The following is a 247,799-nucleotide window of genomic DNA, read 5'->3' as shown; positions in this document are numbered from 1 at the left end:
CCTCCCTGGACAGGTGTGGTGGGTAATCTCTCCAGCCAGGAGCTCTGGATCCTCCCTGGGCAGGTGAGGAGGGCAATCTCTCCGGCCAAGAGCTCTGGAGACATCCTGGGCAGGTGAGGAGGGCAATCTTTCCAGTCAGGAGCTCTGGAATCTTCCTGGGCAGGTGAGGAGGGCAGTCTCTCCGGCCAGGAGCTCTGGATCCTCCCTGGACAGGTGTGGTGGGTAATCTCTCCCGCCAGGATCTCTGGAGTCTTCCTGGGCAGGTGAGGAGGGCAATCTCTCTGGTCAGGAGCTCTGGAGACTTCCTGGGCAGGTGAGGAGGGCAGTCTCTCTGGCCAGGAGCTCTGGATCCTCTCTGGACAGGTGTGGTGGTCAGTCTCTCTGGCCAAGAGCTCTGTAGTCTTCCTGGGCAGGTGAGAAGGGCAATCTCTCTGGCCAGGGGCTCTGTAGACTTCCTGGGCAGGTGAGGAGGGCAGTGTCTCCAGACAGGAGCTCTGGAGTCTTCCTGGGCAGGTGAGGGGGGCAGTCTCTCCGGCCAGGATCTCTGGAGTCTTCCTGGGCAGGTGAGGAGGGCAGTCTCTCCAGTCAGGACCTCTGGATCCTCCCTGGACAGGTGAGAAGGGCAATCTCTCCAGTCAGGAGCTCTGGATCCTCCCTGGACAGGTGAGAAGGGCAATCTCTCCAGCCAGGATCTCTGGAGTCTTCCTGGGCAGGTGAGGAGGGCAATCTCTCCAGCCAGGATCTCTGGAGTCTTCCTGGGCAGGTGAGGAGGGCAATCTCTCCAGTCAGGAGCTCTGGAGTCTTCCTGGGCAGGTGAGGAGGGCAATCTCTCCAGCCAGGAGCTCTGGAGTCTTCCTGGGCAGGTGAGGAGGGCAATCTCTCCGGTGAGGATCTCTGGAATCTTCCTGGGCAGGTGAGGAGGGCAATCTCTCCGGCCAGAATCTCTGGAATCTTCCTGGGCAGGTGAGGAGGGCAATCTCTCTGGCCAGGATCTCTGGATCTTCCCTGGCAGGTGAGGAGGGTAATCTCTCTGGCCAAGAGCTCTGGATCTTCCTTGAGCAGGTGTGGGGCGCAATCTCTCCAGCCAGGAGCTTTGGATCTCCTCTAGGCAGGTGTGGGGTGCAATTTCTCCAGCCTGGAGCTCGGGATCCTTCCTGGGCAGGTGTGGGGCACAATCTCTCCGGCCAGGAGCACTGGATTCTTCCTGGGCAGGTGCAACGGGAGCTCTGGATCCTGGGCTCCCTACATAGGAAGTCTCTGGGGTCTCTCTTCTGTAATTCGGCTCTCAATGCAGCGCAGCTGGTGTCCTGGGGCACGAGAGCTGGTGACGGATTGAACTCAGGTGAGCAAGGGCACCCTGCCTTCACTCTGCGGACCGCACGGTGAAGACAGGCCACTGTGTCTGAGGGGAGGCAGGGATCTGGGTCGAAGCTCAGAATGGAACCTGGGATTGCTTACCTCTTGAATTCAGGCCCCCTCCAGAATTAGCCAGTCACTGAGTCAATTGGAGAAGCAGCGTGGCTCATTGGAAAGAGCCCGGGCTTTGGATTCAGAGGTCATGGGTTCAAATCCTGGCTCCCCCACTTGTCAGCTGTGTGACTTTGGGCAAGTCACTTAACTTCTCTGCACCTCAGTTACCTTATCTGTAAAATGGGGATTAAGACTGTGAGCCCCCCCCCCCCCCCCCCCCCCGTGGGACAAACTGATCACCTTGCAACCTCCTCAGCGCTTAGAACAGTGCTTTGCACATAGTAAGCCCTTAATAAATGCTATCATTATTATTATTCGATCCCACCGAGGCTGGAGTTCCTGTTGACACTGGAGAACGCGTCTGATGCAACGTGGAGAGGCGAGAGGATGATGGCTGAGTGCCACCCTCCCCCACCCCTTCCAGTTTTCAGAGCCCAACTGGGCCTCCAGGCCCTGTCCAGTATTTGATGATCTCCTACTCACTGGTGAAACAAAGCATCGCTCTCCCGGGAGGGACTGAGTTCTGTGATTTCCTTTCCTTATAATAATAATAATAATAATTATAATATTTGTTAAGCACTTCCTATGTGCTAAGCTCTGCTCCAAGTGCTGGATAATGGTATTTGTTAAGCACTTACTATGTGCCAAGCAGTGTTCAAAGCACTGGGGTAGATACAAGGTTATCAGGTTGTCCCACGTGGGGCTCACAGTCTTAGTCCCCATTTTATTCCCAGACTGAGCCCCCTCTTTCCTCTCCCCCTCCCCATCCACCCCGCCTTACCTCCTTCCCCTCCCCACAGCACCTGTATATATGTTTGTACATATTTATTACTCCATTTTATTTGTACATATTTATTCTATTTATTTTATTTGGTTAATATGTTTTGTTTTGTTGTCTGTCTCCCCCTTCTAGACTGTGAGCCCGCTGTTGGGTAGGGACCGTCTCTATATGTTGCCAACTTGTACTTCCCAAACGTTTAGTACAGTGCTCTGCACACAGTAAGCGCTCAATAAAAACGATTGAATGAATGAATGAACTGAGGCCCAGAGAAGTTAAGTGACTTGCCCAAAGTCACACAGCTGACAAGTGGCAGAGCCAGGATTCAAACCCATGAACTCTGACTCCCAAGCCCGGGCTCTTTCCACTAAGCCAGGCTGCTGATTTGAGGACCTCCCGATGGAAGTGGCAGTGAGGGTGGTAGTCAGAGGTAACTTAGCCCAGCGGAGCTTGGGGAGGACTGTCAGGGAGGAGGAGTCCAGCTCTGACCTCTACGACAGTCCTTCCCTAAGCCACCCTGATCCTATTGGGATGGTCAGTAGGACGGATGTAGGCTCCCCCTGGCCTGGAATGCCCTCCCTCTGCCCCTCCGCCAAGCTAGCTCTCTTCCTCCCTTCAAAGCCCTTCTGAGAGCTCACCTCCTCCAGGAGGCCTTCCCAGACTGAGCCCCCCCCTTTCCTCTCCCCCCCCACCCCCCCACCCTACCTCATTCCCCTCCCCACAGCACCTGTATATGTTTGTACAGATTTATTACTCTATTTTACTTGTACATATTTACTATTCTATTTATTTTGTGAATGATGTTCATCTAGCTTTACTTCTATTTATTCTGATGACTTGACACCAGTCCATGTGTTCTGTTTTGTTGTCTGTCTCCCCCTTCTAAACTGTGAGCCCGTTGTTGGGTAGGAACTGTCTCTATATGTTGCCAACTTGTACTTCCCAAGCTCTTTGTACAATGCTCTGCACACAGTAGGCGCTCAATAAATACGATTGAATGAATGATGAGATAATCGGTGGTATTTATTGAGTGCTGTGCACAGAACACTGTACTATCGCTTGAGAGAGGACAATATAACAGACCAAAGTCAGAGGCGTGGGTTCTAATCCCAGCTCCGTCACTTGTCAGCTGTGTGACCTTGGGCGAGTCACTTAACTTCTCTGGGCCTCAGTTCCCTCATCTGTAAAATGGGGATTAAGACTGAACCCCACGTGGGACAACCTGATAACCTTGTATCTACCCCAGTGCTTAGAACAGTGCTTGGCACATAGTAAGCACTTAAAAACCATTATTATTATTATTATTATTATTATAATGATCCCTGCTCTCAAGGACCTTACTGTTCAGATAGAAAAGTTAGAAAACAAACAAAGGAAGCTGTAATATAACTAGGGAAGGTATAAAAAATGGCAATCAAGATGATCAGAGGGATGGACCGACCTCCATATGAAGATTTTAGACTGTGAGCCCACTCTTTTAGACTATGAGCCCACTGTTGGGTAGGGACTGTCTCTGTATGTTGCCAACTTGTACTTCCCAAGCGCTTAGTACAGTGCTCTGCACACAGTAAGTGCTCAATAAATACGATTGATGAGGACTGGCTGATGGGGACAAGATGGACGTCAACAGAATCAAGAGGGGTGCGCATAGGGCAAACCTGGAATTGTTGTTCACCAACAATAATCGAGAAACCCATGGCCTTATAACTGACCTATCTTGATAACTAACATGGTAAATGCAAACTTTCACCTACTTTGGATTTTTTTTTAACGAGGGTTTCTTCCATCCAGCACTGAGGTGGAAGAGTCAGACAAGTGTCAAACTATATGTATATATGTTTGTAAATATTTATTACTCTATTTATTTTATTTATTTTACTTGTACATATCTATTCTATTTATTTTATTTTGTTAGTATGTTTGGTTTTGTTCTCTGTCTCCCCCTTTTAGACTGTGAGCCCACTGTTGGGTAGGGACTATCTCTATATGTTGCCAATTTGTACTTCCCAAGCGCTTAGTACAGTGCTCTGCACATAGTAAGCGCTCAATAAATACGATTGATGATGAAATAAACTCCTCCAGCAGGCCAGTAGAAACCAACAGGATGTTGTTCCGTGAACGATATAATGCATCGTACAAGTGGAAACAGCATACGGAAGAAAACAGGGGAGTGTTCCAGTTCTGCCTGGTTGAGCACACACCCACAGTTTTGGCTGGCAGAGCACAACTTGAGTTAAGACGTTTAGGAGTTTAACCCTTTTGTGGATGTCTGCAGTTCCGTGTTTTGAAAGCTACTTCATTATAGAGACATGATTCCGTAGTTGTGAATGCTTCTGGCAGAGAAGATGGTATGATTTCATCCTGTGATGAATAATTTTTGAGCACACCAATCATACTGTCTGGCTGACATTTTCCTACAGCACTGTGAAAATAAATACACTGAGCAGGCTTATGTGCCTGAATGCTAAGGAGAGGAAAAGTCCACGAGCACTGGAGATGGCAGAAGGGAAGATACAGCTCTAGATTCTAGTTGGGAAATAAATCGAGGATGGCTTGTTGGAGGAGGTGGGAATGTGGGCAATGCTATGATCTGCCTGACATTAAGGCAGGAATTATTTATTTTTTTTTATGGTATTTCTTTAATGCTCATTATATGCCAGGCACTGTACAAAGCTCTGGGGTGGATACAAGCTAATCAGGTTGGATACAGTCCACGTCCCCACATGGGGCTCAGAGTCTCAATCCCCATTTTACAGATGAGATGACTGAGGTACAGAGGAATGACTTGCCCAAGGTCACACAGCAGACAAGCAGAGTAGCCGGGGTTAGAACCTAGGTCCTTCTGACTCAGGCCTGGGCTCTACCCACTAGACAATGAAGTGTGAGGAACTGTACGTTTCCTTCAGTGGATGAGAGCAGAGTCCCCTCCCCCGTATTCTCTCTAGTTTTTTCCAGGCTTCCCAGCAGGACATAAGAAGCAGCGTGGCTCAGTGGAAAGAGCCTGGGCTTTGGAGTCAGAGGTCATGGGTTCAAATCCCTGCTCCGCCACTTGTCAGCTGTGTGACTTTGGGCAAGTCACTTAACTTCCCTGTGCCTCATCTGTAAAATGGGGATTAAGACTGTGAGCCCCCTGTGGGACAACCTGATCACCTTGTAAACTCCCCAGCGCTTAGAACAGTGCTTTGCACATAGTAAGCGCTTAATAAATGTCATCATTATTATTATTATTAAGTGGCTGGCAGCCCACGGGGTCCATTGTTGACCAGTGACATCCAGCAGCGAAGGTTTTGCTCACTGGATGAGCTCAGAAAAACTGCTGGGCCTGCAGATGCAAATAGCTGAAAACACAGTTTGAAAATAGAGCCCGAGCAAGAAAAACTCAGTCACTTTGCACAGATTTGGATTGTCTCCTTGCAGAATGCATCCCCTAAATACAACAATGGTAGGGTAGACTTCACTGAAGAACTATGGGACAAAGTAAATATGAAGGTCAGGAATAGCATCGATTAAAAACTCCGGCTAGATCATGATATTTATTAAGTGCTTATTAGGTACTAAGCCAGGGCTCTCTACAAAGTAACCAGAACCAAGGAGCAGCGGGCCTGGGAGAAAGAGGACCTGAGTTCTAATCCCAGTTCCGCCACTTACCTGCTGTGTGACCTTAGGCAAGTCACTTCACTTCTCTGTGCCTCAGTTCCCTCATCTGCCAAATGGGGATTCGATATCTGTTCTCCCTCCTTCTTAGATTCAGAGCCCCAGGAGGGGCCTGATTATCTTGTTTGCCCCAGTGCTTAGTAGAGTGCTTGGCACATAATAAGTGCTTAACCATACCACAGTTATCTGACACTGGGCCTGTTCCACGTGGGGCTCATGATATAAGAGGTAGCGAGAGTACGTATCTTATCCCCATTTTACAATCCCTTCTAGACTGTGAGCCCACTGTTGGGTAGGAACCGTCTCTATATGTTGCCAACTTGTACTTCCCAAGTGCTTAGTACAGTGCTCTGCACATAGTAAGCGCTCAATAAATACGATTGAATGAATGAATGAATGATGAAGAAACTGAGGCCTAAAAAGGAGCAAGTAATTTGCCCAGGTTCAGGTAGCATGTCAGTGGGAGGGTTGGGATTAGAATGCAGGTCTCCTGTTCCCAGACAACTTCTTTTTCTCTCTCTTCAAGTCCATTAGGGGAAAACAGGAATGCAGTTGTTTAAAGTAGGCCAGACGATGGGTATGGGTTTATGAAAAGGACATTGGATGAATGACAGACCATCAGAAAAAAATGAATGTGCATTATGACTTTTGAATATATTTTGTTTTTTTGAGCCGTCTTTATTGAGTTATTTTTATAAAGCCAAATAAAGTAAAACTTCATAGTGATACCTTGGACAACAAGTCAAATGCCTTTATAATGTATAACTCAACAACAAAGAAGAATTCATATCAGAATTTATCAAAAAAAGTATTTTTTATATTCCTTTTATTTTTAAGAGTGTATGTGTCACAATAGATAGCTTTAGAACAAGCTAACATAAACTATGATTCAGGCATATATAACTGGTACAGTTCAGTAGTACATGAGCAACTCTAAAACAAATGCACTTTTGACCAGAAACTTAAGTTACAAAAAATATACAATATGATAGCTTTTAAAGACTAATAAGTAAAAACAATTATTCTCCGATTCTGCACATTTACAAAAATAAAACCATGTAAGCTTTACACAATAATGAAAATTATTCATTTTGACTACAGATGATTAGGCTACATTACAAAAACAAACATAAACCTGAAAAGTTATGGTCACATTATGGTTCTGTTCCAGTGATGCACAATCACATGAAATGTTACATCAGTTTTGTGTGAAATTTACATTTGGCTTCTTTAGCTCTAGTTGCTGCAAGGATAAAATATGCCCCAATGTAAAAATGTTCAGATTCAAAGAATTCTAAACATTCCTTATAGAATTCATACGAATTGTAGAAATAAAAGCAGTTAGGAAGCTGCAGTGTTTCTAACATCGGTAAACAAATACTGGATTAAAGTGCAGTGTCTTTTCACCTCGCTCTGTGCTTATTTCAAACAAATGATCATTCTGGGCTGTGTTCATTTTCAGAGTTTCCACGGCGGAAAAGAAACGCATTTAGCCATAATCAAGGGTGTTTTTCCCGATAGTCGGTGATGGCCTTCCAAAGCGTGCACAGCATTCCTCCCCTGTTTAAAAAGGACAAGAGCAGCCACAGATTTTAATTTCTGAAACAGCCAGATGCTTTTCGAACAGAACAGGCTGATCCCTGGTTCACAATGAAATCACGCATTCTGTCCTGTGTCCTTCTCTCTTCTCATTCTCCCTTTTCCACTTCCTTTCCTGTCCCCCCGCCCGCCTCACCCACATTCACAACATTTATTACTTTAAAATTTCCTTTCGCCATTTGGTTTCCCCCCAATGAATCAGACACTGGGGATGTTCGGTGGATTTTTATTTGCTTTGCCTTACACAGACAAAGTGATCCTTACAGGAGACAAAACCAACTGAAAACATAAACAGAATCTGATGGCTGCCCACAGGACGGCCATTTGGTGGGATGCCACCCGGGCATGGATTTTACAACATCTGTTGTGTGCCAAACAAACTTGGACTTTAGAGCGAGGGAGCAAAATTTCCTGGTCTGTTCAATATAGTCTAGGAAGTTCTGGCAGCGAGCTGCAATTAGGTTACATAGAAACAAAATGTTACCTTAGCCTCAGGCATTTCAGATCATCCCTTGTCACAGAGTAGAGAACATCCATCAGTGTGTAATCTTCAGCCAAAAACTGCAGGGGTGGGGGGAGGAAGGAGGGAGACAGAGGACACCCAAGAATAAAGACACCATACAGGACCTTTATGTAGGGCAAAGTAACTGTCTTGGACAGTAGAAATACATTAAAATACACTGAATCAAAAAAGAGTCATTTAATACTCAATACGTCACTGCAAACAGGGAACTCATCTGTGGCCTGTCCAAAAACACTATGTTGTTACATGTTTACTATGTGTGTCAAGCATCAGTCTAAGTTAATAAGGTCAGAAACAGTCCCTGTTCCCCATGGGGCTCAAGCAGGTGGAAGAACGGGTACTGAATTCTACCAACCAGTGTTGGATTTTGTTAGTCTACTTTTTAAAAGCATAAAATTAGTCAAATCTGATAGTACTTAAGTATTGTGATTGTTTATATGCAGAAGGAGATGTGGTAATCAGATCTCTCCACTATTGAGAATTAGGCTGCATAAAACATCGACATGTCTACTACTCTGAAAATGTGGTTTCTTAATAATTGAGGGTTTATTATTCCTGTTACCTATGCAAATTCAGTCTCCTAGACTGTGAGCCCGCTGTTGGGTAGGGACCGCCTCTATATGTTGCCAGCTTGTACTTCCCAAGCGCTTAGTACAGTGCTCTGCACACAGTAAGCGCTCAATAAATACGATTGAATGAATGAATACGGGGAAACTAAAATCTTAAAAAAAATTAAATAGTAGTAGCCAATTCTGAACTGCTGCTTTTTTCAAATAATGTTTTTCAGTCATTTCGAGGTCTTAGTGCAATTAATAGGCACTTCTGGAAAAGATCTAATGTTACAAAGGCATTAAGAAGGCAACAAAGAACCAAGTGATATCCAAATGTACCTGAATTTTCCGTGGGACTGGACTGGTATCGGAAGTATTAAATATTCTTTGTTCATCCTGACATTCTACTCTTTACTTGGTTTTCCACTCAAGCTCACCCAGTCCGACAAAATACAATCCACAGCCCTTCCCCATGCGCTTTTCCTACCCTGTTTATGGTGTCTTCGTCAGCCCCGTTCTCTCTCAGCCAGGGTCTCAGCTCCGGGTCTTCGGCATTTAGGCCCGATGGACTAAAGTGGCACACTGAGAGTCCAGGAATATCTAGGATAGATATATTTTGAATATTAGTTTCCCTTTATGCATTTGGATTACATTTATTGAGCCCTGGAAACCAAGTTCTGAACACCGTGGCAACTGAATCCATGGCCCATTTGGCACCTGGCCATTAAGGGCCTATTTTTTGTTTGGATCCCGGGGATGAATTTGGGAGGATAGAACAGGGCTCTGGGGGAATCTGGTTTTCTAGAGGTGAAACTCCGCCCCTGGTCTCAAATGGGAGTATTGTAAAAAATAGTGATAATAATAACAGTGGTATTTGTTAAGCGCTATGTGCCAGGTAATGATGATAATAATGATGGCATTTATTAAGCGCTTACTATGTGCAAAGCACTGTTCTAAGGTACTTTACTGTATTCCCTTCAACATAATCAAGAAGTGTGACCAGCAGAAACCAATGGTACATGTTGTACCAATTCTACTGGTGACTTAATAGAGCTAATCCTATATATCTTTTCACTTCAAAAATGGAGGATAGTCTCGATTGTCTCAGAACCTAGTAATCCTATTATTTCCCCCCCACTCACAGAAGTTCTTGAAATAACTTGTTCCTGGCCATGGGACATCAACCTCTTCCTCTTTTCTCTCTAAGTCACCTGCAGAAGGATTCCAGGATCTCCTCCCAAGCAACCCTAAGGCTCATCCAAAGGTCTCTCATACCTCGGCTGCAGTGTAGTACTTTCAACTTGTACTTCCCAGGCGCTTAGTACAGTGCTCTACACAGTAAGCGCTCAAGAAATATGATTGATCGAATGAATGAGTGAATGTAGTTTGAAATAAATGACTACAACTGCTGTTTCTTTTTCAACGAAAAGCAGAAAAAATATTAGATATATCAGACATAAATACATCCCCCCATCTTACCTCCTTCCCTTCCCCACAGCACTTGTATATATGTATATATGTTTGTACATATTTATTACTCTATTTATTTATTGATTCATTTTACTTGTACATATCTATTCTATTTATTTTATTTTGCTAGTATGTTTGGTTTTGTTCTCTGTCTCCGCCTTTTAGACTGTGAGCCCACTGTTGGGTAGGGACTGTCTCTATATGTTGCCAACTTGTACTTCCCAAGTGCTTAGTACAGTGCTCTGCACACAGTAAGCGCTCAATAAATACGACTGATTGATTGATTGATTGAAGTTAGCTAGAATGATCTCATGAAAGACAAAGTACAAAAATAATATAAAAACCCAGTGGCCTATTCATTTCAATAATTTATAATCTGGGATAGGAAGATTACAAAATACCTGGTTTAACTGCCCCTATGCTAAATGGCCTTGCTTTCTTCAATAGAAATAGGCTTCCTCTTCAAAGTATTGGCTACTTAGAGAAATGGTGCAAGACTTATATCCTGTGACTCGAGGAAACAAAAACGCAAAATCGTTTGTGGTTTCCTTGGCCTTTTGTTGCTGACCTGATACCTAAATGCTCCCTTCATTTACCTATTGGCTGCGATTTAAGCTTCAGGTGTTTAATTTCTTGATCCTTTTCTTCAATAGCTTGATGCAAAAGAGCTTGGAATTCTCTCTCCTTCCGCACTAATTCTTCCAACAGCCTGTGGAAGCAAAGCATTTTAAATTACAGAAGCCCAGGGTTTGAAGTGATCTCAAAAGGTCATCATATCCATCCCCTGCCTCCATATAACGCTGGGCTTAAAAATCCCTAGGACAGCAACCAAATATCATACAGTTCCTCCGAGGAACCTGTTGTCACCGTGGGAGCTGGCATGCTGGCTCGCTGGATTCAGGAAAATTTTTCTTGCATTCCCTGACTATATTTTCTGGCCCCTCTTTTCTCCCCACCTCCCAAACTTTCCTGTTGGGTCTGAATGGATGGCATAAGATAAACTTGACATAATATCCAGTTTCCAGTACCTAATTTTCCACTCCCCCTAATCTTCAAAAAAACCCAAAACAACAACAAAAACCCAAAACAGGTTTTTTCATTTACATCATTGCAAGGTCAAAAACAGCTCCCCATCTCCTGCACAGAAAAATGAGTAGTCTGCCTGTAGCAGAGAGAAAAAGAATAAAATCATTAACCAGAAACTGTGAAACAGCTCTGGCTCTCTCATTACAAAAAGGTACTGCTCAGACCTAACTCACCGTTTTCAGGGGAATGCTCACCCAACTAGTGAATAGCAACAGCAATAATACAGAAAATGGAAGAGAGGGCGAGAATGCTACTATTAGTGGGGGAGAGAGGACAAGAATAGAACATAATGAGGAGCGGCATGAAATGGCAAAATGCAGGCCAGAGACGAGAGTCAACAAAGCTAATAACATAGTAAACACTGTGTCCCTTCCAGCTGGATGAAGTAGGGGGTGGAGAAAATTCTGGAATAACGATTTTATTTCCGTCTATGCCCCAGTAAGGATTAACAAGTGATTGAAAGACTAAAAAATGAAAGATGAGAGCCCAGTCTATTAAGAGGGTTGGGTCCACAAATCACGGTTGGCATAATAACAGTCAAACAAGTATTTATTTTGTATTTGTGGTGGTGCAGCCTGAGTGGATTGCTCTACTAATTTATATTTTACCTTTCTAGACTGAAATGGTTTTTAAGCTAAGGGAATATACACATGGTTTTAACTGTAAATTTTACTTATGGGTGATGTATTTTTGGCTAGTCTTCTCTTTTCCAAATAAAAAATGGGAATGTTATTACTCTCTACTTTCCTTGTCCTTTAAAACATCCTAATGCTTTACAATACTGTATCTGAACTCTAGGTTATCACATATACATCTCAGTTAAAATTACAAACACCAAAGACACATGGCTAGTGAACACGAACCTGTTTTTTCCTGCCTTCAAAAGGTTAAGCTGCACACTGCTTATCCTAAGGAAGCTTAAAGTAACTTTTAACTGCCCATCTTGATTATAGTAAATTTTTCATTCTAGTATGAGCGCTAGGTCTATTTGCATTCAATTATGGCAGCAAATGACCCAGTTCTGAATAAAACATGAGATTCATGTTGCTTCAGACTAGTTTTAGAAACTCAACAATCACTGGAAAGAAGCAGGCTTGTCACATATCCCGAAAGAAAGTAAAAATGAAAATTATTTCTGAGTAGAATTGAGGCAGGACAGACATACTTGGCTTGCCGCATTAAATTGAACGGTAAAGTCTGATCCTCTGTTCTAAAAATGTAGTTTTTAAAATGACTTCACTAAAAGAAAAAAAAATTAACTGCCCAGCCCATCATAAAATCAACTGCCCATACAGCGAACTGAGTAAAGGAAGTTATAAATTGTGAAGGAACATGGCCCTTGGACCATGCCGACAGTCACAAACCAGGAAGGACCAAGAAATGCTAATAGCCTGGTGCAAGGAATCCAGAATTGGGTCAAAACCCTTACAGGGCCAAATCTATGCTCAATAAATGGCATATCATCTGAACTGCAGTAATAACAATAGTGTACCCTTCCCACAGCACCTGTATATATGTTTGTACAGATGTATTACTCTATTTACTTTACATGTACATATTTACTATTCTATTTATTTTGTTAATGATGTGCATTTAGCTTTAATTCTGTTTTTCTGATGACGTGACACCTGTCCACATGTTTTGTTTTGTTGTCTGTCTCCCCCTTCAAGACTGTGAGCCCGTTGTTGGGTAGGGACCGTCTCTATGTGTTGCTAACTTGTACTTGCCAAGCGCTTAGTACAGTGTTCTGCACACAGTAAGCACTCAATAAATACGATTTAATGAATAAATGAATGAAATGCTTACTATGTGCCAGGCACTGTACTATGCACTTGGGTGGATACAAGCAAATTGGGCTGGACACAGCCCCTTGTCCCATGCGAGGCTCACAGCCTCAGTCCCCATTTTACAGATCAGGTAACTGAGGCACAGAGAGGGGAAATGACTTGCCCAAAGTCACCCAGCAGACAAATGGCAGAGCCGAGATTAGAACTCATGACCTTCTGATTCCTAGGCCTATGCTCTATCCACTATATCATGTTGCTTCTCATAACAGCAAGTCACCAACCTTGAGAGATGAAAAAACAGCAAAACCACTGTAGATATTTTCCTCTCTCAAAAGAATCTCTACTTCACACCGATGATTTTCAAGAATTTGAAGCTTCTGTTCTTTCAATTTACTATCTGTGGGATAGAACAAGCTGCTGTTTCTTTTTTTACTCAGCTCTCTACTTTGTTACAGTGGAATTTTTCTGGAAATAATGCATCAAGGGATAAAGTTTAGGAGGAAACTTCCTGACCACAGGCTGGGGCAAGATGGGTGGAAAGGAGAATTTCATCCAAGCAAATCAGACTTAAATTTAAAATTAGTTATTTGCAATAAAAGAATGTTGTACAGAGTAAGCGCTCAATAAATACGATTGCCAGACTGACTGTCAATCACGTTTAAATGAGAAGAATGAATCAATCGAGTAATCCATGGTATCGTGTACTAAGTTCTTGGGAGTGTACAAGCACTGTGTGGAAAGAGCACAGGCCTAGCAGTCAGAATACCTGGGTTCTAATACCGACTCTGTCACTTGTCTACTGAGTGACCTTGGGCAGGTCACCTAACTTCTTTGTGCCACAGTTTCTTCACCTGTAAAACGAAGACTAAATCGTACTCCCTCCTACTTAGACGTGAGCTCCATGTGTTACGGGGACTGTGTCCAACCAAACTGTCCTGTATCGGCCCCAACGCATAGTTCAGTTCTTGGCGCACAGTAAGTATTTCATGAGAACCATTATTATTAAAATATACTCTAATACATTTTCAATCAATCAATCAATGGTATTTATTGATTACTTGCTGTGTGTAGAGTACTCAGCGTGGCTCAGTGGAAAGAGCACGGGCTTGGGAGTCATAGGTCATGGGTTCTAATCCCGGCTCCCCCACATCTGCTGTGTGAGCTTGGGCAAGTCACTTAACTTCTCTGAGCCTCGTCTGTAAAATGGGGATTAAGACTGTGAGCCCCACATGGGACAACGTGATCACCTTGTATCCCCCCGGCGCTTTGAACAGTGCTTTGCACATAGCAAGCACTTAACAAATGCCATCATTATTACTATCATTTGGGAGAGTACAACGTAATGGAATCAGTAGACACATCCCCTGCCCACAGAGAGCTCACAGTCCCGAAATCCTTGGATTTTCTATGACCATAGTAAAACAGCATGATGGTGGGGGCACTGGTTTAATAAAAATAAAGCTCATACTCACTTATTGGTCTGTATTTTCATCCTCCCCAACTGCACGTTCAATGATCTGTTCGCATTCTGGGAATCATGGGATACAGTTGAACTGAGTGTGCTCACCCCTGAGGTGGCCACAGCATCTTCTGTTAGAGCAGGAGGTCGTTGGCTTGTTTGATTCTGCGGTTGCTCCTCATTGTCATCGTCAACTTCTAGATCTTCCTGGTCGGCTGTATCACTCTCAGACGCCAGGCTAAAATGTGGCCTCAGTTCTATAAAGAGAGTGGTAACCAAAGTATTAACACAAATGTGCATATTAGACAAATGATGGTTCCAGTTTCTGAGCTCACCAACCAAACTTGAGAAAGAGGTTCCTGAAGAGCTGGCATTTGGGGAAAAAGAATGATCAAGGGGGAAAATTGGCAACATAAGCAACACTCCATATTTAGAAAGTATTTGTGGCTTAACTCTGGGAGTATTTAAAAATAAATTCTGCAGGAAATGTTAAAAACCTAGAAAAGGCCAAAACCACCTTCTTATGGTATGTGTTACGTGCTTACTATGTGCCAGGCACTATACTAAGTGCTGGGGAAGATGCAAGCTAATCAGGTTGGACAAAGTCCATGTCCTGCATAGGGCTCACAGTCTTAACCCCCATTTTACAGATAAGGGAACTGAGGCCCAGAGAAGTTGAGTGACTTGCCCAAGGTCATGCAGCAAACAAATGGTGGACCTGGGATTAGATCTCAGGTACTTCTGACACCCAGGCCCGTGCTCTTTCCACTAGGCCATGCTGCTTCATTATCTACTCTTACAAAATCTATCCACTCAATTAATGTCTTTTATTTTCCCATGGAATTGCAGTTTTTTCTTAGACAATAATAAAACTACATACAACAGAGTGAATGCCTTCTATTAACATTAGAAAGGTCTCCTTTCCCAAGCACCAATATGAAACCTATTCTCCTCCCTCCACTCCCTTCCATGCCTTCAAGAAGACGGCTCCCTGAGTAAACACATGCCGGATGGCCAGAATGAATTTTGCAGAGAAGAAAGATCGAATCTCCTAATAATAATAGTAACAACAATAATAGTGGTATTTGTGATGGCTGTGTTCCCTCCTTCCACACTTTCTAACTCTCCCATCTTTCCCAGGAGTATCTTAAGAGGCGTTCTCCTGTCTCCTCTCAAAATCCACCCCAACCCTTCACACCTTATCCAAGCGCTTGCTCCCTCCCTCCTCCCCTCCCAGAAAGCCATCTTCAACTGTCCACTCTCCAGTGGTTTTTCCCCATTGTTACAATCATGCTCATGTCTTCCCTATCCTATAAAAAACGCCTTCCCTTGACTCCACAGCTCCCTCCAGTTATCATTCCATCTCCCTCCTACCATTGCTTTCTAAACTCCCTGAGCGAGTTGTCTATGCCCGCTATCTCCACTTCCTCTCCAATCTGGCTTCCACCCCCTTTACTTGACAGAAATTGCCCTCTCAAAGGTCACTAATGATCTCTTTGTTCCCAAATCCAATAGCCTCTACTCCATTCTAAACCTCCTTGACCTTTCAGCTGCCCTCAACAGAGTGGACCATCCCCTTCTCCTGGAAACATTATCCAACCTTGGCTTCACTCCTGTCTCCTCCTATCTCCCTGGCCACTCGTTCGCAGTCTCTTTCACAGGCTCCTCCTCTGTCTCCCACCCTCTAACAGAGGGAGTCCCTCAAGGCTCAGTTCTGGGTCCCCTTCTATTCTCCATTTACACCCATTCCCTAGGAGACCTCATTTGCTCCCATGGCATCAATTATCATCTCTATGTGGATGACTCCCAAATCTATACAACTGCAGCCCTGATTTCTCTCCTTCTCAGCAGTCTTGCATTACCTCCTGCCTTCAGAATGTCTTTATTTCGATGCCCAAAACAGAGCTCCTTATCTTCCCAACCAAACTCTCCTCCCCTTGACTTTCCCATCACCGTAGACAGCACCACCATTCTCCCTGTCTCACAAGCCCGTGACCTTGATATTATCCTCAACTATTATCTCTCTCATTCAACTCTGATATTCAATCTGTCACCAAAGCCTGTCGGTTCAACCTTCATAACATCAGTACAATCCTCCCTTTCCTCTCTACCCAAACTGCTACCACGATAATACAAGCAGTTATCCTAGTCTGCCTTGATCATCGTATCAACCTCCTTCCAGACCTCCCTGCCTCCCGTCTCTCCCCACTCCAGTCCTTACTTCATTCTGCTGCCTGGATAATTTTTTTTTACGACACCATCCAGTTCATGCTTCCCCACTCAAGAACCTTCAGTGATTGTCCATCCACCTCCATGTCAAACAGAAACTCTTTACCATAGGCTTTGACACACTCAATCACCTTGCCCCCTCCTATCTTACCTCACTGCTTTCCTACTACAACCCAGCCCACAAACTTTGGTCCTCTAATGCTAACCTACTCATTGTGCATCGATCTTGTCTATCTTGCCGCCAATCTCTCACTCATGTCCTGCCTCTGGCCTGGAATGCCTCCCTCTTCATAACCAGAGACGATCACTTTCCTCATTTCAAAGCCTTATTAAAAGCACAATTCCTCCAAGAGGCCTTTCCTGCTTCTTCCATTCTCTTCTGTGTTACCTTTCCACTTGGATTTGCACCCTATATCCACCTCTCCCTCAGTCCCAGAGAATTTATGTACATATCTGTAATCTGTTTATTTGCATTAATGTCTATCTCTCCCTCTAGACTGTAATAATAATAATAATAATTTTGGCACTTGTTAAGCGCTTACTATGTGCAGGTGCTGTTCTAAGCACTGGGGCAGATACGAGGTAATCAGGTTGGACATAGTCCCTGTCCCACAAAGGGCTCACACCTTTAGTCCCCATTTTCCAGATGAGGCCCAGAGAAGTGAAGTGACTTGCCCAAGATCACACAGCAGACACATGACAGAGCCGGGATTAGAACCCATGACCTGCTGATTCCCAGGCCCATGCTCTATCCACTTGGCAACACTGCTTCTCCCAGTGGGCAGGGAACATGTCTACCAACTCTGTTATACTGTAGTTTCCCAAGAGCTTAGTACAGTGCTCTGCACATAGTAAGTGCTCAATAAATACGATTGATTGATTGCTGTCCCAGCTGGGCTCAGGGCAGTTCCCAGGGTGCAGGCAGGATGAAGGTGGACAGGGTAGAAAACAGTCACCAACATATCCACAGAGCTTCTGTCAAACAAGCAGATTCCCAGGCCAAAGAGACCATAATCTCATGAGAAAATGAACTTGTTTGTAAGTTTTTTTAGTCCAGGCCGGCTGAACTATCACAAGAAAGAATAATCCAGCTGTCATTGGTTGGCTGATGTCAGTTATTGTTAATTTCAGTCAAATACAGGATTCTGCCAGGGCCAATATCACCAAGGCCCAAACAGACAGGGTTGATATGACTGAGGCCCACACAGAAAAGGCCAATACCACCAAGGCCCGGATACTTTCAGGATCAAGTTTAGAGGTCTGTTCATGAACTCCAGTTTCTCCTGTCCTCACCATCCAAAACCTACACTTCAGCTAGCCCAGACTCCCTGGTATCCCTCTGCCATAAACCTTTGCTTAAGCTGCCCCACAGGCCTGCCCTCAATGAAAACTTGCTCTTCCCATCTTTCAAAGTATTGTCAAAAAACTCTCCATCTTTATAGAGCCTTCCCAGACCCTAGGGTTACCTAGCCCTCACTCATCACTAACCTCTACTCATTACTTCCTTCTTCGGTCAGTCCACATTAGATAAGGTAGTTTGTGTGTGCCCATCGTGTTCAAACATCACACAACTGTTGGTGAATTTCATTTATGGGATTGGGTGTGGTGGAAAAAAGCCCAAGAGATAGCTACCTATTCTCTCTCCTTTGAGCCTAGACTGTGAGCCCCATGTAGGACAGGGACTGTGTCACTGTGTCACTGTGTCACTCCTCACCCTGGGCTTCAAGGCTGTCCATCACCTCGCCCCCTCCTACCTCACCTCCCTTCTCTCCTTCTACAGCCCAGTCCGCACCCTCGGCTCCTCCGCCGCTAATCTCCTCACCGTACCTCGCTCTCGCCTGTCCTGCCATCCACCCCCGGCCCACGTCATCCCCCGGGCCTGGAATGCCCTCCCTCTGCCCATCCGCCGAGCTAGCTCTCTTCCTCCCTTCAAGGCCCTGCTGAGAGCTCACCTCCTCCAGGAGGCCTTCCCAGACTGAGCCCCTTCCTTCCTCTCCCCCTCGTCCCCCTCTCCATCCCCCCATCTTACCTCCCCCCCTTCCCCACAGCACCTGTATATATGTATATGTTTGTACATATTTTTTTACTCTATTTATTTATTTAATTTATTTGTACATATCTATTCTATTTATTTTATTTTGTTAGTATGTTTGGTTTTGTTCTCTGTCTCCCCCTTTTAGACTGTGAGCCCACTATTGGGTAGGGACTGTCTCTATATGTTGCCAATTTGTACTTCCCAAGCGCTTAGTACAGTGCTCTGCACATAGTAAGCGCTCAATAAATACGATTGATGATGATGATGATGATGTGTTATTCATTCATTCATTCAATTGTATTTATTGAGGGCTTACTGTGTGCAGAGCACTATACAAACTGCTTGGGAAGTACAAGTCGGCAACATATAGAGACGGTCCCTATCCAACAACGGGCTCACAGTCTAGAACTGGGAGACAGACAACAAAACAAAACATGCAGACAGGTGTCAAAATTGTCAGAACAAATAGAATTAAAGCTAAATGTACATCATTAACAAAATAAATAGAATAGTAAATATGTACAAGTAAAATAAATACAGTGATAAATCTGTACAAATACCTACAAGTGCTGTGGGGAGGGGAAGGAGGTAGGGCGGGGGGGATGGGGAGGAGGAGAGGAGAAAGGGGGCTCAGTCTGGGAAAGCCTCCAGGAGGAGGTGAGCTCTCAGTAGGGCTTTGATCACCTTGTACCTACCACGGCGCTTAGTACAGTGCTTGGCACATAGTGAGGGCTTAACAAATACCATTATTATTATCACAGTCCTTATCACACAGACTAGGTGAGCACAACCAAAGTACAGGTGTCCATGTTTAGGTTTCCTGCATGTATAATCAATAGTGATTTTCCTTCCAACACAAAGGGCAAGTATATTTATCTAAGTTAGAATATATGTTTTTGTGTATGAATGCACTTTAGTCTTTTTGTCATCAATGTACAATTTCTGACTTGTCTAGGCCCCTTATGATTAAAAGTAATTTGAAGATAGGGTCTGGGGAACATACCTCCCTTTTAGTTCACAGCCTATACTGTCTGATGCAATGCAGCAATTTTCAACCAGAACGATTAAGATTAGTGCTACTTCACAGAACACTCAGTGGCACTCTGACCAAGCCCCTTTGGTAAACCACTTTATTAAGGCAGCATGAGAGGACTCTCCTTACTCATTTGCTTGGACCTTTTTAATATTTACTTTTAAGCTGGCTGGGTCCTTGTAAATATTGCCTCAGTTCTATCTAGTCTGCCAGGTGTCCTTTCTCCTCCCATCAGAGAGCCTTAGTGGGATAGGACGGACAGGTCCTAGGATCACGTGAGTCGTCGTCTTTAAAGAAAAGATCCCACAAACACAAATGATGCCTAACAAATACAGGTCGTCATCAACTAAAAGAAGGCCAGTTTGGAGTTAAAAGTACGAATGAGCCATTAGGAATCCCAAATCGACAATCTCTAAAGTCATCAACGCTACTATCTGCAGAGTAATAAAATGTGCCTAACCTGGAACCAGAATGGTAATTGCTGTCTGCACAGCCTTTCGAATGATACTGTCCAAGGCAAACATCCAGTGTGGCTTGATGTTATGGTTCCGGAGAACTTTATTGACCTGGAGAAAGAGAATGGCATTTAGAGCTTTTCTTTTGCTAAATTAAAAACATACCAACTGGGCTACTCGATGTTCGCAATTATTGTTTTTATTGATCAATAAGTTCATTTTCTTCCTGAATAAATAAAACCAGGCAATTGTGATTCCCCCATACAAACAGACCAGGGGAGCCATCTGAAATGGAAGGGGGATCTGAACTTTGAAACTTTATAACACAGTTGAAGAAAATGTTATCTGTACTGCGTGTCAAGAGGGATGTGGAAGAAGTGAAAGAGGAAAATTCAAAACATTTTTTTTTAAAAAAAAAGGGTGTAAGGAGTGCTTTTGGCATCAGGAAACTGCTGCTTTTCATTACAGACTATTCTCCAGCACAGCCTAGTGGTAAATGGAACATGTACTGCTTCACTGGCTGGCCGTGGTGGAATTGAGGATATAGATGATCGACGCTGAGTATGAATGTAGGTATGTTCACTGATTCTTCCTGCCTCCCTAGGCCGTGAGACTGGAGGCTGTTTGTCTCCCTCTCTAATAATAATAATAATAATAATGGCATTTATTAAGCGCTTACTATGTGCAAAGCACTGTTCTAAGCGCTGATCCGTCTAAGCGCTCTCTAGACGGTAGGGTGTTTGTAGGCAGGGAATGTGTCAGTTTATTGTTATATTGTGCCCACCCAAGCACTTAGTACAGTGCTCTGCACACAAGAAACCCTCAATAAATAGGATTGAATGAATGAATGAAATGCTGGGAGAATGTTGAAGGAATGCTGGAGGAATGGAAGGTGCTGGATAATCAAAATTTTTGGTTAGCCACGAGTCTGTGTCTGAAGAGTTGTCATCATCATCACCATCATCAATGGTATTTATGGAGCGCTTACTGTGTACTAAGTGCTTCGGAGAGTACAGTACAGCAGAATTGGTAGACACATTTCCTGCCCACAGCAAGCTTACAGTCTAGAAGGGAAGACGCTAATATCATTTAAAAAATTACAATATAGAATAATGATGATGGCATTTGTTAAGCGCTTACTATGTGCAAAGCACTGTTCTAAGCTCTGGGGAGGTTACAAGGTGATCAGGTTGTCCCACGGGGGGCTCACAGTCAATCCTCATTTTACAGATGAGGTAACTGAGGCACAGTGAAGTTAAGTGACTTGCCCAAAGTCATATAGCTGACAATTGGCAGAGCTGGGATTTGAACCCATGACCACTGACTCCAAAGCCTGTGCTCTTTAATTTATGGATATGTACAGAAGTGCTGTGGGGCTTAAGGTAGAGTGAATATCAAATGCCCAAGGGTCATAGATTCAAGTGCACAGAAGACTCAGCTGTCCTAGAAAACAACAAATCAACAATGCATCAGTGGTTTTTATTGAGCTCCTACTGTGTACAGAGCACTGTACTAAGCACTCAGGAGATACCTGCCCTCCAAAAGCTTACATTAAAGCAGAGAAGAGGGACACTAAAGTAAATTACAGATAGGAGATAGAAATAGAGCATGTAAATTGTGTACATATGTGCCAAGGGGGTTTGTGAGTACTTAAGTTCTTAGGAAGCATGAAAAGCAGCGTGGCTCAATGGAAAGAGAACGGGCTTTGGAGTCAGAGGTCAAGGGTTCAAATCTCGGCTCCGCCAACTGTCAGCTGTGTGACTTTGGGCAAGTCACTTAACTTCTCTGTGCCTCAGTTACCTCATCTGTAAAATGGGGATTAAGACTGTGAGCCCCCCATGGGACAACCTGATCATCTTGTAACATCCCCAGTGCTTAGCACAGTGCTTTGCACATAGAAAGAGCTTAATAAATGCCATTATTATTATTATTATTATTGTTATTATTATTGCTACGAGGTAAGGCAAAATGGTGCAATGGAAAGAGCACAAAGCTGGGAATCTAGAGATCTGGTTCTACTCCATGCCCTGCCCCGGCCTGCTGTGTGACCTCAGGCAAGTCCTTTAACCTTCCTGGGCTTCAGTTAACTCATCTGTAAAATGGGGATAATAATTTCTGCTTCACAAGGACGTTGTGATAAAGAGGCAATTGATGAGAAAGGACTTCAAAAAAAAGCAATCTACAAGGAGCAAGGAGTTTATTATTGTTATTATTATTTTGTTTTTATTATGTGCAGAGATTAGATCTTAATCAAGGGTGTTCCCTTAGAAGAGATGTGATTTCTGTAATTCTTTGAAGGTGGAAGAGGAGCTGTGGAGGATATGAAGCGGGGAAGGAATTCCAGGCAGGGGAGAGTGTGAGCAAGAGGCTGGGGGTGGAAGAGAGGAGAGGAAGGCACAGTGGTTGGCTTGAGAGGAACAAAGAGATGGGCTGTATAAGAAAAGAAAAGAAAAGAAAAGAAAAGAAAAGAAAAGAAAAAGCGGGGAAAGAGTTAGTTGAGTGATAGAAAACCAGTTGACAGGAATGACTGTCATTTTAGAAAAATGATCTGGGCAGCAGAGCAGAGTGTGAAGTGCAAAGGGGAGAGACTGATGATGGGGAGATCTGTGAGAAGGCTGATGCAGTGGTCAAGCCATGATACGAGAATCAATCAATCAATCGTATTTATTGAGCGCTTACTGTGTGCAGAGCACTGTACTAAGTGCTTGGGAAGTACAAGTTGGCAACATAGCGAGACAGTCCCTACCCAACAGTGGGCTCACAGTCTAAAAGGGGGAGAAGTGCCTGGAACAGCGTGGTGGCTGTCTGGCTGGATCCCCTAAGTCTTGTGGTGAAGCCTGCCAGCTGACTCCTTGGAAGAACAGTGTGGCCCAGTGGAAAGTGCACAGGCTTTGGAGTCAGAGGACGTGGGTTCTACTCCCGGCTCTGCCACATGTCTGCTGTGTTGCGTTGGGCAAGTCACTTCACTTCTCTGTGCCTCCGTTACCTCATCTGTAAAACGGGGATTAAGTCTGTGACCCCCAAGTGGGAAGGGACTGTGTCCAAACTGATTTACTTGTATCTACTCCACCACTTAGAATAGTGCTTGACATATAGTAGGTGCTTAACAAATACCACAATTAATAATAATTATTATTATCACATGTCCTGGTAGCTGGTAGGGTCCCTGTAAATCCCCTAACTTAGAAAAGGGTGTGAGAGGTACAACTGTTTGCCAATAAACTAAGTATTACACTTCACCCGTGCCTAACCTAAGACAGTTCTGCTCCTCGAGCATCAATCAAATCATCAATCAATGGTCTTCTCTGAGCACTTACTCTGTGCAGAGCACTGTACTAAGTACTTGGGAGAGTGGCTCAGTGGAAAGAGCATGGGCTTTGGAGTCAGAGCTCATGGGTTCAAATCCCGACTCCGCCAATTGTCAGCTGTGTGACTTTGGGCAAGTCGCTTAACTTCTGTGTGCCTCAGTTCCCTCATCTGTAAAACGGAGATTAAGACTGTGAGCCCCACGTGGGACAACCTGATCACCTTGTATCCCCCCAGCGCTTAGAACAGTGCTTTGCACATAGTAAGCACTCAACAAATACCAACATTATTATTATTATTACAGCAGAATGGGTAAGCACGATCCCTGACCACAGGAACTTACTGACTAGTGGATCTCAGAGAAAATTTATGCAGAAAGTTATAGGAGACCCACTGGAAGCTTGACTTTACCAATGCCCTCCCTGGAGAAGACTCTTCCTCGGAGGGGAGAGCGGCAGGTCAAGACCACTATGTTTTGGTAGATACCGTAAATGCTCACTTTCCACTGGAAAAGGGCCAGATAGTATAGCTTTTATTTCCCCGATATTTAGGCTCTGACAGTGTCTTAGCCACTTGTCAGCTGTATGACTCGGGCAAGTCACTTAACTTCTCTGGGCCGCAGTTCCCTCATCTGTAAAATGGGGATTAAGACTGTGAGCCCCCTGTGGGACAACCTGATTACCTTGTATAACCCCCAGCGCATAGAACAGTGCTTTGCACATAGTGCTTAATAAATGCCATTATTATTATTATTATTATTATTATTATTATCCCTTTGCATTCCCTTTCTCTCTCTGACTTGGAGTTCTACCAGGTCCAGGTTATTCTGTGTACACTGGAGGAAGAAACAGTCCATGGGAAAGCTCCTTCTGTTCATAAAATTTAACTACCTGATAGGATCAGACACTCATCTATTTAATATCAGAGTCAGTCCAAAACAAACCAGCTGGCAGTCCCTCTAGAATGTAAACTCATTGTGCGCAGGGAATATGTCTGTTATATTGTCAGACTGTGCTCTCCTACTTGCTTAGCACAATGCTCTGCACACAGTAAGCCTTCAACAAATACAACTGACTGACCGACTAAGATCGTTGTGGGGAGGGATGTGTCTGTAATATTGTTGTGTTGTAATGATAATGTTGGTATATGTTAAGCGCTTACTGTGTGCCAAGCACTGTTCTAAGCACTTGGGTAGATACAAGGTAATCAGGTTATCCCATGCAGAGATAACCCAGAAATATCTCGACAGCATAAGACACGACAAAATGTGCAGAGGACTACACTGAATGCTGGGAAAGAATACACAGGTGGGAACTGGGCAGAGCTCACAGCATTCATCCCCATTTTACAGATGAGGTAACAGGCACGGAGAAGTGAGGTGACTTGCTCTTCCAAGCGCTCATTACAGTGCCCTGCGCACACCAATCGATCAATCAATTGTATTTATTGAGCGCTTACTGTGTGCAGAGCACTGTACTACACCAAACACTCAATCAGTAAGACTGACTGATTAATCTGATTGAGTAGTCTTACCAAGGAGTATTAGGAAGAGGTGGAAACAGGAAGCTGTAAAATGGGAGACAATGTTCCCGCTGCCTGAGGAAGGCTACAACAGGCATGCTGCCCTAAGCTGAAGGACATTCCTTGTCCTGTGGAGCTCCTAGCCAAGATAAAAGGGCTCCTGCTGGCCACTGGGATAGCTGCTGAGGCCACTGGTTGGAATTGAGGAGGAAGAGAGAGACGTTAGGGGCCTTGCCTTCAAGGCTCTACTGAGAGCTCACCTCCTCCAGGAGGCCTTCCCAGACTGAGCCCCTTCCTTCCTCTCCCCTCAGCCCGCACCCTCCGCTCCTCTGCCGCTAATCTCCTCACCGTACCTCGTTCTCGCCTGTCCCGCCATCGACCCCCGGCCCACGTCATCCCCCGGGCCTGGAATGCCCTCCCTCTGCCCCTCCGCCAAGCTAGCTCTCTTCCTCCCTTCAAGGCCCTACTGAGAGCTCACTTCCTCCAGGAGGCCTTCCCAGACTGAGCCCCTTCCTTCCTCTCCCCTTCGTTCCCCCTCTCCATCCCCCCGTCTTACCTCCTTCCGTTCCCCACAGCACCTGTATATATGTATATATGTTTGTACATATTTATTACTCCATTTATTTATTTATTTTACTTGTACATACCTATTCTATTTATTTTATTTTGTTAGTATGTTTGGTTTTGTTCTCTGTCTCCCCCTTCTAGACTGTGAGCCCACTGTTGGGTAGGGACTGTCTCTACATGTTGCCAACTTGTACTTCCCAAGCGCTTAGTGCAGTGCTCTGCACACAGTAAGCGCTCAATAAATACGATTGATTGATTGATTGATTCTTTTGTAAGTCCCCTCTCAGCCCAATAAAAAGTGGTGCAGTAGTACTAGTATTCATTAAGTGCTTAGCATGTGCAGATTCCCTCTCAGGGTCGCACCTGGAGAGTTTCCAGTACTCTACCAGTCTCGGCTTTGGGAGAGAGAGTCAAGTAGAGGCAGATCCATTCCACTCCTAGCTTGGCCAGTGGCTTGGGAGTGGAAGGCAACCTGCTACAAGTCAAAACTCACCCAGGCTGGGCAGCAGCGGCAGGGGAGAGAGTCGAAGGCGCAGACTCAAGTTTACTGCACGGAAGGAGGCAATGGTAAAACACTTCCATATCTTCACTAAGAAAACTCTATGGATACGCTACCAGAACTATTGGAGGTGGAGAGCAGAATATTCTGGGAGAGATGTGTCCATGGTGTCACTGTGGGCTGGAAATAACTCGACAGCACAAGACAAGACAAAATGTGCACTACACTAAATGCTGGGAAAGAATACACAGGTGGGAACTGGACAGATCCAAGGCCCTCAAGGGCTTTACAGTCTACAAATATAAGGCAGGGAGCGGAAGGATGAAACAATAAAACACTAAAACGGCATAAAAGTCAAGGACAAGTACACAAACTGCAGACAAATATGAAAGAGTACTATGGCTAGGGGGGAAGAATTTCATGTTCCTTGGGGCTCAGCGTTCAAGACACACCCATAGCCACAGTGACCAATCAATCAATGGTATTTGTTGAGCATTTAGTGTGTGCAGTGCACTCAGAGAAGCAGCGTGGTTCAGTGGAAAGAGCATGGGCTTGGGAGTCAGAGGTCATGGGTTCTAATCCAGGTTCCGCTACTTATCAGCTGTGTGACTTTGGGCAAGTCACTTAACTTCTCTGTGCCTCAGTTACCTCATCTGGAAAATGGGGATTAAGACTGTGAGCCCCATGCTGGACAACCTGATTACCTGGTATCGCCCCCAGAGCTTAGAACAGTGCTTGGTACATAGTAAGCGCTTAACAAATACCAAAATTATTGTTGTTGTTATTATTCTTATTCTTATTCTTATTCTTATTATTATTATTATTATTACAGTAGCTGTCATTCTTATGCCGGGAGCAGAGGCCCTTGGTGGTTGCTTCACATGGTTGTACGGGACAGGAGCTGAGAACACACATCAACAGCTTATATCCCTGGCCTCCACAGAGCACATCAGTATATAGGGTAGTATTTATTAAGTGCTTACTGTGTGCCAGGCACTGTTCTAAGCACTGGAGTAGATCCAAGATAACCAGGTTGGACACAGTTCCTCTCCCACATAGGGCTCACAGTCTTAATCCCCATTTTACAGATGAGGGAACTAAGGCACAGACAAGTGACTTGCCTACAGTCACACAGCAGACAAGTGGGAAGAGCACGGGCTTTGGAGTCAGAGGTCATGGGTTCAAATCCCGGCTCCACCACTTGTCAGCTGTGTGACTCTGGGCAAGTCACTTAACTTCTCTGGGCCTCAGTTACCTCATCTGTAAAATGGGGATTAAGACTGTGAGCCCCCCGTGGGACAACCTGATCACACTGTAAACTCCCCAGCGCTTAGAACAGTGCTTTGCACATAGTAAGCACTTTATAAATTCTATTATTATTATTATTAAGTGGAGGTGCCGGGATTAGAACCCAGGTCTTTCTTACTCCTAGTTCTGTGCTCTATCCACTAGACCACACTGCTACTCTAATAAATCTGATTTATTTGTTGTCTTCTATACGTGGGGTCTAGCTAGGCTTTACATTCTTTGTAGACAGGAATTGGGTCTTCTTAATCAAAGCTGGTCCAGTCTCTTGCATGGTGCCTTCTGTAGACTGTACACTGCATGGCTGATGATGCTGTCAAAGGCAAATGGAAGGACTGGAACTCAAACTTCTAGCCTCCAATCAGTTACCACACACTGCACCCTCTAGACTGTGAGCTCCTTGTGGGCTGGGAACATACCTACCAACTCTGCTATAATGTTCTCTCCCAAGAACTTAGCAGAGTGCTCAGGACACAGTAAGCCCTCAGTAAATACGACTGATTGATTGTACAACTTAAATCAAACCTGGATCAACTCTCTATCTAAAAGTCAAGAGGGAAATATACAACCACATAATAATGGTTTTTGTTAAGCACTTACTACGTGCCAGGCACTGCACTAAGCGCTGGGGTGGATATAAGCAAATCGGGTTGGACACAGTCACTCTCCCATGTGCGGTTCACAGTCTCAATCCCCATTTTACAGACAAGGTGACTGAATAACAGAAAAGTGAAGTGACTTGCCCAAGGTCATAAAGCAGACAAGTGGTGGAGCCGGGATTAGAACCCACGACCTTCTGACTCCCAGGAACGTGCTCTATTCACAACACCATATAACTTGGTCATGTAATTTTCAGGGAGGAAGAAAGGGTGACAAGAAAGTTAATTCATCATCAACATCACCATTTTTATTAGTATGGAAAACTTATTGTGGGTGGAGAACTTTACTGGGCTCTTGAAGAATGGGGTGCTTGGATTTAATATTCGACGTAGGCCCCCTTCTGGAATTAACTTTTGTTCTCTGTCTCCCCCTTTTAGACTGTAAGCCCACTGTTGGGTAGGAACTGTCTCTATATGTTGCCAATTTGTACTTCCCAAGCGCTTAGTACAGTGCTCTGCACACAGTAAGCACTCAATAAATACGATTGATGATGATGATGATGATGATGGAGGACGTTGCTGGAGCCAAACATCAGAAAAAGAAATGCTGTCCAAGGAGAAGAGCAGTCGGTTCTACCCCAGGTTTCACTGGTTTCCAATGTATCACGTGGGGAAACACGGCTTGTAACAGAAAAAATTCAGAGATGCAAAGCTGCCTGATGTGAAAGTCATCTCTGTTACACTGTACTCTCCCAACCACTTAGCACAGTAAGTGCTCAACAAACACCACTGATAGAAGGTCAGTGGAATCCCTCAAAAAGTGATGTTTTATGTTGCCAGCTAGTACTTCCCAGGCGCTTAGTACAGGGCTCTGCACACAGTAAGCGCTCAATAAATACGATTGATTGATTGATTTGATGTGGTCAGTTAACCTGAAGTTCTGTTTTCCAAATAGCCAGCAGGTGGTACTGCGATATAAGACTGCGCGGTGCTGCTAAAACACTCAAAACAAATGACCTTACTGCATGAGTTCATGAGTGCAAAGTTCAGTCGCAGATGATGTTTGTAAATTTAGTCCTTTTTCCATGGTGACCAAGTTTAATGTAGCTCTAGCAACAAGGAACACAAATTCCAGAAATAACAAGACAGGTGTCAAGCAAAGCGGCTACCTTTCCAATCCTCAACTGCCCCAACTTTGGGTTTCCAGAGTATGCGACTGAGCGAGCACTAGGAAAACAAAATAGGCCTTCCAAAGTTTTATACTGACAAGCTTCCAAGTCTCTCTCTTGTCTCAGTCGGAACCAACTAGGCTGTAGAAGCCGAAGTTTTTTGTTTGTAATGAAAATAAAACATATGAACCACCGAGGTTTCATGCTGCATCTTATTTTGTACTTCCCAAGAGCTTAGTACAGTGCTCTGCACATAGTAAGCGCTCAATAAATACGATTGATGATGATTTTGCTGATTCCTGCCTGAGGTTAAGACAAACTGCAAAAAAAGGTTCGGTACTCACAGCGTCTTGAAACCCAAACAGCACCACTTGAACCTGACTGATTCCATGGCTGTCAAAGTCTAACTCCAGTTTCAGCTTGGACAAAGTGGTGGCTATGATTTTCCGGTCAGTGGACCTCACAAACTCTCTCAAGCTGGTGACCAACATGGTGATGTGCTCCCACTTCAGTTTGAGTTCTTCAGCTCCCTGTTGAAGTAAATTTAGCGCACAAGAATTTTCATCTCTACTATTATCAGTGAGCGGCAGCGTTCAATAATGTACAAAAAACAAAGATCTCAATATGAATCCTGAAGGACGAATCCAAGGGGCCATGACAAAAAAAGGGCTCTGGAATGCTAATAAGTAATCAATCATAAAAATAATGCTTGGAAATGATATCAGGCTTTTTCATTTTTCCACAGCATTTAATGCCAGTTATCTCAATTTAATCTTCAAAAACTTCCCTTTGAGGTTTGCAGTGGCAAATACTATTATCCCAGTTTTACAGATGATTTCGGAAACTGAGGTTCTGCGAGATTAAACTGAGGTCAAACAACATTCCAGTGGCTGAGCTAAGAATGGCATTACAGGACGGCTTAGGAATGTAAGGGCTCAATGTAAGAGCAAAAAATGAACTAAATTCTTTAATCTGATAAATGGACTATGGCAGTCTGAAAAACAGTGAAAGAAATCAATAAGGAAAGAGACATATACTAATGGCACAGTTAGCCAGCAGGAGACAAAAGAATGTAGGGACAATTCTATGGGTTAACTAAAGAGTAGTTAAAACAGGAGGCTAAAGTGTGAATCAATTGTAATCACTTACATAAAACTGGATGCAAAAGGGAAGCAGGGAAAAAATATATTTATTGTGCACTCACTGTGTGCAGAGCATTGTATTGGTGGTAATAATAATAATAATAATAATGATGGCATTTATTAAGCACTTACTATGTGCAAAGCACTGTTTTAAGCACTGGGGAGGTTACAAGGTGATCAGGTTGTCCCTCGGGGGGCTCACAGTCTTAATCCCCATTTTACAGATGAGGTAACTGAGGCACAGAGAACTTAAGTGACTTGCCCAAAGTCACACAGCTGACAATTGGCGGAACCGGGATTTGAACCCATGAATGAATGACCTCTGACTCCCAAGCCCGAGCTCTTTCTACTGAGCCACACTGCTCTGGTACTCAGACTTAATTTAATTCAATGTTCACTTTCCCAGAATGGTGCCACCTTAAGCTGTTTTTTTTTTTTTTTTCCGGGGGCAGATGTCAGGGTTTCAGGATACAAATAAATGAGACCTTTCAGATTTGTCTCGTGCCTGGGTCGCAGGGTCAGGCAGTGCAGCAGGGTAGTGTGACAATGGGTCCACTGGGTCTGGGAAGCTGGAGATGCAAGTGAGAGCACACACATAATAATACTAGTGGTATTTTTAAGCACTATGTGCCAGTCATTGTACTAAGCGCTGGGGTGGATACAAGCAAACCAGGTTGGACACAGTCCCTGTCCCACATGGGGCTCACAGTCTCAATCCCCACTGCACAGATGAGGTAACTGAGGCCTAGAGAAGTAAAGTGACTTGCCTGAGGTCACACAACAGACAAGCTGGGATTAGAACACATGACCTTCTTACTCCCAGGCCCATGCTCAATCCACTATGCTATGGGGATGAAGCTGGCCAGAGTCCTAGCCTTCCCTGATTGCATCCCAGATACCACAATCTACACAAATGGGGGCCTTTGACAGGCCTCAGAAGATTCTAACAAACCAACACACACTTCCCTCTCTCAATTTCAGTTCTCAAACCTTTTGAGTGAGAAATTAAGGCTATTTCCTCAAAAGGTTTTCTTTAAAATGGTCCTCACTCTTTCCCATGGCTAAGGCCACAGCTGACTGTGAACACGCACTTGACTTTTCTCTAACTGCAGCTGAGCTGCAGGTGCTTGCTATAAAAGTTAATTCTTTGGGATGTCTGGAATCCACTGGTCATTAGATAAAATTCAAATCATCAGCAGAATCTATTCTATTCTGTTCAGAGCACTGTATTAAGCACTTGGGAGAATACAATGAAATTAGCAGACATGATCCCTGCCCTCAAAAAGTCTACATTCTAATGGAAAAGACAAATATTAAAATCTACATAAAGACATATACATATATACATGCTATGGCACTGGGTGGAATGAGTACCCAAATTCTAAGGTGATATGGGAGTGCAGTAGTGGGAGATTAGAGAATTGCCCTTTCTGAAATGAGAATTTACAGCCATCTATACTGTAAACTCGTTGTGGGCAAGGAACGGGCTGACCAATTCTGTTATATTGCTCTCTCCCAAGTGCTTAGCATAGTGCTCTGCACACAGTAAGCATGCAATAAATACAATTGACTGATTGAGACATGGCTACACCAACCAACTGGTTCCCAGCTCTCTTACAGAAAGCCTTCAGATCTGGAGCCTTTACAAATTCCATATTTTATAAGCTAAAGAGCACATTGGGGCTTCAAATATTTACCAGCAGGTATTTTTGACTATGACCTAAACCAAAACTGAATTACCTGCATTAAACAGAAATTCCTCACTCTAGGCTTTAAGGCACTAAATTAGCTTTCCCACTCCTATCCTTACCTTCCTGATCTCCTACTACAACCTAACCTACTCCTCCTCCCCCTCCCATCCCCTTACTGTAGAGGTTCCTCAAGGGTCAGTTCTTGGTCCCCTTCTGTTCTCTATCTACACTCATTCTCTTCCACAGCTTCAACTATCATCTCTACGCTGATGACACCCAAATCTACATCTCTGCCCCTGCTTTCTCTCCCTCCCTTCAGGTTCGTGCCTTCTCCTGCCTTCAAGACATCTCCATCTGGATGTCTGCCGGCCATCTAAAACTCAATATGTCCAAGACTGAATTCCTTATCTTCCCTCCCAATCCCTGCTGTCTCCCTGACTTTTCCATCACTGTAGACGGCACTACCATCCTTCCCGTCTCACAAGTCTGCAACCTTGGTGTCATTCTCAACTCCGCTCTCTCGTTCACACCTCACATCCAATCTGTCACCAAAACCTGCCAGTTTCACCTCTGCAACATTGCCAAGATCCGCCCTTTCCTCTCCATCCAAACCGTTACCCTTCTGGTTTAATCTCTCATCCCATCCCGACTGGATTACTGCATCAGCCTCCTCTCTGATCTCCCATCCTCCTTTCTCTCCCCACTTCAGTCTATACTTCATGCTGCTGCCCGGATCATCTTTGTGCAGAAATGCTCTGGGCATGTCACTCCCCTCCTCAAAAATCTCCAGTGGCTGCCAGTCAAACTACACATCAAGCAAAAATTCCTCACTCTCGGCTTCAAGGCTGTCCATCACCTTACCCCCTACTACCTCACCCCCCTTCTTTCCTTCTACAGCCCAGCCCGCACCCTCCGCTCCTCTGCCGCTAACCTCCTCACTGTGCCTCATTCTCGCCTGTCTAGCCGTTGACCCCTGGCCCACGTCCTCTCCCTGGCCTGGAATGCCCTCCCTCCACACATCTGTCAAGCTAGCTTTCTCCCTTCAAAGCCCTACTGAGAGCTCACCTCCTCCAGGAGGCCTTTCCAGACTAAGCCCCCTCCTTCCTCTCCCCCTCCCCATCCCCCCCCCACCTCCTTCCCCTCCCCACAGCACCTGTATATATGTTTGTACAGATTTATTACTCTATTTTACTTGTACATATTTACTATTCTATTTATTTTATTTTGTTAATATGTTGTTTTGTTGTCTGTCTCCTCCTTCTAGACTGTGAGCCCGTTGTTGGGTAGGGACCGTCTTTATATGTTGCCAACTTGTACTTCCCAAGCGCTTAGTACAGTGCTCTGCACATAGTAAGTGCTCAATAAATACGACTGAATGAATGAACAAACACTCAGTTTACTCCTCTAATGCTAGCCTATTCACTGCACCCTGATCTCATTTATTTCACTGCCAACCCCTTGCCCACATCTTCCCTTTAGCCTGGAACTCCCTTCCCCTTCATATCTGACAGAACAGAACACCTCTCTCCCTACCTCCAAAGCCATTTCTAAAGTTACACCCCATCTAAAAGACCTTTCCTGACTAAGCCCCCATTTCCCCTTTGTTTCTCTCCCCTCTTCACTGTCTATGCACTTGAATCTGTACCTCTTAGGCACTTAATATTCACCCCACCTCCAGCCCGCAGCAGTTTGGTATATATCCCCTAACTGCAATTTCTTTCAATTTCTGTCTCCACCTCTAGACTCCTTGTGGGTTGGGGATCATGTCTATCTATACTATTATATCGTACTCTGCCAAGCACCTAGAATAGTGCTCAGCACACAGTTAGCATTCAATAAATACCACTGATAGATTATATCTGGAAGTCAAGGAATGGAAGCAGACATTGCCAGTCATGAAAATTGTTTCAGAATCATGTCGGTGATTCACAAACTGGAACCTTATCTTGGTGGAAAAATGAACTGCCTGTATTCAGTGGAGCAAACAACTATCTCTGGCTCCATTTCTGCTTCCCTAACAAAAAAGCATGTTGCTTCGGTCCTTCCTCCTTCTGCCAATGTTTTATCATGAAACTCATACTTCAGGCATTTTCCCCCTCTACCATATATACAGTTAGATCAGCTTATCTAGCTGATTATGTAACACTGCACTCTTACGTTCTTCTCCATTGCCCATCACTCTTTGGAGTGACCTTAATGCTTCCTGGCCACAAAGGAGGCCTATTTATTGCCTGTACGGCACCAAATGGTTCCTTGGAACTGAAAGCTACATCACACCTCCTTGATTTCTGAATTTAACTACCCAAGTGATGATTTAGCAGCTGGGGTGAGTGGGAACCTCCATAGCTCATAACAAATGGAGGCCCTGGTGCTTAGTTATTGTAATGTCTCTATTTTTAGCCTATTGTTAGGATCCCAACAACTAATGGTTACTTGTGAGAACCAGAAAGCTCTTTGTTTAGAGGTAATTACTTAACCTATAAAGGGGGGATACACTTTCTTCCTAAAGGAAAAACAGGAATACGCTTTCTTCCTAAAGGAAAAACAAAGCATCAATTAGGTTGACAGAGAAAAACTGAGGAGAAATACAGAATCCGATGCTTTGGGGTTGATTTTACTTAGCCCAAATGCATTACTTAGAATTAAAACATTCTTGGGGGAAACCAGGTAAATACGGTTCATAGATTTTTAAGTTACAGATAAATGAATCACTGTTTCTGTAGCATTGATGTATTCTCTTTGGGATTTTTATTTACTATGAACACTTTCTTTAAGTCTTGGTTTCAGCCTCCTGTCTTACACAACACATTCCAGTTCTGACCCGATCAAAGGCATTTGCTTAATTTAACTTAACTCGCAAAAGATTTTACCTGGGCTAAGGTTTCCAATAAGTTCCTCACAACCTTATCCTGGTCTTCTGTTAGTATCCTATGCAGGGTCGCTCTTCGTTCACTATCCTTCCTCAGCATAAAGAATCCAGAATCCTTTTCTTCGGGGGAAGGTGGGGCACTGTGATCTTCAAAATTCTCATCTGGGATGCTACAATGTAAGTACTGCATGTCACAATTTCATTTAAAGAAACAGCCACGAAAGCACAGTCTTTGAAGCATCCCCCCGCGTCCCTCCCCACCGCCATACACACCTCCCCAACCCTGGGCACTCAAGCCAAATCAAGACAGGTCTTTACCCCAGAAAGAGGGTCCGGATCCCTTTCACATCCTTTTCCCCACAGGATTTGGCTCTTGATTTGAAGGAGAAGGGATCCACCTTTAAGTCTGTGTCTGGGGAAACCGAGCCATATTCGCTGCTGCTGCTTGTATCTTCCACTACCACAGGCACCGGCAGAGATATACTCCTAAGGTATTCTACTCCCAAAGGAACAAGAAAAACACAACTGGTTTAATGAGGGATTTTTCATTTTACAACTTCTAGCATTCTAACTATAGACTATGAGCACTTAAATTCTGTGGTCCAAAACTATAAGGACACATAACGTTTGACCTAGCTACAATGAACTGAGGTTATAAATGACCAGAAGCTATACACCACGTTTGGTTGAATGGGTTTCCTTTATTTTGAAAAGGGAAACAAACTTCCTTAACAGAATCTCAGATTAAAATTTTATCTATATTGCCAATTTCAAAGAAAATAATTTCTTGAAACAACTGTTCCTCAAGAACCAATCCACCTTTCTAAGAAAAAGGGGGAAAAAATAAAATAATGACAAGCAACCCCCAAATTGCTTGGGACTAGGAATTAGATTCAAGGGACCACTGACCACTATCCAAACTGAATTTATGATGTCAGAAATCATTCTTATCGGTCACAAATATTTCCCATTAGAGGTCTCGGTGTTGAGGGTAATAAATCATCCATTGGCCAAAAAAGAAGTGAATAAGCTTTCATGGGTATGTAAAATATTCGTGATTTACTTCATCAGTGATTTATGTAATTATACACAATTAATATCAGGGCGTGAAACATCTGGCCACCAGCTTGCCTCTGGCAGCGGCAAATTTCTGCTTAGTTAAGGGGTGTGAACATTGCCTCCCTGCACACCTGGCCTGGTTCTCTGCCAGCTTGGCAGTGCACAGCTATCACTGTCCAGGAGCTCCCAAATGCATTTAGTAGGCACAGGTTTTGGCTTGCTGATTGATTTATCAGGGAGTCTAAAGCTCAGCACAAAGCACCTGGTTTCTGTTCCTTGGAAATTTCAATAGCAAACTTGGATTTTATAAAGTGGCAAAGGTAGAAAAATACAACTCACCATTTGATCCTGCCGAAAGAACTGTGGGACGAAGAGAAAATGGAATTAGCAAACATGTACCATGCATTCTCATACTAGGTAGAAAAACAAGAAATGCAATCTCAGAATGAGTTCTATAGTTCTCCCAAATGACCCATTTGTTTACCTCCATTCCACCCTAAAGCCGACAAAAGATGATTTAACCTTACTCTCCTACTGCTTTTATTTTACATTATTATGGCAACCTGATAGTGCCTTCTCTGAGTGGATCTGCCAAGATCCAACAGGTACTTTCTCCTACTCGGAATTACAGGGATTTTTTTTCTAGTTTAATTTGTGGGGCCTTGTAATTATAAATGCTAATAGCTGGTATTTGTCTAGCACTTTTATGAGGTTTAAAACTTGGTCAAGAACATCCTACCACAGTGGGCAGTAGAAAACAATTCCACAGAGGTGGGAATAGGCAAGGTGAATTTCCCTCCCCAGTGATGGGCTTCAGGCACTTACTGAATCACCCTCCATTTGGGTTGTTGAACCTTCAGAAAAGGGGTTGACCAATCACCTACAAACTAAATACTTGAAGTCTAATCGTCAACTAATTTCCCATATTGATGTTTCCCCAAACTGAACAATTTAAATTTCAATTATCCAAGAATCTTAGCAGGGCTTGGGTTAAGATTAGGTTTAACTAATTAGGATTTCTAATGAATGGGACTGGTTTGGTCATTAACTCTACTCTCAGAGACTGAACGTGAGAGATTCATTTGTCTACCACTGGTCTAATGGTTAGTAATAATAACAATAATAATAATAATAATTTTGATATTTGGCAAACAGTATGTGCCAAGCACCATACTAAGCACTATGGCAGATGTAAGGTCGGACACAGCTCCTGACCCACATGGGCCTCGCAGACTTAATAGAAGGGAGAACAAGTATTTAATGCCCATTTTAGAGATGAGGAAACTGAGGCACAGAGAAATCAAGTGACGTGCACAGGTCACACAACAGGCAAGAGGCAGAGACAGGATTAGAGCCCAGGTTCTCTGACTCCCAGGCTTGGGGTCTTTCCACTTGACCAAACTGCTCCCCCGTGTTTGAATTTTGAAAAACTGTCACACTGGAGGTGCCACACATTCTAATTTCAGCCTGGTTCCATAATGATAAAAAATGTTGCCATTTATTAAGCATTAACTCTATGCCAAACACTGTGTTAAGCACCAGGGTAGATACAAGATACTCAGACCGGATATAGTTCCTGTTCCTCACAGGAATCACGGTCTAGGTAATAGGGAGAACAGGTATTTAATGTCTGTTTTATAGGTGAGGAAACTGAGGCACAGAAAACTCCCAGGGTGTTTAAGGTCGGCTCGCCTGTTTTCAGAGCCATAAACCTACCTGAGAGCTTAGTCTGGGTCTTCTTCTTCTTGCAGGAAACCTTTAAGAACTCATCCACAAGCAACTCATTAGCGAAGGTTCTCTTATCAGGGTCTGGTTCAAAACAGCGCAACAGGAAAGCTTTGGCCTCTGCTGACATGGATTCTGGGATTTCAGGGTGGATTTTAAACATTCCCACCTAAGAGACGCCGAAAGAGAAAATAATGAAATGTGTCCCTTCAATTTCTGATCTCTGTCTTTCATGAGCTGGTCTGTTGTCTACTGCACAGAGCTGAGAAATATTCCTCCTGACCTGATGGACTCGGGGCAGCTGATTGACAGCTGCTGCCTGGGGTTCCTGAAAGGACTGGCCTTACCGTCCCTTATCCCACATCCAGCCAGCTGGATTTGGATCCCTGTGTTCAGAGGTCTCCAGAGTAGAGTCCAGAGAGGGGTGACAGACATTCACCCTGGGCTTCAAGGCTGTCCATCACCTCGCCCCCACCTACCTCACCTCCCTTCTCTCCTTCTACAGCCCAGCCCGCACCCTCCGCTCCTCCGCCGCTAATCTCCTCACCGTACCTCGTTCTCGCCTGTCCCGCCATCGACTCCCGGCCCACGTCATCCCCCGGGCCTGGAATGCCCTCCCTCTGCCCATCCGCCAAGCTAGCTCTCTTCCTCCCTTCAAGGCCCTGCTGAGAGCTCACCTCCTCCAGGAGGCCTTCCCAGGCTGAGCCGCTTCCTTCCTCTCCCCCTCGTCCCCCTCTCCATCTCCCCCATCTTACCTCCTTCCCTTCCCCACAGCACCTGTATATATGTATATATGTTTGTACATATTTATTTATTTATTTATTTTACTTGTACGTATTCTATTTATTTTATTTTGTTAGTATGTTTGGTTTTGTTCTCTGTCTCCCCCTTTTAGACTGTGAGCCCACTGTTGGGTAGGGACTGTCTCTATATGTTGCCAATTTGTACTTCCCAAGCGCTTAGTACAGTGCTCTGCACATAGTAAGTGCTCAATAAATACGATTGATGATGATGATGATAGAGTGGGCAGCACGTTCTGAGAACTTGAACTGTTTTGTCTCTCTAATGAGAACATGCAGATAGTTGGGTTTGTTAGAGTCAGGACTTATGACACAGCAATCAATCAATCAATCGTATTTATTGAGCGCTTACTGTGTGCGGAGCACTGTACTAAGCGCTTGGGAAGTACAGCAGTACAAAACACTACTCCTGTTCTCCTGACAGAGTCCCTGCCAATGACAGATAATAATAATGGTACTTGTTAAGTGCTTACTATGTGCCAAGCACTGTTCTAAGCATTAGGGCAGATACAAGGTTATCACGTTGTCCCATGTGGGGCTCACAGTCTTAATCCACATTTTACAGATGAGGTAACTGAGGAATAGAGAAGTTATGTGACTTGACCAAGGTCATACAGCAGAAAAGTGGCAGAGCCAGGATTAGAACCCACATCCACTGACTCCCAAGCCTGTGCCCTTTCCATTACACCACACTGCTTCTCACTAGAAGAATGAGATGAATACCCCTTACAGAGTCCAGAGTCCAAGCAGAATTGAACGAAATAGATGATAAGCATTCTGGAAATTGTTATCTGTTCCGGCTCATCTCATACGGATTTTTTCCTGCTTTTTATTCAGCATTTTTAAAATTATTATTTCATATTGCAGGTTGGGATCAGTCAGTCAATCGTATTTGTTGACACTTACTGTATGTAAACACTGTACTAAGTGCTTGGGAGAGTACGATATAACCACATGACACATTCCCTGCACACAATGAGCTTATAGTCTAGAGGGGTGACAGACATTAATATAAATAAATAAAATTACAGATATATATGTAAGTGCAGTGTAACAAAAATGTATGTAATTAATTCTCACTGTTGCCAAACAAGAAAACCTGGGATGTCAGGGTTGATCCGATGAGTACGAATATGAAAGTATCATTCACAGTAGGGTGGGAAAGTTAACAGCAGCATATTACAGTCATTTATTAGTTGGATGGCCAAATTGGAGATTGTCGAAAGCTTGCAGGATTAACCATAGAAAGTATAAAACAAGTCCTCTGCACTGTGAGCTAGCCCTCTAGATTATGAGCTCATTGTGGGCAAGGAATGTAATAATAATAATAATGATGACAATGATGATATTTGTTAAGCGCTTAGTATGTTTCAAGCACTGTTCTAAGTGCTGGGGTGAGATACAAGCTAATCAGGTTGTTCCACCTGGGGCTCACAGTCTTAATCCCCATTTTACAGATGAGGTAAGTGAGGCACAGAGAAGTTAAGTAGCTTGCCTGAGGTTATGTAGCAGACAAGTGACAAAACTGGGATTATTGTTGTATTGTACTCTCCCAATCATTTAGTACAGTGTTCTGAACACAGTCAGTGCTCAATAAATATGACTGAATGACTGGAGAAAGGAGGGATCACTCCTTTAGAACCCCTGGGTAACTGTTCCAAAAAAATTTTTCTATCCAAGCATAGTAAATGAAAGCAAACTTCTGGGGAAATACCACCTCTTTAGTTGTCCCAAAACTAAATCATTTTAGGATGCTGGAGGTTGGGGGAGCATGCTAAGGATCACATAGAAATATGCAAAGGATTTTGTCAAGGAGTTTGATTTCTAAAGAGAAAAGATCAAATTCCTCTTGGAACTCAAAGTCCTTGTCTAGGAGAATTACGCATGTCACAAACTGGGCTATGCTTTTGGGTCAATTTTCTTCTATAGCCAACCCTATTTCGTAAGAAAAGAGAATATTTGAAGTAAAAAAGAGGAATTTTGTTTTATGCAAAACCTCATGCTGTAGTTTCTCTACCTAAAGTCTTCAAGGCCTGGAAAGACAATATTTGGGGTTAAAAAAGGAGAAAATTGTTTCATGCATTCATTCATTCAATCGTATTTATTGAGCGCTTACTGTGTGCAGAGCACTGTACTAAGCAATTGGGAAGTACAAGTCGGCAACATATAGAGACAGTCCCTACCCAACAATGGGCTCACAGTCTAGAAGGGGGAGACAGACAACAAAACAAAACATGTAGACAGGTGGCAAAACCGTCAGAATAAATAGAATTACAGCTATATGCACATCATTAACAAAATGGAATAGTAAATATGTACAAGTAAAATAAATAGAGTAATAAATCAATACAAAAATATACAAGTGCTGTGGGGAGGGGAAGGGGGTAGGGCCGGGGGGATGGGGAGGAAGAGAGGAAAAGGGGGGCTCAGTCTGGGAAGGCCTCCCGGAGGAGGTGAGCTCTCAGTAGGGCTTTGAAGGGAGGAAGAGAGCTAGTTTGGCAGATATGTGGAGGGAGGGCATTCCAGGCCAGGGGAAGGACGTGGGCCAGGGGTTGACAGTCGGACAGGTGAGAACGAGGCACAGTGAGGAGGTTAGCGGCACAGGAGCGGAGGGTGCGGGCTGGGCTGTAGAGGGAGAGAAGGAAGGTGAGGTAGGAGGGGGCAAGGTGATGGACAGCCTTGAAGCCGAGTGAGGAATTTTTGCTTGACTCGTAGGTTGACAGGCAACCACTGGAGATCTTTGAGGAGAGGAGTGACATGCCCAGATCATTTCTGTACAGAGATAATCCGGGCAGCATAGTGAAGTATAGACTGAAGCGGGCAGAGACAGGAGGATGGGAGATCGGAGAGGAGGCTGATGCAGTAATCCAGTTGGGAAAGGATGAGAGACTGAACCAGCAAGGCAGCGGTTTGGATAGAGAGGGAAGGGCGGATCTTGGTGATGTTGTGGAGGTGAGACCATCAGGTTTTGGTGATGGATTGGATGTGTGGGGTGAATGAGAGAGCCGGGTCGAGGATGACACCAAGGTTGCAGGCTTGTGAGACGGGAAGGATGGTAGTGCCGTCTACAATGACAAGAAAGTCAGGGAGAGGACAGGGTTTGGAGGGAAGATAAGGAATAACTTATCTTACTTATCCTGCAAAACCTCTCCTACTTATGTGTCCACCTAAGGTCTTCAAGGCCTCCCTCTCGACTGCAAGCTCAGTGTGGGCAAGGAATGTGTTTATTGTTGTACTGTACTCTCCCAAGTGCTTAGTTCAGTGTTCTGCACACAGTAAGCATTCAAAAAATAGGACTAAATGAATAAACCCATTGATAAATAGCCATCACATGCCCATTCCTTTTATCTTACAGAGATAAAACATGAATAAGCACCCCTGGCTATCTACTAGCAAATCTGCTAACAAGGTTATCAGGCACAGGGGTTGAAACTATTAATTGAATTGATTTTTTTAAAAAAATTTCTCTGGGTTTTATTGATTCACAGTTTCTCTGTCCCTAATCCATGGACAATCCATCTCTGCCTCTAAATCTCCCTTCTCTCCGACTTTACGGAACTGCGTCAGTATATTGCTAGAAGAAATGAGTTGCACTGTTTACAACGAAAACTTCTTGGTTGCGGACAACTTTCGATAACTATAAATAACTTTAGTTACAGCAAATTTTGCATGGCACAAGCGATAAGAAACCTGGAGTTATAGGTGGCTTCTCACCTTAAACATTGCAGCCTGTGGTTCTCCCAATTCATAAAATGGAGGTTTTCCTGTGGCCATTTCAATGATGGTGCAGCCCAAAGACCAAATATCTGCTGCTTTTCCATAGCCTCTTGGTCCTTTATCTATTATTTCTGGGGCCATGTATTGAAGAGTGCCTGGAAAGAATGCAAATCATGCTTAATAGGAAGGAAATATAGTTGAACACACAATGTATTGATTGATTTTTCTATTTGGGAGAAGTCACCCCTGAAAAGTCTGGTTTGGTTCTGGGACTCAAACTGCTTTCCTATAAGAGGCTCATGGTATCATTATTGTATTTTGTATATTGCTTTCCATCCACGATATTAAAGTACTTCACTGGCATCAACTATTAGCAAGAAGGACCTTTTGTCCCATTTACTAGGGAGGCTGAGCACAAAGGGAACTCAGTGGCAAAAAGGGAATCAGGAGCACAGGAAAACTCAGAACCTTTATTTCTTCATGAATATACTAGGAATGTTTACTCCAATTAATCTCCTTAGCCTGGGTAATGCCTCTTCTAAAGGGGCCATGCTGAATGTGAGCCCACTGTTGGGTAGGGATTGTCTCTGTTGCTGAATTGTACTTTCCAAATGCTTAGTACAGTGCTCTGCACATAGTAAGTGCTCAATAAATACGATTGAATGAATGAATGAATTCACATCTTTGAATTCAAGGACATTTCTATTCAAAGCCAAAATGACAGGTTTTCAACCATTTGATTCAACACAACCAGCATTTTTTAGAATTAATAATAAGAATAATAATGGCATTTGTTAAGCACTTACTATGTGCCGGGCACTGTACTAAGTGCTGGGGTAGATACAAGGTCATCAGGCTGGACAGTCCCTCGTCCACATGGGGCTCACAGTCATAACTTCATTTTACAGATGAGGTAACTGAGGCACAGAGAAGTGAAGTGACTTGCCCAAGGTCACAAAGCAGAGAAGCGGTGGAGCCAGAATTAGAATCTACATCCTCTGACCTCCAAATCCATGATCTTGCCACTAGGCCATGCTATTTCAATTTAGTTTAAATGGTGAATTTTACATACAATTATGGATACATTTTCTTGCAGTAAATCTCAAATAATAACCAATTCATGGTTAGGAAAGTCAGTCCCTTAAACCTGGATTTAACTTGGCTGCTTAAAACCAAAACCACGCAGGAGTGACCATCATCATCATCATCAATCCTATTTATTGAGCGCTTACTATGTGCAGAGCACTGTACTAAGCGCTTGGGAAGTACAAATTGGCAACATATAGAGACAGTCCCTACCCAACAGTGGGCTCACAGTCTAAAAGGGGGAGACAGAGAACAAAACCAAACATACTAACAAAATAAAATAAATAGAATAGCTATGTACAAGTAAAATAAATAAATAAATAAATAAATAAATAAATAGAGTAATAAATATGTACAAACATATATACATATATACAGGTGCTGTGGGGAAGGGAAGGAGGTAAGATGGGGGGGATGGAGAACTGCCTAAAGCCCAACACCTAAAATGTAGATGCTGACATTTTGATAAATATCATTTAAAAAACTAGAAATCAATCTGTTGACAATCTGGATCATCGAATAATCTCTTTAGGGTCAGGGCTGACCCTGGCTTTGTTGTTGAGTGGCCTGCTCATAACTGAACTTTGGAGAATAGATTTGTTGGTCACTGACCAACAAGGTGTTAGGTGTTAGATTTTTGACCATTTTTTCATGCTTCCCCTCCAAAATCAACATTTGACTATCATAGAGATTAGGAAGGCTGCCAGCTTTCCAAGTCTGTCCTTCAAAACCCACCTTGACGTGACCTTCCCTCAACTGACAAACACAACTGGTACAACTTTGCTTCCAATTTTGATCGGCACAGGCTGTTTGAGGACAGAATGAACTTGGCCCAGAACCAGATCAGTGGGGTAATTTTCCCCTCAAGAGTCACCTTTTCCATCATTTGCAGTTTAAAGTAATGGTGGTCCGAAGCGACAATTGTAATGAGTTGCCTGATCCCCTCCTGACTGAACTCATTCTCTGAGGGAGTATAATAGAATGAATGATTAAATGGGCTGAAAGCTTAGTAAGGGATTTAAATTGAAACTGTCATTCTAATCTTACCAACTAATCACAATTGGTACATTAATAGGAAAAATAAAGTGCTTTTAAAATGTTTGAATCACATTTTAAAATGGTCAAACAACAAATTAAGAACGTGCATTTTTTACTCAGCAGATAGGATAGGAGAATATGGTCAAATCTACTGCATGTTTTTCTTCAGCCAGCTGCCAAAATAGGTTTACTAATAATAATGATAATAATAATTGTGATATTTGTTAAGCTCTTATTGTATACCAAGCACTGTACTAGATATAGGATAGTCAGGTCCCACATGGGTATCACACAGTAAGTAGGAGGGAGAACAAGTAGTGAATCCCACTTTGCAGATGAGGGAACTGAGGCACAGAGACAGTAAGTGGCTTGCCAAAGATTACACAGTAGGTAAGTGATGGAGCCGGGATTTGAACCCAAGACCTCTAACTACCAGACCTGTGCTCTTTCCATTAGGCCATTGCCCCCACCAACCCCTTTCCCCTCTAGCCGACAACATACAATTTGGAAAGTTAAGTTGATCCTTTCTTAAGGTAAGGTCAGGACCCACATAAGCTGTCATCTCTGAGGAAAACCAGGAATTCAAATGCACACTGCAATAAATTGAGTCAGTTATTTTTATTCCAACCGGTTCATGTGGTAAATGAGCAACCTGTTTGCATCATGCAAGCTGGCATTGTAGGTCATGGGATAAATAAAGTGGTCTGCCACTCGCCTATCTTGGTAGATCTCTGGTAAAAAACCTCAGTCAGTATGGAGAAAATGATGCAACAGGTGATTTTTTTTCTCCCTTGTAGTAGCTATTAGCCTCCAAACTAGCATAAAGAAAGGGAACACTATTCTACTAAAAGAGCCATCTTTTTGTGTGTGTGTGTGACATTGGGCAAGTCACTTCACTTCTCTGCACCTCAATTACCTCATCTGTAAAATGGAGATTAAGACTGTGAGCCCCATGTGGGCAGGGACAATGTCCAACTTGATCACCTTGAATCTACCTTAGCGCTTAGAATAGTGCTTGGCACATAGCATGTAACAAATGCCACAATTATTATTATTATTCTGAGAAGAATGCCCTAATGACTATTGTCTTTTAAGTTCCACCTCACATTTTTAAGGCAAGTTTATTATTGGAAATGAAATTTTCACAAGGAAAAGATCCCCAATTCACCCTCAATGTGCCTGGGACCAATCTTCTTGCGGGCAGGGAATATTTCAAGCAATGCTTAGTACAATGCTCTGCACACAGTATGCGCTCATTAATACCACTGATTGATCAAACTGATTGATTCTTGTCTGGACTGAGCACATGGTTGCAGGGAGAAAGCAAGTAGCAAAGCCAGGAATTTTGGAGTTTTATACTTCCAATTGTGCTTTACCATTTGCTCCAGGGTTCATAAACTGTATATCATGTCACCCTGCTGCTGCTCTGGGTACCACAGTATGCACTTCATGGCAGTGGCCAGAGACCAAAAGCACTGGCAGTTTGATTATATTTATTGAGTGCTTACTGTGTGTAAAGCACTGTTCTAAGCACTTGGGAGACTACCATATAACAACAGACACTTTCCTGCCCACAACGAGCTCACAGTCTAGCAGTGAGGTAAGAGGGACAGCACAGATCGCCCTGCTGCAGGAGGGTTGACCCCAGCATCGAGAAGGCAAAAAGAAGGATGGGATCATAGCCCCAAATCCTGCTAGAAGCTTTCAGACTGTAAGCTCGTTGTGAGTGGGGAATGTGTATTACATTCATATACTGTACTTTGGCAAGTGTTTAGTAGAGTGCTCTGCACACATTAAGTGCTCGAAAAATATGAAATGACTGACTGACTTTCAGATAACTCACTTCCTTTTGATTGAAAAATGGCTGCAAGCATTTACATTATGACCGTGTGGATGTGAGTTTTTTGTGGGTAAGCATGACCTCTCTCTCTCTGTGTAAGCTAAAAACACAATCATAAAAAGAGAAATACCAGAGAGAGGATGAGCTGTGGACTTACAAAAAATTACCCAATTTCCACATTTTAAATAAAACAAGTATTAAAATGAGTGTTTTTGACGTCAGCCACATATTTCTCTTCATCTGCTACATAACCTGTGTTACACCATACTAAAGGCTTCCAATAGTAAATACAAAGTGATGCCACACTTTCTGGGTGATTAATTTTCATCATCACTCAATGCCCTGATCAAAGGGAGTATAATATGTTATTTCCATATTATACTCCGACTGGGGCATTGTGTAACGACGAAAATGCATTACCCAGAAAGGGTGGCACATGGACTTGCCAGGTGTGGAGTAAATATCACAGCGTGGGGTGTGACTGCGAAAGCCTGGTGAGGAACGGTTCATGGAGACAGGATCTGGAAAAATTTCTCCTCACTGCAGCAGCAGCTGAAAAGGGGAAAGGAGGAGGGCAGTTTTACTTCCTTTCACCAGAAAATTGCTAGAATCTGCTCAGAGATAGAAATTTGGTGATGTTGCCTTGTGCGAGATTGGCTGGGGCTGCCTGCATATGCCCCGCTGTTTTCCAGCGGCAGTCTACTCAGCTGTATAGACTATGACTGTATTTTTTTGTTGCTGCTGTTGTTCTTTGATTTGTTTTTCTGTTTCTTTCTTGCTTCTGCTTCCCCTGGATTTTGCAAGGAAGTGGTAAAGACCCCACCACCACCCTTACCAAGCCACTCTGAGAATCATATACCTCTAAGGCTTACCAAATGGATGATGGCCCAGTGGTGTTTGCTGCTGTTGAGATCTCAGAGATATTCCATTCTGGGGCCTCAGATGGCACCCGATCTCCCTACCAGATATTTCTCAACGCATGGCACTGGGCATAGGAGCAAAGGTGGACGGCTCAGCACAAACTGTCACCATTCCTGCCAAGGAAACTTATGTGTGTGTGCTGCTGGCAGGAAGAAACACCTCTCCCCTCTGCCAAAGGGTCAGAAAAAGGAGCATTACTGTATTTTCAGAGCCACAGTGTGCAAATGATTCTCTCTCAAATACACTCACACTCATGGATGCAGTCTCACCATGAGTAGCATCATCTCCTACCAGAAGGACAGCTCTACTACGTGGTTTAGTAGATAAAGCACAGGCTTGGGAGTCAGAAGGACCTGAGTTCTAATCCCCGTTCTGCCTGCTATGTGACCGTGGGCAAGACACTTAACTTCTCTGGCCCTCAGTTACCTCACCTGTAAAATGGAGATTATTAACAATAATAATAATAATAATGGTATCTGTTAGGCGCTTACTATGTGTCAAGCACTGTTCCAGGCACTGGAGTAGATACAAGGTAATCAGGATGACCCACATGGAGCTCACAGTCTTAATCCCCATTTTACAGATGAGGTAACTGAGGCACAGAGAAGTTAAGTGGCTTGCCCAAGGTCACACAGCAGACAAGTGGAGGAGCGGGGATTAGAACCCACATCCTCTGACTTCCAAACCCGTGCTCTTACCTCTAAACCACGCTGCTCCTCTAAGAATGTGAATCCCACGTGGAATAGGGACTGTGTTCCACCTGATTCATTCATTCATTCATTCAATCGTATTTATTGAGCAAGTGGAGCAGTGGGGATTAGAACCCACATCCTCTGACTCCCAAACCCGTGCTCTATCCTCTAAACCACACTACTTCTCTAAGAATGTGAACCCCAAGTGGAATAGGGACTGTGTTCCGCCTGATTCATTCATTAATTCATTCAATCATATTTACTGAGCACTTACTGTGTGCAGAGAACTGTACTAAGCACTTGGGAAGTACAAGTTGGCAAAATATAAAGACAATCCCTACCCAACAATGGGCTCACAGTCTAGAAGGGGGAGACAGACAACAAAACAAAACATGGACTTGCAGTTACCCCGGTGTTTAGCAGATAGTAAGCCCTTGACAAGTACTTTAATTATTATTTACTACACAATTTTATTTTGCTTGAGCAGAAGTGCGCAGGTTAGCAAGAGGAGTCCTACATTTCCCATGCCCAGAAAGTTCAAATCTGAGTTTTTACTGCTGGCTGGTTCTAAATGTGCAATACCAAGAAAGATGGGAGTGTTGAGAAAGGAAGGCAGAGAAGTTCAACCTTCTTTATAACTTACATTGCTGCTGATCTATTCTATTTATTTTATTTTGTTAGTGTGTTTGGTTTTGTTCTGTGTCTCCCCCTTTAAGACTGTGAGCCCACTGTTGGGTAGGGACTGTCTCTCAATAAATACGATTGCCGATGATGATAAGCAGATATGGCTATAAATGATTTCCCAGGAAACCATGTAATAATAAAAGCAAACATGGCGGGAAAAGGTGAAAGCTTTTTCTATATATGGATCCCTACATTATCTATTTCCTATCAATTCTGAATGTCACCTCAGTCTTAGGTTCTACCACCTGCACTCAGCTCTGTTTCTTCCCTACCTGCTCACCCTGCACTTCCTACCTTGGCATTCTCTTTGTCCTTCCTCCTAAGACACTTTCCATCCAGCAGTGGCTTTGCCTCCCCGCACCCTCCATCCCTCCAGGTTGCCTCATCTCTCTGAAGAGTTCTGCTCACTTCCCACCCACCCCCGCCTTGAAAAAGTGAATCACTTCCTCTCATAACTCAAAGGCAGAGGCAGAGTGGTGCGATGGAGGAACTGGAGCGCCAGGAGTAAACAAAGCCATAAAAGAAGCAACTGTAATAATCTAAATGGGAAGTGATTAAGACATGAGTAAGAATTTCAGCAGAGACAAATTCTGGCACCGTTCATGGTGACTGGAGGCAGGTTTACAGACCATTTAGGAAGGGAGGAAAGTCCAGGGGTAAGGATGACTAAGGTTTCTGGCCTTAGGAAAAAAACTGAGTTCCGGGCCATCAGGTAGTAGCCAAGTCAGACCAGAGGAAAAAGACGGTTATCCGGAAACAGCAAAACTCAAGTTTGCGATGAGATCCCTTTCCAACCACATGTAAAATTAAGTTAAAGGAACAGTCAGCCCTTAGCAAAGCTGAGGCACGATGAGAAAACTTTGAATTTGGTTCCTGTTGGCCTAATAAGCACACGTGCATTTCATCTTATAGTTGCAGGAGCTAAGTGTGAGTTTAAAAGAAATTTAAAGTATTGTAATTATTTAACCTCAACATTTACTTTCACAAAACAGTGAACATTAAAGTGAAAAAGATGGCTTGACTGCAATGCTGATTTAGACAGCAACCCAGCCCTTCCCACAAGAAACAATGTTAAACATATTGATGAGTTAATAATATCAATGATGATTAATAATAATTGTGGTATTTGTTAGGTGCTTAGTATGTGCTAAACACTGTATAAAGCACTGGGGTAGATACGAATAACCAGGCTGGACAAAAGTCCCTATCTCACACAGGGCTTACAGTCTAAGTAGGAGGGAAAACAGGAATTGTCGTTTTACAGAATGGGAAACTGAGGCTCAGAAAGGTTAAGTGATTTGCCCAAGGTCACCCAGCAGGCAAACAGTAGAGTTAGAATTACAACCCAGGTTCTCCGACTCCCGGGCCTGACTAGACCACTGTTTCCCATTGTGCGTTATGCACTGTGCATTATGAGCCCAGGATGAATCCTGATAAAATCTGAGGGCATTAGACACACCTGATGTTGCATGCTTTACAACACCCATGTTATGCCTAGGCATGCATCCTAATGCAATGACATCTTAAGAACCATTTTATGTAAGTCTGCTGGAGGCCACCCAAACCTAGAGTATTCCCCTGGGGCACCCTTAATGCACCCTCCAGCCCCCACCTGCTCCTAAATCTTTGTATTCTCTTTCCAGGCTCCTGCAAACATGGTTACTGCTTCTGAACTGCAGAAGTTGATGTCAGGCATCAAGGTGGAGGGAGGATGGGTGTTGAAAGTCAAATACCAGACATAAAGGTGTCCAGTGCTTTATCCACGCCAGATAGGAGACAGACCAACTAAAAACCAGATGACCGTCTAACATAAAACTGGATGAATGGCCCCCCTATTTATGTATTCATTTTTAGTTTAAGTACAAAATCTCGGTTTTAGAAATTGTAAAAAAACATACCAGTGAAAGTTTCAGTACATGGATTGATTCCGGCAAGTCTCTTTGATGTACCAAAGTCTGAGATCTTGAGAACTCCACTGTATGTATTGATTAACACATTGTCACCCTGTGAGACAGAGTAGCTAGTTTAATATTTAATAGCAGAGAGGCAATCAGTTCACAATTTTAATGCTCTGCATGCTAAATGTTCCCATCTCCGACTCTCCCCATCCTCAACCTAAAATTATCTCACTACTGCTTGGCCCTCCTCCATGTTATTGGTATTCAACATTTATTCAGGCTCAATAAGAGATGGATTCTTACCGAAACACACGGGAATTGTATGATGTGCAAGGTTCCAGGATAATAATCCAACACAGACTAGATTTCAAGCACAGTACACAGCTTTCATTTCTCAGAATTTTTTCATTGGTACCACGGTGATGTCCTGCCCATACATACACACCAACCATTCTTAATGTTTAATTTTATTTCAAGTTGGAAATGTACAGAACCATCTGCTAAGAATCTACTGGGCCTGACTTCTCCAGGCCTGAGTCTTTTTCCTTGGTAGTGGGTTTGGCATTCAGGTGAACAAATCATCTTATGCTGAGCACAAGTAAATGATAGTAATAATTATGGTATCTTAAGTGTTTACTATGTGCTAAGCACTGTTCTAAGCACTAGGGTAGATACAAGGTAATCAGGTTGGGCGCAGTCCCTGCCCCATATGGGGCTCACAGTCTTAATTCCCATTTTACAGATTAGGGAACTGAGGCACAGAGAACTGAAGTGATTTGCCCAAGGTAACACAGCAGATGAGTGGCAGAGTTGGGATTGGAACCCATAACCTTCTGACTTACATGCCTGTACTCTAACCACTAGGCCACACTGCTTCTCTAGTAGTAGCATTCAAAATGGCTTTAAGGCCTCTCTTAGAGCTTACTACTAGATAGGGTGTGGGCCCTGGGAAGACTAGATGACACTACATTTTTATTGACAAAATATGAATTTAATTTATAATTGTTAACTGGCTGCACTGTAGTACTGCTCTATATCTGACTGGACAAGGTGTTTCTAATCTAGAAAAATTTACGAGAGATTTGCAACCTTGGGGTGCTATTAGAATCCTCACTGGAGTTTTCTAATCCATGGGCTTAAAATGCCAAGTGAAAGTCATTTTAGTAGGATATAAAGCCATATGGAGGATCCTGTCATTTGTTAAGCATTCCTTCTAGGGAAAGGACATAAAACTATGAGATGAAAAGGCAATAAAGAAGCTTAATCAATCCAAGGGAAAGGATCATTTTTTTTAAAGGTTTGGACCCAAAGTATTTTTTAGGATAAGTGTGGCATTGCCACCGCTGGAGATCCTAAGGAATAACATACCCCTGGAGGAATTGGTGGGCATAGTTAAGATGGCTTTGGCATGGTGGCTGAGAACTGAACTAATTGTCTTAAAAATCCTTTTGAGTACTTTAACACAATTTTAGAAAACAGAATGGTCTTAGCTACAGAGTCAAGGCTTGCGCCCTCCTACCTCACCTACTGATCTCCTACTATAACCCAGCCCACACTCTTCACTCTATTAATGTCAATGTACTCACTGTACCTCATCTTGTCTATTTTGCTACCAACCACTCGCCCACGTCCTGCCTCTGGCCTGGAACACCCTCCCTCTTTATATCTGCCTGACAATTAATCCCCAACTTCAAACACTTATTGAGGCACATCTCCAAGAGGCCTTCCCTAACTAATCCCTCATTTCCTCTTCTTCCACTCCCTCTGCACTGCCCTGATTTGATCCCTTTATTCACTACTCCCTCAGCTCCACAGCACTTACGTACATATCTGTAATTTATTTATTTAATATTACTATCTGCGTCCCCCTCTTGATTGTAAGCTCGTTGCAGGCAAGGAATGTGTCTACCAATTCTATTATACTGCTATATTGTACTCTCCAAAGCACTTAGTACAGTGCTCTGCATACAGTAAGGGCTCAATAAACATGATTGATTGAAGGCTTTCAATCAATCAATTGCATTTATTAAGTGCTTATTGTACTAAGAGCTTGGGAGAATGCAATATAATAGAGTTGGCAGACACATTCCCTGCACACAAGGAGCTTACAGTCTTGAGGAGGAGAGACACACTGATATGAATTAAGAATATTTACACGAGTGTTGTGGGTGGGGTGAACAAAGGATACAAGTCCAAATGCAAGGGCAAAGCGAAAGGAAGAGTAGGGGTAATGAAGACTTAGTCCAGGGGAGGCCTCTTGGAGGACAGAGGATTTTAATAATCACAGCTCTGAAGGTGGGGAGAGTCAGATCTGTTTCAGGCTGTCAGAGAGACAGCCATATCTGTCAGATATGAAGCGGGAGGGAGTCCTTGTCCAGAGGGAGGACATGGGCGAGCAGTTGGCAGCAAGATAAATGAGACTGAGGTACGATGAATAGGCTGGCGTTAGAGGAGTGAAGTGAGTGTGCTGGGTTGCAGCAGGAAATCAGGGAGGCAAGACAGGAGGGGGAAAGGTGATTGAGGGTTTTAAAGTCAGTGGTAAGAAGTTTCTGTTTGATGTGAGAGGTGGATGGGCAACCACAAGAGGTTCTTGAGGAGTGGGGAAACATGGCTTTGGAATTCAACTCTGAAATCCACCCAAGTCCCTGGATCATTTCTCCAGGAAAAGGTAAAACCTCTTTCACTGAAGGTTGTGCCTGATTGTTATTATGCTCACAGCCCAATCTCTTCCTTCCCACCTGTGATTGCTTTCCTTTAACACTGTTCCCCAACTGGGGCAGAAGCAGCAGTGGCCCTGGAGGAGAAGAGGACAAGAAAGCTGACTTCTGGGTCCTCTTGGACAGGTGCTCCTCCTTCCCCTCATCTCCATGAACAGCCACCAGAGGAGCTCAAAATGACACTTTGCTGGCCGCTCCTTCATTTCACATGTGTGTACACTCCTTCCCTGATGCTGCAGTAAGATGGTGGGCACCACCATTACTTGTGACCCAAAGGAATGGAAAACTCTTAATCCACCCAATTTCCTAATTATAGCTCAATAAAACCTGGCATCTATTATCCAACAACGCTTTCCGTAACTTCAGGATCCACAACTATATATATAAAAAAATCTGAGTCATTTCTACTTTCCCCTCAAGTTTTATCACAATGCTTATATTCACTGAGGTAGGTACCAGCAAAGAGATATTTAAGATAATAATAATAATAATAATAGCATTTATTAAGCGCTTACTACGTGCCAGGCACTGTTCTAAGCGCTGGGGGAGATACAAGGTAAGCAGGTTGTCCCACGTGGGGCTCACAGTCTTCATCCCCATTTTACAGATGAGGGAACTGAAGCCCAGAGAAGTGAAGTGACTTGCCCAAAGTCACAAAGCTGACAAGTGGCGGAGCTGGGATTAGAACCCACAACCTCTGACTCCCAAGCCCGGGCTCCTTCCACTGAGCCACACTGCTTCTCAAGATAATACTACTATGGAAGCCTAACATTTGTACTTTTTATTCATCCAATACAAGATCTGGCAGTTATCCAACAATTGCCTCGTATTCTTTACTCCAGCAATTTCCCATTTTCAGACAATAAAAGGGTGACCTAATTTTATTTCCATTGATGGGTTTTGTCTGAATAAAATGGGTATTATTTTCTGGCTGGCAATTTACATTTTTAATGTTATATTTATTACTTTAGTGTTTTAAATTGCACTTTTGGTGACAAAGCAGCTCAGTGTACAAGTACTGCACCTCCCCTCTTCAAAATAAAAAGATAAAACAGTCGAGTGGAACAACAGCCGGGAAAACCAAAAGTTTACCAGTCTAGAAGGATACGGCTTACACGTGATGTGAAGGTCAGCTGCCTGGGGTTTTGCTAAATCAGGGTAGGAAGGAAGTTCCATAAACTGGCTCATTACTCTGGGAGTTATTCTCAGGCCAAATTATTGTCTCATTCACCAATAAAAGTAGTGCTTCCTCTTTCCACCTTATCCCAAGAAATTTCCAGGAATGATCCAATCGGAGCACTTTACCTTTATATCCCGGTGCACTATCTGATTATCGTGAAGATACTTCAATCCCTCCAGAATTTGTTTTGTATAAAAGCCAATGGTCTGCTCATTATCTTTCAGGGGGCCCCACTTTGACCGCAGAAGGGCAGAAAGGCTTCCTAGAATGTGGAAAATAAGGAAAATCTTTATCAAGGGGTGGCTCTAGAAGAAAAACAGCAGGTTAACATTCATGTTGAATATTAGGCATTGTTACAATTATTGGTAGTCCAATGAAAAGATTCCAGCCATGTCTCAACTGCTGTCAAACCATTCTAGCGTCTTTTTCTACATGCAATAAAGAAGCTCGTTGTGAGAAGGGAATGTGTCTACCAAGTCTGTTATGTTGTTCTTTCCCAAACACTTAATACAGTGCTCTGCACACAAGTGTTCAACAAATACAACTGATTAGCTACAATCGAGTTATACAATTGTTCTTACAGTCACATGAAAACTTGCTACTGCAGTTACCTCATTATGACTGCTCTGCATAATGTGGAGTCACTACTGTTCGGGTTCTAGTTATAACTTAGAAGAAGAGGAAAGGCACTTACCTCCTGGGACCTGTTCCATGAAAATCTTGATGAAACCATTCTCACTGAAAGACCCCAGGTACTGAACAATGTTTTTGTGCTTCAGATGCTTATGCAAAGCTATTTCCTCATGTAAAGGTTGGGAATACCTGGAAGCAATTCAAACGTGGATGTTCTAAATGTGTTGACAAAGGAGTGGCTAAGAAATCATAGCTTCATATTAAAAATACAGCTACCTAAATTCCATTATGAAGAATTTAAGGTCCTCCAAAATGATTACCTTGCAATCTTTAAGAGAAAACATGAAAAGTTAAAGTGTACTTATTCTTGAGGACAATAAAGAGTGGGTGGGGAGGAAGGAACCAGCAGGCACTTATGATAAAAGTGGGATTTTATTCCTGCATCTTCATTTGTTATGAGATCTACCTGAATGAATACTCTAGTTAAGGCATGTATCTTGTGATTCCTTGATAGCAAATGTAGGGTGAAATGAATGTGAAAAAGCATGGCATAGTGGATTGAGCATGAGCCTGGACGTCAGAAGGTGATAGGTTCTAATCTTGGCTCTGCTTGTCTTCTCTGTGACCTTACACAAGTCACTTCACTACCCTGTGCCTCAGTTACCTTATCTGTAAAATGGGGTTTGAGACTGTGAGCCCCATTTGGGACAGGAGACTGTGTCCAGCTGGATTTGCTTGTATCCACCCCAGTGCTTAGTACAGTGCCTGACATATAGTAAGTGCTTCACAAATACCATTATTGCTATTATTGTTATTATCATTCTTTCTGATTCAGAAAACAGAGGTTCGGGAACATCTGAGCAAGGGAAATGCAAAAATTTATGCATTATTTTATAACCTAGAATTTAAATCCTGAATACAGGCATCCCTTATTATCTTCTTCAAATTCTGTTAAGTCGTTTCTGACTCATAACGACTCCATGGGCACACCCTCTTCAGATCATCAGATCTTCTGTGTAAGGTCTTCCTGGTATGTCTATCTATAGAGTTTTCTTGGTAAAGATACGGAAGTGGTATACCATTGTCTTCTTCCGTGCAATAAAAACTTTAGTCTCTGCCATTGTCTTTGATCACCATTTTGATCACTTGATCATCCACCTCTTTCCCAAGCCGCTGCTGTCCAGCACAGGTGAATCGACTTTATACCACAAGTCAATATATGGAATTCCACATGAATGGAAATAACCCATTTGGAAACTAATATGATATATGTTTGCCAAATTTACATTTATGGACTTTTGAATCTCCAATCACATGAGGCAACCCTTGAAATAACAGCATCTCTATATTCAGATTTCCCCTTTAAAGACTTTACAAGAGCATATCCGTTCCATATAGTGAGGGATACTTATACAACTTTAGTACAGCCATTACCCTTGAAGTAGGAGAGATTCACCTGAAATATCAAGAAATACAGACATAGCCTAAAGTCCAAGAAAACAATATTGGATAATCTTATATTTATTCATTCATTCAGTAGTATTTATTGAGCGCTTACTGTGTGCAGAGCACTGTACTAAGCACTTAGGAAATACAAGTTGGCAACATATAGAGACGGTCCCCTACCCAACTTAGGCATGCGAAAAAATAATGCACGGGGCTGTACAACTTTTACAGTAGGAAAAAACTCATGGCTTCTGCAGGCTGACAGGGAATTACGGACCTTCCAAATAAAATTATACCATTTTATTTTTAAATTTAAGTTATCGAATATGTTTCCACATAATTTAACAAAATGCCTACCTAAGATATCATTTTATTTGTCAGAGAACACAATCACCTTATGAAGTTGCCCTCACAACTCAGAAAAAAAATCCAGTTGAGCTCTCTTCTAAATTTTCAGTTTTAGCTAACTACAAGGCAAAGATTTAATAAACTACTATAACCCAAATTCACATTAAATAAAAGCTTCTCTTAAACTGCCTTAAAGCAATTACAATTTTACTTTTGCCCATTCACATTCACCTCTAACTTTATCTAAGTCTATTCCATTATCTCCAAAAAACAAACACTCTTAAGCAATTATCTTGAAGTCTTCAAGCTATAATTTCTCCAGCTGGGAAAGAGGGGAAAAAGGACCAATTATGAGAGTAATAATTCTCAGAAACCTAGTGGTAAGCAATGACTTACAATGAAAGTCTTAAGAGTTCGTGCCAGACATCACATTAATTAATTTTTACTTACACAGAGCTTTTCCCCGAAGAGTTTGGAGTACTGAACTAAAATTATTTCACTCATTCTTTTAACATATACCCATTTCCCAGGTAACATGGTAAAGGCAAATGGGGAATTTCAGTGAATGGGCTACTTAGTTACAGAGTAAGAACAGAATCCGGTTCTAGTATCTTTAATTCTGGGTATAACTTCCAGACCATGGAGGACAAATCTTTCAGTTATTGGAAACTTTCCAAAAATAACATAAAAGGCTGGGCTTTATTCTCAACGTTTATTCTTATCTGATAGAGGCTGTCAATTCATGAGGATTGATGAATGGGTAAGAACGAATTTTTCTGTCTTAATTATAAAGCACTAATCTATCTCAATAATTAACCAAGGGAAAATTTCAGAAAAAATGCCAAGAGTACCCATTAAAAATACATTCTATCCAGAAAGAATAATACATGAATGTGAAGCTGAACATAGGAAATATGGCCCACAGGCTTGTTAAAAACACTAAATGTCTGCAGAGACCCTTACTTAAAGAATAATAATAATAATAATAATAATAATAATAATAATAATAATGGTATTTGTTAAGCACTTACTATGTGCCAGGCACCATACTAAGTGCTGAGGTGGTACAAGCAAATTAGCTTGGACACAGTCCCCGTCCCACAATGGGCTCCCAGTCTTAATCCCCATTTTACAGATGAGGTAACTGAGGCACAGAGAAGTGAAGTGACTAGCCCAAGGTCACAAGGCAGACAAGAGGCAGAGTCAGGATTAGAACCCATATCCTTCTGACTTCCAGACCAGTTCGCTATCCACTAGGCCATACTGCAGTTCCCCTCCTCTCCGGATCAATTCTGAGCAGCGACGAAAAGCAATTCCGTTCTCTTTCTGCACTTTGAGAATCCTGTGCTTCGGCGATTATTCTTCACTACTATCAAGTCTGTATCACTGGAGACAAGTGCAGAGATACCACACAGACACCTAATTGATGTAGCAGTTTTTTTCTGGAAAGACTTATACTCGTTAGAAGTATAATCAGCTCTTACTGAATTCCAACAATTATTACATTGTCAACAGAGAACCCCTTGAAAACAGTATTTATTAACTGCAGGGACCATAGGACCGCGACGACCATACCTGCTATCTCTCTCCGGAATTTCTTTAATAGCAATTCTGACTTGATTGCTCATATCCCGTCCAGCATAAACTACGCCATAAGTGCCTTTCCCCAAAATGACTCTGTCGCCGTTTTCATCATATTCATAGTCATACTGGAAAAAAGGGAAGACAGTATTAAAAGGTATCTTCAGTCAGCAGGGTTTTTTTAACAGCTTAGTATGTTTCGTGAAATTATTTTATGCTCCCCGTATGATATTAAGAGACTAGAAGGTAAATATTAGCAGTTGGAAAAAGTATTTCCAAGGTGTGAAAGATAAATTTACAACATGGAATCCAGTAGTCACTTCTACACCAACTGTCTGTGACAAGTGGCAGAGCCAAGATTAGAATCCAGGTTGTCTGATTCCCAGTTCCATATCCCTTCCACTAGGACATAATGCTTCCTGATACATACAAGTTAATCAAGTTGGACACAGTTCATGTCCCATCTGGGGCTCATAATCAATCCCCACTTCACACTTGAGGTACCTGAGACTTAGAGAAGTTAAGTGACTTCCCCAAGGTCACACAGAGCAGACAAGTGGCGGAGCCGAGGTTATAACCAAAGTCCTTCTGACTCCCCACCCCATGTTCTACCCCCTAGACTACTCTATTTCTCTTGCCTTGAAGATATTGTGTAGAGTGCCTATCAAGCTATCTTCCCAATTTTTGAAGTAAACAATATTACTGATATTAATCAGTTCCATCAAATCCTCCTGCTGGGTCCAATTCTACGAGGTTTGCCCTCTGAAAGGCAAATGAAGCAGGACATGCTCAGCACTTAAAACAAGATGCCAGAGTCAACAATACCAATGTTTCAGTAGTTGACTCTACACCACTGAAAAGTGACTATAAACCAGTAAAGACAGCTTGCTAATCCCCTGGAGGCACAACAGTCTGAGAAGGAAACTAAGAATTACCTAGCCATGTAACATTTTCAGTATAAATACATCTCCAAGGATTCTTTACTCAAACCCTAGTGCCAAAGGAAACAGGGAGCTTTCTGCTGTTTCTGTTATATGGGTTTTCAGGGACCTAAACATTATCCCGCTTTGTTACTCACCCAGCTCTGCTGGGAATATGCAAATCGATAGGAACTTGTTCCCCAAACTCTCCCGTGGGTCTTGGGACTGTTTCTTGCTACATCCAGAGATACCTATCTAAGGAATGAATGAAGGAAGCAATGGATAGGAAGGGGTGAAGCTGAGAAACTAGGGGGCCTCCTTCCTTGGGGACAGCTGGTCATGCTCATCTCTTCCCAAAGTTCAGGGAGCGATAGAAGGTCATGCTCCTCCCTTCCTGAAGTACAAGGAGGGCTTCAAACAATCTCCCTGACAGATCATGTACTGGTGAGAAGAGTCAAGCACACCCAGATGCCTTTCTGCAAGATGTCATGAGCAGGTGGGAAGATGGGAACTACTGGACTCTTGCTGGAATAACTGTGGGGAGAAAGAGCCTGGTTTCTACCTCATCTGGGAAGCTATGTGGGCCTTGCTCTCACTTGGATGGGAGACCACCTGGGAGTTCCAGGTGCTTCTGCCCTTCCTTAAGGTTGCAATAGATTTTTTCCAGATGCATCTTCCAGGACTACTAATGTAAACTAAAGGAGAAGGCCAAAAGCTACCCTCAGCCAACATCCCCCATTGGGGTCCTGCGCAAGAGTGGAATGTGGAGACCCAAGTGTGACAACCATAGCAAGAGGCCTTCCCTGACTAAGCCCTCCTTTCCTCTTCTTCCGCTCTCTTGTGCGCTGCCTTGCCTTGCCCTCTTTATTCATCTCCCCTTTCAGCTCCACAGCACTTATGTACATTTTTTTATTTAAATTACTGCCTGTCTCCCTCTCTAGACTGAAAGCTCCTTGTGGGCAGGGAGTGTGTCTGCTATATTGTACACCCCCAAGTACTTAGTACAGTGCTCTGCACACAGTGAGCGCTCAATAAATAGGACTGACTGACTTTTTTATAGATCTCAAAGTGGAAGAGAGGGCAAATCTTCCAGTGGTTAGGCCCTATGGCCCAAACAAGTGGAGGAAGGAAGAAAAAGGCTGGGGAATGAGGCGGGGGGCAGAGTAGAGAAAGTGAGAGATACAGAAACTGAGAAAAACACCCAGGGACAACAGTGCAGACACAATGCAGGCAAAGCTGAACAGAAGCAGAGGGATGGCAAAACCAAGTACGGCAACAGCTAGCTGCACATGTGTCCCTTTACAGCAGCCCGGTATGAAGCTTGTGGACAGCGCTTCTCTGGAGTCAGTGGAGGCAGGAGTCTCAGGAGTTTCACCCAGATCCTCCTGCCATTCTACACTGAGTTGGGCTCCCTGGAAATCTCACTGGCATGGAGGCCATAAGTAGAATTCCTGCCAGACAAGTGGCAGGAAGACCAAGTGTGGGACAACCTGACCAGCCTTACAATAGACGTAGTAAAAAACAATCAATTGCTCTTCATCTGCTATAAGACAGGAAATAAATTTGTTTGCCACTGGCCTCCAAATACCACTATGCCTAGAGTTAGGAGCAGATGCATCACAGTTCCAAGTTCAAAACTCAGGATGACGTTAATACTGTGGCTTGAGAGGATCCCGAGTGTTTTTGCAGAGATAGGAATGTGGTAATTGAGGACAGAAGGGGTGAGAGGAGAAGGGCAATGCTGTCTGAAGACCTTCTCTTTCCAGTGGAGCTAACACTATGCTGCCACTTCATCCAGAAGAATGGACCAACTCCAGAATTTATAACACAGTTTAACAGTCAGCCTGCCTTACAACTCCCACTAAAGATGAAGATAAGGGAATCCCTCCAATTAACTTCATAAACAGTGTATGGGAATATTATCTTTTGTGAAAAGGAGATTGCTCTTTGAGAGGAAACTTTAATATGAAGTTAATTTGATGTGGGGAGCAGAACCTGAAAATCGGAATTAAGGAGCAGGTTTGACGGGTTGAGAGGTATATGTAACAGAAAATTGGGGGATTTCTGAAAGGAATTGGTTTTGAGATATTGAAAGGCTCAGTATAGTTGGGCTTTTTAAGGCAAAAAAACTCTGCCAAATATTACAAAAGTTCAGTGTGGAATATCATTTAATGTAGATATGATCCACTTGACCATCAGAAAACTGAATTCAATGACTGTGGCAACACCACTTTTGCAGATTAGATAAGAGAGCCTTCTACCTCTCCTGTTCCAAGTACAACATTCCCCCTTCAATCCGTTGCACCTGCAGAGCTTTGAAAAGAAGTCTTAAAGGGCAGCAAGCTCCCAAAGTTATTAGAGCTCCGAGGTCTAATGGAGTTTCAGATTTTCAGCTCTTCGTCATCCAGAAGGTAGGGAGTGAAATAAATGAAAACAGGAAATAAAAATAAGCACATAAAAAGGCACTGATGAAACAAACTAAGACATGTTTTTCTTCGAGGGATCACGATCACATCATGGCCCTCTGCAAAGGCCATGAGACTGAGAGTGAGGGTAGTGGGACTCAAGTCAAATACCAAGGACATTATATCTTCCTGGTTTAGCAAGTGGCTTAGGAACTGAGCATCAGGTTAATAATGCAAAGAGGCACAGGTTCAAACCTGAATGACGTTGAAACAGGTCTCTAAGGACAAAAAAGAAAACACTTGATTCTAAAGCCAATGTCTTTTTGAAAAAGAAGGGATTTTCTGAGGCAGACTGAATTTTCAATAAATACTGAGGAAGAGAAAAAGCTATATTTGCAGTTTCTTGATACCCCTTCTTCCAATCATGTCTACTAAATCATGATTATTGTTCTAAGAAGCCTTCATTTTTCACAACTGGACTATGCTTGGCTCAGTGGAAAGAGCACAGGCTTGGGAGTCAGAGGTGATGAGTTCTAATCCCGGCTCCGCCATTTGTCTGCTGTGTGACCTTGGGCAAGTCACTTCCCTTCTCTGTGCCTCAGTTACCTCATCTGTAAAATGGGGATTAAGACTGTGAGCCTGACTTGGGACAACCTGATCACCTCGTATCCCCCCAGCAGTTAGAACAGTGCTTTGCACATAGTAAGCACTTAAAAAATACCAACATTATTATTATTATGCTTTCAAGATAAACTTTCACAAGTGGCAAGACAGTGAGACATAATTTTCAAATGATTTCTTGGAGAAGCAACAAGGCCTAGTGGAAAGACCATGAGCCTGGGAGTCAGAGGACCTGGGATTTAATCTCCATTCCGCCACTTGTCCGCTGTGTGACCTTGGGTAAGTCACTGCGCCTCAGTTCTCCTGTTCTCCCTCCAACTTAGACCATGAGCTCCATATGGGACAGGGACTGTGTCCAATCTAATTCACTTATATCTATTCCAGCGCTTAGACCAGTGTTTGACACATAGTAAGTGCGTAACCAATATGATAAAAAATTAACAATTAAAAATAGCATTAATATATCTTAAATTTTAACAGAGAACAGAAAGTAGTTATACTTTCCTCTAGACTGTAAGCTCATTGTGGGCAGGGAACATGTATGTTTATTGTTATACTGTAGTCTCCCAAGCTCTTAGTACACTGCTCTGCACACAGCACTCAATAAATACGACTGAATGAACTTCCTACCTGATTAGCCTGAAGTACATTTCTACATGTTTTGTGTTGAGGGGCTTGCAGACAAATGATGAAATCTATGAGGGCTCTAACAAAGTTACATAATAGGAAAATTGCTGTTCTGTAAACAACTTATAAAAAGTATACAAAGGATGTCCCTCCCCATCTGTATTGTAAAGAATGGTAAGTGGAAACATTATTTAGACATTTCCTCCCTACAGATGACTTCCTCTGTATAATTTTATGGTATTCAAAATACAATTAGGAACTGTGAAACTATGGGACTCCAAACAGGAAGTCTGCTATAAATAAATGAAAATTTTCAAAATGTCCAGAAGGTTGAAATGATGCTAGAAACATGACACAATGCATAAAGGAATACCATCATGACCTAAAGGAACAATATAAAGTGAAAATGTAGAAAGGAGATAGATCAGGGCTTGAGATAATAGACTTGGGAATCATCCGCAGACAGATGGCAGTTGAAGCCATGGGAGTGAATGAGTTCTCCAGGAGAGTGGGAGTAGATGGAAAATGTAAGGAGACCCACAACTTAACCTTGAGGGACTCCCACAGTTAACAGGTGAGAGGTAGAGGAGGAGCTGGGAAAGAGATTGAGAATGAGTGGCCAGAGAGGTAACAGGAGAACAAAGAGAGGACACTGTGAGAGAAGGTAAGGTACTAATGTAATATAGTTGCCCTTCATATTTGAAGACCACACAATGATGAAATTCACCTGTGAGGAGCACCATGGCCAACTGGAAAGAGTACCGGCTTGGGAGTCAGAGCCTTGGGTTCTAATAATAGTTATAATTATGGTATTTGTTAAGCACTTACTATGTGCCAAGCACTGTTCTAAGTGCTGGGGTAGATACAAGATAATCAGGTTGCCCCACGTGGGGCTGAAAGTCTTAATCCCCATTTTACAGATGAGGTAACTGAGGCACACAGAAGTTAAGTGCCTTGACCAAGGTCAAACGGCAGACAAGCGGCAGGGCCGGGATTAGAACCCGCATCTTCTGACTCCCAAGTCCATGCTCTTTCCACTGAGCCACGCTGCTTCTAATCCTAGTTCTGCTACTTGCCTGCTGTGAGGCCTTGGGCAAGTCACTTCACTTATCTCTGTCACAGTTTCCTCATCTGCAAAATGGGGATTCAATGACTGTTCTCCCCCTTACTTACACTGTGAGTCCCACGTGGGACAGGGACTGTGTGCAATCTAACATATCTACCCCAACACTTCATACACTGCTTGTCAGATAAGTGCTTTACAAATACTATTATTAATTTTTATCATTATTATAATAATAATGGCATTTATTAAGCACTTACTACATGCAAAGCACTGTTCTAAGCGCTGGGGAGATTACAGGGTGATCAGGTTGTTCCATGTGAGGCTCACAGTCTTAATCCTCATTTTACAGATGAGGTAACTGAGGCCCAGAGAAGTTAAGTGACTTGCCCAAAGTCACACAGCTGACAAGTGGCGGAGCAGCGTTTTGAACCCATGACCTCTGACTCCAAAGCCCGTGCTCTTTCCACTGAGCCACGCTACTATTATGATGTATGGATGAAAAGACCAATGGGAATCTGCAAACCCATGCACACAAGAAGCCTGTCCCTTGTTGTGTTATGCTTAAAGCCTGCAGCACCTAGTATTATATTGTTTTTTCTCTTGCCCACTTGCTTCTCATTCGTTGCAAAGTTTTGGCCTGAACAGAGCCACTCCATTCTTGATAATAATAAGCCATACTGGCCTATCCTATACTCAACAATTATATTCTTTATTCACATTAATGTCTGTCTCCCTCTCTAGACTGCACACTCGTGGGCAGGGAATGTGTCTACCAACTCCATTGTGTTGTACCTACCCAAGCACTTAGTAGAGAGCTCTAAACATAGGAAATCATCAATAAAAACCATTGATGATGATGCTGATGATCATTTCTAAACCGAGTTTTTGGCTACAATGCAGCATTTTTGAGGCTTTGTTTTACTGGGTCCTTGAAATGATTCCTCTGCACTTCTTGCTTTCAGTTTTCTAATTTCAGCTTTTCACACAGCTGCGGTTTGGACACCCAACTGTTGCTCATTCTATTCATGTAGCCTTGCTAACGAGATCATAGTTTCATTACTAGACTGTGATCTCATTGTGGGAAGGGAATGTGTCTGTTTCTTGTTATATCGTGCTTTCCCAAGAGTTTAGTACAGTGCTTCGCACACAGTAAACATTCAATAAATAGGACTGAATGAATGAATGAACGAATGACTACTAGGAAACCGCCTAAGTTCCAGAACTTCGCTGTTCATGATCTTGTCTTGCCAGGAGCAATTAGCAATAACCCATAAATGACAATAGTGTAAGAGCTTGAAGGAGCCAGATGTGGCACTTGTAGGACCCAGGTATCAAGCCACAGAGAAGACTGGAAACCATAGTTCTGCTGCCCGTTAGTTTGGCCTGGAATCTGATACCATGTGCTGCCATCACTCTCTGTTTGTCAGTCTCCCAAAGAATGGACTGGCCTTTTTGATTCAGTTATATATTTCCATATATATATATAGTTTTATTGTTGGTCAGTGTGATGCTTACAAAACAGAATTCCTTAACAATATGTATTTTTATTTGTGTGCATGACTTCCCCGATACAGACTGATACATCATCTCTGAGCCCCTTCCTTCCTCTCCCCCTCGTCCCCCTCTCCATCCCCCCATCTTACCTCCTTCCCTTCCCCACAGCACCTGTATATATGTATATATGTTTGCACATATTTATTACTCTATTTATTTATTTATTTTACCTGTACATATCTATTCTATTTATTTTATTTTGTTAGTATGTTTGGTTTTGTTCTCTGTCTCCCCCTTTTAGACTGTGAGCCCACTGTTGGGTAGGGACTGTCTCTATATGTTGCCAACTTGTACTTCCCAAGCGCTTAGTACAGTGCTCTGCACACAGTAAGCGCTCAATAAATATGATTGATTGATTATCATCAGCCCATACTGCCTGGCTGATTCTGTGAAGTAGTTAACAATTATTTCCACATCTTCTTGAGCATGAGCCTCAATGGCACAGTCATTTTCACACAAAAATTGAACAATCAATCAATCAATGGTATTTATTGAGTGCTTACTATGTGCAGAGAACTGTATTGAGTGCTTACTATGTGCAGAGAACTGTACTAAGTACTTGGGAGAAAGTACAATACAGCAGAATTAGCAGTCACATTTCCTGCCCATTAAGAATTTACAGTCTGGAATTAGTCCACAGTCTAATTCTTCAGTGACTGTTCAAGAAAGTATTGGGACTTTGGATGATGTTTGACTTCTGATGAGTTGGGAGAATTTTCCAGAGGTGTAGGAGCTTATTCTAGCACTTGAACCCTGGTCTCTTATTGAATTTTCCAGCACAGCTGCATGGAATAAATTGATCAGCACTCGGGATGGGAAACAGATCAGAAAGGGCACCACTGATTCTTAGTCAATCAATGGAATTTACCAAGCACTTGCTTTGTGCTAAGCACTATACCAAGTTCTTGGGAGGATATAACAGAGTTAGCAGACACACTTCCTGCCCTCAACAAGCTTAGTCTAGAGGGGGGACAGACATTAAAACAAATTATGGATATGTATATAAGTGCTCTGGGACCAAGGGTGGGGTGAATATCAGGTGTTTAAAGGGTAAAGATCCAAGTGCATATTTGACACAGAAGGATTGAGTCCACTGAGGTGCAGTGGCCTGTATCTAATTCCCATCTGTGTATTCTCTCCCAGTGCTTAGAAGAGTGCTATGCACACAGTAAGGGTTTAATAAATACCATTACTACTACTCTTGACCGACCAATCATAAAATTTTGAAGTGGTCATAGAATGTTGATAGACTGTTCATGACATCCAAATTTAGTAATTTCTAGAGCCCAAATCTACTGAGAGTTTCAAATGTTTCTGTGAGGTCTATGAAAACTGTGCAGAGGTCTCGGTGGTCTTTCCAGAACTCTTCCTGTAGCTAACGAACAGGAAAAAATCTTGTTTGCTGCACCACGTTGTGGTTTGAAGCCATACTGTGATTCCTAGAGAGTTTTGGTCAAAAATATTCTTTAGCAACTAGTCCATGAGTAGTTTGGCTAGCATCTTGTCAGCGATGGAAAGTAGCGAGCTACCTCAATAATTTCAGCATTCTGATCTTCCACCCTTTGAGTGCCACGAGAAGCAGCATGGATTAAGCATGGCCTGGGAGTCTAATTCCAGCTCTGCCACTTGTCTGATGTTTGATTTCAAGCAAGTCACTTCACTTCTCTGTGCCTCAGTTCCCTCACCTGTAAAATGGGGATTAAGACTGTGAGCCCCACGTGGGAAAACCTGATGACTTTGTATGTACCCCAGTGCTTAGAACAGTGCTTGGCACATAGTATATAGCTTAACAAATACCATCATTATTATAAATACCATTATTATTATTATTATGTGCACAACAGGATTCATTAGCAACTACTATAAGTTTGCCACCTTAAAAACGAACCTGCTGTGAATAACATACTATAGGACCTCAGAGGCACCACATTTTGAGTTATTTTCTTGACAGGAAAAAATTACATCTTTCTTCATCCTCTACTTCATGCTTTTAAAATCAATACTCTCCAAGGAATTTCATCTCAGGTTGTGCTGACATGACATCAGGACTCTGGTATCAAAAAAACATCATGACTACTCATTCTTTAAGGCAATCACTTTGTGATTGATTGCATCTGCTCAAATTCCATCTACAAACTATCAACCAGAGCAAAAGACCTGTTTAAGATGGAACTTCCCAATGATGCTGGTGCAACTGTGTCTGAACATAGGTAGGGAGGTGCATTCATGAGGTTTGGGAAAGTTTTCACAAGATGTGACATGAAGCATATTCTATAAGGCCAGAAACAAGGCTTTCACAATCATCATCATCATCATCATCAATCGTATTTATTGAGCGCTTACTATGTGCAGAGCACTGTACTAAGCGCTTGGGAAGTACAAATTGTGACAGAAGATACCAGTGTTGGCGCTGTTTACATCAGTGACACTTTCCCTTTCATGTTTCAACTTCCTGATGGGGTCGTGTCTACCTCAGCGCTTAGCACATAGTATGCACTTAACTACTACCACAAAAAGTAAAAAACAAGAAAATGCCGAATCACAAGTTTGAGCAAATTTTTCCCCGAACGATTCAAATTAGACCTAACTGTTTATTAAGGTATCAGATTTAAGGCACTGTAGTGAGCCCACAGCAAGCCGCTTTACTAGTGACAGTTTGTGATCCCACGAACAACAACGATGAAGAAGAAGAAATTCATGAAAGAACTGGGCTGCTCTACTTGAGCACAGGTCATTACCAGCCCTTGAGGGCAGGGCACGGAGGGAGGTATGGCCTTTTCTCCCTGCTCTACCCAGTAAGGGACCTGGACAAGTTGACGACTGCCACAAAGAGCCACTGTTGTGATGTCTAAGGCAGAAAAAAGGCTTTTGAATCACCAGGAGGAAAGCAGCATTTAGTGGGAAGCAGTGAGCAAGGGAAGCAGCATTTGGATGGAAAGGTGTGCGGAGAAGCAGTGTGGGGAGGAGGTTTGCAGCATTAGCAGTCCGTGTCACCAGGAACTTCTTTCGACCTTCCAACACAGGATCGACAGAATGGGCTCCCTTAATAATAATAATGGCATTTATTAAGCCCTTACTATGTGCAAAGCACTGTTCTAAGCACTGGGGAGGTTACAAGGTGATCAGGTTGTCCCACGCGGGGCTCACAGTCTTCATCCCCATTTTACAGATGAGGTGACTGAGGCACAGAGAAGTTAAGTGACTTGCCCAAAGTCACACAGCTGACAAGTGGCGGAGCAGGGTTTTGAACCCATGACCTCTGACGCCAAAGCCCGGGCTCTTTCCACTGAGCTATGCTGCTCCTCAACAGACCGGTACTGGACCATTGGTGGAGTGGGTGTGAGTGACAGTGTTTATGTGTCACTCCCCTGCATGTTGGTAAAAAACTAAGCAAATCGTTTCACGTAACCTTGTGGTTTGGTTTGACTCTTTACGTGTCAAGGAGGCTAACCCGGTCCAGGAAAGTCCTGGTTGGTACGAGCTGGGGGCTCATGACAGGTAGCTTTCAGGATACGAACCAAACAAATGTCATTACCTCCAAGGAATCAGTGTCACAATCCCCTTCCTCAGTGTTTTTCCCTTTTTCTTCAGTGATAGTATTCACCATCTCGAAAAATCTGAAATGAAGAAGGATAAAGTTTCGACTCAATAAAAGTTCAAACCAAAAAGCCCCAAAACCAGAACTGACTTGGGACAAGAAATTCTACTTAAGTGTTGCTAATCTAAGACATGTTCCTAACTGTCTAGCTGAAACATGTGATAAAATACTGGTCATTTCCTCATCTGATTTCAGATCATGTCTAATGTTTCTGTCTGGGAACTTAGCTGTTATGAGGACTACATGTTGTGAAACACACACTGACTGACAGAACCTAATGCAGTGGAAGAAAGAAGTTAAACCGAAGGTGAATTTATATGACAATTGAAGCTACCTTTTTTTCAAAAATAAAAGTTACCTAACAAAGTTTCATGTAGAGTCTTAAAAGTTTGGCATGTAAATAGTAGTCCCCATATTCCATAGCCATGAAGGGGCAGCTGTCCGCAGAAAAATTTGGAAATGTCAAGGAGCTTTTGTTTTCATGTCTTGCTAACGCAAACTTTAAGGAATTAGTAGTGAAGCAGTGATGTTATGAGAAAAAAAAAAAGCTAATTACAGGGTTGCTGGATTAAAACCCATTAACTATACGTCCCTGAGTACAAATGAAGCACTGTGATGACAACTGTGCTTGTGTACATGCACGCATGCTTGCACACACACACACCTGACCATTTCTTCAGAACACTTTTCCTCCTGAAATCTTTTTCCCCTTTGGAAAGGAGACTTCTACGTTTACCACATTACTTCACTGCTCTTCCCTCTTGCTGGCAACATCTATCTATAGCTTAGGACTGAAGAAGCTGTGCTTGCAGGTTTTTGAAAGGCTTGCAAGGAGGTGGCCTCTGCCAAGGGGCAGCTGGAGTTCCACTTTAATGGAAAATTCCATTAACTGAATAGGGGCTTTATGTCAACCCATTCCAGACTAATGGAATTTACCTATATCCAAATGTCTATGGGAATAAGTTCACACAAACACGTACACACAAAAACGTATATTCAGAAAACCAAAGATCAAAATCATGCATTAGGAAAGCAATGAACTCAGACCGCAGGACTTACAAATCATTCTGTCATGGGATTTAGTGTTAATTTCAGTAATCAAAAATGAAAATGGTTTTTCAAAGAGAACAGCTAAGTTAAAACTGGCAATTAACCAGTAAAGCAATAACTACACTTTTTCCTGGGGGAAAGTGCTTAATCTTCGCCTCTAAAATCTGGCCAAATATTATTCAGCAGAAGTAATGTACTACATGTTGAATAAGACACAATAATTAAGCATGAATTGAAATAGTGTTTACAGATCCTTCAAATCAGGAACTCTGACATTCTCTTTGGAAATAATGATCATGCAAGTGAAAGTTTTCCGACCAAAAAAAGATGAATACGCACTTCTTGCAGTGAAGTTCTGTGCAGAAATAGATTTGAAAATCATCTGAGTTGTGAAGCACATATAGAAAGCAGCATCGTTCCTCAAACTTGGAAATACTGAAAGGGAAAAGAATGAACATATTTATCATGGCAGCAGTGATATTTTGCTTCGGTGGGCATACACTTCATATGTCCATTTGCACTGATAACCAAGGTACTAATCCAAATATCTACTAAGTGGATGATTTACCTAATACACCTTTCCCCATGCATCCATCTGCCACTTATCAGCTGTGTGACTTTGGGCAAGTCACTTAACTTCTCTGTGCCTCAGTTACCTCATCTGGAAAATGGGGATTAAGACTGTGAGCCCCATGTGGCTCAGCTGATTACCTCGTATCTCCCCCAGAGCTTAGAACAGTGCTTGGCACATAGTAAGCGCTTAACAATACCAAAATTATTATTATTATAAACCACCTGGGGTGCGGGCCCATTTTTTAAAAACTTCTATTGTACTTTCCCAAGCATTTACTATAGTGTTTTGCACACAGCAGGAGCTCAGTAACTTATACTGATGAGGATGATGATGTTCCCTTCCCCATAGCACCTGTATATATGTATATATGTTTGTACATATTTATTACTCTATTTATTTTACTTGTACATATCTATTCTATTTATTTTATTTTGTTAGTATGTTTGGTTTTGTTCTCTGTCTCCCCCTTCTAGACTGTGAGCCCACTGTTGGGTAGGGACTGTCTCTATATGTTGCCAACTTGTACTTCCCAAGCGCTTAGTACAGTGCTCTGCACACAGTAAGCGCTCAATAAATATGATTGATTGATTGATTCATTGATACCACTGCTTCTTGTTCCAAGCTAAGGCACCGAAAATGTTGATCATATTCGGTCTTATTTGCTCCGGTTCAGCTGCTAAGAGGTCTGGAATATTTTCTTTGGGTTCCTCATGATGCCAGGGGAGGAACTGTGCTGCTATGGGAAATCACTGAATCGCAAGGGCCACCATGTCAAACAGCATGGAAATGACAATAATAATAAAATTATGGTACTTGTTAAGTCCTTACTATATGGCAAGTACTGTTCTAAGTGCTGGGGTAGAAAAAAGTTAATCAGGTTAGACACAGTCCCGGGGCTCACACTCTTAATCCGCATTTAACAGATGAGGTAACTGAGGCCTAGAGAAATTATGTGACTTGTCCAAGGCCACAAACAGTCACGTGTCGGGGGCCAGGACTAGAACTCAGGTCCTTCTGACTCTCAGGTGCATGCTCTATCCACTAAACCACTACATGGAAATGGGAGGGTGGAACACAGGAAAACAAAGACAGAGCCTCATCTCAGGTGGGTGTTGTTTCCCTTGCCAAAGCACCCTGGGCTTAGAATGTGTGGACTGCAGTGGGACCTGCTCCATTCACCAGAGAGAGCCTTGGACATGGGGGGAGCAGGGGAACACCATCAAAGATGAAGATGGAAGACCATGCTGGACTCAGACCTGATTCATTTGTGTATACCCCAGTGCTTAGTATAGTGACTGACATATAATAAATACTTAGCAAACAAAACAAACACCGCGACCTGACCAAGAGGTGGGAGTAACAACTCTGTTGATCAGACTTTTTGGCTGATGGGGATGATCACCTCAATTTTTCAGATGAGTTTAAACTAGGTACAGGAAAGGTAAGCAACTTTCTCAAAGCCACTAATTCTTGGTAGAAGAGATGAGACCAGAGCCCAAGTGTGAGCGAATGCCTAATCTGCGATGATGCTATCTTGCCATTACAAAATTGAGATAATACCAAGGGTAAAGAGCTAAAATGCACTTAATGGAAAATCAAAAGAGTGGAAGCCATTCTTCTTTGACTCGGCTCTGCTTTTAAGAGACAAAAAATATAGTAAACATGGAATCACTTTTATGAATCACTGTGCCTCACTGAGCCTCGTTCTCACCTGTCCCGCCATCGATCCCCGGCCCACGTCCTTCCCCTAGCCTGGAATGCCCTCCCTCCACACATCCGCCAAGCTAGCTCTCTTCCTCCCTTCAAAGCCTTATTGAAAGCTCACCTCCTCCAGGAAGCCTTCCCAGCCTGAGCCCCCTTTTTCCTCTCCTCTTCCCCACCCCCCGCCCTTCCTCCTTCCCCTCCCCACCACACTTGTCTATATTTGTACAGATTTATTACTCTATTTATTTTGCTTGTACATATTTACCATTCTATTTATTTTGTCAATGATGTGCATATTGGCTTAATTCTATTGGTTCTGACGACTTTGACACCTGTCTACATGCTTTGTTTTGTTGTCTGTCTCCCCCTTCTAGACTGTGAGCCCATTGTTGAGTAGGGACCGTCTCTATATGTTGCCGACTTGTACTTCCCAAGTGCTTAATACAGTGCTCTGCACACAGTAAGCGTTCAATAAATATGATTGAATGAATGAATGAGTGAATTTATATTATGATGAACTCAGGGTCAAAATATAAAAGATGCATTTTAAATGGCTTGGGTTGGAAAAATATCATGTGGCCCAAATCAATATCCACACTAGTTTTGTTTTGGGAGATTACAAGATGATAAATACATTTTCAGTGTAGGCTGAAAAGATCATCACTGTCCCAAACTTTTCTCTCAGTTCATGCTCCATTAAATCAATTACTATCATTTTGAAAACAACATTAAATCGACTTACTCAAGTCTTTTTTTTTTGCTTTCTATTTTATATGGTAAGTATTAGTTCTCCTAATAATTACTTAAATTGCACATTCCAGTATACCACAAATTCAGACAGGGCAGATGCCTTGACCCACCACTGCCAATGGACTATGCTTCTCAGCAAGAATCAATCCATGCTATTTAACAAGCACTTATGTGCAGAGTAGTGTACTAAGTGCTTGGGAGAGTACAATACAACATAATTAGTGGACATGTTCCCTTCCCACAATGAATTTACACTCTAGATGGGAAAAGACTGCAAACAATGACCATCTGATGGATACAACCATTCAAAGAAAAATATTGTATTTTTCTAGTGGGTGTGACAAAGGCCAAAGAATAGAACAGTCAGGGAAGCTGTTCATTAAGGTTGGCCCTGGAACACTCTGAGTGTTGGATAAATCTCCTTTCCAAAATAATAAGAATGCATAGCAATGCCAAATGCAGCAACCACCGACTAAAGTGAAAGGTTCATTATCCCTTACTCTGAAAGAACCGCTTTTGTATTGCTGTTTAATGGAGTTTTGCCGATCTGATGGAAGATAATCTTTCTCTATTTTATCTACAAGTAAGAACATATTACCCTATCCAACCTAATGGTCCACCCAGCCTAGCATTCTGTCCTTGAAGTGACAACAGTTTATAGGAAGAAACTGTTAGGGGTATACTATCTATTCTCTCTAACTTTTCCTCCTGCATCCTTTACTTATTCTCTAGTTACCATTGCATACTTCTCGCCTATGACATTCTTCAAACCCCTCTCAAACTTGAATTTTCCACCTGCAAACTCCTTTGGTAATGGACTCCCTAGAGTTACCCCCTGCTAGGTGAAGACTTGTTTCCCTTTTTTGCTTTGAACTTCTCACCCTTCAACCTTCAATGGGTGCACCACATCCTAGTAATTATGAGATGTGGTAAACAATAATTATGTGTTCATCCTATCTACACCTATCATGCCTTTGTAAACGTCAATTATGTCCCCTCTCAACCACCCTCAATCCAGATTGAGTCCTAATCTTTTCAGTCTAACCTTCTATAAACAAATGTGGTTTGTTTTCTTATTTTCCTAGATATTTCTGTTCATTATCTTTTGTGAATAATATCTGAAAATAAACTCCAGGACTTTCTGTAGTCTAAATGTTCAATATCCTGACAGAGCAATGTCACACTTATATTTAATTTCTAAAATGTCAATAACTGAATTAATGTTGCATCTTTGCATGGACTCTTTGGTATCCCAATGTCTTCATTTTTACCTTTCTGGTTCTAGATTTATACTTTACTCCCAATTAAGGCAGAGAAAGGGGAGAATGATAGATGTAGGGCATTTACAACTGGAAGGAGGCATGCATTTTTCTGCATTTAGTGTTATGATTAAGATCTTCTATCATCATATAAGCCCGCTGAGGGCAGAGAATGTGTCCGTTTACTGCTATATTGTACTCTCCCAAGTACTTAATATAGTGTTTGCACACAGTAAGAAATCAATAGATATGATTGAATGAATTTCCTCCCCCGACCCTAGACCATGAGAATGTTCCCAAAAACATTCTTCAGGCAAAATACGCAAAATAAACAAAAGAGGCTTACCTTACTCCCCTAATGGAAGAAGCACTAAAGTTCCACTCATAAATACCTTTCTGTAATACACAGACACAGAAAAAGAACAAAAATTAAATGACAGACAGTCCACATAAAAACTGAAGCACAAAGAAGAATCTCTCCTCACATTTTAGTTTTCTGTAACTTAGAGAGCAAAACAGTCTTGAAAAATGAACCTTTCCCAGGAATTATGGCATTTCTGGAAGCTACATAAACTCTTAAATGCCACTGGGATCAATCTCAACTGCTTAAGGGATATGAAACTGCAGGTAAGAGTTGGATTACAGTTGTCAAGGAACAAGGAAAATACCACTATGCTCTAGGCTGTAAATATATCAAATTGAGTGTGGCATAATGGAAAGAGCACAGAACTGGGAGTCAGGAAAAATGGGTTCTAGTCAGTCAATTAATCAATGGTATTTATTGCATGTTTATTTTGTGCAAAGCATTTTACTAAGCACTTGGGAAAATACAAAACAACAGTTGGTAGGTGTGAATCCTTCCCACAAGGAGTTTGCATTTTACAGGGGGAGACAAATATTACAATACATGACACTTAGGGGAAATAGCCTATGAACATAAGTGCTGTGGGGCTGAAGTGAGTATCAAAGTGTCTATGGGATACACTGCCAAACGTACAGTCAACACAGAGGGGAGGGGGGATAGGGGAAATGAGAAATTATTCAGGGAAGGCCTCTGGGAGGAGGTGTGATTTTTAGGAAGATTTTGAAGAAGGAAAGAGTGGTGGATTTAGGGATATGAAAGGGGAGGGAGTCCACACTCAAGGGAGTGTGGACTGATCCAAGCACTTCACTGCCACATCAGCCTCCTTTCTCTCCCCTGTCCAGGTCATACTTCACTCTTCTGCCCAGATCATTTCTCTGAAAAACCATTCAGTCCATATCTCCCTACTCCTCCAAACCTCCAATGGTTATCCGTCCACCTCCTGCGAGAAGCACGCTGTGAAAAGCAGTGTGGCTCAGTGGAAAGAGCACGGGCTTGGGAGTCAGAGGTCATGGGTTCTAATCCCGGCTCTGCCACTTGTCAGCTGTGTGACTTTGGGAAAGTCACTTAACTTCTCTGTGCCTCAGTTACCTCATCTGTAAAATGGGGTTTAAGACTGTGAGCCCCATGTGGGACAACTTGATCACCTTGTATCCCCCCCAGAGCTTAGAACAGTGCTTCGCACATAGTAAGCGCTTAACAAATGCCATTATTATTATTATTATTATTATTAAGGGAGAACATGGCCTTGGATAGGTGGGACTGCGTTACAGAGAATAGGCTGGTATTCAAGGAGTGGAGTGTGTGGGTTGTGTGGGAATAGGAAATCAGCACAGTAAAGTAGGAAGGAGGGAGAGAGCTGATTGAGCACTTTAAAACCTATGGTAAGGATTTTCAGTTAAATGAGGAGGTGGACGGATAACCATTGGAGGTTTGGAGGAGTAGGGAGATAAGGACTGAATAGTTTTTCACAAAAATGATCTGGGTAGAAGAGTGAAGTATGACTTGGACAGGGGAGACACAGGTAGCAGATATGGCAGTGAAGTGCTTGGATCTGTGCGGTAAATATCTGGATGGACAGAGAAAGGAGGATTCTAGAGATACTGTGAAGGAAGAACTGAAATGATTTGGCAACAGACTGAATGTGCAGGCTGAATGAGAGAGATGAGTTGAGAATAACACCAAGGTTATGGGCTTGTGAGACAGAGAGGATGTTGGTGCCTATGGGAATAGAAAACTGAGGGGGAGGATAGGGTTTGGATGGGAAGATGGAGCCTGAGAAAAACTGACTCTGCCACTTGTCAGCATTATGTCTCTGATTTGCTCTTAATCTCTTCACATCACCGTGCTTTTCCTCATCTGTAAAAAATATCCCTGCTCTCTCCCCCTCTTATACTCTGAGGCCCACTTGGGCCAATAGGACTGTGTCTGATCTGATTGTCTTGTGCCTATCACAGTGCTCAGCACATAGTAAGTGCTTAATAAATCTCCTATTTATAATTGAATTTAAAAAATATGGGGGTGAAAGTGGATTCTAAAGTATGCATATACATAAATAAAAATAAAATGTGGGAGAGTTGTTCATAATCATTATCCAGTACAACCTTGATACACTTCACATCCTTCTAACAACCTAAACTTGAGGAGTTTTTTGGGGAGGGGAGAATTGTTTTGTGGTTTTTTTTTTTAATGGTACTCGTTATGCACTTATGTGCCAGGCACTGCACTAAGCTCTGAGGTAGATATAAGATGATCAGGTTGGATGAAATTCCTGTCCCACATGGGCTTCACAGTCTAAATTGGAGGGAGGAGGAGTTAATCCCCATTTTACAGATGAGGTAACTGAGGCACAGAAAAGGTAAGTAATTTGCCCAAGGTCACACAGCAAGAAAGTGGTGGAGCCGAAATTAGAACCCAGGTCCTTTGACCACCAGGCCCATGCCCTATGAATCAGGCCACTCTGTTTCCCCTTCATTCATCAGGGGGTCACTTTTATCAATCAGTGGTATTTACTGAAGGCTTACTGTGTGCAGAGCACTGTACTAAGTCCTTGAGACAGCACAATACAAAAGAGTTGGAATACTTGCTCCTTGCTTAGTTACAGTATTCTGCAAACAGAAAGCTCTCAATAATACTATTTATTCATTGATTGATTTATGTGAATCGTTTTCAAAGCAAACCTGACTTGGCGCCTTTAAAACAATTGTGGGGAAAAAACTATGCAAGTAGGTAGGTTGCAAGGGGGATTGATGAGAACATTTTATTACAAAGTCCAGCAGGCAAAGTCACATTCAGCTTGTTGTTTTCATATTTCATTACATTCTTAAGGGTCTTTGCCATGAGAAGATATTTTCAAACCATCAAAGTTATTTTTTACTTATAAGGATTCCTCTAATCCTTATAAGGATTCAACCTAATCCTGCTCGACCTCTCAGCTGCCTTCAACACTGTCAACCATCCCCTGCTCCTAGAAACATTATCCAACCTTGGCTTTACCAACTCTGTCCTCTCATCTCTCTGGCCACTCATTCTCAAGTTTCCTTTGGAAGCTCCTCCTCTGCCTCCCTCCCCCTAACTGTGGGGGTATCTCAAGATTCAGTTCTGGGTCCCCTTCTATTCTCCATTAACACCCACTCCCTTGGAGAACTCATTCATTCCCATGGCTTCATATAAACCACCTCTATATGAATGATACCCAAATCTTTATCTCCTCCCCGATCTCTCTCCCTCTCTTCCAGGATTGATTTCCCCTTGCCTTCAAGACATCTGTACTTGGATGACCTCTGACACCTCAAGCTTAACATGCCCAAAACTGAGCTCCTTATCTTCCCATGACAAACCCTGTCCTTCTCCTCACTGTAGATGCCACCACCATCCTTCCTTTCTCATAAGCCATCAACCTTGGCATTATCCTTGACTCGTCTCTCTCATTCAACCCATCACTAAATCTTGTCAGTCCCACCTTCACAACCTTGCTAAAATCCACCCTTTCCTCTCCTTCCAAACTGCTAGTATGTTAATACAATCACTCATTCATTCATTCAATCATATTTATTGATTACTTACTGTGTGCAGAGCACTGTACTAAGTACCTGGGAAGTACAAGTTGCCAACATATAGAGACGGTCCCTACACAACAACGGGCTCACAGTCTAGAAGGCTCACAGACACACTCATCTTATCCTGCCTGGATTACTGCGTCTTCCTTGTTGATCTCCCAGCCTCCTGTCTCTCCCGACTCCAGTCCATACTTCACTCTGATGCCTGAATCATTTTTCTACAAAAACGTTCAGGGCATTTCATCCCGCTCCTCAAAAAACTCCAGTGGTTGTCCATCTACCTCCGCATCAAACAAAACCTCCTCACCCCTGCCTTTAAAGCACTCCACCTCCTTGCTCCTTTCTACTTCACCTGGCTTCTCTCCTTCTACTACCCAGTCCGCACACTTTGCTCCTCTAGTGCTAACCTTCTCACACCACCTCGATCTGGCCTATCTTGCCATCATCCCCTAAGCCCACGTCCTGCCTCTGGCCTGGAATGCCCTCCCTTCTCAAATCCAACAGACAATTACCCTCCCCGACTTCAAAGCCTTAATGAAGACACATCTCCTCCAAATACCTTCCCAGACTAACCGCCACCCGCCTTTCCTCTTCTCCCACTCCCTTCTGTTTTGCTCTGACCTGCTCCTTTTGTTCTTCCCCCACACCCAGCCACACAGCACTTCTGTACATATCTGTATTTTATTTAATAATATTAATGTCTGTCTCACCCCCACCCCCCAGCCAAGACTGTAAGCTCGTTGTGGGCAGGGACTGCATCTGTTTATTGTTGTATTATACTCCCCCAAGCGCCTAATATAGTGCTCTGCCCGCAGTAAGAGCTCAATAAATATGACTGAATTAATCTACATTTGGCATGTCAAGTTTAAGGTAACATCACCTTTTCAATTATTTCATTTAAGGAAGTACGTTTTCCACTCTGTTGGGCTGGTGAAAATCTATGCATTGCTATACAACTACTACCATATTCACAACAGTAGAAGTGGGAATACATTTTTGTACTCTACTTTTCTGCAAGAAAAGCAGGAATCTTTTCCTCTCTTCTTGGGACTATGCACTGTACCTTCTTCCAGTCCTGTTTCATTCCTTATTCTCCCTGGTAATCTTTAGGTAATTCCCAAGCTTGTACGGAAACTTGGTAATGTTACTGAGAGTACTCAGTGACTGGTAATAAATGGGTTTATTTGAACTTGAAACACACATCGTGTCTTTTTAAAAATCAAAGTGATGTACTAAAATACACTACAAATTGAAAGTTCAGTAGCTTAGTTTATATAGAACTTAGTTCTTTTTTGGAAGACAACTTTAAGGCTTATGAGATTAAAAATGCTCTTTTTTTTGGATGTGACAGGCATATTCTTGGATTACATTGCTGGACAGCATCAGACAGCTGACATCTATTTTCCTGAGATCCCAAAGTAAAAAGATGTCAAAATACTCCAAAACTTAGTTTCCTGAGAACTAAATACCCACACAATCTCCCATCTTTTTTGATTTAACTTAAACTTTATGTTGGGCTAGGTAAAAGCCTCATTCTGCACAGTTAGTTTTTACGTAAATGTACTCCAAAAGGGTAGGCTTCGCACAAGCTGTAACACAGTGATGTTTCATTTTTAGCACAGGAATGCAGACGACTGACAGGCGTGTTGTTCAACATCTGGTATTTGAAAGAAGCATCAGGTTCCTCAAACTGATATAGAAAGAATCATCTTAGGTACTTCTGAAGCTGACTAAATGCATTTCAGCAGTAACGTCTCCCTTGTTTCAGAAACTTCGTGCGGGCATGGAATGTGTCTGTTTATTGTTATATTGTATTCTCCCAAGCACTTAGTACAGTGTCCTGCACACAGTAAGTGCTAAATAAATAGGACTGAGTGAACGAAACTTCAGAGATTATGACAGTGAAAATTCATAGTGTCCTGCACACAGTAAGTGCTAAATAAATAGGACTGAGTGAACGAAACTTCAGAGATTATGACAGTGAAAATTCATAGTCTATAGACAGTGAGCAGCTGAGAATAGGCCTCAAATTCAGAGAAAACAAAACCTGTATTTCAGTCATCTGTGATTTGCTCAAGGAGCATTTAACCATCCCCCCTACCCCCCTTTTACACTGTCTATGCACTTGGATTTGTACGCTTAGGCACTTGATATTCACTCAACCCTCAGCCCCACAGCACTTATGTACAATTTGTAATTTATTCATATTAATGTCTTACCCCCTTTCTAGACAGTAAGCTCACTGTGGGCAGGGAACACGTCTATGATGGCTGTTGTATTATATTCCCCCAAGGGCTTAGAACAGGCATCTGCACACAGTTCAGTGCTCAATAAGTACCACTGATTGCCTGATTGAGAAGTGAACTAAAACAACTGAACAGTTTTTTAATAAGAGAAAAAAAGAAAGAGAATTTAAAATGTTTTGCAAATGTCACATCTCTCAAGCTAAATATTCCAACGTGTTTATTTCTCATCAGAGATGAGGAAGTATTAACATTATCCTCCATATCACATGCACAGAAAAAGTTCCCACTTTCTTGTACCTAAAGAAGTCTCCATGTTTGATAAATAAAAGAATATGACAACTAGCTGGAAACTAGTTCTCTTTCGAAATCTCTCTGGCCTTTCTTTCCTTTTCTTCCTTCCAATTATTACTGCTGTGATTTCCAGTTCTACTTTCTCGCCAATTCTTCTAAACTCACTGTCTGCTTCCAGTGTCCTCAGGTTACCTTTCCCTTTTCTATGAGGCCACTCCAAATTTCCCCTCCCTGCTTCTATTTTCCCATGTCTCCCTACCCTAACTCACTCATCCCTCTCACCCTCCTTCTACCCTTCTTACAATTTAAGAATGATAATAACGGCAACTACGGCATTTACTAAGCAATTAGTGTCAAGCAGTGTGCTAAGCACTGGGCAGGTGCAAAGAAACCAGATCGGACACAGTTCCTATTGTTCAGGGATTTACCCTCTAAGAGGCAGTGAGAAAGGAAATGTTCGCATTTTACATATGGGGAAACTGAGGTCTGTTGAGATCAAATGATACACCCAAGATTACACAGCAGGCCAGTGGTAGGGCTGGAAATATAACTCACGAGCCCTAACTCCCAGAGCCATGCTCTTTCTATTAAGCCACGCTACCTCTATTCTTTTGGTCCTACTGCATCCAACCTGATAATCTTGCATCTACCACAGCACTTAGAACAATGCCTAGCATGTAGTAAGAGCTTATCAAATACCATCATTTTTGCTATGACTCTCTGAGATGATTCTGGAGAACTCGCAGTGGGTCAGCCTTTCAGTACTAAAAGAAAAATTCCTTGCATTGTGCTCGGAAATAAATTCTGATGACTTCCTCTTTCCTGAAGGAATCTTCCAGAAGTGTCTGCCTGAAGAAAAACCCTAAGTTCCATGAAGAGGCCTTTTCCAAATCCTTTAGTCACAGGCCAATAAACAGCTTATTCACCACTGGAATCTGCTGTCATGTTATTCACCAAGAGGAGACCATGTTCACATACATTTAGGAGCATTTGCTTGCCTGTGTTTTTTCTCATTAGTCCCTCTCTGTAATACAGTATTCTGCTCTAGCAGCAGGGTGGGGCTCATTAGCCCTAAAGTGCCAAGCTTTACTTTAAATCCTGACAACCTCCTCCCCACCTGGACCACTTAATGTTTTGTTTCTCTTAAAGGAGCCACCCCAATTTCAGCTCAGCCAGAAAACACCATTTTTTGATAGCTGGAAATCACCAGGAGCAATCTTAGATAATTTCAAAGAGCATTTCCCCTTTTTCTACTTAATTTTTATGCCGGTTTATGCCCAAATCAGCATACCCACAGCTGAGTTAATTTTGTACCATATTTAGCATTCTTTCTCCTAACATGACCAGGGGAACAAGTTCTTGATATACAAGTGTCCTGTGTTGCCACAGTTGGAGATAAGACCCTGAGATGCTTGAACCACTGATCTGACTGTGAAATAATAATAATAATACTGATGATGATAATATTAATAATTGAGGGGAGGGGAGAGAGGAGCAAAAGGAGGAGGAGACTAATAATAATAATGATGATGACAACTTAAAATAATGATAATATTGGCACACATTAAGTGCTCATGATGACCCAAGCACTGTGCTGAGAACTTGGGGCAGATTCAAGATAATTGAATCAGACACAAGCCCCTGTCCCACACAGTTTTACAACTAAGAAGGAAGGAGAATAGATATTTTATCCCCATTTTACAAATGAGGAAACTGAGGTACAGAGAGGTTAAGTAACTCACTCAAGGTCACTCAGCAAACAAATGGAAGAACCAGAATAGAAGCCAGGTCACCTGACATTCAGTCTTGGGCTTTTTCCAACAGACCACACTATAGAGAGAAGCGGCATGGATGGATGGATGGAGCATGGGCCCAGGAGTCATAAGGTCATGGGTTCCAATTCTGGCTCCAACACTTGTCTGTTATGTGACCTTGGGCCAGTCGCTTCATTTCTCTGGGCTCAGTTACCTTATCTGTAAAATGGGGATTGTGGCTATGAGCCCCATGTGGGACAGGGACTATGTTCAAACCAGTTCATTCATTCATTCAATCATATTTATTGAGCGCTTACTGTGTGCAGAGAACTGTACTAAGCGCTTGGGAAGTACAAGTTGGCAACATATAGAGATGGTCCCTACCCAACAGCGGGCTCACAGTTCATCCCGATAGTTCAAAACAATGATTCCATTAGGGTTTAGGATTTAAAAGACATTATGCTAAAAGTATGCTAAGACAGATGCATACTTTTAGTAATTTTGGCTCCTATGGCACATTTCAAATACATGATGTCAGTTTACTCTGCATCAGAGAACTATCCAGAAGTACAATTTTAATTGCAAAGGACATTTTGATAACTCTCAAACTTTATTATTATTACTATTATTATTGATAATAATAATGGAAATAATAATTGTGGCATTTGTTAAGCCATTACTATGTGCCAGGCACTGTATTAAGCACTGGGGTGGATACAAGCAAACAGGGTTGGACACAGTCCCTGTCTCACATGGGGCTCACGGTCTCAATCACAAAACATCACATTCACATAACACTGCATTAGCCATAGTTAACTCAGAGCCCAAATATGACAAGTTTTGCAATGCAAAGGATGATTAAATAAAAACAAAAAAACAATTTAAATAAATTTTACTTTCCCAGCTATTGGCAGGATTTGTATTTGCTGCATATGAATGTTAGTAGCTTTCACTGCTCACTGAAGGATGCTTCACAACAGCCTTTTTTTCGAAGTTATTGATGTACTTTACCTTGTCATCAGGAAGCACATGCCAGATGGATACAGTTTTCTCTTCTGCCTCATTGTTGATAGAGAGATAGGACGGCTGATAGATTTTTGTTGGTTCTAGTATTAAAACCTTTGGAATTCAAAACAAAGAAAAGGATTCTTAGGAGCTTAAAAAAACTAAATCTCACAGTTTAAATCTAAAACGCTAAACTAAAAATCAAAACTTAAAAAAATGTCCGCATATTAGAAGAATTCCAACAACATAAAGATAATGTCCGTCTCAGGGTCACACCTGAAGAGCTTCTAGTCTCAACTACAGGAAGGAAAATCAAGCTGAGGCATAACCATTCCTATCTTGGGCAGTGGCTAGCGAGTGGAAGTCAATCTGGCCAGCAGCAGCAAGGAAGAGAGTAAAGGGTGGAGACTCAAGTTTACTGCGTGGAAGGAGGCAATGGTAAACCACTTCCATATTTTTACCAAGAAAACTCTGTGGATACACTACCAGAATGATCACAGATAGAGGTGGGGCATTCTGAGAGAGATATGGTGTCGCTATGGGTCGGAGACGACGGCGTAAGACAACAACAAAGACAGTGACCTATTTAGAGATGCATACCCAAGGGTCTGTTTCAGTAAAAACCCATTTTAACTTCTGATCACTACTGCTTAACTTAGTTTCTCCGTGCATTTTTAAAGCTTTCTATAATCATAAAATTCAACTTTTACTTGACAAAGTAAAGTCCCTGATGGTCTAGTGGCTAGGATTCGGCGTTCTCACCGTCGCGGCCCGAGTACGGTTCCTGGTCAGGGAACGTGAAGTTTCTCTAGAGCTTAGTACAGTGTTCTGCACACAGTAAGCGCTCAATAAATACGATCGATTGACAAAGGGTCTTGAAAAAAACCTCTTAAGAACTTCGCTTTTTTTTCCTCCCCTCAGTTCTTGTAGGGTTCACAATTTTTCTCCAGACAGCATTTATAAGCAAAAATTGCCAAATTTCATCAAGTACCTAATGCATGATTTTAACCAGAAATACAGAGAATATCATTTTAAGTTATAACTAGCAGAAATGGAACAAGAACGTTAATTAATAATTTATTTTTATACTTACATGAGGAGGGATGTGTATCAGACATTGTGCCCATGCAAGTGGTCTTAGGAAAATAACATTGGTATTAGGACGAACGGGAGATGAGGACATTTGACTAGGCACACTGGTTAAGCAGTTATAGCTTAACTTCTGGTCTTAGAGAGGAAACTGGTATTTCCAATAATAAGTGATTCTATCTCCTTCAAAAGAGAGCTTTAACAATGCCTCACATCTGTCTTTAGGGCAAAAGGGATGTGGTGAAAGATAAATATAGTGTTGAGAAGCCATGTTCTAGACCATAATCTGGCGGTAGGTATATAGACTCCTAAGGCATCTCCTTCCTGTGGTGACTGTCATTTAGCATTTACTGGGCTCCTGCAGTAAGCTAGGCACTGTTAGAATCCATACACAAATTGATCCTGGAAGGACTCATATGTATCATATTAATACTCAACTAGTAAACTAAATTGGCCACAGGTGGAATTCTCAAACAGATTTTTTCACAATCTGGGAATAGAAGATTAGAGGAATAAAGGCCACTAAAAGCAAAACTATAAAAAAAGACAGGCCAACCTTGTGACAGGGGGAAAATTGGAACAGTCATTTCCCAATCCGAAGTTCAAAATTCAAAGAATACTTCGAGAAAATTGGTTCCCGGAATTTACCATGCATCAGTAAATCTTTCAAATAAAAAGTGGAAAAAAAAATTCTGAGCGTCTTTGGTGGAAAAAGAAACAAGGAGATACAGTCTTGTGAGTCATAGTAGCCTAATGTTGAAGTATGAGAATGTAAAACTATAAACAATGCCACTACTGCATCCGACCAATGTTCCACCCAGTCAGATATTCTCCAATGGTACCATGACACTTCAGGGAAGTGTGACGGTAAACCTCTCTGAAATATATTCTAATGGTTAGAGTTGCACACCAAACTTTCCGTTTTCATCCCTAACTTTCTTGCTGATGTAGCCTTATATGGACCTCTCATCCAGGAGTTTATCCAAATCTTTTTACCCCTGTGCATTTTCCTAAGGTAATACATTTTATTCTTCCTTACCCTAATCACACTTTTCATTTTTTTTTCTAAGAGTAGCTGCTTTGTGCATGTATACATACGTAGGAAAAGGACGCATTGAAGATTCTTCTCATACTTAATGAAACATACAGTAAATCCTTAGTATTCAGCTCAACCTTCAGTTTCAAAGAACCAGAAAATCAAAAAGCATGAATCATAAAAAACGACCTTTTTACACCTGAAGTGAAGAACCTCCAGCTTTTATGTTCCAACTCCATGGTGAAAACTGGAGGTTCTTTAGTCTGGATTTAAAAGATCTTTTTTGATTATCCACACTTTTTGATTCTCTGGTTCTCTGAAATTGAAGACTGAGTTGGTTATTGAGGGTTCACTATATGTTTCATTAGGCAGGAGAAGAGTCAATACATTTTTTAAATCTGTATGCACATATAATAATAATAATGATGGCATTTATTAAGCGCTTACTGTGTGCAAAGCACTGTTCTAAGCGCCAAGGAGGTTACAAGGTGATCAGGTTGTCCCACGGGGGGCTCATAGTCTTCATCCCCATTTTACAGATGAGGTAACTGAGGCATAGAGAAGTTAAGTGACTTTCCCAAAGCCACACAGATGACAATTGGCGGAGCTGGGATTTGAACCCATGAACTCTGACTCCAAAGCCCGTGCTCTTTGAGACGGGCATGACTAATCTACAGGTTAGATAAACCACAGCCAGATAGCCTAGTGAATCCTGTACTTCAAAACTGCATAATAAATAATGTAGCCCAGTACTCTTCTGGACAATGATTTGAAGATTATTAACCAATAACTCTCTGAGTCACGGCAACATGTCAGACCAAAACCTAGTAGCAGATAGCAATAATGAGGACAGAGTAACCTCAAGACCTCTACCTAGTTATCTGCAGATCTTAGAAAACATTTAACATTATCAAGAGACAGGGTTCTAGAAACTAGTAAGCAAATTGGCTGTCCTTTAAAAGTTCACCTCACTCCCAAGGCTACTCCCTGATGCCATGCTAAATTGAGTTAGAGTTGAAAATATGACTTTTCATCATCACTACACGGACATGCAGTACATTCAGTTCTATTCAACTTATTCTTTGCCACCTTGCTTGATGAACAACAGAAACATGGAATTTGGGGTTAAATATGCTTCTAATTCACTGAGAACCCTTTCCAATTCAACAATCTGTAAGCATCAAGGGCAAGTCTTTGAAATATTCATTCAGCAGCTGCTGTATGCGCATGACTGACCTCTGAAGGCAGATAAATCCAAGGTTACATACTAGCCTGAAGCAGAAAATCTACACAAAACCTCCATGCAAAACGCATGATTTTTTAATTGGCCAACTAAACCTGCTAGCTAGGCACTACACAATGCACTAGTAAATAAAGAAAGGACAAAAAGAAGGAGCAACTGATACTTTGGACAATTGATAAGAGTTTGATGACAACAAACTTCATTATAAACTGAAGGTTTCTAATGCTCTGGTAGCAGCCAGCCTTTATAGGGCTGGGAGAACTGGATCCACTACAGAAGAGGCACATCTGGTTTCTCTAGCAGTTTCATCAACATGCTCTATCCATCGTACTTGACATCATATGGCTAGACAAGATTACAACCAATTATATCCTGGGACACAGCAGCTCATCAGCACTGAGGTAATGCTTATTGCAACACAGTTTCACTGGTTGGGACATGGGAGGAGAATGGACAACAACAAGATAACCAAACAGTTCCTTGTACAGCAAACTGAATTGGGGCCGACAGAAGGAGAAAGATAGAACAAGTGATTGAAAGTGGCAGTGAGGCACAATCATAAATAATGAGGTTCAGCAAAAACTGTTTGACTGAGATACAATCCCGATTGTTTAACACTGTTGGGATACATCCCCTCTTATCCACCCAGTCTGGTGCATCCTCAATCAATCGGTCGATCACACTTCTTGAGCCTTTACTGTGTGCAGGACACAGTACTAAGCTCTTGGGAGAGTACATGTATCAGAATTACTAGACATGATCTCTGCCCACAAGGAGCTTAGAGAGGAAGACAGACATTAAAACAATTTATGGATAGGCACATAAGTGCTGTGGGGCTGAGGGTGGGGTGAAAAGAGGATAGAAATCCAAATGCAAGGGTGATGCAGAAGGGAGAGGGAGTAGGGTTGCCAACTTGTACTTCCCAAGCGCTTAGTACAGTGCTCTGCACACAGTAAGCACTCAATAAATACGATTGACTGATTGATTGATAGGGGAAACGATGGCTTAGTCATGGAAGGCCTCTTGGAGGAGATGTGATTTTAAAGAAAGCTTTGAAGGTAGGGAGTCAATATCAAAAGGAGTTTCTAGAAACTAGTATGCTGTGGTCAGATTCTAAACCAACAAGCACCTGAATCAGCCGAGCACAGGAAAATATTTTCATATGTATGATGTGAAAAAGACTGTCAGTCAAGCACAGTTTTATTCATCCACACCTGCCCATATGGATGGGAGGATCTCACTGCAGTACCGTCAGCCGAGAGCATGAAGGACAACCGTATACAAGTATGCTCAGTTTTTCCACAAAGCAAGTTTAACCATACACTTTGGATACCGTACTCAGCGCTTTGAACAGTGCTCAACGCTTAGAACAGTGCTTTGCACATAGTAAGCGCTTAATAAATGCCATTACTATTATTATACAACACTGCTAGTGAACAAGGAGATGTTCTTTTGACTCCATACACTGTTCTGAATAGAACGAGATGCAATATTGGAAGAGATGCTCGTGAGCATGTTTGGGTGCCAGAAGAGGCATAAGTACATTAGTATGAGTTTTCCTTAATTCTCACCTTGTCTTCATTGACCTTCCTCTCCTGGTTCTCCTCCTATCTCTCTGGCTGCTCCTTCTCAGTCTCTTTGGCTGGTTCCTCCTCTTCCTCCACACTCTAACTTGGGGGCGTTTTAAAACTCAGTTCTGGATCTCCTATTTTTCAGCTGCTCCCATGACTTTTCAATCGTATTTATTGAGCGCTTACTGTGTGCAGAGCACTGTACTAAACGCTTGGGAAGTACAAGTTGGCAACATATAGAGACAGTCCCTACCCAACAGTGGGCTCACAGTCTAGAAGGGGGAGAATCAATTAGATGATTCCCAAATCTACCTGTCCAGTTCTCACTTCTCTCTTTCTCTGTAGTCTTGCAATTCCTCCTGCCTTCTGGACATCTCTACTTGGATGTCCTGCCATTGCCTCCAAATTAATATATCCAAAACAGAACCTCTCATCTTCCCACCCAAACCTTGCTCTCCCCGTGTTGTTCCTATCATTGTAGAAAACACCACCATCCTCCCTGTCTCATAAGCTTGTAACGTTGGCATTATCCTCGAGTTACCTCTCTCACTCAACCTCCTCATTCAATCTGTCACCAAATCCTGTTGGTTTTACCTTTACAACATCTCTAGAATCCACCCTTTCCTCTCCATATATTACTACACTAATTAAAACACTACCACTTTCCACCTTGACTATTGTATTAGTCTTCTTGGTGATCTTCCTGTATCCTGTTTGTCCCTTCTCCAGTCCATATTTCATTCTGCTTCCTGGATCATTTTTTCAACAAACCATTCAGTCCATAACTCCCCACTCCTCAAAACCACCAATGGTTGCCCATCCATCTATCTCCTCATCCAACAGAAACTCCTTAACATCAGCTTTGAGGTATTCAGTTGTATTTCATTCAATTGTATTTATTGAGCACTTACTGTGTGCAGAGCACTGTACTAAGCGCTTGGGAAGTACAAGTCGGCAACATAGAGAGACAGTCCCTACCCAACAACAGGCTCACAGTCTAGAAGGGGGAGACAGACAACAAAACAAAACATGTAGACAGGTGTTAATATTGTCAGAATAAATAGAATTATAGCTATATGCATATTATTAACAAAATAAGTAGAGTAGTAAATATGTACAAGTAAAATGAATAGAGTAATAAATCTGTACAAATATATACAAGTGCTGTGGGGAGGGGAAGGAGGTAGGGTGGGGGGATGGGGAGGAGGAGAAGAAAAAGGGGGCTCAGTCTGGGAAGGCCTCCTGGAGGAGGTGAGCTCTCAGTAGGACTTTGAAGGAAGGAAGAGAGCTAGTTTGGCAGATGTGTGGAGGGAGAGCATTTCAGACCGGGGGAGGACGTGGGCCGACAGCGGGACAGGCAAGAACGAGACACAGTGAGGAGGTTAGTGGCAGAGGAGCACAGGGTGTGGGTTGGGCTGTAGAAGGAGAGAAGGGAAGTAAGGTGATGGAGAGCCTTTGCTTGATTTAATCAGCTTTCCCCTTCCTACTTTAGCTAATTGATTTACTACAACTCAACCTGCACAATTCACTATTCTAACACCCACTTACAGTAGTGGGTCTCCGTCTTGCTGTCAACTCTTTGCCCACATCTTCCCTTGAAACTGGAAATCCATCCCCCTTCATGTCCAAAAGATCACCAGTCCTCCCATCTTCAAAACCTTCCTTAAAAATTACATCTCCTCTAATAGGCCTTCCCTGACTAACCCCTTTTTTCTCTTATCTACCTCCCCCTGTGTTAACTCTGCAGTTGGCTGTGTACCCCTTAAGCACTTTGAAACTCACCCCAGCACCACAGCACTTATGAACATAACCTTATGTTCTACTATTTCCCTTATCTGTAATTTATTTTAATACCTGTCTCTCCCCATAGACTGTAAGCTTAGTATACTTTCCCAAGTGCTTAGTATACACAGTAAGCACTCGATAAACACCATTGATTGACTGATTCAATATTCTTCAGGAACATAATTCCTGTGTTACAAGAAAATTGAGTGTGCATAAAATTCAAATCATTAATGGTACTGAGCACTTCCTATGTGCAGAACACTGTGTTAAGTGCTTGAGAGAATACAACAAAGTTGACGGACATGTTCCCTGCCCAAAACAAGATTATGGATTATCTCTGTCTCTCTTTCTCTCATTTCTACACACCTACTTTATCTACATCTACTTCATCCCACACTACAGTAGTCCCAGAAGGTTTCTCATCTTTTATGCCTTTGAAGAAGACTCAAATATTTCTGTTCAATCGTTATTTTTTTTTTCAACAAGACTGCAAACAACATTTCAAACCATGGAGTCTGGAATTCCAGATTCCTTATCACTGCAAACCCTAGACAGTGATAAGGAATCTGGAATTTCTGGTATTTGTTACTTGGGTCAGAGTCAGACTGAGAAAGGACAATAGTAAAGTAGGACTTGGGTTGGAACTATAAGTCCAGACAGCATCCCCAGGGGCAAACATTTTGCTAATATGGCCTTTAATTCTTGTCTCAGATTATTTACCGATCCAGTTGAATGCTGATCAAATATGTCAGAAGTACATAGTGGAAAAGTCCTGGAGAATGATCAACAAAAGTGTATGAGATAAACTGTAATTTAAAAATTTTGAAAAGCAACTGACATTTTCTACAGAAGAGAAATCCCTTGTTTCCTCTACCATAGCAAAGAGGGATCACTCCCAGATGCAAAACTGGCAGCTAACTCTTCTGCTTGGGAAAAAAAAAATGGAAAAACAAAAACATTTTTCTCAAGAATCTTATTTCTGATGCTGTCTACAATATGATTCAAGTAGCTTTCTTGGAAATGTACTTAAGTGAATGGCAATAACCAGAAGTACTCCAACATCTCAAGGTTTCCCTGTCCAATCTTAGGGATATTTATATCATTTTATCCAATCTGTCTGCAGCCTTAAAAACTGTTGTCCTTCAGAAGGCACAAATCTGACTTTATGATCTACTCAGAATTACAAGCATAGAGCCACAGTGATTAAAGTCAAAGCATTTCACAGCTCCCCCCAACTTTTGATCATTGACTTGCTCTCACGGATCTTCCTATTCCAAGTCCTTGAACCCCAATGAACCATGGGCAACCATTTTCCAAGGGCTAAAATGAGATTCCTAGACCACAGCAGTATACAAATTCCACATAGTTTACCATATTTCACTAAATCTAGGAATCCCAGAAGCAGATTAAATTTCTATTAAGTTGAAATGTAGAAGACTTGCCTACCACCCAGTGAGGACCATGGACGGGCAACTAAAAATGTGGGAAGGTATAATAACACAAAAAAGTCAAGGAGTGAATCACCACAGACATGTGCCATCCAAAAATCAATCTCTTCTAGCAGCCACACTGCTAAAGGATGGTGGAGGGTACCAAAAGAAATGTGTTTATATTTATACAATGTTGCATGATTTTAAAAATCAGTCACATTACAAGTTCAACTAAAGTTTGAAAGGTACCTAAGGAGTCACTGGCAGATTCTGAGAAATCACTTTGAAGATGCAGGAAAAGAAATTCCCGGGGACATTCAACTGTCTGCAATAATTCTTAGAAGGTCAGTAATTGCTGCGGCCTATGACTCCATAAAGGATTTTGGGAATAGTCAGGTTAGGAACCAAAAGAGCAAAAAAGTAAGGCCACCTGGTTCTTAAATGCCCAGGCTCTAAATTATCACCAGGGAGAGAGAGGTGCAGACCCAAGTCTGCACCTCATCATTTCTTGGACTTAAAGAGTAATACTCTAGTACAAAATAATAATAATAATGGCATTTGTTATGCACTTACTGTGTGCCAGGCACTGTTCTAAGTGCTGGGGTAGGTACAAACTAATTGGGTTGGACAGTCCCTATCCCACAAAGGGCTCACAGTCTTAATCCCCATTTTATAGATGAGGGAACTCAGGCCCAGAGAAGTTAAGTGACTTCTCCAAGGTCACACAGCAGGTCCAGGCCCATGTTCTATCCTCTAGGCTATGCTGTTACTTATGATCCTGAATGTATCTACCATGACTTTGTACAACATCTATAATAAAGCACTAAACCTGTATTGGTTACAAAACCTCAACTCAACTGACCTGGTTGGAATTAGAAAATGGGATGGAGCACGGAGATCCCTGTCATAAGCTACTCATGCTCACAAGCTTTACCCCCTTTAAAAGGGGGACTTTGGGTGCAGAAAAGTCAGATATGCTGATTTGATTTCTACTCCTTGGCTTTTGGCCCATTTTTCCTTTGAATGTCAGTCTGAGTTGAGGGAAAAGTCTCTCCTTCATGAAGGAGCAGAGAAGCCTGGGCTAAATCCAGTTTTAAAGAAAAAAAATGTATACATATCAAAAAGGCTGGTTTTGAGAAATTTCAGAAGACTGGCAAAATTACTATTATTTTAACAGCATTTGTCAAGCACTCGGTACATGTCAAGCACTGTTCTAAGCGCTGGGGTAGACACAAGGGAATAAGATTGGACACAGTCCCTGTCCCAGTGGGGGCTTACAGTTTAAACAGGATTTAATCCCCATGTTACAGGTGATGTAACTGAGGCACAGTGAAGTTAAGTGACTTGCCCCAGACTCATACTGCAGAGAAGTGGCAGAGCTGGGATCTGTTAAGCACTTACTCTGTGTCAAGCACTGTACTAAGTGCTGGGGTAGATACAAGGTGACTAGGGCCCACATGGGGCTCACAATCTAAGAAGGAGGGAGAACAAGTACTGAATGCCCATTTGCTGATGAGAGAACTGAGCAACAGAGAAGTTATGCGACTTGCCCAAGGTCACACAGTGGAGAAGTGGCAGAGCCGGGATTAGAACCCTGGTCCTAGGGCCCTGGTCCTGGGTCCTCACTCACAGGCCCTTGGTCAAACCTTGTCTTCACTAACACTGTTCTCCCCCGGTTCTCCTATCTATCTGGCCACTCCTCAGTCTCTTTCGCAGGCTACTTCTCTGCCTCCCACTTCCAATCTGTGGGAGTCTCAATTTTGGGTCTCCTTCTATTCTCCATATGCACCCACTTCCTCAGAGAACTCATTCGTTTCCATGGGTTCAGCTTCCATCTCCATGCAGACGACTCCCAAACCTACATCTCCAGCCCCAATCTTTTTTCCTTCTCTACAGTCTAATATTTCTTTTTGCCTTCGGGACATCACTATTTGGTTGTCCCACCAACATCTCAAACTTCCAAAACAGAGCTCCTTATCTTCCCACCCAAACCCAGTCCTCCACCAGACTTTCCCATCACTCTAGACAGCACCATTATCCTCCCCATCTCACAAGCCTGTAAAGCTTGACATAATCAACTCATCTCTCTCATTTAATCCACATATTCAATCTGTCACCAAATTCTAACAGTTCCACTTTCACAATAGCACTAAAATTTGTCCTTTCTCCTCCATTCACACTGCTACCATTTGACCCAAGCACTCTTCCTATTCTGTCTTGACTACCGCCTCAGCCTCCTTGCTGGGTTCCCTGCATCCTTTCTCTCCTTACTTCAGTCCCTATGTCACTCTGCTGCCTGGATCACTATTCTAAAAAAAACATTAGGCCATACTTCTCCACTCCTCAAGAACCTCCAGTAGCTGCCCACCCACCTCCACATCAAACAGAAACTTCCTGCCATTGACTTAAAGGCACTCAATCACCTTGCTCCCTCCTGGACTACCTTGCTGATTTCCTTTTACTACCCAAAATGGTCACTTTGCTACTCTAAGGCCAATCTTCTCACTGTACCTTGATCTCAACTATCTCGCCTCTGGCCCCTCGCCCACATCTCGCCTTTGGCCTGGAACTCCCTTCTACTTCACAACTGAGAATCACTCTTCCTACCTTCAAAGCCTTATTAAAATCACATCTTCTCCAAGAAGCCTTACTCGACCAAGTCATCATTTCCCCTACTCCCTCTCCCTTCTACATCATCCTTGCACTTGGATTTGCATCTTTTATTCACCCCGCCCTGAGCCCCACAGCACTTATGTACATATCTGTAATTTATTTTAAAGTCAGATGCCCCGCCCCTGGGCTGTAAACTCCTTGTGGGAAGGCAGCATGTCTACCACGTCTGCTATACTGTACACTTCTAAGTGTTTTGCACACAGTAAGTGCTCAGTAAATGCCCTCGATTGATTGACTGTAGGGTACTGTACTAAATAAGCTCTCAGAAGAGCAGGGAAGCAGCATGGCCTACTGGATAGAGCACGGGCCTGGAAATCAGAAGGACCTGGGTTCTAATCCCAGCTCCACCACTTGTCTGCTGTGTGACCTTGGGCAAGTAAATTCACTTCCTTGTGCCTCAGTTTCCTCATCTGTAAAATGGGGATTAACTTGTAGCAACCGCAGTGCTTTGTATAGCGCCTGGCACATAGTAAGCACTTAACAAATGCCACAATCCTTAATTATTATTACAATACATCAGAGTTGGTAGAAACATTCGTTGCTCATAAGGAGCTCACAGTCTAGAGACTGTAAAGCCCGTAGATTGATTAATTCCTGGAGCAAAGTCAAGTGGACAGGTGGCCCACTTACTGAGGCGATGGTCATTTATTCTGCCTGTTACAGTTTCAGATACAAATGGAGGTTTACGGCAAAAATAGTGGGTCAGCTATATGGTCATTTCTATGTGTCAGACAGAAACCGGGGAACGGAATAAAAATTCATCCCTTAGCTATGATGCATAATGTTGCTAAAAAGACACTATTAGAAATTACGGTAACAACTCAAGTGAAAAATACTCACCGGAAACCTTACCACAGTCACATCTGCTTTTGTGGCTTCAACCAGGAAATCCATCCAAAAGTCCACAAGTTCCTGCTTAGCTAGAGGCTGTTCTGTAGTCAGTTTTACAAAATGCTTATATATCAATATTGTCTCCACAATAGACTTGAGGTACCTAAGAGTCCAAAAGCACAAAACATCAATTAGCTCAGAACTCAGGCTGGCCAATAAGGATTTTGCTAATTAGGATTACAGACGGTGCAGTCATTCCTTAAAATATAAGCAAAAGGGAATCTGAATCTTGAAATATAAGTCAAGTTTTACACTGATATTTCTCAACCACAAGAGTATGACTTCCCTATGCAGAATCTGAAAATATGTGTTATGGCTGAATTCATTCTGAATGTCCACATTTCCTAAAAGCTATGTCATATTCTCTCTCTCTCTCCCCCCCCCCCCCGACCCCCCGATGAATGTCCACATTTCCTAAGAGCTATGTCAGATCTCTCTTTCTCTCTCTCTCTCTCTCTCTCTCTCTCTCCCCCCCCCCCCCGCCCCGCCACATGTGGGGCTTACAATTTTAATCCCCATTTTACGGATGAGGTAACCGAGGACCAGAGAAGTGAAGTGACTGATATGATGCTCAGGCCCATGCTCTTTCCACTAGGCCACGCTGCTTTTTTATTCACTTACTGTTCACCAGGGTGGTGCATACACACAAACACACACACACACTCTCCCTCTTCCCCTCTCTCTCTCTCTTACACACACACACACACACACACACACACAGTTAAAAAAGTAAATAGAAAAAGAAAAGTAAAGGCAGTTCTATAATGTGGAAGTTGCCTTCTTGAAGAACTTCATGTTAAGCAGAAACTGTATTACAGTACTATACTATGCAATAAAAGCAGAAATCCCTTTCTGCCCTGTTCTAACAAGGAACAGGTATGCACAAGGAGTATACTTATAATGGGAACTAGAGGGAAAACAGGTTCAACTAGTAACAATGAAAACAATAAATGAATAAATGGATTAAACTCATATAACCGCTGAGGGTGGTAGATGTTTTCTACAGGTACATTCTTCAGTAAAATTTGGCTATTCCTCTTTTTGGAATATCTAATTTTGTTAACACTTGAAAAGAAGACTGAAATAAGATATAGATGAGTGTTTTAATATTGCAAATTTTCAATTATTTCTGGTAGCTAGAACACGAGTAAATGAAATGTATCAATAATCTTTCAAGACCTCATTTCAGCCAAGACTTCGAGCTTCCTCCTCAACAGAACCTTTCACCAGAGTTGCTGAGTAACAAAATGGACTAACTGGAGTTGCGCTGTCTTTCCCTCCTCCAGCTCCTCCAATTACTAGAAAAAGGGCCACGGCTCCTTTAACTTGCATCCTGAGTAATTGTGGTGCAATCCCTGCTACAGTTTCCCCAAACTCCTCAATGAGGCCCCAGCAGTGGGGCCCTAGGAGCCACCCTATTACCTTGAGTCAGTCACCTTAGGGAATTTTGGCTTCTATCCCCCTTTGCAGAGCTCTCCTCTACACAGGGTCTTTGACAGCAGAAATTGCTCTACCATCATCATCATCAACGGTATCTATTGTGAGTGTACTGTGTGCAGGACACAGCGTGGCTCAGTGGAAAGAGAACGGGCTTTGGAATCAGAGGTCATGGGTTCAAATCCAGACTCCACCAACTGTCAGCTGTGTGACTTTGGGCACGTCACTTCACTTCTCTGGGCCTCAGTTACCTCATCTGTAAAATGGGGATTAAAACTGTGAGCCCCCCATGGGACAACCTGATCAGCTTTTAACCTCCCCAGCGCTTAGAACAGTGCTTTGCACACAGTAAGCGCTTAACAAATACCATCATTATTATTATTAGTGGCAAGAGCATGGGCTTGGAAGTCAGCGGATGTGGGTTCTAATCCCGGCTCTGCCATTTCTCTGCTGTGTGACTTTAGGCAAATCACTTAACCTCTCTGTGCCTCAGTTACCTCATCTGTAAAATGGGGATTACAACTGTGAGCCCCACGTGGGACAACCTGTTGACCTTGTATCTACCCCAGTGCTTAGAACAGTGCTTGGCACATTCAACTGAATGAATGAATGAATGAACGGCACATAGTAAGTGCTTAACAAATACTATGATAATAATTATTATTATTATATTAAACACTTGGGAAACTATAATACAACAGAGTTGGCACGCATGGTCTCTGCCCATTATGAGCTTACAATTGTTTTAATCTCATTTGTCCATGATGTCCAACAAGATTTCATACTCCCTGTGGCAAGAGCCAGGATTCAACGAGGGAACTTGGGGTGATGTAATGATTTAGATGAAGTCGGGGCTCTGAGGATAGGGACAGGGCAGGTGGTATCTTCCTCCAGCTTCCTCTCCCACTACACAAGAATCCAAGTGATGTTGTACTGGTTAGACCAATGGCCCACTAAATGCACAGTATTTTGTGTGGAGCAAGACAAAGGATACTTGTTAGAACAGTGTGACGGTCTTCTACCTTACATCTACCACTATGATGAGGAAGGTAATAATGGTAATAATAATAACAATAATAATGGTATTTCAGTGCTTACTATGTACCAAGCACTGTACTAAGCACTGGGGTAGATACACGATAATTAGGCCCCACATGGGGCTCACAGCCTAAGTAGGAGGGAGAACAGGTACAGAATCCCCATTCTGCAGATGGGGGAACTGAGCCCCAGAGAAGTCAAGTGATCTGCCAAAGGTCACACAGCAGGTAAGGGGCAGAGCTGGGATTAGAATCCAGGTCTTCTGACTCCCTGTCCTGCGCTCTTTCTACCAAATTATGCTGCTTCTCAAGGTAGAGCTCTAAACTTCCCTCTGATCATCTGTGCGCAGAGCACCGTACTAAGTGCTTGGGAAGTACAAGTTGGCAACATATAGAGACGGTCCCTACCCAACAATGGGCTCACAGTCAAGCTCACATCCTCCCTTCTAGCTGGAACTCCCCTCCAATTTCACATCTGGCAGATGACTGCTTTCCACTTTTTTAGATGTCTTTTGAAATCACATCTCTCCCAAGAGGTCTTTCTTGATAATACCTCATCTTCCCATACTACTCCCTGGCCCTACTGCTACTTTAGACCTAACACATCACCTAAGGACTGAAACCACCTCCACCTCCAGCCCATAGCACATATGTACATATCTTTAAACTCTCTGTTTCCTTACCTTTCATCTACTTTAGTGTTTGTCCCTCCCACTAGATTGTAACCTCTTTGAAAGAAGGGACCATTTCTACTTGCACTGTTGAACTCTCTCAATAGTTCAGTGATGATTGAACAGAGTGTGGATGAGCAACCTCTGGAGGTTCTTGAAAAACTTCTTGAGAAGTGGACTGAATTTTTTTTTAGAAACAGAATACTGGCAGTAGAATGAAGTAAGGACTAGAGCAGGGTGAGACAGGAGAAAGATAAGTCAGTGAGGAGTCTGATGGAATAATCAAGGCAGGATACAAGTGCTTTTTTGAATCAGTATAGCAGCAGTTTGTGTGTAGAGGCACAGGTAAATTTTAGCAGTGTCACAGAGGTAGAACTGACAGGATCTGGTCGCTGATTGAGTATGTGGGTTAAATGAGAGACATGAGTTGAGGATAACACTGAGGTTACGGGCTTGTGAGACACGGAGGATGAGAGTGTTTTCTACAGTGATGGGAAAGATGGGGGAGGACATGTTTGCGTGGAAAGATGAGGAGTTCTAGTTTGGACGTGTTTACTTTGAGGTGTTGACAGGACATCCAAACAGAGATGTCCTGAATCAGGTAGGAGGAAACGTGAGACTGAAGAGAAGGAGAGAGATTAGGGTTGGACTGAGTTGGTAGCTAAAGCCGTAGGAGTGAATCAGCAATCCGGGGAAGTGGATGGAGGTGGAGAATTGGAAGAAGAGCCAAAACTGTGCCTTGAGGGACTCCCAGAGTTAGAGGTTGGGAGGCACAAGAGGAGCCAATGAAAGAGACTGAGAAGGAGTGGCCAGAGAGACAGGAAGAGAACCAGGAGAGGACAGTATCAGTGAAACCAAGGTTAGATGTTTCCAGGAGAAGGGAGTGGTCCACAGTGTCGAAAGCAGTTCAGAAACCGAGGAGGATAAGGATGGGGTAGAGGCCATCGGATTTGGCAAGAAGGAGGTCACTGGATACCTTAGAGAGTTTCTCTGGAGTGAAGCGCGTGGAGATTGGAGGGGGTTGAGAAGAGAACTAGAGGAGAGGAAGTGGAGGCAGAAGATGTAGACAACTCACTCAAGGAGTTTCGAGATGAGTGGTAAGAGGGAGATGGGGCAATAACTGGAGGGAGCCATGGGGTCAAGAGGGAATTTGTTTTTTGGAAAGGGCAATACCTTAGCATATCTGAAAGCAATGGAGAAGAAGCCACTAGAAAAATAATGGTGGAAGTTGATGGCCAGGAAAGGAAAAAAGGAGGGGCAAATGTTTTGATAAGGTGCAAAGGGATGGGGTCAGATTTCCTCCTGAGATACTGCTGGGAAAGATACATATTCATTTCAGCTAAGTATTGGAAATAAAATACTACAATTATGTTCTACAATTTTCAGTTTTCCAGTAGCTATATAAACAATGTACTTCTCTGAAATTACAGTCCCCTAGCTATGCTTACCTGTATTTGTTTTCATCAACTAGAAAGCCTAGGATCAATTTTAAGTGGGGACAAGAAAATTCTTAATTTAAAATTCAAAAAGGATTCATGGGAAAGAAATCCTGAAAATCCCAGAACTGAGGGTGAGGGAGGAGAAGGGGAGACACAAAAGGAATGAGTTGGAAGAAGAGGATTTTCACCATGACTTTTCCATGGTCACGGTGAAACCATGACTGTGAGTTTGGAAACAGGTTAAGAAGCTGCAGCTACCTCAATGTCTCTTTGGATGTGCTTAATTCAATATGCTAATTCAAAATGTATCCACAAGATCTGTGAACCTTGTTTTTGGATAGCTTCCCTTATAGACCACATCATGCTGTGTCTGTCATATTGTTATATTGTACTCCTCAAGCGCTTAGTACAGTGCTCTGCACACAGTAAGTGTTCAATAAATGCAGCTGATTGATTGATCATTCACAAACATATTTAGCCAAATTGCTTCCGCTAATTTTTAAAGTGGAAGAGGAAGGCACAGAAAGGTCACATATACTGACCCTGCTTTGGACACAACCAAGATTAAATATTGGTAACAAATTTATTCCAGATTGCACATGCTATTAAGAGTGCAAGTGTCACATTCCACTCATGTAAATACAATGCAATATTTCCTCAACTTAAATACAGCATCTATTAACCCCCAGATGATTTTCCCCAGCATTATTAACAAAGCAAATTATTACCATGCAGGTGTCTTCAGTTTGAAGAGTTTTTCAGAAGCCTGAATTACTCTCAGATGGTCATTGGCCAGGACACTGGCACCAAGGAAAAATCCAACTTCCCAGTAGCTCTGGAGTTTTTCCAAGTTTCCCTTCTTACCAAGGAGGCTACTTAGCTTCACTCCTAAAAAATAAAATGAATTTTTATTTTACAAATAATCTACTGGTTCCAATGGAAGGCTTTTTTAGTTAAATAAAGCTGGTATTTTTTAGACAGAAAAATGATAAAAGAGGCACTATGCCCATTTTGCCATTATGTCTTAGCAAAGATTGATGTGAAACATTTTTTGGGGGGCTGGGAAGTCAGTAAGATGCTTTAAATATGAAAAGATATTAGTAAAATTCTGCATAGTTAATGCTCAGGAATAGTGTATTTTCATTATCTCAACCAATCAATCAATCAATCGTATTTATTGAGCGCTTACTTTGTGCAGAGCACTGTACTAAGCGCTTGGGAAGTACAAATTGGCATCACATAGAGACAGTCCCTACCCAACAGTGGGCTCACAGTCTAAAAGGGGGAGACAGAGAACAGAACCAAACATACCAACAAAATAAAATAAGTAGGATAGAAATGTACAGGTAAAATAAATAAATAAATAAATAAATAGAGTAATAAATATGTACAACCATATATACATATATACAGGTGGTATATACATTATACAGCATAATCTCCATTATGATTTGGAAATATTTTGTGAAGGTTTGTTTGTGGGGGGGAGGTTTGTTCTTTCATGAGTATATGCATGGGTTTAAATTACTTGTGAAGGTTAGGTGTGGTAAAGAGTTCGTAAGATTTATTTGTGCAGGCAGTCTTTTCTGGCCCTATATAGTTCAATGAACCTTAATTTTAAACCCAAGTATTCCCGTTTACGTTGTCAAATACATTTTAGGAGCAATAACAGCACCATTCATGAGAAACACAATATAATCTATCTTTCCCTTAGAACTGGGGTCAGCAACCTTTTTGAGTAGAAAAGCCAAACAAAATGAGAACTTTGAGCAGCTGGTGCACAAAGAGCTAATCATAAAATTTAAAACACACAGCTTAACATATCAGCATAGTGGTAATAGTTTAAAATGCTTTCCTTCCCTCCTTCCCATCAGCTACAGACCCATTATTTCGTTCCAAGAAGAGCCAGTTATAGCTCCCAAGCTTTAAGCTGCTGACAACTTCTATAAAAGATACATTAAAATAGGGATTTCATTTCTCTGTGGAGAATAGCAGCGTCCATTTAAAAATAGAAAATAAGATATTTCCTACATTTTCAAGCATCCACACTACTGTACTGCTATACTCACAGACCAAAGACACTTTTCCCCTAATGCAATTTGAAGCATTCTTTTGAGCAATCGCCTGAAACTCTTCATTATGATAGACCAGACCTCTCCCTTATAGGACCACTGACTAACATGTTTTTCTTATTTGTTTTTTTTTCCAAAAACCAAGGTACCAACCTTGCTGGAACCATAATTTAAGAAAAGCACATGCTTGAAATTCATCTGCACTGATTGAGAACCTAAAATATAAGAACTTGGTTCTCTGTGGGAATGACACTCTCAGGACCAGTAACAAGTATTTCATCTGGCATAGCAGGAATCTCAAACAGTCACAACAAATCAAACCTTCACTTTGACAGAAAGATACCCTGAAATACACGAGAAGACCAAATCAGAGAAATCCAGATGGGTGAAAAGAACATAATTGAGACTAGAGAGATATCCAAGTAATTCAAGCATTCCTCAAAAATGCTGATTAGCAGAGCCTCCGTGTAATTATGCTTATGGACTTGAAGTGCTCTAATACGTTTTCCTGATCCATGAGGGATTCCAGGATCAGGCACCATTTTCTTGGGGTCAAAGATCCTGACCCCATGCAGTGGCAATTCCTTGTATATGAAGAATCAGCTGGAGCAACAACATGAATTTTCACTCATTTAGTAGAGACAATCCACAGGTCAGTGATTCTTTCCCATCTCCTATGGAGCAACAAGATTGTAGTGCAACAAGCCGTAATTACCAACTTTCCGCAACTCTAAGGAGGATTCAAACTGGTGACCAGCTGCCAGGAGGAGGACAGCATAATTAATTCCTGACTGTAGTGTTGGCTCAGACTCAAAGGCCTTCTTGAACCTGTAAACACAAACACAGTAATTTACATTCCAAACAATGGAACATAGCAAGGGCTGAACTCTGAACTCCCATTTGCTTGAATGAAATATCCAAGAAAGTAAAAATATCCCACTGGGTGTCATCCCTGAGCTTCAGTTGTGGTTAGGATTCAGCAGACTAGATAATTCCTTTTGGTTTCCTCTTAGGCACAGTGAGGGACTCCTTCTTATTTGTTACAGACACTAATAATTGGGGTCTGGAGCAGTATCATAGAAATGTCCTTTAAAAAATCCAAAAAATCTTAACTATCACAAATTTCTAACAGAATACATACTCAAAATATACTCTCTCCAACTGAAGATATGGATTTGAACAATTTTTTAAATTAAGAAATTGACTTTGAGTCTGGGGATAGTAATTTGTACTTAAATAATAATGATGGCATTTGTTAAGTGCTTACTTTGTGCCAAGCTCTGTTTTAAGAGCTGGGGGGTGGGAAATACAAGGTAATCAGGTTGTCCCACATGGGGCTCACAGTCTTAATCTCCATTTTGCAGATGAGGTAACTGAGGCACAGAGAAGTTATGTGACTTGCCCAAAGTCACACAGCTGACAAGTGGCAGAGGCAGGATAAGAACCCATGACCTCTGACTCCCAAGCCTGGGTCTCTTTCCACTGAGCCGTGCAATACTCCAGAAAAGAACTGTGATTACGCACGCAAAAGATGATTAATCTGGGTTGATATGCCCTTCTGATAGGAACCATAATATTATTTACAAACAACTCATTGTTGCACATTTGATACACTGTCACTGCGCCATGAGCCAAACATGAATCTGACATCAAGGCAAATGAAGAATGAAGAAAAGGTCATAAAGGTCACAACCAGGAAATGCGCATGTTTAAAAAAACAAACTACAGAAAACACACCAGTCAAATGTTTTGCTCAAGGAGGTTAAGAAACAGTGTGACCTAGAGGAAAGAGCGTGGGTCTGCGAGTCATTCATTCATTCATTCAATCATATTTATTGAGCACTTATTGTGTGCAGAGCACTGTACTAAGCACTTGGGAAGTACAAGTTGGCAACATATAGAGACGGTCCCTACCCAACGGCGGGTTCACAGTCTAGAAGGGGGAAACAGACAACAAAACATGTTAACAAAATAAATAGAATAGTAAATATGTACAAGTAAAATAAACAGAATAATAAATATGTACAAACATATATACAGGAGTCAGAAAACCTGGGTTCCAATCCTGGCTCTGCCACTTCTCTGCTGTATAGCCTTGGGCAAGTCACTTAAGTTCTCTTTACTTCAATTTCCTCATCTGTCCAATGGGGATTAAATATCTATGCTCCCTCCCACTTAGATCGTGAGTCTTATTTGGGACAGGGACTGTGTCTGATCTGACTGTATGGTATCTTCCAGAGCAGCTTTGTACAATCGTAGATATCACAGTCCCACAGCACTTGAATATGTATCCTTACCCTCTACTTCTTCTATCTATAATTTATTTTAATATCTATTCCCCACCATGCCCCCATACTGTAAGTTCCCCTTGGACAGGAATCACAACTACCATCTCTACTGTATTATACTTTCCCAAATGCATAGTACAGTACTCTGCAATGAGTAAGTACTCAGTAAATACCACTGATTGATTGACTGGAGCTTAGTAAGCACTTAAATACTACCATTAGTAAACAACATTACCAAGAACTACTGAAATTAGAAAAACATGGTTTTAAATATGGGAATAGAAAGCAGTTTCACAGCCTCTGGGTACCACAGACTTATTGCAACATGAAAGGGAGATGTGAGAGGGTGAGGTGGGAGAGGAAGTGCACATTCATTCAGTCGTATTTATTAAGCACTTACTGTGTGCAGAGCACTGTACTAAGCACTAAGGAAAGTACTATACAAGAATAAACAGCGACAATCTCTGCCCACAATGAGCTCACTGTCTAGAGGGGACTAGAGTAGCTAATTTATTAGCAATGATTTACACCCTGGTAGGAATTCAGCCTAAGGTCAGCCATCAAAATAATGGCTAAACATTATCTTGATTTTCTGTGGCTACAGATGCCTTCACCAGAGGAAGGGGCTGAGGTCACAGGTCATATTCTCTGTTAGCGGGACAGGACATGCAACTCAGCATTTACTGCTTTTCTAGAAAGGTTGGGTTTTTTCTTCTCTTGGGGTGGGGGTGGGTGGATGGAGGGAGGTGAGGAAATGGAATAGAAGAACCCACAGAATAGAAAAATGGAACCTGGCAGAAGTAGTTTGGAAAAGAGACATTTTTATTGGTCCCACCACACACACAATTTCTGCTCTGAAACAAACCAGGAAAAAATGGCATTTCATGAATAAGGTCATCGGCCTACAGCAGTGCTTTTCCACCACTGGTACCAAAACCACCGAGATCCTAATACCACTGGTGGAACTACCCCTGTGTGTGAAGTGATCTTTCTCCAGAAAGCATCCCCAAAGATCTCGAGAGGGAGGAGGGACAGGTGGAAGGAAAAGGCAGGTAGGCAACACATGTTAGGGTTCCATGAGAACTGTGACCTCAAGGTCACCGCTAGCCAGAGGGCTTTCCTGGGGCAGCTGTCCCAGTTTGGGGTTATGTGGCACTGGGGCAGTGATGCAATGGGAAAAACTTTCCATCTTGAATTAGTGTACAAAATCGAGGAAGCCAGGGACCTTCCCAATCTTATTACAGCTCCCATCATACAATGCTACAATGGTTGTTGATGCTAAGTCAGACAGTCTATCAATTGTATTTATTGAGCACTTACTGTATACAGAGCACTGTACTAAGTGCTTGTGTTAATGTGACTGTGTTGTCAGGCCCGTGATTAAAACCCTCCTGAAATTGTCACTGACTGCTATCATGGTGCATAGGTAAGGAGAATTCCCATCCTTCCAGTCTCAGAGTTCTGGACTATTCTTGTCCTATCAAAGGCGCCCAAAGCAGAATGATTTTCAAGAGGTTAAAAAAACCCCTTTCAGTATATCTTTCCATAATGGAACACAGTTACTAAAAGATTCTATTCATACATGTATGACAAAAACATGTTTTAACAAAACCAAAAGACAAGGAGAGACATTCTTATATGACTCATTTTCCATCACTATAAGGAAAGCGGCTCATCTTTATTTTTTATGGAAATATGCAAAGCCTCACCTGAGTTTTTAATCCCACAGTTCCACAGCAAACAGAACTGAATGATTTATTTCCAGGAACTTGACACTGGCTCTCTACTAAGTGATCTCTAGTTTTAATAAAATCAGTGAACCAATTCCTGATCGCAAGATGAGTGATGAAATCTTAATAACATGTTCTTGCTTTGTGATGCTAAATACAATCAGGACGGAAGTGCACACTATTGAAGTGAACATTTTCAGTAAACCACTGCCCAGCTATGGGAAGAGAGAATAGCTTCCCTCAGGGTGAAACGTTTTCTTGGTATAGATCTTTCTTCCTTATTTTTGTGACATAGCATCTGTGAGACATAGCCTTGAAACTAGTGATATGAGAATTTCATGGAACTTCCTTTCAGCAGAAATCTCTCCTAATTTTTCATTGTAAAACTGCCCTAAAAAGAACAGGAGAATATGAGAGTAGCAAAGAGCAAAATAATTCTTGCTACTGTGATCAGGAAGTAAGGAGGGGAAGGACACCTAAATGTATTAAAATATATAATCTATAACTGTAATTACTGACCTAAGGAGACTTTGAATATCATAAAAAATATACTGATGAACAACACCTGGTTACTACTACAGTCCTGTAGAGGTACAATTATTAGAGCAAGGCCTTAGTTTTTATCCTTCTGGCTTCCCACATGCTAAATACCTGAGTACACTTCATCATAGAAAGTGGATGAAATCAGGGCACAAATCAACCCTCTATCTAGATCCAGTTCTTAATTACATAAAAAAGACAGTCCAAAAAGTATTGAACATTATGATGTAATGTTAGAGAAGCAGCGTGGCTCAGTGGAAAGAACACGGACTTTGGAGTCAGCAGTCATGGGTTCAAATCCTGGCTCCGCTACTTGTCAGCTGTGTGACTTTGGGCAAGTCACTTAACTTCTCTGGGCCTCGGTTACCTCAACTGTAAAATGGGGATGAAGACTGTGGGACTGTGTGGGTGTCCCATGTGGGACACCCAGATTACCGTGTATCCCCCAGCGCTTAGAACAGTGCTTTGCACATAGTAAGTCCTTAATAAATGTCATTTTATTATTATTATTATTATTTACAAATGTTTACATGCCATGAAACCTCTCTTGATCCATAACTGGAGACGCTGTTTTAACAGTCACCAAATATGACGTCAAGTATACTTTTTCAGAAGTGGAAAAAAATGAATAGGAAAATATAGGTAACAGGAATGCTTTTGGAACAACAATAAGTTAACTAAATTAAGCACTAAACATAACTCCAGACTGTAAACTCATTATAGGCAGGGAATGTGCTGGCAATTCTGTTGTATTGTACTATCCCAAGAACGCAGTACAGTGCTCAGCAGATGCAAATGCTCAGTAACTACCAGTGATTGATTGATTAAAAAACCTCTCTCTCTTTCAGAAAGAAGCTGTTTCTAAAGAACTGCCCCAAGGTTTTGAGTCCTGCCTTCATGACGAACACTCCCAGTGTTACAGCAAAATAACTTTGTATTTAATCAAAATGATATTGGTAATAGAAATCTCCTATTACTGTAATAAAGGTTGCAGAACAATGACTTGGCATGTCTAAGTCTGCCTTAAAAAGACACTCAAATGCTCACACCAGTTGACATATTGGGAGCTGCAGAAGAGGAAGATCCTCATGGTAAAATGGTCAGTGCACGAACTCTTCCAGACCATGGATGCCCTGAAGCAGTGATTCTACAGCTCTGCCTTCAGGGGTGAAAGGAGTACTGTACCTTTGAGCATAAGAATAATAATAATTATTATTATTATTATTATGGTATTTATTAAGCACTTACTATGTGCCAAGCACTGTTCTAAGTCCTGGGGTAGACACAAGGTAATCAGGTTGTCTCATGTGGGGCCCACAGTCTTAATCCCCATTTTACAGATGAGGTAACTGAGGCACACAGAAGTTAAGCAGCTTGCCCAAGGTCACACACAGAGGCAAGTGGTGGAGTTGGGATTAGAACCCACATCCTCACACTCCCAAGCTCGTGTTCTTTGCACTAAGCCACGCTGCTGAGTAGTAACTGCAAAACCTGACCACTTAGCTCATTAACCCTCCATTCCATTGTAAAATGTCTGCGGACTAATAATAATAATAATAATAATAATAATAATAATAATGGCATTTATTAAGCGCTTACTATGTGCAAGGCACTGTTCTAAGCACTGGGGAGGTTACAAGGTGATCAGGTTGTCCCATAGGGGGCTCACAGTCTTAATCCCCATTTTACAGATGAGGTAACTGAGGCACAGAGAAGTGACTTGCCCAAAGTCACACAGCTGACAATTGGCAGAGCCTGCATTTGAACCCACGACCTCTGACTCCAAAGCCTGTGCTCTTTCCACTGAGCCACGCTGCTTCTCTTGGACACAAACACTTCATACAACCTAAACTAAGTGCTTAGTACAGTGCTCTGCACACAGTTAAGTACTCAATAAATACGATTGATGAAAAACCCCTTTCCTTTCCTTAATCAGACCTACGGGTAAGCTGCTGGTAGGGAGAAGAGCCCGGACAGGCTCAGTACTGGACCAAGGGAAAGCTAAGATAGCCTCAAGGTGAAATCTACATCTGAAGTGCTGATGGCTCCAATGTGTAAATAATAATAATAACTGATAATAATGGTGGCATTTGTTAAATGCTTACTATGCGCCAGGCACTGCATTAAACACTGGGGTGGAAACCAGTAAATCTGGTTGAACACAGTCCCCTGTCCCACATGGGGCTCACAGTCTCAATCCCCATTTTACAGATGAGGTCACTGAGGCACAGAGAAGTGCAGTGACCTCCCCAAGGTCACACAGCAGCCGTCAACACTGCCAGGCCTGTGTTCGATTCACTAAGTCATGCTGCTTCTCTGCCACCAAGCCCGCTTTGGGAGAGAGGGATGCACTCACTGATCGATCGATCAATCAGTGGCATTTATGTGCTTACTTTGTGTACTAATCTCTTGGGAGGGAATATGAGAATTAGTAGGCATGATGCCTACAAGGAGTTTGTAACCAAGTGTGTATGTTGGGGTGGGCAGTCATATGTTAAAATAAATTACACATGGGGAAGCAACAGAGTATGAGGAAATGTACTGGAAATGGGGTGCTAATAACATAGTGGGGTACCAAAGGGTTGTTGAGGTCAATGCCATTTATTGAGTGAGTAGTTTCTGTTTGATGCAGAGGTGGTTAGGCAACCACTGGAGGTTCTTAAGGAGTGAGGAAACATGGCCTGAACACTTCTGTACAAAAGTGATCTGGGCAGCAGCGTGACTTACGGATGGAAAGAATGTACACACAAACATGAACAAACACCAGGCTTTGGGCTTTTTATTTCCTGGTGGTGTGACTTTAGGGACATTATAAAAAGGGAAGCGAGGCAAGATTTTGATTTATGTAAGCCCCCAAACTGACGCTCGCTCAAGTCAAATTAAAAACGACAACAGCCCACCAAGATTTAAAATATGGCATCATTCAACCTCAGGCTTTGCTGGTGAACTACTCAAAATAAAGAAACCACACTGAGTTCACTGGAATAAAGTGCAAGACCCAGGTCTGGACACCAGAAGCAGCGTGGCTCAGTGGAAAGAGCCCGGGCTTTGGAGTCAGAGGTCATGGGTTCAAATCCCGGCTCCGCCACTTGTCAGCTGTGTGACTTTGGGCAAGTCACTTCACTTCTCTGGGCTCAGTTCCCTCATCTGTAAAATGGGGATTAAGACTGTGAGCCCTCCATGGGACAACCTCATCACCTTGTAACCTCCCCAGGGCTTAGAACAGTGCTTTGCACATAGTAAGCACTTAATAAATGCTATCATTATTATTATTATTATCATGTCCACTCCTGGCAGGAACAGACTCTCATATCCATTCAAGAGGTTGTTCCTTTAAGATTATCTGCCAGGCTTTGAGGTGTGATCCCAGCATTGCTTCTGACACCTGTGCCTGTGAGATAGTAATAATAATAATAATAATATAGATAGCATCCATGCATTTTTCTCAGACAGGTGTGAACAGTCTGAGAGCTGAGATTAGCAGCTCTTTCCAAGTCATGGCTGGTATTCAGTACTCCTGAGTTCCCGTGCTTCTCCCAGACTCCCCTCAGGAGCTATGCGACAAGACAGAAGAGGTTGCTAGGGCCTCATCTGCATGGTTTCCGTGGAAGCCTATAGTTTATCAAAAGGAAGAAGTGGCAGAACCTGAATATATAAGGAAGACTGGGAGTTTTTAGAGGGAAAGGAAGGCCCTCTTCATCTATTTGGTCGGTGTTCGTTTCAGAAATGCTCCGATATAATGAACACTCACGGAAATGGGATTTCATTTTTCAAGCTATGTTTATAACCTTTTAGGTTTATAAAATGTCTGCCCGGCAAAGGCATGACTACATATTTTTGAGCCCTGGGAAAAAAGCCATCTCTGTTCTTTCTGACCTCTCCCTCCCTGACACTCAAGTCTATAGCACCAGGGCAACATAATCCTCTTGGGTGAATCTCTTATATTTGGTGGGATTCAACTTTTGATACATCTAACACCTGTCTCCCTGGCCATTTTGCGTATTTGCATCCACTTAACTTCCTTAGTCTCTGTGGTTAACCTCTTTTTCCCCGTATGCTCACTTTTTGTTTTTCTCCCCATCTGGCTCTTTTCAATGTTTCCTCTTCCTTCTGTTTTGCTGACTGGATTTTCCCACTGCAACTCTTCTCTTCTCCCTGCTTCTGGGCTCTATCTTAGAATCACTGTTCTCCACTTTCTATATCTCTGCTGCCAGTATCCCCTGGGCTTGCTTTCCTTTGGGTCTGTAGCCAATAAAAAAGGTGAGCAATATCTCCTGGGGCACACTATCAAGGGGGCAGGGGTAGCAAGAAATATGGGAGATTCCATCTGGAGTTGGAAGTGCTTCCTGAATTCACAGGGACCTTGGAGCAATGGGGAGCAGGCTGGGAGGTCCCACCTCTTCAGAGAAGCATTATAAGATTGAGGGTTCCCACCAGCTTCTGCAAGATGTCCTGACATTACACTACATGCACACACTACTTGGTGATGTCATACAGAGCTTTGCAGGAGCACCACCTATGATACAGTGACGTCATTTGGGATGGGGAAGGAAGGGCCATTTTCCCCTGCCTCGGGCAGCCGAATGTCTAAAGTCAACACAGCCTCAAACTCTAGTTTCCAGGAAGCAAATCATGACTCTGGCTTTCTATCATGTCATTTTTAGGCTGTTTCAATCCATTACTGAGCGCTTAACTGTGTGCAGAGAGAGCACTGTACTAAGCACTTGAGAGAGTACAACACAAAAGATTTGGTAGACATGCTTTCTGCCCACTAGGCGCTTACAGTCTAGAAGGGGATACAGACATTAAAATTACGGATATGGAACTATATGCTGTGCAGCTGAGGGTGGAGTGAGAAAAAGGTACAAATCCAAGTGCGGTGACGACGCACAAGGGAGAGGAAGTAGGGGAAATGAGGGCTTAGGTGGGGAAGGCCTCTTGAGGAGACGAGCTTTTAACAAGGCTTTGAATTTGGGAAGAGTGACTGTCTGTTGGATATGAAAAGGGAGGGAATTCCAGGAGACCAGGACATGGGCAAGGAGTTGGCAATGAGAAAAATGAGATCGAGGTAGTGAGGAGGTTGGTTTTAGAGGAGCTAAGTAAGCATGCTGGGTTCTAGAAGGAAATCAGAGATGTAAAATAGAGGATGGCAAGGTGGTTGAGTCCTTTAAAGCCAATGATAAGGAGTTTCTGTTTGATGCAGGGGTGGCTAGGCAACCACTGGAGGTTCTTGAGGAGTGGGAAAACATGGATTGAACAATTTTTTGGGAAAAATGATCCGGGAAACAGAATGAAATATGGACGGGAGGGGTGAGAGACAAGAGGCAGGGAGGTCAGCAAAGAGGCTAATGCAGTAGTCAGGGAAGGATATGAATAAGTGCTGGGATCAGCATAATAGCAGTTTGGATGGAAAGGAAAGGGGCAGTTTTAGTGATGTTACGAAGGTAAAAACAACAGGATTTGGTGACAAAATGAATATATGGGTTGAATGAAAGAGATGAATTGAGGATAATGCCGCTAACCTCCTTACTGTACCTCGTTCTCACCTGTCCCATCGTCGACCCCCGGCTCACGTCCTTCCCCTGACCTGGAATGCCCTCCCTCCACACATCCGCCAAGCTAGCTCTCTTCCTCCCTTCAAAGCCAGACTGAGAACTCACCTCCTCCAACAGGCCTTCCCAGACTGAGCCCCCTTTTCCTCTCCTCCTCCCCATCCCCCACACCCTACCTCCTTCCCCTCCCCACGGCACCTGTATATATATTTGTACAGATTTATTACTCTATTACTTGTACCTATTTACTATTTATTTTGTTAATGATGTGCACATAGCTTTAATTCTATTCTGACAATTTTGACACCTGTCTCCATGTTTTGTTTCGTTGTCTGTCTCCCCCTTCTAGACTGTGAGCCCACTGTTGGGTACAGACCGTCTCTATATGTTACCGAGTTGTACTTCCCAAGCGCTTAGTACAGTGCTCTGCACACAGTCAGCGCTCAATAAATATGATTGAATGAATGAATGAATGAATATTGCCAAGTTACTGGCTTCTGAGACAGGGAGGATGTAGTGCTGTCTACAGTGAGAGGAAAGTTATGGGAAGGGCAGGGTTTGAGTGGGAAATGAAGAGTTATGTTTTGGGTATATTTAGTTTGAGGTGTCAGTGGAATATCCAAGTAGAGATGTTCTGAAGGCAGGAGGAAATGCAAGACTGTAGAGAAGGAGTGAAATCAGTGCTAGAGATAAAGATTTAGGAATCATCCATATAGAAGGGGTAGTTGAAGGCATGGGAGTGAATGAGTACTCCAAAGGAGTGGGTGTAGAGGAGAATAGAAGGGGACCAAGAACTGAGCCTTGAAGGACTCTCACAATTAGGGGGTGAGAGGCAGAGGAGGAGCCTGTGAAAGAGACTGAAAGGAACAGCCAGAGGGACAGGGAAGCAGTGTAGTTTAGTGGATTGAGCATCGGCCTGGGAGTCAGAAGGACCTGGGTTCTAATCTTGGCTCGGCCACATGTATGCTGCTTGACCATGGGCAAGTCATTTCACTTCTCTGGGCCTCAGTTATCTCATCTGCAAAATGGGGATTAAGAATGTGAGGCCATGGGGGACAGGGACTGTGTCCAACCTGATTAACTTGTATCTACCCCAGTGCTTGGAACAGTACTTGGAACAAAATAAGCATTTAACAAGTACCATAATTATTATTATTATTATGACTAGAAGAACTGGAAGAGGATGGTGTCAGTGAAGATGAGGTTAGATAATATTTGCATGAGAAGGGGGTGGTCCATAGTGCCTAAAGACAGCTGAGAGTTCCAGTGGATTAGGATGGAGTAGGAGTCATTGGATTTGGCAAGAAGGAGGTCATTGGTAACTTCTGAAAGGGCAGTTTCTGTGGACTGAAGGAGGCAGAAGCCAGAATGGAGGGGCTCAAAGAGAGGATAATAGGTGTAGTATTTGCTAAGAGCTCATCGTGTGCCAAGCACTGTATTAAGCAATGGGGTAGATACAAGAATCACATTCCCTGCTCCAAATGGGGCTCAGTCTACATAGGAGAGAGAACAGGTATTGAATCCACATTTTACAGATACAAATCTGAGGCCCAGAGAAATTAAGTGACATGCTCAAGGTCGCACAGAAAGTAAGTGGCAGACTGGGTTTAGAATCCAGGTCCCCTGACCCCCAGGCATGTGCTTGTTTGGTTGATGAGTTATGGAACAGCCTGGCAAGAAGCACTCAGTAGAAGTTTGGCTTCCTTGGGCAGAGGTTTTGGTAAGATCTGATTTTGGAAACAATGACAAACCTTGCAAGCACTGGGGTAGATACAAATTAATCAAGGTAGACTCAGTACACCAGCAAAAAACTGCCTTTCGGGGGTCACAGCGTGCAATGAATTGTTGGTCATCGACTGGTCTTTTCTGTATCACCCTCATGGTTTCTACTGCATCACTCCCATGCAAGTCAACATCAGAAGTGTCATCCTCACAAGTGAAGCACAGCTCTGGATGTGGACATGTTTGTGTGCACTTGTGAAAGTGGCCAACAGCACCCTCAGAACAAACTGAAAGGCTCTAAAATCTTCAGTATGGTGTGAGTCGTGGATTTACCACAGTGTCCAAATCTGAACTCCAGAGCAGTTCTCAGAGTGTAACCTTCTTGCAGGCAGGGAAAGTTCCCAGCAGCTCAACTGTACTGTGCTCTCCCAAGTGCTAAGTACACTGCTCTGCACAGAGTAAGCACTCAATAAATACCACTCATGATGATGAAGGTGTCCTCCACCTGATTGTTCTCACTTGGCCTCTTTTTATTAAATAACATTTGTTAAGCACTTTACTAAGTGTCAGGCACAGTTCCAAGCGCTGGGGTAGATACAATCAGGTTGAGCTCAGTCCATGTCCCACATGCGGCTCACAACCCTATTCCCCAGTTTACAGATGAGGTAACCGAGGAACATAGAAATTAAGTGACTTGCCCAAGGTCACGAAGCAGACAAGTGGCGGAGCCAGAATTAAAACCCAGATCGTTCTAACTCCTACGCCCATACTCTATCCACTAGGCAACACTGCTTCCCTCATTTCAACACATCTCGTCAGTCTTACAGCTATTCCTCTCCTCAGAATTCTGCAAACATTTATTCTAAGACCAGTAGCAGACACAATGACAGGGATTCATCTTGTATATCTTCACTGCATTCCTCCAATGCACCATACTGTATTATCAACATAACAGACACTTGGAAAATGCCTATGATTATTATGATGATTTCCTAAATTGACCATCATTTCTAAATGCACAGATACTGCATCTAACAAAATCTGTGTTCTCTCTCCCCTCTTTCCCCCCCCCTCCCCAACTCCAGTGCTAAAATCAAGCTTGGGAACAAACACACACCCAGGATGAAAAGCACCATGGCCCAGTGGAAAGAGGTCAGGACTGGGAGTCGGGAGACCCAAGTTTTAATCCTCACTATGCCACCCGCTTGCTGTGTGAGCCTGGGCAAGTCATTTAACTTCTCTGTACCTATGTTTCCTCATCTGTAAAATGGGGATTAAATACCTTGCCCTTAGACGGTGACTCCCATGTGGGACAAAAGGACTGTCCCATCAGAGTGTTTGGAATAGTGCTTGACACAAAGTGAGCTTTTAATTATCAAACTAATAATTATTCTGACTTGACTATACCCCAGCACTTAGCACAGTGAGCACACAGTAAATACTTAACAAATGCCAGTTCCTATTATTAATAGTTCCCTTGGCAAGATAATTCAGGATAGACATTGTTGGTCCCAATGGGACCCAGCTGATTTCTTAGCACTTCCCTCTCTCTGAAACTCATGTCCCTCTGACCATTCTGTTCCTATGCTTTAGGCCTTGGCAGCTTGTATATGTGTGTCCTTTTTCCTTCTATACAGACCAGCCTAGAACGTAGCAGTTGGGAAAAAATAGGGTAGGTCTTTCTGAGCAAGACCTCTGGGAAGACTGTGATACTAAGAAACAGAATTGAAATATCTCCTGGCACGGAAACCAGGAAGCTTACTAGACCAGCAAAGGTGTGGTATGTACGTACCAACCACAAGATATTAGTCTTTTCAGTCACCCATTTCTTGAGACTGCAGAAAAGCTCTTTTCTCTCTCTCTCTCTCTCTCTCTATATGGAAAAATATATATTTATCTCTCTCCCCCTCCCCCTCCATCATATTGTATCCCCTCCCCACTATTGAAAGGGGTCTGATAAATGTCACATGGTGGATTGCAGAAAGAGGGCTTAGGGCAGAGGGTTTGTGAAGGGATCTGCACCACCAGGATACTGCAGGGGAGCAACATCACACCAAGAAGTATCACAAGAAGATACTATCAGGAGGCCAGGAGCAGAGTAACATGCTGGTAGAGCTAATCTTTTGGGAATGTCAGCTATAATTAGCTGTCCCAGAAAAATGGTGGGAGTCAGAAAACAACATCAAGAAAGGATCTCTAAGTACTGATTAAAAAAAAAACTTCCAATAGTTTTACTGTTAATTTTTGTAGGAGTTGTAAGGTAGGACTTTTGTCAGTTGAGACTGGCAAGAGCCATGCTTATTTCATATCTGCTCTTCAGATCCCTCTGACTCTCTCTTTAGGGTTAATGCCCAAAGTTCCTAGGTTTAAAGAGAAGCAGAATAATTTTCTGAATTACTGACCTCACTGAAACTCTCCAAAACAAACTGAATATGTTCTCATAGGAAAGGGAAGTTGAGGTAACAAAACGGCTGAATTGAAGCCCCACTCAGAACTCCTAGTAGAAATCACAGCTTTCCCCTGAACTATTTGGCCAAACTTAGTTATCAAAACTGCAATCTTGATAATGAAGGCCATCAGGAAATTGTTACAGTCTTTTAAATTTAATTAGAGTAAACCAAGGCAGTGTCTTGGGCTGAAAATAACTGTGTGAATGATAGGCCTCAGGATGATGAGGAAATGACAACGATAAAAATACATGATAGATCACTATTAGTCTGTCATGAAAGAAAGCATTAGAGGTATTAAAGAATGTGTTCAGGCATTTAAAAAGGGGATCATTCACTCAGGCCTCAGCCACTAAATAGACGGGCTATTTTCCTCTCCTCAATAAATAATAATAATAATAACGATGGCATTTATTAAGCGCTTACTATGTGCAAAGCACTGTACTAAGCGCTGGGGAGGTTACAAGGTGATCAGGTTGTCCCATGGGGGGGCTCACAGTCTTAATCCCCATTTTACAGATGCGGTAACTGAGGCCCAGAGAAATGAAGTGACTTGCCCAAAGTCACACAGCTGACAATTGGTGGAGCCGGGATTTGAACCCATGACCTCTGACTCCAAAGCCCGAGCTCTTTCCACTTAAAGTGACCTTCCTATTCAAGACAAATAATTTTCCATTTAAATATAGGCTGAAGATATTGTGAATGAAATGAAAACCCCTGAAAAAAAGTAAAGGCAATCCTCATCTTTTCCTTTGCAATCTTGTTATTCATTCACATACATTCATTCTGTCACTAAATCTTGTCATTTCTACCTTCACAATCTCACTAAAATCCTCCCTTTACTCTCCATCCAAACTGCTGCTATGCTGACCCAAACACTTATCCTATCCTGTCTTAATTAATGCATCTGTCTCCTCGCTGACCTCCCTGCCTCCTGTCACTCCCTACTCTAGTCCTTACTTCTCCCTGCTGCCTGGGTCATTTTTCTAAAAAAACAGTGATCAGTCCACATCTCTCAACTCCTAAAAAACCTCCAGTGGTTGTCTTTCCACCTCCACATCAAACAGAACTTTGTTATCCCTGGCTTTACAGGTCTCAATCGGCTCACCCCTTTCTACCTAACCGAGCTGATTCCTACTACAACCCAGTCTGAAACTTCCCTTCTCTAATGCTAACCTACTCACGGTACCTTGATTTCATCTAAGTTGCCACCATTCATTCATTCAATCATATTGATTGAGATCTTACAGTGTACAGAGCACTGTACTAAGTGCTTGGGAAGTATAAGTTGGCAACATATAGAGATGGTCCCTACCCAACAATGGGCTCATAGTCTAGAAGGGGGAGACAGATACTCTTTCTGGCCTTGGATGCCCTCCCCCTTCCTATGTGACAGACCACCACTCTTCCCAACTACAAACCCTTATTAGAATCACATCTCTTCCATGAGGCCTTCCCCAACTTAGCTCTCATCTCCCCTACTCCTTCTCCCTCCTATGTCTATGCACTTGGATCTTTACCCTTTAAGTACTTGATATTCACCCCATCCACTCCCCCATGTACATATCCATAATTTATTTTAATGCTTATCTACTCTTCCAGACTATACTCCTTATTGGCAGGGAATAGGACTACCAACTAGGTTGCATTGTACTCTCCCAACCATTTAGTATGTCTGGTTCCCCCCTTCTAGACTGTGAGCCAATTGTGAGCAGGGATTGTCTTTGTTGCTGAATTGTACTTTGCAAGCGCTTAATACAGTGCTCTGCAAACAGTAAGCACTCAATGAATAGGACTGAATGAATGAATGAACTTAGTACACTGCTCTGCACACTCAGTAGATCCCACTGGTTGATCTATTGATTAAATAGAACTAGTTTTCCTTCCATTTTAGTCCTTAAAGAAGAAAAGGAGTGACAGTTCTGTATGTACCCAATGGATCATAATCCCTACTGTTGATGGAAATTCATCCAGGTAAAAAAAATGAAGTAGGAAGAACCAAGACCTCTGGGAACCTTTAAATAAGGTTTTGAGGGGGGTTTTGGTTCGCTTGATGGTTTCAGCATCTATTTAGAGTTGAAACTGAAACAGAACTGGAGCAGCAGCTCCTTTTTGATTCAATTCATGGCGTTAAAATCCATGACCATTTGAATAAACTTTGATATTCATCACTCAAATAATAACCATTTGTTTTTTGAAATTCTTTTTCATGGAAAGGTATAACTGAGAGAGTGTATTTCTAAGGAAAAAATCCAATCTTTCTCCTACAAGATTAATAATTAGTTCCAAGTTCTTTTTGGTAGATACAATAAAATAACTAATATAGGAAATGTTATTATTTCATACTTCAATACTGAGCAGCACAGCTTGGCATGGCTTGCTGAGTGACTTCAAGAGCAATCTAAAGCAACTGAGAAGCACAGGACCTCCAACATCAAACAGAATATAAACAAGCTTCAATATGAACATTGGAAGTCGCCGGCCATTGTTCAAAACATAATTATAATACACAGTGCCTGTAATTAGAAAAGATAACAAAGGCATAATCCTGGTGATCGGTAATATTTACTGAGTGTCTCTTTGAACAAGGCACTAAACTACATGCTCTTGGGAAATACATGTGAAGTATAAGAAAAGGTCTCTGCTCTTGAAAGCCTACAACCTGAAAAGCGTGTGAGCACACAAACAACAACCGAGTTGAAAGAAACTGGTGAATAAAGAAGTATTTCTATTTTGTATTTATGTTTGAAGTCTTCCCTCTGAGAAATGTGAGCTGGTCACTGGAAAGAATTTGGGGGGATGAGGTGTATCCACTGAGACTTCTCTCAGTGAAATAAGACTGTGAGGAGGAGGTAGGACTACAAGAGGTTTTGCTGCAGGAAGGAGGCTAGGGAATGAGTGAGGAAAGGATAGGAGAAATGTGAGATACATGATGGAACTTTCTGTGCCACAGGTAGAGAACTGGACTACCTTGTGCCCAGTATTTAAATCTACCTCTTTCCCTGCTGGAGGTACAGGAATCTGCTTGGCTGTGGAGCACTGGGAGCCTTTTATTAATAATAATAATAATAATAATGGTATTTGTTAAGCACTTAGTGTCAAGCACTGTTCTAAGAGCTGGGGCAGATACAAGGTAATGAGGTTGTCCCACGAGGGGCTCACAGTCCTAATCCCCATTTTACAGATGAGGTAACTGAGGCACAGAGAAGTAACTTGCCCAAAGTCACACAGCTGATAAGTGGCAGAGCCGGGACTAGAACCCACAACCTCTGACTCCCAAGCCTGTGCTCGTTCCACTGAGCTACGCTGCTTCTCCACCTGGACTGAGCTGGATGATGTACAGAGAGGGTAGAGGAATTCCCCTGAGATTTCCATGGTCTTATCCTTTAAACTTTGCCACGGTCAGTGTTTGATGGCTCAAATCCAAAGTTTCAAACTGGAGTCAGACTAGGTCTGTCACTCCTTGTTCAAACCTAGAAGCTGAAGTTGCCAATGAAGAAACTGGTGACTGCTTTGCAAAGCAATCCCTAAGAGTGGAGACAGATTTCAACCTTGAGATGCCAGATAACCTCAGCAGCAGGCAGCAATCCAAAGGAATCTCAGTACATAGTAGTTTCTTTTTCAGTCATTACCCTGAATGAGAGGCTGCATGAGGAGGGTAACGAGACTATGTAGCTGGACTCTGATATGAATTAGGTCACTGTTCTAAGAATACTCTTGCCTAAAGAAACAAATACAAGAGTCTTTGGTTACAAGGGTTTTTATATGGCGCTGGGAATTCCTCCACTTAGAATTACAACTGGGTCCCTCTCTTCCTTGTGGGGAAAAGATGCCACACTAGTTTATCACAAAAGTGATGGTAATAGCAGCACAAAATAAACCCAATTGCTTTCAGACAAACATAGACTGTTTCAAACTGGCTGGTCTGAGACAAGGTTCCAAGAAGTCTTACTTCATGGACTGTGACTCTAAGCACTAGACAAAGGTTGTGTGTGCCTAAGGCAAGTACTTTTTTGAAAATGTTTTTCCAAATGTTTGCCCAAAATCTACATGAGGCAGGCTTCTAACCCCCAACATCTTCAGAGCTCACCCCACGCAGACAATAATAATAATAATAACTGTGGAACTTGTAATAATAATAATGATTACAATGGCATTTGTTAAGCGCTTACTATGTGCCAAGCACTGTACTAAGCGCTGGGGTGGTTACAAGCAAATTGGGTTGAAGGCGGTCCCTGTCCCACATGGGGCTCCCAGTCTCAACCTCCATTTTACAGATGAGGTAACCATGGTACAGAGAAGTGAAGTGACTTGCCCAAAGTCACATAGCAGACACGTGGCGAAGTTGGGATTAGAACCCACGACCTTCTGACTCTCAGGCCCATGCCCTACCCACTTCGACATGCTGCTTCTCCACTTAGTTACTGTCAAGTGCTTACTATGTGCCAAGCACTATATTAAAACATTATCTCTAGAGAATTATTGTTGGACCTATGTATCGCTAACACAGGGACCCTAATGGTAGCAAACCTATCTGACTAACAAGCTGAATTTTAGGCATTTCTACTCATTCCTTGTTCTGCACCTTTTCTCCTCTATTGCCTCTGAGAAGTTCCAATAAAACAAAGGGTCCATCAACTTGATAATAATACTCATAAGGGGAAGAAAGGAGAGAATGGGACTGGGAATCAGATGACCTGGGATCTAAGCAGGGAACATATCTGTTATATTGCAATGCTGCACTCTCCCAAACATTTAGTACAGTACTCTATACACAGTAAGCGTTAAATAAATATGATTGATTGACTAATCCTGGCCCCGCCATTTGCCTGCTGTGTGACTTAACTTCTTTATAACTCAGTTTCCGCAACTGCAAAATGAGGATTCAATTCCTTTTCTCCCTTCTACTTAGACTATGAGCCTCATGTGGGACAGGGATTGTATCCAACCTGTACCTACTCTAGCACTTAAAAACAGTGCTTGACACACAGTCAATCTTATTTATTTATTTATTTAGTAGGCTCTTAACGAATACCATTAAAAAAAATAAATGTGACAGTACAGGGCGAGTGATGGAGTTTCCAGCATTATGAACAGGGAATATGTCTACCAAATCTGTTACACTGTACTATCTTAACCCCTATAGATTGATAGAATGATTGATTATAATGAACACCTGCCTAATTCTGATTTATACAACAGGAGCAGATGATTATGAGAATGAGAAACTGTCTCCAGAGAAAACAAAGCCAACTTGCTCCCTGCTTGATGCAGATAGGAAAAATTAGTGCATTAACTAATAAGGAAGGATTAGCACCTTTGGATCAGTAGGCAGATTCCTGATTTTACAGACTCCTGGAACCAAACCAAAGGACATATTAACAGAGAGGGAGATAAAAGTTGATTTAGGAGCTCAGGAGTATGGCTTTCAAGGAATGTAAACAATTAGAAAAAAAACACTAGTGGAAAATCTTCCCTTTGATTTGCAAGGAAGCTGTGCATTTTGGCTCTTCTAAGAAAGCTGTGGGTTTTGGACTTTTTTCAGAGGAATAATGGTTTAGCCCTCTGCACACATGGGCAAAGACCTTCCTCCGATGTTAGAATGTGCATGTTCAATACTAGTTGGATTTAAATTAATCAAATTCTCAGATCTGAACATCCCTAAAATAGGCTATGAAATATATTTCCTACTTATAGGCCAACGAAAAATTCTAATGACAACAGTATGAACCTGAACACATATCAAAGGAACACAAAAATAAAATGTGACCTGAACTTTATACTCCCTCGGAACAACTTCAGTTGAAGCAAATTGGTCCACGGTACATTTGAATGTAAAATGTTCTAAAAATGATTTAACAACAGCAATATAGTTCTTAACTTCAGAAAGAGGATTTTTTTTTCTTTTCAATCATAAAAATATCTTACCAGGCGGCTCCGCGGTCTCTGCTTTCAGTGTCGGAAAAGTTAGAGTCCAAAAACATGTCTTTGTAGATTCGACCCACTAGGCAATACATATCGGAAGCAACTTGGCCTTCACATTGAACCAGGGGAATCATAATATCAAGGGCTTTTGTTCTGTCTCCAGGGAGATTTCTCCTATAAGAAGGATAAGAGCTCTGTATTTCAACAAATTACATAAAAGCTTATCTAACTTCATCATATATATTGTTATTGTATAGTAACACTTGTAAGGAGAAATGGAATAATGCTCTTTAATCTTCATTCTTTGTCCTAGGCCTCCTTACCTTTCTATTTTACTCTATTCTCCACTCCTTCTTGCCACTTTAAAGATTAGATATGGTCAATGTAATTCAATGGCTGAAAACAGCAGGTTGTCTCTGTCGGGGGCTTCAAACTAATGGATTAGTTGAAAATGGAGGTAGGGGAATGGACCAGATCATTCCAGTAAAGGGCTTACCTGGGAAAACACTAAAGAAACAAGGGGCCTGGATAAAGGGACATTAGGATGAATTTTCATTATATTTTGATGGATAAAGTCAGTGAGTTGATGCCATCTGACATTTTAAAACTAAATCACTGGTTGAATTTGCTTCATTTGTTTTTGCATTTACCTCAAGTGGCTTTTCTACTTGGCTTTCTGTGCTCTTCCTTGCCTCTGTGACAGCTGGATGTTTAGAGTGATCAGGTTTGTTCTTGCAAGAATACTGCTCATCCTTGTGGGCAGGGAACACATCTACTAACTCTTTGTATTATACCCTCCTAAGTGCCAAGTACGGTGCTTAGCACACAGTAAGCACTCAATAAATATGATTGCTTTACTAATTGATTGATCCTTCAAGCACAGAGACATATTTTCTACTTCAGAATATCAATCATATTTACTGAATGCTTACTTTGTGGAGATCACTTTATTAAGTGCTTGGGAGAGTACAATATAAAGAGAGTTGGTAGATATGTTCCCTGAAGTATTACAATGAAGATCCTTTTCATTACTTCTCATTAGAGAAAATTATCAATAATCCCAAACTACTGACAAATAGTAATAAAAAACTGTTCACCACGGGGAACGAGGCAACATTTCAAGAATTGAAGGTGAGTAAAGGAAAGGTTCCCCACCCACTCCCCCAGTGAGAAAGCCAATAGGAGATTCGTTCCTTTTGAATTTAGTCCTTCTGAACAATTCAAATTACTCAGGAATAGATGGAAATATGATAGATGACAGTATGAAATTCTGGGAGGGAGGAGGTCTATTCCATGATCCACATTTTCTGGGGAAAGGCTGCAGGTTAAATAATGAATTACTGCATCATGAGTAGAAAGAAATCTTCTTACCTATTCAGTGCAAATGCATAATGGAACTTCACATGATGATGGGAAGCCAAATCAAAGGTTGGCAGCTTTTCTAAAGTCTCTACCAGCTTCACTATAGAGTCATAGTCCTTGCAAACAAAAGGATATAATGGAGAATTTAATGATTACAGAAGTAATGTTCTATTGTAAAACTGTGCTGGGAAGGCAGGATACAAAATCTGATGCCAAGGACTTCTGAAACCATGGGTGGACAGTGAAGAAACAAATCCAGAAGGGAAGTGCCATCAACCACAATCGGTTTCTTTGCTAGGGACAACTTATTACACAGATAAAGAAAATGAATATTCCTTTAAAGTGCATTCCCTGAAAGATTACACACAACACATAACGGCATTATACATTAAAATTACAGATCAATCTTTCTCTCCTTTGGGTTGGATATCTTGGATGCTCCTTGTTGTCAATTTACTTTCAGGTCCATATTCTCATTTTATTACCCTCCCAGCTTAGCTGACACTGCGGGAGAAGCAGTATGGCTTAGTGGATAGAGCAGGGGCTTGGGAGTCAGAGGGATCTGGGTTCTAATTCCACTCCAGTACATGTCTGCTGTGTGACCTTGGCCAGGTCACTTAACTTCTATGGGCCTCAGTTACCTCATCTGTAAAATGGAGATTAAGAGTGTGAGCCCCTTGCAGGATAGGGACTGTGTCCAACCTGCTTAACTTGCATCTATCCCAGCTCTTAAAACAGTGCTTGGCACATAGTAAGCACTTAATAAGCACCATAATTATAACAACAAGTTTTGGAGCACGACGAAGACTGTAGCTCTAATGTCCTTCATCGGCCGTTCTTGCCCAAGGACACCACCTAGGTAACTGAGTGCTGACCACATCGCTCAATAGACTATGGCTAGAGCTTAGAACTGATTTCAGATATGGAAACTAGGAGCAGGAATTGGGAAGTCTAAGCTTTGACTGAAGAATCCACCTTCCTGTTTAAGACCAATTCCCACCTGTGTACTTCCTCCCAGCACTTAGAACAGTGCTCTGTGCAAAGTAAGCGCTTAATAAATACTATTACCACTACTACGAATCACTGGAAAAACCACCCCACATCAAGTAAGAATTTAATTCTCTGCTAAACATGAGCACCCTCCAGCCTAGGACTGATATCCTTTGGTTTGAAGAGGACATTGCTGATGGGATGACTGTCTCCATAGTGGTGAATATTATGCTGAAATTCTCTTGTTCACAGACCGATGAAAATACAATAGCAAATTACTGTTGAGGCATTAATGGTGAAGACGGGAAAGGTGAGCCCTTCAGCTAGCAGGATGTGCTCTGAATTGTTTTTATTTGCCCTGAGCTAGCCACACTCTCTCACAGAATTCCTCCATGCCCAGGAGTTCACACTGCAACAGAGCCGGGATCTACTTTTTTGTCTAATTAGTTGAATTTTGATAATCAACTACATCCCCCTTTTCCTCCTGTCCACAAGGTAGGTTTTCCACAGTGCTTCTGAGAAGCAGCGTGGCTCAGTGAAAAGAGCCTGGGCTTTGGATTCAGAGTTGATGGGTTCAAATCCTGCCTCCGCCACTTGTCAGCTGTGTGACTTTGGGCAAGTCACTTAACTTCTCTGTGCCTCAGTTACCTCATCTGTAAAATGGGGATGAAGACTGTGAGCCCCACGTGGGACAACCTGATGACCTTGTATCCCCCAGCACTTAGAACAGTGCTTTGCACATAGTAAGTGCTTAATAAATGCATTATTATTATTATTATTTTGAGGGCAATGACTTCAATATACGGTAGCAGGTTCCTACCTGGATATCCCTGTAGGATAACAGCAGATTTATGACAATGTCTGATGTCAGAACTTCAATATTATCCACACGCTGTCGTATCCTGGCCAGTTCAACTGCCAGTTCTTTACCTGTGTATAGACTGCGGGCCTTCCTGATATCATTGAGAATAGATTCCCGGAAATACTGGCTAGAGAGAAAAACAGAAATTAGGAAAACTTCCTACCCTGCGTCAAAACATGCTTATGGAAACAGCCAAATTGGCAAAGAAAGGGGGAGGAACAGATGCAGAATCCTTGGTAGCTAATGTAGGACTTTCAAACCATTGGCAGAAACATATACACTTGACATTCACCCCAACCTCAGCCCTGAAGAACTTAGGCATGTAGCCATAATTCATTTGAATGTTTGGCTCCCCCTCTAGATTACAGACTCCTCATGGGCAGGGATCATGTCTACCAACTCTGTTGTACTGTGCTCACCTAAGTGCCCAGTACAGTGCTCTGCACTCAATAAAGTGACTGATTGATACACTTTACTTCACCAGATAGCATCAGAGAACTTACCTGGAATTGGCTTGTGCCACCTTCAAAAGTTGAATAAAGCGATCCACTAGAGGCAAACAGATAGGTCCAAGCAGCAGCTCAAAATTGGGCTGCATTAGTTCTGTCAATCCCTTCATAAAGCTGCTATCACAACAGTACACTTTGTTGTGCGGTGTTATCATATAAGGAACGAATGTGTAGTTACCAGTGCTCATCTGTGGAGACATGAGGCATAAGTACATAGTTAGACATCAATCTTAGTCTTATAACCTGACAGTTTTATTTTGGCTATTCCTTTTTTTAACGCTATTCATTTGGAAACACTTATCGTGCTGTTTACAAGTGGCTCATTAAATTAAAAATTTCAATGAAGTTTCCCAGCCTTTACTGTGACTACAGATAGATGGTTCAGCTTCTACCACCTGGGCTATACCAATGCTTTCAAGCCTCTTAGTAACTCATGTTTTCCAGCATCCAGTGACCTAAAGTTTGTGCACTTGGTTAAGGTAAGCTATTTCCTTCCTTTTCATTGTCAGGACAGGCAGACACACATTTACATAGTCCTTTCCTCTGAGGAAAAAAAAATCTTCGCACTGGCCACTTCTAAGACCAGCTGTAAGACTGTGGTTGGGTGGTTAAGAATTCTTCAATAATGTTGGTCCTGGAAACCTGAGCTAAGGACACTGAGCAACTGTTTGGCAGTGGCAAGGAAACTACTTTCAGAACCTTGTTTACCATGTATTCTTTCTTTGTGTTGACAGTTTATTGATTACCTACTATAGGTCATTCACAAAGTACCAAAAGACTCTTTCCTATGTGAAAAAAAAAGCTTATCCACCCATACAAATGTGTCAACTAAATAGAACCACATAGATCAAATGACGAATACACAATTCAGTATTCGATGCTAATACGTTTGTGCATTTGTTATGGTGAATTTGTCGAGGGAGTGAAGTCAGTCTAGAGTTACTGGTACTTATGGGTCATTCTGCCCTTTTCCCACAGCTCTGCCCAACTTACAAAACCGTCCATATAAATGAGTGAACAATCACCACAAGTACACACACTTTAGCCCCTTCAATTCTCTAGTCACTTGCACTAGGTCACAATCACACCACACCTCAGCTAGGAAATAATCCTATATAGGACCAATCAGAAAGTGCTTTAGGAGTGATGTCATTAATCAATAGTATTTATTGAGCGCTTACTGTGCGCAGTCCATTGGACTACGTGCTTGGGAGAGTACAGTATGACAGAGTTGAAAGATACATTCCTGGCCCACAATGATATAGCACACATGCTGTCTCCCAAGCCAGGAATACTGTTAATGAGGAAAGGAGAAGTGTCCTCTTTAGAAGACAAATGAGATTACCCAGCTCTCAAGTACATCGATCAATCAACCTATCGATAGTTACTGAGTGCTTACTGAGTGTTGCACACTGTACTAAGCACTTGGGAGAGTACAACAGAGTTGATAGAGGTGTTTCCCCTACCCACAAGGAGCTTACAGTGTAGAGGATCCTTCGTCTAGTATAGTGCCACGTGCCGCAGCTCTGATTTCTGGCCTACAGTAGCAGGAGCATCTTGATATACTTAGAAGAAGTTTGTAAACTGCTTTCATAAAGCTATTTCAATCTGTGTTGGATCCTTTCTCCGCTCCATCCCACGTTCACTGGTTCGAATCAAGGAGACCATAGAGGGTCACTTTAAACTTCAATGTTTAAGACACGGAGGCAAGGGAGAGAAACCAGATGCAAAAGAAATACAATACACTGTGTGACCGGGGGAAAGCATGCAAAATCTCACCCAGTTGACCTGCTGCTGTTTTATTTTTTACAGCAACTGCCAAGCAATGAACTTTCAAAGAGAAAGATGAAGATGAACAGGAGAAATACTCATTTCCTTACTTGATTTGTATATAGCTTAAAGATGCTATTACTGCCAGATTTCCGCGCTCTGTACTTTGCAGTCAACTACATTAAAATAACTGTACTTCAAAATCACCCAAGCAAAAATGCAAAGGAAATATGAATTGGCTAGGGTCTAATGATGAAGAGATTACGAGCTTCGCTAGTTATCTTCAATTCATAAGGGGCTCGTTGGGCAACTGTTTGATGCTTCTTGCGGAGGACACATCCATCTCTATGTTTTGAGGAGCGGCGGGTCGTGCAGGTGCTCGCATGAGAGTCAGAATGGGATGTCGAACCAGGCTGCACCAGGAGAACTCTATGCATTACCAACCACAGATCTTCCTCGGCAACACCGGCCTGAATATAATCATGGGATTATCCTTTATCTGTTCAAGATTCTCTTCAAGACTGAAACTGCCAGAGCTTGATTTGAGCACCTGCTGCTGTCTTTTTAACAGGTAAGTCTTTGGTTTGGGGCTGTTAAACTCTGATTCGATTTTGTAAATTATTTCATTGGTATCACTGTACTAACAGTATATGAATGCTCGTTGCTTTGCTGCTCAAAATCAGTCTGTACCAGAATCTCCTCAAACAAGGGCATTTTTAAAGCATTCTGCTTTCTTTTCCACAGGAACTGTCCTACAAGAGAAATGTTTATACAAAAGAAAATGCACCCAGTGGGTCTTATTTTTTTTTCCCCAATTTTAATTTACACTGTAGTGCAGAGATCAAATCTACTGTCTGACAGTTCTAGCTCAACTATTTCTAGTACATTATTAGTCTTGGAAAGCCAGGGTAACAGGGGAAATTGCTCCTGTCAGAGACTCTGAAGAAAAGGCAGTTGTTTTTTCTATATTCCATTTAAAGGTTGATGTTTAATAAATATAACTAGTTGAGATCTATGAAACTTCCAAACCTAGGAACTTCTGTGGCTTTGCACCTCTCCCTGTTGACTTTCTTTCCCCTTTTGCAACCTCAGCCACTCTCCAGTTTTGGGTTTTTTTTAATCTTCTCCCCTTCTCTGAGAGGCCCCTGCTCTGGTCTCCTCTGTTCATTCATATTCCCTTTCTCTCTCTCTTTCTCCCCCAGACACCCACACATACGATGATGGTATTTGTTAAGCACTTACTATGTGCCAGGCACTGTTCTAAGTGCTGGAGTAGATACGGGGTAATCAGGTTGTCCTACGTGGGGCTTACAGTCTTAATCCCCATTTTACAGATAAGGGAACTGAGGCACAGAGAAGTTAAATGACCTGCCCAACCTGCGCAAAGTCACACAGCTGACAAGTGGCAGAGCCAGGATTAGAACCCACTGTGAGCCCACTGTAGGGTAGGGACCGTCTCTATATGTTGCCAACTTGTACTTACCAAGCGCTTAGTACAGTGCTCTGCACACAGTAAGCGCTCAATTAATACAATTGATTGATTGATTGACCTCTGACTCCCAAACCCGTGCTCTTTCCATTAAGCCAGGCTGCTTCATATACACGTATATACACACAGCTCCTCTGTCGCTGCAAACTTGGGGCTACGCAGGGCCACAGTTCCTTGCCACAGTTTGTGCTGGCCCAGAAGCTTACATCCCTGTCCAGGCCTGCTGCCTCTACTACCCCAAATCTCCTCCATTGCCTGACTGACCCTTCAGAATCCCAACCCCCTGGGGCTGCTTCACACTGTGGCATTGCCAACACTTATGCACTTGGATCTGTGACCTCTGGGCATTTGATATTTGCCCCACCCCCAAACTCACAGGGCTTATGTACCTATCTTTAAATTATATATTATATATTCTTTATTTATATTAATGTCTGCCTCCCCCTCTAGATGTAAGCTCGTTGTAGGCAGGGAATGTGTCTGCCAACCCTATTGTACTGTACTCTCCCAAGTGCTTAGTGCAGTGTAAGGGCTCAATAAATACCACTGATTGATTTACTTAAATCAATCAATAGTATTTATTGAGCGCTCACTGTGTGCAGAGCACTGTACTAAGCGCTTACTTAAACTGTGAGCCCCATGTGGCTGATTATCTTGTACTTATACAAGCACTTAATACAGGTATTTATTATGCTCCAAACCCACAGCCATGACCATGCCTGGCCCAGGGATCTTACAGAATCCACAGTTCTGGAGCCAGGTTGGGCCGTCGTGGCCTCAGAATTGGCTACTAGCCTCTCTTCCCCAACATTCCTGACAGCTCAAGTGGGGAGGAAGGGGAGATTTTCATATCCTTCTTCAATTTAGTTATCTCAGCACTTAGAACAGGATTTGGTACATAGTAAACACTTAAATACCATAATTATAATTATTATCATCTTCTTTCAAATGGACAGTCTGGGTTAAGCCCCTGAATAACAGAATACTGGCTGTGTGTTTACACACATACACACACACACCACCATCCCCACCTCCCACCACCCCCGCAACAACACAAATTTGATTTTCTAAAAAGCATCCAAGGAAAAATAAATATTTATCCGCCCTGAACTTTGCCTGACTCAGAAATCTACACATCATGCACTTTAGAAGAACTGTAATTCCACATACTCCCATAAATCTGAACTACAGACTTTTTCCCATAGGACTAAAGTAAATGCCATCAAGATAGAAGCAAAATTAAAACTACCCAAATAAATTACAGCCAAAGGAAAAGACATTCATATACCCCAGAAAGAGCCTTATTACTTTTCTAGTCATGCCTTCAATTTCAGCATGCTCCTATACCTGAAAATCATGTTTGCACATTTCTGTCATTCGTACTTTAGGTATAACGACTGGGGCCCCTGCACTTCGATCAATCAATTCTATTTATTTAGTGTTTATTGTGTGCAGAGCCCTGTACTAAGCACTTGGAGAGAACAGTATAACAGAGTCAGTAGATATGTTCCCTGTCTAGAGGGAGAAATGGGCATTACTATAAATAAATTATGGATATGTACATAAGTGCTGTGGGACCGAGGGAGGGGTGAAGAAAGGATGTAAATCCAAGTGCAAGGGTGACACAGAAGGGAGTGGGAGAAGAGGAAATGAGGGCTTAGTTGAGGAAGACCTCTTGGAAGAGATGTGATTTTAATAAGGCTTTGAAGGTGGGGAAAGTGAACATCTGTCAGGTATGAAAAGGAAAGATGTTCCAGGCCAATAGCAAGATGTAGGCAAGGGTGTCAACGGTGAGACAGATGAGAGCGAGGTATAGTGAATAGGTTGGCTTTAGAGGAGTGAAGTGTGTGGGCTGGGTTGTTGTTGGAGAGTAGCAAGGTGAGGCGGGAGGGGACAAGGTGATTGAGTGCTTTAAAGCCTCTGGTAAGAAGTTTCTGTTTGATGTGGAAGTGGATGGGCAACCACTGGAGGTTCTTGAGGACTGGGGAAACGGGGACTGAACATCTTGAACTACAATTATATGTGTGTTCACTGTGTTTGTCCCAATTCCCCGATTAGACCGCACGTAGCTTGCGGACAGGAATTCTGTGTCATGCTATTGTAAAGCCGGAAGAACCCTCAAGAGGTCAGGTAGCCAGCCCACTGTTACCAAGGCACCACAACAGAACCTGTGATTCCATGGAGTGACCCAACCAGATGGACTGTTTAGATTCCATGACTGCTAATTTTGTAACTTTTCCAGTGCGTCATACAGTGTTCTTTGCAAAGAAAGCATTCAAGAAAGCCAAAGGCAAAACTGTACCCAAAATACCATACACAAATGCACAATCTGACTCGATTTAATACACAAGTCAAATGGTAAAATGTTTCTTCCTTAACTGATGGAATCAAATCAAACATTTTATGTCTTCATAAATTCAATAGTTGGAATTTTAGACTGTGAGCCCACTGTTGGGTAGGGACTGTCTCTATATGTTGCCAACCTGTACTTCCCAAGCGCTTAGTACAGTGCTCTGCACACAGTAAGCGCTCAATAAATACGATTGATTGATTGATTGACTGGAATCATCAGAGTACAGACACCAAGCGTGCCTGTCTTCAGAAACCTTTATCAACCATACCTTGGCTGGAAAGGTTAATACTCTAAATTCCATACATGAATGAATTCCACAAATTACAATCTCACTAAAATATCTTTTATTTACCTAAGAAGCAAACTATGCTCTTTTCTGCAAGATATCCAGATCTGCTGTGGGTCAGGTTGAGTAAGAGCCATCTCTGGGACAGACTCTAGAGGAGCTAAAGATAAAAACAATCGCCAGCCTCATTTTCCACCATGACCTTCAACACTCTACAAATCCCGTCCCAGGTTCATGGGTTCAGATCAAGGACTCGGACATTTTCCTGAGTCTTAGAATGTGAGCCCTGTATGGGGCAACGCTGTTTCCAATCTGATTATCGTGTATATAATAGCAGTAATAGTATTTATTAAGTGCTTACTATGTGCATACCACTGTACTAAGTGCGGGGAGAGACTACACGCCAGTATTTGGTACAGTGCTCGGCCCATAGTTACTGCTCAATAAAAACAAATACCGTAATAAAAAAACACCCAATTCATCTGCCTATCTCTAGAGGTCTTGACTTGGAAAGGACATCCAGGGATTATCTGGTTCAGACTCCTGGTCACAAGTGAAAACCTAAACCACCCAGAACCTATTGTTGTCTATTGTTTCTTAAAACTCCCAGAGATGGAGACGGCAATCACTGCCACAGTAGCCTGTGACAACATTTAATGACCTTTTTGAAAATGCCAATCCCAATGCTTCTCAATGGAAGGTCATCCCGCTTTAACGGAATACCTGGAGTCATTTCCCATACTCAAACATTGGAGAAAAGCAAATTTCAGAGGAAAATATAAAGATACGAAAAAATACAACAAAGAGGAACATGCGGCGATATGAAGAGGAGGAAGATTTTTTTCCCCTTTTGTACATCTTTCATATTCAGCTCCCTATGCAGCCCCTTCTGAATGCCACATTTCAGAAGGCCTTTTAAAAACCAAGCAGAATGCACGTTATTGACAGGGTGTGCTGCTGACCAAACACCAAAGTGATCAGGATTAAATGGCTGTGTGATACATGGTGAGGGTGGTAATAGTAAGAAAATGTCACCTAGCTGGGCTAAAATTCCATGTTTTTCTCGGGACAGCAGTTAGTTTTTGTTTCAATTAACAATTAAGAACTGTAAAGCACTTTTTAACACAGAATGAAAATCCATATGAAGCTTAATATTGGTATGGTAAAATACAAAACATTTGAATTTTTCCTTTCTTTTAGAATTAAGCTCACTCATAACTTTGGACACCCCAGACATGTGATCTGATTGCAGGAAGCCATTTGACTGTCGGTGATGAGCACCTTCGATCATACAAACTCCCTCAATGGCAAGGAATATGCATGCCTTTTTTGAAGCGATTTGTGTTTCTCACTTCACTATCTGAAGTCCTAAGTTTGGTACAATGACACATGCAAAAAAATTATAGGGTTTTTCCAGGCTTTTCTGCTCTGAGAGAGATGGATATTTTTAATTGCACTTAAAAAACACCATTGATTGATCAAGAGGCCCATTTTGAATGTAATTTCCATTAACTACATTCCCTTTAAAACCTAACTCATTACCACCAAGGTGGAGACTGTCAAGCTATTGCCTGGCTAAATTATGCCTGCTGCCACATATTTCAGACACCTTGTCTGCAAGAACACTGTTGTTCATTTGTTGCTGTATTGTAGTCTCTCTTTAGCTCACCAAGTTCAAAATGTATTTGATCAACTTTGAAAAGCTTTCCTTTAATCCCTTAAAAGAGATACAAAGCCATTCTTTCTCTCTATAAGTGCAGCTTTTTCCCCCATCACTGGACATAGGATAAAGTTAGTTGGGGTTTTGTGTGTGGGGGGTGTGTGTTTCATTTTTTAAAACTAAGTGGCCTATATTCCTCATGGTGGTACTCAATCCCACGTGAAGTCTTACACACCTTTCTTTTCCAAGGAAAATATTCCCACTTCCTTCAGGCACCCGCCAGAGGCCCAGTTTCCTACACTCCGGTCACCCTTAGGCCTGTTTTTGAACAAAGGTGCATTCTAAGAAGCTGTACATCCAGAGTTATTGCATGTCTATTTGGGGCCGCTTTGGAGCTAGTTGTCCTTCCCCACACATAAAAACACACAATTTGAAAAGACCAGGACCCAGAATCCATCTTGAACCCCCAAATATTAGGGGAGTCTTTAATGTTCCCTTCAAGCTCCAGGCTGGACTGGGGTGGAAAAGGAATCCAGAAGAACAGGGAAAGCGGGAGGACTCATTCCTTCTGCGAAGGAAGTTTTGAATACTCTTGCAGCTTCCCCAGAATGCTCCTGTGCCCTCCCATTGCTTCCATTTCCTCTCCTCCAACTCCCATATTAACTGTTAATCTTGTTTCAAACCTCTTCACTCCATTGAGGCCATTCATACCAGAGTCTAAAATCACCTCATCCAAAATCCAAGGAACACTATTTCATCCTAATCCTTTTAGACCTCTCAAACCACTCAATTACCTTGACGCTGTGGCCCAGTTCTTCCCCTGACAACAGTATCTAACCTTGGCTTCACTGACACTGTCCTCTCCCACTTCCCCTCCCATCTCCTTGACAGCTCCTCCAAAACCTCTCTCATCAGCTCCTTTTCTGTTTCCCACCCACTAACTGTGGAGGGATCCTCAAGGCTCAGTTCTGGGTCCCCTTCTATTCTCCAACTACACCCACTCCCATGGCTTCAACTACCATCTCTATGTGGATGACTCCCAAATCTACCTCTCCAGCCCCAATCTCTCTCCCTTTCAGCAATCTCACATTTCCTCCTCTCTTCAAGAAACCTCTACTTGAACATCCAGCCAACACTTCAAATTTAACATGTCCAAAACTGAACTTCTCATCTTCCCACCCAAACCCTCTCTTCTCCCTGGATTTTGCATCACTGTTGAAAACACCAACTTCCTTGTCCCACAAGCCCACAATCTTGGCATTACCCTCAACTCATCTTTCTCTCTGAACCCACAAATTCAGTGTGTCAACAAATCTGGTCAGTCCTACCTTCACAACATCTCTAGAATCCACCCTTCCTCTCTTTCCAAAGAATCCCACAGTGATCCAAGCACTAGAAGCAGCATGGCTCAGTGGAAAGAGCACAGGCTTTGGAGTCAGAGGTCATGGGTTCAAGTCCCGGCTCCGCCAATTGTCAGCTTTGTGACTTTGGGCAAGCCACTTAACTTTTCTGGGCCTCCGTTACCTCATCTGTAAAATGGGGATTAAAACTGTGAGCCCCCCCATGGGACAACCCAATCACCTTGTAACCCCCCAGTGCTTAGAACAGTGTTTTGCACATAGTGTTTAATAAATGCCATTCTTCTTCTTCTTCTTCTTATTATTATTATTATTATTATATCTCACCTCGACTACTGAATCAGCCTCCTTGCTGACCTATCTAACTTTTGCATTTCCCCTCTCTATCCCAAGCTTCACTCTGCTGCCAGGATCATTTTTCTAAAAAATCAATTTGGCAAACATTTTCCCACCAGCTTTAAAGCACTTAATCAGCTGTCTCTCTCCTACCTTTTCTTGCTCCTTTCCCACTATAGCCCAATAAGCACACTTCACTCCTCTAACACAAATGTACTTACTGTGCCTCGATCTTGTCTCTTACCATTGCTCACACTCTTCCTCTTCATATCTAGCTTCCTTCCTTGCATTAATAGGACATTTAAGATATGTACAAAAATGTCCTCCCGGAGCTTACTCTAGTGGGTAGGAAAGACACTAAAATGAATTACAGAAAGGAGAGAAAAAGAGATCAGTACTTGAGTTAGTACTTAAGTAATAAGTCTCTTTCCTCTCCAGTTCATACTTTCCTTGGCTACCCAGATCATTTTTCTGCATTTTAATAGTATTTATTAAGCCCTTATTATGTGCCAGGCACTGTACTGAGCACTGAGGTAGATATAAAATAATTAGGTTGGGCATAATCCAGGTCCCATGTGGGGCTCAGTCTTAATCCCCATTTTACAGATGAGGTAACTGAGGCATGGAGAAGTTAAGTGACTTGCCCAAAGTCACTCAGCATACAGATTGCCAAACTGGGATTAGAACCCAGGTCCTCTGATTCCCAGGCCCTTGCTCTTTCCATGAAGCCATGCTGTGTCACCTTGCATGTTTCTCCCTACTTCTCAATCAATCAACTGTACTTATTGAGAGCTTACTTTGTGCAGAACACTGTATTAGTGCTTGGGAAAGTGCAATTTAACAGACACATTCCTTCTCCATAACAAGCTTACAGACTAGGGGGGGAGGCAGACATCAATATAAATGGATAAATTACAGATATCTACATAAGTGCTCTGGGGCTGGGAGGGGGGATGAATAAATGGAGCAAGTCAGGGCAACGCAGAAGGGAGTGGAAGAAAAGGAAAAGAGGGCTTATTCAAGGAAGGCCTCTTGGAGGAGATGTGTGCTCAATATGGCTTTGAAGGAGAGGTGAGTAAATTGTCTGTCCAGTATGAAGAGGAAGGGCATTCCCAGCTAGAGGCAGGACATAGGCGAGAGGTTGGGGAAAAGATATACAAGATAGAGGTACAGTGAATATGTTGGCCTTAGAGGAACGAAATGTGCAGGCTCAAAAACCTCAAAGGGGTACCCATTCCTTTCCATATATGCAGAAACTCAGGAGCACTGGCTTAAAAATTCAGTTAATCAATCAACTGTATTCACTGAGGGCTTACTGTGTGTGCAGAGCACTGTACAAAGAAAACATTTGGGAGAGTAAATACATCAGAATTTATAGATTCCCTGCCCACAAGAGCTTACAATCTAGAGGGGATGCCAGACAGTTATACTGAGAGCTGAACTTTGGGCCTGGGGTTGGCCCCTGGAGTTGAAACTCTCCAGTTCCCTTCCATCTGCCCCAAAAATGATTCTGAAAGAGAATAATAATAACTATTATGGCATATGTTAAGCGCTTACTGCTCTGTCACTGTTAAGTGCTGAAGCAGCGTGGCTCAGTGGAAAGAGCCCGGGCTTTGGAGTCAGAGGTCATGAGTTCGAATCCCGGCTCCACCACAAGTCTGCTGTGTGACCTTGGGCAAGTCACTTAACTTCTCCGAGCCTCAGTTCCCTCATCTGTAAAAATGGGGATTAAGACTGTGAGCCCCACGTGGGACAACTTGATCACATTATATCCCCCCCAGCGCTTAGAACAGTGCTTTGCACATAGTAAGCGCTTAACAAATGCCATTATTATTATTATTATTATTATTATTAAACAGGTCAGATACAATCGATGTCCCACTGGGGCTCACAGTCCACGTAGAACAGGCATTTCATCTCCATTTTATAGTTGAGGAAAATGAGGCACAGGAAAGTTAAATGACTCACCCAGGGTCATATACAAACAGGCAATTAGCAGAGCCAGTATTAGAAGCCAAGTTCTCTGACCCCCAACCCAGGCTCTTTCCCCTAGGTTCCATTATCAGAGGTCTAAGGAACCTGTTAAGATAAAGGGTTTGGCCACTCTGCTCTACTTTATTGATGAAAAGGTCCCAAGAGACCTGGAGAACTTTCACTAAAGCCATGTCATTCCTTCTCTTTTATTTCAGAACTTTGCACAATCTCAAAAGATGATTCAATTGGTCTGATGTAACGTGTTGCTTACAACACCTTGCTCTAATTCCAGATGCTTGAAGACAAACTTTTTTAATGAAGCTGTGCACTACCATTACAGTTAAAGAAGATGGATCTGTTCCCTTAATTGACCCCATTCTCAGCCACACAGCATTTATGTGCATATCTGTAATTTATTTTAATGTCTGTCTCCCCTGCTAGACTGTAAGCTTCTTGTGAGCAGGAAACATGCCTACCAACTCTGCTATACTGTACTCTCTCAAGTGCGTAGTACAGTGCTCTGCATACAGTAAGTGCTCAAAAAATATAATTGCTTGATTAATTAATAGAAGTTAAGCTGATGTTTTCACCCTGCATGTCAGGCTGAGGTGGAGTTGGGAAAGTAGGGTATACGCAATACCACCAGCCACGCCAGCCCAGTATTTCTAGGGCCACTTCTTTGAACCAACACTCCCCCAGCCAAGATGGCAAGCCCAGGCTGGCAGCAGGAACAGTGACTCTCATGGGGCATAGTGGATAGAGCAATCAATCAATCAATCGATCGTATTTATTGAGCGCTTACTGTGTGCAGAGCACTGTACTAAGCGCTTGGGAAGTACAAGTTGGCAACATATAGAGACAGTCCCTACCCAACAGTGGGCTCACAGTCTAGAAGGGGGAGACAGAGAACAAAACCAAACATATTAACAAAATAAAATAGAATAGATATGTACAAGTAAAATAAATAGAGCAATAAATACGTACAAACATATATACATATATACAGGTGCTGTGGGGAGGGGAAGGAGGTAAGATGGGGGGATGAAGGGGGGGCAAGGGGGAGAGGAAGGAGGGGGCTCACTCTGGGAAGGCCTCCTGGAGGAGGTGAGCTCTCAGTAGGGCCTTGAAGGGAGGAAGAGAGCTAGCTTGGCGGATGTGCGGAGGGAGGGCATTCCAGGCCCGGGGGATGATGTGGGCCGGGGGTCAACGGCGGGACAGGCGGGAATGAGACACAGTGAGGAGTTTAGCGGCAGAGGAGCAGAGGGTGCGGGCTGGGCTGGAGAAGGAGAGAAGGGAGGTGAGGTAGGAGGGGGCGAGGTGATGGGGAGCCTTGAAGCCCAGGGTGAGGAGTTTCTGCCTGATGCACAGATTGATTGGTAGCCACTGGAGATTTTTGAGGAGGGGAGTAACATGCCCAGAGCGTTTCTGGACAAAGACAATCCCGGCAGCAGCATGAAGTATGGATTGAGGTGGGGAGAGACACGAGGATGGGAGATCAGAGAGAAGGCTGATGCAGTAGTCCAGACAGGATAGGATGAGAGCTTGAACGAGCAGGGTAGCGGTTTGGATGGAGAGAAAGGGCGGATCTTGGCAATGTTGCGGAGCTGAAACCGGCAGGTTTTGGTGACGGCTTGGATGTGAGGGGTGAATGAGAGAGCGGAGTCGAGGATGACACCAAGGTTGCATGGGCCTGGATGTCAAAAGGTCATGGTTTCTAATCCCGGCTTTGCCACTTGTGGGCTTTGTGACCCTGAGCAAGTCACTTCACTTCTCTGTCTCTCAGTTACTTCATCTTTGAAATGGGGATTGAGACTGTGAGCCTCACGTGGGGCAGGGACCGTGCCTAACCCCATTTGCTTAGTACAGTGCCTGGCACATAGTAAGTGCCCAATACATACCATATTTATTAATGATTATTATTGTAGTTCTGGGATGGATTTCTCTGGGGAAGAGGGGCAAGCGTTCCATTATTTCAACAGTACCAGCAAAACCTCTAGTGAAATTAGGAGCAAGAACCTGCCCCGAGAATCAGGAGTAAATAGAACTGTACCAGCGAGAGAAGTACACCCGACACTTATCAATAAATGGAAAATGAGTTGACACTTCAACTTGAAACTGTGCATCAAAGATTTATAGCTGGTTCCTCACATCGTAAGCATTTAGGGATACAAACCCTTCATGGCTGATGTGTACCGGAGGGCTGCAAATTATTAGTTAAGCAGGAATACAACGAACTCTTTCTTTCCTTATGTGTCGTCTCTTTCTATTTGCTCTCTCACTTTCCCTGGGCAGAACAAACCAGGGCTTACTTTGTGCTGGGAGCAGTGCCAGGACGCTGAGTGCCCACACCTCGCCCACTGCCCCCAGCTGTATTTTCCCAGCCAGAACACTTGAACCGGGTAGACAGGGGAGGGCTTGAGGGGCAGGAGTAGATCACTTTCTAAGACCGAGTGTTACAAAAGGAGCAGCCACCAGTAAGTCCATGCATCCATTCAATCAATCATATTTATTGAGCGCTTACTATGTGCAAAGCACTGTATGAAGCGCTTGGGAGAGTCCTGAACTGGGGATTTCCATTCAGCTGGGTGGCTGGGCAGCTGGGTACTGACGTAGCTCAGAAGTCTCAAAGAGGCCAGGTCTGTTTATTGTTATTTGGTACTCTTCCAAACCTTCTCAGGGTCACACCTGGAGAGTTTTCAGTACCCTACCAGTCTCAACTATAGGAGGAAGAGTCAAGCAGAGGCATAATCATTCCTTTCCTAGCTTGGCCAGTGGCTGGCAAGTGGAAGGCAATCTGCTACAAGTCAAAACTCACCTGTGCTGGGCAGCAGCGGCATGGAAGAGAGTCGAGGGTGGAGACTCAAGTTGACTGTGTGGAAGGAGTCAATGGTGTACTCTCCAAGCGCTTAGTACAGTGCTCTGCACACAGTAAGCGCTCAATAAATATGATTGAATGAATGAATGAATGAATAAACCACTTCTGTGATTTTATCAAGAAAGCTCTAAGGATATACTACCCGAACGATTGAAGATGGAGGTGGGGGATTCTGGGAGAGATGCGTCCGTGGCGTCATTATGGGTCGGAGACGACTCCACAGCGTAAGAGAAGACTCTCCCAAGTGCTTAGTACAGTCCTCTGCACACAGTAAGCATTTAATATATACAACTGAACTGAATGAATGCCTCTGTCCACAAGTTCTACGACACTGTCTTCAGGTCCTGGGGCTGGCCCCACCCAAAAGCCTGCATCTCACAGAGTTTAGGCCACAAGAAGAAATTTTGTGGTCAAATACCAGGAGTCCTGGTATGTACTGGCAGCATGGCTTAGTGGAAAGAGCATGAAACTGGGAGTCAGGAGACCTGGGTTCTAACCTCAGCTTGGCTAATGAACTGCTGTGCATTGGGCAAATCACTTAACTTCTCGGTGCCTCAGTTTTATCCATAAAAAGAAAATAAGATACCACCTCTCCCTGCCTCTTAAAATTATGAGCCCCGGTTGGGACAGGGACTGTGCCTGATCCGATTATCCTGTATCTATCCCAGTCTGTAGCACAGTACTTGGCACAGAGTAAGAGCTAAAGGATGGAGCCTCATTCCATGGCATTTCTCAGAGTCCTTTTCTCCCCATTCACCTCACCCCTTTCTTTCCCTAACATTTTTCTGATCACTACTACTGCCCTCATACTTAGTAAGAACCACCTTCTAGACTGTAAGCCCGTTGCTGGATAGGGACCATCTCCATATATTGCCGACTTGTACTTCCCAAGTGCTTAGTACAGTGCTCTGCACACAGTAAGCGCTCAATAAATACGACTGAATGAATGATTGAACCAAAGCAAACTATATGAAACAGGCTTACCATCTGAAACTTCCAAAACTGCTTTTGTGGCATTTAAAGTGCTCCCTATTCACTTTAGAAATGATAATTTTCTACAAACATAAACATACACTGCTGTAAAAGAGCACAGTTAGACTCAGTTTGATTTTCCCAGGCCCCTTGGGAATTTGCATTCTTTATTTCAGCTTATTAGGGTACAGATCACTGTTTGGAAAGTTACTCTAGGGGCTTGAAGAGTGTCTGTCATTCCCCCAAAGTTCCAGCTTTGCTCCTAGAGACTGGTTTCTGTCTTGGGAGAATCTGACTGATTATCTGAGTTAATATTTGACTGAAGAATATGGGCAAGAACAAGTAAAATAATAAAGCTATTGTTAGAATTTTAGGTATCCAGAAATGGTAGACAATTACACTGACCTTGATGTTAGCAAATAGGAGCATATGGTTCATGAGAAAGAGAAAATTAGAGATCTAGAGGAACATTAACATTAGAAATTCCAAGTAAAATAACTCATACTCACAGTATTTTTCTGGCAAATAATTTCCTGAAAAATAAAAAAAAATATTTTCAAAAACCCAAATTTGGTCAACAAAATCAGAAAGTCTAAAAGCTTCATACATTGTGTTCCCTGTCTTGGAAGAGCACTATACTAAGTGCTGTAAAGAGTTACAAAGGGCATCGATCAATCAATCAATGCATAGTATTTATTGAATGTAGAGCTCTGTACTAAGCACTTGGGAGAGTAGACATGATAGTTGGTAGACACGATCCCTGCCCTCAAGGAGCTTACAGACTAGCAGGTTTAGGAGACGTGGTCCCACTTCGGCAGAGTTTGCAATCTAACAATAATAATAACAATAATGTTGGTATTTGTTAAGTGCTATGTGCCAAACACTGTTCTAAATGCTGGGGCAGATACACAGTTATCAGGTTGTCACACATGAGGCTCACAGTCTTAATCCCCATTTTACAGATGAGGTCACTGAGGCACAGGGAAGTTAAATGACTTGCCCAAGGCCACACAGCTAAGTGGCAGAGCCGGGATTAGAACCCATGACCTCTGACTCCCAAGTCCGGGCTCTTTCACTGAGCCATGCTGCTTCTCTAATGTGGGGACTGACTAAGCACTACTAAAAGGAACATCAAAACATTACATCATTAATTAAGATGTGCAGGGTGGACTGGGAACATGTCTACCAACTCCATTAACTCTCCCAGGTGCTTAGTACAGTGATCTATATATAGTAAGTGCTCAACAAAAACCAGTGATTCATTGATTGAGAAACATGCAAAGATTATGTTATAAGGGTGGTGAAAAGGGTAAAAGAGAAGCAGCAAATACAGAAGCAGTGTGGCTCAGTGGAAAGAGCACGGACTTTGGAGTCAGAGGTCATGGGTTCAAATCCCAGCTACGCCAGCTGTCAGCTGTGTGACTTTGGGCAAGTCACAACTTCTCTGTGCCTCAGTTACCTCATCTGTAAAATGGGGATTAAGACTGTGAGCCCCCCGTGGGACAACCTGATCACCTTGTAACACCCCAGAGCTTAGAGCAGTGCTTTGCACACAGTAAATGCGTAATAAATGCCATTATAAAAGCTAGGGAAAGGGCTACTGGAGTGACTGAAATTGCGAGAGGCTGGTGGGGCCAATTCTGGTAAAGCTTCGAGGAGGAGTTTGAGACTCAGTTTTGTAGGAGCAGAAGGGTCCATTCTGGTAGAAAAGTCTGAGGTGGGCATTAGAGAAAGAGAAGCTAAAGAAGGTGAAGAATAAAGAGGGTGCACGAGAAAACCAGTCTGGTGGCCAGGCTGGAGTTAAGAACATGAGTGAACCAGGCCGTGGGGAAATATGAGGCAGTTGGGTTAGGAACTAGACCACTGATGGAAGCCTCAACATTTGTGCGCAGCAGGAGATTGTGCAAGCCATGGCAAGGTTTGAAGAACAAAACTGGTACGCTAGAAAGACAATGATTCCTGCCACTATGTAGGGTTTACCAGAGTGGGGAATGGCGGGAAAATGCACACAGTTAGCCCTCCTCAGGATTGCACCTGGACAGTTTCCAATACTCTACCAGTCTCAACCCTCTCAGGATTGCACCAGGAGAGTACTGGAAACTAGTAGTCTCGACTACGGGACGGAGAGTCAAGCCGAGGCATAGCCATTCCATTCCTGGCTTGGGAAGTGGCTAGCGGGAGGAAGGCAATCTGCTACAGGTCAAAGTCTCACCTGTGCTGGGCAGCAGCAGCATGGGAGAGAGTCGAGGGAAGAGACTCAAGCTGACTGCGCGGAAACAGGCAACGGTAAACCACTTCCGTATTTTTTCCCATGAAAACTCTACGGCTACACTACCAGAACAGCTGCAGATGGAGGTGGGTGTTTCAGGACAGATGTCCCCATGGAGTCACTACGGTTTGGACACGACTCGACAGCATAATGCAAGACAAGACAAGCAAGACAAGTTAGGTTTGTGGCTTGGGGGCTTAGAGTTATGGCAATAGAGATGAAGAGTGGATTACAGAAATATTCAGAAAACGCAGGACTTCCAGATGGCTTAAAGGTGGAGAACAAAGCACAGGTCCAAGTAAACTAACATTTTGCTCAAAATTTACAGAGTTAAAATGCCATTTTTAAATGGCTCCTTCACTGTCCCTCGCATTTTATGCAATATATTAGAATGAGAAAATACAGGAACCCCTTGAGTTAGGACATTTTGAGTTACAACAAATGGCACCTATGACATGTCTAAATTTACACTGTTTCAGGTTTACAACACGTCGATTTCAACTTCGCAACACCAGTCTCCTTAAAAGGATTATTTTCGATGGTATGGCCAGTTAGTGGAGCATGAGCCTCAGGAAACTGGAGAAACAGTTTTAGAAGTTGGTAGCGGGGAGAAGGGTGCGATGAATGGGGGAGAATGTTTAAGGTGAGGAGTGGAGGGGAATCCGAAGAGGTCTGGGGTTGGAAGGGTGGAGAAGGGGAGAGGAGAGTTTCTCTGATGGTCAGATGGAGTTAAATAGGGGAGTTGACATAACTGTGGGCAGGGGTTGTGTTGACCATCTCTATTGCATTGTACTCTTCCTAGTGTTTAGGAATAATAATGATAATAATAATTGTGGTACTTGTTAAGCACTTATTATGTCCTAAATGCTGGGGTGTATACAAGCAATTTGGGTTGGACACAGTCCCTGTCCCACATGGGGCTCACAGTCTCCATCCCCATTTTACCAATGAGGTAGCTGGAGCACAGAAAAGTGTCTTGCCCAAGGTGTCACAGCCGACAAGTGGGAGAACCAGGATTAGAACCCATGACCTTCTGGCTCCCAGGCCCGTGTTCTATCCACTATGCCACACTGTTTCTCTACTGTATGGTAGTGTCTGTACAAAGTCAGAACTCAAGAAATATCACTGATTGACCGAATTAGATAAAAGTCCTATCCTACCATGCAGATTTCAATATAGGGAAGCAGTGTAGCCTAGTGGACAGAGCACATGTCCGAGCATCAGAAAGACCTAGGTTCCAATCCCAGCTCTGCCACTTGTCTGCTGTGTGACCTTGGGCAAGTCACTTCACTTTTCTGTGTGTCAGTTACCTCATCTGTAAAATGGGAAAGAAGACTATGAGCCCTATGTGGTAAAAATAACAATAATAATAATAATATTGATGGCATTTATTAAGCACTTACTATGTGCAAAGCACCGTTCTAAGCACCGGGGGAGTTATAAGGTGATCAGGTTGTCCCACGGGGGGCTCACAGTCTTAATCCCCATTTTACAGATGAGGGAACCGAGGCCCAGAGAAGTGATTTGCCCAAAGTCACACAGCTGACAAGTGGCAGAGTTGGGATTTGAACCCATGACCTCTGACTCCAAAGCCCGTGCTCTTTCCACTGAACAACACTGCTTCTCGGTACATGGCCTGTGTTCAACCTGATTAGCTTGTATCTTCTCCAACACTTAGTACGATGCCTGGCACACAATAAACACTTAACATATATCACTGAAATATATATGTATACATAACATATACACATATATGCATGTATATATATATATATATATTACTGATAATTGACTGATAAATAACTGTGTAATTTTGGGCAAAGTAGGGTACCCAGTCTTGGTTCAGGTATTAATCCCCAATTTTCGATACTATTCTTGTGAGAAAATTGGCTTTGATTAGCAACATTTCAATTTAAGATACGGTTTTCAGAACTAACTGCATCATAAATCTCATAACTGCCAATAAATCAATCAACAATGTCTAATGAGCATCCACACTGGAAGCAGAAAACCGTACTATCCATTTGAAGAGTATAATAGAATTAGTAGTCACGATCCCTGCCCCCAAAAACCATACAATCTAGCAGGGGAGAGAGACACTAAAATAGACTACAGCTAGGTGGACAAAGGAAATGGCCAAAAGCCCATGAGTCGATGCTAAGATGACCTGTAAGATATGTACATAAGCATCACTGGTGGTTTTAAATACTAAAGTGCTTAGGTGGTGAAGAAGTGGGGAGTGGCAGAAGAAGGGATATGAACTATGGAGAATAGAAATTAATCAAGGAAGGCCTCCTGGAGGAAGTGTGACTTCAGAAGGAGCTTCTGAAATCCTTTAGAAGTTCACAGTTGATCCAAATTAAAAGTTTCACAACCTAGATGCTGCAGCATGCTAGGACATCGTGGATAGCTTCCAGATGTACCACCTTAAAGTGCTTAGGAAGTTGGGGGGTGGCAAACTGGGGAGAAAGTTTAAGGCAAGGGATGGAGCGGGATCCTAAGAAGCCTGGAGTTGGAAAGGAAGAGAAGCGGGGGTGGTGGGTGGGAGGGTTATCTGGGGCTTAGGAAACAAACAAAATCAGGAGCTTGCGAATTTAGGTTTCTCCAGCTAGGCATCTTCCCTATGCTCTCTCTCCACCCTATGCCCCAATTCTCTAGCTTTCTGATGAAAGCAGGCAAGGAACAGAAGTGCCCAAAGCCTGCTAAACCACCCTGCTTTAGGGGTAACCCAGCCACAAAAAGTTGGGAAGCTCAGATCCATACCACCTTAATTAGTTATCTATTTTACATTTTAGCAGAAACATCTTGGGTGCAGACTCCCTTTTATTGGGAAAAATGTTGTTTTAGTAGTATGTGGTACTATCTAAATGAAGGAACTTTAATATTCTATAATTGACGCTCCTCTGTGACAACTAGGAGTGGAAAATATTTTATGATTTTTTTTTAAAGAAAAACATCTTTCATCCTACAGCTGGTCACTGGGACCTCAAATTATGTTCAAACTGCTTGGGCAGAACAGTAAGCAGCTTATTTTGTGCTGAGGAAAATAAACTTGAATTATGAATCCTTCATATGCATTACAACACTGAGTTACGCCAATACTGACTTGCTCAAAGTTTGAGAGAACCCAGCTGTGCAGACCATTTATAAAGTAAAAAATAAAATGTTCTCCATGCTATAATTGTTTGGCTTCACCATCTTCATATTTCGTTCCTGTGAAAAGAACCTCCAGTCCATTGAACATTTTATTCATTCTTACCCTACTCTTACAGATAAATACCCTAACATGCAGTTAATGATGGGAATACTGAAAAACATGCCAAAGGGAATTAGTCAGTCTCCTCAGAGACACAATTAGGAATAGAATCCCTATTGTAATCCTCAGGTTTCCAGATCTGGCTGTTATACAACTGCATTAAGCCCTGTCCCCATCTCACCTAAGGATTGGTTTCAAGCTCTCCCTTCTGTAGCCTCTGGAAGAATTAAACCACTGAGTTTTTCCTCCTGGTGTCTTGAGTACTACTGGAAGTGCAGTAGTGGAGAGGTACTTTTTAACTTCTTCTAGGCAGCTGAATTCCCTCTCAGGGTAGCATCTGGAGAGTTTCCAATACTCTACCAGTCTCAACTATGGGAGGGAGAGTCAAGCAGAGGCCTACCCATTCCATTCCTAGTTTGGGCAGTGGCTAGTGAGTGGAAGGCAATCTGCTACAAGTCAGAACGATTGCAGATGGAGGTGGAGTGTTCTGGGAGAGATGTGTCCATGGTGTCGCTATGGATCAGGGACAACTCGACGGCATAAGACAAGACAGGCAGCTGAAGGCTCAAATCAGGGCTTTACGTCATTTCAGGGGCCACGGACAGATGTCGGGTGTGCGTCTCTGTCAGGACTCTCTCTTCACTGCCCACTTTTGCTACCAATCCTAAGAATGGGGCTAAAGTCGGCTACAGGCACTAGGTCCCAGGGCAATAAATCAATGGTATTTATTGAGGGCTTACTGAGTCAACTACTCTACTAGTCTATAGGGAGAGGGCTTCAGGACCAAATGATGTTATAACATCGCCTTCTGTAGATTCACAGCCCTCTGAAAGTGCCAGCAGCAACTGGATCTAACTTCTGACAAGATGAAAGCACTTTAAAATTATGTGCCTCCAGGACTGAAGGGGGTCAAACTGATGATGAAAGAACGCAGGCAGGATTCATTCATGCATTCGTTCATTCAATCGTATTTATTGAGCACTTACTGTGTGTGGAACACTGTGCTAAGAGCCGGGAGAGTACAATACAATAAACAAACATTCCCTGGCCACAACGAGAGTCTGTATCTACTAGTGGGGTTAAAACTCCAGCATATCTTCATCACGCTGCTTCTCTGTACAATCAAGTGCACTCTTCCCGCCGGAGTGCGGACAGCCTCGAGGGACTTGCAAGGATCACTGGGAAAATCCGGCAGAAGCTGGACCAACTCTTGGTTATCCATCAATCGATGGCATTTATTGAGTGCTTTCTGTATGCAGAGCACTGTACTAAGCACTTTGAAACATATAACAGAGTTGGTAGACATGTTCCCTGCCTAAAAAGAGCTTACGATCTAGAGGAAGAGACAGACATTAATATAAATTATGGCTATGTACATTAGTCTGTGGGGCTGAGCATGGGCTTAAAGGGTGCAAATCCAAGTGCAAAGGTGACACAGAAGGAAGAGGGAGTAGGAGAAATGAGCGCTTAGCAGGGAAGGGCCTCTTGGAAGAGATGTGATTTTAATAAGGCTTTGAAAGTGGGGAGAGTGATGGTCTGCTGTATATGAAAAAAGCAGGGGGCTCCAGGCCAGAGGAAGAACACGGGCAAGGGGTCGGCAGTGAGACAGACAGTGGTACAGTTGGTGAATTGAGTGGGCTGGGTTGTAGAAGAAAATCAGTGAGATAGGAAGAAAGGAGGTCAGCAAGGTGATTGATTGCTTTAAAGCCAAGGAGAAGGAGTTTCTGTTTGTCCCTGGTTTCAGGGGCTGCAGCTGGGCCCAGTCCCCTTGGGGATACCTGCAGGATGAAGCACACCGCAACTCCCGGGGACCTCCAGTCAGGAGGCTATGTTGGCTGGAAAAAACAGGTAGATGAGCTAGCTCTGTTTTTGCTAAGCATCCAGGCTGTGCTGGTAGTCTGGCCAGGTTGCCTCCTGTTTTAATGGCAGAAATTGGGGAAGGGGCAAGGAAAGCATGCTTAACCCGGGTGCCCCTGAAGCCTCAGCCAAGGAATTGGGTGACCTATTCAGTGAAATATCATACATTCCTGTACATTTGAATTCTAGTGCTAAACTACCTTAAGTTAACCTCTTGTATAGCTTTATATTCAATCAGTTACAATTATTGAGTTTGTACTGAGTGCTACATATTACACTAAGCATAGTAGCAAGCCAGCGATTAGAGCCTCAGACACATTACAGTATTCTAGTAACAACTGTACATTCATTTAAATATACACATATTTACACATATACACATACACTCTTTCTAATACACATATATGTACACACACACACAAATTCACTCTCTCTCTCTCCTCTCTCTCTCTCTATATATATACATATCCCTGTCCCTTATATATATATATACATACACATAAGGGACAGGGATGCATATACTTGTATATACTTATACATCCCTTTCCCTGGTATTCAAAGACAACATTCCTGGCAGGGAAGAACTCCCACTGAAAAGGCCAATGTGGGATCCACATTTCCGGCCCTTTGGGGCATACAGTTTGTCTCATACTATTGTGTTTATATTTGTAGTGCCTGGTGCTGTTTTCTCTTTTGCCTCCTAGTCTGTCTCCTTATAAAGCATCTGCTCAAAGGGAGCCACTCCTTTCTTGATGGAAGTGTTCCAGGAAAGCTTGTCCTCAGTAGTCTGACTTCAGCAACAGACTCCCAGTTTTCAGCTGGGATTCAGCATTGTCTGAGGGTTGTTTTTATTATTATTATTATTATTTCTACACATGCACGCATACATGTACAAACATGGCAATGAGTTGAATTAAAAAGCCAAGGAAAAAGCATCAACCCTGAATCCATTTTTTGAAGTGACTTCTTTGAGCAGAGAAGGGGGAGTTGGGAAGAGGAGCTCAATTTCTTGAACATGGAATAACATAATTATTATATTTCAACATGACCTAAGTCACCCCAAACTACCATATGTAGGGCTCTCCAGAGAAATAACTTGAGTTCCATTTATGCTGTAAAGGGCCAAACAGGACATGATATCTATTTAGGGTCAGTAATCTCTGAGCTTTAGTCTGTTCTGTTTCTCTTTAACCACCACTTCGATGATTAAGATTAAAGGAACTAAAATATCTTGGGGTTTGTTCATTAGCAACGCATGCATGCATAGCAGTCTCACGGTGTATCACATTTGCTTAATATTAGAATAATATCAATTATGACTGTGAAAAAGGAAAAAAATTCCTTTTGCCCACGATATTTTCTGCTTCTTAAGAAAGCCCTAAAAGAACAGCTGCAAAGTTTTTTGGTAAGTGCATTTGATTTTTCATTCCGGGTTGCCTGAACTGAATCACTCTGGAGCAAAATTATTTCAAATGACTTTTAGAAAACTGATTTTTGCAATAGTAAAATCTGATCACACTGCATATTGCAGTTTGGGTCAATTATTTTTCCTTAGAGCTGCAAAATTTATTTTGGATTTCTCTCGGTTTTCCTCATAAGAATCTGTTGCTATTCAGGGGCCCTCAGAAAGAACTAAGTCAAAGTCAGACTGCCAACACTACACACATTCAAGGCTTTTAAAGATGGCTATAAGTGATGGTGGTTATAAAGACAACTCTGATCTCATTTCTACCTTCACTCTTAGGTTACAGGGAGCTACTGTATACTTACTTTTGTTTATTCCTTTCCTATATTTTTGATTTATAGCTCCAGGCTCTGCAAACACCTAATGTGTTAGCACAACGATGGGCAGAGTTTATGTTTGCCCACTGTGGTATCAGGGCTACCAGTTCTTCATTGACCTTTCCGGACATATCTGTTCCCCCAGGTAACCTTCACTTTTAGTAGTGGCCCTGCTGAATATGAAGGCGAATAAACATACGTACATGGCGTATGTATGTATTTGAATTAGGTCAGTGATAAAGTGGCCAATCCAGTAGACAATTATTAAATTTTCTTTTGACCTAATCTAGATGGTTTTGTAAAACACTGGGACTCACACCCACTTCCCTTCACTCTCACTCAAGTATTCTGGCCAGTGAGAGGTGTAAGGTGTGGTCCTCCAGTTTGCCAAAACCTGTCCGGAAAAGGAGACTGGTTTAGTAGTCGGGGCTACTCTGATACAGGCTTGGATTTTGCATAGCAGATCTGCTACCCTCTTTAAAACCATGCCTCCCTTTGGGTCGTGATCATCTCTCCTCCTTTCCCCTATTTGGGCTCTTCCTGAAAACTATCAAGGCCACGGGATCAAAAGAAGCAACATGGCCTAGTGGACAAAGCACAGGCCTCAGAGTCAGAAAGACCTGGGATCTAATTCCGGCTTCGCCATTTGTCTGCTCTGTGAACTGGAGCAAGTCGCTTAACTGCTCTGTGCCTCAATGACCTCATCTGTAAAATGGGGATTAAGACTGTGAGCCCCAAGTGGGACATGGACTGTGACCAATCTGATTACCTTATAATAATAATGGTGGTATTTGTTAAGTGCTTACTATGTGCCAAGTACTAAGCGCTGAGGTAGGGGGATACAAGGTAATCAGGTTGTCCCACATAGGGCTCACAAACTTAATCCTCATTTTACAGATGAGGTAACTGAGGCACAGAGAAGTTAAGTGACTTGACCAAAGTCACACAGCTGACAAGTGGTGGAGCCAGCATTTGAACCCATGACCTCTGACTCCCAAGCTCATGCTCTTTCCACTGAGCCACGATGCTTCTCAATGTACCTTATATAATGTACCCTTATACGTACCCTAGTACTTACTAAAGTGCCTGGCATATAGTAAGCATTACTCAGCATGCTCAGCAGCATGGCTCAGTGGAAAGAGCCCGGGCTTTGGAGTCAGAGGTCACGGGTTCAAATCCCGGCTCCGCCAACTGTCAGCTGTGTGACTTTGGGCAAGTCACTTCACTTCTCCGGGCCTCAGTTACCTCATCTGTAAAATGGGGATTAACACTGTGAGCCCCCCATGGGACAACCTGATCACCTTGTAACCTCCCCAGCGCTTAGAACAGTGCTTTGTACATAGTAAGCGCTTAATAAATGCGATTATCATTATTATTATTATTAAGATACCATAAAAAATAGAAGAATCTGATTCCAAAGGTCATTTGACAGGACAATACTGCTCCAGTGTTGGATCCTCTTGGATGCTAGGTGAGCTGCACAGCTGGATCAACCAAAGCGAGTGCCAGACCATCTTGCTAGGCCCCTCAAATGAGCCACGATACAGATGATATCTTACGTAGCATGATGCAATAATGTCATCTCACCGCACCACACCTCTCCAGCAGGATGGGTGGCGGGGAAAGGAGGGAGATGAGGGTGGTCTTGGATCGCTGCTCGTGCCCAGCCAGGCAGCTGGGGCTGGATCAATCAATCAATCGTATTTATTGAGTGCTTACTGTGTGCAGAGATGGCCTGTGTGGTTTTGCGGGTCCACAAGGGGACCACAGCAGGGACAGTTCAGCTGAACTGAGGGGAAAACGGAGAGGCTCAAGGCTTGCCCTGCCCCTTCAGTGCCTCAGTGGTGCTTCCTGGAGCACCTCTCTCCCCCTTTCTTCAATTTTGCTTCTCTGTTTGCTCCTCCAAAAGCAGAGGATACTGCAGGGTTGGGGGAACGGAAAAAAAAAGGAGGTAGCATGAGAATCCTGGCATGGTGATACCTCACAGCACAGCAGGGTAGCACTCTGATGAAGAGAAGACAGGCATGCACCACTAGGGCATGCATGCATGAGCACACATGCACGCACGCACACACACACACCCACACGTAAACACTACATTTTGAGGCCAGGTGGGAGAGGTGGGGAGGAGAAATTTCCTCAGTCTGTAATAGGTGGGAGCAGATCCAGAAGGGGTCAGGTGGCTGCTTCTGTTGCTACCTCCAAGTACTCCGTAGCCCAGCCACCCACTCCTGTCCTGTCCTCCCAGCTCCTGCAGGGAAGCAATCAGTTCCCTGAGCTCTGGACATGCAAGCTCCTCTCTCCTGTTGTCCAGTAACTGCCTGCCCTAAGTGGCGAGGGATGAGAGCCTTAAAGGTCAGATGGGGTTCAGACACTAAGCAGAGCTGTACCATTCACGGGCCTCCGCTCAGCTTGGTGGATGTGGGGAGGGGGCAGGAGCAGCAAAGGAACCAGGACATGCCCGGGAGAGAGGCGGGGCACCATAGCCAGGCTCCCCATGAGAGCCCCTGAGTTCCATCAGCCGCCCCCTCCTTTACATGTAGGGGAAATTTAAAATGACTGCCATATTTAAAATGACTGCTGACAGCATCAGAGGATGCAGGGGGCAGGGAGGGCCAGGAGGCAATGACAGCTCCACCCTAAGCCCTCTAACAGCCTGCAGGTGTGACGTTATTTTGGCCACCAACTCCACAATGTCTCCAGTAGCCGCTACCTTGGTAGGGTCAAGGAGGGTGCAATTGCACTGTCACGTGTCTTTGGTGAGGGGTGACTTGGGAGTCCCCTTAAACTGCCTTCCCGCCATGAGCCCCTGCACTAATCCAGGCCTGCTTGACAGTGGAGCTAGGTTTTCCACATGGATACAAAGGCCTCCACCCCTTTGGAAGACAAAGAGGCAACTCTGTTATACCATACTCTTCCAAGCTGTTTCCCTCTATTCATTCATTCGTTCAGTCATATTTATTGAGCACTTACTGTGTGCAGAGCACTGTACTAAGCACTTGGGAAGTACAAGTTTGCAACATATAGCAACGGTCCCTACCCAACAGCGGGCTCACAGTCTAGAAGGGGGAGACAGACAACAAAACAAAACATATAAACCAAATAAAATAAATAGAATAAATACGTACAAGTAAAATAAATAAAGAGTAATAAATATGTACAAACATATATACATATATACAGGTGATGTGGGGAGGGGAAGGAGGTAAGGTGGGGGGTGGGGAGCAGGGGTAGGGGGAGAGGAAGGGGGGGGCTCAGTCTGGGAAGTCCTCCTGGAGAAGGTGAGCTCTCAGCAGGGCTTTGAAGGGAGGAAGAGAGCTAGCTTGGCAGATGTGCGGAGGGAGGGCATTCTAGGCCAGGGGGAGGACATGGGCTGGGGGTCGACGGCGGGACAGGCGAGAACAAGGCACAGTGAGGAGATTAGTGGCAGAGGAGCGGAGGGTGCGGGCTGGGCTGGAGAAGGAGAGAAGGGAGCTGAGTTAGGAGGGGGCGAGGTGATGGACAGCCTTGAAGCTAAGGGTGAGGAGTTTCTGCCTGATGCGTAGGTTGATTGGTAGCCACTAGAGATTGTTGAGGAGGGGAGTAACATGCCCAGAGCGTTTCTGCACAAAGACGATCCAGGCAGCGGCATGAGGTATGAACTGAAGTGGGGAGAGACAGGAGGATGGGAGATCGGAGAGGAGGCTGATGCAGTAATCCAGTCGGGATAGGATGAGAGATTGAACGAGCAGGGTAGTGGTTTGGATGAAGAGGAAAGGGCGGATCTTGGCGATGTTGCAAAGGTGAGATCGGCAGGATTTGGTGACGGATTGGATGTGAGGGGTGAATGAGAGAGCAGAGTCGAGGATGACACCAAGGTTGCAGGTTTGTGAGACGGGAAGGATGGTAGTGCCATCAACAGTGATAGGAAAGTCAGGGAGAGAGCAGGGTTTGGAAGGGAAGATAAGGAGTTCAGTCTTGGTCATGCTGAGTTTTAGATGGCGGGTAGACATCCAGATGGAGATGTCCTGAAGGCAGGAGGAGATACAAGCCTGGAGGGAGGGAGAGAGAGCAGGGGCAGAGATGTAGATTTGGGTGTCATCAGCGTAGAGATGATAGTTGAAGCCGTGGGAGCGAACGAGTTCACCAAGGGAGTGAGTGTAGATAGAGAACAGAAGGGGACCAAGCACTGAACCTTGAGGAACCCCTACAGTAAGGGGATGGGAGGGGGAAGAGGAGCCCACAAAAGAGACTGCGAATGAACAGCCAGAGAGATAAAAGGAGAACCAGGAGAGGACAGAGTCTGTGGAGCCAAGGTTGGATAGCGTGTTGAGGAGAAGTGGATGGTCCACAGTGTCAAAGGCGGCTGAGAGGTCGAGGAGGATTAGGACAGAGTATGAGCCGTTGGATTTGGCAAGCAGGAGGTCATTGGTGACCTTTGAGAAGGCAGTTTCCGTGGAATGTAGGGGATGGAAGCCAGATTGGAGGGCGTCGAGGAGAGAGCTGTCGTTGAGGAATTCGAGGCAGCGTGTGTAGACGACTCGTTCAAGGCTGTCTAGACTGTCAATTCATTATGGGCAGGGAATGTGTCAGCTTACTGTTGTATTGTACTCCTCCAAGCGCTTAGTACAGTGTTCTGCACTCAGTAAGCGCTCAATAAAATCCTGACTCCACCACCTGTCAACTGTGTGACTTTGGGCAAATCACTTCACTTCTCTGGGCCTCAGTTAACTTGTCTGTAAAATGGAGATTAAGACTGTGAGCCCCATGTGGGACAATCTGATAACCTTGTATCTAAACCAACTTGTACTTCCCAAGCGCTTAGTACAGTGCTCTGCACACAGTAAGCGCTCAATAAATACGACTGAATGAATGAATGAATGAATAAACCAGTGCTTAGAACAGTGCTCAGCACATAGTAAATGCTTAACAAATACCAAATAACAAATACAGAAGTAGCATGGCTCAGTGGAAAGAGCACAGGCTTGGAGGTCAGAGGTCATAGGTTCTAATCCCGGCTCTGCCACTTGTCAGCTTTATGACTTTGGGCAAGTCACTTAACTTCTCTGAGCCTCTGTTACCTCATCTGTAAAATGGGGATTAAGACTGTGGGAAAACCTGATCACCTTGTATTCCCCCCAGCGCTTAGAACAGTGCTTCGCACGTAGTAAGTGCTTAACAAATGCCATCATTATTATTATTATTGCCATCATTATTATCAGCACTTAAAACAGTGCTTGGCACATAGTAAGCACTTAACAAATACCATTATTATTATTATTATTATTATTATTATTATTATTAAATACAAGTGAATGAATGAAAGAAAGCACTTAGTACAGCACTCTGCATACAATAAGCACCTGATAAATACAACTGACCAGTTGAATAATTAAAAGAGGCTTCGTTTCAAACCCTAACATCCGAGAATTTCAGGAAAGCCCAAGCAGAGGGTTACCTTCAAAGACTGCAGAGAGTCTGAATTGGTATCACAGTAGAGGATGATGTTGTTGGCCATGCTGAAGCTCTCCCTCACCCCAAGGTGGTAAAACAAGGACGGCTGCCGGAAAGCGTCGCTCATCTCCACCACAGCGATATCTGCAGAGAAAACACACAAACAGCCAATGGTCTTGAGATGGGGTGAGCTCTCGCGTCAGGCCTCGCTAGCAGATTCTGGTTCTGCTAGCAAATTAATGCAAGGAGGAAATGAAAAAAGGGAAGGGATTTTCCCCTTTCATCTATCGCTGAATTTCATATGCAATTATCCGGAAGTGGTTTCCGCCTTCACGGCTTGTGTTTCTTAAGCAGGAGATCGGGTGTCACTGAAGGAAAGGCTGTGATGGCTGACAGCAATTGGCCGTTCCCTTGAGTGTTTGGTTACAAGCATTTGAGCCCAGGAGAAAGCAAAAATCAAAAAGCTCGATGTTCACCTCCCGTAGATCATCAGCAGGTTTGGGCAGGATCTCAGCCCCATCTCTTGGTTGCAAAATTGAAGTGTTAGTTGATTCCAGGAATTGGAGAATGAAGGGGAGAATAATGGAGGCTAAAATAGATCTGTGCCAGTTTTGGGGTAGAGAGGCAGGCTCAAATTGCTAACTCCACAGAGATTTAAAAAAAGTAAAATAAAAATAAAATAATTCACATCCCAAGCAGCACATACTTTTTTTCCCTATTTGGAGCCTAAGGGATTTAAAAAATAATAATTGTGGTATCCGTTAAGCACTTACTATGTGGTAGACACCTTACTAAGCGCTAGAGGATAAATTGAGTTGGACACAGTCCCTGTCCCACATGGGGCTCAGTCTGAATCCCCATTTTACAGATGAGACAACTGAGCCCCAGAGAAGTTAAGTGACTTGCCCAAGGTCACAAAGCAGATAAGTGGTAGATCCAGGATAAGACTCCAGATCCTCTGCATCTCAGACCTGTACTCCATCCACTAGGCCATGCTTCCTGGAGTAATCTTCTGGGGGGTCATCTACCATTCTTTCATCCAAAAACCAATACACGACTGAAATGATTCATGTTCCCTTCACCCACACACTCCATCTGTCTCTGGAACCTCCTTTGCCGCCTCCTCTCACTGGGGCCTACTATGCTCTGTCAGTCAAAATGAATTAAGACTGAACGACAACAAAAGTTTGAGAGGATGGTGTCAAATACGCCTGAGGGTGCAAGTGAAAATGTCAGCTTGCTAGAAATTTCTCTTCGGAAAAAAAAAGGGGTCAATGGCCACTGCAGCTAATCTAGACATTTCAGGTTAAATGGATAACTTATCATGGAAACTCCCGGGAGGTTTTCAACTCAAGGGGTGGAACCACGCACCGAACGGTTATAATGCTGCCAAAGGAAAGGAAAATGTTTTCATAAACCTGTACTTCTAAAATATAAAAGCAGGCCACACCTATTTTTCTGGGCACTGTATCCTCTTTTGCTGTGCTTAACAGACAGCTAGTAGGGCAGCAAAAATAAAAAACTTGCTACTCCATTAATTCTGTCTCATTACAAATATGGAAAAACCATAATCTTCGGTCGAGGTGGTGTTTTACGCTAGTGGTTCTATTGCTTAAATGAAGAAAAATAGAGTCCCTAGTGAAGCAATGTTCCGATAAGGGCCCACATGGCTATCTGTGTCCTTCCCTGGAGTAAAGGTCAATAACAAGGAAAGAATGATAGAACGGCTGCAAAGATCAGTACAGGACTCCTATAATGATCCTGACAAAGACAGACCTGCAGCCTATTTTATCAACAAATTTGCCCTTCGCACTTCAGTGGCTCACTAAATAATGATATGCATTGAATATACAACATTAATTAGTCCAGAGGACATCTTTATGAACATAATGGAATCAAAGTCATTGCAATGAGCCCTCTAAGACAGGTCTCATGTATCCTTAGTCTAAACGTGACAGTCAATTCATTCATTCATTCATTCATTCAATCGTATTTATTGAGCGCTTACTGTGTGCAGAGCACCGTACTAAGCACTTGGGAAGTACAAGTTTGCAACATATAGAGACGGTCCCTACCCAACAGCGGGCTCACAGTCTAGAAGGGGGAGACAGACAACAAAACAAAATATATAAACCAAATAAAATAAATAGAATAAATATGTACAAGTAAAATAAATAAATAAAAAGAGTAATAAATATGTACAAACATATATACAGGTGCTGTGGGGAGGGGAAGGAGGTAAGGTGGGGGGATGGAGAGGGGGAGTAGGGGGAGAGGAAGGAAGGGGCTCAGTCTGGGAAGGCCTCCTGGAGGCATCAAAGAAGTCGAGAAGGTAATGAAGGGCTAAGAAAACAGTGCACATTCTACCCTCAAATTTAACGACCCTAATAGAAAAGATTGTGAACAGGACCAAAAAATGCAGTGGCTCGTCACTTACTACTAAGACAGACTTGGCACGGAGAGAAGAATGAAGCCCTTGAGCTTACGTGCTGTCAATCCCTTGATAGTGTTGGGAGGACTTTCCCAAGATATTTCACTTCTTGGGTCCATCTTCCTGCCTCAAGTTTCCCAACACTGGAAAATGATTGATTATTACTATCTACTGGCTTATCAACAGCCATCCAATCAATCAATCAGTCATTGTTATTGAGTGTTTACTGTGTGCAGAGCACTGTACTAAGCACTAGGAAGAGTACAACATTAACAGAGTTCGTAGACAGGTTCCCTGCCTAGAGAAGCAGCATGGCTCAGTGGAAAGAGCACAGGCTTTGGATTCAAAGGTCATGGGTTCAAATTCCGGCTCTGCCAATTGCCAGCTGTGTGACTTTGGGCAAGTCACTTCACTTCTCTGTGCTTCAGTTCCCTCATCTGTAAAATGGGGGTTAAGACTTTCAGCCCCCCGTGGGACAACCTGATCATCTTGTAACCTCCCCAGCACTTAGAACAGTGCTTTGCACATAGTAAGTGCTTAATAAATGCCATTATTATTATTATTATTATTATTATTAACGAGCTTTTAGTCTAGAGGTCCTTCTAACTCCCAGGCCCGGGCCCTAGACCACACTGCTTCTCAACTATTTCAGTTATTAAATCATTGCCTTATTTTCAATGCCTTTTGAGGAACACTGGCATAACTTTTGTATTTATAGTAATGTCTGCCTCCCTCTTTAGACTGTAAGCTCATTATGGCAAGGGAATGTGTCTGTTATGTTGTTTTATCCATTCAATCGCATTTATTGAGCGCTTACTGTGTGCAGAGCACTGTACTAAGCGCTTGGGAAGTACAAGTTGGCAACATATAGAGACGGTCCCTACCCAACAGCGGGCTCACAGTCTAGAAGGGGGAGACAGGCAACAAAACAAAACATATTAACAAAATAAAATAAATAGAATAGTAAATATAACTATTTACTAATATATCTCAATCAATCAATCAATCGTATTTATTGAGTGCTTACTGCGTGCAGAGCACTGTACTAAGCGCTTGGGAAGTACAAGTTGGCAACATAACTCTACTCCTCAGATCTCAAGCACAAAAGGAAGGCCTGATCTGGGTGGCACCAGTCACCCTTGACACCCCAGCGTCGCACAGGTGGTCCATTTGAAATCAACCTACCTCGCCCCCGGCCCCGGCCCCAGCCCTGGTTCCCACCTACCCAGCAAGCACTTAGTACAGTGTTCTAATTCCCGTTCTAATTCTTGGCTGCTGTGTGACCTTGGACAAGTCATTTAACTTCTCCGTGCCTTGGTTACCTCATCATGAAATGGGTATTAATAATAATAATAATAATGATAATGACATTTATTAAGTGCTTACTATGTGCAAAGTACTGTTCTAAGTGCTGGGGAGGATACAAAGTGATCAGGTTGTCCCACGGGGGGCTCACAGTCAATCCCCATTTTACAGATGAGGTAACTGAGGCCCAGAGAAGTTAAGTGACTTGCCCAAACTCATACAGCTGACAATTGGCGGAGTCGGGATTTGAACCCATGACCATTGAGTCCAAAGCCTGGGCTCTTTCCAATGAGCCATACTATGAGCCCCATGTGGTACGTGAACTGTGTCTTACTTGATTAGCTTGTATGTACCCAAGCACTTAGCACAGTGCCTGGCACATAGCAAGCATTTAACAAGTAACATAAAAAAAAAATAAGGCCTCATACATGTTATAGATGTTTACATACATCTCACATTCAACTATTTCTTTGTGCCCCAATTATTTTAGATCCAATTCAAGATAGCCTGTTTTCTCCACAGGTCTTGCTCAGCATTCATGTTTCTCACACTAACTTATTTGACAAATTTCACCTAACTTCGTTTCTGATGGTGCCAAAACCTTCCTATCTGCAATGCCTTTTTTGCCTCATTGTCAAGTGTTTTCTCATCTCTTTTGAGAGCAGAATTTCTTTCTCTCTTCCTTTCAATTTCCTTGTACCTTTGTTTCCAATATACTCTCTACCATTCTGAGGTGTTTGAATTAAGGTAGGAATAGTCTAGATCCCTCTAAACTGAAGCATGATATGAAAACTGTCATTATTTATAAGTGCACACCAGTTGGACGCTGAATTTTTTAGTTGTGGATTGAGGGAACATCCAATTATAGAGCTGGAATCTTGAATTTTTTAAGATATGACTCTTGGCAAAAAATACCCATTTTAAAACTGTCAGCCATTTTAAAATACACATTGAAACTTATGCACCACTCTTCTGTTGTACTCATTCTAAAAGACAAGACTATCAAAATCTTGATATTATAGTTAACTGCCCTTTGATCATAAATTGTTAACTATTCTAAGCTTTGTTTTTATTTAGTGGCGGCTTATAATCACAACTGATATCCTAGGGTGCTGGTGGTTTATATATTTGCTCTGAGCTGATGTTTTTTTGAAAAGGACAGAGGCAGCTAAGCTTTTCTTATATCCAACTACATTCTCAAAGATAGGAGACATGAAGTATCATTATTATTAATGTTATTATTACTGTATTTGTCAAGCACTGTTCCAATTGCTGGGTTAGCTGCAAGTTAAGTCGACACCGTTCCTGTTCCAACCTGGGCTCACGGTCTAAAAAGTCAGGAAGAACAGGCACTGAATCCCTATTTTATAGGTGAGGAAACTGAGGCACAGAGAAGTGACTTGCCCAAGGTCGCACAGCAAGCAACTGGCAGAGACGGGATTGCAACCCAGGTGCTCTGGCTCCCAAGCCTGTGCTCCTTCCACTAGGCAACACTGCTCTTCCATTGCAAAAGCAAAGACATAGCTGTATGTTGTTTGGAATAAATTGTCAAGTATGCCACAAATACTACACTTTCACCTAGAGTGCTAAATTTAAACAGAATTTAATCAGCACAATCCAACTTTGCTGATATACTGTTACCACTGAGGTCTTGAGGTAGCAGAGCTCCTGGATGGAATTTATTTTAAATGGTATTTGTGAAGCACTTACTGTGTGCCAGGCACTGCACTAAGCAATGAGGTAGATACAAGATACACAGGTTGGACAGAGTCAATATCCCACATGGGGCTCACTATCTTAATCCCCATTTTACAGAGGAGATAACTGAGGCACGGAGAAATTAAGTGATGTGCTCAAAGTCATACAGCCATTCGAGCTGAAATTAGGACTCAGGCCCTCTGACTCATAGGCTTGAACTCTTTCCATTAGGCCATAGTGCTTCACACACACACACACACACACACACACACACACACACACGTGCTTGCGTGCGTGCACACGACATGTGTGCCTCAAACATACCTTCTGACTGGCCCAATCTGGGACATCCAATTGATGTCCCAGAGCATCACTACCCATGGCTGGCCAACCTCACCTGACTGTAAAAGTTCCTGATCCTTGGCAGAGGCCACCCAGGCCAGGAGTGGGGCTTTGGGCCCAAGGATGGGAATGGGGAAAAAGTTAGAACTGGTAACCATCATGGCCTAGTGGCTAAAGCATGGCCCCGGGAGTCAGATGACCTGGGTTCTAATCCCAGCTCGGCCACTTGTTTGCTGTGTGACCTTGCGCAAGTCACTTCCCTTCCCTGTGCTTCAGTTACCTCATCTCCCCCCACTCTTTTCCTCCCCTCCTCCTTCTCCCCTCCCCATCCCCTCTGCCCTACCCCCTTCACCTCCCCACAGCCCTTGTATATATTTCTACATATTTATTACTCTATTTTATTTGTACATACTTACCATACTTAGAGAAGCAGCGTGGCTCAGTGGAAAGAGCCCGGGCTTAGGAGTCAGAGATCATGGGTTCTAATCCCGGCTCCGCCACATGTCTGCTGTGTGACCTTGGGCAAGTCACTTAACTTCTCTGAGCCTCAGTTACCTCATCTGTAAAATGGGGATCAAGACTGTGAGCCCCACGTGGGACAACCTGATCACCTTGTATCCCCCTCCCCAGCGCTTAGAACAGTGCTTCACACATAGTAAGCGCTTAACAAATGCCATCGTTATTATTATTATTATGACCATATTTTATTAATGTGTATATAGCTATAATTCTATTTATTCTGATAGTATTGACACTTGTCTACTTGTTTTGTTTTGTTTTGTTGTCTGTCTCCCCCTTCTAGACTGTGAGCCCGTTCGTTGTTGGGTAGGGACCATCTCCATACGTTGCCAATTTATACTTCCCAAGCACTTAGTACAGTGCTCTGTACTCGATTGAATGAATGAATGAATGAATCCGTAAAGTCAGGTTTAAGACTGTAAACTCCACATGGGACATGGACTGTGTCCAACCTGTTTATCTTGTATCTATCCCAACAGTTAGTACAGTGCCTGGCACATAGTAAGTACCTAATTATAGAGAAGCAGCGAGGCTTAGTGGAAAGATCATGGGCTTGGGAATCAGAGGCCAAGGTTTCTAATCCCAGCTCTGCCACTTGTCAGCAAGTCACTTAACTTTGGGCAAGTCACTTAATTTGTGCCTCAGTTACCTCATCTGCAAAATGGGGATTAAGGCTGGGAGCCCCACGTGGGACAACCTGATAACCTTGTATCTATTCCAATGCTTAGAACAGTGCTTGGCACATAGTAAGCGCTTAACAAATGCCATTATTGTTATTTATACCATAAAAACAAATCAGGGTGACCTGCACTATTAGAGATCTTGATGTGTGCTCATAGGCAGGAATACAATACGCGCCTCCCCAAAACCCAGCCTGGAACCCACGCACATTAGGTTGGCATTAATAATACAGGCATGTCCTGTATTGGGTTATCACAAAAGGAACGCTTTGTGCTCTCTAAAAAATATCCCACATCTACATATTGTGTTTTACAGCAGAACTTGTTCCCCTCTCTAGGATCAAAAGGAAATTGGCAAATAAAGAACTTTGTCCTAACGACTCAGGCTTAGCGGAAGGCACTGGTTTGGGCCCACGCAGCTCACGACTACTATGTGTCGAGTTATGCCCTCCAGAGTCCCTCCTAAAGACCTGGGGGTCCACACAAATATGAAAAAAATATATGCCACTTGAAAAATCCTTGCCTAAAATAAACATCCTGCCATTAAGTTACACAGAAGTGCAGTAGTCACTACACAGCAGTCAGTCAATGGTATTGACTGAGTGCTTACTGTGTGCAGAGCATAGAGCTGGAAGACACGATCACTGGCCCACAAGAAGCTTACGGTACAGGAGGGGACAGACATCAAAATTTAATTTCTTTAAAAAGCCAGAGCTGGAAAGTGGCGAACCCATGACCTGAGACTCCCAAGCCCGTGCTCTTTCCACTAAGCCACGCTGCTCTCACATGCTGCTCTAAAGAAAGGGCAGTCCCTTGGGAGTCAGAGGACGTGGGTTCCAATCTCGGCTCTGCCACTTGTCTGCTGTGTGACCTTGGGCAAGTCACTTCACTTCTCTGGGTCTCAGTTCCCTCGACTGGAAAATGGGGATGAAGACTGTGAGCCCCATGTGGGACAACATGATGACCTTGTATCTACCCCAGTGCTTAGAACAGTGCTTGGCACATAGTAAGCACTTAACAAATACTATCATCATCACCATCATGATCCCGGCTCTGCCGCTGGTCTGCTTTGTGGCCTTGGGCAAGTCACTTCACTTCCCTGTGCCTCAGTTCCCTCACCTGGAAAATGGGGATGAAGCCTGTGAGCCCCACATGGGACAACCTGGAATGCCCTCCCTCTGCCCATCTGCCAAGCTAGCTCTCTTCCTCTCTTCAAGGCCCTACTGAGAGCTCACCTCCTCCAGGAGGCCTTCCCACACTGAACCCCTTCCTTCCTCTCCCCCTCGTCCCCCCTCCATCCCCCCCATCTAGCCTCCTTCCCCACAGCACCTGTATATATGTATATATGTTTGTACATATTTATTATTCTATTTATTTATTTATTTTAGTGGTACATATCTATTCTATTTATTTTATTTTGTTAGTATGTTTAGTTTTGTTCTCTGTCTCCCCCTTTTAGACTGTGAGCCCACTGTTGGGTAGGGACTGTCTCTATATGTTGCAAACTTGTACTTCCCAAGCGCTTAGTACAGTCCTCTGCACACAGTAAGTGTTCAATAAATACGATTGATGATGATGACAACCTGATGACCATGTATCCACCCGTGACCTTAGAACAGTGCTCAGCACATAATAAGTGCTCAACAAATACCATCATCATCATCAAAAACACTCATTAAGGTCTGGACTGTAAGCGCCTTACTGAGAGGGCACCTGCCTAACAACTCTGTTATACTGTAATAATAACAGAAAAAAATAGTGGTATTTATTAAGCACGTACCATGTGCCAATCACTGTTCTAAGCACTGGGGTAGATATGAGGTAATCAGGTTAGACAAAGTCCCTGTCCCACGCACAGTCACAGTCTTAATCCCCATTTTATAGATGGGGTAACTGAGGCCCAGAGAAGTGAAATGACTTGCCCAAGGTCACACAGCAGAAAAGTAGCAGAGCCAGGATTAGAACCTACTACCTTCTAACTCCGAGGCCCGTGCCATGCCACGCTACTCTCCCAAACACTTAGTATAGGGCTTTGCACACAGTAAGTGCTCAATAAATACCACTGATTGAATCAAAATCAAAGGACGGTGATCTGACAAAATGACTTTCAGTGGAACCGCTTTCATGTTTGCTGTGAAAACAAATTAAGATGAGAGATCTCTTGCAAGGAGATGCAGGGAATGCTCCAGTCTGTCTTATTTACTTAGTGTATCTAGTCATTTTGACCTGGAAAAATAATGGAAGATAATGGTGACTAAAGTTTCCTAACTTAGGTCCATGCTTGAAGAGTGACTGTGTCCTGGCTCTGACAAAAGATTCCAATTTGCTGAATTGCCCTACAACTCTATATTTCTTTGATAGTCTCTAAGCTATTCCAGACCAACCTAAATATTTTAGAGCACAGGAGGTACAGTTCCAAACACAAGAGAAAAACTAATCTGAGCATATCCTCTTGGCCCCTTAACCACAGTGAGTGAAGCACTTATTTTGCTATCACTACTTTTCCTTGAGAAAATTCATTCATTCATTCAATCGTTTTTATTGAGCACTTACTACGTGCAGAGCACTGTACTAAACGCTTGGGAAAGTACAATACAATAAACAGCGATATTCCCTGCCCACAATGAGCTTACAGTCTATGCAGGTTGGTTCAGTAACTGTCAAGGACTGTTAAATTTTCAGCACTTGTGGCATTCTTTCCTTAGGTATCTACTCTCCTCCCAACCTTCTCTCCTGATGTGATGTTCTTCCTTCTCCCCTCCCTGTAGACCAGGGATGACATCTGCATGATCATCCTGGCACCTTTCCCCAATGTTAATAAAAGGCTATGCACAAAGTAAGCACTTAAATACATGTCACAAATAGTAACAATCTTGGAACGTTATTGGAGAATCTGTATGTACATATTTATTACTCTATTTATTTATTTTATTTGTACATATCTATTCTATTTATTTTATTTTGTTAGTATGTTTGGTTTGGTTCTCTGTCTCCCCCTTTTAGACTGTGAGCCCACTGTTGGGTAGGGACTGTGTCTATATGTTGCCAACTTGTACTTCCCAAGCGTTTAGTACAGTGCTCTGCACACAGTAAGCGCTCAATAAATATGATTGATTGATTGATTGCTTACCACTGGCTGGAGAAATTCCTTACCATTGACATGAAAGCACTCAAGCACCGTCATCCTAGCTTACCTCTCTGGTTTCCTACTACAACCTAGCTTACTTTACACCTCTAATGATGATGATGATATTTGCTAAGCGCTTACTATGTGCCGAGCACTGTTCTAAGTGCTGATGCCAACCTACTATTCACTGGACCTCAATCTCAACTATCTCGCTGCTGATCCCTCACCCACAGCCTACTTCTGGTCTGGAACTCCCTGCCCCCTCCTATCTTACAGATGATCATGCTCCCCTCCTTCAAAGCCTTAATAACGATAATAATAATTATAATACTTGTTAAGCACTTTCTGTGTGCCAAGCACTGTTCTAAGCTCTGGGGTAGATGTAAGGTAGTCAGGTTGGACACAGTCCTTGTCCCATATGGGGCTCACACTCTTAATCCCCATTTTACAGATGAGGCAAATGAGGCCCAGAAAAGTGAAGTGATTTGCCCAAGGTCACAGAACAGACATGTGGCAGATCCAGGATTAGAACCCATGGCCCTCAGGCCCATGCTCTATCCACTAGGCCACGTAGCTTCTCCAAAAGCAGCTTCTCCTTATTAAAATCAACCAATGAAGGTTGAAAATCCAAGTGAAAGGGTGATGCAGAAGGGCAACCTTTATTCACCCCACCCTCAACCACACAGCACATATATACATATCTGTAATTTACTTATGTACATTCATGTCTCCCTCCCCTCTATACTGCAAGCTCGTTGTGGGCACGGAATGTGTCTACCGACCCTGTTATACTGTACTCTCCCAAAAGCTTGGTACAGTGCTCTGCAGATAGTAAGCGCTAAATAAATATGATTGATAAAATATTTTTGGTTGTGACACAATGAAATATCACTTTTCAAAATCCACTCTGATTTTAAAATAAGGCCGGCCAAGATCCTCCTGATGATGAAGATACTCCAGTCATTGTAACTTAAAATAACTGCAAGAGAGCCCTGTAATTATAAGGTGCTAAACACACTCAGGCATCTCTCCACGATGTACAGTGCCACTCTCCCAATCAGAGGTTGCATAATTTTGCCACGTTCTCCCTCAACAATGTCTGGGGCTAAGGCACCACATTCTACATAAAATCCTATCAGATAATTAGGGGGGAAGTTTACTTCATGGAATCCTAACTGATGTCCCAATATGAGGAAGGGTTAGTAATAATAGTCTCTTGACACGTATCACCTAAATTGTGGTCCATCAGGACTCCTTCAAAAACACTGGCATAAATCAACTCCTGGCAACTCGACTCCAATTATACATGCCCCAGTTAAATGAGATGGACCGCACCAATGCTTATGAGAGAAAAACCTATTAAGGCCTCAAGAATTACAAAGAACCTTTGTGTTTATTGTTATTCACAATCTTCACTGAAGCAAAAAGGCCATAACAATACTGGTAAACATGAAAATATGTAGGGCACTGCTGCTTTCTTTTTTTAAGCAAGCACATCAAGCATACTGAAAAGCATCGGTGAATTCACTGAATTCACTTCTTTGTGAACGTAATGCTTTAAAATGTCTTGTTCCTGCTTTCCCCCAGTGCCCGCTTAACGGTGGCTGAATCAGCTAAACCTTCTCCTCTTCCCTTCGTAGGGCACAGGTCTACTTGGTTCACGTGACTCTATTTACTCTATTTATACTCTATTATTACTCTATTTATTTATTTATTTTACTTGTACACATCTATTCTATTTATTTTATTTTGTTAGTATGTTTGGTTTTGTTCTCTGTCTCCCCCTTTTAGACTGTGAGCCCACTGTTGGGTAGGGACTGTCTCTATATGTTGCCAACTTGTACTTCCCAAGCGCTTAGTACAGTGCTCGGCACACAGTAAGCGCTCAATAAATACGATTGACTGATTGATTGAAAATACAGAAAAATCCCCAAAACATGTCCCAAAGCAAACTTTCGGTAATTACTCAATACAGTGGCCGGTTAAGTATATAGTGGCTATTAGCTCAGGAATCAGTCAATACCAATGACATTTATTGAGCACTTACTGTGAGTTCACCATTTATCTTTTTCTCATGAAATCCAATGGCCACAACTCTATCCTAATCCTCTTGGACCTCTCACCTGCCTCCAACACTGTGGCCCACCCCCTCCTCCTGGAGACATTATCTAACCTTAGCTTCACTGACATTGTTCTCTCCTGGTTCTCCTCATCTCTCTGGCCGCTCCTTCTCAGTCTCTTTCACAGGCCCGTCCTCTACCTCCCACCCTCAAGGCTCAGTTCTGGGTCCCCTTCAACTCTCCATCTACACTCACTGCCTTGAAGAACTCCCACGGCTTCAAACTACTATCTTTACACAGATAATTTGAGGACATTTATTTTAATAGGATATGCCTGTCTCCCCCTCTAGGCTATGTGCTCCTGATTGTCAGGGAACATGTCCACCAACTCCTTTGTATTGTACTCTCCCAAGAGCTTAGTACAGTGCTCTGCACACAATAAATACCAATGATTGATTATATTACACGCTTGGGAAAGTACAATGTAACAGACTTAGTAGACAGAATCCCTGCCCACAGGGACCTTATTGTCTACTGGGGCGAAAGACATTGAAATATATTTGAGATAGGGATTAGGCATTAGAGAGTTGGTGAGGCAACCTCTTCTCCCACTCCCTTCTGTGTCGCCTCTTTGGTCTTCTCCGCTCCCTGCCCCACAGCACTTATGTGTTCATTCATTCAATCGTATTTATTGAGCGCTTACTGTGTGCACAGCACTGTATTAAGCGCTTGGGAAGTACAAGTTGGCAACATATAAAGACGGTCTCTACCCAACAACGGGCTCACAGTCTAGAAGGGGGAGACAGGCAGTAAAACAAAACACATTAACAAAATAAAATCAATAGAATAGTAAATATAAACAAGTAAAATAGAGTAATAAATCTGCACCAACATATATACAGGTGCTGTGGGGAGGGGAAGGACGTAGGACGGGGGGGATGCAGAGGGGGAGAGGAAGGAGGGGGCCCAGTCTGGGAAGGCCTCCTGGAGGAGGTGAGCTCTCAGTAGGGCTTTGAAGGGAGGAAGAGAGCTCTAGCTTGGTGGATGTGCAGAGGGAGGGCATTCCAGGCCAGGGGGAGGACATGGGCCAGGGGTCGACGGCGGAACAGGAGAGAACGAGGCACAGTGAGGAGGTTAGCGGCAGAGGAGCGGAGGGCGCGGGCTGGGCTCAGACAGCTGCTGTGTAAATCTCCATGGCATCACCCTGGAACCACTGTGAGCTTGTAGGCCCAGGGCACCTCATCATTTCAGTAAGCAGTGCTGTGTAGAAAGCTGTCCAAGGATGGAGCCGACTTGGTCAGTGGAGTCCAGAGCTCTAGGCTGTGTGTTTTCATACTTCTGTCCGGATCTCTTTTATGTCCAACCTTATATGTACAGATACGTACATATCTGTAATTTAGTTATTTGTATTGATGTCTGTCTCCCCCTTCTAGACTGTAAGCTCGTTGTGGGCAGGGAATATGTCTATTTATTTTTGCATTGTATTTTCCCAACTGCTCTGCATACAGTAAGCACACAATAAACACAATTGAATGAATGAATGAAAGGAGAGCAATCATCACTTATTTACCGAAGTATCCTTCAATGTCACTGTCAGAGACAGAACACTGGGCTGGGGAGATAAATCATTGGTCTCACAGAAAAGTATCACATGTGCTCTTATATTGACAAAAAGAGTGACAGAAAACCTAAGAAGTCAGATAAAATGAATGTATAAAGAATCAATTCATAAAGAGTTCTTCATTCAAAATCCTTACATGGAGCACTACTACAGAAATGGTTGCCCAAATTTCCCTTAGCAAAAAAAAGTCAACACAATACTCTTCCCCCACTCCCAGCCCCACAGCACTTATGTACATATCTGTAATTTATTTGTTTGTACTGATGTCTGTCTCCCCCATATAGACTGTAAGCTCACTGTGGGCAGGGAATGTGTGTTTATTGTTGTATTGCACTCTCCCAAGCACTTAGCACAGTGCTCTGCACATAGTAAGTGCTCAACAAATACAACTGAATTAACGAATAATATAGTTGCCTAAATTTTATCATCACAGCTGCCTTGCAAGAAACAAATGACCACAAATCAACTTCACCTATCACTCAATCTGAGATTTTTTTAATAAACATGCTCATTTGTAAATGTCACTAGAAATTCTACCATTTTAGGAATGAAACACCATCAATTAATCATATTTTTTACGGATTTACTGCATTCATAGCACTGTACTAAGATCTTGGGACAGTACGACAGAGTTGGTAAACACATTTCCTGCCCACAATGAGCTTACAGTCTAGAGGGGGAAACAGATATTAATATAAATAAATTACAGCTATCTACACAAGTGCTGTGGGGTTGGGGGTGGGGCAAATATTAGATGTCCAAGATAAGTCGAGGATAATGCCACGGTTATGGACTTGTGAGACAGGGGGGATAAGTGGTGATGTCTACAGTGATGAGAAAGTCATAGGAAGGACAGGGTTTGGGTGAGAATATGATGAGTTCTATTTTGGACATGTTAAGTTTGAGGTCTTGGTGGGATAGTTAAGTACAGATGTCCATCATCACCATCATCAATGGTACTTATTGAGTGCCTACGGTGTACACAGCACTGTACTAAGTGCTAGGGAGAGTGCAATACAACAGAGTTTGCACAAGATCCCTGCCCACAATGAGCTTACAGTCTAGACTTACAGTATAGTTTTCGATGTCCACCACAAAAGAAAATTCATGATCGAATACAATGACGGCAAAGAAGAGATGGACATATTTCATATTAATAGGCTGATGGCCTATCAAAAATGTTTGAATCAAAACAAGATATAGAGCTGCACTGAAAATAAAATGGTTATCAAATGTCAACCATCAGTGGTGGATTTTGAAATCAGTCAAGCAGTAAGAAGACTCATGTCACAAAACAAAAAAAAAACCCAAATGATAAATCTACCCTATGCCTGGGGTTTTCCCAGCTTCCCTGTTAGCACCCCGTATTAGGCAACAAAAAATTAGACAACAGCAAGCAAATAACTGTTGGCTTTGTTTTTGGGTATAGTAATAACTGGGTTGATGGTGTCCTATTTTCATCCCAGACTGAGCCCCCTTTTTCCTCTCCTCCTCCCCATCCCCCCCCCCGCCCTACCTCTTTCCCCTCCCCACAGCACCTGTATATATGTTTGTACAAATTTATTGCTCTATTTATTTTACTTGTACATAGTTACTATTCTAGTTTATTAATGATGTGTATATAGCTATAATTCTATTTATTCTGATGGTATTGACACCTGTCTACTTGTTTTGTTTTGTTGTTTGTCTCCCCCTTCTAGCCTGTGAGCCCGCTGTTCGGTAGGGACTGTCTCTGTATGTTGCCAACTTGTACTTCCCAAACACTTAGTACAGTGCTCTGCACACAGTAATCACTCAATAAATACGACTGAATGAATGAATTCCCTACAAATCTTCCCTACTGTTCTGCCCCACCGCCACCATTTCCCATTCCCCACAGCATGGCACCAGCCTCCCCTGTTTCAGGGGTTCAATCTGCTACCCTTTGTATGAATTTCCCCCAAGCTTCTCTAAGGCTCCTCCCTGAATATGCCACCAAGGAGGGGGTCTCCCACTGCTGAAGAGCAACAGGCCCAAGATAAGTAAACAGAAAACAGAGGTGACCTGCAGGCTAGAGGCATATCTGCTCCAGGCCTGTACAGAGACCTTGGCAGGTGAAGTTATCTCGAGGCTTTCTTTCTTTTCTTCTTTGGTAGTTCCAAAGAAGTGCCGAACCTTCCACCGTCTACTGTCTGTGTTCCTGGCTCACCTGCACAATCTGGACATATGCACTCAGCTATTTTAACACAGAGTGACATCAGTTGCATTTCTGAGGTGTGCTTTGGATGCCATGCAAGAATGAGATAGTACTGGAAGCACGGGACATGTTGATGTGACATGAGATTAATGGGAGACGTGCCACTTTGGCCAAAGGAAGGAAAACACACACACACACACACACACACACACACACACACACACACACACAGTAATAAAACTGATGTGTCATTATCATGACCCGCTTCAGATGCTTGGCTGCCCTGAAGCAAATGAAAATTGGCTGTCACCTTCTTTTCCACACAATACCACTACAACAGGCTGATCATGCACAAAACAATGTTATACAAAACACCATTAGAACTCCCAAATCAGTACTTACTACAGTGACTGGCACCTAGTAAGCGCTTAACAAATACCATAATTATTATTAGAGGACTTCTCCTGAAAATACCTCCCAGGTTCCTGTTACCTTAGATCACTTCCTAATCTGGCCAGAGGTTTTTACATATATGACTGCTGTATTGCCACCACCTCGCTCCGCCCCCTTTCTCTCCCCCCACTCTACACACCTTATTGCTCAGCACACTTCTCTCCAATCAATCGATCGCATTTATTGAGCACTTTCTGTGTGCAGAGTACTGAACTAAGAGCTCGGGAAAGTTGGTAGATACGTTCCCAGTCCAGACTGAGCTCTCCAAAACTCAAAACCCTTCAATGTTATCTATTCCACACCATGTCACTTGAAGCACTGGCTTACTATTCTTGCCAGTCTTCGACACCCCTTTCAACTTTCTCCAACTTACGTTCTGATTCTCTAGACTGTAAATTTGTTATGGGCAAGGAATGAGTCTGCTATATTGTTATACTGTGCTATCCCAAGCGCTTAGTACTATGCTCTGCACACAATAAACATGATCGACTGATTCTTCACCTTCCATTCTCCAACTCACTCTTTTTGCCTTTCCCAAGGTATGTTCTATCAGTACCTCATTTCAATTCTCCTGCCTCTGACCGCTCCTTCACACTCTTCCCTCAGACGGGAATTCCCTCCCTCGTCAAATGTACCAGGACACAGTTCTTATCATCAAAGCCCTCCTAAAATTCCACCTCTTCCACAAAGTCTTCCCCTATTAAGAAATGTGGCTTAGAGGAAAGAGCACAGCTTGGAAGTCAGAGGACATGGGTTCTACTTCCAGCTCCACCTTTTGTGTACTATGTGACCTTGAGCAAGTCACAACTTCTCTTTGCCTCAGTTACCTCATCTGAAAAATGTGAATTAAGACTATGATCTCCATGTGGGACGTGGTCTGTGTCTAACCTGATCATTGTCTTGTATCTACCCCATTGCTTAATGCAGTGCGTGGCACATAATAAGCATTTAACAAAGGCCATTAAAAACAAAAATCCCAAAACCTCAGTTGCAACATTCCCTTTAAAATTTATGTATCTTATTCCCATCTTCAACAGTCAGGTACATTGGTATTCAGTACTCTCCCAAGGACTTGGTACAGTGCTCTGCACACTACCTGCTCAATAAATACCAGTGATTGATTCTACACTCATTTATCCAGTGATTTTCATTTTGCTATATTTGTATTACTTCCTGCAAAATCCTTATTCTTCCTCCCATTGTCACTACTTGTAAATCATTTCCCAGAATCTATATCCCCGATTGTATCGTAGACTTTCTGAGATCACTGACATATGCGGATGGGTAGCATTTATTTTCTTTAAAGCCAGCCTGGCTTCCTCCAAGAAGAAATCAAGGAAATCAGTATTAATATAGACTCGTCATAACTCGTTGCTCACTCTGCACAAACAAACATTTTCTGATTCCCTTATCTCTCAAGTTCATTGTTCTTGACTGTGAACTCTTTATGGAGAGGGAACGTGGCTACCAACTCTGTTACAGTGTACTCTCCCAAGCACTTAGTACAGTGCTCTACAGACAGTAAGTGCTCAATAAATACAACTGATTGATTGCTTTACCACTGATCCTGTGCTATTCTCCTCCACGCTTTATTATTATGGAATGGATTTTTTTAAGTGAAAAATATATAATTGGGAGGATGTGATGATCAAGATTCATTGGGTTTTTTAATGGATCAAAACATGGTTTTGTTTTAATTTCAGAAATATTTTAATTTTTATGACTTACTTGAGATAACATCTGGATGGCAAATGTTCTTCAGTAACTTTACTCCTTCCTGGCATTTGCAAATAATGCATATGAATAAATGAAAACTCAACAATACAGTTACTTTAGGCATACATGCTTAGTACAGTGCTCTGCACATAGTAAATGCTCAGTAAGTACAACTGATTGACTAACTGATGACAGTGATAGAAGCATCTTGCTTAATTTAGGGAATTGGGCTCTGTTATCTCAAAATTTAAGAATAGGTAAATCTTAGTTTTGAGCTGAGGACTCATCCCCAGAGTGAGAAAAATGACGCACAAGAGATAGCCAAGAACTGCATATGAGAACAAATTATCCAAGAAAAACCCACCCTTTTTGCTGAGAGTGGAAAGAAAAGGAAATAAAAGAAACCAGAAAAACCTATGTTGAACTTAAACTTCATCAAACCATTCTGATGTCACAATCCAAAATATTTTAGAATGGTGGATATGTTTGACAGTTTATTGGCACAAACATAGATTTGAGTTGATGGTGGTAGAATTAGGGTAGGATAGAGTAAACTGGCATTTGGTTTTCCTAACACTTTCAATGACAAAAAAGATTTAAATTGAAATTAGAGGGCTAACCCCAATTTAAAAAACAATTATTTGGGGAATCAAAATCAGATTAAATCATTAAAAAATTATTAATTTCCTCTCAACTGTGAACTCACTGTGGGCAGGGACTGGGTCTGCTAATTCTGTTATACTGTGCTTTCCCAAGTGTTTAGTACAGTGCTCTGCAAACAGGAAGCACTCAATAAATATAGCTGATTGATTTCCCTAACCTATTCACTGTCTGTCATGTTTCATTTCTTTTTTCAAGGTGCTTCGCAATTATGAGCTCATCCCCTTAAATCTTCATAGGTCAGAATGGTTCTTTTATGGTTTGGGAGAATTGCCCTAGATTCCTTACTGAACCACCATCCTGGCAGATATTCAGTTTCATCACCTCTAATCCTGGCTCCTGGTCCTCGACTCATTTTATAGAACACCATCCAGTTTCCATACCATCTTTTCACCATCATTTCCTTTTCTCTTTTCTTATCAATTTTCCTCTCCAGCAGTTAATCTCTGTTGTCCTTTCACCAAGTCTTCCCCTTAAGTCTGATTTTCGTCCTCTTTGGCTTACTTATGACTACTAACTCAAATTATCCATGCAAGGGTCAAGTTTCATTTGCAATCCAACAAGCCTGTACTGCTCTAATAATAATGACTAAATGCTCCCGGATACCAGAGCAAAGAACACCCAACTGATTATACTTAATGATCTAAACTAGTTTGAACGGAGCCTTCAAAACTGAAAGACTGTTGCATCACTCCATTTCTAATCTTTCTCATAGTACGCTACCCCAATTTCAGATTGGGTTCTAACACTGGCTTACTTTTACTAGAGATAAGATTAATGACTATTTTGACACCATTCAAGATATTTTTGCTCAGATAGTGATTCTAACACCCTCTCAGGGTGGCACCTGGAGAGTTTCTAGTACTCTACCAGTCTCAACTAAAGGAGGGAGAGTCAAGCAGAGGCCTACCCATTTCACTGCTTGCTTGGGCAGTGGCTACTGAGTGGAAGGCAAAGTCAAAACTCACCTGTGCTGGACAGAGCCAAGGGCAGAGACTCATTTACTGTGCAGTAGGAGGCAATGGTAAACGACTTCCATATTTTTACCAAGAAAACTCTACGGATATGCTACCAGAACAATTGCAGATGGAAGTGAGACATCCTGGGAGAGATGCATCCATGGCATCGCTATAGGTCGGATACGACTCAACAGCATAAGACAACATCAGATGACAAGTGATTCTAAATTGAATGAACCTTCAGATAGGTGTCAAATTGAAATCAATCCTACAGGAGAAACAATAATGGCTATTTCAAAGGATACTATCACATTCTATGAGCACATCATGCAGTTAACACCTCTTTCATCCCCCAGAGTGAAATTTTTCAGGATGTTTTCAAAATCTACAAAACTCATAGTTTATATAAATTCATTTTCCAAAAATCTAATGAAATTTACAACGTTAAAGCCCTACTAAGACAAAGCAAATTAACGCATTATAGCAAAATCAGGCCAAAGTCAGTCACTCAATCGTATTTATTAAGTGCTTACTGTGTGCAGACCACTATACTTCCCTTCCCTTCCCCACAACACCTGTTCATATGTATATATGTTTGTACATATTTATTACTCTATTTATTTATTTATTTTACTTGTACATACCTATTCTATTTATTTTATTTTGTTAGTATGTTTGGTTTTGTTCTCTGTCTCCCCCTTTTAGACTGTGAGCCCACTGTTGGGTAGGGACTGTCTCTATATGTTGCCAATTTGTACTTCCCAAGCGCTTAGTACAGTGCTCTGCACATAGTAAGCACTCAATAAATATGATTGATGATGATGATGATACTAAGCAGTTGGGAGAGTACAATATAACAATAAACAGACACACTCCCTGCCCAAAACAAGTTTAGAGATTAGAGAGGAAGAGAGACATTAACAAATAAATTACAGCTGTGTACATAAGTGCTGTGGGGCTGGGAGGGGGACAAATAAAGGGAGCAAGTCAGGGTGATGGAGAAGGGAGTGTGAGAAAAGGAAAGGAGGGCTTAGTCAGGGAAGGGCCCTTGGAGGAGCTGAGCCTTCAATAAGGCTTTGAAGGGCACATATTCATATAAATACTAGGAAAGGAGAAACAAATTCATTTTGATGAAATAGGATCTGGATAGAATCATGAGTATTAAGTATCTGTCTGGTTACGGGAGCAAAAGGTTAGGGCAAGGTTAGACATTTTAACCTTTGGAAGTCAGGGAGGGCAACCACCATGCTGCTCCTCAGAGACAGAATCCTGAGTTAGAGGGATCATTTGAAACTGTAAGCTTGCTGTGGGCAGGGAACACATCTACCAATTCAGTTGTCCTGGACTCTCCAGAGTGCTTAATATAGTGCTCTGCTCACAGTAAGCATTCAAATACCACTGAATATGGTGACTGGTCTGATCTTTTAGGCACTGTAATTGTTCTTCTTTAGTATCAATCATCTACCACTGGTGCTGCACCAGTAAGTGACTTCAGGCAAGCCAATCTTCTTTCTGTGCCGTGACTTTCCAAGTTAATGGTTTCGACAATCACCTGTCTACTAGCAGGGGCCTAGACAAGATGGTGTCTCTAAACTCCTTTCAAGTCTATTATTTGATCCTTTGGTAAACATTTTATTTTTTCTTTGGGAGTATTTTTCCTTAAAGTTTTGTCTTTGTGGCTTATTCGGGATATCGTTCACACTAGGATTCAGAACAAATTCAGTTATGGCCTAATGTTGCTATTACTGCAAATAAAAATGTGCATGCATGTTGTTTTGATTAATCTGGCATTAAAGACATGTTTTTCCATCAAGGACAGGGCTAATTAATTAATTAATAGTGACATTTGTTAAGCGCTTTACTATGGGTCAAGCACTGGGATAGATACAAGGTAATGAGGTTATGTGCAGTCCCTGTCCCACATGGGGCTCCAAGTCTAAATAGGAGGGAGAATGGGCATCAAATCCCCAATTTATGGTTGAGGAAACTGAGACATAGAGAAGTTACATGACTTGCCTAAAGTCACACAGCAGGCAAGTGGCAGAGCTGTGCTCCTTCTCCAGGTGTGTAACAAATCTAGAAAGCAGACCTGCAGTAGATTCAGGGTTTCCGCTATTTTTTGTTATTGGTTAAAGTGTCCGGAACTGGACTTGCACCCATATAAAATATAAATCATTCTAGTAGCAGTGTGCCTTGAACTGGGAGGAACGTTATCTTGACTCTCCTTTTTTAAGTTTGTCGTTCTGAGTTTTTAAAGGATGCATGGCACTGTGTGAGGGGTCACTTAAAATAAGGGAGATAAATCAATCTACCGTATTTACTGTACCCCTTCTGTGTGCAGAGCACTGCATAAAGTGTTTGGGAAAGTACGATAAGTAGACATGGGTCCTGCCCTCAAGCACCTTACAGTCTAGTGAAAAACAGGGTCTAGGGGCAGACACTAATTTACAGAGAGGAGGAAAGAGGAAAGGGAATATGTACATGAGCTTGCGCTTAAATGACAAGATATGTAAGATATGTACGTAGAGCACAGGCCTGGGAGTCTGAAGGTCATGAGTTCTAATCCCGGCTCCGCCATTTGACTGCTGTGTGACCTTGGGCAAGTAACTTCACTTCACTGGGCCTCAGTTACCTCATATGTAAAATGGGGATTGACACTATGAGCCCCATGTGGAACAGGGACTGTGTCTAACCCAATTTTCTTGTGTTCACCCTAGTGCTTAGTACAATGCCCTGAACACAGTAAGCGCTTAACAAATACCATTATTATTATTATTACTATTATTATTATTATTATTATTATTATCTAAGTGCTTCAGAAGGTTAAGTGTTCACAACTGCTCAGGTGGTGCAGATGCACAGGGGTGGCAGTGGAAGCTATAACCCAAGCAGAGGAGAAATGAATAAGGAAAGGCCACTTGGAGGAGGTGTGATTTCAGGGGAATTTTGAAGTTGGAGAGATCTCTGTTCTGTCTAATTTGAAGAGGCTTGGGAACTTCAGGTAGGGGAAAGGGTGCGCATAAGGTGTGTGAGAGAGATGAGAGACAGTGAGGAGGTCATCTTGGGAAGAGTGTGAGTTTTACGGGAAGAAGAGAGTGGATAATGAGGAAGGTCTGAGTTTACTGAGCTCCTTAAAGCCAATCGTTAGGGGTTTTGGGGAGGAAGGATAAACCACTGGAGATTTTTGAGGAATGAAGTGATGAGGGACCAATGACATTCTAGGAGATTAAGTGAGAGATTAAGTGGAAATGGCCCCTGACTGTATGTGAATTACAATCTAGGGGGGAGGGCCAGTTTGGTTTAGTGGAAAGAGCACGGGTTTGGGAGTCAGAGGACACGGGTTCTAATCCCCACTCCGCCACCTGTCTGCTGTGTGACCTTGGGCAACCCACTTCACTTCTCTGTGCCCGTTACCTCATCTGTAAAAACTGGGATTAAGACTGTGAGCCCCATGTGGGACAACCTGATTACTCTGCATCTACTCTAGCACTTAGAACAGTGCTTTGCACATAGTAAGCACTTAGCAAATACCATTATTATTATTACAACCAAATTGCTCTCAGCATATTCAGTGAGTTAAATGCAGCTTAGTGGAAAGGGCACGGGCTTAGGAGTCAGAGGACATGGGTTTGAATTCCCGCTCCACCACTTGTCAGACGTGTGACTTTGGGCAAGTCACGTCACTTCTCTGGGCCTCAGTTACCTGTAAAATGGGGATTAAGACCGTGAACCTCATGTGGGACAACCTGATTACCCTGTATCTACCCCAGCACTTAGAACAGTGCTTGGCACATAGCAAGCACTTAATACCATTATTATTATTATTATATGTGGAATACTTAATTCACACAATCCAACCAACCGAGAAACTGACTAAATGATTTGGGATAGTGTGGGTGGTATTCTGTGGACTCCTGTGTGATGGGAGATGGGGCAAGAGCTCCCCATAACTTTTGAAAGAGATCTGCAGGTTCCCACACGCTCCTCGACGAGCATGAATCTCTGTTATTTGTATTCCCCACCCCCGCCCCAGCCTCAACACCTCTCTCAGAAACCCAAAGATGCCCATCGAAAGATACGGGAGCTACACTAATAATAATAATTATAACAATAATAACAAATAATGGTATTTGTTAAGGACTTACATAATAATAATAATAACTGTGGGATTTGTTAAGTACCTACTATGTACCAAGCAGTGTTCTAAGCACTGGGATAATAGGATCGGACACAGTCCCTGTCCCATGTGGGGCTCACAGTCTTAATCTCACTTTACAAATGAGGGAACTAAGGCACGGAGAAGCTAAGTGACTTACCCATGGTCACATAGCAGACACGTGGCAGAGCTGGGATTAGAACCCAGGTACTTTTGACTTTCTTTCATTCAATCATATTTACTGACCGCTTACTGTGTGCAGAGAACGGTACTAAGCGCTTGGGAAGTACAAATTGGCAACATATAGAGACGGTCTCTACCAAACAATGGGCTCACAGTCTAGAAGGGGGAGACAGACAACAAAACAAAACTAGTAGACAGGTGTCAATACCATCAGAATAAACAGAATTATAGCTACATACACATCATTAATAAAATAGAGTAATAAATATGTACAAAAATACACACGTGCTGTGGGGAGGGGAAGAGGATAGAGCAGGGGGGGGAAATGGGGAGGGGAGGAGGAGAAGAAAAAGGGGGTGGCTCAGTCTGGGAAGGCCTCCTGGAGGAGATGTGGTCTCAGTAAGGCTTTGAAGGGAGGAAGAGAGCTAGTTTGGGAGATATGTGGAGGGAGGGCATTCCAAGCCAGAGGTAGGATGTGGGCCAGGGGTCGACGGCGGGACAGGTGAGAACAGACCCATTCTCTATCCACTAGGCAATGTTGCTTCAAGTCCTGTACTAAGCACTGGGATAGATCAATGGAAGCCAATGAGAAACAGTTCCTGCTTTAAAAGGGAAGGAGAACAGGCATTTTATCTCCAGTTTTTCAGATCAGGAAACTCGGGCAGAAAAGTTTTCTTCTTTTCCACTGGTATTTGTTATGCTCTTACTATGTGCCAGGCACTGTACTAAGTGTTGGGGTAGAATCAAGTTAATCAGGTTGGACATAACCCTTGCCTCACATGGAGCTCACGGTCTAAATCTCCATTTTACAGATGAGGTAACTGAGGCATAGGGACATTAAGTGACTTGCCCAAGACTTGCAGGCAAATGGCAGGGACAGGATTAGAAGTGATTTGCTACAGGTCATAAAGCAATATAAAAAAGCCATACAACAATATAAGCATATTGGGCACCATCCCTAATCTACATAAGGCTCACTGTCTAAACGAGAAGCAGCGTGGCTCGGTGGAAAGAGCATGGACTTGGTAGTCAGAGCTCATGGGTTCTAATCCCGGCTCCGCCATGTGTCTGCTGTGTGACCTTGGGCAAGTCACTTAACTTCTCTGAGCCTCTGTTACCTCATCTGTAAAATGGGGATTAAGACTGTGAGCCCCACGTGGGGCAACCTGATCACCTTGTATCCCCCCAGCGCTTAGAACAGTGCTTTGCACATAGCGCTTAACAAATGTCATTATTATTATTATTAAAGGGGAAGGAGAACAGGAACTGTATTTCTATTTTTACACACGGGGAAAGTTAAGTGACTTACCCAGGGGCACAGAGCCCAGTGATGGAGCCCAGATTAGAACCCAGGTTTCCAGATTCCTGGGTCCACGTTCTTTCCACTAAGCAGTGCTGCTTCTGGTGTTGCCTAATGCTCTCACAGTAGAAAGGGGCCCTGTCACTGTCTTCACCACCAAGCCAGCCTATATCCAGCATTTAAAGTAGAATCCTGGACCCTAAACCAGGATGTTGGGTGTCAAAGCTGGGCATGTGACCTTGGGGTCACAAACACACAGTAGTCCCACTATAGACTTCCCCTTTGTAAGCCCAAATGTTACCATTGGTGACAAAATGTCAGAAATATATTTTCTCTTTTGACATTTGGTCCATTCCCTTGAACCCGAAATTTCTCAATAATTAATCCTTTCATTTCTCAGCTCTGCTTCCAGCTGAGAAAAAAAAAATATATTTTTTGTAACTGAGCAATGTAGCGGTTGAGCAGAGGGCTTGGAAAAAGATAGAGCCTGGTATCTAGGAGTTGGCAGGACCTGGGTTCTAATACCGGCTCTGCCACTTGTCTACTGTATGACCTTAGGCAAGTCATTTCACTTCACTGTGCCTCAGTTACCTCATGTGTAAAATGAGAATTAAGACCATGAGCCCCATGGGAGACAGGGACTGTGTCCAACCTGATTAACCTGTATCTATCACAACACTTAGAACAGTGCTTGGCACATAGTAAGGGCTTAACAAGTACAATCATTATTATTATTATTATTATTATTATTGTTATTAGATTCAAAGGCTATGACAGAGGTTGGCCAAAATTATTGACCCTAATTGTTATATGTTTTTCTTTAAAAAAAAAAAAAACAGAGTGCATTGATGGTCTATCAAGGTGTTTTCCACAATCTTTCATTACAATGTTTAAAATTATTTAATTATAATTCCAAACAAAAGGTAATCACCATCATAGCATTCTTAATCACCTGGGTCTGACCACAAATCATTAAAGTAAAATAAATCAAATTACCTACAATCTTAAATCCTCAAAACTGAAACGCATCTACTAAAAAAACTAGTCATTGCCAAAGTGATGTAGGACATGATTCAGTCATAATCTACCTTTTTTTTTTTAAGTTCCCCCTCCCCCAACCCAGAAACTTAGGGTGATTAGATGTTTTGAATTTTTTAGGTCACTAATTTTAGTTCCTTTAATTTAGATCATTTATCAATCATCTGGCTCTAAAATGAATCCTTTATTTTGGTAAAATAAGATATTTTACTTTTACAGAGCAGAAACTGCAAAGCTTCTGGCTCTGGAACATATGAAGGTGGAATGAAAGTTCTGTTTTCCAGTCTTCACTTTGACCATGTAGGAAATCTTTTTAGTTTATGTTATTTTTCACTTGTTTTGAATATACAGTACAAGAATAGCGATGGCAACCTTTAAAAGGTTAATATGCCCAACAGACCGCAGACTTGAGACATGACTTTTCTAAATAAGGATTTTCCTCCCCTACACAAAGCTGCCTTCACACTATCAAGAGCACAATAATCTCAAACACTAAATCTAGTACCTCAATATCAAGAGTGTCATATGGATCCAGATGTATAATGTACATGTTTAATAGGAACCTGTTCCTTGATCATGCCTTAGCACTTAATGGCATCAATACAGGATTTGACCTTATCATCTGCTTTTGATTAAAAGTTCCTGAAAGATAAGACTCTATTTCATTTATTTCTTAATCGCCTTTCAAGCAGAGATGATGTCTTTTACCTCTGCTGTACTTTCCCAAGTATTTGGGAAATATTCAGCCCTCAGTAGGGACTCCAAAAACAAAAATGATTGATCAATTTCTTCCATGCCCAGAAAAACAGCCTGTCCATCCGGTGCTAAATAAATACATTTTGAAGGTGATGACTATGCTAACATCCATATGGAGACTGCTTTTAGACTGTAGGCTGTAAGCTCCTTGTGGGCAGGAACATGTTTACCAACTCTGTTGTGCTGTACTCTCATAGAGCTTGGTACACTGCTCTGTGCACAATAAGTGCTCAATAAATACCACCGATTGATTGATTTGTCATTCATGGGGAAAGCAGCCAATAGCCAGAGTACCCAAAACTAACAAAAGTTTTGAGATTCATGAAAGATATATTAATTAAGATATATTAAGCCCGGCAGAAATTCAAAAACTCTAAGGGGAGACTCGAGGCAGGTTTCAAAAATATTTGGATTTGTTTTACCTATTTTTATTTTATATGTTCTGACAGCAGGTCTCTCAAAATACACTATACTATCAAAAATATACCATTATATTTAACATTGAAATTAGAACAATATCTCTTTCCTAGAAAACATTCCTCTCATTTTAAACAGCTCTTTACTTAATATAGTTCAAATTACCTAGCACAATAACAACAATTCGTTCAGAACTGCATAGGCCTTCGACTTTTTGTTGGTCTAATCTTTCTGTCTATCATTAATCATCCCTAAAAGCACTTCATTCATTCATTCATTCAATCGTATTTACTGAGTGCTTACTGTGTGCAGAGCACTGTACTAAGCGCTTGGGAAGTACAAGTTGGCAACATATAGAGACGGTCCCTACCCAACAGTGGGACTTCATGATAAGTATTTCAAATGATGAACTCTGAAAAGGTCATGAGTAAAACTAATCACCTATCAGTTTCTCCAATATGGAAACTGTCAACTATCACCAGCAGTGTTTCCTTTACTGCAATCGTTCAAAGAGTGTGGTTGTCTAATCAATCATATTTATTGAGATTTTATTGTGTGCAGAGCACTGTACTATGCACTTGAGAGAGTACAATATAAACAGAGTTAGTAGGCATGTTCCCTGCCCACAATGTGTAATGAAATCCCCACTTAACAATTGAGGAAACTGAGACTTTGTGAGCAGGGAACTCAAGTTGTAAATATTTTTCCATCTGTCCCTTCCATTAATATAAACTCCTTGTGGACAAGGAATGTGTCACCTTTTTATTCTGTAGTTCCTAGCCATCACATACAATGCACTACATCAAGTGGGTGGTCAATAAATGCTACTACTGCTAAGGAAATAATGAATCCTATAAAGAAGAATTCAATGGCTAATAACTATGATATTTCCTTCCTTGTCTCATTGCCTAAAATAACTGAAAAACACTGGAGCCAAGTTCCCAGAGAGAAAAATACACATAAAATGAGACTCTAAGGGCACTGGAGCAAGTGCAATAAATGAAAGAAAAGTGGAGGTCAGTAAATAAAAAGGTGCAAAGGAACTGAGAAGCAGCGTGGCTCAGTGGAAAGAGCACGGGCTTTGGAGTCAGAGGTCATGGGTTCAAATCCCAGCTCTGCCAACTGTCAGCTGTGTGACTTTGGGTAAGTCACTTAACTTCTCTGTGCCTCAGTTACCTCATCTGTAAAATGGCAATTAAAACTGTGAGCCCTTCGTGGGGAAACCTGATCAGCTTGTAACCTCCCCAGCGCTTAGAACAGTGCTTTGCACATAGTAAGCGCTTAACAAATACTATCACTTAGAAACTCATTACCCAAGTACTGAACTAGAGATTAAGGGACACTATACAGCTTGCCAAGGATAGCTCAGTATCACCAAAAATGTGTCTAATTCACATCTGTGTATTCTTTCCCAGCACTTAATACAGTGCTCTGCACAGAGTAAAAGCTTAATAAATACTAGTACTCCCACTTCAGCAAGAAGGAAAAGAAGATTCTGAGCCCATAATCCAGGTGTTTGCTTTTCTGGCACTTTCCACACAGATGGTTCAGTTATTAACATGCCCTTGGCAATTCCAATATTTTTAATGTTCTAAATTCCTTAGAGCTGCAAAATAGGAGTGAAGCACCCCCATAAGCATATTCAGTTAAGAATAAGCATATACAACACTCCCTCCCCCCCCCCAACACACACACGAATAGGCATGCAAATGCATACCCAACTTCAAATACACGAATGAGTTTCAGTGGCAGTGAAATTTCAGTGTTGCCAAGGGATTTGCCTGTGTAAAATCAACAAACACAGTAGCCAAAGGTATTGAGCAGAAAACATCAAGCTCAAACAAGCATTAAGATCATCAGAGATCATGCAGGGCTTACTTCGTTTGCCTGGTAAATTGACACAATATTTGTTGACCTCCTGAAATTATGTTCCCCTTAGAATCTAAGGACATAAGCAAACCATACTGGATCAATTCAATTCAATCGTATTTATTGAACACATTGTGACCGAAGCACTGTACTGATGCTTGGGAGAATACAATATACAATAAACAGACATTTCCTGCCCACAAGGAGCTTATCACAACAAATGCCCATCCACCAATGATGATTGGTGATGATTGCTCTACTTAACATCAGTTTCTTGGAGAGGCTTGTACTTTCCAACATCCCCTCCTGTGTCAACAAATCAGTCTTTGTTGGAAATTCCCTTCCACTGCCAAGGGACCAGTGATTTGAGGCCAAAAATGATTCCTCTGACAGGCACAAGACAGGCCAAGATCTTGATGTGCACAGCCCTTATGGAAACTGAAACCTTTTTGCACCTTTTTGTGATCAATAACTACTGGCTTAGAGGCAATGGTCTACTTAACCCAATTCTCTATCTTCCATCAGAGACAATTTGAGGGTTTCATTTCATTTTATCGTATTTGTTAAGCACTTAATTATGTGTCAGGCATTGTACTAAGCACTAGGGTAGAAACAAACTAATCGTGTTAGACACAGTCTCAGACCCACATAATAATAATAATAATGGCATTTGTTAAGCGCTTATTATGTGTGAAGCACTGCTTTAAGCTCTGGGGGGGATACAAGGTGATCAGGTTGTCCCACATGGGGCTCACTCTTAATCCCCACTTTACAGATAACATAAATGACCTCAGAGAAGTGGAGTAATTGCCCAAGGTCACACAGCAGACAAGTGGTGGAACCAGAATTAGAACCTAGGTCCTTCTGACTTCTAAGTCCATGGTCTATCCACTTCACCATGCTGCTTCTCTAGAACAGGTTCTCAGAATGGTGTGCTTAACAAATGCCATTTTTTTAAAAAAAAAACAAACCCTCATCTAATGGCTTGCTAGTGGCATTACAACTTTCTCGGCAGTCAAATTTTACTACGGCTTAGGCTGTTTAATCAGCTCACCCTCTAAAGTCAGAAAGAGACAACACTAATCATTACTGTTTTTTGAGGGCCCACTGAATGGAAAGCCTTGCACAAGTTATTAGTTATGAAATGCATTAAGTGCTCACTTTGTGCCAAGTGCTGTGTTAATTTCTGGGGTAGATATAAAGTAATTAGATCAGATCGAGTCCATGTCCCACATGGGGATCACCATCACTTTAAAAGTAAGGCAAGCAGGTATTTTATCCCCATTTTACAATAAGAAAACTGAAGTATTCAGAGATGAAAGAACTTGTTGAAGATTATGCAGCCAGCTTATAGCCCAGTACCATGCTTTTCCAATAAGTCACGCTGCCTACCTGTTTTCTCCTTAGCTTGAGGAATAAAACATAAAACATAAACATATTTTATTTTTAAAATTCATCACTCATTTCAATATGCCTTGTGATAGAGATGGTAGAAAGCTATGCGGCTGATCAACCCTTCCAAAGGGGTTGCCAACAGGACCTCAGTCATCAATTCTGCTAATTACACCTGTAAAGCCACATTTCTCTTCAGCCTCCTCAGCCATTCGGTCATCCCCTAAATATAAATCTTCTCCCTGCTTTCCACTGCTCAGTTTTTCCTCTCTAGCACCCTTTCCTCTTGGTTCCAGGAGGAAAAAGTTTTGAGACTCAGAGTTTCTCTTTAAACATCAGGCTGCTAGTCCCCATTCTGTATAACCTCCTATTAGTCATCTGAAAAATCCTATGGCTTCCCCAAAATACAGGGGCTTGGTTTTTGCAATCAGTGCAGACTCTAATCTGTTTTGAAATCAATGTTTAGCTAGAAGAATTGAATTCCTTGCCTGGGTCCACTCACCCATGTGATTCTCTAGAGAATCAGGCATTTTTTTTGGCAGGGGGGAAGGGGAGCTTTTAATAATAATATTTTATGATGGATGGAAATAACCAGTACATTTCCACTTAACTGGGAAGATTAAGGTCAAATCTGGCCATTAGTTTCACAGACGAACAGATTTCTTCTATGAATGGAATATGTTTACTTCTTCTCTTGTATCCTGTGTATATCAAAGTACCCAAGTATCCCTGTAGTTGAGACACTGTTGGCAGCTAAAGACCGCAGGTGCTGTTTGACACTCTCTCCTTTCCATCCGACAACAATTGGGGCCACAATGTTTTGTTAAGTATAAAATGGGATCTCAGCCTAGAAAAGGTCATGAACCATTTCTATGGAAGAACACTGCAAGTATTAGTGCTCAGGCCAGGAAAATGAAACACATATCCATCCCCGAACCCAGTGCTGTGTAGGTGAGCTTCAGATGCACATTCAATGTAACCCTTCCCAGCCACCTAAAAATAAAAATAGCTAAACCACCTTGTCTCAAAACATCAAAATACAACTTGCTTCTCTGTTCAGTTGTGGAGAGGAGATAAAGGTAGAAAAAAGAAGTAGAGACAGAGAGGAAGGGAGAGATAAGATCAATTATAGAAAGGCTCCAAGAAGGTGATTCTAATTGGGTCAGGGTCCATTCAAATAAAAAGATTTCTGACTAAATCTAGCCAATGAACCTAAAGGAAATAAGCCCATTGATCCCATATTTGTTAGTTCATAACCAGATCTACTGGCCTTAACTAAAACTGGGGTAACTTTGATTGTACAAACTCTATTGTACTGTACTCACCCAAGCCCTTAGCACTGTGCTCTGCACATAGTAAACACTCAATAAATACCAGATTGACTAAACTGACCAAAAACAAAAGCACTACACTGGAATGAAATCCTCCAAGAGGGAAGGGGCTCACCCAATAGGGCATCATCTAGCATGAAAGTCACTTTTGGAGAATTTAACCAGCAAATATGAGCCTGCTGGCATGACAAACTAAGTGAGCAACTCCTTCAGGCAATAGTGTCCTTCACTGTAGTACTCAGACCCCTGGCCTGAAAGCCATTTTACAGACAAGATGAGGCAGCTTCCCAAACTAATAAGCAGCTGTTATTTTTTTTATGGTACCACTGGCCTGAAAGCCATTTTACAGACAAGATGAGGCTGCTTCCCAAACTACTAAGCAGCTGTTATTTCTTAATGGTATTTATTGAGTGCTTACTATGTTCCAGGCACTGTACTAAGTCCTGGAGTAGATAAAAGCTAATCAGGTTAGATAGAGTCCATGTCCCACATGGGGCTCACACTCTTAATCCTCATTGTACAGGTGAGGGAACTGAGACACAGAGAAGTGAAATGACCTGCCCAAGGTCATATAGCAGATAAAAAGTGGAGTTGGGATTAGAAGCCAAATCTTTCTGCCATCCAGCCCAGTGTTCTATCCACTAGAATACACTGCTTCCCAGGATTTTGTTTTGTTTTCCTTGAATTTTATCCTCCTAGACCTTTAAGTAAGAACCAGAGGAAGTCCTAGGACTCAAGACACAATGGTTCCTGAATAATTTTGGCCTAAATTAAAACTTAGTTGGAAACAATTTTATCATGGTTCTAATATTATAAATGGTGTGGGGGGTGGGGGGTGTAAGCTCCTGAACCAAGATGGTATGTCCTACTTTGACCAAAATTATCCAGAATTGTGTACTCCGTTACAGATGTAATAAAGCTACATTAATGCACTTATTTTGAGTCAGGGGATCTCCACGCTAGAGTCTAAGATCTACTGACCCTCTAGATTGTGGGTCGTTGTTGGCAGAGAACATGTCATGTTGTACTCTCCCAAGTGCTTCATAAAGGGCTCTGCAAACAGTAATCGCTCAATAAATACGACTGTTTAACTGACCCTCCCTGATGACTCTGCCTGCTCAGGTAGCACCTACCCTCTTTAAACTTTCTTCCCACTTTCCCTTCCACCCCTCCATCACAGCTTTTAAAACAATTTTCCTCTTTCCCTACAGCTCCTGTGAGTCTTTTCTCCTTGCCCCACCATCCGAGTACAAGTGCCATAAAGGCAGCTAGTGCTGGAAAGTCAAAACAGATATATTGGAAAGCTGATGATGATGTTGGTATCTGTTAAGCGCTTATTATGTGTCAAGCACTGTTCTAAGCTCTGGGAAGATGCAAGCTACTCAGATTGAACACAGTCCCTGTCCCACATGGGGCTCACAGTCTTAATCCCCATTTTTACAGATAAGGTGGTAACGGAGGCATAGAGAGGTAAAGTGACTTGCCCAAGGTCACACAGCATACAAGTGACAGAGCTGGGATTGAAACGCAAGTCCTTCTGTCTCCCAAGGCCCGTGCTCTATCCACTAGGCTGCTTCCCTAAAGCGCAAACAACGTGTAAATTTAGGAAGTTGCAAGTGTCATTAACCTTAGCTTTGTATCTCTCCAGTGAAGGACTTCTGTTACAGGAGAAACCTACTGTTTTCGTTAGGTTCTTACCACCCATTGGTGGTATAATTCTAAGTTATTTATTAAAAATTACTTATCCATATTAATGCCTGTCTCTCCCTCTAGACTATAAATGCACTATGGGCAGGGAATGGGTCTACTAATTCTGTTGTACTTTCCCAAGCTCTTAGGACAATGCTCTGCATATAGTAAGCACTCAAATACCATCGATTGATTGATAGGTTCAAATTAAGTCCTCAAAAGGGGGAGATTTCTGGAGACAAATGCAGGGAGAGTGGAAGAGAGAGTGGAGAGTTAGCAGAACATTGCATAAGTCTAGAGGGATCTATTTCTGAGTATAGCAGCTACTCCACAGACTTGAAATTTAGCATCCACTGGCATCTACTGCAGCTTCATTCTTTCATTCAATTGGATTTATTGAGCGCTTACTGTGCGCAAAGCACTGTACTAAGTGCTTGGGAGAGTACAATATAACAACAGACACACTCCTGCCCACAACAAGCTCACAGTCCAGAAGGGGAGACAGACATTGATATAAATAAATAAGTCACAGATATATACAGATATATACCTATGTGCTATGGGGATGGGAGGGAGGACGAATGCAGAAGAAAGTGGCAAGTCTAACAGAAGCAAAAGAGGTTGTGGTAACCAGAAAGACCTATTGTGGTCACCGGTTTGGAATGTAGGTAAAACAGTCCCAATCCCCCAACTGAATTCATGGCATATGCTTCAATTAGCTTGAAAAGTAAAACAGCCGAACCATAACTATCTCTTCAAATACAGCTGCAGAGCATATCTGAAAAGGATATCACATTGCACCATAGCTTCAAAATGTGGCATAAGACTTCTAAAAACCAAATCTATATCTAGCTCTCAGTTATGAATCATTTTCATTCTGGTAATGCAGACCACAAGAATAGTTTTACCAGCCACTTAAATTGACCTGATTACAAGAATACACCTCGCCTGGAGAACCGGGAATTTTTCCCCTGTTTAAAGCCCTTCTGTTGTAATTTAAACTCATTCTCTCTTAGCCAGGGCCCAGGGGACACAGAACAACTGCTCACAATTTACTCAGGATCACTTTAATTATGCATTCTTTCAAAAATGTAAGACCGTGCTCTATCTTTCTTTTCTGGGCTAATAAACCCAGTTATTTTGGATTTTCCTTCAGGTAAATATTCCCGAACTGTTTAATAATTTTTTGTTCTCCTACTCTGGCATATTTTAGAGAAGCAGCATGGCTTAGTGGCAAGAACCTGGGTTTGGGAGTCAGACGTCATGGGTTCTAATCCTGACTCTGCCACGTGTCAGCTGTGTGACTTTGGGCAAGTCACTTAACTTCCCTGTGCCTCAGTTACCTCAACTCTAAAATGGGGATTAAGACTGCGAGCCCCATGTGAGATAACCTGATTATCTTGTATCTCCCCCAGTGCTTAGATAGTAAGCACTTAACATCATTATTATTATTATTATATCTCTAAATTTCCTACAACATAGTTCATTTGCAGGGCCTAAATCCTGAACACAGTACTTAAACTGGTTCTCAGGTATAAAGGGGGCCTGTCATGTATTTTCTCTATGTTATACTTTCTTTTCAAACAGTCCAGTGTCTCCTTGCTTTTTTAACTAGAGGCTATATTGCTGATTCATTACTGCTGAGAAGCAGCGTGGCTCAGTGTAAAGAGCCCGGGCTTTGGAGTCAGAGGTCACGGGTTCAAATCCCGGCTCTGCCAATTGTCAGCTGTGTGACTTTGGGTAATCACTTAACTTCTCTGTGCCTGTTACCTCATCTGTAAAATGGGGATTAACACTGTAAGCCCCCCGTGGGACAACCTGATCACCTCGTAAGCTCCCCAGAGTTTAGAACAGTGCTTTGCACATAGTAAGCACTTAATGCCATTATTATTATTATTATTGTTATAGTAAGTTTGCAGTTCACTATGGCCCCCTGATCTTTTACTGCCATACTTTCCCCAAGCCCATACGGTTATTGCTTTGTGCCCATCTGGGAGCCCAGTAGAAAGCACATACCCCAAGTAAGCAAAAACCCCATAAACCTGGTCCCTAGTCCCTGCTCTGCACGTATGGAAATACCTGCTGGAACTATGCCATCAAGGATAGAGGCTTCTAACCCCAAAGAACCACCTGTGGTGTTCTGTGAGGTGTACAGCCCCAGTGGGAATCCTGAAAATCAGCTGGTCAATGCAGGTGACCAGGACACCCGACTGTAAGCTCGTTGTGGGCAGGGAATGTGGCTGTTACATTGTACTCTCCCAAGTGTTCTGCACACAGACTCAAGAGGAGTCAAAACTAAAAGTTCTACATGCTTTACTCAACTGCTAATCCAATAAGCAAAACAAAAAATCAGGTGACTATCAGAAGACTTATTATGAACACACACATTGCTTTATTAATGTGAGACTGCTGATTGTCCTTTGGAGGATGTAGCACAGATTACTGGCATTTGGTATTTGGTTGGAGTTAATCATTCCACTTCCCAAATGACAACTGTTGACAGTCAAATCATTTAATGAGCTGGCTTTTATGATGGCTCTCCATGGCCCTCATGGATACCAGACCGGCAGGCGCAGATGATGTCACATACGTTATGACAGGCCAGGGATATAATGTAGTGATGTCCTAGGCACCATTTTGATAAAGGCCAGCTGAGCCTGGAGTATTTCTTGGTGGAGACAGGGTCCTCCCCTTGCTATGGAGCCTCTGTGCTCCTTTTCTAGGTCCCCATGTTCACAGGCTCCATTGCCAAGCCATGGAACCCAATGACAGAAGCCGAGGCAGAGGCCAGTTGGGGTGATATATAAAAATAGTAGGCATGAAGGTACAGTGCCATATCTATACCGAGCATTCAGACAGACCAGCTAAAAATTGGACTGCCCAGCAAACAACTGGACATATGCCCACTTTAGTTGGCACGATAATCAATAAATGGTATTTACTGAGCGCTTACTGGGTGCAGAACATTGTACTAAGCATTCGGGAGAATGCAATATGACAGAGCTGGTAGAAATGTTCCCTGCCCACAATGAGTTTACAGTCTAGAGGATAAGGGATTAAGTGCTTAATTTTTATTATTCAATTCAGAATACCAAGGATTAAGTTTAGACTTCAAAACCAGTCATGGCCAAGACGTAATGATAATAATAATTATAATAATAACCGTGGTATTTGTTAAGTGCTTACTGTGTGCACCAGGCACTGTACTAGACATTAGGGTGGATACAAGCAAATCAGGTTGGACACAGCCCCTGTCCCTCACTGGGGCTCACAGTCTCCATCCTCATTTTACAGACGATGCAACTGAGGGACAGAGAAGTGAAGTGACTTGGCCAAGCTCACACAGCAGACAAGAGGTGAAGCCGGGAGAAGAACCCATGACTTTCTGACTCTCAAGCCCATGCTCTATCCTCTACAATGGCAAAAGGTTTATTCAGCTAACAATTGGCATCCTCCATAACAAACTGCTGAGTAGCAAGAGGATGCTCAAAAGCACTCTACATTTGTAAAAGAAATCTCCCTATGAAGATCAGACTGCCTTACACAGGAACTATGTAACACAGGTTGATCAACAGCTGCCTATGCAAGTCTTCTTATTAATCTTGTGATAAGTTCTAGCTCCTCAGAGGAAAAAATTACTAATGACATTTTAAAAACCCATGCTCAGAGCTATCGGTTAATGATACCCTCAATAACTCACAGGTACTATTTCATTTATTTTATATTTATGCCACAGCTTGGCTCCTCAAATAGTCTTCCCACACATTCAGACTCACTCGATGTAAGAAAATATTGTTTTCCCTTTTTTTCCCTTCAACTTCCTGTTCTTCCCTCCTGATAAAGTTTGTTCCAGATTACATTAGACTCATCACTACCCGAGGAACCTTGTAAATCTGACAAAGTAGCGATGTTTCCTTCACAAACTCTGAAACTGTGTCTGATTTGTTTATGTGATTGAAAGAGGGATCAGGTTTATTTCCACAAAACATTCTTCACCCCGTTAGATTCAAGGGGAGAGCTTTATTTTAAAGCTACATTCACATACCTATGTTGTTCAAATGCTACTAAAAATATCTACAAAAATCTCCACTCTCTTAGCAATGATGGGCTGTTTTATTTTTCCTAAAACATATTCAAATAGATGTTCCCATTAACGAATAGAGGCAACTGGAAAATCATCTAACAATAACAATAATTGTGGTATTTGTTAAGTGTTTACAATGTGCCAGGCACTGTTCTAAGCACTGGGGTAGATGCAAGCTAATCAGGTAAGACACAGTCCCTGTGCCACATGGGTCTCATTGTCTCAATCCCCATTTTACAGATGTGTTAACTGAGGCCCAGTGAAGTGACTTGCCCAAGGTCACATAGCAGATGTGGTGGAGCCAAAATTAGAACCCAGGTACTCTTCTTCCCAGGCCTGTGCTCTTTCCACTATGCAGCACCACTTCTCATCACCAGATAATAATAATAACAATAATAATAATAATAATAATAATGGCATTTGTTAAGCGCTTACTATGTGCAAAGCACTGTTCTAAGCGCTGGGGAGGTTACAAGGTGATCAGTTGTCCACCGGGAAACAATAATAATAATAATAATAATGACGGCATTTGTTAAGCGCTTACTACGTGCAAAGCACTGTTTTAAGCGCTGGGGAGGTTACAAGGTGATCAGTTGTCTGCTGGGAAACAATAATAATAATAATGATGGCATTTGTTAAGCACTTACTACATGCAAAACACTGTTCTAAGCACTGGGGAGATTACAAGGTGATCAGTTGTCCTCTGGGAAACAATAATAATAATAATGATGGCATTTAAGCGCTTACTACGTGCAAAGCACTGTTCTAAGTGCTGGGGAGGTTACAAGGTGATCAGTTGTCCGCTGGGAAACAATAATAATAATGATGGCATTTGTTATGCGCTTACTACATGCAAAGCACTGTTCTAAGCGCTGGGGAGGTTACAAGGTGATCAGGTGATCAGATTCTGAATTACAGCACTCCCTCTTCTAAAACAAATGGACTCAATAAAACAGACACAACTCCTCTACCACAACACTCCACTCCAGTACAGTCCTCGACAGACAACACTGACAGGGATTGATGCATGAAGGTCTCAGTGCTGAATAAAAACATGATTTATCAAGTAATTTCCTTGCATGTTTCAAAAGGGCAGAGTCAGGTTGGGCCCAGAGGGGAGTTGTCACCTCTCCAGAAATTAGTTAGGGGAGGTTTGCTGTTAACTGAGGCAATCAGCCAACATGGGAAATACAGCAGTCCTCTTCCATGTCCAACATTCAGGTGGGAAACTCCCTAGGGCAGATAGGGTTTAGCCATGGGAAAATAGAAGACTGAATTTGAGCAGTGCATACTTTTCTGAGGGTGCAACAAGCCCTTGTATATCCTCTTTTCTTTTTCCCATTCAATCACTGCACCCATTCAATCATATTTCTTGAGCGGTTACTGTGTGCAAACCACTGTACTAAGCACCTGGAGAGTACAGTATAACAATAAGCAGATACATTCCCTGCCCACACTGAGCGTACACTCTGTATCTGAAGAAAAGTGACTGATGCTGGTACAAAGAGCGATGCCAGCAAGGTGGTTCCTCTAGACTGTAAACTTGTTGTAGGCAGGGAACGTGTCTACCAACTCTGTTGTACTGTACTCTCCAAAGCGCTTAATATAGTGCTGTACACACAGTAAGCACTCCAAAAATACCTGTGATGATGACGATAAGTTTGAAGAAGGAATAGCTCAAGTATCAGCTCACATCAGTAGGAAACACCACCAGGGGACAGAGTTAAAGGTTCTCCTATATGTAGCACCTATATATCTATACCATATATATTTTAATAAGGTCTCACATCATAGCTGGGAGGCAGACTGGGCCCAATCAATCAATCGTATTTATTGAGCGCTTACTGTGTGCAGAGCACTGTACTAAGCGCTTGGGAAGTACAAGTTGGCAACATATAGAGACAGTCCCTACCCAACAGTGGGCTCACAGTCTAAAAGACACCCAGGCACCTTATTCTCAACTTTCAGGGAAGGCATCAAATCAAGACAGCCAGCTTGCCCTTTTACAGCTGATGAAGTGTGGCCACCCTGGAATATCCAACATTTTTTAAAAAAATGGCATCTACTAGGTGCTTACTTCGTGCCAGGCACTGTACTAAGTGATGGAGTAGACACAAGTTAATCAGGTTGGACTCAGTCCCTGTCCCAACATGGAGATCACAATCTTAATCCCCATTTTACAGATGACGTCACTGAGGCCCAGAGCAGCAAAATGACTTGCCCAAGATCACACAGCAGACAAGTGGTGGGGGCAGGATTAGAACCCATGTCCATCTGACTTCCAGCCTTGAGCTCTATCCGCAAAGGTCAAGCTGCTTCGCTACTTCGAACTTCAAGCCCAACTGAAGGCCTAGAAAAGCGATTGACTCGTGAGTTAGCTAGGACTTCATGAAACCGGATGTGGCTCTGCAATGACACAGTGGCACTGAAGCGAGTCAGCCAAACCGGGCAGGGGAGGGGGTGCACTCATTCATTTCATTCATTCATTAAATCGTATTTATTGAGCGCTTACTGTGTGCAGAGCACAGTACTAAGCGCTTGGGAAGTACAAGTTGGCAACATATAGAGACGGTCCCTACCCCAACAGCGGGCTCACAGTCTAGAAGGGGGAGACAGACAACAAAACAAAACATATTAACAAAATAAAATAAATAGAATATGTACAAGTAAAATAGAGTAATAAATATGTACAAGCATATATATATATAGTATACTATAGTATAGTATATATATAGTAGCAGCGTGGCTTAGCGGAAAGAGCCCGGGCTTTGGAGTCAGAGGTCATGGGTTCAAATCCCGGCTCCGCCAATTGTCAGCTGTGTGACTTTGGGTAAGTCACTTCTCTGTGCCCCAGTTACCTCATCTGTAAAATGGGGATTAAGACTGTGAGCCCCCCGTGGGGCAACCTGATCAGCGCTTAGAACAGTGCTCAGCGCTTAGAACAGTGCTTTGCACATAGTAAGCACTTAATAAATGCCATCATTTAATTTTTTCAATTTTATATATATATATATACAGGTGCTGTGGGGAGGGGAAGGAGGTAAGGCGGGGGGGAGGAGGAGGAGGGGGAAAGGAAGGAGGGGGCTCAGTCTCTCTCAGGTGCTGGGCCCCGAACACAGAAAGGACCATAGCCACAGGCTTGGCAGGGAGAGGCGGGGGTGAGAACAACACTGTGCTGGGCTCGGACTATTCACAATGGACACAGCCGGGGTGAGGTACACTCTGAGCCGATACAGCTCTTTTTTTTTAATAATACCATTTATTAAGCACTTTATTATTCATTACACAATAATAAATTATTATTTATTAACTTTATTAAGCGCTTACTATGTGCAAAGCACTGTTCTGAGCGCTTCTTCCTGCCATGTGCTCCGCACACGCACTGAAGGAAAACTTTCAGCTCCCTATGCCTATTTGTTCTGATGATTTTGATACCTGTCTACATGTTTTGTTGTCCGTCTCCCCCTTCTAGACCGTGAGCCCGTTGTTGGGTAGGGACCGTCTCTATATGTTGCCAGCTTGTACTTCCCAAGTGCTTAGTACCGTGCTCTGCACACAGGAAGCGCTCAATAAATACAATTGAATGAATGAATGAATGAATGCCAGCCAGGTCCAGGGGCGCTGAGGGCACAAAAGAATCAAGGTTGAGTGAGATGAGGAAATAGCAGGCACATAATAATAATAATAATAGCATTTATTAAGCGCTTACTATGTGCAAAGCACTGTTCTAAGCGCTGCGAGGTTACAAGGTGATCAGGTTGTCCCACGGGGGGCTCACAGTCTTAATCCCCATTTTACAGATGAGGTAACTGAGGTCCAGAGAAGTTAAGTGACTTGCCCAAAGTCACACAGCTGACAATTGGTGGAGCCGGTATTTGAACCCATGACCTCTGACTCCAAAGCCCGTGCTCTTTTCCACTGAGCCACGCTGCTTCTCTGTGGCAGGCACATGCCCTGCCACTCTGCTCCTACCCTTCCTCCCCACCAGGAATGTCTTGGTCTTCCTTTCTCCCTTTCCTTTTCTTTCCTCTCTCCCTTTTTTCTTTTTCAGTCTTCTCTTTTTCCTTTCTCTTTTCACTGCCTTTCTTTCCTCTCCTTTTTCTCTTTCTTCCTCTCTCCTCCTCCTCTATTTCTCTCTCTGGTAGAGCTGTCTTTAGTTCCCGAATTCATAACTGTTCAAACCTTCCCTTCGATCTACTTTCTGCAGATCTGGTCTGACAGGATTCAACTGGCAGTCAAATTATTCAGCAGGTCATCCTTGATTAAAAATGCAGGCATGCTAGTTGAGAAGACGGACCTAAAGAAAGTGGCAGAGAGGGGAGAAGAAGAAAGAGAGAAAGAGAGACACCATCCCACTTTTCCTCTGCCTGGCTGCTTTAAACAAGGGCAGTGAGTCGGCGAGAGACCAGACAGGGATAGAAAAGCTCATGATGCTGTCTGTCGGTCAGATGGACAAGGTGAATTCCAAGTTCCCAGGGTGGGTTCAGAAGCCAGATGGATGGTCTATGTCTCTGTCCAGTTTGCTTAATACAGGTTGAAGTAGGACGTTATAGGGTGAGACTTTCCCTGTGCAGATTTTCACCACAATTTTTTACCCAGGATTTATCGCTCACTTACTACAGGCACGTCCACTGCTTGACAAGGAGTTCAATCGCTCTGTGACTCAGCTACCTTCTCTGAAAGTAGGGAATGAGATGCCTAGGCCCAGCCTACCTTCCAGCTATGTTATGAGGCTTAATTAGACTTTCTTAATTAACTCGGAATCTTTCCTAATTACCCAGAGGTATTTTGAGACAGGTGTTAGTTGAATTAAGGTAGTGCTCTGTTTTTTTCATACATGGAATGCAACATATCTAGCATAAAGTTTAAAGCAATATCCAACCAAGTCCCTTAAGAAGGCACCGTTTGACAGGGTCTGGCCTGGGAGCTGAAAACCTTTGAGGTCCCTGGTCCTGATCTATCATACACACCATAAAATGCCATTTAAGAGTTGCACGCTCCAACTGTTTAATCATTACTTGCCTCCCCCTAACTACTTTGCACATAGTAGAACATAGAACAGTGCTTTGCACATAGTAAGGGCTTAATAAATGCCATCATTATTATTATTATTACTTTGGAAGGTCTGCTCTGTTTTCAGCAGAGAAGCAGCATAGCCAGAGCAGAAGGACCTGAGTTCTAATGCTGGTTCTGCCTCTTGTCTGGTGTGTGACCTTGGGTAAGTCACTGAACTTCCTTGTGCCTCAGTTACCTCATTTGTAAACTGGGGATTAAGACTGTGAACCCCATGTGGAACAGGAACTGTGTCCAATCCAATTTGCCTGTATTCACCCAACTACAGCACCTGGAACATAGAAAGAACTTAACAAACTATCAGAATTATTGTTTTCAGTTGGGTGCACCAGCCCTGAGTAGGCACTGGGGACTTTCAGAGAAGGTTCCACGGATGGCCTCAGAGACAGCCCTTGCCTATTATCAACATATTTATACATATATGTACATATGTATATGTACATATTTGTACATATTTATTACTCTATTTATTTATTTTACTTGTACATATCTATTCTATTTATTTTATTTTGTTAATATGTTTGGTTTTGTTTGGTTTTGTTCTCTGTCTCCCCCTTCTAGACTGTGAGCCCACTGTTGGGTAGGGACTGTCTCTATATGTTGTCAACTTGTACTTCCCAAGCGCTTAGTACAGTGCTCTACACAGAGTAAGCGCTCAATAAATACGATTGATTGATTGATTGATTGATCAACAATTACAAAACCTTGAACTATAGAATCAGCCAGAAAAGAGATAAATCATCCAGGTTAGGGATAGGTTCCCTAATAGCTGTTCTGCAGTTTGCTCTTTTGTTCATCCATTCATTCAATCGTATTTATTGAGCGCTTACTGTGTGCAGAGCACTGTACTAAGCGCTTGAGAAGTACAAGTTGGCAACACATAGAGACGGTCCCTACCCAACCGTGGACTCACAGTCTAGAAGAGGGAGACAGAGAACAAAACAAAACATATTAACAAAATAAAATAAATAGAATAGATACGTACAAGTAAAATAGAGTAATAAATACATGCAAACATATATACATATATACAGGCTCTGTGGGGAAGGGAAGGAGGTAAGGCGGGGGGAATGGAGAGGGGGAGGAGGGGGAGAGGAAGGAGGGGGCTCAGTCTGGGAAGGCCTCCTGGAGGAGGTGAGCTCTCAATAGGGCCTTGAAGGGAGGAAGAGAGCTAGCTTGGCGGATCTGGGGAGGGAGGGCATTCCCTCCCTCCGCATGGGGTTGGTGGGTTGTTGTAAGAACTATGTTTGGTTCTGAATTGCCGAAGTTGCGCTCTCCTCATAAAGGAAATCTTGCATTGTCGTCCTCCCGTGTCCAAACCCTTGTAGATGCATACATGTGCAAATACTCATGGACAAAAACTGCTTCTCCTGAAATCACGTCACACTGCATCCTAACTCCCTTTGCTGGATGAACGAAGTGTTCTAGCCAAAATGGGGAGTGGAGTGAAAACACATGTCATGGCAGAACTGGGTGTACTTGGGTTAGTATATTCAACTTTTTAGAAGGAAACCTCTGTCCTCCATTCAAGGAACTGCACTATGGCTCAGCCATAATCAGTACTAGCCACACAAAAACAATGACAACTTTATTTTAGGGTCATCTTTTTTTTTACTGTAATCTTAGGCACGTGGCAAATTTCCTAAAGGAAATCAGTGGCAGAAGCACATGAATCTTTAAAGTCTTACACAAGTTTCCCTCAGGGCTACAATGGAATATTTTAAGATCGTTTGAGATTAACGGCTAGAAGAACATGCAACCCTAAAATCATTTATTCATTCAATAGTATTTATGGAGCGCTTACTGTGTGCAGAGCACTGTTCTAAGCACCTGGGAAGTACAAGTTGGCATCATATAGAGATGGTCCCTACACAACAATGGGCTCACAGTCTAGAAGGGGGAAACAGACAACAAAACAAAAACATGTGGACAGGTGTCAAATCGTCAGAACAAATAGAATTAAAGCTAAATGCACATCATTAACAAAGTAAATAGAAGAGCAAATATGTACAACTAAAATAGAGTAATAAATCTGTACAAATGTATACAGGTGCTGTGGGGATGCCTGCACTGTATAACAAATCAACTACTCAAAGCAATATCAGCACAGCAACTGTCAGATAAACACAGTTCTCTCATTTTTAAGCAGTCTTCCGCAGTACCATAATTGGAAAACATATTAAAATGCTTCCAATGGCCGGTTTGGCTTCTAGAACGGAGCCCTGACTAGGTGGAGATGCCTGGTTTGATGAAACCTGGTCCCGGCTCCTGCCTAGACAGGCCCCAGTTCGTTTCCTCTCCCTCAATAGACTGTAAGCTCCCTCAGGGCTGGGACTGTGTCTATTAATTCTATTGTACTCTCCCAAATGTTTTGTAGAGTGTCTGCACACGATAGGCACTTGAATACAACTGACTGGCTGGTTCCAAGATGGCCCACGTAAGCTCAGGCTGGGTTAGATGAGGCCTGTACCACATTCCTGCAAAAAGGGAGATGGGTCCCTGGGGTTGCTGGGAATTATATTCCAATAGTCCAGTGGGAAGCAATAGACACGTGTGAAATCTCCACAAATTGTTACCGATATCCCCCCAAATTTGGCCTGTGCTCCTTTTGGTTAACCCGGGATTATCTCGGCTGCTGGGTCCCAGTTTCCTCTGATCCTAAATGGACTCTGTGAACAGCAAGAGCAGCACCCATGCTGGACCCAAACTAGACCGAGTTCAGCTTTGGCCAGCTCAAATGTGGTTACGCGAGCTGAAGACCCTGTGGCCGATCCTGACCTGGTTCCAGCTTGTGCACGTGTAAAATGCCTCTCAGTGATCACCGACAAATGGTTACTAAATCATGCTGGATAGGAGAGAGGCTGGCAAAAATATTTCTCAGTTTCCTTTTATATCTTCTAAACAATTTTCACTCTGGTGGTAGTCTACCCTAAAGTTGACAGACGCAAAGCTGGTGCTAATCGAAAAGCAGATCTTGAAGATTCATTTTAACAAATTTTATACCAAAAACTTATTTTAGGTTTAAAATAAGTCATAGGTATAAGACTAAAGGTGCCAAATCAGTTGGATGTACTCATTAGCTGCCCCTGGGCAGCACAGCAGAAATTTCCTTGTTGCAATCAGTGGGAGCCCAAATAAATCATACACATATTTTTCTTCTCTCAGCCCAATCTCCTCTTGCCTTCCGCCACAGCTGAAAAACGCCAAACCTACTCCCACCACCACCACCCCCACTTCATGGCTTCCCACTCCCTAACACCAAACTTGTTCTATTTAGCTTTACACAGTCCCACCTCTCTGGCCCTGGTCCTTCATTACTCATACACCTGGGACCTTAAGCGCTCAATAAATACGACTGAATGAATGAATGGAGCCAGGTTAGCAGAGTTAAGGGAAAGGCAGTAGTCCCCTCCCACCAGCCATGTCTCTCCCTCCTTTGGCTTAAGCCACTTTGGTCTCCCTCCCTGCCTCGTTTCAGTCCCCACTGCCCTGTATTTCATTTTCCAATGGCTTTTTCAATCAGTGTTTTCCTTATGGTTGCCCACGGTGGTTTTGACCCCAGAATAAATGAAGTCACATGGTTACAAAGCAAATACAGTAGGTGGTCAGGCCAGAGTCAGAACTGACAGCCCTTGGGATTCATAGTTGTATTTGAAGCCATTAACAGCCCTCAATCATAAAACTTTTTCAACCCAAAAGCAAGGCCTTCAACCACATGAATTTCGGGTCTCCACCAGTTTTTGCAACTTGGCTATGATTCTGAAATGAAATAATCCTTCTTTTTTTAACCTTAGCTTTTCAAAAAGCAGTGAATTAACACTCAGCTTCAACATCCAGCTTAGTAATACTGAAGGGATGGTTTCTTTCTAGTTAGGAAAAGTGATCAGTCAGTGGGAGCAATCAAGAAGTATAACCATTTATCTCCGGAGAACCGTCTCTGTCGCTTTTCTATACCAGAGTGAAGCATTAGGGGAAAATTAGATGGAAGCTCAAATATTTTCCTGTGCCCATACATGTAAAATCAAAGTTTAGGGATAGGAAGGAGTCAATTTAAATCTTGATGGAAAATTTATATTTAAAGAGCTAATTTTTGGCTCTTAAAAAGGTCCAAATACAGAGGGGAAAGATAAAGGAAAGAATCAATACAGTGAATCCTGATGCTTCAATGGAAACCAGAGACAAATAGGGAGAAACACAAGGGACTAGTCAGTGCTATCTAGCCATATGGAAGGAACTCACATTATAGTAAATTTAATTATTCCAGTTGTACCAATGACAGTGGTGTAAAATGAGCAGAGACAGTGTAATCCAGGCTTAGCTAACAGTAAAGAAATTGGATGTCAGGAATTTTATGCTAAATTTATAGGTATATGTTTTTCATAGCTCAACAAAGTAAATTAAGCATGTCATTTAACTTCTCTGTGCCTGTTACCTCCTCCATAAAATGGGGATTAAGACTATGCAGTCTATGTGGGATACGGACTGTGTCGAACCTGACTAGCTTGTATCTACCCCAGCGCTTAGTACAGTGCCTGGCACATAGTAAGTGCTTTAACAAATACCTTGAAAAAAAAAAAGCTTCCTGCTGAAGATCAGTTTACCATTCCAGATAGGGGGGGACAAGCAGATTCCTATCAGAAGCCTCCATCATTTATAATAATAACAATGATATTTGTTAAGCATTTACTATGTGCCAAGCACTGTTCTAAACACTGGGGGACATACAAGGAGAGAAGGTTGTCCCAGGTGGAGCTCACAGTCTTAATCCACATTTTACAGACGACGAAACTGAGGCACAAAGAAGTGAAGCGACTTGCCCAAATCACAGAGCTGACAAGTGGTGGAACCAGAATTGGAACCCACAACCTCTGAATCCCAAGCCTGTGCTCCTTCCACAGAGCCATGCTGTCCATGCTGGGATAGGATCCATGAGTATCCAAAGACTATGCTGCATTTTTTTTTCATGAGCAAGGCTTACACAAGTTATAATTGCTACAGTAGTGACATAGATCGTCAGTGCGTTCATGTTCAAGATTTGGAATGGTTTTGCTAATTTGAGATGTTATTTAGGACCGGAAATTGTGATGTGGAAAGAGGCTTTGCTGGTTTAAATAACGATAAAGACAGCAATGCTCAGAGAACTATAAAAGTGTTTTTGCTGATGAATTTAGAAAAACAACGTCTTCATATGAAGTCAGAACAAGGGTCTAGAATGGAAAGGAAGGAAAGGCCTGCATTCTGCTGGAGAGAGAGAATCAGATAGAAAAGGTAATAGGGCAAGAGAGAAGAGGGAAAGGAAAATTAGTCAAATGAAAAACTAGGCTTCTGAAAATATTTTGATGAAGCTGAAGACATTTTGTTCATTGCAATACAGTGGGGAACACTATACCGCAACCACCGACCGCTTGCTTCTCCCAGATGTCGACAGTTCACTCAAAAGTACATATAGCCAAGAACTGCCCCCCCCCCCCCCACACACACACCCCTTAAAAGAGCTGCAGGAGGAGACAAGCAGGAATAATCTTTCTACTAAGAAGAGGATTGGAAATAGAGAATAGTTTTCCAATTTAAAGATGTTTTCTAAGACACCAGGAACTAAATATTCGTGTGCATACACACACATGCATATACACCACATACACCCATAAATATTTCTCAGTCTCCTAGATGTTTTGACTGTGATGTACACATATATACACATATGTCAGGAGGGAACCATATAGATGTGGGTGTATAATGTCACAGGGAAAGGACCTTGGAAGGAAGGAAAATGGAAAAATAAGGACACATCCACGGGGCTTAAAAATGTCTCATATATGGGAGAGCTATATAAGAGAGAACTTAATGAGAAGGTTTCACTCTGCATCACCTAGCCCTTCTCAGAGACCTAGCTACTCCTATGGTTGCTGGATTTTAGTTTTGAGAATAGGAGCCACCAGTTGCAGCCTGACTTTCCCCAGATAAGCAACACGGCCTAATAGAAAAGAACAGCCCTGGGAGTCAGGGGTTCTGGGTTCTAATCCCAGCTCTGCCACTTGGCTGATGGGTGACCTTGAGTGACTCACTAAACTTCTCTATGTGTATCTCTTCATCTGACAAATGGGTATTAAATATCTATTTTCCAATTAAACTGTAAGCTCCTTGAAGGCAAGGATCAAGTCTACCAATCTACTGTACTCTCCCATGCATTTAGTACAGTGCTCTGCACACAGTAAGAACTCAGATACCACTGGCTGATTACTTAGACTCTCAGCCCCATTTGGGACAGGGACTTTGTCCAACCTCTTTATGACACATCAATCCCAGTGTTTAGTATAGTGCTTGGCATATAGTAAGCCCTTAACAAATTGCACGCTGACCTGTCACCCGCATCCCACCTCTGGCCTAGACTGCCCTCCCTCCTCATATCAGATAGATAATTGCTCTCCCCCGCTTCAAAGTCTTATTGAAGGCACATCTCCTCCAAGAAGCCTTCTCTGACTAAGCCCTCCTCTCCTCTTCCCTCACTCCCTTCTGTGTCACCCTGACTTACTCCCTTCATTCATCCCCCCTCTCATCCTCACAGAACATATGTTCATATTGGTAATTTATTTATGTGAATGAATGTCCGTCTCCCCCTCCAGTCTGTGAGCATGCTGTGGGCAGGGAATGTGTCTGTTGTAATGTACTCTCCCAAGCACTTACTACAGTGCTTTGCACACAGTAAGCGCTTAATACAACAATTGAATGAATTAATGAATTATTATTCACCCATCCACCACTCCTGCAGGCAGGACTTGTGACATTCCAAAACAGCTGGACCATTATTTTCCATGTCTGGTACAGCTTTCTGGAAAAATGGGACTATGAAATAAGGTGCAGGTTTAGATAGAAGGGATTCTTGGCAACCAAAGATACATCCTACACAGCTGCTGCTACACACAGGTTGCTCAGTCTTCACGGCCTACAAGGGAGCGGGGTGAGTGAACTACTTACTGCAGGCCTCTCCCTCTGGACCAAGCTCTACTGGGAAAGGGGAATCTTTCTTTTTTCCTCCTCCAATGAACTCCTGGTCATTTAGCCCAAATCGAACTGGCCCTTGAGCCGCATGTGACATTGTGTGCGTTGGAATGTAATGACATCATATACAATGTTTTGCAGAGGACCTTCCAAGTCCACCCACACCTAGAGCTTTCCTCCAGGAGACGGGGCAGGGAGTCCCGAAAATCTGTCCCCACCCTTCCTCCTGAGTCTTTGCGTTCCTCTCCCATGCCCTTCTGAAAACAGATGCCATTTCCAAGCTGGGGAATTTGGTTGTAGGAGCCAAGGAAGAGGAGGCTAGGTGCCAAAAATAAAGACATCAGACATGAAAGTACCCGGTACCACATCTGTATTGGGCAGGAGATAGACTGATGAAAACCAGAATGTCTGGTAGAAAACCAGATGAATCAAATCTGGGAGCCTCAAAGGGTAAATGAAGCTTTCAAGGTTTCTAACTTCCTCCCAGAGAGTAAACTGGCTTCCCTAACTCCCTCTCTTTGGAAAACTATGTGGCTTTAACTCTACATAGTTGCACTGGGGTAAAAAAGGCTGTACACCCATGAATATTCCCACTAGTTTATAAGAGCTTTGTCCCATGTGCACCACGTGCATGGAATTACATGCATGGGAGAATCCAGTTGAGAACTTAATAAAGAAACGCTGCAGCTGAAGAACAAGTAAAGTCACTTTCTGTCACCATAGCAAGCACCTGGAGTTCCCAGATAATAATTTTCAAGCTCTTAACTTCCTTTTTAAATCGCCATTTCACATTCTGGTCACAGTGGGAGTGCAAGCTCATGAAAACACATGGACAACAAGTACATGTAAATACAATGCTGATTCTGCACACATGCATTGAGATTCGAACAGACTGAAAATTAAGTTGCTAGCCTCTGCTCAGAGAATCATCCTAACAAGTTAAGGCCATTTTGTACCCCTCTCTGTGCTGCCCAATCACTGAGCAGAGAAACATTTATTTAGAAATGAAAGGGAGGAAGTAGTATATGTCAGAAGGTACTGTAAACACACAGTTTTATGAAAAAAAAGTATTCAGTGTTATTTAAGGAAACACTATACTGACCTGAATTCCCCACATATCATTTATTTTTAGCGATGGTGGTTATAGGATGGGGAACCCATGAAATCAAGAGTTTCTTTCTGACAGCTCACCTAATAAGAGCTTTTTGTTTTAGCCCCAGTGGTGGAATGGCTAGGTGTTCCTGCCAAAAAATTGTGATATGTTAGCCTGAAATCATTTTGCTGCCAGATTCCCAAATGCTGAACCATCCTGCACTTCTTTGCTCATTCCGAAAATCCAACAGAGTCCAGCAATCAACAATTATGAAATATCAAAACACTGTACATATACTCCCAATTTAAATTAGGTCCAGTTCATTTTAATGTCCTGGCGCCAAAATACATAGTTGAGAAAAGAGGGCAGAATTAGCAAAGTTTATAAATAACATGATCTTCTGTTAACTCTTCCTGAGAGATTTCAAGAATCTCTGATCAATTGCCTAGGACTATTTCTTATCCAGAACATGCTCAAATAATGTATTTAATTTTTTTTTTTGCTTTGAGACCATTAATTATGGTCTTGTCGATGAGTTGCAATAGCACACTGACATTTCATGAAAGACTATTGTCCACAATCATCTGCAAGTCCAAGAGGAAAAAGTGATTTTTAAGGTTGTTCCATGAAGGCCATAGTTGGAGTAAAGAGACTACAGTAAGGAGATGCCCCCGAGGAATAAGAGTAGAAATAAATGAGATTACTCGAGTAAACAAATGTTGTAGGCTGAAGATCAGCAAAGATGGTTGTCTGGGAGGTCTACTAGGTGAAAAGACCTTACACATTTAATGGTGAGTGCTCTATTGTTAGGTCTGAGGTTCTAAGAGAAAGTTTTGTTATGGCTGTGCTTCTATAATATTAGGTTAACAGAGGAAAAAAAAACCCTAGCAGACACTGCTGAGATGTTTTGTGAAATTTTAAGATGCACTTCCTGCAGCCTCCTTTCCTGCTTCTGTCCATTTCCCTTCTTGTTGTGGGCGTCACGCCTTTTCCTCCCAAACCTGCCCCGACCAAGTTTCCATCTGTGGGGTGAATTCAATTTTGCCCCCACGTTTTTGGGCTGGCCCCCAGATGTGCTCATGTTTAATCTGTGACTTGGCAGGAATTTCCAAACGCAGCTGAAAAAGCCATAAAATTGGCCCTGACCCACTAGCTCAAAGTCTGCCTGTCGATCCCAACCCCTGTTCCGCTGCCCGCCTCTGTCTTCAAAATCCCCATCCCTTTTTCACTCCCGAACCAGTGAAAGTTGGCAGCTACATCCCTTGCTTCTGTCTGTCTGTTTGGGTCTTTGTGTCATTCCTTGGCCACGTGGAAATCTTCCAGTTCACTTTCGAGAAGCTCAGGGCTGGGCCTATTGCAAATTAGGCTGGACACGACCCTGGAAAACATTACCGTAAGGCGCCACCCAACCCCGACCCAAAAATAAGACACAAACTCTTCAATCTAATTGAGGTATTTGGTCGTTTCACATTTTCCTCTGGAATTCTGGCCAGAAGAAGTGTTCGGGACCTGAAATGAAAGCGCCCCCACCAAAGCTCACAACTGTTGTATGTCTGATCCACTGTTCAAACCTTTCTCCCTGCATGAGACTCTCCATCTTCTCCATCCCAGCCCCCTCTCTCTCCCCATTAACTTCCTGCCATCTTCAAAGCCCTCCTAAAAAGCCTCTCCTCCAAGAGACTTTCCCTGACTGATCCCCATCTTCCAATCAATCTATGGTTCTTATTGAGCTCTTAACTGCGCGCACAGCACTGTACTAAGTGCTTGGACAAGTATAACACAAAAGAGTTTCCGGATGCAATCCCTGCCTGAAGTCGGTTCCAACTTCACAACATCGCTAAAATCTACCCTTCCCTCTCCACCCAAATTGCTATCAGGTTAATACAGTCACTTATCCTATCCCGCCTCCATTACTGTATCAGCCTCCTCACTGACCTTCCAGTCTCCTGGCTCTCCCCACTCTAGTCCATACTTCATTCTGCTGACCTGATCATTTTTCTACAAAAACTTTCAGGACACATCTCCCCATTGCTCAAGAAACTCCAGGGGCTGACCTCCGCATCAAACAAAAAACTCCTCGCCAAAAAACTCAATCACTCTGACCACTCCTATCTCACCTGGCTACCCTCCTACTACAAGGCAGCCACATATTTCACTCCTCTAATGCTCTCTCCCCGGCTTCAAAGCCTTATTGAAGGCACATTTCCACCAAGAAGCCTTCACTTGGCCCTCCTTTCCTCTTCTCCTACTTCTTTCTGCATTGCCCCAACTTGTTCCCTTGATTCATCCCACTTCTCAATCCCCCAGCACCTATGTACATATCTGTAATTTATGTATTTATATTAATGTCTACCTCCCACTCTAGACTATAAGCTCACTGTGGGCAAGTAATGCGTCTGCTTACTGTTGTATTGTACTCTCCCCAGCACATAGTTCAGTGCTCTGCACACAGTAAGCACTCAATAAATACGACTGAATGAATGAAAGGAGCTTGGGAACATCAACAGCCACCTTAGTACCCATGGATATAACTACCTAGTCATTCTGGTTTTATTTACTGTCTTTCTCTTGCTTTTATTTTTTGCGCCTGTGCTGTTACTCTTTCACTTAATATATGTGTGGTATGTTTGGAAGTTAGAAGCAGCATGGTCTAGTGGATAGAGCATGGGCCTGGGTTCTACTACCGGCTCCGCCACTTGTTCCCTCTGTCACCTTGGGCAAGGCACTTCACTTCTCCGTGCCTTAGTTACCTCATCTACAAAATGGGGATTGAAACTGTGAGTCCCACATGGGACAGGGCCTGTGTCCAACCTGATTAGTTTGTATCTATCCCAGCAGTTACTACAGTGCCAGACACCTAATACGCACTCAAACACCATTAAAACAAAAAGTTATGTCTGCTTGCCTCTTCCATTAGGTTACAAGTTTCTTCAGGGCACAGACTGCATCTTATACTTCTTTTGTGTCTTTCCAAGCACCTGTACCAGTAGGTGCTGAAAAAATGTAGTTGATTATAATAATAATAATAATAATAATGGGATTTATTAAGCGCTTACTATGTGCAAAGAACTGTTCTAAGCACTGGGGAATCTACAAGGTGATCAGGTTATCACACGGGGGGCTCACAGTCTTAATCCCCATTTTGCAGATGAGGTAACTGAGGCACAGAGAAGTTAAGTGACTTGTCCAAGTCACACAGCTGACAAGTGGTGGAGTCAGGATTTGAACCCATGACCTCTGACTCCAAAGCCCGGGCTCCTTCCACTTAGCCATGCTGCTTCTTACAGGTGTATCCCATTTTACGGCCTCCCTGAAAATGTCTGCTCTCCGGAAATGTATCCTGCACTGCTTGCTGATACACCCTAAGATTTGTAAATCACATCCAATCATGCCAAGTCAATTCCTCAGCTGCCTCCCCCAGCCCTTGCTCTGCTCCCTTCCCATTTTCTCCAGTTTCAAGCAGATTCCTTCCCCCATCTTACACCCTGACCTAGGCCCCTGGCTCACCAAGGGATCAATTTTTTTTTTATGTCTTATTTGAAACGCTGATGCCCGTGAAGCTTCCACTGCAAACTCGGCTTGCTGCCACTAGCCAAGGGCCGGGGAAGGGAAAGGAGCTGGCGAGAATAGCGCTGTGTGGTAATGACAAGAAAATGTTCCCAAGGTCCTGGCTGGAACCCAGCCAAAGGCCAGACCCTTGGTCTCGGCCCCACCTTCTTGCCCCAAGCTATAGGGAGCTAGCGTCTGTGTCATTCATTCAATCGTATTTATTGAGTGCTTACTGTGTGCAGAGCACTGTACTAAGCGCTGGGAAGTCCAAGTTGGCAACATATAGAGACGGTCCCTACCCAACAGTGGGCTTACAGTCTAGAAGGGGGAGGCAGACAACAAAAAAAAACAGGTGTCAAAATCATCAGAACAAATAGAATTAAGGCTATACGCACATCAAGCAGCGTGGCTCAGTGGAAAGATCCCAGGCTTGGGAGTCAGAGGTCATGGGTTCTAATCCTGGCTTTGCCACTTGTCAGCTGTGTGGCTTTGGGCAAGTCATTTAACTTCTCTGGGCCTCAGTTACCTCATCTGGTTCTGCTGCTGCAAGGGGACCATGATCCTTTCCACGTACATCTCTAGGTCCCTCACATAGTCACTCTCCATCTGGAGGAGCTCTTCAACCACCTTCAACCACCTTGGCCCTCTTCTGTCCCAGCTACCTCCCACTCGGACTGCTCTCTGGCCAGCTGTGACTTTCTCCCACAGCCACAAACTCAGGCTCCATGGTCAAGTCGTGCTCAGGCATGCCCCTCTGGTCACTCCACACCCCCTGGGGAGCCTCGAGCCTCTCTTCCTGCTACCGTGAACGGCTTTAGGCTTGTCTTCTCAGGGCAGGAGCCGCATCTGGTTTCCGTGGTAACAGGGCCAGCTGCTCTGCTACAGACAGAGATGTCAGAAAACAAGGGAGGGAGCAGAAGGCAGGGAGATGCGGAGAAGGTCTGAACTGACCAGAGAGCAGCCCAAAAGGGCAGCAGCTGGAACAGCCAGGGCTAGGACCCAGGCGTCCAGCTACTGGGAGGATCGCAATCATATCCCCTGTAACATTATACTGCTTGGACAGGAAAGAGCGGGAAGGGAGCAGGGTGAAGGGAGGAGAGGCTGAGGAGAGAACTGACTTACCTGCAGCAATTGAAGTGCAAACTACAACAACAAAATCCTCAGATGCAACTGTTGAGAGCAGGAGACCGCAGAGACAGAGAAGGAGGGAACCACATTTGGGGTGTAGTGGGGGAAGTGTTAAGAAACTTGCTAGGAACCAGGGAGGGGAAGGGGCGAGGCGGGTGGGAAGGATTTACAACTTAATTCTTACTTACAAATAGTCGGCTTGGTACAGGAATGGAGCCCAACTGACTGTAAATCTATGGGAAAACAAACTCCAAGACACAGCCACATTTTTGAGGAACATAACCCAGTCACATAGTGCCTGCACTTAAAATGTTGGAAGCCTTTTCAGATTCTTATGATTTCCAAAAATCTCCCAAATGCTTAGAACAGAAGGCTGTCCACACAGTAGACACTCAGGAAGTATTATAAACTACTGGCAATGGAACAATTTACTTCAGCAATCTCACCTATTACATTCCGTTCAGGGACCAACCCCCCTGCACTTTAGCAATGAACCTGAAATAATTTCAAATCAAGAACAAAAAGGAGAAGCAGCAGTGAGGAAGTAATGTTGGGCCTAACTGGTCAAACCCCAGATTTCGATCTGTGTGGGGCTCTGCTCAGCATCCCTTGGGATGCCTCTGCTATAAATACTTGTGCAAAGAGGAAACGGTCATTTCAGCAGCTGGGAATTGCACAAAATCCATTTGAATTCCGATCCAAATCCTTTGATTTCAAAAGTCTGGGAGATAAATGTCTCCTAAGTCTTCGATTAAGACAGCATTTCTTAAAATGGGCCGTTCCTGCTTTTTGGATCAAACCAACCCTCTATGAAGTACTACTTTCGGCAAACGGAATACTTCTAGGAAGGAATCTGTGGAATTCAGGCTGGGTCCCGATGAATTCCCTTCAGTTCCAGATCTTTACAAAGACCTAAACAGTTCCACTTTCAGGGTATTTCATAGTCTAAGATGGGAGCTCTCCCAGTTTGGGAATTTGTCAAGAAGAGAAACACAAGAGTACAGTTTTACTTTGGTGATACTATCAAGTCTTGGAACCACCTTTCCTCTGGGGCCCAAAGCTTTTCACATGAAGTTCTCTTTGCTGCTTTTAACATATGACTTTGACTATTTGGGTTGCTAGTACTAGCATGTTGCAAGACTGATGGAGCAACTATGCTTTCTTCTTATTGGCAACAAACCTAACATATTTTTTAAAAAAATTGCTACTGTTAAGTGGAAGCAGTTCCCAGAAATGTTGGTATTATAGAAAACAACTGGGTCCTCCCTGAGATACTTGGAAGTTTGCTCAACTAATTGGTACCGCTTAGATAAGTAAACAGTGTAATCTGAGGAATTTGCTGTGGGCAGAAATAACTGAGGGCATAAACATGGAGGAAAACCTAATACGATTCAAGGGGAAAATATTAGATATTTAGGTATTCAAGAGTGAATAAGGACCCAAAGATAAGGAAGAGCTTCCATCGTGATTATTTTAAGTAAACGAGCAAGCTATCAGTTTCATTTTTACGGACAAATTTATCCGTCTGTGGGGTCAGAAAGAAATAACATAGAGGAAAGAACACAGGCACTAGTTAGACATTATTATTATGGTATTTTGTTAAGCACTTACTATGCGTGAAGCACAGTTCTAAGTGCCTTGATATGTTACCAACTTGTACTTCCCAAGCGCTTAGGACAGTGCTCTGCACACAGTAAGCACTCAATAAACACGATTGAATGAATGAATATAAGTTAATCAGGTCAGGCACAATCCCTGTCCCACATGAAGGTCAAAGTCTAAGGTGGAGAGAGGAGAGGTATTTAATACTCAATTTGCAGTTGAGGAAACTGAGGCACAGAGAAATCACGTGACTTGCCCACAGTCACACAACAAGCAAGTGGCAGAGCCGGGATTAGAACCCAGGCCTTCTGGCTCCCAGGCCCACATTCTTTCCACTAGGCTGACCTACTCTTAGTGGAAAGAGCCCGGACTTTGGAGTCAGAGGTCATGGGTTCGAAACCTGCCTCTGCCACTTGTCAGCTGGGTGACTTTGGGCAAGTCACCTAGCTTCTCTGTGCCTCAGTTCCCTCATCTGTAAAATGGGGACTGACTGTGAGCCCCACGTGGAACAAGCTGATAACCCTGTTATCTACCCCAGCGCTTAGAACAGTGCTTGGCACATAGTAAGCGCTTAACAAATACCATCATTATCATTATTTACTCCTGCAATTCAACTCTGAGGCTTATTAATTTAATTATCTTCCCCCTCTCCATCCCCCCATTTTACCTCCTTCCCTTCCCCACAGCACCTGTATATATGTATATATGTTTGTACATATTTATTACTCTATTTATTTATTTATTTTACTTGTACATATCTATTCTATTTATTTTATTTTGTTAGTATGTTTGGTTTTGTTCTCGGTCTCCCCCTTTTAGACTGTGAGCCCACTGTTGGGTAGGGACGGTCTCTATATGTTGCCAATTTGTACTTCCCAAGCGCTTAGTACAGTGCTCTGCACATAGTAAGTGCTCAATAAATACGATTGATGATGATGATAAATAAGAGGTGGTAAGGCATTTCCAGAATTTTAAAAATGAAGTTAACAACAGGTTTGAGTCTAGCACATATAGCCAACTGGCTTCAGTGTTTCAGGTCAACTGCCTGGGAACTGTTAGGGTACTGATTTCTTCATTGCCAAGAGTCAGAGCCTGAGCTCTTATCTCTTTGCTCTCAGGCATCCCTGCTACAAAACTGGGGGGTCAGGGGTGGGGGAAGAGGGAAAGGAGGAGGGACAGAGTAAAGGGGATACTACTAACTTCCCAACCATCTTTACGGTGCAACAGAATTGAATCCTTCTTATTGTCCAAACGGAAATGAGAGACCATGAAAGAAAGGAGTCCGGGCTAGAAGCAGGAAGCACCAGGACTATTCCATATTATTTACTTTCCAAACAAGACTGCATCTGTCACAAGTCCGTTTCCAACTTGAAAGTTGGCTTGCAGGTGGCAGACAGCAACATGTTGATTTTAAACTCCTTACCCTGGCTTCGGAATTCCCGGAGTCACATCTCAATCCGGAGTACAGCGCTCCCTCTCCCTGCTTCTAGAGACTTGTTCAGTTCTTGAGCCTGCTTAAGGGTTTGGATCCAGACCAGAGAGCCAAACTATGGCAGCAGAAACTTCAGCTCGGCTGCACTTGGAGTGAAAACAAGGTCACGGATCTCTTCAGGAGAAGCAGCGTGGCTTAGTGGAAAGAGCACGGCCTTGGGAGTCAGAGGACCCTGGGTTCTAAGCCCGGCTCCGCCACTTGCCTGCTGTGTGAACTTGGACAAGCTACTAAACTTCTCTGTGCCTCAGTTACCGCATCTGTAAATGGGGATTAAGACGGAGCCGGGACAACCTGATTACCTTGTACCCACCCCAGCACTTAGAAAAGTGCTTAGCACATAGTAAGCCCTTAATAAATACCATAATTATTATTATTATTTCCCCAATGCTGGTCTACCAGACACCTGGTAGCATATTAGCAGGCCCCTGGACCTACTGCTTTTCACCCCAAATGATCTCATTTCTATGCTATCAGCTTCCACGCAGAGGTACGGAACATAAACAAAGCAGAATGGAAAACTGATTGCACCCAGAAGGCTTGGCATGCTCACAAGTTTCATAAATGGACAATGATTAGAAGAGTGGGAATAAGTGCTTATATAGTCTTACATGCTTCTTGGGCTTCCCTAACCTCACTAACCCTATCACTGGCTGCTTTGATCAAAGAACGGGCCTGGAAGAAAGAACACGGGCCTTGGAGTTAGAGCTCCTGGGTTCTAATTCTGATTCTGCTCCAACACCTGCTATGTGGCCTTGGGCAAGTCACTTAACTTGTCTCAATAATAATAATAATTTAGGTATTTGTTAAGCGCTTACTATGTGCAAAGCACTGTTCTAAGTGCTGGGGAGGATACAAGGTGATCAGGTTGTCCCATGTGGGGCTCACAATCTTAATCCCTGTTTTACGGATGAGGTAACTGAGGCCCAGAGAAGTGAAGTGACTCGCCCAAAGTCACACAGCTGACAACTGGCGGAACCAGGATTTGAACCCATGACCTCTGACTCCAAAGCCCAGGCTCTTTCCACTGAGCCACGCTGCTTCTCTAAATTTCCTTATCTGTAAAATGGGGATTCTGCGAACTCCAAGAGGAATGAGACTATGTCCAATTTGATTATCTTCTACCTATCCCAGCACTAAGTACAGTGATTGGCACATAAGTTAATAATAATAATAATAATGGCATTTATTAAGCGCTTACTATGTGCAAAGCACTGTTCTAAGCGCTGGGGAGGTTACAAGGTGATCAGGTTGTCCCACATGGGGCTCACAATCGTAATCCCATTTTACAGATGAGGTAACAGGCACAGAGTAGTTAAGAGACTTGCCCAAAGTCACACAGCTGACAGTTGGCAGAGCTGGAATTTGAACCCATGACCTCTGACTCCAAAGCCCGGGCTCTTTCCACTGAGCCACGCAGCTTCTTTAACAGATACCATTAAAAAAAGACTCTCTAAGTCATCTCAAACTCCACTTGACTTACCCCATAACTAATTCATCTATTTGTATTACAACGTTTGTAAACGTTGGCATAGTCCAAAATTTCCGTTTTTAGCATCTTCATTTAACTTGGGTTGTTCAAATTGAAAATTCAAAAACCGATTAACCTGTGTAGTGTAGCCTTTTTTGTCACATCAATCCCAGACTGCAATAAGGTGGTGAAAGTGAACATCTGATACTTTTGGGTGACGGAACGCGTGGTGATTGTGCCAACATGGTGAACCTCTGCTGATGAAACACTGCTGAAAGAATGACAGTGATAATCTTCTAGAAAGCATAATAACGACTGCAGTGCTCTTGCACTGACAAACAGCCCTCAGTTTTTCAGACTTTGGAAACAAACAATTTAGACATGCAAGACTACATGAGTCATTCTCATAAACACAATAGATGCGATCCTTTATCGGCTACCCCATTTGTTTTATTTAATGATTAAGTGAATTTTCTATACCAGCGTATTTAAAAGAAAAAAAAAAGGCTAAAGAACGATTTAGGACAAGTATAAAGCTCCAAGAAATCCTCCCAGCGCAGACCATCTCTTTCTGATTTAAAAGTGCCCAGATGCCCATTTTGCTGGCACTCTTGCGACGCTTGGCAAAAATTCAAATCCAAGTGGGCAGGTGATGACTCAGGTACAAGCTACAACACCGCCTTTCTCCAATTTCCCAGTGCCTTTCCAAGCAACGTGTACACTGATCCAGCACCGCAAACATTTCATTCATTCATTCAATCGTATTTATTGAGCGCTTACTGTGCCCAGAGCACTGTACTAAGCACTTGGGAGAGTATGATAGAACAGTAAACCCACATATTCCCTGCCCACAATGAGCTTACAGTCTACATTTGCACCACGATGGCTTAGAATGGGGATTTTGTTTTAAATCCAAGCACACTGGCACACCAAATGTGTTTTCATTCCATCCGATATTGTCAACATTCATTCATTCATTCTATCGTATTTATTGAGCACTTACTGTGTGCAGAGCACTGTACTAAGCGCTTGGGAAGTACAAGTCAGCAACATACAGAGACGGTCCCTACCCAACAGCGGGCTCACAGTCTAGAAGGGGGAGACAGACAACAAAACAAAACATGTAGACAGGTGTCAAGTCATCAGAACAAATGGAATTAAAGCTATATTCACATCATTACAGCGTGGCTCAGTGGAAAGAGCCCGGGCTTTGGAGTCAGAGTTCATGGGGTCCAACCCCAGCTCTGCCAATTGTCAGCTGTGTGACTGTGGGCAAGCCACTTAACTTCTCTGTGCCTCAGTTACCTCAGATGTAAAATGGGGATTAAGAGTGTGAGCTACCCGACAACCTGATCATCTTGTAACCTCCCCAGCGCTTAGAACAGTGCTTTGCACATAGTAAGCACTTAATAAATGCCATTATTATTATTATCATTAACAAAATAAATAGAATAGTAAATATGTACAAGTAAAATAGAGTAATAAGTCTATATAAATACATACAAGTGCTATGGGTGGGGAAGGAGGTAGGGCGGGGGGGATGGGGAGGAGGAGAGGAAAAAGGGAGCTCAGTCTGGGAAGACCTCCTGGAGGAGGTGAGCTCTCAATAGGGCTTTGAAGGGAGGAAGAGAGCTAGCTCAGCAGATGTGTGGAGGGAGGGCATTCCAGGCCAGGGGGAGGATGTGGGCTGGGGGTCGACGGCAGGACAGGTGAGAACGAGGCCCAAAGTCACACAGCTGACAAGGGGCGGAGCCGGGATTAGAACCCATGACCTCTGACTCCCAATCCCATGTTCTTTCCGCTAAGCCACACTGCTTCTGCTTGTACTTACTATGTCCCAGGTACAGTCTTAAGCTCTGGGGTAGATAAAAGCTAATCAGCTTAGATATACTTCCTGTCCCACAGAGGGGTCACAGTCTTGAGTACTGGATAGGACACACGCCTGGGAGTCAGAAGGTCATGGGTTCTAATCCCAGCCCCACCATTTGTCTGCTGGATGACCTTGGGCAAGTCACTTCACTCCTCTGGGCCCCAGTTACCTCATCTGTAAATTGGGCATTGAGACTGTGAGCCCCACGTGGGACAGGGACTGTGTCCAAACTAATTTGCTGGTATACACCCCAGCGCTTAGTACAGTGCCTGGCACAAAGTAAGCGCTTAACAAAAACCATTATTATTATTATTATCATTATTGATTCCCATTTTACAGATGAGGTAACTGCGTCACAGATACATTATGCGACTTACCCAAGATCACACAGTGGACGAGTATAATAATAATAATGGCACTTATTAAGCACTTACTATGTGCAAAGCACTGTTCTAAGCACTGGGGAGGTCACAAGGTGATCAGGTCGTCCCACGGGGGGCTCACAGTCGTAATCCCCATTTTCCAGATGAGGGAACTGAGGCGCAGAGAAGTTAAGTGACTTGCCCAAAGTCACACAGCTGACGATTGGTGGAGTCAGGATTTGAACCCATGAACTCTGACTCCAAAGCCCGGGCTCTTTTCCATTGAGCCACGCTGCTTGTGGTGGAGCTGGGTTTAAAACCCAGGTCCTTCTGACTCTCAGGCCTGTGCTCTAATTCACTAGGCCATGCTGCTTCATTTGGGGTAACAAGTCTGAGTAGGAGACTGAATAAATATTCAAATCCTCCTGTTTGAGTTTCAGCATCTCTAAATTCTTGGGAAACTTTTTTGAACGACGGGGTAGGTTAAACCATGAAATCAATTCATTGCTGGAACCAATTTTACAGGCATAGCCTATGGTACAACCCGATTACCTTCCTTGAAAGCGGGGTTGTAGCTGAATGGCTGTATTGTGGGATAGGTTTTCTTACTGACATATAAACAGAACCAGCCTGCGTGAAGGCTGAGCAAGTTGATACACTGTGAATTCCTTCCCTTCCTGCCCCCTTCCCAGATCCTCGTGACTTTCCTGCCCTCGCATCAATCAGTCAATCAATCGTATTTATTGAGCGCTGACTGTGTGCAGAGCACTGTACTAAGCGCTTGGGAAGTACAAGTTGGCCACATAGACAGTCCCTACCCAACAGTGGGCTCACAGAGAGCAGAGCATAGAGAGCGGGCCAGGGAGTTATAAGGTCATGGATTCTAATCCCCGTTCCGCCACTTGTCTGCTGTGTGACCTTGGGCAAGTCATTTCACTTCTCCAGGCCTCAGTGAGCTCATCTGTAAAATGGGGATTGAGACTGTGAGCCCCATGTGGGACAGGGACTGTCCAACTCGATGTGCTTGTATCTACCTCAGCGCTTAGTAAAGCGCCTAGCACCTAGTAAGCGCTTAACAAATACCATCATTATTATCCTCAATTTGCTCCCCACCAGTTTCCCCAGTACCCTTGACCTCCTGCTCCGGTAATGTTTTTCTTTGTTTGAATTTTAATCACAGCAACAGCTATTGTGGACACACCTGCCACCAACCCCTACCACACCTTCCCCTTCCCGTCTTGTATCCCGGACCCTCTGCCCCAAAGCCGCTGCGACGGGGACAGGGACGAACCAGGCAGGATGGAGAGATGACACGGTCTCCTCCCCCCTGCTCCTCGGATCATCCCAGTCCATCCCTCTCCCCAATCCCACGAGACGTTGGCTGGGGCCGGGAGGTGGGGCTAAGAAATGAAAGGGATTAAAGTGGAGTGGACGTAGGCCATGCCCACAACAAGAGCTGTTAATGTTCAAAGAGGAAAAAAAATCCAGGAATGTGGTGGGGTAGTGGTAGTTCTGGATCTAAGAGAAGCAGCGTGGCTCAGTGGAAAGAGCACGGGCTTTGGAGTCAGAGGTCATGGGTTCAAACCCCAGCTCCGCCAACTGTCAGCTGTGTGACTCTGGGCAAGTCACTTCACTTCTCTGTGCCTCAGTTACCTCATCTGTAAAATGGGGATTAAGACTGTGAGCCCCTGTGGGACAACCTGATCACCTTGTAACCTCCCCAGCGCTTAGAACAGTGCTTTGCACATAGTAAGTGCTTAATAAATGCCATCATTATCTCAGGAGTCAGGGAGTAAGGAATCAAGTTCAGGGTGTGGGGCGGGCAAGCAGGAAAACCACTGGGAATGAAGGAGAAGGGAAGGGAGCCCAGCGAGGAGAGGGACAGAATCTACTGATTCCCTACGACTGGACTTAATGATCCATATTTCACGCTGCTGCCCAGATCATCTTTGTGCAGAAACACTCCGGGCATGTTACTCCCCTCCTCAAAAATCTCCAGTAGCTACCAATCAACCTATGCATCAGGCAAAAACTCCTCACCCTCGGCTTCAAGGCTCCCCATCACCTCGCCCCCTCCTACCTCACCTCCCTTCTCTCCTTCTCCAGCCCAGCCCGCACCCTCCGCTCCTCTGCCACTAACCTCCTCATCGTGCCTCGTTCTTGCCCGTCCCGCCATCGACCCCCGGCCCACGTCCTCCCCCTGGCCTGGAATGCCCTCCCTCCGCACATCCGCCAAGCTAGAGCTCTCTTCCTCCCTTCAAAGCCCTACTGAGAGCTCACCTCCTCCAGGAGGCCTTCCCAGACTGAGCCCCCTCCTTCCTCTTCCCCTCCCCCCTCCCCATCCCCCCCGCCCTACCTCCTTCCCCTCCCCACAGCACCTGCATGTATGTTTGTACAGATTTATTACTCTATCTTACTTGTACATGTTTACTATTCTATTTATTTTATTTTTTAATATGTTTTGTTTTGTTCTCTGTCTCCCCCTTCTAGACTGTGAGCCCGCTGTTGGGTAGGGACCATCTGTATACGTTGCCAACTTGGACTTCCCAAGCGCTTAGTACAGTGCTCTGCACTGTAAGCGCTCAATAAATACGACTGAATGAATGAATGACTAGGATGTATTTGTGTCGTGGTAAGTCAGCGATTAGTCATGACATATCATCGGGGAGCATGTAGCATAAGATGGTCGGTCAGGACACATCTTTTTAATCTCCCTTACAGTAGACCCCTTTTTGCACATCTTCCCTTTTTGGAAAAAAAAAATTAGAATTCAACTGATGGCAAAAGACAAGGTATTTTCTAACCCACCTCCTTAAAGGACATTTATCTGAAAAGCTGGCAAGACGCATCATAGTAAGAAATCTGACCTGTCTCCTAATCACAATAAAAGTTTTAACTTTTTTGTCTGACATGTGCTTTATAAGCAAAAGATTATTTGTGAGACTGCTGATTGCCCTGAGAGACTATCGGTTTCAGGAGAATGTTAAGAACGCATCAAACGGCAGGTGCAGAAGACTAAGTATACTGCAGGTACTTCTGCTGCGCGGTGCTTATACATTAGGCTCTGAGGCTCTATATGTTGCCAACTTGTACTTCCCAAGTGCTTAGTACAGTGCTCTGCACACAGTAAGCGCTCAATAAATACGACTGATTGATTGAGTGTCTCTGGCAAAAAGCAAGCTCAGAGGGGAAATGGAATCAATCACCTTTATCAGCTGGAGTCACTGCACAAAGAAAAGATACAAGGAAAGAAGACTGGCATATACTGTTGTTCTAAAACCGGGGCTGGCGATATACCTAGCTTTAATATAGTTAAAGATTTTCAGAAAACTAGCTCCTTTTTGAGAAAGGGATGGAAAGCCGCTTTCAGCTATTTTTGACAGCATCTTCAAAGGATAGTCATATTACCAAGAGTACAGTGGTACAGAGAGTAGGAGGCAAATACCATCTGCTGTCAACAGAGTCAAGATGAAAATCTTCATCTGTGTTTCTTTTCCACACTACCTTAGATTCTCAATTGAACAACTTGGATCTTCTCTGACTTGGTTTCCATTTCTGGACTTGCTTGATTTGGATCTTCTTTGCCTCAAAGCACAAATCCAAACTGGCGAACGCTACATCCTGGAACTTACCGGATTACTCTTTGCCGTTTTAGAGGAATCAAGAAAGCTTTCTCATTTCCTTGGCAGAAACCAACATTTTGAGAGAGGCTGAGATTGCCCGAGCACCTCAGAATTAAAGTGTTCAAACCTAGAGGTACAGTGAAGCTTCCTGGCAGCCAGTTTAATATGTTTAATCCTGTCCAATTGGCTGAGATTTGTAGCTTTGTTTCCGGGTTTGGTTCTCAGCCACATGGCTCTCAGTGCCTACTGAACCCAGGGAGGCTAACACCCTTATGCTCTCTGGGTTTGTTTCCTGGTCTGAGGTGGGGGCAACCTGGAGTCTGTGGGAAAGATCTCAGCAGGGAGGCGGGGCACATCAATGCCAGTTTTGCCACCTGTGCAGAGGGGAAGGAAAGAGAGGGGCGGGGACCCCCAAAGAATAGGGTTAGGGTCCCGAGAAGAAACAGGTCTCAGTGAACCTGTGCAGTTCAGAGCAGTTCAACTGGCGAAGAATCCTGCTTGGGCAGCTGCCTGCCTCCCGTAGCCTGAGGAGAGGCCAGATTGTAGACAAATCAGGAGCTGCTGACCTGGCCTTGCTCCCGGGACAAACCGGGGAGCCAAGTTTCCCCTGCAGCTTGGCAAATGGCTCCTTCCCCGATCGAGGTTTCTGTACCTTAATCCTGCTGCATTTCCCAAAATGGATTCACGGGTCCAGAGTGAGACAGAGTAATAGTAGCAGTAGTAGTAGTACAGCGTGGCTCAGTGGGAAGAGCACAGGCTTGGGAGTCAGAGGTCATGAGTTCTAATCCCGGCTCCACCATTTGTCTGCTGTGTGACCTTGGGCAGGTCACTTCACTCCTCTGTGCCTCAGTTACCTCATCTGTAAAATGGGGATTAAGACTGGGAGCCCCACGTGGGACAACATGTATCCCCCCAGCACTTAGAACGGTGCTTTGAACATAGTAAACGCTTAACAAATACCAACATCATTATTAGCATTAGTAGTAATTATGAAGCACCCACGGGGTGCAGAGCTCTGTGCTGACAGCAAAACGGAAAAGTGACCCCTTTCCCTCTCCACAAGGAGCCTGCACTGTAAATGGGGAGACCGACATAAAAATATTTTAGAAATAGAGAAAAGAAAGTCATTCAGTAGCATAGATATAAGAACCTTAGTATATAGTATTTTGCCAGTGGGTTTGTAGAACCTGGGGTGTGGGAACAAATCAGGGAAGACTTGGTGGAAGGGGGGGTGTTAGAAGGGCACAATGTGGAGAGCACTGTGATCTGCTGGATCTGGGAGGTGGGGGGAGGGAGGGAGTTCCAGGCAAAGGGAACAGTATAGGAGCGGCGATGAAGGAGAGACAGGTGAGAACAAGGTAGAGTTGGAAGTTTGGCTTGAGAAAAGGGAAGAGTACATGCTGGGGATTAGCCTGTGAGTGAGCTGGGGATTCCCAGAGAAACAGAGGGAGAGCTGTACAGAGAAAAAAAGAGAGATGAAGAGACCGAAAGAATGAGCAAGAGATCGAAAAAAAGAGAAGCACATGAACTGGTAGGAAAGAGGCAGAGAAGAAACAGAACTGATCCGCTAGGGACGGTTCAAAGTGGGGTGGTGGGGGCCCAAAACATCTCCCAGCCTCTACTGTAAATCTTTTCAGAACTTAAGATCCATTCTCAACCAGAAGTCGTGAACTGGGACCCACACCTCTCATTCTTCTTTTAACAGACAATTGTTCATTCATTCAATCGTATTCATTGCGCGCTTACTGCGTGCACAGCACTGTACTAAGCGCTTGGGAAGTACAAGCTGGCAACATATAGAGATGGTCCGTACCCAACAACGGGCTCATGGTCTAGAAGGGGGGCTCACAGTCTTACATAATATTGCTTCCTTCCTGGATGATTCACATTTAGTGGCAGTGCTTCTACACCGAACTACCGTAAAGACCACGTTTGTTTAAAGGCTAATAGATTTCTTTCGTGTTGGAGATGTTGTAAAGATAGCCTATTTTAGTTCAGGACAAGAAACAGACCCATGTACAGATACCATTCTACCACGTTAGAATTGCATCAACATGTACAAGAGATGCTGTTGACATGGCTTCCCTTGACTTCTCAAAAAGGAAACTATCATAACATAATTGGTTTACTTGTTTTGAGGTTTTATCCTTTATCGTTAAATTATGGTAAGCTATAAACAACAGGTTAATCAACTATACGTAATCAGTTAAAAAAAATTCAACAAAAGTAGTCCAATAGACACAAAAAGGAGGTTTTACTACTCAGCAGGTCCAGGAAAGAAACTTACTCATACGTTAGTTGTGGTTGGCGTATGAAACTTACTAATGGGTCAGCCCTACCACTGGGGTTTTTAAAACGTTGATGATTTTTCCCCCCAGGTTCCCTATTACGTCCCTGTAATAGACTCGTTTTCCCAGAAGTTTCCATGATACACCTTTTCTCAAGCCATGAAATGCCCAGTGACATCACCATCAATCGTATTTATTGAGCGCTTACTATGTGCAGAGCACTGTACTAAGCGCTTGGGAAGTACAAATTGGCAACATATAGAGACAGTCCCTACCCAACAGTGGGCTCACAGTCTAAATCATAATTCATTAGTATTCCTACTGAATACTAAATAAAAATGACATCACGGCATAGCACTTATAGAGATATCTCTAAATTTATTTTAATATCTGTCTCCCCCTCTAGACCGTGAGCACCTTGCGGGCAGGGATCAGGTCTACCAACTGCTACATGGTACTCTTCCAAGCACTCAGTACAGTGCTCTGCACACTGTAATCGCTCAAAAAATGATTGATGGCATTTACTGCACTTTAGGAATGTTTTCTTAAAGTAAATTTCGATTAAGAAAACCCATGCATTGGGAGTTTCAACATCAATATTAAGAAGGGAATTAATGAGGAAAGACCTGCAAATGATGAGGGAGTAATGTTGGGGGAAAAGACACTATCCCATCCCACAGTATATGTTCTGAAGTGAGAGAGGACTTCAAATTACAAAGACAATCGACTGGAAGCTCACGAAAACAAACCGAAAATAGGTGACGGGAATTAAATGCCACACTCCACGATTCAAGAAGAAAGCTTTTGAAAGACACAGCTTGCATAAAAACTACACAAGAAATAGCAACTCAAATCAAATTTGGTCCCGTTGAAGGTCTGTATATTTGAATAAGAGTCCATCCAAAATATTTAAAGAAGAAATAAGACTTTACAAGCACAGGGGAGGAATATTTTATGGTCTCTTCATTGTACAGGCCCTAATTCCCACATACCAAACCGTTCCGCTCACCAGGTTACAAACACCAATCAATCAATCAACCGTATTTATTGAGCGCTTACTGTGTGCAGAGCACTGTACTAAGCGCTTGGGAAGTACAAGTTGGCAACATAGAGAGACGGTCCCTACCCAACAGTGGGCTCACGCTCTCCCTTCTCAAACTAATGACCCTTACTTTGTTCATTTTGTTTTAAGAATCATAGTGATCGGCATTAGGTTAAAAACGAGTTCAAGAGTGAGAAAGGCTGAAGCAAACGCTACTAACAAACAGGCTGCTTATAAACTCTTGCACTTTAAATGCCTGTCCGCTCTTCCATTAGCTCAGAAGGGGTGGGGGTTGGGGGAGAGGGAAGAGAGAGAGAAAGAAAAGTGTACACATATGCCTGAGGGCTGTGTTTGGCCTTAGAGTGTAAACATTCAGGACAGCCTTGTCAGAAGACTATGTTCTTCCAATTACCCTAAGGGCTGAAGGTTGCTTCCAGAGTACAAAAGAGAGGGGGGAGAGGGGAGGGAAGAAGAGAAAATGAAAAGCCACCACTGAAACAACAAGAAATAGCGTAATGTTGATTTCTTGCACAGCAGAACTCTGGAGAGCCTCATTATTACCTTATACTTTATAATTATACTTATACTTTACTACCTTATAAATTATACAAACAGCATAACTAATGCTGTTTTTCTTTCAAAGGTTGCTTTTATGTCTTTAGGATAATTAGCCACCCAAATAGATAAGCATGTGCGCAGGACACATGTGTGAAGTGATACACGCCAACCCTTTAACAAACACCAGCGTGGGAAGGGTCCTGGATTCCCTAATATGAAGTTTTTGTTGTTGTTTTCCCTTAAAACTTCTGGGATTCTGTGCCGGCTCAGGTCCAGTACTGACTTAAGCATCTTCAGGTGTTCTTAATAAGGGCCAGGAGATGGCCAGAAAACAAGAAGTGAATCTCTAAACATTTATGTAAGCAAGCATGTGTAACAGGGCCTCGCAACTTGGATCAAGTTGGAACCTATAGGCAGGGCAACATACCACTCCGAGTCTCCCAGAAACGGTCGGAATTTTTTTAAAAGGCTTTGGAGGCCTTTTAAAAGAAAGAGTTCCTACCTCTTTAGTTGCTTGTTCTACAAAGGCTAATTGCTTACACCCCACCTTTCTAAATTCAGAAGCAGGTGCCAGGGTAGATCCTTCTAAGACATCACTTTTCCGTCCGATGTGCTCACAACCGGTTCATCTGGCCTATGTTCAGCACTCAGGATGCCCTCTCCGTGTTTTAAAAACGGTAGCCGCTTACGATTATAAAAATTTCCAAAAAGTAAACCATCAAACACCACGGGCATTTCATTTTCCCCATCAATTCGGCAGGCTTTATCTAGTTAAATGCAAGGCAGTGCTTCTGCCAACGCACTTGACGGGCTCCACGAGTGAGACTCCTGCGGTATATCAAAGCGAATATCCTGTGGTACCTCAATTAAAGAGTATTAAGGTAAAACGAGTTTGGGAAGAAATCCTGTACAGACGCTTACAGATGCATAAAAACTGGGGACGGTTACGAAGACCACCCTGCCTTCACCCCTGGCTTAAATGCACTTCGGGAACCCAAAATCGCACCCGACGCCAAATGATCCCAAAATCAGATGGGGGGGGTGGGCTTGGGAGGGGCCAATGATCCGAAAATAAGATTAGTTGGTGGGGGGGGGGGGGGGGTGTAGGGAGAAGCGTGTCATGAAAGGTGATCAGGTTGTCCCACGTGGGGCTCCCAGTCTTCATCCCCAATTTACGGAGGAGGGAACTGAGGCTCGGAGAAGGGAAGCAACTTGCCCAAGGTCACACAGCAAGTGGCAGAGGCGGGATTTGTAACCTCCTCACTGTGTCTCATTCTCGCCTGTCCCGCAGTCGACCCCTGACCCACGCTATCCCGCTGGCCTGGAATGCCCTCCCTCCCAACATCCACCAAATTAGCTCTCTTCCTTCCTTCAAAGCCCTACTGAGAACTCACCTCCTCCAAGAGGCCTTCCCAGACTGAGCCCCCTTTTTCCTCTCCTCTTCCCCATCCCCCCGCCCTACCTCCTTCCCCTCCCCACAGAACCTGTATATATTTTTTCACAGATTTGTTACTCTATTTTACTTGTACATATTTACTACATTTTGTTAATGATATGCATATAGCTATAATTCTATTTATTCTGACATTTGCATTCATTCATTCAATCATATTTATTGAGCACTGCCTGTGTGCACAGCACTGTACTAAGCGCTTGGGAAGTCCAAGTTGGCAACATATAGAGATGGTCCCTACCCAACAGCAGGCTCACAGTCTTTTGACACCTGTCTCCATGTTTTCTTGTCTGTCTCCCCCTTCTACATTTATTCATTCAATCGCATTTATTGAGCGCTGCCTGTGTGCAGAGCACTGTACTAAGCGCTTGGGAAGTCCAAGTTGGCAACGTATAGAGACGGTCCCTACCCAACAGCAGGTTCACAGTCTCTTGACACCTGTCTCCATGTTTTGTTGTCTGTCTCCCCCTTCTACATTCATTCATTCAATCGCATTTATTGAGCGCTTACTGTGAGCACAGCACTGTACTAAGCGCTTGGGAAGTCCAAGTTGGCAACATATAGAGACGGTCCCTACCCAACGGCGGGCTCACGGTCTAGAAGGGGGAGACAGAGAACAAAACCAAACATACTAACAAAATAAAATAAATGGAATAGATATGTACAAGTGAAATAGAGTAATAAATACATACAAACATAAATACATATATACAGGTGCTGTGGGGAAGGGAAGGAGGTAAGGCGGGGGATGGGGAGGGGGAGGAGGGGGCTGTGCGCCTTCTAAGCTGTGCGCCCGTTGTTGGGTAGGGACCGTCTCTCTATGCTGCCAACTTGTACTTCCCAAGCGCTTAGTACAGTGCTCTGCACACAATAAGCGCTCAATAAATAGAGAAGCAGCATGGCTCAGTGGAAAGAGCGTGGCCTTTGGAGTCAGAGGTCATGGGTTCAAATCCCAGCTCCGCCAATTGTCAGATGTGTGACTTTGGGCAAGTCACATAACTTCTCTGTGCCTCAGTCACCTCATCTGTAAAATGGGGATTAAGACTGTGAGCCCCCCGTGGGACATCCTGATCACCTTGTAATCTCCCCAGCGCTTAGAACAGTGCTTTCCACATAGCAAGCGCTTAATAAATGCTATCATTAATGAATACGACTGAATGAATGAATGAATGTCACCAACTTGGACTTCCCAAGCGCTTAGTCCAGCGCTCCGCACACAGTAAGCGCTCAATAAATACGATTGAATGAATGAATGAATGTGTCGCCAACTTGGACTTCCCAAGCGCTTAGTCCAGCGCTCGGCACACAGTAAGCGCTCAATAAATACGATTGAATGAATGAATGTGTCGCCGACTTGGACTTCCCAAGAGCTTAGTTCGGCGCTCCGCACACGGTAAACGCTCACTAAATACGACTGAATGAATGAATGAATGAATGTGTCGCCGACTTGGACTTCCCAAGCGCTTAGTCCAGCGCTCTGCACACAGCAAGCGCTCAATAAATACGATTGAATGAATGAATGAATGTGTCACCGACTTGGACTTCCCAAGAGCTTAGTCCAGCACTCCGCACACAGTAAGCGCTCACTAAATACGATTGAATGAATGAATGAAGCCCCGAGCTGTGCCACGAATGAATGTGTCGCCGACTCGCACTTCCCAAGCGCTTAGTCCAGCGCTCCGCACATGGTAAGCGCTCACTAAATACTATTGACTGAATGAATGAATTAATGAACCCCAGAGTTGTGCCACGAATGTGTGTCGCCGACTCAGACTTCCCAAGCGCTTAGTCCAACGCTCCGCACATAGTAAGCGCTCACTAAATACGATTGACTGAATGAATGAATGAACCCCCGAGCTGTGCCAGGAATGAATGTGTCACCGACTCGGACTTCCCAAGCGCTTAGTCCAGCGCTCCGCACACAGTAAGCGTTCACTAAATACGACTGAATGAATGAATGAATGTGTGGCCGACAGACTTCCCAAGCGCTCAGTCCAGCGCTCTGCACATAGTAAGCGCTCACTAAACACCACTGACTGAATGAATGACTGAACCCCCTAGCTGTGCAAGGAATGAATGTGTCATCCACTTGGACTTCCCAAGCACTTAGTCCAGCGCTCTGCATATAGTAAGTGCTCAGTAAATACGATTGAATGAATGAATGAACGAATGAATGTGTCACCGACAGACTGCACAAGCGCTTAGTCTAGCGCTCTGCATATAGTAACTGCTCATTAAATACCACTGACTGAATGAATGAATGTGTCGCCGGCTCGAACTTCCCAAGCGCTCAGTCCAGCGCTCCGCACATAGTAAGCGTTCACTAAATACGATTGACTGACTGACTGAATGAATGAATGAATGAAGCCCTGAGCTGTGCCAGGAATGAATGTGTGGCCGATTCGGGCTTCCCAAGCGCTCAGTGCAGTGGTCCGTGCACAGTAAGCGCTCACTAAATACAATTGACTGAATTCATTCATTCAATCGTATTTGAGCGCTTACTGTGTGCAGAGCACTATACTAAGCGCTTACGAAGTCCAAGTTGGCAACATATAAGAAACAGTCCCTACCCAACAGTGGGCTCACAGTCTAGATGAATGAATGAAGCCCAGAGCTGTGCCAGGAGTGAATGTGTGGCCGACTCGGGCTTCCCAAGCGCTCAGTCCAGAGCTCCACACACAGTTAGCGCTCACTAAATATGATTGAATGAATGAATGAATGTGTGGCCGACTCGGGCTTCCCAAGCGCTCAGTCCAGCACTCTGCACATAGTAAGCGCTCACCAAATACGATTGAATGAATGAATGAACCCCCGAGCTGTGCCAGGAATGAATGTGTGGCCGACTCGGACTTCCCAAGCGCTCAGTCCAGCGCTCTGCACATAGTAAGCACTCAAATACGATTGACTGAATGAATGAATGAATGAATGAAGCCCCGAGCTGTGCCAGGAATGAATGTGTGGCCGACTCGGGCTTCCCAAGCGCTCAGTCCAGCGCTCTGCACATAGTAAGTGCTCACCAAATACGACTGACTGACTGACTGACTGAATGAATGAATGAATGAAGCCCCGAGCTGTGCCAGGAATGAATGTGTGGCCGACTCGGGCTTCCCAAGCGCTCAGTCCAGAGCTCCACACACAGTTAGCGCTCACTAAATACGATTGAATGAATGAATGTGTGGCCGACTCAGACTTCCCAAGCGCTCAGTCCAGCGCTCCGCACACAGTAAGCGCTCACCAAATACGATTGAATGAATGAATGAAGCCCCGAGCTGTGCCAGGAATGAATGTGTGGCCGACTCGGGCTTCCCAAGCGCTCAGTCCAGCGCTCTGCACATAGTAAGCGCTCACCAAATACGATTGACTGACTGAATGAATGAATGAATGAAGCCCCGAGCTGTGCCAGGAATGAATGTGTGGCCGACTCGGGCTTCCCAAGCGCTCAGTCCAGCGCTCTGCACATAGTAAGCGCTCACCAAATACGATTGACTGACTGACTGAATGAATGAATGAAGCCCCGAGCTGTGCCAGGAATGAATGTGTGGCCGACTCGGGCTTCCCAAGCGCTCAGTCCAGCGCTCTGCACATAGTAAGCGCTCATCAAATACGATTGACTGAATGAATGAATGAATGAAGCCCCGAGCTGTGCCAGGAATGAATGTGTGGCCGACTCGGGCTTCCCAAGCACTCAGTCCAGAGCTTCACACACAGTTGGCGCTCACTAAATACGATTGAATGAATGAATGTGTGGCCGACTCAGACTTCCCAAGTGCTCAGTCCAGTGCTCCGCACAGAGTAAGCGCTCACCAAATACGATTGAATGAATGAATGAAGCCCCGAGCTGTGCCAGGAATGGATGTGTGGATGACTCGGGCTTCCCAAGCGCTCAGTCCAGCGCTCCGCACATAGTAAGCGCTCACCAAATACGACTGACTGACTGAATGAATGAATGAATGAATGAAGCCCCGAGCTGTGCCAGGAATGAACGTGTGGCCGACTCGGGCTTCCCAAGCGCTCAGTCCAGCGCTCCGCACACAGTAAGCGCTCACTAAATACGATTGAATGAATGAATGTGTGGCCGACTCAGACTTCCCAAGCGCTCAGTCCAGTGCTCCGCACACAGTAAGCGCTCACCAAATACGATTGAATGAATGAATGAAGCCCCGAGCTGTGCCAGGAATGGATGTGTGGCCAACTCGGACTTCCCAAGCGCTCAATCCAGCGCTCTGCACATAGTAAGCGCTCACCAAATACGACAATGAATGAATGAATGAAGCCCCGAGCTGTGCCAGGAAAGAATGTGTGGCCGCCTCGGGATTCCTAAGCGCTCAGTCCAGCGCTCCGCACATAGTAAGTGCTCACTAAATACGATTCAATGAATGAAGGAATGAATGAATGAATGAATGAATGAATGAAGCCCCGAGCTGTGCCAGGAATGAATGTGTGGCCGACTGGGGCTTCCCAAGCGCTCAGTCCAGCGCTCCGCACATAGTAAGCGCTCACTACATACGATTGAATGAATGAATAAATGAAGCCCCGAGCTGTGCCAGGAATGAATGTGTGGCCGACTCGGGCTTCCCAAGCGCTCAGTCCAGCGCTCCGCACACAGTAAGCGCTCACTACATACGATTGAATGAATGAATGAATGTGTGGCCGACTCAGACTTCCCAAGCACTCAGTCCAGCGGTCCGCACACAGTAAGTGCTCACCAAATACGACTGAATGAATGAATGAGTCCCCGAGCTGTGCCAGGAATGAATGTGTGGCCGACTCGGGCTTCCCAAGCGCTCAGTGCAGCGCTCTGCGCACAGTAAGCGCTCACTAAATATGAGTGAGTGAGCCGCTGTATATATGTTTGTACATATTTATTTACTCCATTTATTTAATTTACTTGTACCTCAATCAATCAATCGTATTTATTGAGCGCTTACTGTGTGCAGAGCACTGTACTAAGCGCTTGGGAAGTATAAGTTGGCAACATATAGAGACAGTCCCTACACAACATATCTATTTATTTTATTTTGTTAGTATGTTTGGTTTCGTTCTCTGTCTCCCCCTTCCAGACTGTGAGCCCACTGTTGGGTAGGGACCGTCTCTCTGTGTTGCCAACTTGGACTTCCCAAGCGCTTAGTCCGGTGCTCCGCACACAGTAAGCGTGCAATAAATACGATTGATTGATGGATTGACTGATGGTTGGGTAGGGACCGTCTCTCTATGTTGCCGACTTGGACTTCCCAAGCGCTGAATACAGTGCTCCGCACACAGTAAGCGCTCGCAATAAATACGATTGATTGACTGATTGATTGCTGGGTAGGGACCGTCTCTCTGTGTTGCCAACTTGGACTTCCCAAGCGCTTAGTCCTGTGCTCCGCACACAGTAAGCGCTCGCAATAAATACGATTGACTGATTGATTGATTGTTGGGTAGGGACCGTCTATGTTGCCGACTTGGACTTCCCAAGCGCTTAGTCCGGTGCTCCGCACACAGTAAGCGCTCGCAATAAATACAATTGATTGATTGATTGATTGATTGTTGGGTAGGGACTGTCTATGTTGCCGACTTGGACTTCCCAAGCGGTGAGTACAGTGCTCTGCACACAGTAAGTGCTCGCAATAAATACGATTGATTGACTGATTGATTGGTGGGTAGGGACTGTCTCTCTATGCTGCCGACTTGTACTTCCCAAGCGCTGAGTACAGTGCTCTGCACACAGTAAGTGAGCAATAAATACGACTGATTGTTTGATTGATGGGTAGGGACCGTCTCTCTATGTTGCCGACTTGTATCATCATCATCATCAATCGCATTTATTGAGCGCTTACTGTGTGCAGAGCACTGTACTCAGCGCTTGGGAAGTCCAAGTTGGCAACATATAGAGACGGCCCCTACCCAACGGCGGGCTCACAGTCTAAAAGGGGGAGACAGAGAACAAAACCAAACATACTAACAAAATAAAATAGAATGGATATGTACAGGTAAAATAAATAAATAGGGTAACAAATATGTACAAACATATATACAGGTACCGTGGGGAAGGGAAGGAGGTAAGATGGGGGGGTGGAGAGGGGGACGAGGGGGAAAGGACTTGGACTTCCCAGGCGCTTAGTACAGTGCTCCGCACACAGTAAGCGCTCAATAAATACGATTGATTGATTGACTGAGTGAAATAGAGTAACAAATATGTACAAGCATATATACAGGTGCTGTGGTGAAGGGAAGGAGGTAAGATGGGGGGTGGAGAGGGGGACGAGGGGGAAGGGACTTGGACTTCCCAGGCGCTTAGTACAGTGCTCCGCACACAGTAAGCGCTCAATCAATACGATTGATTGATTGATTGGGTGAGTGAAACAGAGTAACAAATATGTACAAGCATATATACAGGTGCTGTGGTGAAGGGAAGGAGGTAAGATGGGGGGTGGAGAGGGGGGACGAGGGGGAAGGGACTTGGACTTCCCAGGCGCTTAGCACAGTGCTCCGCACACAGTAAGAGCTCAATAAATACGATTGATTGAGTGAGTGAGTGAGTGAGGCCCCGGGCTGTGTCTGTGTCTCTGGGGGTGTGTGGGGTGTGTGTGTGTGTGTTCGGGTGTGTGTGTGTTCGGGTGTGTGTGTGTGTTCGGGTGTGTGTGTGTGTGTGTGTGTGTGTGCGTGTGTGTGCCCGTGCCCGCCCGTGTGCCCACCTGCGTTGTAGAAGCGGTCGAGCACGCCGGTGTCCCCGAAGTGCAGCTCGGCGAAGTGCAGGGTGTCCAGGCGGGCCCCCAGCGCGTCGCAGGCGTCCCGGAGGCTGGGCAGGGCCGCGGCCGGCGGCCACGTTGGGCCCGGACCCGCCGGGCCCGCCTCGTTGATCACGTAGGCCACCGACGGCCTGCGACCCAAGGGACCCGGGACCCCGGGACCCCGGCCACGGCCCTCCGACGTCCACAAGCTGCCCGGCGCCGGGGGCAGCGGCGGCGCCGGGGGCGTCGTTGCTGGGGGCGTCGTTGCTGGGGGCGTCGGGGGGCTGCGGCCGCCGCTGCCGAGCAGGGCAGGGCCGGAGGGGCCCTCGGCGCCGCTCATGCCCGCGGACGGCGGACTGACACCGGCTGGCACCGGCTGGCACCGCCGCGCCCAGAGAGGGAGGGACGGGCGGAGGGAGGGAGGGACGGACGGAGGGCGGGGACTGCGCGGACAGGGACGGTTGCACGGAAAGAGAGAGGGTTGCAAGGAGAGAGGAGGGCTGCAAGGAGAGAGGGCTGCACGGAGGAGGAGGCTGCACGGAGAGAGGGCTGCAAGGAGAGAGGAGGGCTGCAAGGAGGAGGGGGCTGCACGGAGAGAGGGCTGCAAGGAGAGAGGGCTGCAAGGAGAGAGGAGGGCTGCAAGGAGGAGGGGGCTGCACGGAGAGAGGGCTGCAAGGAGAGAGGAGGGCTGCAAGGAGGAGGGGGCTGCACGGAGAGAGGGCTGCAAGGAGAGAGGGCTGCAAGGAGAGAGGAGGGCTGCAAGGAGGAGGGGGCTGCACGGAGAGAGGGCTGCAAGGAGAGAGGGCTGCAAGGAGAGAGGAGGGCTGCAAGGAGGAGGGGGCTGCACGGAGAGAGGGCTGCAAGGAGAGAGGAGGGCTGCAAGGAGGAGGGGGCTGCACGGAGAGAGGGCTGCAAGGAGAGAGGGCTGCAAGGAGAGAGGAGGGCTGCAAGGAGGAGGGGGCTGCACGGAGAGAGGGCTGCAAGGAGAGAGGGCTGCAAGGAGAGAGGAGGGCTGCAAGGAGGAGGGGGCTGCACGGAGAGAGGGCTGCAAGGAGAGAGGAGGGCTGCAAGGAGGAGGGGGCTGCACGGAGAGAGGAGGGCTGCAAGGAGGAGGGGGCTGCACGGAGAGAGGAGGGCTGCAAGGAGGAGGGGGCTGCACGGAGAGAGGGCTGCACGGAGGAGGAGGCTGCACGGACAGAGGGCTCCGCGAAGGAGGGGGCTGCACGGGCAGAGGAGGGCTGCAAGGAGGAGGGGGCGACACGGAGAGGGGGCTGCACGGAGAGAGGGCTGCAAGGAGAGAGGAGGGCTGCAAGGAGGAGGGGGCTGCACGGACAGAGGACTGCACGGAGGAGGAGGCTGCACGGACAGAGGGCTCCGCGAAGGAGGGGGCTGCAAGGGCCCAGGAGGGCTGCAAGGAGGAGGGGGCGACAGGAGAGGGGGCTGCAAGGAGGAGGAGGAGGGCTGCGCGGAGGAGGGGGCCGCGCGGAGGGCTGCGCGGAGGAGGGGGCTGTATGGAGAGAGGGCTGCACGAACAGGGCTGAGCGAAGGAGGGGGCTGCAAGGAGAGAGGGCTGCGCGGAGGAGGGGGCTGCACGGAGGAGGGGGCTGCACGGAGGAGGGGGCTGCACGGAGGAGGGGGCTGCACGGACAGAGGGCTGCGCGGAGGAGGGGGCCGCACGGAGAGAGGGCTGCGCGGAGGAGGGGGCTGCAAGGAGGGGGCTGCGCGGAGGAGGGGGCGGCACGGAGAGGGCTGCACGAACAGGGCTGCGCGAAGGAGGGGGCTGCAAGGAGAGAGGGCTGCGCGGAGGAGGGGGCTGCGCGGAGAGAGAGATGCACGGAGGAGGGGGCTGCAGGGAAAGAACTGCACGGAGGAGGGGGCTGCGCGGAAAGAGCTGCACGGAGGAGGGGGCTGCGCGGAGAGAGAGTTGCGCGGAGGAGGGGGCTGCACGGCAAGAGGATTGCACGGAGAGAGGGCTGCGCGGAGGCGGGGGCTGCACGGCAAGAGGACTGCGCGGACAGAGGGCTGCGCGGAGGAGGGGGCCGCGCGGTGGAGGGGGCCGCGCGGAGACAGAGTTGCGCGGTGGAGGGGGCCGCGCGGAGACAGAGTTGCGCGGAGGAGGGGGCTGCGCGGAGAGAGAGCTGCGCGGAGGCGGGGGCAGCACGGCAAGAGGATTGCACGGACCGAGGGCTGCGCGGAGGAGGGGGCTGCGCGGTGGAGGGGGCCGCGCGGAGGCGGGGGCTGCGCGGAGGGAGGCGGGGGCTGCGCGGAGGCGGGGTCCACCCTCCCGGCCGGGGTGTCCGGGTGTGCCCTGCCTGGCAGAGGGGCACGGCCTGGACGGGGCGGGGCGGGGCGGGCCGGGCCCGGGGGCACGGCTTGCCGGCCGCAACCCGCCCTCCCTCCGCGCAACCCTCCGCGCCGAGCCCGGGCGGGATGGCAGAACCGCGGGTGCGCACAGAGCCGCCCGCCCCACCGACAACGGCCGCCTTACTCAACTGCTCCTCCTCCTCCTCCTCCTCCCCTTTCCTCCTGTCTCTTCCCACCGCGGCCGCCCCTCCTCCTCTTCCTCCTCCCCTTTCCTCCTGTCCCTTCCCACCGCGGCCGCCCCTCCTCCTCCTCCTCCTCCTTCTCCTCCTTCATTCAATCCTATTTATTGAGCGCCGACTGTGTGCGGAGCGCTGGACTGAGCGCTCAGAAAAGTACAATTCGGCACCAGAGACCGTCCCTGCCCAACGACAGGCTCACAGGCCAGGAGGGAGACGGACAACTGCACGAGTAAACAGGCATCAGTACCATCAGTGTAAATAGAATTGTAGATTCATTCGTTCGATCCTATTTATTGAGCGCCGACTGTGTGCGGAGCGCTGGAAAAAGAATTGTAGAGTCAATCATTCGATCCTATTTATTGAGCGCCGACTGTGTGCGGAGCGCTGGACTGAGCGCTCGGAAAGTACAATTTGGCACCAGAGACCGTCCCTGCTCAATGACGGGCTCACAGGCCAGTAGGGAGACGGGCAACAACACGAGTAAACAGGCATCAGTACCATCAGTGTAAATAGAATTGTAGATTCATTCATTCGATCCTATTTATTGAGCGCCGACTGTGTGCTGGGCGCTGGACTGAGCGCTCGGAAAGGACAGTTTGGCAACAGAAACCGTCCCTGCCCAACGACGGGCTCACAGGCCAGGAGGGAGACGGGCAACAACACGAGTAAACAGGCATCAGTACCATCGGTATAACTAGAATTGTAGATTCATTCATTCGATCCTATTTATTGAGCGCCGACTGTGTGCGGGGCGCTGGACGGAGCGCTCGGAAAGGACAGCTTGGCAACAGAAACCGTCCCTGCCCAACGACGGGCTCACAGGCCAGGAGGGAGACAGGCAACAACACGAGTAAACAGGCATCAGTAGCATCAGTGTAAATAGAATTGTAGATTCATTCATTCGATCCTATTTATTGAGCGCTGACTGTGTGCGGAGCGCTGGAAAAAGAATTGTAGAGTCAATCATTCGATCCTATTTATTGAGCGCCGACTGTGTGCAGAGCGCTGGACTGAGCACTCAGAAAGTACAATTTGGCACCAGGGACCGTCCCTGCTCAATGACGGGCTCACAGGCTAGGAGGGAGACGGACAACAGCACGAGTAAACAGGCATCAGTACCATCGGTATAAATAGAATTGTAGATTCATTCATTCGATCCTATTTATTGAGCGCCGACTGTGTGCGGAGCGCTGGACTGAGCGCTCGGAAAGTACAATTCGGCAAGAGACCGTCCCTACCCAACGACGGGCTCACAGGCCAGGAGGGAGACGGACAACAGCACGAGTGAACTGGCATCAGTATAAATAGAAATGTAGAGTCATTCATTCGATCCTATTTATCCTATCCTATTTATCCCAAGCGCTTAGTACAGTGCTCTGCACATAGTAAGCACTCAATAAATACGATTGATTGATTGATTGATTATTGAGCGCCGACTGTATGCAGAGCGCTGGACTGAGCACTCAGAAAGTACAATTCGGCACCAGAGACCGTCCCTGCCCAACGACGGGCTCACAGGCCAGAAGGGAGGAAGACAGATGGCGAAACAAGTAAGCAGGCATCAGTAGCATCATTATAAATAGAATTATAGATATTAATTCATTCAGTCGTATTTATTGAGCGCTGACTCTGTGCGGAGCGCTGAACCGAGCGCTTGGGAAGTACAAGTCGGCAACGTCTAGGGACGGTCCCTACCCACCGACGGGCTCTCAGGCAAGAAGGGGGGAGACAGACAACAAAACAAGTAAACGGGTGTCAGTAGCTTCAGTATAAAGAAACAGAATTGTAGATTCACTCATTCAATCGTATTTATTGAGCACTTACTGTTTGCTGAGCACCTCACTGAGCACTTGGGAAGTACAAGCTGGCAACGGAGCGAGACCGTCTCTGCCCAATTCAGCAATAAACAGAGGCAATCCCTGCCCACAACGGGCTCGCAGGCTATAAGGAGGGAGACAGACATCAAAACAGACAGGCATCAGTAGCATCATTAAAAATAAATTGTAGATTCATCCATTCAATCGTATTTATTGAGCACTTACTGTGTGCAGAGCACCTCACTGAGCACTTGGGAAGTACAAGTCGGCAACGGAGCGAGACCATCTCTGCTCAATTCAGCAATAAACAGAGACAATCCCTGCCCACAACGGGCTCGCAGGCTAGAAGGAGGGAGACAGACATCAAAACAGACAGGCATCAGTAGCATCAGTAAAAATAAATTGTAGATTCATTCATTCAATCGTATTTATTGAGCACTTACTGTTTGCAGAGCACCTCACTGAGCACTTGCAAAGTACAAGCTGGCAACGGAGCGAGACCATCTCTGCCCAATTCAGCAATAAACAGAGACAATCCCTGCCCACAACGGGCTCGCAGGCTAGAAGGAGGGAGACAGACATCAAAACTGACAGGCATCAGTAGCATCATTAAAAATAAATTGTAGATTCATTCATTCAATCGTATTTATTGAGCACTTACTGTTTGCTGAGCACCTCACTGAGCACTTGGGAAGTACAAGTCGGCAACGGAGCGAGACCATCTCTGCTCAATTCAGCAATAAACAGAGACAATCCCTGCCCACAACGGGCTCACAGGCTAGAAGGAGGGAGACAGACATCAAAACGGACAGGCATCAGTAGCATCATTAAAAATAAATTGTAGATTCATTCATTCAATCATATTTATTGAGCACTTACTGTTTGCAGAGCACCTCACTGAGCACTTGTGAAGTACAAGCTGGCAACGGAGCGAGACCATCTCTGCCCAATTCAGCAATAAACAGACAATCCCAGCCCACAACGGGCTCGCAGGCTAGAAGGAGGGAGACAGACATCAAAACTGACAGGCATCGGTAGCATCATTAAAAATAAACTGTAGATTCATACATTCAATCGTATTTATTGAGCGCTTACTGTTTGCAGAGCACCGCACTGAGCACTTGGAAAGTACAATTCGGCAACAGAGAGAGACCATCCCTGCCCAACGACGGGCTCACAGGCTACAAGTGGGGAGACAGGCAGCAAAACAAGTAAACAGGCGTCAGTAACATCAATATAAATAAATAGAATTGTAGGTTCATTCATTCAATCGTATTTATCGAGCGCTTACTGTGTGCAGAGCGTTGGACTGAGCGCTTGGAAAGTACAATTTGGCAAGAGGGACAGATCATAATAATAATGGAAATTATTAAGCGCTTACTATGTGCAAAGCGCTGTTTTAAGCACTGGGGAGGTTACAAGGTGATCAGGTTGTCCCACGGGGGGCTCACAGCCTTAATCAATCAATCAATCGTATTTATTGAGCGCTTACTGTGTGCAGAGCACTGTACTAAGCACTTGGGAAGTATATAAGTTGGCAACATATAGAGACAGTCCCTACCCAACAGTGGGCTCACAGCTTGTCCCACGGGGGACTCACAGTCTTAATCCCCATTTTACAGATGAGGTAATGAGGCGCAGAGAAGTGAAGTGACTTGCCCAAAGTCACACAGCTGACAATTGGCAGATCCGGGGTTTGAACCCCTGACCTCTGACTCCAAAGCCCGGGCTCTTTCCACTGAGCCACGCTGCTTCCCTATCCCTGCCCATAATAAAAATAATAATAATGATGGCATTTATTAAGCGCTTTCTATGTTTTTCAGCACTGTTCTAAGCGCTGGGGAGGTTACAAGGTGATGAGGTTGTCCCATGAGGGGGGCTCACAGTCAATCCCCATTTTACAGATGAGGTAACTGAGGCACAGAGAAGTTAAATGACTTGCTCAAAGTCACACAGCTGACAATTGGCGGAGCCAGGGTTTGAACCCATCATCATCATCATCAATTGTATTTATTGAGCGCTTACTGTGTGCAGAGCACTGTACTAAGCGCTTGGGAAGTACAAGTTGGCAACATATAGAGACGGTCCCTACCCAACAGTGGGCTCACAGTCTAGAATGGGGGAGACAGATAACATAATAAAAGTAGACAGGCGCAATACCATCAAAATAGATAAACAGAATTATAGCTATATACACATCATTAATACAAGGGTAATAAATGTGTACATATACAAAAGAGCTGTGGGGTGGGGGCTCAGTCTGGGAAGGCCTCCTGGAGGAGGTGAGCTCTCAGTAGGGCTTTGAAGGGAGGAAGAGAGCTAGCTTGGCAGATGTGAGGAAGGAGGGAAGCAGTGTGGCTCAATGGAAAGAGCCCGGGCTTTGGAGTCAGAGGTCAGGGGTTCAAATCCAGGCTCCGCCAATCGTCAGCTGTGTGACCTTGGGCAAGTCACTTCACTTCTCCGTGCCTCAGTTCCCTCAACTGGAAAATGGGGATGAAGACTGTGAGCCCCCCGTGGGACAACCTGGTAGCCTTGTAACCTCCCCAGTGCTTAGAACAGTGCTTTGCACATAGTAAGGGCCTAATAAATGCCATCATTAATTAATTAATTAATTCCAGGCCAGAGGCGGGAAGTGGGCCGGGGCCTCCTCGTCTCTACCGCCCCGTGCCCGCTCTCCACGCCAAGGGACCGGCTACATGCTGCACTCCCCACCCCCTGCAGCCCCCCACTCCGCCCGGGGAGGGGTCAGGGGTCAGGGGAGCCGGGCCCAATTTATTTTATTTTGTTAGTATGTTTGGTTTTGTCTCCCCCTTTTAGACTGTGAGCCCACTGTTGGGTAGGGACTGTCTCTATATATTGCCAATTTGTACTTCCCAAGAGCTTAGTACAGTGCTCTGCACACTGTAAGCGCTCAATAAATACAATTGATGATGATGATGATGATGATGATGAGGCTCCCTTGCCCCGGCCCACCCAGAAGCCGGCTGGAGCCCCCAGAAGGCTCGTGCCGAAAAATCTCACTCCTTCATTCAATCGTACTTATTAACAATAATAATGCCGATGATGGTATTTGTTAAGCGCTGACTGTGTGCTGAGCACTGTTCTAAGCGCCGGGGTGGATACAAGCTCATCAGGTTGCACCACGTGGGGCTCACAGTCTTCATCCCCATTTTACCGATGAGGAAACCGATGATGATGGTACCTGTTCAGCGCTTACTATGTGCTGAGCACTGTTCTAAGCGCCGGGGTGGATACAAGGTGATCAGGTTGCCCCACGTGGGGCTCACAGTCTTCATCCCCATTTTACAGATGAGGAAACCGATGATGATGGTACCTGTTCAGCGCTTACTATGTGCTGAGCACTGTTCTAAGCGCCGGGGTGCATACAAGGTCATCAGGTTGCACCACGTGGGGCTCACAGTCTTCATCCCCATTTTACAGATGAGGGAACCGATGATGATGGTACCTGTTAAGCGCTTACTATGTGCTGAGCACCGTTCTAAGCGCCGGGGTGGATACAAGGTCATCAGGTTGTCCCACGTGGGGCTCACAGGCTTCATCCCCATTTTCCAGATGAGGGAACTGAGGCACAGGGAAGTGAAGTGATTTGCCCAAGGTCTCACGGCAGACAAGGGGCAGAGCCGGGATTGGAACCCACATCCTCTGACTCCCAAGCCCGGGCTCTTTCCATTTATTGAGAGCTTGCTGTGTACAGAGCAGCGTGACTTAGTGGAAAGAGCACGGGCTTAGGAGTCAGAGGTTGTGGGTTCTAATCCCGGCTCTGCCACTTGTCAGCTGTGTGACTTTGGGCAAGTCACTTCACTTCACCTCCTTCCCTTCCCCACAGCACCTGTATATATGTATATATGTTTGTACATATTTATTACTCTATTTGTTTACTTATTTATTTTACTTGTACGTATCTATTCTATTTATTTTATTTTGTTAATGTGTTTGGTTTTGTTCTCCGTCTCCCCCTTCTAGACTGTGAGCCCACTGTTGGGTAGGGACCGCCTCCACATGTTGCCAACTTGTACTTCCCAAGCGCTTAGTACAGTGCTCTGCACACAGTAAGCGCTCAATAAATACAATTGATTGATTGATTCTCTGGGCCTTAGTTCCCTCATCTGTAAAATTAGGATTGAGACTGTGAGCCCCACGTGGGATAACCTGATTACCTTGTATTCCCCCAGTGCTTAGAACAGTGCTTTGCCCATAGTAAGCGCTTAACAAATACCATCATTATTATTATCATTATTAAGGAGCACTGTACTAAGCGCTTGGGAAGTACAGTTCAGCAGCAGAGATAACCCCTGCCCAACAACGGGCTGACCATCTAGAAGGGCAGAAGGGCGTCTCTTGTGCCGGAGCAGACTTGGCAAGCGCCCAGGGTGGGAGTGCTCAGCTGCAGCGGCTGAGGCTGTTGTTGCTGCTCCTGCTGTTAATAATAATGATGACATTTATTAAGCGCTTACTGTGTGCAAAGCACTGTTCTAAGCGCTGGGGCGGTTACAAGGTGATCAGGTTGTCCCACGGGGGGCTCACAGTCTTCAACCCCATTTTACAGATGAGGTCACTGAGTCACAGAGAAGTGAAGTGACTTGCCCAAAGTCACACAGCTGACAATTGGCAGAGCCGGGATTTGAACCCATGACCTCTGACTCCAAAGCCCGGGCTCTTTGCTGTTCTGCTGCTGCAGCAGCTCCTGCTCTTCTGCTACTGCTCGAGAGGCAGCGTGGCTCAGTGGAAAGAGCCCGGGCTTTGGAGTCAGAGGTCGTGGGTTCGAATCCCGTCTCCGCTACATGTCTGCTGTGTGACCTGGGGCAAGTCACTTCACTTCCCGGAGCCTCAGTCACCTCATCTGGAAAAGGGGGATGATGACTGTGAGCCCCACGAGGGACAACCTGATCACCTTGTATCCCCCCCCCAGCGCTTAGAACAGTGCTTTGCACATAGTAAGCGCTTAACAAATGCCATTATTATTATTATTATTATTATTATTATTAATATTATTATTATTATTATTACTGCAGCTTCTGATGCTCTGCTGCTGCTCCGGGACTGCAGCGACGGCGCCCTCCTGTGGCCGTCGCGGGGCTCTGCACCCTCGGCCCCTCTGGAGGCCGAGCCTGGAGCGCTTAGGGGACCGTGTTAGGACACAGGGTCAGACTTTCATTCATTTCATTAATGATAATCAAGCAATCAATCAACCAATCGTATTTATTGAGCACTTACTGTGTGCAGAGCACTGTACTAAGCGCTTGGGAAGTACAAGTTGGCAACATATAATGATATATAATGATAATGATAATAGTAATAATAATAATAATGGCATTTATTAAGCGCTTACTATGTGCAAAGCACTGTTCTAAGCGCTGGGGAGGTTACAAGGTGATCAGGTAGTCCCACAGGGGGCTCACAGTCTTCATCCCCATTTTACATTTGAGGGAACTGAGGCACAGAGAAGTTAAGTGACTTGCCCCAACGTCACACAGCTCTATTCTCTTTTCACAGCAAATTCTCTTTTCTGGCCTTGAAGACCTTTAGGTAGTGAAAAAAGGACTGGAAGTCGATTATATGAAGCAAATTATCTCCTTTCCCACTTAAAATATTCTCTTTTGCAGCCTTGAAGACCTTAGACAGAGAAGTAAAAGCTGGAGACTATTTTTGCATGAAGCAAATTTCTCCTTTCACATCTCGATTCTTCTCTTTTCTGGCCTTGAAGACCTTAGGATAGAGAAATGACAATCGGCAGAGCCGGGATTTGAACCCATGACCTCTGACTCCAAAGTCTAGGCTCTTTCCACTGAGCCACGCTGCTTCTCTGGTATTTGTTAAGTGCTTACTATGTGCCAAGCACTGTTCTCAACCCCACATTTATTGAGTGCCTGATTCTGTGCTTGACACAGCTTGAGTGCTTGACGGAGAAGCAGCGTGGCTCAGTGGAAAGAGACCAGGCTTGGGAGTGAGAGGTCATGGGTTCAAATCCCAGCTCTGCCACTTGTCAGCTGTGTGACTTTGGGCAAGTCACTTAACTTCTCTGGGCCTCAGTTCCCTCATCTGTAAAATGGGGATGAAGACTATGAGCCCCACATGGGACAACCTGATCACCTTGTATTCCCCCCAGCGCTTAGAACAGTGCTTCGCACATAGTAAGCACTTAACAAATGCCATCATTATTATTATTTCATGCGCCAACTGTCAGCTGTGTGACTTTGGGCAAGTTACGTAACTTCTCTGTGCCTCAGTTACCTCATCTGTAAAATGGGGATTAAAACTGTGAGCCCCCGTTGGGACAACCTGATCACCTTGTAACCTCCCCAGCGCTTAGATCAGTGCTTGGCACATAGTAAGCGCTTAATACCTTTATTATTAATAATAATTATTAATAATAATTGTATTTGTAATAAATGTCATTATTAATTAATAATAATAATGGTATTTGTAATACACACCATTATTAATTAATAATAATAATGGTATTTGTTAAGCGTTTACTATGTGCCAAGCACTGTTCTCAGCGCCGCATTTACTGAGCGCTTGACTATGTGCGGAGCACACTACTAAGCGCCTGGGAGAGCACAAAGCAACAGGAAACAGACCCAGTCCCTTGCCCACAACAAGCTTACAGTCTAATAACAACAGTAATGATGGCATTTTGTTAAGCGCTCACTATGTGCCGAGCACTGTTCTCAGCACCTCATTTATTGAGCGCTTGACTGTGTGCGGAGCACTCTACTAAGCGCCTGGGAGAGGACAAAGCAACAGGAAACAGACCCAGTCCCTTGCCCACAACAAGCTTACAGTCTAATAATCAATCAATCAATCAATCAATCGTATTTATTGAGCACTTACTATGTGCAGAGCACTGTACTAAGCGCTTGGGAAGTACAAATTGGCAACACATAGAGACAGTCCCTACCCAACAGTGGGCTCACAGTCTAAAAGGGGGAGACAGAGAACAAAACCAAACATACCAACAAAATAAAATAAATAGGATAGAAATGTACAAGTAAAATAAATAAATAAATAAATAAATAAATAAATAGAGTAATAAATATGTGCAACCATATATACATATCTACAGGTGCTGTGGGGAAGGGAAGGAGGTAAGATGGGGGGATGGAGAGGGGGACGAGGGGGAGAGGAAGGAAGGGGCTCAGTCTGGGAAGGCCTCCTGGAGGAGGTGAGCTCTCAGCAGGGCCTTGATAACAATAGTAATGATGGCATTTTGTGAAGCGCTCACTATGTGCCGAGCACTGTTCTCAGCACCTCATTTATTGAGCGCTTGACTGTGTGCGGAGCACTCTACTAAGCGCCTGGGAGAGGACAAAGCAACAGGAAACAGACCCAGTCCCTTGCCCACAACAAGCTTACAGTCTACTAACAATAGTAACGATGGCATTTTGTTAAGCGCTATGTGCCGAGCACTGTTCTAAGCGCCAGGGTAGACACAGCGCCATCAGGTTGTCCCACGTGGGCTCACGGTCTTAATCCCCATTTTACAGAGGAGGTAACTGAGGCACAGAGAAGTGAAGCGCCTTGCCCAAAGTCACACAGCTGACAAGAGAGAGTCGGCCCCGGGCCTGGCACATTGTGCAAGGTGTGCCGCTGTGACTCTGTGCCAAGCTCAGTGGGCCGGGCGGCGTGACTAACCCTGACTCGCGAAGGGCCTTTCAAGTCTGCGCCCGGCGCTCCTCCTCGTCGTTTGAGAAACGGTAGTCCGGTAGGCTCCATGACCCCGTCTATCAGCGGCATTTATTGAACGCTTACTGCGTGCTGAGCGCTGGTGTCCCGCACGCTTGGAGGAACACCAAAAGGCACAGTCGGGAGATCCGTTCCCTGCCCACAGCGAGCTCACCATCTGGAAGGGGAGAAAATGTCGAATTGGTGAAGTGCTTCCGATGTGCCAGACACTGTACTAAGCGCTGAGGGTTGACATTAAAATCCCCTCCTCCAAAATCTCCAAGTGGTTGCCTGTCAACCTACGAATCAAGCAAAAACTCCTCACCCTGGGCTTCAAGGCTGTCCATCACCTCGCCCCCTCCTACCTCATTTAGCTATAATTCTATTTGTTCTAACAATTTGGACACCTCTCTACGTGTTTTGTTGTCTGTCTCCCCCTTCTAGACCGTGAGACCGCTGTTGGGTAGGGACCGTCTCTAGATGTTGCGACTTGTACTTCCCAAGCGCTTAGTACAGTGCTCTGCACACAGCAAGCGCTCAGTAAATATGATTGAATGAATTAAAATAGATGACGGATATGTACATAAGTGCTCTTGGGCTGAGGGTGCTTAGGAGGTACAGATCCAAGTGCCTTGGGTGTCAAGGGAGGCCTTTTGGAGGAGAGAAGGTGCGGAGGTGGGTTTTAGATGGAAGGCAGTGAGGTAAAATAGGAGGGGATGAGCTGATTGAGATTTTAAAGCCAATAATAAGGAGTTTGTTAGATGTCGAGGTGGATGGGCAGCCTCCAGAGGTTCTTGAGGAGTGGGCGATTGTGGAATTATTATTATTATTTTTTTCTTTGAGAAAAATGGCCAGGGCAACAGAGTGAAGGATGGACTGGAGGGGGGAGAGGTAGGAGGCAGGTAGGTCAGAGAGGAGACTGATAATTTAGGTATTTGTTAAGCGCTTACTATGTGCCAAGCACTGTTCTAAGCACTGGGGGAGATACAAGGTAATCGGGTTGTCCCACATAGGGCTCACAGTCTTCATCCCCATTTTCCAGATGAGGTAACTGAGGCACAGAGAAGTGACCTGCCCAAAGTCACACAGCTGATAAGTGGCGGAGGCGGGATTAGAACCCATGACCTCTGACTTCCAAGCCCGCGCTCTTTCCACTGAACCACCCTGCAGAAGTCGAGGCAGGATAAGATGACTGCTGGGATCAGATTAATAGCAGTTTGGATGGAGGGGGAGGGGGGTATTCTAGAGATGTTGTGACGGTAGAATCAACAGGATTTTGTGACAGTTTGTATATGTGGGTTGAATGAGGGATGATTGGAGGATTCAGTCATTCATTCATTTATTCAATCAATTGTATTTATTGAGCACGTACTGTGTGCAGAACACTGTACCAAGCGCTTGGGAAGTACAAATCGGCAACATATAGAGACGGTCCTGATGCCACAGTTACAGGTTTGTGAGACAGGGAGAATAAACATGTTGTTTAATGATCAGAAAGACAATGTCCTCCCCTGGTTCTCTGGGCATGCATTCATTCAGTCGTCTTTACTGAGCACGTACTTTGTGCAATGTACTGAGCGCTTGGCAGAGTACACTACAACAAACAGACACATTCTCTGCCCGTGGCTGCTCCTTAATCACGATGGCATTTGTTAAGCACTTCCTAAGTGCCAGGCACTGTTCTAAGCACCGGGGTAGTCCCTGTCCCACGTAGGGCTCACAGTCTTAATCCCCATTTTACAGGTGACGGAACCGAGACCCAGAGATGTTACGTGACTTGCCCAGGGTCACACAGCAGACAAGTGGCAGAGCCGGGATTAGAACCCGTTACTCCCAGGCCCGAACTCTATCCGTTAGGCCAGTTCGCTCCTTCTCAGTCTCTTTCAGAGGCTCCTCCTCTGCCTCCCACCCCCTAACTGTGGGGTTCCCGCAAGGTTCAGTTCTGGGTCCCCTTTTATCCTCCATCTACACCCACTCCCTTGGAGAGCTCATTTGCCCCC

At 43.7% G+C, this 247,799-nt stretch overlaps 1 protein-coding gene and 2 non-coding genes across 3 annotated transcripts; 2 read left to right on the top strand and 1 right to left on the bottom strand.

Moving 5' to 3' along the window:
* Positions 1–6,571: 6,571 nt before the first annotated feature.
* Positions 6,572–234,128, bottom strand: MAP3K5 (mitogen-activated protein kinase kinase kinase 5). Its single transcript, XM_038766261.1, has 30 exons — positions 233,718–234,128; positions 155,483–155,622; positions 141,391–141,414; positions 125,803–125,996; positions 125,258–125,426; positions 123,457–123,563; positions 122,089–122,259; positions 102,597–102,709; positions 100,538–100,697; positions 95,175–95,328; positions 83,514–83,621; positions 74,637–74,686; positions 70,343–70,438; positions 68,891–68,972; positions 58,157–58,290; positions 54,849–54,976; positions 54,280–54,416; positions 50,258–50,363; positions 42,096–42,253; positions 37,573–37,750; positions 36,196–36,216; positions 35,116–35,293; positions 34,799–34,967; positions 29,440–29,625; positions 20,135–20,240; positions 14,391–14,634; positions 10,642–10,754; positions 9,063–9,175; positions 7,986–8,062; positions 6,572–7,462 (listed from the first exon to the last, which is right to left on the bottom strand). The coding sequence occupies exons 1-30, from the start codon at positions 234,091–234,093 to the stop codon at positions 7,402–7,404; spliced, it is 4,053 nt and encodes a 1,350-aa protein (XP_038622189.1). The 5' UTR covers positions 234,094–234,128; the 3' UTR covers positions 6,572–7,401.
* LOC119924477 lies at positions 25,869–26,006 on the top strand. Its single transcript, XR_005449189.1, has one exon. It is a non-coding gene; the product is annotated as a small nucleolar RNA SNORA7 (small nucleolar RNA).
* On the top strand, positions 146,726–146,863 carry LOC119924709. The gene has a single exon (XR_005449405.1). It is a non-coding gene; the product is annotated as a small nucleolar RNA SNORA7 (small nucleolar RNA).
* Positions 234,129–247,799: the final 13,671 nt, after the last annotated feature.

The sequence above is a fragment of the Tachyglossus aculeatus genome, chromosome 2 (genome assembly GCF_015852505.1).
Source record: "Tachyglossus aculeatus isolate mTacAcu1 chromosome 2, mTacAcu1.pri, whole genome shotgun sequence".
In the NCBI taxonomy this organism is placed as follows: Eukaryota; Metazoa; Chordata; class Mammalia; order Monotremata; family Tachyglossidae; genus Tachyglossus; species Tachyglossus aculeatus.
The sequence above is the reverse complement of the archived record's forward strand: the minus strand, read 5'-3'. Positions and strand labels throughout refer to the sequence as shown.

Bases quoted from the DNA above. Each gene is read 5' to 3' on its own strand.
- MAP3K5 (XM_038766261.1), bottom strand. From the start codon at position 234,093: ATGAGCGGCGCCGAGGGCCCCTCCGGCCCTGCCCTGCTCGGCAGCGGC. The intron at 100,698-102,596 runs GTAATTACGGCT...TTTATTTTTTAG, and splicing joins CTTAGAGTTGCGGAAAGTTG to GAGTGAAGCTAAGTAGCCTC. The intron at 8,063-9,062 runs GTAGGAAAAGCG...CCACCCCTGCAG, and splicing joins ACGAAGACACCATAAACAGG to TTTTTGGCTGAAGATTACAC.